At 40.7% G+C, this 249,711-nt stretch overlaps 9 protein-coding genes across 13 annotated transcripts; 5 read left to right on the top strand and 4 right to left on the bottom strand.

The window, feature by feature from the left end:
* Positions 1 to 6,462: 6,462 nt before the first annotated feature.
* Positions 6,463 to 17,893, bottom strand: LOC128741450 (probable pseudouridine-5'-phosphatase). 3 transcript variants are annotated; one of them, XM_053837275.1, is made up of 5 exons: positions 17,757 to 17,893; positions 8,689 to 8,822; positions 7,432 to 7,650; positions 6,917 to 7,149; positions 6,463 to 6,858 (listed from the first exon to the last, which is right to left on the bottom strand). In XM_053837275.1, the coding sequence occupies exons 2-5, from the start codon at positions 8,798 to 8,800 to the stop codon at positions 6,682 to 6,684; spliced, it is 741 nt and encodes a 246-aa protein (XP_053693250.1). In that variant the 5' UTR covers positions 8,801 to 8,822; positions 17,757 to 17,893; the 3' UTR covers positions 6,463 to 6,681. The 3 variants fall into 3 exon arrangements, with proteins under 3 accessions (XP_053693250.1, XP_053693249.1, XP_053693251.1); XM_053837274.1 differs by lacking the exon at positions 7,432 to 7,650 and adding an exon at positions 7,720 to 7,938 and having other exon boundaries at positions 6,465 to 6,858; positions 17,757 to 17,890; XM_053837276.1 differs by lacking the exons at positions 7,432 to 7,650; positions 17,757 to 17,893 and adding exons at positions 7,720 to 7,938; positions 8,967 to 9,046 and having other exon boundaries at positions 6,465 to 6,858.
* Positions 17,894 to 25,238: 7,345 nt separating this feature from the next.
* Positions 25,239 to 60,608, bottom strand: LOC128744478 (SR-related and CTD-associated factor 4). 2 transcript variants are annotated; one of them, XM_053841522.1, is made up of 12 exons: positions 60,466 to 60,608; positions 59,983 to 60,273; positions 49,955 to 50,221; positions 49,490 to 49,891; positions 49,304 to 49,364; positions 49,155 to 49,210; positions 37,891 to 38,212; positions 37,370 to 37,645; positions 37,035 to 37,302; positions 27,980 to 28,959; positions 27,743 to 27,910; positions 25,239 to 27,625 (listed from the first exon to the last, which is right to left on the bottom strand). In XM_053841522.1, the coding sequence occupies exons 1-12, from the start codon at positions 60,493 to 60,495 to the stop codon at positions 26,535 to 26,537; spliced, it is 4,212 nt and encodes a 1,403-aa protein (XP_053697497.1). In that variant the 5' UTR covers positions 60,496 to 60,608; the 3' UTR covers positions 25,239 to 26,534. The 2 variants fall into 2 exon arrangements, with proteins under 2 accessions (XP_053697497.1, XP_053697498.1); XM_053841523.1 differs by having other exon boundaries at positions 49,529 to 49,891.
* A 3,674-nt stretch (positions 60,609 to 64,282) lies between these two features.
* LOC128739435 (uncharacterized) lies at positions 64,283 to 65,170 on the top strand. Its single transcript, XM_053834922.1, has one exon. The coding sequence runs from the start codon at positions 64,283 to 64,285 to the stop codon at positions 65,168 to 65,170; it is 888 nt and encodes a 295-aa protein (XP_053690897.1).
* Positions 65,171 to 71,858: 6,688 nt separating this feature from the next.
* On the top strand, positions 71,859 to 75,275 carry LOC128740713 (serine/arginine repetitive matrix protein 1). Of its 2 annotated transcripts, none has more exons than XM_053836277.1 (8): positions 71,859 to 71,887; positions 72,690 to 72,915; positions 72,976 to 73,541; positions 73,614 to 73,699; positions 73,821 to 73,989; positions 74,089 to 74,322; positions 74,385 to 74,798; positions 74,864 to 75,275. In XM_053836277.1, the coding sequence occupies exons 2-8, from the start codon at positions 72,798 to 72,800 to the stop codon at positions 74,996 to 74,998; spliced, it is 1,722 nt and encodes a 573-aa protein (XP_053692252.1). In that variant the 5' UTR covers positions 71,859 to 71,887; positions 72,690 to 72,797; the 3' UTR covers positions 74,999 to 75,275. The 2 variants fall into 2 exon arrangements, with proteins under 2 accessions (XP_053692252.1, XP_053692251.1); XM_053836276.1 differs by having other exon boundaries at positions 71,879 to 71,978.
* Positions 75,217 to 75,907, bottom strand: LOC128740715 (NADH dehydrogenase [ubiquinone] 1 alpha subcomplex subunit 2). The gene is made up of 3 exons (XM_053836280.1): positions 75,740 to 75,907; positions 75,527 to 75,633; positions 75,217 to 75,461 (listed from the first exon to the last, which is right to left on the bottom strand). The coding sequence occupies exons 1-3, from the start codon at positions 75,835 to 75,837 to the stop codon at positions 75,379 to 75,381; spliced, it is 288 nt and encodes a 95-aa protein (XP_053692255.1). The 5' UTR covers positions 75,838 to 75,907; the 3' UTR covers positions 75,217 to 75,378.
* Positions 75,908 to 89,583: 13,676 nt separating this feature from the next.
* LOC128741118 (dual specificity mitogen-activated protein kinase kinase 4-like) lies at positions 89,584 to 100,415 on the top strand. The gene is made up of 5 exons (XM_053836695.1): positions 89,584 to 90,018; positions 90,076 to 90,803; positions 90,871 to 91,011; positions 98,409 to 98,494; positions 98,588 to 100,415. The coding sequence occupies exons 1-5, from the start codon at positions 89,985 to 89,987 to the stop codon at positions 98,778 to 98,780; spliced, it is 1,182 nt and encodes a 393-aa protein (XP_053692670.1). The 5' UTR covers positions 89,584 to 89,984; the 3' UTR covers positions 98,781 to 100,415.
* Positions 100,416 to 113,537: 13,122 nt separating this feature from the next.
* Positions 113,538 to 146,107, top strand: LOC128739434 (uncharacterized). Its single transcript, XM_053834921.1, has 6 exons — positions 113,538 to 114,010; positions 123,344 to 123,516; positions 123,893 to 124,006; positions 124,906 to 125,046; positions 144,470 to 145,595; positions 145,657 to 146,107. Exons 1-6 carry the CDS (start codon positions 113,538 to 113,540, stop codon positions 146,105 to 146,107), a joined length of 2,478 nt encoding a protein of 825 aa, XP_053690896.1.
* Positions 146,108 to 162,020: 15,913 nt separating this feature from the next.
* On the bottom strand, positions 162,021 to 201,501 carry LOC128744693 (E3 ubiquitin-protein ligase RNF13). Its single transcript, XM_053841864.1, has 8 exons — positions 200,848 to 201,501; positions 176,033 to 176,624; positions 175,786 to 175,973; positions 175,610 to 175,701; positions 164,567 to 164,766; positions 164,313 to 164,499; positions 163,713 to 164,250; positions 162,021 to 163,653 (listed from the first exon to the last, which is right to left on the bottom strand). Exons 2-8 carry the CDS (start codon positions 176,162 to 176,164, stop codon positions 163,218 to 163,220), a joined length of 1,773 nt encoding a protein of 590 aa, XP_053697839.1. The 5' UTR covers positions 176,165 to 176,624; positions 200,848 to 201,501; the 3' UTR covers positions 162,021 to 163,217.
* An 8,543-nt stretch (positions 201,502 to 210,044) lies between these two features.
* LOC128741981 (uncharacterized) lies at positions 210,045 to 249,400 on the top strand. Its single transcript, XM_053838134.1, has 2 exons — positions 210,045 to 211,659; positions 247,812 to 249,400. Exons 1-2 carry the CDS (start codon positions 210,963 to 210,965, stop codon positions 249,080 to 249,082), a joined length of 1,968 nt encoding a protein of 655 aa, XP_053694109.1. The 5' UTR covers positions 210,045 to 210,962; the 3' UTR covers positions 249,083 to 249,400.
* Positions 249,401 to 249,711: the final 311 nt, after the last annotated feature.

Here is a 249,711-nt window from a genome sequence, read left to right as displayed (position 1 = left end):
TTGCTGTCCAGGAATCCAAGCAAATGCTTTACAGCCAAAAACACGTACTGTATCCAAACCGGGGTTTACGCCGGAGTAACGCCAACTGGTAATGCCGGTGTCGGACTTCTATGCAAGAGATAAACCGATGCTAATGCTGCTTCAGACCACAAGCTTTTTGGCGCCATGGATTCAATGGGAATGGAGCGAATCTTTTCAACCAGTGTCCTGTTGAACCTTTCCGCCACACCATTTTGCTGAGAGCCGAGAGCCAACCCATGCTGCCGGTTCTATTGGCCCACAGATATCCGAATGAATTCGCTCAAGTGGCCGACTTGCCTTTATCCTTGTTCCATCAAAAGGCATTGTTTACCTTGGACACAGATATCACAGAAACCAATTTGTAGTGCCTTACCTTCAACACTCTTTAGCATGCCTTTTCGAGCCATGATTTCCAAGCCGTGTTGACCAATAGGACCTAGCCGACGATGCCATAGCCGTCCTATCTCGGAAATGCATACATTTGCGCAGCAACCATTCAGCGATCATTCCAGTTCGTATAAAGTTTCTCTGAGCTGACTAGTCGCCAATATTTCACCATTCTTTTTCAGTATAGCCAAATTGCCAGAAAAAAGCACGTCGATACCAGCTATGGCCATCTTCTTCACAGATATCAAGTTCGCGCGCAGATCATTAAACATACAAGACGTCCTTCATATTGAACAGCACTCCTTTGTTACTAAAAGCATCGATCAATCCAATCTCTTCAGCTGTAATTGCTTGTCCCTCTTTTGTTACTTTGATGTTAATGGTATTTTCCAGTCTATTGAGCGATGAAAAACTGGATTTTTCGCATACCAAATGGTCACTGCAACCCGAATCCAGCTTGAAGAAAATTTTTCCTATTTTCTTTCTTTCACCTTTTTCAACGTCAGCCATGAAGCTAACCGAACTTTTCTTAACGCAGTTGGCCTCACCACTACGGCAGTCCCTTTTCGTGTGTCCACGTTTTCCGCATTTGTGACATTTTCCCGCGAATTTCTGCTTATGAGCCAGCAATCGCTCTTTGACATATTCAAATGTTAATTCCTGGTCTTTAGCGTTTTCCAGTGCCGTTACGAATGGATCGAGGGAATCCGGTAAGGTTAAAAATAGTTGAGCCTCCAGATCTCCTTCGGTTAGTGTAGCCCCAGCTGTTTTTAGTTTCCGAATTAGTCCGTCAAGGTGATTCCTCATCCCAGAGCCGTCCTTCATCCGCAAACGTGCCAGCTGCTTTCTGATTAACGTTTGACTTGCGACGGACTTCTTTGCAAATTGAGTCATCAACATATTTCAAACAGAACAGAATTCCAAATGACCACTTTTGAGTTCTGGTAAAACCGATACCGGATGTTCCGGAATGTCCAGATCGGCTCAAAATACTTCAAAATATACACTAAAGAGCTCGTGTTGAAAAATCCTGTCATTTGATACCCCGTTTGCTATGTTTTCGAAGGGAATTCCAAATGACCACTTTTGAGTTCCGGTAGAGCCGATGCCGGATGGTCCGAAGTGTGGGGCGTAAGCCAGCGCTCTACATGATAGTGTAAAAGTCATTATTAGTGACTACAAATAAAATGGATAGCTTTTGCGCAGTTAAATAAGCAGATTTCTAGTTTAATTTCATCTGTTACTTATGACGTCAAAAAAAATCCCACCGCGATCCGGAATAACTCCGGAAAAATGGAACCATAATTTACCAGCATATTTTTTCATTAAAGGCCAATCTAATGTGGTTTCTGTTGAGACTAGTTTCATAAAAATCGATTGAAAATCAGTGGAGATAAAGTCAAAAGTGTAACTGAAAGTACCTTCATTTTTTTTGTCGGGGACGTAAAGGTTAAAAACGATCAAATAAACGGGGATCCACGGTATTCCGCACATATGCGAACAGTTCCACTCAGTTTCCGTACGGCCACTATCGGTGCCGGAAAAAGTCAATTTTTTTTATGATTCCAAGACTTTCCAATCGATGCAACGTGCAGTTCCTCTTCCACATCACTCTGCATATGCTGTAGGCCACCAGTCGCTTAGATCGAAACAACGGCTTAAAGTTGTTCTTCATCACCAATTGTATCGGAGCTTTGTTATCACAGGCCCTTTTTCGTAGTGAACACGTCGGAGATTGAAAACGTGCTGAGCCTGCTGAGTGGCATCTTGGTTGCAGTATGCAGTGATCGGTTGATTCCATAGACCGAACTGGTCCATCAAATCTATGCCTAAAATGTCGAGATAAACGTTAGTAGCTATAATACATAATACTTACCGTCTCTATAGTGATATTGTTGAGAGTTATGCTGCACTGTAGCTCGGAAACGATGCCATGACGCTGTTTTGGCTCGGCAAAATGCTATCTGTGCTCTTGGCTGACCAAGTTTCATCCAAGCCTACTGCGAGATCCCCCCGCAAGACCAACAGGATGTTTTAGGTTGAACAAGTGATGGGGTACTGCTGATTGATCGATGCCTAGTTTGCTGCTGGTTGCGATGAACGAAATTATTCATAGTCGGCGGGTTTTCCACCATAACGGTAACCATTTTGAGGTCAACGAGGTTATTGCATTACTCAACTTGTTGAGTTTGTTAATTAGCCACATCCTGATTTCGGTGTCCTGCTTTGAAATGCTCTTCGGTGAGCTCTGACAGTTTGAAGTCAACGCAGGATTTGTTCACACAAGTTTAGTAGGCCAGATAATCCTCAGCAATTTTAGCAAACCAAACAGCGATGTTAGTCGAAAGTGTGTCCGCTTTCCTTTTAGCACGTGAATTCAATCATGTTGCATGCCAGGGAATCGAGTACGGCGACTCTATAATTCTTCGGTTGGCCGATTTTTCGCCGGATCTCTTCGAGATCAGGAGCCAGCATGCTTTTATTGTTTGTAGAAATTCTTAGTTTAACTTCCGTTCCTTCTGTTGTATCGCCATTGAGATATGCATCAAAAACATGTTTCCCTCCTCGTCCCTACACATATCAGGCTTCGGTGTGTATCCTTTAGGAAATTGCTTCACCTTGCACGTCTCATTAGCCCGGAATAGTTGTTCTAGCTCTTCACGATCTCTGTCTTCCTTCTGATGCTTTTTACTCCTCAGTATTGTGGTCAACTCATTCCGCAATCATCGATACTTGGCCAAATACCTAGCACCGCGGTTGCGGCCTAATTGACGGCCAAGTGGTCTCTGCTTCATCCGTCTTCGAGGGTCGAAGCAGCTATACAGAGGAAGATAGAGCTTCATCCAATACGCGCAGCAGTTCTCAGTAATTTACCAGTTGTCGAATTGCTGAATATTTAACCGACGAGGGCGGCTTTGTCACAAGGTATAAACCGTGGTTTTGAACGCCCATGTACTGCTACTAAGCTTGCGGCAAGGGGATAGACTGTCCTGTATGTTATTCAATATCGCTAATGAAGGTGTGATTCGACAAGCGGGCTGCACACAAGCAGGACGCTCCACTATGGTCCACGTTTGACCCCTCTCTATCGCCATCACTTCATCGTTGATCGCCTGTCTCCACTCAGCCTCATTCGGACGACCATAGACATCAGTACAACACTGAGGAACCTGTAGGGAATTCACACCAGCATCAGCAGAAAGAGCCTTGTATGGAATAAAATCAGAAAACCAACCTGGTCTCCTGCACTCCCGACCACTAGACCTCGGAATTTCAACACTGAGTTCGTTCCTTTCTGATTGTGGCGGGAGTGCCGTTGCACCTTCTTCGGCGTTTTCTTCCTCTCCAACTGTAAAGTAACTGTCGGATTCATGAGCATTTCCACCGACGACGGCTTCAGTAGATTCTACAACCTGCTGCTCTTTGCTTTTCCCCTCTTGCTTGGGAACCAGTAACGCATCTTCCGGAATAACCAATCGAGTATTTACAGCTTCACTTGGCGACTTGAACGGGTATACTGCTTCGTCGCATCGAATAATGCGAGCCACAAATATTTTCCGCGATTCCATATCCCACAAACGATATCCTGTCGGTGCGTATCCAAGCATTACGCATCTTCGGCCGGTTAGATCCAGCTTACCTCTCTTCTGCTTTGGTACCCATGAAAACGTTTGGCACCCAAATACTTTCAGCTTGGTGACTTCAGGTTTGCTACCATGCCAACGTTCAGCAGGTGTTTGATTACCTTTAATCGCTTCTGTTGGGCTTCTATTTGTAACGTATACTGCATTTAGAACTGCTTCTCCCCACAGATACTTGGAATCGTAAATCGCCCAATCACGTTGAAGCGGGACGTCAAACTTCGAAAACTCCCATTGTCCGACGCGGTTTGTTTTTGTAGTTTGACGTCGTTTTCTGATTTTTATATGTCTTCATCTGCCACACCTTTTTAAACCTCATTGCATGGAACCTACTGAAATGATCCGTAAAAGGCGTTCCTCCATCTGCAACCGAGTCATCGAGCGTCGAATATACATCTGAGCAGCAAAACCCTTTTTCGCAAACGTAACTAATGTTAACGATGTCCACATTGCTTTTGCTGTTGGCTTGTCGCAGATGTACTCCAGATGGCTATCAGCAATAAACGTTACCAGCAGTGCCTTTGGCGAAGGATGAAAACCTTCTCCTGAAATCCCAACTTTTCGTCCTCGTCCTCAAGGGGATCTTCCGTGATGATTTCTTTAACTCCATGCGCCGTCAGTTGGGTCTCAACTCGGAACTTCCAGGTGTCAAACCCCTCACCAGCAAACTGTACTATTCCTGCTTTCTTCGCACTAGACATGCTGAACGTATGTCTCACAATACTACATATTCTCTATTTCTTCCTTGGGCATAGCGACGCTGGGCGCATAACCTGTAGAGAATAGTTTTATTTCTTATGGTAGTGGTTTATAATTGAACATGAATTGAACTGGTTCTACAATAGCGGAACTTATTTATAGTTTGTAAAATGGTTTCTATGTAGTTGTTATTTACCTGTAGCATAGTAACCTGGCAACTGGTGTTTGGCTTTACGTAAATGGAAAGTAACTGACAAAATTTAAATTTAGCTGGGTTGCTATGATTTCAACAAGAAAAATAATTTTGGTTCTCCAAAATCCATCAATTCGGGAGAAGGCAAAATTTCTCGATTATCCTACGTGGCGCGTGTAATAAACACTGGATCGTGAACTATGGTTGGCGCTCATTCGGAAAATCAAGGCGGAGATGATTTGGCGTAAAAACTGAATGCTGACCGCTGTACTGTTAGACTACCCGACTGAAGTCAAAAAATAATAAAAACAAAAAACAATGAAACAATCGGCGAAAGCCGATTACAACCAAATATCGGGGGTCAAATTCTATAATACAACCGCAGATTCTGTTTGTTTAAGGGGATAAATTCTGTGGCAAGCAAACCAGCGTTTTTATGACGGGTAGGACCACGAATTGGGAAGTATTCAAACGGAGGTGACTCAACAAACGGATTTTACTCTTCATTAAGTCCCATGATAGTCCAGTTACAAGTGTCGCCAGTTTCGTCCACTAGAGAAGTAGCGGGCGTTAACGAAGTGGAAACTTAGGAATGGATGGATCAAGATGATGTGAGATTTGTTTGACATATTTCGTGTTTTGCTTGAAATAGTTAAAAAAATTCGAAAGTGCCCCATTTAAAATCTAAGCTAAATTACACTACATATGTTGAAATATTCGAATGATAAACTTGGAAAAAAAATGAGGTAAGAAATGAGGGGACGCCGAATCGGGTCGTTGCCAAGTGCGCCAGAACACCTAACTACGGCTCTGATCACACGCGCTCGAATTGTCCAAATACGGCGTGTCGCTTGACGCTCGATTTATAGACCGTCAACCAGCAAGCATCCCGCTAAAGATCGGCAAAAGATTTGTTAGTAAACATTCGCTGTATTTGTATAATTCTCGGGTAATATTTCATATATCCTATGTGACAATGAGAGATTCTCTTCGTGTCTCCTCTCTTCCGTTTTTTGCGGCGATACTAATGCATTTTAACACATCAACTTTGCATGAATCTAAATGTTTTGAAGATTTTCTGTTTTATGCATTTATGTAACCGTGAAAAGCGGAAGAGAGGAGACGCGAAAGGAATCTCTCATTGTCACATAAGTCTATTTGACAAATTACCCGACCATTTTTGTTTCTCAATTAACCAAAATGTTATACCAAACCTTCTTCCTTATAATAAAAACAAATAAAAAGACCTAATCCGGATTTCTCTCAGATCTGTCCACTTCACTGACCGGATGGTTAGAAAATTCAGTATCAACATCCCCTAAAATAAGAATCTCAAAACTTCGCCAATATTATATAATCAGCATCAGCAACCATGCGCCTCCTTTATATAAAGGAAATTATTAATCAAATGCAGAAACCCTGTATTTTTTAAAAATTCTAAGAGCAAAACATCAAAACTTATCCAATCGTAATTAAACCGTCGATTGGCGGATTTCTTTGCAAATTCTGTTGAATCCTGAACTGGCAAAGCCGTATTCCATTAGTCACATTAAAATATTCATATTATTACATCTATAATTGCCGTTTTTAATGGGTAGTTCGATCATATTCTTACTTTGTACGTAGCTAACAAACGCCGACGTCAGCACTCGAGACGAAACGAGAACAGCTCACACGTCGTCGCTTAAAAAAACTCTTACCCTACTAGGAGAAGCAATCGATCGATAGGATCTCGATATCCTACTTGAAGGCGGGCAGTCCAAATAGTTCCGGTTGAAATTCTTCGAGGGAGTTTAGCACCACCGTTGCATGCTTTCGCTGTTCTTCGTCGATATGTGGATCCGGTACCATTACCACCTGCATTCCAGCTGCCCGTCCGGCGGTCACGCCATTCGGGGCGTCTTCGAAAACAAGGCACTGAAATTAAAACTGATTGTGAGAAAAAAAAACAACCACTGAAAGGGCTTTTGGATACCTCTTCTGGTGTAGGTTTTGCGGGAAACCGAGAGGCTGCTACCAGAAATATATCCGGAGCCGGCTTGCCTTGCTTCACCTCCGGATCGGATGAGCCGGTTACCTTGTGGTGGAAGAGATCGAACAGTTCCAGGTGTTTCCGGGTCTTTACCTCGTACGAGTCTGCACTCGAGCTAGTGGCCACCGCGATGGGAATGTTGTGCTGATGCAGATGGTGTATCAAACGTGCGGCACCTATTGCGAGAAGGGATGGTAGCAAAGCCGCCCGGTTAGTTTTTCATTTAATTTACACACTGGGTTAGCGTGCAGCAAACGGTTAAAGAAAACACAAAACACAGAGAAAATCTATTCTAGGGCGCAAACGGGGCAGCCAAGTTAAAGTTTGTGCTCGGTTGCGGGGTCTACGGGGAAAGCCGATTGATAGCCGGAGCACAAACTTTATCCTTGAACGTTAGCGGTTTGGCTGCGCCGCCGATTCAATTCGCTTCCTAGCATTCGATTCGAGTAAAGCAATACCTCTCATGAGAGGAGCGCCGTCGAGATCCACTAGCTGTTTCTCACGGAACTTTTTCAAAAACTCATCCACTGTACAGGACAGCTTCAGATCGTTCACTATGATCGAGACGGTTCTCTGCTCGGTCGTACCGAGGACCTTAAGCCGGGTAGCCCACGGATAGGTCGCGTTGTACGATTTGATTATTTCCCGTAACATTTTTTCGTAGATTTTCTCTGTATCTGTGAATAGAAAGGCAGAAAAAGAAGAAGGGAAAATCGATTAGACGACTGTCGACAAGTAGTTCGTACCTGGCATCAGGTTGCAGTTGGGCATTATTTCGTTGATTTTCTTGGTGGTAATTTCGATGTACTCCTCCGGGGTCATCGGAAGATCGAGGGCTTCTATGATGGCAACAGCGGCCGCCTCTCGTTGCAGACCCATTATTGACTGCTTAATGTCCCAGGTGTAGATTTTGCCGTGCGGTTCGGCAACGCTTTGCGTTACCTCCGTGTACAGGATCTCGGTGTCTGCGATGGGAAGCGGAAATGATGGATGATATTATGAGTAAAGCGTATGGAGCTTTAAAAAAGCTCAGTCAGTTTCGAAATCCTAAGTTTTTTCTTTCTTAAAAAAAATCATTTGCCACAGTAGTAAACACTCAATAATTGTGTTAGGTTATGTGAAATAAAACTGTACTGTCAGCAATCATGCATTCCATCACTCACTCGTATCGGTTGCATTATCGTCATCTGCCAGTACGTACACTCATCGAACGTTTCTCTATTTGCGCTCCTTATCACCAAGTAACGTAATTCCGTCACTTCACCAGTTCAGCCATACCCCTTTTTTCACTAACCAACCAACGACGACAACCTCTCCGTACCAACCGCCGAACCAGTCAGCATAATCGGAATAGTAAGGTGCAACATTTCCGCAACCATATCCGATGCACGATGCAGTCGCACTGCAGTGTCAAGGTCAAGTTCGGCTACGTGCAAGGAAAAATTTCCACTGCTTGCTTCATCAATTCACGCTTTGGAAAATTGTGCACTGCTGATGAGTAGGCGGGTTGGGCTGTTCTTCAGTTTTTATGCAAACGGTATTTACCGTTAGTTCGATATTACATCACATCAGTGAGAGCGAGTTGGCAATAAAACAATTTTTTCTTACCTTCTGGAAGGAATCAACCCTGGTTTCAAACAACGATTTCGAACCAATTTAAACTTATGTCCTGTGTGTGGGGTTAAAGTAAAAATTAAGGAATAAAGAATACTCACCCAGCAGCAATCCATCCATGTCGAAGATGCAATGGGTCACTTTCCGGAAATTGCTAACCATTTTGCTTGCAGTCGCGCTGAGGGCAGAACCAGTACTGAACAGGCGGCTCATTTTTGCAACGTCGTTAGAAAAGCTAAAGCACACGAGACGGGACGGGACAAAAAAAACAGTAGATTGATCAATGGACACGGACAAAGAGATCAAACGCCGCCGGGAGAGAAAATATAAAATTGGTGCTCGGAGAGAGTTATATTTTAGCAACAAAAACAACACTGACCATAATCAACAACAATGAATTCGCAATTTTGTCAAACGTGGCGGATTTTCCATATGCTCAGTAGACACGCTGCCGAGGACGCCGCCGTCATTGATGGGCGCCGCCGTATGCTTGTTGGCTTCCGACAAAAATTGTTGCTCTAGCGGGGTGCACTGGGGCAAGTGTCTTGCCCAAAATTATTATTATCTTTATTTTTCTATTTTTTTTATGAAATTTCGGTAGATAAAAAGTATTGTTTTTACTTACTTACTTACTTACTTACTTACTTACTTACTTACTTACTTACTTACTTACTTACTTACTTACTTACTTACTTACTTACTTACTTACTTACTTACTTACTTACTTACTTACTTACTTACTTACTTACTTACTTACTTACTTACTTACTTACTTACTTACTTACTTACTTACTTACTTACTTACTTACTTACTTACTTACTTACTTACTTACTTACTTACTTACTTACTTACTTACTTACTTACTTACTTACTTACTTACTTACTTACTTACTTACTTACTTACTTACTTACTTACTTACTTACTTACTTACTTACTTACTTACTTACTTACTTACTTACTTACTTACTTACTTACTTACTTACTTACTTACTTACTTACTTACTTACTTACTTACTTACTTACTTACTTACTTACTTACTTACTTACTTACTTACTTACTTACTTACTTACTTACTTACTTACTTAATTGACCTAACGTCTTATGACAAGGCCTGCGCAGTATAATTTCTCCATCTGTTTCGGTCCATGGCAACTGATCTCCAGTTCCGCGGGCACCCAGTGCTCGCCAGATCTCGCTCCACCTGGTCTTGCCACCTCGCTCGCTGTGGCCCTCTTCGTCTTGTTCCTACCGGACTTGATGCGAAAACCATTTTTGCAGGATAGTTGTCCGGCATTCTAGCAACATGTCCTGCCCAGCGTATCCGTCCAGCTTTAACCACTTTCTGAATACTTGGTTCGCCGTAGAGACGCGCGAGCTCGTGGTTCATTCTTCGCCTCCATACACCGTTCTCTTGCACTCCGCCAAAGATGGTTCTTAGAACCCGCCGTTCGAAAACTCCGAGTGCTCGTAGGTCCTCTTCTACAAGTGTCCACGTGTCGTGCCCGTAGAGGACAACCGGTCTAATTAGCGTTTTGTACAGTGTACACTTTGTACGGGGGCTCAAATTGTTCGACCGCAAGTGCTTGTGGAGTCCGTAGTAGGCCCGACTTCCGCTGATAATACGTCTTTTAATCTCACGGCTGGTATTGTTGTCCTCTGTTGCCAGTGAGCCCAGGTATACGAACTCGTCGACTACCTCGAACTCATCCCCGTCGATTACCACGGTACTGCCCAAGCGAGCCCTGTCGCGCTCGGTCCCGCCCGCCAGCATATACTTCGTTTTAGACGTATTTATCTTCAATCCAATCTTCTCTGCTTCGCGTTTCAGTCTGGTGTACTGATCTTCTACCGCCTCAAATGTTCTGCCGACAGCATCCACGTCATCAGCAAAGCAGATAAATTGACTGGATTTATTGAAAATCGTACCCCGCATTTCGATCGCCGCTCGCCTTATAACACCTTCAAGCGCAATGTTGAATAGCAGGCAGGAAAGACCATCTCCTTGTCGAAGTCCCCTGCGAGATTCGAATAGGTCCGACAATCCACCCGAGATTCTCACACAGCACTGGATCCCATCCATCGTAGCCATGATAAGTCTAGTAAGCTTACCCGGAAAGCCGTTTTCGTCCAAAATTTTCCATAGCTCTTGTCGGTTTACGCTATCATATGCGGCTTTGAAATCGATGAACAGGTGGTGCGTGGGGACTCGGAATTCGCGGCACTTCTGGAGGATCTGCCGCAGGGTGAAGATTTGATCCGTTGCAGACCGACCCTCCATGAAGCCGGCCTGGTAACTTCCCACAAATCTATTGGCTATTGGCGATAGTCGATGAAAGAGAACTTGGGGCAGCACTTTGTAGGCGGCATTCAGGATAGTGATGGCTCGGTAGTTCTCACAATCCAGCTTATCACCTTTCTTGTAGATAGGGCAGATAACCCCGTCTTTCCACTCCTCCGGTAGTCGTTCCGTATTCCAAATCTTGACAATCAGTTGATGCAGACAGCCGGCCAACTTGTCCGGGCCCATTTTAATAAGTTCCGCTCCAATGCCATCCTTTCCCGCTGCTTTGTTGTTCTTCAACCGCTGGATGGCTTTTTTAACTTCCCTTATCGATGGGGGTGGCAAATCTTCGTCGCTTGCTGCACCAATGTAGTCACTTCCTCCGCTATCATGGTCTTCCGCCTGCACGCCATTCAGGTGTTCATCGTAGTGCTGCTTCCACCTTTCGATCACCGCACGGTCATCAGTCAAGATACCTCCATCTTTATCTCTGCACATTTCGGCCCGCGGCACGAAGCCTTTGCGAGATCCGTTGAGTTTCTGATAGAACTTCCGTGTGTCGTGAAAGCGGTACAGCTGTTCGAGTTCTTCGCACTCCTTCTCCTCTTGGTGGCGCTTCTTTTCCTTGAAGAGTCGGGTTTGCTGGCTCCGCTTCTGTTTGTATCGCTCCACATTCTGACGGGTGGCTCTACGCAGCATTTGTACCCGCGCTGCGTTCTTCTCAGCCAATATCTGCTGGCATTCCTCGTCAAACCATTCGTTATGTCGATTCGGTGCCACACTGCCTAGGACGTTCTTCGCTACGCTGTTAATGGCTGTTTTCACGGCATTCCAACAGTCCTCAAGAGGGGCTTGATCCAGCTCACCCTCTTCCGGTAGCACGGTTTCGAGAGATAACGCGTAGTTTTCGACGACCTCCGGTTGCTTCAGTCGCGCTAGATTATACCGTGGCGGGCGGCGGTATCGTATGTTGTTCACAACAGATAGTTTTTGACGTATCCTTACCATCACTAGGTAGTGACCCGAATCAATGTTAGCGCCCGGATAGGTTTTGTCGTCGATAATGTCTGAAAAGTGCCGACCATCTATCAGAACGTGGTCGATTTGTGATTCTGCCTGGTTGGGTGATCTCCAGGTGTACCGATGGTGGAGGTTATGCTCGAAGAAGGTACTACGTATGGCCATGTTCTTGGAGGCGGCGAAGTCGACAAGTCTTAGGCCGTTTTCGCTCGTTTGCGGGTGGGCGCTGAACCGTCCAATCATCGATTTGAATTCCTCCTCCTGACCAACCTGAGCATTACAGTCCCCGATGATAATTTTGACATCATGTCTTGGGCAGCGGTCGTATTCACGCTCCAGCTGCGCGTGGAATTCGTCTTTGTCATCATCGGTACTTCCGAGGTGAGGGTTGTGCACGTTAATTATGCTTATATAGAAGAATCGGCCCTTGATTCTTAAACTGCACATTCGGGGATTGATCGGCCACCACCCGATCACCCGCTTCTGCATCTCGCCCATCACTATAAAAGCTGTGCCCAGCTCGTGTATTGCCGCAGCTCTGGTAGATGGTATGACCATCTCTATACGTACGTACCATCCTTCCTTTCCAGCATACCTCCTGCAGCGCTACGATGTCGAACTTCTGGAAGCACGTGAGTACTTCCGAGGAAATTTAGAGACCGACAGTTCCATGTTCCTAATTAGAGTTATTATTATTACTTACGGAGTCCATTACTTTGGTTTTTTTAGTGGTTAAGGCTTGCAAAGCCCGCAACCAACCCCACAGTATCGCCGGAGGGCCAACGTAGCTCGAAGGAGCCATCCTCCCCTGTCAGCATACGACCTTGGTTTCCACCGGGGTTGGTTACCCGATCTCCACCGAGGTTGCTCGTATCCCGGCTGTTACTACGAGGAGGTAGGGGTAGGAGTTGCAAGGTAAGAGGCTGTGAACCACTGTGGGGTCTAGTTTATGCCCAGAGCACAAGGCACCGATGGTACGCATTACCAAGCCATTTACCAGCCAAGTATTGTTTTTACAAGCCTTAAAAGCTGCCCATATCAGAAATTTAAAAAGGAAATTGTTTAAAAAGAATCGAAAAAATAAGTATTATTGCTCACGTATACCGTGGACCCCCGTTCGTTTGACCGTTTTTAATCTGAACACTTTTTAATTTGAACCCCGTTGGTTTGCACGACGTGCAAATTAAAAATGGTTCATACTCAATATGACATCATTTGCTTATGCAGACAATGCGCATAAACACGATTTGTTTGTGCTGATTTAGCGTGTTTAATCTGTTTCACAATGCGTTTTTCCAACGATTATGGTAGAAATCCGATCGGAGAATGAATATTCGCTGCTTGCAACTGCCAACTGAATCAAACCACCAAAACAATAACAAAGAACAGGGCTGCCAGTTTACACAAGTTCCAGCATATGTAGGGCTACCAGTTGTTCAAATTAAAAACTAACCCCGTTAGTTTGCATGAGGAATCGTTCAAACGAACGGGAGTTCACTGTATATCAGTCTAGCATATCTTTTTAATAATGACCAAGTCAAGCAGTTAGAGCAGCTCTCCTCTGGGTATCAGAACAAGACGGTGCGGGGACTTATCTCATCTGTACCGATTCACTTAGCGTAATTAACGGGCTTCTAAAGCATAACATCAGATTTAAGTGGAGAGATGAAATGACAATGATTCATAGACAATGCTTTTAGTCGCGAAAAGCTGACTTTCCCAGCCACATCGGGATACCGGGAAACGAGCGAGCAGATGAAGTCAAATTCGCGAAGCGGATTAAGGGGTATCGTCTTCAGCGCGCGAAACTTGCGGGTTAGCCAAGGCTTGCTGTTTACCAAATGTACTATCTTGGGTACGTGACGATCGATTGCGTGCTAAATTATGTGCCCGCGCGAAGCGTCAAGGTGGCATCGGTGGCAGATGGCATTTCCATCGCGAACATCAAACCGGTCGGTAGTGGCGAAGAATTCGGCGATGCTTTGGTGATCAGCATTGCATACGAAGCAAGGGGATGGTTTTCGTTAGATTTTGGAGGTAATTATTGAGGCCAAGGACCAGTGGAAGGTGATGCCTCACTTAATCAGTGGCTATGGAGCGAACGAAGCTAGAAGCCACTGGAATAACATCCTGTGCACTGGCGAAGCAGGGATCCAGACAGAAAATTTGTAGTGATTTTTCAAAAAAAAATTTCAACGTTTTTCAGTGGATCTTATCGCGATTGTGTGCTTATAATCATTTTTGATAGGGTATTTGAGAACAACGTATACATCGTTGGAAAAGACCGAACCACAAGCTACCGCAACTCAAGCTACCGCGAGCCCAGTATCCAGAAAGTCGCCAAAGCTGGAATAGTACGTTGGGCGAGACTTGTTGGTGAGAGAGTTGCGCAGCTGGTTGAACCAAGATAAGCAACACCTGGGAAGTGCAAGACACTAGAGCCACTCAAATTCAAAATACAATCTCGGTAAAAGCGAATACTAGACACAACACTTATGGTTCTTACAAAAAACATAAATACCTTATCCGCTAACCGGTTTCGGGTACGATGCTACCCATCATCCTACCCATCATCAGAGCGGTGGTCGACTGGATACAAAGTAGTAATTTGCTGTTTACTACAGTTTCAATTTCGTCAGTTGAAAGAGCGGTGAGGTGATGAGAGCGTCATCCTCATTCATCAGGGGACGGTCCTCCGTACAGATGTACATCGACTCCCACGCAGTCAAATGAGAAGACTTTCTCACGTTTTTGAACAGCTTTGCGTTTCCCTAATTGATTTTGTGTTTGGAGCAGATTGAGTGCATGGCTACACTGGAGTCGTTGGGCCGTTCGTTCTCCACTGTCTTTCTACGTTCCTTTAGGCGAACTTTGAATTTTCTCCGCGTTTGCCCGATGTACACCGCCAGGCAATCCTGGCACGGAATTTCATAAATTCCCGAGCCTTCGTCGGGCGGAACCTTGTCCTTTTGATTATTCAAAAGTTCCTGTAAGGCATTGTCGCTTTTGTGGAACACATGGAAACCATGCCGTTTAAGTACCTTTCTAATATGGTTTGTTACTTTCGGGTAAAACGGCAGGCTGATTCTTTGTACTTCTTCTCTTTCAGGCTGTAGTGTAGTGGTATCATGGCGCTGTTTTTTGCGGAAATGTTTGCGGATTATTTTATCCACAAACTTTTTGTCGTACCCGTTTAATTCAGCAGCTTTCTGGATCCTTTCCCTTTGCGCTGCAAAATCTGCCTGCTCCATGGGGATATTGACTAGGCGATGCGCCATAGAGTGAAAAGCTGCTTGTTTTTGGGCCCCGAAGTGATTCTCGGTAAAGCATAAAACCGATCTACATGAATATGTCTATTTTCCAGGGATGTCAGTAAATATTTCTCATTTACCGTAGTCCGTAGCTTGAAAAACAAAATTACAGAGATCGGAAGGGAAACGTATTTACCGAAATACTTCAAGCTACTTTACCCAAAAAATCTGTAAAACAACAAATGCCAAATCTCGATTGTTTAATATCCTCTTTCCGAAATTTTCGAGAAAAGAAATTTTAAAACAGTCTGATAGGCTTCGTAACTGTGATGTGCTACATTGTTACAATAATTTTTGTTGTTATTTTAGGTGAATTCAAACGACTATTCCTCTTACCCCACTTTACCCAGTCTCACCACCTCGAAAACACTCACGAAGTTTGTCAACCTGCAGCGAAAGCAAACAAACAAAGCCGCTGCCCGCTCGGCGGAATGGCGGATTTCGAACATAGTCCATTTTTCCCACGCACGCAGCAGATCACAACCGAAAGTCTTGAGCACGCACGGGGCGAATGCTCTGTTCCGGCAGCGGGCACGTGCTTGGCACTCGTTCTATCACCCGGTTGCGGTGTGGACAACGCCAGAACCACGATATAATGCATGCTTGCTGGTAGTCTAGAAATGAGATCAGTAAACAAAATGGAAAGAGAAAACGCCCGGCCGTCGCCCCAGTTACCTTGGCATTCATCTACATAAACAAGCAATAACAAGACTTGTTTAGATGACAAATTTTTCTTCTAAAACTCTCTGTGCATTTCTGAACAACGTGAAATAGATCGAAAAGACGGCATTCAGTCAAGCTTTGCCCGAAAAGGTTACTCCAACTCGGTGATCAACTTGACTAGAATACTAAAAATGTTTCCAGTAAAATATTCTTTCGTTTCCAAATTGATTTCCAGCAGTCGCAAACTTGTAGTACTAATACAGATTCAATTATGAGTAGAATAGTTCTTTTCCCTCAATATGTACTGTTATGTGCATAATGGTAGAACTAAATAGAAAAAAATCTACTGCTCATCAGTGAGTACATTGAGTACTAAGACGCCTAAAAATGATTTGATTAGTTGACAGGTTTATTTATTGATAGCTCTATTAAAGGTAAAATCATTTGATGATTGGATGATTCAAATATTCCAATCCATATAAATTGATTCAAATGACGCACTTGACAATGTAACAAAACTTAATCAAATCTCTCTTTAGTACAAAAAGAATATCATGTTACGATACTCAAATAGGACTAAAATAATTACATATCCAAGACAGAATACATCTGACGGTTCTTTCGTTAACACAAATCAAAAATATAAATTGTTTACAGAATCAAACATCACATGCATTATAACGTTATCAAAAAATAAATTCAATTATAGCTTGATCTCATATTTCTTATGGTTGGACTGCCATTGTGGGATTGAATTTACTTTTAGTAAATTTCTGACAAAATTTCGACTAATTTATCTATTCCTTCTAGTTGTATTCGATTAAAATATGCAAATAATTCGAATTAATTAAACGGCTAATGGGCATTTCTATTTTAGCTGAATTATTCATGTTATTTCCTTCGATTATTTCAACTATCATGCTGGCAGTATTCGGTTAAAATATCGCCAACGTTTCGTTTAAAAGTTTTAAGTAAAAATGTAAAAACTATGTGACGCGATTTTCTTCGGAACCACACAACCGATTTCAACATTTTTCATTTGGCATTGAGGATTTCTGAGATAGAGCGGCCAAAGATCGTCGTTTTGCCTAACTTATTATTTAATCATAACTTTTGAACGACTGAGCCGATTTTCATGATTTTGTTACCAAATGAAAGTATTATTATTCTTCATATTTATTATTAGTATTAGCATATGAGGTTGCACACGTAGTAGATGGCAATATAATCGCATTACATACCTAGCTACGTCCAAACAAAAAAAAAATTTTGACTTGCATCCTACAATTTTTTTTGCCCCCGGATTTTTCAAGCTAATTTGGTGACAAAAACTTTAAAAACAATTTGCAATTGTCTAATTGGAAAACCACAAGTAAGAGCGCTTGAGCCACGAACGCATATTCAAGGCAGGGCGAATTGTGTTCGATCATTTAAAAAATTAGAAATAAAATAAGTGGAAAACTTATCAAGTACAAATACGGTTGCCGGAAACAGACTTGACTGCTTTAAAAAAAAGTGGAAGAATATTGTTCGAAGAGCCATCTGTGTTATACTTCCAGATTATCATTAAGGGCGGTTTCAAAGATTCATTTGTCTGTAAAAAATGGTCTAAAATTGGCCCATATCGAATCGTCTTATATATATAGAAATATCCCTGTATGGTGAAGAATATTGTATGGGGAAGCAAACAACATCTAAAAGCGCATATCTATTCCTTTACTTTTTTTAACAAATTGCAAAAATTTGCACAGCGCAATTTTCCAACCAAGCGGAATGCACACCAGAACGGTAGTCCTCTCGCAGAAATCTCGCAGCAATTGGAAGACACCACACCTTACATAATGCACATAAAATTTCTGAACATACGATAAGAAATGTAAATACCGGTTACCTCCAGTTGAATGAATGTTGATAGCGACAATTTAGCTAAACAGTTAGCCAGGAACGTAACTATGTATATTTAACGAAATGTTGAGAAAATAAACACTGCACTTTCACTTTTAACCGGAGATTTACGTTATAAATTCATATTTTGCCGAAATGCAACCAATCCAAACGCATTGAAAATGACAACTGATCAGTGATGTCAGATTTTCTGAAATTTATCCACCCACAGCTACTCGAAAACTGGCAAACAGCGAGCAAAACTGCTCGAAATTTGAATATGGAAATGGAAATAAAGTGATGTCCAAGAAAACCGAAAAATCTCCCCTTGGTGGTTTCTGAGAATATATTGGAGACCTGGATTTTTTGACGTAGGACTACGTCTTTCAGGAAGGTAGCTGGTATAGGGGGTAATTCCAAAAAATCTCTCGAAAAGTGGTCAGGTTTTGAACGCTAATAGCTTAGTGGTTACTCGGTCGATTTTCAATATTCTTACACCAATCGATTGGAAAATCTTCTAAGAATTGGCCCAAATGAAGAAAATTAAGGATTCTTGATGTTGAACTATTGAAAAATTGAACATAATGAACAGGGGTGTAGCCAGAAATTTTTCTTAGAGGGGGTTTTACAAAAAAGTCTGACATAGACTAACATTAAGTAGATTATTCAGGAAATGGGGAATTATTTTCAATCATCAGAAGCTATTTTGGTTTATATTCTGGATTCTTTATTTGACAAAAAAATCGAATCTATATAAAAGAAGGTAAATGTTGAAATTGCGCCTCCCAGTTGGCATCGTGGTACGTTTTATATTCAAATCTCGGCTGGGAGAGACTATTAGAGTCAATAGGATTGAGTCCCTTCCAGGCACGGCAGAAGTCGCCTTTGAGAAGATGATCCGGCGAGCTAAACCGAAACGAGAGACTCAATTTTCAGTGGAGGAAGCAACCTTCTTAGCTGCGGAGATGACTTTGATAATGTAGGCCGAAACTTCGGAACGGCAGAGGCCGACTGCGCTAGGTTAAAAGCCAGGGCTAGTAGAATTAAGGCCCAGACACAATGCATACGGATTTTACTACGTTGCGGCAATTTGACAGTTTTTCCATGGACTTTCTATCAAGTTTCCGCAACGTAGTAAAATCCGTATGCATTGTGTCTGGGCCTTTAGGCTAAAAGTAAATGCGTCGCAGACCAAATACATAATTGGTAGAGTCTCAAAGAGACGAACGTGCACTTTTTGTGGACGGTAATTGTTGACGGTGACGAACCAGAAGCGGAAGATGAGTTTGTGTATTTGGGATCGCTGGTGGCCGCGGATAACACAAATTACAGCGCATTCAAGCAGAAAATCTAGTCTAGTTTGCCCTTCGCAAAACGCTTCCATCCGCTAGCAAACGATAGCCACCGTACAATGCGTACACCGTACACAGCCCTTATTAGACCGGTAGTTTTTATGGATTGGACGATGCTCACGGAGGACATGCCGGCCTTCCGGACGATATTTGACGTAGCAATAGCTGGAAGCGGAGAGCGGCGGAGGTACACTAGAATCTCTTTCCATTCTAGGTCCATTCATTCTAGGTGATTTCTTTTTGCTTCAATATTTTTACGTCCTAAATTTGAATAAAAGTCGTCTCGTTTTACGTTTTAAATTTGAATAAACGTCCACTCTTTTTACGACCGATTGTTTTAACGTCCCATAATAGTGGACGTAAAACGAAACTTGAGTGGTATATGAATCACGAGCAGCATACACTGCTGCCATCGGACCATCGGGCATCTGATGAAAGTCGGTAACTACGGTGGACCGAACAGTCATAAGGAAAACGGTTATATTTAAGAACCCCACGGGCACCCAGACACAACGTGCGAGATAGCTCAACTTGGGTCTTGCGCCTTCTGAAGCGCTTGGGAAATAGACGACGAGTAACCCAAGATTGAATTGAATGCAGCCGACTAGTTGAAACAGGATGAGCCACCCCATGTGCTAAGCCCTACGCTACGCCCATGTAATGAACCTATATGTTTTACCAGAATTCTCGCTTCGTGATTGGTTGTTGGAAATGACGTCATCAAAGTAGAAAAGCGTTTTCACGCTTCGGTTCATAACTCAATCAATTTTCAATAGATTTCCAAGATATTTACACCAATTGATCGGAAAATCGATTTGGAAAATATTGAAAATACAGAAAACGATGCAGAGTTGAACAAATTGCATCCAAACTGTTTTGTTACTGCCAAAGAAGACGGAAAAGTAGGCTTAAATTTCCAACATATCACGTCGAAAAACTGTTCTTTTAAGGACAAAACATGTTCATGAAGATTTAAGGAATTTTCGCTCACTGATTTTAATTCTACAACATCTATCAACATCTTTTGCATCTTCATACAAGAATTTGTTCGTTCTTCAAAGAACGGTTTTCGGTAATTGATGAAACCTAGGAAACTTGGAACTTAGGGCTTTTCACTCGGTTTTCTTTAGCAACACAAATTTATCCATCACCAATGCTACAGTAGTAATAATACGAAGCGTAATTTTTCTTTGGCAGCAAAAGGCGAACGGCTCATTAGTAACTTTACTCTTTTGTTCAGACTGAAATTGAAATGCTTCATTTTATTTATCGTGGATGATAGAATGTAGGACGATGAAAAATAGGTGTGACCGATTCTTGTCGCTTGCTCTGGTACATAACACGAGATAGCCAGCGAACAGCATTATTCAAACGCTAGCTGAGCTACTGCCAACATCGTTTGTCGTTTGCCATCAGGGCAAACGAAAGTCACGCTCGACGCGTGCACGTCTGCAGTTCCCGGTCGGTCGCGTTCATCAGCTGCTGAGGAAAGGAAAGTATGCTGAGCGTGTGTTGGAGCTGGAGCACTCGTTTCGCTGCCGTGATGAAATCTCTGGCTGCTGAAGTTCTGGAATTGGCAGGAAATATGCTGCTCGCGACAACAAAACGACCAGAATCATCCCACGTCACTTGCAGCTGGCTGCTTGGAGTGGCATTTCATCATGACTCAGGACCATACACGAAGAACGCATAGCTGCTGAGGCTTTCCGGTTGGTCCGTTGCAACAAGCCGTGCCTGGTTTGCGATTATCGGTATTGCAATTTACCGAACAGAGAATTACGTTAAGTGCGTTAGTGGAAGTTTATCGCAAGCTGGAGTTATGATAACCAAACAATCGGTCCTTTTAAGGGCCACACAACGATTGAAGAGTTTATTATATTTCCTTGCCCAGTTAATACCATAATAACACAGGCAACGAGGGAAAAATTCAAGGCGTCGGACACTCAGCACATTGTGCCGCGGCACTCCAGAGATATCAAGCGGCACACCTCCGGTTAAATTTTTCGCCATTGCGGACGACCAACAAATGACGGAAATAAGTTCTTAGGTCACGGGCAACATTTTCTGCGACTTCCAAAACGTCTGCAGGTTGTAAATGTTTTATTATCAGTGTTCTTTTGTAAGCCACAGAAAAGTTGCGCAAAATTTTCAAATTTTTGAAAATTTTCGCGTACCGTCTACCGATTACCAGAGGAAAAACACTATTCAACGTAGAAACAGATCATAAAAATTTATTTACTGTTTGGTTTAGTTACTGACTTGGGTTCGTTTTAATAAAATAGATCCAATCAATTCATGGTTATAACTCCAAAATCGGTTGAGGATTGAATGTATACAATGTTTCTACTTTGATAAACGTTACGTATGTAGGGACCCGGGGCATAAAGGACACCTTAACTGTTTTCAATTAATTACGGGTAAAAAGAACCAATTGAATTCAACCTGAAAAGGCTTAAAACTTAGATGAGGGTATAATCTAAACAGTTTCAGTGAGTTCAATATCAAAATAATATAAATATTGAAAAAAATAACGTTTTCGTTTCAGATGTTTTTTCGCTCGATATTATTAGGTACGGGGCAAAAGTGCCACTATGGTGGGGAAAATGACCACTCAGGCTTGTTATTTCCTCACTCATTGTGCAAAAAGTGCAACTTTTTTTGTTCCACACAATGAGCAGAACTGCTTTCAGAAATGAGAAGTAAATCCACACAATAAGAAACAGACTAAACACAATGAGAAAAACTGACGTGCAGAAAAATTTCTTAATGCGCTCTTTAAATGAGCAACTTTCGGTTTTGCTCCCGGTCCTCTCGGTAGCTACAGCAGTAAACCTGGAAACAAAACAACCGGTGCGCGTACAGCAGCTATAGACTCAGAGGCGTCAAGACAATCAAAAGTCGTTATATTTTGAATCTTAGCGGAGAATTGCCTTTGTTTATAATGGGACTTTCCTGTTGGTACGCGTCAAGAAGCAAATGTATGGGAATTCAAATGTTGCCATATCTAAATAACATTTTTCGCACTGTTGCCGTTGTGACATGCCTAACCATATGATGCAGTTGCGTTCACGGGCAGCCAAACTCAACTGAATATACTAAAATGTAAGAATCATGATTCAACTGCATTAATGGATTAATATTTTTCTGATGGCAATGACCGCTACTGACAATCGTCGTTTTTTCTCAACGCACTACCTATGTTAAAACTACCCGTAGTTGTCATACGTCAGCGCATCGCATCAACTTATTCAAAGTGTATTAACATTCTCCTCAATGAGTAGCACAGTGTGCGGTTGCTCATACAACTGCGTTCAGCAAGAAAGAGCACAGTTAAAATGAAACGGAGCAAAATAAATCGCGTTGAAGACTGAGCACAGTTTGAATTTTTCTCTTCTCTTTTTTTCTTCTGAGGAGGTGCCATCCCTGTGACCACTAGTAGAGAAATGTTGAATTTTAACTTCTGTCTATAGGAATTAGGTCTAGTTAATGTGTTAGACCAAAAATAATACACATAAAGATAAATAAGATTTCAGTATGCTTGTTTTCGGCATAGTCATTATCATTTTGTGCAATTTTCAAAAAGTAAAATTTCAAAATCATTTTAATGTCTGAGTTTATATTTTTTATCGATGAATTTTCTTATGGTATATTGTAAGACACTTCAGAAACCATAAAAAATAACCATATTAAAATTCTACGTCGTTTTCATGGAAAACTGAAGAGTGGCACTTTTGCCCCGGGTGGTCGTCTTGCCCTTTGTTCCCCTACATGAAGAATCATATTATTACATACATGGATACATCCTACTATCGCTACAGAGGCTTACGTGGTCCTACGTCACCTATGCGGTCGTGTCTTGTGCACAACCTCTCCGATTTTTCAACTGCTAGATAGAATTAACAAAAGGGCGAATGTCGCAAACGTAAACAAAACGAGTGAGAGTTATTTTTTGCTGGACCAGCATAGGAAAATCAACCCTCACTCGGTTTGTTTACGCTTGCGACATTCGCCCTTTTGTTAATTCTATCTTCAACTAAAGTACTCAAGAGTATCGAAGAACGTCAACAAGTAGATGCAATTTATTTCGATTTCTCAAAGGCTTTTGACAAGGTGCCTTATAAACTAGCAATCGAAAAAATGAAACGCATAACCGTTTCCGGGATTGGATTACCAATTGGATATCGTCATACTTGACCGATCGTAGTGTATTCGTTAAAATACATGTAACAAAACGGCGCTGTTTCGATATTTCTATAAAAGTGCCTCAAGGCAGTATATTGGGACCATTAATTTTTGTACTGTTTGTAAATGACATTTGTGATTGCTTGGAATCGTGGAAAAGTTACTGTTCGCAGATGGTCTCAAGATATTTCGGACAGTCAAATCGTCGCTTGATTTCAATGATTTGCAGCGGGACGTGGCCACTATTCAAAACTGGTGTGATATTAACGGTATGGCGGTGAATACATCGAAATGCAGGGCTTTTCTTACCGACCCCTTGGGTTTCCCCGGCTTCGGTAGCAGTACCAATCTTTGGATTTTCCATTTGTCTGGAAATTCGTTTTGAAGCGTCTCTCTGAACTAATCAGGATATGCTTGAGGATAGTCGTTGTCAGTGCCTCGTTCGGATTCCCGTCAGGATCGGGCACTCTCTTCGTTTTTTTAGACCCCTGTACGAAGATTATCGTAAATAACTCTTAACAAATTCGGAACCATAAATAAAGCCTAATCTAGCGCGCAAAACTTTATCGCTTATATTGTCAATTGCAAGGAAAATTATACCACCCAAAGTGCGATATCGCTCATAAAAGTGCTATTTTGCATTAAATCGTTTCGGTATCTTCGGCGCACTTTTTCGTTATCTTCCTAGCAATAAGTGCGCCGAAGAGACCGAAACGATTTAAGCTAAAATAGCACTTTTATGGGCGATTGCGCACTTTGGATGGTACAATTTTTCTTGCAATTGACAATAATGATAGTAGCTGACAAACATACGATTTTCAGCACAAAGTTGTATAGCTGTATAAAGCTGGTCGGGCTTAATCGGATTTTGTCGTATAGAAATGCCTATATAAGTGTATCACTTGAAATTATTCCTCAGAGCGCGCGGAATAAGCGGGTCGAATACGATTTTGTTGGATACATATCGGTACAAGATTCTCATTTGTAATCTTAAAATACATATGAAACTGCTAGTTGGGTGTCAGCCGCAATTTGCGACCGGAGTGAGGGTGCCATTCACTTGACCATACGGGGTCGTAGGCCACATCCCTGAATCCAATTTCGGAAAAAACCCTTCCACAATGGCTTGCAGCTGCGGAGTAGATTACAGAGACTATAGGCTTTGAATCCGCATCACGGTATAGCTCCTGAAAACAGGATTTCTTACTGCGCCTAACCTCTTTGTTGAGCGCCAACCTGGCTACTCTAAATTCAGCCCCACGCGCTTTGACATTCGCATTGGTCCGAGCCCTCTGTGCCAGAGCTCATTTCGTTTGACTGAATCGTATGCCGCCTTAAAGTCCACAAACTCCCCGAACTTGTCTAGTAACTAACCGACGCAGGGTAAACATCTGGATCCGAAGGATTCCACTAACGGTCTCAATCTACAGAAAAGAGGATACGGGAAAGCACCTTATAGGCCGAATTGACCAATGCCTCGATAGTTTTTACACTCGAGTCGATGTCCTTTATGCATATGCTATGATAAGGCGTCACCCTACCAGCTACTCTTCTGAAATAATCAACTTCCCAAATTCCCGCAATGGCAAAGCAAAAAAAAAGTCCACGTTTCTTATTTGGCCCTTTCCGTCTGGGCAGGTACAGGTTCTTTTGGACTTCGCAGCCAACTGTTAGTGCTTAGGACAATTGCTGGACTAGTTTTCTACTACGGTTCTATTGACTTTTACAGTCTCTCCTCCCAATCCCAATCCCCCAGACGTGTTCCGTGCATGACCTTTTCCAAATTTTGCTTGCAAACATGGGTAAAGTGTTTCTATTATTTGCTTGCGGTATGCAAGCAAGCTGTAGAATGAAAAGGGAACAAGGGAAAGGGAAATCAATTGAGGGGGAAGCAACGAGACCATCAAAGGTAATGAAAGATTCGGTTGAGCATTTTCAACCACTCGCTAGAGTAACGTAAAGATGTTTATTTATTGTTGAAATATGTTGTTGCTTATCGTTATAAAAGGTTATCTATCCATGATTGTCCCTTCAGTAGGGAGCAGATATATAACTATATGCGTGCGATCAAATATGGTCAAAAACTGTTGTAGTCATTGTGATATTTTGCGATCTCGTGTCATTTAGGTAGTGCATTTTCATCATTTCCTGTCTAGTACGGTTTGCCTGTTGCAATTTTTTCTGCCACAATCCGGTTGAAAAATCTTCGGCATTTGCTTACGTAATTACTATTATACATTTTTGCTTGTAATACATACAGTTATAGAACCTAACAAACGTAATAAAATCATCTGATGATACCAATATAGGGGGCAAAAGCTTTGTTCACAGTACCTTGCACAAGTCACTCAACTCGAGTGCAAGCGCGAGTCTATTTCTTCCAACTCCTCTCTCCGACTCCGACTGCTGGCAGTAGACGAACGCGATGTGGCTTCGTCCCTCGGCGAGTTTCCCACGCAGAGATGGTTAAACACCTACCTTTAGCGCTTCGTTCCACTAATTTCGTGACAGTTAGTTAGCTAGCTTTAAGTTCTAATCCTGTTCTGTTCTTTCTGCTCTTTTTACTTTGACGGCAAACAAGCAAACTTCCCGGTTATAATCTCTTCAATGATTTATTTCTTCCGTTTTCTTTTTTTTGCGTCTTATCTAAAGTCCAATTATGAACGATTTTTCACAACCTGAACTAAAAATGATGATAAAATGCAACTACTAAAAGGTTTCACTTGCACAAAATATCACAGACCGAATTCCTTGATTTCAGTTATCGATAAACATTGTTCAAAGATTAGCGTATATATATAGAAATAGTTGGTTGGTAGTCGAAGTGTGTGTTTATTTCAATGCGCACTTCTCCGATTTGGGTGAGTAAAAACTACTAAATTCAAACTATTATATCCTCTACGTTCTCATCATCAAAAAGGTAGGTGTAATTTCATCAATTTTTGCTTGCATGAAAAAAAAATCATTGCGATTGATTGACTAATAAATATATGCAGGCCCTATTCAACGTTTCAATAAGTTTTAAAATCCGAAAGTAAGTTAATCCTTCAAACCTTTTGGGATTAACTCTTTAGAAAACAAAGAAAAACAATTGATTAGGTAGTTCAAAAACAAATTAAATGACCTTCACTTTGCAAGATGAGAGAATTTAGCTATTGCAATTAGTTCTAGACATCTATTTGAAAAAACTTGCAATTTTAATTTTGTTTCCATATTGAATACCTGCTTTGTGTGTCTTCAGGTTACACAATTCAAGCATCATCTGCGGGTGCTTCAGATGGAGCAGCTTCTTGCGGTTCAGCGACTTGAGTCGGTGCCGGTGCCGGTTCCGGGTTCGGTTGTTCCACTGGTGGCTCTGGGTTACTAAATACAGCTGGAGCTGGAGCAGCAGATTCCGCTTCCCGTGCCTGGGGTGGCGGTGATGGCGAGTACAGCTGAGGTGCGGCCTGATGCTGCTGTTCCTGAACTGGCGATGGTTGTCGCCATTCTCGTTCTGGTTCAGGTTCTTGCCTCGGTGGGCTAGGATTTCTGACAATGTCACGGCTTTCATCGAACAGCGGAGTTCCTCCGCGCTTTCTTGGTGGCTCCGGGTCCTGATGGGGTTGTTCTTGTGATCTTTCCTCAGCTTGCGATGGAGCTGGGACGTCGCCAGCACCTTGTTGCTCGCTTACGTTTTGTCTTTCGTTTTGATCTGGTTCGAACTGCTGTGAGCCCTGATGTTGTGGGGAATGAGACTGTTTGTCCTCATGCTGTTGCTGTTCACGATGTTGTGATTCATTGCCGCGTGACGACTGCTGTGGCTTTGGATGGTGGACTGGAATCGGAACCATATCCGCCTCAGTATCCCATGAATCATCGATGTCGTCCCACTTCTTTCCAGTATTGCCTCCTCCTCTACCACCGCGGTCACGACCACCACCACCGCCACCGGATTGCTGCTGTGGCTGATCCCAGTTCTGTTGTGGTTGTTCGTCCTGATGATCACCGCCACCGCCGCCGCCATCGCGACCGCCACCACCGCGACGATTTTGGTTTCTTTGATCACGGCGTCCAAAACGACCACCTCCTTGTCTATCGTTATTATCGCCACCGCCGTTGTTACCGTCGTTATTATCTCTCCAATTACCACGTCCTCCACGATTACCACCACCACGGCCTCCTCCATCATTCCAATTATTCGAGCGACGATTATTGAAATCACCTCCACCACCACCTTGACCACCTCCACGGTCAAAGAATTGCTGTTGCTGGTCGTCATCATCACATCCTTGCTGTTGGTCATTGTTAGGGAACAAATTCATATTCAGCAGCTCCATAATATTCATTGGTTGCATGTCGCCTTCTTTGTAAAACGGAAAATTGTAAAAATAGAAGTGAAAAACAAACAAATAATAATATAAGTTAGGTTTTTCTATACCAACAAGTTCTAGCATTGAAAACAAAAACTACACCAACTAACCTGGACCACCACCACCGCCACCTCGTCGGTTCTGCATGAATCCTGGACCACCACGGTTGTTGAACCGGCCGCCACCACGCTGGTTATTATTGTTGTTATTATTGAACCGCCCACCCTGCTGGAAATTACCACGACGTCCGAAGTCTTCTCCTCCGCCGCGGTTAAAATCTGATAATTGAAGTGAAAAACACAATCAGTTTCAAGCTCAACATAAAAAAGCCAGAATTTTCCTCTCACCATCACCACCATCATTATTATTCATGTTTCGTCCACCTCTGAAATTCCTTCCGCCACCACCACCGCCTCCACCGCCGAACGGCGGTTGACCTCCGCTTGCTTCCCCGGCGCTTCTTTCCGCCAATTCACGCAATCGCTCCGACAGAGGCCTATCATCGCGTGCGCCACCATCCCCACCAGGACCACCAGGACCTCCGGGACCCCCTGGGCCACCGGGACCGCCTTGCGGTGGACCACCTCGGTTACGCTCATTATTACCCCAACGACTGGAACGTTCGGCACGTTCATTCCCATCACTACGGGGCTCACTGGAATCGCCACGGGATTCATTCCCATCGCGGAAGTTTCTTCTACCACGTCCTCCACCACCACCACCACCTCCTCCGTCACGATCATTGCTAAAGTCACGCCGATCTCCACCACGTCCTCCACGGTCCCGTTCACGATCCCGATCGCCACGATCACGATCTCGCTCTCGCTCGCGGTCACGACTACCGCGACGATCAAACTCTTCACGATTACGCCCCCCGCCAGCCTGCTGCTGGCGGTGCCTATTCTGTTCCCGATCATCATCATTTCCTCCACCGAACGGAATCCCTCCGACGGCAGCTGCAGCAGCAGCTACTGCTGCGGCTGCTGCTGCTGGATTCGGCGGCAACAATGGCGGCGGGGGCTGATTAAAGAATGGCAAATTAGCCGGTGGCATACCGGCCGGATGCGGATGCATCGGTGGCGGTATGTTGGGACCCGGTCCGTGATTGGGGGTTTCGTCTTCCATTTCGATGTCCATCTCGTCACCGCCGGTAGCCATACCTCCGCCGATGTGTGCCGGAGGAGGAGGCGGTAGCACGCCGAAGCCGGCCCCCATGGGCAGCGGAGGCGGATTGTTCATACCGCCGGCGGCGGCACCCATCAGCAGGTTCGGCGGTGGAACGTTCATTCCGAGACCCGGTACGAGCGGAAGACCCATCATCGGTAATCTAGACAAATGGAAGGAAAGGATTTGGTTGAAGCATCGTTTAAAATTTCTGAACACTTGGAGTGATCGAAGGATTATTTGAAATTCCGGCGTGCCCCGGATGTGGCACACTGGGGCACGTGCCCCACCTTTTCTGTAAAATTTAATGTAAAGCAAAATAATTTCTACGATGAATGAATTGTGTAATTTCCAGTTTAGATTCAACCTAATTTAAACTTATTTTCAAGTTCAAATTCAATTCTAATTTCATACCTAATTTCAAGACAGATTTCAAATCCTATTTTAAGCCTAGTTGGACTTCAACAATTCAAAATACATACAATTTTAAGTGCAATTTAAATCCAATTTCAATTTCTACTTCAAGTTCACTAATTTGTAGCCTAATTTCAACGTCCACTTTCATGCATAATTTCAAGTGCAATTTTTATCGCACTGACCGATTTGAAAACAAACTATCTTCTCGGTGGTATAAACAAAGAGCAATTAAACAAAAGTAATATCGTCGCATGGGAAGTGTGTGATGCATATACGGAACGGGGAATTAAAGAATTGGGAGGATAAACCAAAATTAGTTATCAGACTACCTAATGTGACGGGCGGCAGTAGTTAAGTGAGTAAAACCTTCGGGTACCAACCGAAGGAGCGTGGATGCGAGAGCCCCAGCTTCCTCCCTTTCCAAAATATTTTTCTTATTTGTCAATTTTTAATCTTTAAATGGTAAAATTTTCATGATTACATGAAGTTTTGACTGAATAGCTCGGTTTTCCTGAATAATCAAAAACTCATATCTCATAAACCAAACAACATAGAGCTACACGGCTGATGAAAATGTAAGTAAATTCTCTTAGTACATCCACAGATGGATTACCGATGGATCCACAGGTAGTCCGTCTGTAGCACCAGTCAGTAATGGCGTGGATGCAGATCCCACCGCTGTCACCATAATGTATAGGGCAACGCAGGGCTCCTACTACTTACACGGCTGGACTTGCCGAGAACGACTGTTTTATTTTTACGTTTTCAAATATCGTGTGGCCCTTTTCAGTAGCAGCGCGGTGGCTCGCTACGGTAAACAAAACACTGTCGCGCTGCATTTGCAAAATAATAGCCGCGACGCGACTGTGAAAGGTTTGCTGATTGGAACCAAAATGATAAACACGGTCAATTCTGTGCGAACTACGTAAAAGACTACCGGTCAATATATTCCGGCACAAAAATCCGGTTTCAGAGTATGTAATAGGACCAGGGTGGCCACTCAATTTCAAATTCCCGGTTTTTTGCCGACTTTTTCCCGGTTTATGTATGATTTTACCGACCGAAAATTTCATCAACTAGTCGGAGTATTTTAAAATTGTTTGATCGTTTGAGAATCCGTTTTGAGTTCTTGATAAAGATACCTAATTGATCAATTTAAATAAAGCTTATATCGTTTAGAAATGGGGCAATTCATTTTGGCGATAGCGGTGCTCTTAGTCGAATATGCAAGTTTTTGACTGCGTTATGTTGCTTGTAAACAGTTCTGTTTGGTTTATATTTTTTTGTAGTCTAAAACTAATGTGGTTCCGAAATATTTATCATGCAAGAGGAGAAAATAAAAATGATTGACACAATCAACTCCAAAATCCATCAGCGTCAACTTGGGAGAAGGCAAAGCTGCTGGATTATCCCAAAGGTTTAGTGGCGTGAGTTATCAAAAACTTCTTAACAAAATATGTTAGAAAATTCTCATGACTACCCGCAAAGTGCAAACCAAACGTCGGTGTGAAACCCTTGATCGTCAAATGCGGGTAAAGCTCATTCGGTAAGTCAAGGCTAATCCCAATATCTCAGACTGATTTGGAGAAAAAACTGAATGTTGGCTGCTATCCTATGCGGCGAACTTGGACGGCTACAGGTGTTACCGAGCAAATGGCCAGAATTCGAGCATGTAAGTTGTACAACCAGGTGCTGACGAAGCGCGATGGATCATGGAAGTGAAACTTATTCGAAAGTCGATTATAACTAATTATCGTGGGTCAAGTTCTTTGAGGCTCCTACTCGCGGGATGGTTCCAAGTGGATGCAGGTTTGTTTTTGCGGATAAGTTCGTGAAAAAATGTATGATTTGGTTAGGGATAGGGACCAGTTCCTGTGGCAAGAAAACCTACCTAGAAAACCAAAGGGAGTGCCTCTACAAACAGATTCTACCTTTCACCTTATTATAGTCCAATTACGTTTTAACAAGATCTGTACAGCTTGCCGCCATTGTAACAAGGACATACTACAATGATACAACCATTGGCGGAAGTGGCGCTCATTTCTAGAAGGGTCACCCTAGTCAAATTAATGCACATTAAAGCATCGGATCTTATAAAAGCGATGCAAATAAAAATTGCACTCAAGTTTTTATTACTCATACTTCTCTAACTAAAGTTTATTTTTAAGTTGAAAAAACTGAATCGTTATTTTGTTGGAGGCGCTAAATCTCTCTTGGAAAGCTTAGTCCCCCTCCTAGTTCCACCAAGGGAAACAACGACAATGAAATCCAGTTCATCCCAAAAGAGCTGAATCTACCAAATCCACCATGTGATCCCCATTTCCATCCAAGAGATGTATTGGGCGATAATGAAGCGGAAGCTGAAGATGAAGGGAGCATTGGGAGATGATAAACATTGGCCAGAAATAGAATTGATGGAATCGGCTGACCAAGACCATGACTGAAGAAGGTGTGCGTTAGCTGATGAGCGGTATCAACAGTAAAGTGAGAGAATTCCTTCGAATGTTAATTAATAGTTCGTTTCAGTTTTTCATTAAATATGTTGTGTATATGATGTATTGCGTATGTATGTTGCCGCTATTCGCATAACAGTTGCATCTCCAGAGAAACTGGGAACGTTATACGAATAACGGCAGTATATGCACGGAATACATCGTATACGCAAAATAGCAAGCGCTGCGTGAATACCCCTAATGTTAATTCTTTTGTATTTGTATTGTTTCGATTGAAAGAACGGTTTAAAATATATACGCGACCGAATGTGTCCGTTTCGAAATAACCTTAGATTTACGACTATATCCTTATTTTCAACGTTTCCGTTAACACTCTAGCGGCTGTATGTTTTAATAAGTTTGACGAAATAAAATAAATATAGCTTTCGGTTCTGAAGTCTAGGAGCCACATACGAAATTTGTTTTGAAATTGATATGTTCAAGAGTTATCATTTTTTAGAAACAAGAATTCAGGTAAATTGCGAAAAAATTGTTCCGCGAATTTTTCCTTTTGTACTTTTGAAGAAAAGGGTCATCTAGAGCAAAATGATTGATCTTAATTTTTTTCTATGAGTGATTTATATCTGGGTAGAGCGTTAGATATGAAAAACGAGAGAATTAAGGCTATCTGTTTTCTGACACTGCTATGGATAAATATTTTTGCATGAAAATCAAAACTTGAGCTTCTCTTGAGATAAATTTCATGAAAAAATAGTCATTAGCTTGATCGCATTGTTTTTGCCATGTTGCCCGTTAAAAGGTTAATAAGTGGCGTGTCCAGGATCAGATACACTGGGGTGGAACACGTACCATTAACTCCAATTTAAGTCCAAATGGTTTATAACAAATCGTCCAATGTTCATTACGTGGGACAAGATAGAACTAGATTGTTCCCTCGATAGGATTATTTTAATTAAGAGTCTATAGCACAATTTTATTTCACTGTCAGTTTGCTTCTCGCATTATCCAATATTTGATTAAATTTTCCCCTTGTTATTGCCCGTTTCAAATGTCAAGATGCGTTATGTCAAACAGATGGAATCTTAACAAAATGCGTATTAGAAATTCATGGTTTATGGATTATATTTTATTTTAAGATTGTAGAAAATATGTTAAAACCATTAAATTCACCACTTTTACTGTCTGAAATCATTTTTGAATCAAAATTGCAAAAGTTTGAAGTCTTGAGCATAAATTCAGAGAAGAGTTGTTTATAATAATGCCTCACAAGTCTCCATAGGATTTTGGAATATTTTATTTTCCGCTCGGTGAACGACCAGTGAAGGTGCCATTTGCTAGTTTGGTATTGGCCAGCCGAACTAACACACTTCGGTCAATTGAACTGTTAATCGGACCAAGAGGATAGTGGAGGACTCGGGTTCAAATCACATTCCCGTAGAAGTCACGAATGAACTGAGCTGAAGTCAAATTGAAGTGGCGAGATAAAAAAACCCGAAAGACGCCCTGAAGATTTTGATTGAAAAAATGCAACTATTGAAAAAAACTTATTGGGCGGGTAGTTCCCGGTTTATTTGTGAAATTCCCGGCTTTTTCCCGGTTTTTTTTCCGACTGAGTGGCCACCTGTTGGCTAACTGTTTTAATTATTAACTAGTGCTAACATGACCATACGAGTAAAATGAAAGGCTTGAATGAAAGGCAAAATTAGAGTATCATATATACTAAAAGACTAAGAGCGTATATATTAAACAACAAAACGTAATACAGATTTTAGTAGTAGAAATTGTATTAAAGTTTGTCTTTTTTTTAAGTCTTGTAACGAATCTTGATACGGGAAGCTTAATAATGAAGTGTAATGGAAAAAATTGTATTGACACAAGGCAACGCTTTATAATGAAGTGTATCTACTGTTTAGTAAACGGATATTACCGCGGTGGTTCTTTATATTAGCGACGCTAACTGCTGCTCACACCCTTCTTCTGATCGCAACCAACTCTGTAAAGGGGGGAGGGGGGAGATGCATCGCCCCAATCCCGCACATCCTGTTTTAGCATACTCTGAATCTGGATTTGTCTCGGAAGATATTGACCGGTAGTCCTTTACTCCTTTACTACTCAGAAGGTAAGGCCACAGATTAGTTGCAAATGTGAAAATAAAAGAGTCGTGTGGCTGACTAAGAGAGAAAGATGCACATTCTTTTGCCGGAGTTAGTTTCCCGTAGATTAAACGAGCAAGACCCTAGGGACCCTGCGTGGTTCTACACGTTTCCTGCTGTACTTCAGAAAAAGATGCAAAAAAAGACAGTAGCAGAATCGTAAAAGAGCACGAACAATCGGAAAAAAGCACACGTGATTTGTCTGAACTGAACTGAACTGAACTGAACTCAACTGAAAAAAATGAACTAGAAAAAAATGATAAACGCGTGGGAAAAAGTACTAAAACTGGCATAAAAAAAGTGATAAAACAGGCTGGAAACAGAGGGAGAGGGGTTTCACAAAAAAGTGAAGTAAACGGGAAAAGTAAACAGAGGAAAAACGAAGAAACATAACAAAAAAAAAGATGAACCGAAGGGGAAAGAAGGAAAATAAGAAAAAAGGAAAAACCAAAACAATGAGAAAGAAAATGAGGATAAACAGAATGGATAAACATGAACAGAAAAAGAGGAAAAATGGGACAGAAAAAGAAAAAATAAAAGACAAAATAGAAAAAAGAAAAACAACATGACAGAAAAAGTGGAAAAGGAGGACATAATATGAGGAGAAACGAAACAAACCAAAAACGAGATAGGATGAGTTAAAATGCGAGAAAAGAAAAAAAATTGGGACCGAAAAAAACTTGATGACCAAATAACTAAAAACAAGACAGGAAAAGAGGAAAAACGAACTTAAAAGCGAGAAAAACAGAAAAAAGCGAGACATGAAAATCTCTGTTTTTCATTCATCAGGACTCAGGAAAAGCGCACAAAGCGAGACAGGAAAAGAAGGAAAAGAGGAAAAACTAGCCAAGAAAGGATGGTACAGAAAACAAGTGAAACTAAAATGGAAAAGATAAATAGCGGAAGAAAAAAGGAAAGCCGACCAAGGAAACGAGGAAAACGGTAAAAAGAAGCCAAACGGGATACACAAAGAGAAAGTTACGACAGAAAAAGAAGGAAAGAAAAACAGGAAAAATGGATTAGAGTAAAAGGTAAAACAAATCTCGGGGGTATATCTCAATTTGGACCAAATGAAGTGGAACTGTGTAACCCATCGTTTTATGGCTTGCATGATGCGGGAAACTCAAAATTGCCATTTGGAATGGTTCCAAGGTCAAAATATCGCAGGCGCTCAGTTTCAAACAACCAAATTACAAAGTTGTTTACATATTTCCTACTGGATTTTGTGATAGACTTTACATATTTATACTATTTTACACTTCAGGTAAGGGTATGAAATGGGGAAGGCAACTAGCAAAAGCGCCCAACATAGCTCTAGCCATCCCAAGCCCCTACCTAGCGCCTCCACGTGGCCATACATGGAAATACTTCAATTTGTATAATTGAGTAGCCAAGGTAGGAGGTGTGGGGTCGTGCGGTTTTCAGTTCCTAACCTTACAAATGTAGTTTTAGGCAACCATTAAACCACACGACATTATTTTCAAGTGTTATATGATTTGAACTAATATTTTTTGGTAAACTAATCTACTTTCAGAGAGCGAAATAAGGCGCTATATCTTTGGCCAATTGTAACCTGTAGCCACTTGATTCCTTGGAATTCTCTCTGCGGTACATGCTGCGCAGTTGGCCTGGTCGTTGACAAGAAAAATAATTTGATTCAAGTAATCGTCATTTTCCAGGATGCCTCCAAGAATTGGTTGCGTTAGTGTGAGATTAGATTAGATTGAATTAGATATTACTGTTTTACACTTCAGGTAATATTTCGTCACAAAATGCAGACCATTTTTTGCATTTTAGAGACATTCTTTTCGCTATTTTTTAACATTTTTTCCATCATTCATCACAACTTTGCACTGTTGAAAATATAGATGAAATGACAAAAACTGACAGATTATCTCACACACACACACACACACACACACACACACACACACACACACACACACACACACACACACACACACACACACACACACACACACATCACATTGATGTTTTATCTCTCTTGTAGTGGTATATTTATAATGCTAACTTCTGAAATTCAGCAGTAAACAGGTTTTGAAAACGTGGTATGCAATTTCATACGCTAGGGCAGAATGAGTTAAAAACGACAAAAGAGGAAAACCGTAGAGAAAAGAAAAAAGGGAACTAAAACAGAATATTCGTGACAGAAAAAACGGAAAATGGGGCTTTAAAATAGGAAAAAACAGAACAGACGAAGGATAAAAGAAAAAAAAATGTGAAAAATATAATGGAAAACAAAACTGAAAATAAGAATAATGGGCAGGATACGAAAAAATGAACAATGAAACAGGAAATACGGGATAGAAGAAAGGAAAAATTAAAGCAAAACACGAGAAACTAAAGGAAGTCAAAGCAAAACCCAAGGAAACGGCACAGACAAGAAGAGCAAACGAAACAAAAGTTACAAAATAGGATTGAAAAAGAAGGAAAACAAAACAGAAAAGAGATCAATTCTAATTTCCAGTATAACTTCGTAACTAATTTCGTGTTCATGTTCGGATTAAACTTCTAATTCAAGCAGGGCTATATGAAAAAAGTCTTTGTTTCTCTTCCGTTATAGGGATTTTCAGAAACCAGACCGATGCATAATTGGCTACGTGACAGAAAAATGGAGCTGACAAGGAGGGAGCCAACAGAGAGGACGGGGAACGTGAGTATGAATATGTGTTCCACCATTCATTCCCAGAATTTAAATGAAAGGAAGCTAATCCAATTTTATTCTACTATGTATATTTATTCTTGACAGAGTCGTATTTCCCCTACAACTTGCAGGTTTCCTCAGTGTCTGTTTTCGAACTCGAAATACGTATCTGTCAAGAATAAATATGCATAGTAGTATTAAATCGGTTTAGTTTTCTTTTATTTAAATTCCAGGTTTCGTATTCTACTAAGATGCTCCAAAAACTTCAATCAATAATAGATTCGCCATTCTACGATTACTCAATTTTTCCGTGCCAAAACATTCTTCTCGTCGGATGCTTCACCTTTTGTATATGTTTGGGCACGCTAGTGTCTATATATAAAAGAGAATTTCCCTTATTCTGTGTTCCAACGGCTAGGTTACTTGAAAGTGAGTGCTATTCTTCATTCCGCCAGCAAAATCAAACAAGCAAAATCGTTCGAAACAAGTCGAAATTTGTTGGAATACAGAATAAGGCTGAATGGTCTGTCTGTCGTAAACTAATACACACCTCGGAACACCACCCATCGGGAACGGTGCCGGTATGCCGGGCGGCATACCCATAATCGGAGCAGCAGGAGGCGGTTGACTGGTATCGACGCCGTACAAAGGATTCACGATACTCGCCGGCGGAGTATCGACGTCTTTTTGCTTACTATCGCTAGCCAGCTTGTCTTTCATCCACTGAGGCATGGTGTCTTCATCGAACATGCCACCCTCTTCCAAACTCTCCAGGTCGGTATTGGGATTCAGTTTGTTCCACGGAATGTAACTGACACCTGTAGGGAAACGAAAATCAATCAGTGAGCTACCGCGCTTGTCGCCATCAGAAGACGCCAAACCAACCTAAATCGATGTCCCAGTAATCTTTCCACTCTTTGCTCTTGACACCTTTACCGGTAGCCCAGGAAATGGTTATCGCACGACCATGCATCTTGTGACTTTTCAAGCTCTGCATGCTTTTGTGCGCATCCTGGCGACGGTTCATTACAATGAACGCACATCCACGCGGTGGGATCAAATCAATGCTAACGATATCGCCATATTTTCCAAACGTATCGGATAGCTCCTCCTGTTGCACCAGCTTGGAAAGGTGGCCAACCCACAGCGTTGTACTGCACACTGATACGGCAATAATGCAATTAAATCATCATTCGCCGAAGAAACAAACAAGAAAACAGATGGAAAGCACACATTAATTCCGTTGTTCTCTCTCGATTCGCGCAGAAACACGTTGCAAAGCGCAAATCTAACAAAAGCACTACTCTTTTCTTTCAAATCCAAACCGCTCCTCAATCTTTCAGCCGTGCTAAGGCTTCCAGAAAGAATCGCGCGCATTCTTTATCGCTGATTCGCTGATATCTTACCACTGAGATGTTCCCTCTTAATTTCCGGCAGTCCGCGCTTCTTGCGTTCTCGTTCCCGCTCCTTGTCACGTTCCTTGTCCTTCTGGCTTGCCCGGTCCCGGTCACGAGACGAGCCTCGTCCTCCACGGCCACGTCCCCGCGAATGCGACCGACTGCGAGAGCGCGATCTGGAACGGGTCCGCCGGCGGCCTCCCCGGTCTCGGTCGCGCCGGTCCCTGGGCGAGCGGGATCGGCTCTTCCGGCGGCGCGATGGGGCGCTGGACTTCTGGTACTGATCCGGAACCGTGCTGCGGGGTGACGAACTGCGCGTATCGCTGATTACCTAAAGATTGAAAGAAAGAAAGAAAAAAAAAGCAGACGGAAGAAACGATTCGAACCGCGCGTGTTTGAAGCGCACAATTCGAAACAGAAAAGAGTTAACATTAACATTATCAGATATTGACCGAAAAGAGTAGTAGTTTTTGTTCTTCTGCTTGTTGAAGACGAACGAACGAACGGACGGAATTGCTTGCAACGTGTTTCTTTAGGGCGCGTTTGTAAAACTATTTCCAATGGCGTAACGAATTATGTTTGCGTGCGTTGGAGAACCATGAATCCGAATTGTCAGCAAAAGTGAGTGGGAAAAAGTTTGACTTACCGGTGTTGAAGAACACAACTTACAACTCGTAAGCCGTTCTTTGGAAGCGCAAGCGAACTCTCTCGATGAATTGCAAATGATTTAGTGTACTTACTTAGGTTTGCAATCTGGAGTTTGGTTTGAGACTTGGACAGAACATCCATTCAATTTTATAATTGGTCTTTTTTTTGGTATGTGTATAGTAATGTTTGTCAAGTCACTACAATCAATGCTTCAAGAATGTTGATTCTACAGCTCACTAGAGAATGAGTATCTTCAAACAATATCTTCCAATATCCTCTTTTTTCATGTTCGTGAAGCCCAATAAAATGTTTAACAATAGAAGGCCCATCACATCCCATCAGAACATCGAATGATAGAATCTATAGCTATCAGGCGAATTCAATAAAGCTTTACAAATTAGTGGCAACTGTATTGTCACCAGCAAAACATTTCTTCTCTACTCTAACAATATCGTTGTAATAATTTGAGAATCACACTTGCAGAAACGAATGGCGATTTTTAAAGATCAAAAGCAAATTTTGTTTGGTTAGAAACTATGAATGTTTTCGGGCTTAACGGGAGTTATTTTTCCAAGTGTTTGAACTGCTTTTTAACATGTGAGTTTTATGTTTCATTGAAGTTTGTATATAATCCAATCATTGCCTGTTTAACTAATTCAACTCTAAAAAATGTTCAAAAGTTAAAAATGTATTTTATTTGACATCCTTGTGAAGAGGATTTATCGATACTGTTTCCGGTGTGGACTAAAACTCGATGAATTTATGTGGCAGTTGTATCAAATTGTGGCAAAATCAAGTTAAAAGATGGGTTGGTAGGTAAGATATGTTTAAAAAAACAAAAATACTAATATATGAAATATAAATGAAATGTCACATGGATTCGTACACTAGGCCAAGATTTCGAGAATAACATTAAATTTAACGGAGTTCATGAATAATCCCTATAATAAGTTACACAATGTTTATAGCATCTAGGTCAATCCAACATTCCGTCTGCGACTAAATTGGTCCCTCAAAAGTCGTAAAAATTTCCACCGAAGAAATTTTTTTAGGCCAATGTTATAACTTGTACATTAAGTAGCAAACGGAGCGGCTCGTATCTTTACGAATATGCAATCTAGAATATCTAGAAAAACTCCAGAACCCTTTCCTCTTTCCTTCGATGACATCAAAGCGGTACTTATTAAAATGGACCTACTAAAACTGGCTACTTGTATGCACCGACTAATTGTTGAAATTTAGGATAGGGAACAACTACCGGAGGAGTGGAAAGATGGGGTTATCTGCCTGATCTACAAGAAGGGCGACAAGTTGGATTGTGAGAACTTTCGAACGATTACCGTTTTCAATGCGGTATACAAAGTGCTATCCCAAATCATCTTCCGCCGTCAATCACCAATATCGAGCAGATTTATGCAAATTTATCAAGATGGCTTCGATGAAGGACGTGTGGTTTACAACAGATAAAATATTTACACTGTGGCAGATCCTCTAAAAGGGTTCTTACGCACTATTTGTTCGTTAACTTCAAAGCCGCACATGATACCATCGACCGAAACGAGCTATGGAAAATCATAGATGAGAACAGCTTTCCGCTTCATCGGAAATCATCAAATTGATTTATTCTGCGATGGATGGTATACAGTGCTGTGTTCGAATTTCAGGTGGATTGTCGAGTTCATTCGAATCACACAGAGGGCTTCGTCGTACTGTTTCGAGCAGTCGTCTCCAATCAACTCGATTTTGGGCCACTCGTAGCCAATTTTCCAGTCGTCGTCTCAGAAGTCGTAAATCGCTTTCGATCTGGTCGAGCCATCGTTGAGCCCTCCAGTTCCTGGTGCCGGTGGGGTAGTTGAAAAGAACTGTTTTCGTCGCACTGTTGTCCGGCCCACCATTGCCTACCAACTTTCGCCAGATATACAATGGGAATCTCTCCAAGCAGTGCCTGTCGCTCATGATTCATACACCTGCGCCACTCTCCGCTTTCTATTTGTACTCTGCCAAATATCGTTCGCAGTACCTTTCGCTCGAACACGGCAAGGACGCATATGACCTCCGAGAGTAGTACAACGGTTTCAAGTCCATAAGGCACCGCCGGTCTAATGAGGGTTTTGTACATTGTACCGTATACGGCGACGTATGCTTCCTAATTTTAGTGTTTTGCGAACGCCAAGGCAGGCCAATTTGCTGATTAAATACACTGCAGCATCTCCTTACAAGTGTTGTTGCCCACGGTCACCAGCGATTCCAAATACACGAACTTATCTACCACTTCTAGTTCGCCGCTGTCAACGGTTACCGTCCGAGGGTAGCACGCGTTTGTGCCTCTAAGAGTCCGTTTTCAGTCTGGCATAGAATACGAATACGGTCTCGACCGACTGTATCGTATGCTGCTTTGAAATCAATTAAAAGCGATGCGTGGGCACGTTGTACCTACTCCCGACATTTCTGCAAGTTCTGTTGGATGTTAAAAATCTGGTCCGTAGCTGCGCGATCCCCCATGAAGCCCGCCTGGTAATTCCCTAAGAAACCCTGTGCTATCGATGACAGCCGGCGTAACAGGATCTGGGAGAGTACCTTGTAGGCGGCGTATACCAACGTTATGCAGCGCTTTTTGTATGTGGGACAAACCACCCCTTCCGTCCATTCCTTCGAAAGCATTTTCTCTTCCCAAATCTCGATAATAACCCAGGATAAAGCCGTTAACAGCATTTCTCTACCGGTAGACGGCCCTTACCAGCAGCTTTGTTGGTCTTCCGAAACCCGATTTCTCGTTTGACCTCTTGGAGATCATGTTCTGGAACATTACTATCTTCCATGGGCACTCCTAGATTAACTTCCGTTTCGCCTCCTTCTGCATCTACTCCATTGAGATGCTCATCGAAGAACTGCTTCTCCCTTCTAATGTATTGAACATTTCGTACTACTTAATAAGCTACTTATTAGTCCATACTTGCCGGATCGGCACAACAAAACGTTATGAGCTATTCCTGCATAGTCCAGTCGAGTGGTATATTCTGTCCACCTGCGCTGTTTTCGAGTCTCAGTTTCTATTGGACGCTGGAAGCAGTGGATTTCCGAATTGTTGTAATTTGTGCACCATATCTCGTAGGTCACTCTTCTTAGCATTCCTGATCCATGCCACCGTCTGACGTTATCTGGTTGCCAGGATATTGAAGGACTTAAAGGTTTCCAGCTCCACAAGCTATTGTGTCGCAAAGCATAAAGCAAAATAAAGTCATGGTGCAAAATTCGACATTCGGAGCTTGGCTCCTGTTTGTTTTTATTCGAAAGGCTTCGCGCCCACTGGCAGAGTACAAGACAATTGCGGGACTAGGACTGCTACCATCCTACTCGACTTGCTTGTTAGATAGACCAGTGTCGTGCCTGGAGGCCGACTTGGAAGCCAGCTGTTGTCGCCCTACTGTGAACTCAAAGGGAATATAAGTATTCACTCACAGCGTCTCGACCTTTGTGACATTGACTATGAGACCTACTGTCGTCATATTATTGATAATCAATTACAAATTATAAATATCAGATCGGGTTTGGACTAGCTTATCTTGCACCTTCGGCATTATACGCTTTCAGTTTATACTCCACCAAAGATCTTCCGCAGGACCTTCCGCACGAACACGCCAATATGTATGTACTCCATAACCAGCATCATAATTTCAGGTTCATTAAGAACTACGGCTTTAATCAGGGTTCTTTATCAAAACGTATTACGATGGGGGCAAAGTGAGCTCGATTGCCTACTCTAGAATGCGTCGTTGAATTTCTTTTCTCGTGCTTTTAGGCGTGGTCACTAGTGATTTCGAATTCACGAACTCATTTACCACTCCTAGTTCTTTTTAAAGTATACCAGGGCTTGAAAAGGGATCGCAAGTTGAATGTGACTGCCGTGAATGCGAACTTTCCGCATTCAAACTCCGCTTTTTGAACGATCATTTGACTGTTTTTTGAATCCAGTCAATCTGCCGCTTGCGCTGCTGCCGTCTTACAATTCATGCGGCATCTCAGCAAAATCAAACAGTCGATCTCCCGTTTTGCTTTGCGTTTTGAGAATATAAACTGCAAACTGACTGGAAGCATACGGTGACGTATTTGTTCGTTTTTCTTTTTGTCTCCAAATCGGCTGCTCACAGTAATAGTTTGTCACCCGGACGTCGGTCCGACGCAAGCAAAATATTCGTTTGTCTTGGACGGAGTCCAACCGACTTCTTCCATGCACATGTAGTGGTTGTTTTTTTTTTGTAGTATTGAATCATACGATTGTGCGGTTGCTTTTCGTTAGGTGGTGACTGCCAGTCATTTGACTGTTTTGCAGTCATTCGCTGCTCCAAACGGTAAAGGCAACTTGATCGAAACGAAAATGTTAAAAAGCTTAAGAACGCCTTCGTTCTACTGCGTGCAATCGCCGTTTGACTGATCAAACTGCCAGTTGTGTTATGCATAGCGTTCGTATTCCACCACTAAACGGACGGTGTGAACTTGAATGCGCGTTAGCGTGACTGCGGTAGAAAAAAAGGATCGGTCGAAGTCCTCAGAACCTATTCGGGCGCTAACATTGATTCGTATCACACCCTAGTGATGGTAAGGATACGTCAAAAACTATCTGTTGTGAACAACCGGAGGTCGCCGAAAACTACGCGTTATCTCACGAAACCGCGCTGCCGGAAGAGGGGGAGCTGGATGAAGCCCCTCTTGAGGACTGTTGGAATGCCGTGAAAATAGCCCTTAACAGCGTAGCGGAGAACGTCCTAGGCCGTGTGGCACCGAATCGACGTAACGAATGGTTTGACGAGGAATGCCAGCAGATTTTGGCTGAGAAGAACGCAGCGCGGGTACAAATGCTGCGTTAAGCTACCCGTCAGAATGTGGAGCGATACAAAAAGAAGCGGAGGCAGCAAACCCGACTCTTCAAGGAGAAAAAACAGAGAAATGTGCAAAGATAAAGATGGAGGTATCTTGACTGACGAACGTGCGGTGATCGAAAAGTGGAAGCAGCACTACGATGAACAGCTGAATGGCATGCAGGCGGAAGACCATAATAGCGGAGGAAGCGACCGCATTGGTGTAGCAAGCAACAAAGATATGCCACCCCCAACGATAAAGGAAGTTAAAGAAGCCATCTAGCGGAAAAGGATGGCAATGGAGCGGAACTTATTAAAATGGGCCCGAACAAATTGGCCGGCTGTGTGCATCAACTGATTGTCAAGATTTGGGATACGGAACGACTACCGGAGGAGTGGAAAGACGGGGTTATTTGCCCTATCTACAAGAAAGGTGATAAACTGAATTGTGAGAACTACCGAGCCATCACTATCCTGAATGCCGCCTACAAAGTGCTGTCCCAAGTCCTCTTTCATCGACTATCGCCAATAGCCAATAGATTTGTGGGAAGTTACCAGGCCGGCTTAATGGAGGGTCGGTCTACAACGGACCAAATCTTCATCCTGCGGCAGATCCTCCAGAAGTGCCGCGAATTCCGAGTCCCCACGCACCACCTGTCCATCGATTTCAAAGCCGCAAATGATAGGGTAAACCGACCAGAGCTATGCAAAATTCTGTACGAAAACTGCTTTCCGGGTAAACTCATTAGACTTATCATGGCTACGAAGGATGGGTTCCAGTGCTGTGTGAAAGCTCGTATGGATTGTCAAACCCATTCGAATCACGCAGGAAAGTTCAACAAGGAAATGGTCTTTCCTGCCCGTTATCCAATATTACGTTTGATGGTGTTATAAGACGAGCGGTGAATGAAATGCGGGCACGATTTTCAATAATGACTGTATTTATCTGCTTTGTCAACGACGTGGATGCTGTTGGCAGAACATTTAAAGCGGTGGAAGATCATCAGTACACCAGACTAAGACGCTCTGCTTGGGTTGAAGATAAATACGTCTAAAATAAAAAATATGCTGACAGGCAAGACGAAGCGCGACAGGGTCAGCTTAGGCAGTACCGTGGTAATCGACGGGGATGTGTTTGAGGTAGTCAACGAGTTCGTATACCTTGACTCAGAGGATAACAGAGAACAACAATGCCAGATCTATTAAATTTGGAATTTGTAATGTCAAAAAAATCGATTTATGTTTACCGTATCCTGGACGATTCAGGTTGTCCAGAAGACTTCGTGTAGTTCCTAATGTGTCGAACATTCCGTACAATTTAATGAGTTAGACACAGTAAAAAGTTATGACCTATCCCTCATAGTCCAGTCGTATATCCTGTTCACCTGCGCTTCCGAGACTCTGTTTCTATCGGACGCTGGTGACATCGACAGTGGATTGTTGAACACCCGGAGTGTGCATAACAATCGCAATTCAACGGGCGGCGGCGTTTTAATAGTAATTCACCGTAAACTCAAGACCTCTGTCTTGGAACACAACGATTGGCTACCTGTCGAGCCAGTTTGGGTGATGATAAAATTATCCGATCGCTCTTTATACCTGTGAGTCATCTATTTCCCACCGGTTTGGGTAAACGACGCCATTTTTCTTAAGGCTCATATGGCACCGGTTTCCGAGATCCTGATGTTTGTACTGCTACTGTGCAGCAAATTAACAAAATTTCCAATGAAAACGCACGCTGCTTGGATCTTGGCTTTGCTAGTGTTGGCGCCTGCTCCACTCGTTAAGGATGGTCTATTATGATTTCAACTGTGCCGATTTTGACGCGATTCAAAGCCTTTTTAACAGTATCGATTGGGATGCAGCCTTCGATGAGAATGATGTAAATAACGTCGGCTTGATCTTTTCGCACATTTTAAATTATATTATTAACCGCCATGTGCCATAAAAAACGATACGCGTAAAGCCGCATCTGCCTTGGATAAACACTACATTACATTGCCTTAAGTGCCCAACGGAAAGACGACGGTCTACCAATAGTCATGTTTTTTGGAGATGACATTGCTACAAATTGGGATATAGTTTGCCCACTGTTCTCGCGGGAATTCTCCAGTGTTTTTGTAGATGAGAAGCTGTCTGAAGTATCAACAGAAGTATCTACTGCACTAAGCAGCGTCCCCAATCTCTGCGATACTCTTACTAACCTGACCATTGGCCATTGATTCTATCATTTTAAAGAAATGTATTAACGCCTTGGTATTTCCGTCTATTTAGCTCATCGATTAGCTCAGGTATATTTCCTTCTACTTGGAAATGGTAACAAGGATGCGTTATGAATGTGGCATTATTGAAACTGTTTGCGCTCGTTGGGATTGTTCCAATATCCTAATTCATCCAACGGTACATCGCCGATGATAAGCAATACGGATTCATGCCCAGGCGCTCTATATCTACCAATCTACTAACACTCACTTCCTACGTAATGGAGTGCTTTTACGACCGTTCTCAGACAGACGTCTTCTACACGGACCTCTCCGCCGCTTTTGATAAGCTAAATCATCAAAGCGCCGTCGCAAAACTGGACAACCTCGGTATTGAAGGACAGCTTCTCCTGTGGTTTATAGCGTATCGGTCGAATCGTCTCCTTAATGTATTTATCGACGTACTTTCGTCAGCTTTTACAGCTTTTCCCGGAATTCGACAAGCTAGCCATCTCGGACCGTTGTTTTTTTTTATTTATTTTAATGATGTTAACTAACATAGTACTTTTAACGCCTCGCGTTCGCCAACGTCAAAACTTAAGTCAAAACTGTTCTCAAAAGTCAATGATTCACTGGACACTCTCGCACTTCAGGAGTAGCTGTTGATATCCGCTGGATGGTGCAATTGTTTAAACTCCGAGAAATGCGAAGTAATTACGTTCTCGAGAAAGCTGAATTCGATAATGTTTGAATGCCGACTATCAAGTGTACTTCTGCGTCGTGTAAATTCCATCAAAGATCTTGGGATACTGCTCGACTCCAAATTCGTTTTGTTCGTTTGTTCGTTTTATTCGTTCAACAGGCTTGCAGTAGCGTGGAACTCATTGTGCGTATCTGTAAAAACTTCAACAATATTTATTGCTTGAAATGGCTCTTCTGTGCGTTGTTTCAGTCCAATCTTAAATACCCCGCACCCGTATAAAGCCCGTATTACCGTGGAACGATCCGCCTTCGACTAAAAAGCTGCAAACAGCGCTGCTGATTATTCAACCTGGACACCCTGCAAATACGTCGGAACATAGCCAGAGCTGACTTCACATCAAATATTTGGACGTCCTGGATCGACTGCCCTTAGATCCTAGAAAGACTCGACATCTTGGCTCGGCCTCGCCTGACAATTCCTTCCTGCATATAACGCATCGGAGAACTAGTTACAGCACCTTCAGTACTGTACAACGCTACATAAATCGTTCCGTGCCCTATTTTATCACTCACGCCAGCCGCAACGTGCCGAAAACTTGCTTTAGGATACTAGCTAGTAGTTTTTAGGTATTCAGTAAGCTGTTGGAGCGCTATTGTGGATTCAGACGGATTATTGGTGTTGACTTCCAGCGACCTGGTTTTTGTGACATTGGTTATGAGAACCGCTGCCCTTGACCCGTCGAAGAGAATATCAAGCTTACTCTGCATATCAGATCAACGTTGAAAAAGCAAGAACACATTAGCATCGGCGACGGCTTATCTTACGCCTTACTACTTGCCAGATGTTTCGGTGGTTATGTCGTCATCATCGGGGCTTTGTATCGTCTCCCTCCTCTGCTTTGATCCACTATTTTTGGTTTTCAATGCATTCATTGTTATCCCCATCCACCTAACTTCCGCTTCCAGATCAATTAACTCCGCTATCGTAAAATTGACGGCTATAACATCAAAGTCATCTGCGAAGCCTAGAAATTGGTAAGCAAAGCAAAGCAAAGTCTTGACGCTATATTCCAAAGGAATTTGGTCTTCTGGTTTTCTGTTCTAAGGACTTCACAGCGAAGCACAATTACGGGGATGGCGAAAAACTATAGTGGCAGGAACTTCCTTAAAGCCCATTCAACTAAACTACGTCATAACAGGATCCGGGCGTTCTCGGGTCTGGTCGGGTCGGGTAAATGGGACAAACAACTCCTACCGTCCACTCCTCCGGAATATTGCAAATCGAGCGAAAAGCAAACGATGCCGACCCGTACGCGCGCGAGTGTGGGATGCATAGCATCCAACGCTGCTTCCTCCACTGACGCAAGTGTACGGCAAACAACCGCTGTTGCTGTGTGCACACAATCTGTTATAGACACACTCGCGAGCACACAGCCTCGTAGCATTGTTCTGCGCAACCCACTCATAAAACCAACAGCTCGTTAGCTGCCAACAACCGGCGAGCGTACGTAGGATTTACGGCTGCAGAATTTACTTTACTTCTTTTTGTCTTCTTCATCTTACGCCCTCGCTTCACTCGCGGGTATGACTGCGGGCCATCGTGAGCGTTCCGTATCAATTGTTCGAGTTGTAATAACGAGCGAGCGCGACGAGGACCGTGGCTGATAGCTAAATACATCCACGAAAAATCTCGTCGCAGGGTATCAAAAAAATGAAAAACTAAGAATAAGAGTCCGAAAGAGATGCTCACGCCAGTCTGTTCGTTAGAACGAATACGCACGTATGAGAAAATTAGCCTTCACGAGTACGGGCTGCGTAGCACAGCTCCTCCGGCAGATTCTCTTCTTTCCAGACCTTGAAAATGATGCAGTGATGGCCGTTGTCAAAAGGTTGCTGGGTCGCATTCGTAAAGCTCTGCTCGTAGGCGATCCTAACCGTTTCGTCAGTAAACCGTCTGTTCGACCATCTCATGGAAGCCAAGAGACCTTAAAGGAATCATTCCTGACACATGGGTCTTTGCAAACAGCTCTCCGCTTTTACTCATTTTTCCTATGCCACAGCGGCGTCCCATGATGCGTTCAAAGTCCGTGTTGTGCAAGCCGATCTTTACGTGAGTCACCTAAACAGATTTGGATGTCACCCTTTTAAAACCATCCAACCAAAACCCTATAAAAACCATCTTTCTCTAGTTAACAGGATCTATTCGAACGTGGCAAAGGATCACCATTTCTCGGACCACCTCAAATGAATCTATCAATTATTCTATCCTGCGGCATTTTATCTTCTGTCGATTCCCCTTTCATCAAAACAACATGAGCCTCTGGATTTAACAAGAGTCCAACCCCTAGTTGCCGGATTGCAGTTTCAGAATAGAATAAGATATGTCCAGATCATGTCGTGCGATCACCAGTGTTCGGACAACGGACGTCGCTCAGTCCGACTATTTCGTGGTACAATAGATATTTAAATAGTTCAAAATGACCAATATATTATAAGCTATTCAAGGCCTGACCACCGCGTTCCGTTTTCTCAAAGGTCATTATATAGCTAGTTAAACCTTTGACTCTGATATTTTCCGACATTTACCCATCGATCAATAGTGAATGTGAAAAATCTTCAAATATTGATTAGATTGGTAAAAAAATTCTAAACGTCTGTTGCAAAAATCATATGAATTTGTCAAAAAAGAGCGTCCAAAACATTACCAATTTTCAAGGAGATCGCATTTTTCCGGTAACTTTTTCTGGCATCTCGGCTTATCAGTTACTCACTGAAAACTGGCTTCATCAGTTCCAATACACAAACACAATCCGCATCGGCAGTTTCACCAAGCAAGAACAAAAAGCAACTTATCGTCGATAATTACCTCTGTAACCACATCGAAGTCGTCATTTCCAGCGGTATCCTTACCAGTAGGAGTGGCTACAGCGGAAACAAAAAGGAAAGAAAGTAGAAAAAACAAAGGCACACATTAGAACCATTACAAACAGTAGCAAAAGCGGATAAAGCACTCACCCGGCGTCAGATCGATCGGCGGCTGTCGGCTTAGGTCGCACTCGTTGGCAAATGGAAGTTTCTAGATGGATTCAAAAGAAAAAAACAAAACGAAAGGAGCAGAATAGAAGAGGACATAACAGGAAGAAGGAGCAAGAAAAGAAAAAGCGAACATTAGAACACACAGACACACAACGGGTAGCTTACGTCGATAAGCTGCTGTTGGGTATTAATAGTGCTAGCCACCTTGAGTACGCTGGCCAGATGCTTCTCGAACTTTTCCTCCTGCAGGCGCATCTCGGTCAGCTTGCTTTGCTTCTCCTCCATTTCGTGCTGCTTGAGCTTCTGCAGGTTCTGCAACTGTTTCAGCACGTTCGGATCGGACAGAATGGCCGCAATGTTGCTGCCATCGGGCAGCGTTGTCGACGGAAGCGACGGGGAGTTCTTGTCGTCATCGTCCTCACTGCCGTAGTCGAAGTCCAACAGCTTTTTGTTGAATTTGACCTGATCTTTGCCACCGCCCAGCGAACTGTCACCACCGCTAGTCTGACGCATCAGGATTTGCTGGAACTGCTGCAGCTGCCGGATGGTATTTGGATCCAACGGTTTCTGTGGGGAAGGAAGTATTGCTAAGCAACGGAACGGGTTTGAAAAATGTTAAAGCAAACTTACCGTATCGGAAGCCTGCGTCGAATTGCCATGATCATCGTGGCTCATTGGACCCGGTGAATCGTGGGACAACACCGACGTGTTCATGCCGTTCGCTGCACCGGACTGGTCGGCACCACTGGCTCCGCTTGCACCGGCAGCCGCCATTGCCGCATTGTACTGCAGGTGAAGCGGATGCTCCGGGTTGGCTAGATCGAACATCGGTTGGATCACCTCCGGTGCAAATACCATGTTCTTCTGCCACAGATTCAGTACACGGATGATTTTGCTCTGCGAAAGAAAAATATCAAATTCAGTGAAGCAGTTTGTTCTAATAGTTACACCAACATTATCGAAACTATTTGGAACTTTCCTGCCTGATATACTATCAGAACGAGCGTGGACTTTTTTTGCGAGTTGAAAAACTGTAGCGTGTTGCTAATTGAGTCTCGATCCGGTCACATTTCGGTCAATTGTACGCCATTCCTTGGGCCAATATCATCCAAGATTGCTCTGTGAAGTCTTTGTGTCATTGATTGTCATAAGCTGTCTTGACAAATTGTATTCTTCCCTTATCTGTAAAAGGTCGTCACTATTTTTCAAATTTAGCATTGTTTCCTCATGATATGCCTACCCACTAATAAACCCACATCTAGAGGTATATCAACGCTCTATTATTAACTGCAAAGCTGCAATTGTTCAAATATATTAGATATTACTATTATTTCGTGAAAATATTTCTGTGCAAATTGATGGGCTGCAGCATATTGCTAATCTTGTCCCGATTCGCGTGACGGTCAAATGATCGGTTAAATGACCTTCCCTGCCCTAATTTTCCGCTCTTTCACACGCTCAGGTTCAAAATATATTTTATTATATCCGAGGATATATAAAATCGGCGGCCTGATCGGCTTGTGGGAGTACATACTTCAACCGTACAATTCATTAATCTTGAAGAAATTATAGTATACTATCAGAACGTGCGTGGACTTCAAACAAAAATGCATGATTTTCACTGTTCACACAATTAGGCGACGACATTTGGGTACAGGTTTCATTATATTTTGTATACGGGCATAGTTGATGGACTTACAAGAGAAAAAATATTTAAGAAATACTCAAAGTTTCTACTTTCTAAGGAAAATCTAAAGGAAATTTTCATATATTTTTTATATTATAACTTTTGAATCATCGGTCGAAGAACAAGTTGTTTTATGTTCTATCTCTTGGACATCTCCTCAACATATTTTTCAACCTTTCAACAAAGACAAAAAATTAAAATCCATGAGATTGAAAATAACTTTTAAAACTTTTCTTTCGAGTTTTCCACAACATGAGTAACGGTGTACAAATAGATATTATGTACACTGATCTAAATGTGGTTTTAGACCATAGGTCATAGAGTTTATTTGACTAATCTTGAAAAATTTGGAGTCTTGTTCATCTTATGCGATGGTTCACAGCACAGTTCCCGAATAACCATGGGACGCCACAAGGTTGTAATTTAGGAACACTGCTTTTCACGCTATTTATCAAAGGTTTGTCATTTCTGCTTCCGGATGACTACAAAACATTGTATGAGAATGGCGTCCGAACTATTCAATATTATTGGAAATATCGCTGATGGCTTAAAACTATTTAGCGGATATGTTGCGGATTTGCTGTTTTACAAATTTTCAGAGTATTTGCATCCAGAAGTGTTGCGTTATCTCCTCTGCCCAGACGAATAAACCAATCTTATTATTTTCCACAGCTGTCTATTCCACAGTTTAGGTTACTTCCCTGGCCTAATGCCATGAAATGCCACAACTTCTTTACGGTAAGAAATAGGTTCTTGTGCAAAAGGTAGAAGGTAGACCCGACGATGAGAAGAAGTGTTCTACGCTAGGTTGGAGGCAATGTACGACAGCTGCTCGACACGGGACATCAAGATCGTCTACGGGGATATGAACGCCCAGGTCGGTATGGAAGGAATGTATAGACTGGTGATAGGACCCCATATAGCCTGCACACCGATACGAACGAAGTTTTCCGAGGCCCTCTCATCCGAAACACCTTTTTCCCACACAAAGGTATATACAAAACCACCTGGAGATCACCTGACCAACGTACAATGAACCAGATTGACTACGTTCTTTTGAATTAGCAATAGCAATTTGTTCTGGATGTGTGACGAGTGTGTCAGGATGATGAAATTCGCATGTTTTAAAAGCACCGTTTCGTCCTAGGGCAAGGTGATATCGTCCGTCGTAGAAGCGCAAATGAAGGGAATCTCTGAGCTGAAAGACGAAATCGTGCGGAATAACAACGAGGTAGCCAAACTCGCCGATAAGGTCAACGCGGCCACCCCGATGCGAATACCAGCTCGCGATCGTCCCGCTAAACGTCGTCGCAGTGACTTGGAAACCCCAAATAAACCGACTACTGGTACCAGACTCGTTGAGAACCCCGAAAAGCTTGTGGTCAGCTCCCCACCCCAGTTATTCTAGGTGTATCTCTCACGTTTCCACCCCACCGTGACTTCCGAGGTCGTCGAGCGACTTGTTCGAGATGGTCTACAAAACCAGGATCCAAGTGGTGAAAAAAGGGGCCGACCTTCAATCGCTCAACTTCATTTCCTTCAAAGTAGGCATTCTTCTGGCGCACAAAAATGCGGCCTTGAACCCTGATACTTGGCCACAGGGAATTATATTCAGGGAATTTGATGATGCTCGAGCGAATTCAGCGGTATGACTGCCCCCTATCGCACCCGCTCCTTCCGCTACTCCATTAGTTGGACCCTACGATGACTCCGGTGCTGGTTCATCATCTGTCACTCCAATGGCGCTAACTCCAGTCCCTTTAGGACTACCTTCGACTACAGATCTACCGCAGACTCCTGCAGTAGACGGACCATAGTCGCGCTATTGCCGCCAGCGCTCATCAGTCGTCCCGGTCCTACGTGTTAGCGTGCGGAAAAGGGGCTTCCAAAACTCTGTTCACGGCAAGTACACATTTGTAAATACCCTTTCGTCCACTGACCCGTACTGTGTTTCCAGTACTACGCACTTGCATGATCCGTTAGCGGTACTTACTGAACGAAACTTTGCTGACGGCACTCCGACTGCTGGACTTCGGATATTCCATCAGAACGACCGTGACTTCAGACAATCGCATGTCTCATCGTCCAACGTGATGACGGGACGCACTGTAGATGGAATTATGGACGCCCCCGACCTCCCCGCCGCAGTCGAGCCTTTCTAGCCAGCGACCAGCAGTCGTCCCGGTCCTGCTGGCGGGTGCAGGGAACGGGGCTTCGAAAATCGCCTGTCAGGCAAGTTGGAAATCGCTGATCCCAGCCCCACTGCTGATCGGTTCTCAGTTTTTAGTCTATCACCATCAAACCGGAGGAACGGTAAAGGAAGTAGTCGACATGTTGGACTTAGAACACCACGACGCGTATTAGAAAGCTCAATGGAGGCCTCTTCTCAGATCGACACAGTCCTACCATTTGCTGTCAGCGTTCATCTCAGTCGTCGCGGTCATGTTGTCGAGTCTGCAGTCGAGGTCCTCCAACTTACTTTCACAGGCAAGTACTTACGATTCCACGACTTTGTACTTCCTCATTGCTCCTCCGGTTCCAGCGCTGGCTCCGAAGTATGACGCTGGCCTAATAAGTATGTCGTATGTTTAAAGACTGAGAGAGGCTGTTAGAGTCAATAGGATTGTAGCAACTGGCCCTGCAATTGTCCTGTACTCTAACAGCTGGCTGCAAAGTCTGTCGTATAAAAACAGAAGGTCAAGTTTCGATAACGGAATGTAGCACCTAGGCTTTGCTTTGGTTCTATAATTGATGAAGGGACGGTAGGGGAAAGAAATAATTTTTTTTGGTGAAGGAGGAGGAAGAGCGGAAAGGTGAGGAGAGGGGGGAGGACTCCTACCTTTTGTCCAATGCTGGAAGGTGCATGAATCGAACCAAGCTATAATCTGAGATTATAACTGGATTGGAACCCACACCACAACACCCGCCAGGGTCGCGTTCAAATAGTTGTAATAGTACTAGAGGTGGCATTTTGTTAGCTGTTCGCTCAGGATTCAAGTCCTGCACAGTTAATACTCTCAACAGTTCGGCTCCCGATCGCAGTAAACAGCGCGTGTGGACGGCAGCAAAATTTTTCGCTGTCAAAATTTTTCTTACAGTTTGTAAAACAATATTTAATAAAACGAATTATCGGTTCCGTACGAATTGGGAAGTTGGAAATAATCAAGCAGATTAGTTGTTAAAATAATCAAACAGATTAGTTTTTCGGCCAGCGGCAGCAGATATAGAATTAGCATGTGCCTTGAAGATAGTGACAAACAAGTTACATGTTTGGATGCAGACGGAATTACTGGAGGCAACTGTTACTGGAAGCGGTCCGAATTTACGCTTGTGCATACGGTAGTGACTTTTGCGGTTTATGAAGTTCTGCCCCGGAGGCACCCAAAACCTAGCTTTCGAATAGGACATTAAATTGTTTCAAGTTTAATCGAAAATGCTGTTCAGTGGCGGGATTTAATGGAATGGACGAAGAAACAAATGCCGGTGAGGTCGTTTCATAACTTCACTCGTTTATCTATTTGATTTTCCTGCATTCATATATTTTATTATTTCTAAATTTTATTCTTTTACTAAGTAATTAAAATGATGCCAGGTAGACGGAGTTTTTCAATTTTCAGAGAGCGAAAAAAGGCGCTATAACCTTGGCCTATTGCAGCCAGACTATGGTTAATGCCATAACTTCATCCCCGAGGGTCCGGAGTATCACTTAACCTTTATTAGCAAAGATACTCCCAACGACTACAATTTGTAATCTGTAAATTAATCAATATCTTCAAGGGAAGCGTTTGGTACGGGAGGTCCACGCTTTCTTCCTTCCCCTGGATTTCAATGAGTTGAATGGAATTAAGTATCATTTTTAATTCCACTTAATTCTTTGGAATTCTCTCTGCGGTACATGCTGCGCAGTTGGCCTGGCCGTTGACAAGAAAAATGGCCGATTTAAGCAATCGGCATTTTCCAGGATGCCTTCAAGTATTGGCTGCGTTAGTGTGAGATAAGATAAGATAAGATAAGATCAACAGTTCGGCAGTTGAACAATTATGGGTCGCGATTACCACTGTAGACGCAATACTCTATCTCTGCGTAGTTTACATCCCTCCCGATAGTCAACGACGAAAACTTGATGGGCAACCATCTTGAAGCTATCAATTGGGTTGTGTCGCAATTAAAGCCTAGAGATAAAATTTATTTTGGGTGATTTTAACTTAAGCGTGATCTCTTGGCAGCGTAATTCCCACGGTTCTCTATTTCCAATCGTCCATAAGCATAGCCCCGCGAAACCGGCTTGATACATATAGCACCGCTGGACTTAAACAGATGAATGGGATTGAAAACGAGAATCATCGGACCCTTGATCTGTGCTTCGTTAGTGACGAGCTGTGCGTAGACTGTACGGTTACAGAAGCTCCGGTACCACTCGTAAAGATCTACAGGCATCATCCTCCTTTACTAACGCAATTAAAGATCAGGCCACAGCAACGCTTCCGGGATACTTCCGAAAGCCTCTCATATGAGTTTAGTAAAACCAATTTCAACGGCTTGAACGATTTTCTGGGCCACGTTGATTGGGAGGAGTTTCTCCGCGATTATGATGCTAGTCTCGCTGCATCGACCATTTCTAGCATTCTTGCATATGCTATCGACCAGTTCGTGCCCGTCAAGTCTAAGCGCGTACCGCCTAAACCAGCCTGGGCGAACGCTGATCTCAAGCGCCTTAAAACGATTAAACGTGCAGCCCTTAGACGACACAGCAAGTACCGCACTGAAGCCACGAGAATTAGATACGTTGAAATAAATACTACCTATAAACAACTCAATGATCGCCTATATAACGCCCATCAGAACAATCTGCAACGCCGTATCAAGGCAAACTCAAAACTCAAAAAGTTTTTGGGATTACCCTCTACGATGTCGAATGGTCTGTTCGAAGCCGACTCCACCGCTGACAGTGCCGACTTGTTCCGTTCTCATTTCAATAACGTTTTCACCAATGAACATCTCGAACCGCAGGATGTAGCCGTCGCCATCGAAAATGTTCCAAGATTTTCTGTACCTTTGTCGCAGTTTGTTATCTCCATTGACATGGTTACGTCAGCTGGAAAAAGCCTAATCCTCCACGGGATATGGCCCTGACGGTATCCCGTCAATCATTCTGAAACGCTGTATGGAGACGCTAGCGGCACCGCTTGCAACGGTTTTCAACCTATCTTTGGCTACAGGCATTTTGCCAAACATCCACGGAACTTACGCTACTATAAAAGCCGTTGCTTGCTGATCGGCCTGGAATTACTAGAGGAAAGACGCAATGTGGCAAAAGTATGCTTTATTGGTGATCTTCTGCAAGGTAACGTTGATTGTTCAACACTCCTCAGCATACTGTGCGCAGTATTTCTCGTCTATTCAATCAATGTTACCATGTATTTGACTTTAATGGGTCTCGAGAAACAAACAAGTGTAATTTTAGACGTGTTTTATGTTAATAATCTATTCAGACGAGAATTGTAAATACGTTAGTTAGTTAATTTTGTCATTGGGGTGATATTTTACCTGTTGACGTTAATAAAAATAAATAAATAAATAAATACAGATGGCCGGTTTTTCTCTAACACCACGAACATACGTTGCCTACGGGTGTGCGGATATTGACACTGACACCTAACAGCAGTATAAGCCGTCAACGCCGTCCTCCTCGGCTGAACATCAGGCAGCGAATACTGGATGAGGCACTGCCTTCTTTCGAGAAGTTCAGTGCTTCAAACCTCAAAGCCGGTTGTGGCAGAATACGCTTGGCCATTGGAGAGGCCGCTACCGCAGGACTAGATGAAGAGCCCGCAAGTATATATAATGATTGGTTTAAAGGGGAATATCAACAAGCGGTGGAAACAAAAAAGCATTGCCTTTAGGCAGAATTGGTCAAATGCCAACAAGCAAGGAACCAACTGACCACGATTCTGTGGAGTTAAACACCGAAATCTGACATGTGTAGGGACGAGGGATGGAATCTGATCACAAACGAGCGTCAGGTGGTCGACAAGTAGAAGCAGTTCTTCGATGAACACCTCAATGTCGAAGTTGCAGGAGGAGGCGAAACGAAAGTTAATCTAGGAGTGCCGATGGAAGATAGTAATGTCCCAGAACCTGATCTAGCGGCAGAACTTTATAAACATGGGCGAGAAACGCTGGCAATGGTTATTTTCATGATTTGGGAGTAGGAGAAGCCATCGGAAGAAACCTCCCAAACCCTGTTACGCCGGCTGTCAAGCCACCGATAGCACAGGGTTCGTAGGAAATTACCAGGCAGGCTTCATGGGGGTTCGCGCAACTTCGGACAAGATTTTTACCATCCAACAGTTCGCTCAGAAATGTCGGGAGTACAACGTGCCCACGCATCATATCTTTATTGATTTCAAAGCAGCATACGATACAGTCATTCGAGGCCAGATATGGCAGATAAAAGAACACGGTTTTCCTAATAAACTGACGCGACCGATCAAAGCTACATTGTTTTGTGCGCATCTCGGAGACACTCTCGAGTTCCTTTGAGACGCGGCGAGACTCGAGACAAGGTGATGGCTTATTCTGTATGCTTTTCAATATCACTCTTGAGGGAGCGATCCGACAAGCGGTCATTGAAACGAGAAGCACGATTTTAACCAAGGGTAACCAACTTCTAGGCTTTGCAGATGACTTTAATTTCATAGCCAGAAACTTTGCGATGGCAGAGGCAATCTACGCCAGACTGAAGGCAGAGTCTAAGAGGACGGGCTAACAATAAATGTGTCTTGACCAAACGCTCAAAGGAACAAAAACGTGCTTCCCACGGACGGTAACCGTTTACGACGACGAACTGGAAGTGACAGATGAACTCGTGTATTTGGGATTGCTGGTACCCGCGGACAACAACACTAGTAAGGAGATTCAACAACCCCTTTAAGTGGGAAATTGGGTTCGGTAGGCAACGGTGGGCCGGACAAGTCGTAAGGATGCCGAATGACAATGCGATGAAAACAGTTCTCTGCAACAATTCCACCGGCCCCCCTTCTCAACGTGCAAGATGGCTCACCCAGGTCGAAAGTGATTTTTACGACTTCCAAGATGACTGGGAAATTGGCGACGAATAACCTAGGATCGCGTTGAATGGAGACGAAGACGATTGCCTGTAACAGCACGAGCTATTCCGGCTCTATGCTGCTGACGACGACATTCCGGCTTTCAAAATCCTGAGATTTGAATGAAAGAAAAGTCGACACCTCGAACGAAGAGCTAATTGGCATAGTTCACTGTGTTATTTGCTGGTACCTATCACCAAATTCTGCAAGCGTCGACGGTTTGGTTGTAATAATTTTCGATACAGAACGACTGGGATTTGACAAGTTACTAGATTTCTCAGAAAAATACAGGAACGGTATGCGTAAAAAACTTATAGAGGATATCCCAATAGGTTCTTTTGCGGATGGCTCACACTATCGAGACTATCGAACGAGCTTCAGTGAGGCGAACATGGAATACATCTCCTTTTTATTCGTGCAGCAGGATCAGAAACTTAAATAGTGTCAGCGAGACAGGACTATAGAGTTCGTAGTTCTGCATAAATCTCCGCGCGGTTGTTGATGGCACAGATCCATTTACTCGTCTACGCCGACTTGTTGCAAACAACGCTTGGCTACTAGTAAGATTAATTACGAGCCCGTTACGTCGTTACCACTGTGAAACTATCTCGAGGTCCGTAGTAATCGTGGTAATTTCTAGTGAGCAGAAACCAAGACATCCGATATACAGTTGAAGATCATTAACGTACATCTGAATAGAACAAAACTTGAAAACCATCGTAATACCGTTTATGTAACTGCAGAAAAGCATCGGTTCGAGAACTGAGCCTTGGGGCACACCAGCAGTGGGGTTCCACCACATGGGGATGTCGCTTAGATGGGGTTTTATTTCTATGTTGAATTACCAATGGTAAGATAGGTCGATAGACAAGCGGGTTTCTATTTAACATATATTTGGTTTTATACGCAATGATTTTAAGTTCAATTCCTCCAACCTCCTAACTTAACTTTTAGTTTTGGCGTTGATTGCCTGCGCCGTACCAACAACGTGTCTAGTACTATAGTAATAGAGGAGTTGTCTTCGAAGCCAGTCAAATGATAGATTGTTTATTCAAATATTTAACTACTGCAATTGGTCCTGATAACAAATTTTTTTTCGCTGTCAAACAAGCAATGCTGTTCTCTGACAGGTAATCGTCCAAGAGAACTTCCGGGATTACTAACAGTGAATTGTATATCCAGCAGTTTATTACCGAAGCGCTCAGTTTTTTTTCTCAGAGAAATTAACAAAACTTCTTTAGCGAAGCGATAAGGACCGCCATTGAATAAGAATAACGATAGAATAAGTTGACAAAAACAGCTGAAGGCAGTTTGGAAATTTTCGGAACGTATAGCACCTTTTCAAAGTGATTTCTATTTTGGTCTTTCCGTTTTCCTAGATTTACTGACGTTTGAGTAGGCCTGAAAGGTTGTTTGCGGCTTTCGAGAAAGACATTTGATGATAAAACAAATTCTTCTTTTAAAAGTACTTTCATTAATATTATTCTACCGTCATAAATTTTTTCTCCAGCAATCAACTAAAATGTTATAAGAAATTTAAGAATGAGTCCGTCCATCAACTAGGGTCCGTGTCAATTTGAATACGAAATTAGTTACCAATTTTGTAAAACAAGCACTTCGTACAAGACATACTTTCCAAGTTAATTTGTAAATACTCAAAGAGCTCAAAGTTATAACTGGTGCTTAGAGTGCTAATCTAAATCAAACGAGTTTGTTAATTCGATTTGGCAGCCCTTTCTTCACCGACCGAGCTCTAACGGTACCAGAGTCCACAATCAACACCAACACCACTATCACCATTAATATCAATGAAACTGTTAACAGAATCCCCTGCGTCTAGCTGATGGTCTCGTCTAGCTTACCTTATCTTCCGGTGGACAGCGAAACAGGTGCGCAAATGTTTGCTCCATGTTGCGGGCGAAGCGAGGCGCAAAAACGTCCTTCTCCGGACCGAACTGGTGCCGCGACTGGCGCACGATTGAATCTATCACGTACAAACCGGGAATCTTGTACTCCGCCTTGCACTTGGAGATAAACTTTTCCACACTCTGCACGACGTGTTTGTAGAACTTTATGGCCTTCATTGCACTCCGTGTGATCGAGGCCATCTTGGCCTTCGAGATCGGCGGCTTCGACTCGTACAGCCCCGAGAGCTAGAACAAAACACAAAACACCACATTCCAGACATTAATCACTGCAATACAACCCAGAGTTATATTTTATGTAACATTATTTCGCAAACACACTGCACTCGAGACAATTTTCTCGGAACACCCATTTTTTCCTCCTTCCTTTCGGGGTCAGCCTGCATCATCAGGGAGTTTCATTTTTGCGCTTTTTCTCACCTCTTGATTAAAAACTCGCACTGTTTCCATCTTGCACTGATTCTAAATCACTTCAAAATTACGTTTTTAGTACCGTTTAGCCATTAAATGGCATATAACTATCGAAAATCGCAAATTTTCCGCACAATGAACGGCTTCTGCGTTCACACACGCACACGATTTTTTCAGCTTAAAATGGCTGCCGCTCGAGGACTGCGCGTACAGTTGTCAAACCGAAAGTCGACAAAGCGCTACACGCTAAATACACAAGAAAAGTATCTACCCAACAAGACGTAAAAATAAAAAATGTAGGTAAAGTCTTGTGGGTAAAACCTTGGGTAAAACACACGACTTAAATACCGTGGACCCCCGTTCGTTTGACCATTTTTAATCTGAACACTTTTTAATTTGAGCTCCGTTGGTTTGCACGACGTGCAAATTAAAAATGGTTCAAATGTCATTCTCAACATGACATCATTTGTTCGATTCGTTTGTACTGACCTAGCGTGTTTAATCGGTTTCACATTTCGTTTTCCTAACGATTAAGAGAGAAATCCGATCGGAAAATGCAATATTCGCACTTGCAACTGCCAACTAATACCCTAGACAGCCATACAATTGTACCAGCGTTGTACCTGTACAATTGTATGTCTGTCACCGTGTACAACGATAGAATCACGCAAGCAAAGTGGTACAACGGTGGTTTCTGTACCTACCTCTTTCACCGTTGTACGAAGCTACAACTGCTCGATTTTTACTGCGCGCAGCGCCAATGACTGGTAGTTGTGATAACAAAAACTACTGTTTTACCTGACTCACTGCGAATATGCGTGTTATTGAAATAAAACGTCACCATGCGTTTTATTCGTTTATAACGCATATGCAGCTAATATCGATAACAACCGATTTTTTATAAGTTGTGCTTTTGTTATTGCATTTAACTTGTAAAAAGTTGCATAAATAACAATTCAGTTTCACAATACAATTATTGCGTACTACTAGCACTTGCAATATAACGTTTAAGTACGTTATTTTTAGTGATCAAAATCAACGATATTTTCGATGCAAGAGCGATATTTTTCGAAACCTTTCGAACCAACACGATACCGCGAATACAACGCTATGCGCAGTGAGTCAGGTAACACAGTAGGCAGAATTTTAAATTAATTATTATTTTGCAAGATTTTGGCAAAGATTTAACGCTAAACGCTCGGCATCTTGAAATTTGTGTTAACATTTCGTGAATAGGAACAAAAACCAACGCTTAGACCATGCAATTAGAGATTATCGGTGATGAGCACAACCACGTACAACGTACAGCAGTATGTCTGTCACCCTTCCGTTGTACGTGTACAACGCTGTACACGTACAACGCTGGTACAATTGTATGTCTGTCTAGGGTATAAAACAAACCACCAAAACAATAACAAAGATCAGGGCGGCCAGTTCACACAGGTTTCAGCATATTTCGGGTTACCAGTTGTTCAAATTAAAAAGTAACCCCGTTAGTTTGCATGAGGAATCGTTCAAACGAACGGGGGTCCACTGTATATCGAGCTTTTCGCGCGCCTAATGGTGGCTAGTGGGTACACTTTTAGACAATGTTTATTTGCTTTTGGAAACTCCGCTCACGTACGCTTGAAAGTTCTACAACAACAATCAAGGCTGGAAATATTAAATTGACCTGAATAAAGTTAGCAAAGGCATGCTACCGCTTTCCAAAAGTTGTACCCACTAGCCGTCATTACGTTCGCGAAAAGGTGGATGTTTAACATCTGTATTGAAAAGTGAGATAAATGAGTACCAGTAAAGGGACTGTGAGTGGCTTTCTCACGTCCCTTCTGGTACCTGGAAATATCGTTCGCGTGTTGTCTGTATACAGTGGACCCCCCCCCCCCCAGATAACACAAAATCGTAATAGAAAGTTCACATTAAATCGTTTTCATGTCAATTTCAAATTGGAATTGTATAATGATTAGAGTATGTCAAATCGAAGTAAACAATAAGTTGTTTTGCAGTCGTGCGTGTCTTCGTATACAATTCATGACTGTGAATTATAAAGCAGTATAGACGACTGCAATATTTGATTATATCTTAATCATATATTCAGGAGTATTTAGTTGCGTGTTATAAAAACTGCGCAAAATAGAATTGCAAATAATAGAGGTTTTCCGTCAAAATTTTTTATTGCTTTAAATGTTAGGTTTTGACTCCTGGAAATGATCCCTATATAAAACTTTTTTTTATAGAGCCCCTAACTATTGTAAAAATTAAAAAAATAAAAATATGCATATTTTAACCCATTGCTCCCCGAACATACTACCCGCATTTTACACCAGCATCCTCTTCTATTTTCACCACCTGGAAACCATTATACGGAATCTTGTGCTACTCTTTACTCTTGTAGCAAGAAACATTAGTAAAGAAATCGAATGTGATCATTAACTTTCCAGTCGTTCTGCCCTTTTTACTCGGCCGCCAATATATATGTGCCAAAATCCACAGCATAGTTTGTTCTTCGTTTCATATGTAAACATTGTTTGACAGTCGCTTCTTTCTTTCGACGAGAAAAAGTAGGAAGAAGCCAGCTGACGGTTCTTGAATCAACTGCATCAGTAGTTTATTTATTTACACAATAACCATGGCGACAAAGCGAGTGAAAAAGTGCTGCGTATTGGGTTGTAAATCGACCAGCAATAATTTCGAGCTTAGATTTGTTTCGGTTCCTTTAGATACTCGAAAGCGAGAATTGTGGGTAATACTTATGCAAGCAAATAAAATAATCAAGCAAATGTATTGCTGTCAAAAGCATTTTAATGTAAGTATAAAGTATATCATACGTTGTCATAAACGATCAACAATCAATTAATAATGGTTTACATTCCCTAGCTAGAAGACGATTGCGTCGATTACAGTGACATCGAGAAAAAACACGATGGCTTCCGACGATATCTGAAATTGAAAAAGGACGTGTTACCTCACAAAAACTTACCTCTTCATTCAACAAACCTTTCTTTACCACAACTGAGTCATGCAGCTCCATCAATTGTTGCAGACACCAAAACCCTTGATTTAAAAACTCAAATTGAATTTAAAATATCACTACCGGCTGAAGGAAGTTCAAAATCATTGCTACACGGTATACATATTTCAATTGATATTTAAGAAACATATAATTAAAAGTTATTTTTTATAGCATTGCCCTGTGAATATGAGATTGCTGATCCTCTACATGTGGCCGACCAAATCAGTATAATTAAAGAACAAAATTACGAAACTGATAATTCTATTGGACAAGGAAGTAATAGGATATAAATATAAAAATATATTCCGTTTAACTTTAACATATTTTATGGGTTTACAGGTTCAAACGTTGATGTCTCGGTATCGGAAAGTTTCATTTTTGGCTCTTGCAAACCAGATAGCCTCTATGTTCCTACTGTGTTACCTGACTCACTGCGAATATGCGTTGTGTTCGCGGGATCGTGTTGGTTCGAAAGGTTTCGAAAAATATCGCCCTTGTATCGAAAATATCGTTAATTTTGATCACTAAAATTAACGTACTTAAACGTTATATTTCAAGTGCCAGTAGTACGCAATAATTGTATTGTGAAACTGAATTGTTATTTATGTAACTTTTTACAAATTAAATGCAATAACAAAAACACAACTTATAAAAAATCGTTTGTTATCGATATTAACTGCATATGCGTTATAAACGAATAAAACGTATGGTTACGTTTTATTTCAATAATACGCATATTCGCAGTGAGTCAGGTAAAACAGTAGTCGCTCGTCAACATCTACACGTTTTACTGGATCAGCGGAATCTCTGCACATGTATAACGCAAATAGCATACAAAGAAAAACTCAGTTGGAATTTACTATGGAAACAATGAGGAACAATCCGAAAAGATATATGGGAATTAATGTAGAATCAGTTCATTTATTGAAAATTTTATCGGATGCTACGGAACTTTCAGAACGCGACCTCTTTCTGATATTGAGAAAAGTGAGACGTGACGAGCCATATTGGCAGTTGGCTGATTGCTTTTCTATAAGTATCACATCAGTTAGTCGAATTATTTCGGAAAACCTAAATATACTCAGTGAAGCGTTAGAAGAATTCATTATTTGGCCAGAACTAGAAGAAATTCAGTACAACCTACCAAGAAGTTTTAAACACCGATACGCAGCAGTAAACACGATTATTGACTGCTTCGAAATCCAGATTCAAAAACCGTCACAAGCCGTTCATCAAACATTGACATATTCAATGTATAAAAAATGTAATACCATTAAATATTTAATAGGTTGTTTGCCAGACGGTACAATTAACTTTGTATCAAAAGGTGCTGGAGGAAGGATTTCGGATGTAGAATTAGTAAGGGTGAGCGGATTTCTCGAAAGATTAACTCCGCATACAATGGTGATGGCCGATCGCGGATTTAAACAGGTCGAAAATGAGCTGAGAAAACATAAATGTGTTTTGGTAAGACCGCCTAGTACAATTGCTAGTGAAACGATGTCCAAACAACAAGTTCTTGAAAACAAAAGGATTGCTAGTCTACGGATACATGTGGAAAGAGCAATAGGAAGACTGAGGGAGTTCGCTATACTAAAACCACATGCCACTGTTGATGCAAAATTGGTGTCAAAACTAGATTTGTTTGTGAATATAGCGTGTGGTTTAAGCAATGTGCAAAATAATCTTATTAAAGAATGACATACATTATCATTATTTTATACAATGTAACTTTTTATCCTAGTACTACTTTACCAACCAAGAGCCGGGGTGGCTCTTGACGTATCAAGAATTCCTCTGCATTGTAGTCGGTCCTGGGCTACTCGTCGCCAATTCGTTGCGCGTCTCGACACACACGTCGGCTTCAACCTGGTCGAGCCATCTGGCACGTTGGGCCTCTTTATTCTTGGTGCCGGTAGGGTTCTTGAAGAGAACGGATTTCACAGCACAGTCGTCCAGCATTCTTGCGACGTGGCCGGCCCACGTCACTCTCCGCTATCCGTTTGTATTCCGCCACAAATATTCTTTTCGTTCAAACAAGACAAGTGCACGAACGTAAAGTAAGCAAAGTAAAGGCTCGGTTTCCAGCTGGAATGCGCCATTGGATCTCCTTACTCGTATTATTGTCGGCTGTGACCGGAGATCCTAAATATACGAATTCATCAACCACTTGCAGTTCATCGCCGTCAATAGTCGCTGTCCGTGGGAGGCAAACGTTGCTTTCTCTGGAGCCTCCTCCTACAATATTTGTTTTCGACGCATTGACACAAAGGTGACGACGCGTAACAAAGGTTTATAAATTGGTCGAAAAACACAAAATTGACCCAAGATTAGCGTACAAGTAATAATGGAATTTAAAATGGGAAAAGATTTTTCTTTTTTTTTTAGTATGAGATTTTCATGAAGTTGATACCAAATAAAATCTAAGAGGCTTATCTGTACCGAAAACCGGGTCTCTGACATAACGTGATAAGACCTAGTTACCTACTGTGTTACCTGACTCACTGCGAATATGCGTTGTATTCGCGGGATCGTGTTGGTTCGAAAGGTTTCGAAAAATATCGCCTTTGTATCGAAAATATCGTTAATTTTGATCACTAAAAATAACGTACTTAAACGTTATATTTCAAGTGCGAGTAGTACGCAATAATTGTATTGTGAAACTGAATTGTTATTTATGCAACTTTTTACAAATTAAATGCTATAACAAAAGCACAACTTATAAAAAATCGTTTATTATCGATATTAACTGAACATGCGTTATAAACGAATAAAACGTATGGTTACGTTTTATTTCAATAATACGCATATTCGCAGTGAGTCAGGTAAAACAGTAGTTATCCTAGTTACCGATAATGGGACAATGGGTTGTATTCTCAGTCACCTCACTGGTCGACTGCTGGACTGCTCGATTGTTGAACTGGTTGACTAGACTATACTCAACTGGACTGGTCGATTAGACTGCTGGATCTGATTGCTCGACTGGACTGCTTAACTGAACTGCTCGACTGAACTGTTCGATTCGACTGCTCCACTCAACTGCTTGATTGAACAGATCGACTTGATTGCTCGATTTAACTGCTCGAGTGGACTGTTCGATTCGACTGCCCGACCAGACTGCTTGACTTAACAGCTTGATTCATTTGCTCGACTAGACTGCTCGACTGCTTGACTTAACTCTTCGATACGACGCTCGACTCAACTGCTCGATTCAAGTGTTTGATTACACTGCTCGACTGGACTACTTGACTCAACTGCTTGACTGGACTGCTCGACTCAACTGCTTGACTGGGTTACTCGACTGAACTGCTCGATTAAACTGTTCGACTGGACTACTCGACTCGACTGCTTGACTGGACTACTAGACTCAACTGCTCGATTAAAATGTTCGACTAGACTGCTTAAATCAACTGCTCGACTGAACCGCTCTATTCAACTGTTCGACTTAACTGCTCGACTGGACTGCTCGATTAAGCTGCTCGACTCGACTGCTTGATTCAGGTGTTCGAGTAAACTGCTCGACCCAACTGCTTAACTCGATTGCTTGATTCGACTGCTCGACTCGCCTACTCAACTCGATTGCTTGTCGCGATATCATATGGTCGGTGTTACATCAGACCGAACCAAGTCGCAAAAGTTTACAAAATTCTACTCAGTTTTGTCTGACTTAACACTGACCATATGAATCGGTTCGCAGCAGACTATGGACACAAAAGAGCCATTTTGCCCACCTAGAGAATCAGCATAGTGGAAGTGGAGATATTTTTATTCAGTTAAATAAAATCCAATGCGAGCATAAAAACTATTGGTTTCAGTTTGCGGCTATGACTTTTTTTGAAACCATCTTAGAGCTATATTATGCAATATAGAAACTTTAAGAACTAGAACAAAGATTGAATATCTTCGCAAACACTGGCCAATAGAATGTATCCGGAGTTTTCTGAATTCTGAACAGAAATTTTTTTGCCGGATCGTAAGATTCGGGCTCAACTAGTATATTATAATTTTTTACATTTATTATCTGTCAGTAGAAGAGATATAAACTTATGATATATACTAACACAGCTTTAACAAACATTCCTATTTCGATTTAAAACAGTAAGATGTTATAACAAAGGTTCGCTACACCATCAGGTGGATTTAATCAGATTTTATTATTTGAATTTAAACAAGTATTGTTCTTTAATCGTTGTATATATCGCAGTTTGCCAAAACGATGTAATTTGCTTCAGTAAATTATCGAAATATATTTTATTGAAGGTTACTTCTTTTACTATTAAATTTCTGATATTTTCGTTTCCTTCAAAAGCCGGCTTTGCTACACAGAATATTGCCTTATTTTTATTACTTAAATACATTTGGAGATGCATCTGAGCAATCCATTTGCCATGTATAGTTCCAGATTCCGATACATAGTTTCGCAGAGTGCTTATTGTCGAAGGACATTTAATTTCAAATACTCGGTTGCTTTGAATTCCATCCGGAGAAGCTCCCAAATGTGGATGAATTTCCGAAAGAAACCACATTTTTTTATAGGTCCATACTCTTTTTCTAGAACTAATAAGACTCGTTTTTCCAATTGTTTCCCACGCTTCATTTGAGCGGATTCGAATGGTGCATTATAACCCATGATTCTCTCCTTAAGAGAACCTTCATATGTCGTACTTTTGGATGCTTCATAACAAACGGATGCCGTTATACGAGCAATGCGATATGAGTACCACTCAGAGTTTTCGCATTGGTCTACGGTTGCCTCAGCAATCGATTCTAAAACATCCTTTTTCATGGCAACCTGACAAAATCGGAAAAATGATGACATGCTATAACTACTTGGCTGTGACTTTTTAAACGAGATAAATAGACTATCCAATGACATCATTTTTCGTGGAGCGTAAGGCAAAAGGTATTTTAGGACTCCTGCCGGTTGTTCGAGTTTAGCATATTTTGCTTTTACGGCAAACTTAATTAAAATTTCAGCCTTTTTTTGTGCGTCTAATTTCCGAATTTGGTTACTGGTTTTCGCGATGTCCATCTGTGATGCCCAAACCATCCCTTTTTTCTTGGCTGCTTCAGTCATAGGGGCGATTTTCCAGTAGCATTCAACTTCCGTTGAAGCGGGTAGCTCGTTCCGTCTAAACAGCCAGAATAAAAAGACAGACACATGTTTACAGCCACCTGTTTTAAATACGTAATGAGAGAAAAATATTTGCAATCAGAATATTTAATTTGAGGTCATTTTAAATGTTTGTTGCTGTTGCAGTTGAAACCCGTGGTAATCGACTTGCGACTTTCGGTTTATTCTGGTTGTGTGTCGCAAGTTGTACGCTGTATACGGTATATAGCTTGGGTATAACGAATCACTATGCGATCACAGCGCACTACTTGCGACGTGCATACGGCGTGCTGGGTTCGCTCTAGTTCCAATCAAATGGCTGAGAAAACGTTTGTTTTTCTGCACTCAGGTTGAAATTTGTTTCGCTCTGGGTTTTTTTCACAGTCTCAACCCCGCTATAAGCAATACATCGACAACCCGAGAACGTTTGTTTATTCTCCCGAAAATGTTTGTTTATTCAACGGTCGGATTGAAATTAACCCAGGTTAAATAACAAAAACGGTATTGTCAATTGCAAGGAAAATTGTACCATCCAAAGTGCGACCATAAAAGTGCTATTTTGCTAAGTGCCGGAAGGATTTAATTTCGGTATCTTCGGCGCACTTTTTCGTTATCTTCCAAGCAATAAGTGCGCCGAAGAGACCGAAACGATTTAAGCTAAAATAGCACTTTTATGAGCGATTGCGCACTTATTGATTGGACAATTTTCCTTGCAATTGACAATATTAGAGGTCAAGATCTTACCTTTGCTCGCCTCACACTGGCAATCGAAATCTACGACTGAATTTTTATTTTCGTCGATATGTAAAAAAATTTCGTATGGTCGTTGACTTATTTTATGCTCTGGAGTAACAGAGGCAAATATTTCGCATATGTCACCGAAACGGCGCAGTTTGACGAAGCCAACAGCAAAGTCACCATACGTAGTCCTGCCAGCTCTAAAAAATATAGGGAATGTAGCTAGTCAATACAATACTTTTGTTTATGAAGAACAAATTACCTCTTTACTTTAACTTGCTTCATCTCTGAACTGGCAAAGCTTGAATGTGAAGTAAAAAACTTCACCAGCATACCTTCATTAACTAGAGGTAAGTTCCTTGAGTCTGCTTTTTCGAAACTAATTGACATGGTGCAATCGCGTTTTCGTCCAAAAATTGCTCTAACCTTCTTAAAAAACTGAAATTTTAAAACACGAAAATTTAGGTTTTTATTTACGTTTGATAATTCAACGGACAATGCACATGACTTTCGAAGCCAATTTGGAGCCAGCTTTTGATTGGCTATCAGCCTGTCACATTTGTACAATGTTGCCAGAAAAGCTGCAAAAATTTTGTCGCCAGTGCTGCCAAAACGCACCTTTTTTATATTCAACATTCGTGATTTGGTGAAAAAAAATTCAACATTCTTGCAATTTTCATCGTTTCAAAAGTCATAGTAAATTCTAGAGGTATTAAAAAAAAATTTTTTTTGCACCATTCAGCGTCATATTTAACGTACTTTCAGGGAAAAATAAGAAAAGCATGGGTATGATTTGACGGAAAACCTCTATTGTCAAAATTTTCGCACGTATATCGCCTCTACTTTGGTACATATATGTTCTTATATGGCGTGAAATATAACTTTTTCGTTCAGATATGATTTCGTATATCTCAGTTGCAATCGAGATATACAAACCAAATGGTTTACTGGGCCGTTCGTTTGAACGATTCCTCATGCAAACTAACGGGGTTACTTTTTAATTTGAACAACTGGTAACCCGAAATATGCTAAAACCACTGTGAACTGGCCGCCCTGATCTTTGTTATTGTTTTGGTGGTTTGTTTTAGTTGGCAGTTGCAAGTGCGAATATTACATTTTCTGATCGAATTTCTATCTTAATCGTTAGGAAAACGAAATGTGAAACCGATTAAACACGCTAGGTCAGTACAAACGAATCGAACAAATGATGTCATGTTGAGAATGACATTCAAACCATTTTTAATTTGCACGTCGTGCAAACCAGCGGGGTTCAGATTAAAAAGTGTTCAGATTAAAAATGGTCAAACGAACGGGGGTCCACGGTATATGCGCATATAACGTAACAATATAATGCATTTAGTCAATTGCATTAAAACGAGCCGTAAGTGTTGATGAACGGCTTGTACTTGACTTCTTATTTTGCTATTCTGCGGCCACTATTTGTGCCCTCTTCCATCTGACGGTTGCCGTCTTTTTCTACCCTATTGGTAATGCAGAACAAGTAGCTATGATATGAGAGGGAATATCACCAAGATTTAAATACGACTTATTTCACCTCACTCAATCACATCCGCTATGGTTTAGATAGCAAAGGTGCAAGGAAACGAATGAGGTTGCATGACTAACTCCCGGTTCGAGCCCTGTCTAGGTGGTAAGATTATTCAGCATTTCCAAAAATGGTTATGTTTATCCTGCTCCCCTTGAGATGCAGCAAAAAAAATCGCTTGCTTTTTTAGTTTTTTAAATCCCGACCGAATCTATTTTTATTTACCATAACAAGCAAACGATATGCCATCGATACTTTTTCGATACGTCGATAATGTAGACAAAATGACGTTTCGTTTAAGCCTCAAACAAACACTGATAATGCTCATTGGATCTTGTGGCGTAGCATTTTAACAACCCGCTATTTCGCCTTTTTAGCATTATGTGAGTTCTATAGAAGTATATATAGAAAAATATGCTTTTAATCATAGTTCTGTATGCTAATACAATGTTGTCCAAGGACTACTTAGTGTTTAGTGCTTACTGGTTACTTGGGCAAGCCGGTCACTGATGCAGTGGACGATTTCTAACCATGCATGTTCTCTCTGCCGAAAAACAAAGAAACGAATGAGGTGGAGAGGAGAATAGGGAAGGAACAGGACTTGAAGGATGCGCTAGCAGAGGTTCAGCCCTGATTCTCGTCTATCCTCAACACGGCGACTCGTTGTGAGTCGACAAACGAAGATGTGGCTTCAACTCTCTACTCACGGGTCGAGATTCACACTGCGTGATCTCTGACTGTGTGCTGGAGGGTGGGTTGAAACAAATGGAGAGCGGAACAGTTATGGCCAGTAGGATGGCTGTACAATCGCTCAAACAATCTAAAAATATATTTAATTCTATCTTCAATTGTATGTCTGTCTCTGGTATTACGGGTATTACCAAACCGACCAAAAAACATGTTTTCAATCCGATGTTCAAACAATTGGTAATTAGCGTGCAACGCCACTCTGTCAAATTGAGTCGACAAAACGAAACGGTAAAAAAGTCGAAAATTTTCTTGAAAATGGCGACGGATTAAGGTATAGACAGTGGACGTGATCGTTGCGATTTGCTATCGAAGTTTTCTCCCGAAATTCTTTCGTTTGCTGGGAAATATCGCGTTGCATTAAGGTACGGAAATATCCGCTTTCCGGAATGGATAAAAAGCGAGTGTCGCCGCGAGTGCGAAAACCGGGGTCGTGCGATCGATTTGTCGGTATAGCTGCACAATGGCTTTTACGTGGGTGGACGTAGCAAATGAAAAAAGGGCTGAAGGATTTTTCAGCTCTGGTTGATGATTAATGGTGATGATTGTGGTGACCAGTCCTTTCACCCTTGAAGCTGAAGGTGAAAGGAACAAAAAAGCCAACACCCTTCGGTGGAACGGTGTGTGGCTTAAAATGAAATTTCTTTTTCTGCTGCTAAGCAGATTGTGTGATTGATTGATGTTCCGTTGCTTCTGCTCGGATGAAGCGTCGATTGCGTTATGTCGTCGGATTACTTTACGGGTAACGGTTTCGATATCGATTCGGTTCGTTTGGTCTGTGCCGTGATACGGTTTCGTCGGGCGCGGTGCGGCTTTAATTGCTGCGCAATGGCATTACAGACATCGGAACGGTCGAATTAGGAACTCCCGGATGGAGTTTCCTAGCGCGATTCGTAATTGTCGTGTCTCGGGCAGAACGGTTTCGGACGGACGATTCGCGATGTCGTCGGTTGTTTTTCGCAAAATAAGCTTCCGCCGATTCGTGGCTTATTGCAAATCAGCACTTGAATTTTTCCCAAAAATGACCACATTCTGATGATCTTGTATTCCGTTTTCTCATCCTACCGCTTTTGCAGAGTTTCTTGTGCATTGTTAAAGCAGAGCGTAAATTTCGAAAAAACTTTTCTCTAAAAACAAAGGTTAACCGGACAGACCGAACGTAAGATTTTGTGCGTGTCGTGCGAATGGACCGCAATTTATCCGGTCGTCTTACCCGGCGGAGCCCGTCACCATCTCGGGGCGGACCGCTTGGGTCTAGTAAATTGCGCATGGACCGAAAGCCCAATCACGTTCGGATTAATGGTAGGTTGCTTGGATGCAATTGAATGAGGTTCAGTTTATGGAATATTATTTTTATTCCAGATCCCAGTCATCCGGCTGGCAAGCGCAAGGAAATCGACAATGTAATGCGTAAAGCACGTGCTTTTCCCAACGAAACGTGGGACAAGAAACTGCTCGAGGTAGAGGAGAAAGACCCGAACCGTTGGCGTCACACCGGTTTCAAAAAAATGTATATTGAAGACGATCCAAGCAGCTCGGATAGCGAGCGAGCATCGGCCCGTTTCGGCAATGGTCCGCCGCTTTCGCGTCGTAGCCGCAGCCGGTCTCCGCGGTCTCCTCCACCGCGACACCGTCGCAGTCCTTCGCCCCCTCCGATGAGAAAACGGCGCCCGTTACCGGTATCGCCCTCGCCACCACCGATGCGGCGGCGACCATCGTCTCTGTCGCCGCCGCCGCCCGAGCCAGTTATGAAGCGCAGACCTCGCTCGCCGCCACCCAGAATGATGCGCCGTATGTCGCCGCCGGAATTCCACCGCCGATCGCCGATTTCAGCTTCCGGATCACCACGTCGCATGCCAGTTCGCAGAATGTCCCCGATTCCACAGCCAAGACCGAAACCGAAGCGTCCTCCGTCGCCACCGCCTAAGGTAGGTTATTCTGACAAACTCTTAGAGTTCAAAACATGTTAAAATACTGACAATTTTGCTCCCTTTTTGCAGATAAGTCGGTCTCCCTCAGTTTCCAGTTGTTCAGATGAGTCGTGTTCGGCCTGTTCCGTTGAGGAGCGACACCGCCGTCCGATTCGGTAAGTATGGTCGTGCTAGCTTGGACACCACTTGCCAAGTAGCATTCAAACGTTGATAATTAATCTGTGTTTGTTCCCTCCTTTCGAACGTGCGTGTTTTTGATTGCATCATGCCATTTAGTCGTTCTCGTTCGATATCCGGTCCGCGTTCGCGTCATCGCGTTGTCTCGCCGCACGGTGCTCACATCTCGAAAAGTCGTCGCGACGGTCCGGTAGCACGTATGATGAGTCCGCCGCCGACGGATCCGCGCCGCAAGGAACCGATGCCGAAGGTGCATCGCGTCGACAAGGTAACATTGCCAACCACGGTTGGTATTTTGTATCAACAGCTCATTCCGTACCATGGATAGTCACGTAATGTAACATGCTTTTATTTTGTACAATCAAAGGATCCCAGAGATCGTCCATCGAGACCCATTCCGCCACCACCGCCAGCGGAAAGGGTCCGCCGCCCACAGACACCCGAATCGGATAAAGCACCTTCGCCGAAGCAAATGCGAGTTCCAAAACCGAAACCCATTCCGGAGGATCCTCGCCCGGTTAAAGTTCGTTCGTCGAAGACTTCATCAGCGGAAGTTCCTTCAACCTCTAGCAAGAAGCACAAGGAGAAAAATATTGAGAAGGTACCCACCTAACGTGGTTTGATGTAATGTTCTTAGATTGTTACAATGATTCTTCTCTCCAGATGCGCGCAAGAGTCAAAATCGAAGGCGAGCCGAAGCAACGCCGGCCACGGTCACCGTCCTCGGGTTCGGAAGATTCCTCCAGCAGTGAAAATTCACTGCCCCGATTTACGGCCACCACTCGGCTGACGCTATCGGAACGGTTCGGCAAGATGGCCCAATGGAGCGTCGATCGTAGTAACATGGAGAATATGCGCATCACAAAGAACAGTTCCGGTGGTGATCTGAAAGTCATGATCGAGGAGGAAATGGAACAACCTCCTCCGGTTAGGTATACGTACTCGCCGGCACCGGCCGGACACTTCCCGGAGGAGCTAATGACCACCGGACCGAGCGGCTTATCCTCGTGGGATGATGTTCGGGTGCGGTACGAGTACTACAAGGGTCGCGGTTATCTCAGAGATCTGGATCTTCAAGTACGTTTACATCCACGGCTTCGATAATCGGTTTATTTCAATTTGTTTTCTTATTTCAAACGCAGGACTACATAAAATGGGAGGAATGGTGGTACAAGTATCAAGAGTGGCTCAAACAAGAACGATACTACGAGCTGTGGGAACGATCACAGCTGAATCGTCGCCGCAAGAAAATTCCCATTTCGCAGCGGCTCAACTAGACAGTAGACTACTTAAAACGTGACCGATCTGTTAGATCGAATTCGATATTTAAAATACAATATCTCTTCTATTTATACATTAACATTTCAATGTGCATTACAAGAGCAATGGGAATGAAAAAGTTTACTGAAACTGCACCATGTTAAGATAGGGAAAAAATAACTTGCGACGTACTGAGTCGCTTTTTTTTTCTAGTATTAATACAGTTTATCAATGTATTTTGATTTTTTTAGGACTCCGTCGTAATAGTGTAAACAAGCAGCGAATAAACCTGACTAAACAACAATTCTATTCTGGGTCAATTTTTCTTCAAAAAATTAGTTGTCCAATTTGTCTGTATAATTATGCGATTTTATTTAACTATTCTACCATTCACGTCTTACTTTCCGAGGTCGGCAATATGCTTTGCAACATCCGCTGCGCCAACATTGGTCAACGAAACGGACGTTTCTTTACCCATTTCTAAAATCAAAATAAAAGCAAGCGTCATTAAGCATTCGCAAAGAACGTCCTATGAATGAACCCACCGTATCTAGCCCACAGCCGTGGCTGAACTCCGCTGCATTCGCGAACCAGAATCGGTAGCTTTGGATTTTCACGCTTCAAACCCGCATACTGGGTACTGATGAACTCCCTGCAATGTCGGAATGTCAGGCCAGAAGCAAAAAAAAAAAATAAGAAGGAATGCCCCCAAAAATGATTGTGTAATCAGGTTCCGTTCAAAACAATCCGCCACTTACCGTACTCCCTTGGATGCTTCACCGGTTTGGCACAGGTGCAGCCGTAGCTCCTTCAGTGCAGGATTTAGGCGGGCCGTCCGAAGCAGCGATAGTTTCATTTTTGACGATTGGCTTGCAATTTTCAGTAAACGAAACAGAAAAATATTCCAAGTTCTCCAATCCGAAAGACGAAACCACGAAAACCAGGGGGCTGATATGACGTCACATTTTCGTTGCTCACATGAAAAAGGCGGCAAACGCATAGTGAATTCACAAAACGAATTTAACTAACCATTTTCACAGTTTTATGTATTTCGCATCAATTGCCTGCCTGGCATTAGCTATGTGATGCTAAAACCTTGGCTAAAATCAAACTAAAACTAACAAAATTTAACAATTTACACATCCGACTCGGTTGTCAGCTTGAGCCCATGTATGAAGCTGTCAGCTTGGGCCCGCTCTATGTTGGCTACGTTTTTTTTGTATAGGTTGGTATTGGAAGTGTCATTCCCGTGACGAAAACGACGAAAACCCTTTAAAGAAGAATGTCAATTTGACATCGTCGGTCGACAAAAGGAGAAAGCAGTGCAGACTGCAGAGGGTGACGATTATTCGATTCGATCACTCGCAAGCAGAGATGCCATATTTTCTAAACAAATGAAGATAGAATTAACAAAAGGGCGAATGTCGCAAGCGTAAACAAACCGAGTGAGGGTTGATTTTCCTATGCTGGTCCAGCAAAAAATAACTTTCACTCGTTTTGTTTACATTTGCGCCATTCGCCCTTTTGTTAATTCTATCTAGAAATGTCTGGAACTGCTCGAAAATCGAAAAAATCGAGCAGTTTTCCGGATACTCGAATTTTTTGGTTTGAAAATAAACTGCAAAAATCTGCACACTTTTTTAGGAAATCTGTGAAAGTTTAAAGAGCTTCGAAAAAAACTCTGCACCAAAACAATGAAAGTCATATTGCCCTTTGCATTGAAAGTTGGATTTTGAGCACACTTGTTCAGTCACACATTTTGTAGGTGAGAAAAGCTGCCAAAATTTCGTGGTAAAAACCCATGAATCTTGGTTGATTCCTATTTGAATTCTAATGCTTACGTAGAGTTGTTATCGACGCTACGAATAATATAAAAATAGTTTCTAAATACATAATTCCGCGCTTAATTCATAATTTTAACAAATATGCAGCATATATGAAATAAATGAAAAATTAAATACTATTTGCTTTTCCTGGTACTGGTGCCACTACTAAATCAAATGTCAGCTCAGATGGGAGAGTTGTAATGATGGGAAATGCCGATCAAAATCTATAACGATTATTGGTAAAGTTTTCTTATCGTTAATAATTAATAACGATACCCAGGTAACCAATAAGCATTAAAATAAGCAGTAAATCAGTCGTTTATTAGCATCCCTGGCGTTTTATACTGCAGGTAGTTGTTTATCAGCTTTTTAACTGCATAACAGTTGTAAATTGGGTATTTTAGCGGTATACAAATTTTTGTATATTCTGATAAGATATGATGTTACTGTATCGTCACATGAAGACTTTTTCAAATTTGACTAGTGGAAGTAATAAAAAAAAACATTTTTTTGTATTTAAAAAATATTTGGAATTAGACGATAGCTTATAAGTAAACCTCGTTTCTTCTTAGCTTGCTTTAGACAACACAGTGAATAGATACACCATGGTCATCGGACGATACAAGTTTCATATGGGAGCTGTCAAAAGCTCGGTCAAAATGAAGAGCTCTATTAGAATGATAGAAGCGAGGGAGAGAATTTCTGACATCATGTCAATCAATCAGCTTGGTTGATATCTGTCAAACAGCAAGTCGTACTATTTTTGATTTTTATTCGTTTTTTCATCAAATATTGACTTAATTGAAATAAAAAAAGAACTGTTGGATTCAGGAAACGACGGGCTAACAAATGAGGAGAAAAAAACACTATTTTGGAAAAATTAAAATACCCAATTGGCATCCACAATTCTATTTAAATTCTTCTTGTTGGTAACTAGCTGCAAATAAGCATTGTCAGCACTATAAGAGGGCTAGCAGTAAAGTAGCCGCATATTTTGCCAAAATAGCATTTAAGTAGCATTTAAGGCAACTTAAATGCTTATTGGCTTGCTCTTAAATTGCATTGGAAATGCTTATTGGTTACCTGGGTAATATGCCAGTATAAGCAAAAATACGTAGAAATATAACAAAAATGTTAAAATAATTACAAGCCAAGAAGAATATTTCACTTTAAACCCTCCAATTTTCGATACTCTTCCGTGACGATAAAGTTTGATGGTATTATCGATATAAGATTACTAGCGATATTATCAGTAGCACACTTTTCATCACAGTTTTGAAGGTTGCACTTTATAACTGTGCAGTCCAATTGAGTGCGAAGAGCGCAATAAAAACTGCAAATATCTGCAAATTTATAATGATCTGCAAGACCGTTCCAAAAATCTGGAATTTGCAGACAAATCTGCAAGCCTGGTATCCCTGCTCGCAAGCTCGCAACACTCGTGGTGTCGGGGCTGCCAGATACACTTCTTGGGTAAATTTTCAAATTAGATCTAAAGCGTAAATATTGGCTGGTAAATGGCTTGGTAATGCGTACCATCGGTGCCTTGTGCACTGGGCATAAAATAGACCCCACAGTGGTTCACAGCCTCTTACCTAGCAACTCCTACCCCAACCTCCTCGTGGTACCAGCCGGGATACGAGCAACCTCGGGTGGAGATCGGGTAACCAACCCCGGTGGAAACCAAGGTCGTATGCTGACAGGGGAGGAGGGCTCCTTCGAGCTACGTTGGCCCTCCGGCGATACTGTGGGGTTGGTTGCGGGCTTTGCAAGCCTGAACCACTAAAAAAACCAAAGCAATGGACTCCGTAAGTAATAATAATAACTCTAATCGGAACAATCGGCAAAGACCCAGGCGACGAAAACGGACTAACGATTGGAAATTAGGAACATGGAACTGTCGGCCTCTAAATTTCCTCGGAAGTACCCACGTGCTTTCTAAAGAAGTGAAGAGCCGCAAGTTCGACATCGTAGCGCTGCAGGAGGTATGCTGGAAAGGAACGATGGTACGTACGTATAGAGATGGTCATACCATCTACCAGAGCTGCGGCAATACACACGAGCTGGGTACAGCTTTTATAGTGATGGGCGAGATGCAGAAGCGGGTGATCGGGTGGTGGCCGATCAACCCCCGAATGTGCAGATTAAGAATCAAGGGCCGATTCTTCAATATAAGCATAATTAACGTGCACAGCCCTCACCTCGGAAGTACCGATGATGACAAAGACGAATTCTACGCGCAGTTGGAACGTGAATACGACCGCTGCCCAAGACATGATGTCAAAATTATCATCGGGGACTGTAATGCTCAGGTTGGTCAGGAGGAGGAATTCAAACCGGTGATTGGACGGTTCAGCGCTCACCCGCAAACGAACGAAAACGGCCTAAGACTTGTCGACTTCGCCGCCTCCAAGAACATGGCCATACGTAGTACCTTCTTCCAGCATAACCTCTACCATCGGTACACCTGGAGATCACCCAACCAGACAGAATCACAAATCGACCACGTTCTGATAGATGGTCGGCACTTCTCAGACATTATCGACGTCAGAACCTATCCGGGCGCTAACATTGATTCGGATCACTACCTAGTGATGGTAAGGATACGCCAAAAACTATCTGTTGTGAACAACATACGATACCGCCGCCCGCCACGGTATAATCTAGCGCGACTGAAGCAACCAGAGGTCGCCGAAAACTACGCGTTATCTCTCGAAACCGCGCTGCCGGAAGAGGAAGAGCTGGATGAAGCCCCTCTTGAAGACTGTTGGAATGCCGTGAAAACAGCCATTAACAGCGTAGCGGAGAACGTCCTAGGCAGTGTGGCACCGAATCGACGTAACGAATGGTTTGACGAGGAATGCCAGCAGATATTGGATGAGAAGAACGCAGCGCGGGTACAAATGCTGCGTAGAGCCACCCGTCAGAATGTGGAGCGATACAAACAGAAGCGGAGGCAGCAAACCCGACTCTTCAAGGAAAAGAAGCGCCACCAAGAGGAGAAGGAGTGCGAAGAACTTGAACAGCTGTACCGCTTTCACGACACACGGAAGTTCTATCAGAAACTCAACGGATCTCGCAAAGGCTTCGTGCCGCGGGCCGAAATGTGCAGAGATAAAGATGGAGGTATCTTGACTGATGACCGTGCGGTGATCGAAAGGTGGAAGCAGCACTACGATGAACACCTGAATGGCGTGCAGGCGGAAGACCATGATAGCGGAGGAAGTGACCACATTGGTGCAGCAAGCGACGAAGGTGTGCCACCCCCATCGATAAGGGAAGTTAAAGAAGCCATCCAGCGGCTGAAGAACAACAAAGCAGCGGGAAAGGATGGCATTGGAGCGGAACTTATTAAAATGGACCCGGACAAGTTGGCCGGCTGTCTGCATCAATTGATTGTCAAGATTTGGGATACGGAACGACTACCGGAGGAGTGGAAAGACGGGGTTATCTGCCCTATCTACAAGAAAGGTGATAAGCTGGATTGTGAGAACTACCGAGCCATCACTATCCTGAATGCCGCCTACAAAGTGCTGTCCCAAGTCCTCTTTCATCGACTATCGCCAATAGCCAATAGATTTGTGGGAAGTTACCAGGCCGGCTTCATGGAGGGTCGGTCTACAACAGACCAAATCTTCACCCTGCGGCAGATCCTCCAAAAGTGCCGCGAATTTCGAGTCCCCACGCACCACCTGTTCATCGATTTCAAAGCCGCATATGATAGCGTAAACCGACAAGAGCTATGGAAAATTTTGGACGAAAACGGCTTTCCGGGTAAGCTTACTAGACTTATCATGGCTACGATGGATGGGATCCAGTGCTGTGTGAGAATCTCGGGTGGATTGTCGGACCCATTCGAATCTCGCAGGGGACTTCGACAAGGAGATGGTCTTTCAGGAGATTCAACATTGCGCTTGAAGGTGTTATAAGGCGAGCGGCGATCGAAATGCGGGGCACGATTTTCAATAAATCCAGTCAATTTATCTGCTTTGCTGACGACGTGGATGCTGTCGGCAGAACATTTGAGGTGGTGGAAGATCAGTACACCAGACTGAAACGCGAAGCAGAGAAGATTGGATTGCAGATAAATACGTCTAAAACGAAGTATATGCTGGCGGGCGGGACCGAGCGCGACAGGGCTCGCTTGGGCAGCACCGTGGTAATCGACGGGGATGAGTTCGAGGTAGTCGACGAGTTCGTATACCTTGGCTCACTGGCAACAGAGGACAACAATACCAGCCGTGAGATTAAAAGACGTATTATCAGCGGAAGTCGGGCCTACTACGGACTCCACAAACACTTGCGGTCGAACAATCTGAGCCCCCGTACAAAGTGCACACTGTACAAAACGCTAATTAGACCGGTTGTCCTCTACGGGCACGAAACGTGGACATTGCTAGAAGAGGACCTACGAGCACTCGGAGTTTTCGAACGGCGGGTGCTAAGAACCATCTTTGGCGGAGTGCAAGAGAACGGTGTATGGAGGCGAAGAATGAACCACGAGCTCGCGCGTCTCTACGGCGAACCAAGTATTCAGAAAGTGGTTAAAGCTGGACGGATACGTTGGGCAGGACATGTTGCTAGAATGCCGGACAACTATCCTGCAAAAATGGTTTTCGCATCAAATCCGGTAGGAACAAGACGAAGAGGGGCACAGCGAGCGAGGTGGCAAGACCAGGTGGAGCGAGATCTGGCGAGCACTGGGTGCCCGCGGAACTGGAGATCAGTTGCCATGGACCGAAACAGATGGAGAAATTATACTGCGCAGGCCTTGTCATAAGACGTTAGGCCAATTAAGTAAGTAAGTAAGTACTAAAGCGTAAAATTTTCAAATTCGATCTAAAGCGATTCATCAAAACCCCTCGCTTACTAGCTTACTTGCCGATTTGTGTGTCATCATGACTCGCGCATTCGCTAACTCGCCCACTCGTGAAATCGCTGACTAGCAACCTAAAAACTCGCCCAGTGTCATCGACGCTTAAGTGACAATGAGAGATTCTCTTCGTGTCTTTTTTCTTCCGCTTTCGAGCCGTTCAAATATTACGTAGCGCCAAAAACGCCATTTTTACGAGCCCCTCACCCCCTTGTAATAATTTGTGACAATTGCTTCTTACACCCCCACCCATACTCGTAACGCGTAACCTTTACAGCTGTATCACAGACAAACAGACATAACTCTTGGAAGAAAAATCAACAAAAATTATCGTAGCTCACATTTAACCTGAGCACTAGCACCATCTATGATCGGCATTCCCAAATATCAAATAGAAACAGGAGTATCCCTCGAAGTAGCAAGTATTTTTTATGGGGAATTCCCTTTCTTTCGTCAAAAAGCGCCACTTTGACCAAAACGGAGACATTCCCAACTAAGCCCAAATTTGAAACGACGGTTTAATCGGTACGAAGAATGGAAAACGAGTGTTATGTCTGTTTGTCTGTGGCTGTATTGTTGTTGCAGTTGAAAACCGCAATAATTAGAAATACTCAGAGGTGAGAGATACGCGGAAGCAGCCATCTTGGGAGCCATTCGAGCAGCGAGAATTGTCAAAAGGGAGCCAATCGAACACGCATACTGTTTGCTTAAGTGTTTGATTAACAAGTATTGAAATAGTTATGAAATCTACTTAAGCTATTGTCACGCATCTTGAATATTATACACGGACACAGTGTGTATAAAGTTTTGCAAGGCATTTCACGCTGATTAATTTGAAATATATATATCGCTCTATTGTGCAAAATGGATGTAAACAAAACAGAAGCGGATCATGTTGAAAACAATCAAGTCATACACTCAAAGAAATCGACACGTCGCATCCACGTGAAAAATCATGTAAAATTCTGTACAGCAACTTACGTGAACTTCATGTACTAGTTAATGGGAAAATTGATAAAATTTACCGGGATTGCACGTAAACTGGTTAGTATGAGCGAGTTACCAACAATTTACGTGAATGTTACATGAAAAGTGTGATGGATGAGAATTACCTATATGTTTTCACGTAAACTTGACGTGCTGATTTTTTTGAGTGTACTGCTACAGCATTTGGCTCCGCAGCAAGTGCTGGCAGTTTTTGTACACTGATGCCATATCGTTGGCTTTTAGTTTCTCTTACTGTAAGTATTTTTAGTAATAATCGTCTCACGACATTCGGTTTTATCACCCCATCGGTAAACAACCATGTTTTCGCCGCCAACATCTCGTGTGGGCGAAAATGAGATAGCATGTTAGCACTACGTTTCACTCAACTGCCAGCAGTCTGATTTGGGCCCGCTGTCAAATTTTGAGCCCCGGACATGCTGTCGCTGACGTTTACTGCAGTTCGATATAGAGATGTCGATGGGGTGGGTTTTATTCTTGTCCTGTGTGTCCAGGAGTTTCCAGTAAGGGGTAAAAGTGCGTAGTAATCAAAGATTACTTCTGTAATCATTTACGAATTAATCAGGCAATCAATGGCAATCACTACCCAAGTAACCACGAGTTCGAATAATGGTGTCTAACGAGGGCTAAACACCTTTATGTATATTCATCTATAACTTACAAAGCAGCTTCACTTTTAAGTAATTAACCGAACTTTCAAGCTGTCTTGGGTTCGCTGCATAGAACGCTAAGCAACTTCAAAATAAACTGTCAAAACTAAGAAAAAACTAAAATTTAGCAGCACTTATATGTTCTATTTTTATACTTCTACCTTATTTCTATATTCGTTGCATTTGCCTGCTGTTGGGTTTGAACCCGGGTGTTCCGCGTTGTAAACATATCCCGACCCACTGCGTCACCTTTTTTTTTAACCCTTTATAAGGCAGTGGTTAAGTTAGTTCACGATTTATGAGGAAATTTGTATTTTATTTGTACCCCTCTTTGAGGGAGAGGGGTCTCAATTCACCAATGAAATAATCATGTCTCGTTAAACTCTCACGTTCCAAACTTGGTTCCATTTACTTGATTAGTTCTCAAGATATGACGGAAATTGTATTAGGTCCCCTCCCCCCTCCTAAAGAGGGGAGTGGTCTCAATTCATCATACCAACAATTCTTGTCCGCAAAAGCCCCCACATGTCAAAATTGATTCAATTTCCTTGATTAGTTCTCGAGATATCCGGAAATTTCTATTTCATTTGTATGGGAGCTCCCCCTCCTAAGGAGTGGGCGGGGGGTCCTAATTCATCATAGAAAAAAAATGCCTCCAAAAACCCTCACATGCCAAATTTGGTTGGAAGTATTTTTGCTTATAAAAGTTAAGTGATACTCCGGACCATTGGGGATGAACTTATGGCATTAACCACAGTTAGGCTAGAATAGGCCAAGGCTTAAGCACCTTATTTCCCTCTCTGAAAATAGAAAGAAACACTATCTACCTAACTACTAAACTAAAAGATATGTTGACTGGACATGGATTATTTGCTTAGATGAATAACAATGATCATAATTATAAGGAATAATAAAATGTTGGTATAAATGAAGGAAAAGCAAATAGATAACAGGTGAAGTTGAAAACGATCTCACCGGTATTTAATTCTTCGTCATTAATCTGCCGTCATCCGAGGCCGTGAATATGTCCTGCACAACATTATCACCAGCAGCTTCGTCGACAGGTTTCCCACCGTGATCTGTAGGTTGTCTGCAATAGCGGATTCCATAAGAGAAGCTGATACAGCAGCCAATGACTCTTCGATGCTAATTGGCCTGACGATTTTCATCCATAACTGGAAGGGCGTGATGAGGCTCCGTAACTAAGTACGACAGGTCGGAAAAAAATCAGGATTCTGAGACTGTCGAGTGGCATCCGCTGTTGGCAATGGAAACAATTTGCACTTCATTAATTATTCCTTATTATTACGTGGAATACTTGATCATTACCTTTTTCCGTATCGGCTACCGCTGCCACAGTCGTAAAAAATACACAATTTTTCCATTTTTGCACAAAAAACATAAACAGTAGATCATTACACGGGAGCTCCTAACCACACTTTTTTGACAGCACTTGGTGGTTTGTTTACATGGTGTTAAAGTTTGAATTGAGTTTTCTATCTTTGTCCGGCAGATAATGATAAAAAATTATAGTTTTTATTTAAGAGAAAGCACCTTACATGCATTTTATAGCACCTGTTGCAGTAATCCTTCACGGAATTTCAAATCGAAACCGCTTGATGTGACAAAAAACACGTAAACAAACCACCAAGTGGTGTCATTTGACGGCAAAATGACGTCATCGCAAAATGATCTGTAGAATCAATATATTAGGCATGGGCGATACTAGTAATCGATACACTCGGTATCGATACCTTACCCTAAAGTATCGAGTATTTTGGCATCGATACCTCCGGATACCAATGAGTAGTGGTATCGATACTTTTCAAGCGATACTTATAGGTATCGTTTGTTTTTTTCTAACCCGTCGTAAGGCTGATTAACCGTGCCACCCATCCTTGCACCCACCAACATTTACGGTTGCCCAGCATGAGACCCTCGTAGAGAGAGGTTCTTTTTATCTCGAGTTCGAGAAGCGAAGCATGTTGACAGATTTAAAACACCATGCGCTCGGTTTGAAACGTCGGATCACTATACCTACGCATAGACCTGATACTTGAATACAGTACTTGATCTTGCTACAACAGACAAAATGACGCGAGATTTTCATCAGTGGCTAAGTCCAGCTTCCACATGAAAATAATTGTGAACGATTAGTGTTTCTAGCTGATTCCGGAGTCAACCTCTCTGGTAGGAAAAGGACTCAAACTATTAGAACTCCACCAACCAAAGACATGAGAACCCCCGCATGGAGGTTCGTCGCATTATTTCTAAACTAGAAAACTAGCAAACTAGAATTATTTAAGATCGGCCCTTAACGAAACTATTCGCTCTTAAATTGTATAAGTTATTTATTCACTGGTTTTTAATAACTTTCATTTTGCCTAGACCTAATTTTTCCTATCCTTTTCCATTTCTATTTTCACTGGCTAGCTACAAAATACGGTCGTGGAAAACTTTAAGTCGCATGCGCATTAACAAATTAACGAAAAATGTACTTATTCAATACCCGAGTTTTTACTTGAAGTTTACCGTTGCTGCGGGTTGTTGGTGTGGGAAATTAACATCCGCGCCACGCAGATCCCGACACTGCTTTTCCTGCGTACAGCGCACAGTGTGCACTAAATTTGTTGGTTTACTCAATGGTTGCTTAAGCTCATTGGCTTAGGCCAGCGGTTCCCAACCTTTTTTCGGTTCGCGTACCCCCTGACGAATTTCCCTATACTATTCTGAAGCGAACTAAAGTTTTGGCGTACCCCTGGGGGTTCGCGAACCCCCATTTGGGAACCGCTGGCTTAGGCGGTTGAGCTTAATGGCTAGTTATTAGACGATGCTTGTTGCTGTTTGATGTTATTCAATGTTACCGAATTCTTTTAAGCCAACCTATCTCGTACAGGGCGCAAGTTGACGGATGCAACCGGATGCTATGTCCGGTGTTGTATCATACAGGGAAATCTTGATACTGAACAACGGAACAAGAACAAACACTGGTACAATAGTGTGTTCCGTGACGAATCTGTTCAACTGAAAGATATCCCATACGTGGTATCTCAGCATACAGCTTCTTGGCAATAATAGGTGTCATGCCTCTCGTACCGTCATCTGGGGAAACTTGCAACACTTTTGAACTTTGACTTGGTATAACTTTCGAAGTGTACTGTTTAGGTCCAAGTATAAGTAGCCAAAACTTGTATAGTGATGGTTAGTACTCTTGATTTATGATTATGAGAAAAAATATCAACTAAGTGAATTTGTAGAATGAACCCAGTAAACGGGGTTACTGGCAACACTTTTATGACTTTGCGTTTTTTATGATTTTAAATTTGATTTCAAACCGCGAATGACTATTTTTAGATATTTTGAGTGTGTTTACAGTAAAACAAGTGGTACTGGAGGCGTATTTGCTTCCCAATTTCGTCTATCTCATTTTTTAAAGATATTCGGTAAAAATTCAGCATGTAGGCGAACTCCAAATTGCCGTTTTAAGGCACGTGGAATTTTTCACAATTTTAATTTTTCTGTAGACGCAGTAGATAAAATTACATCGTACAGACGCAAACTTAGCTTGTCTATTACGATAATTATCTATTTTACAAGCGCTGAAAGCCGCGCCATATTGGAAGTAACAACACGAATTCATCGTTTCTTCTCCAAGTTCAAAACATAAACAAAGTTCAAAGTAAATTGTAAATAATAGTAAATTGTTATTTGTTAGCTGATATGATGCACTAATTGTGTACAGGAACTAAACGATAAAAAATAATGTCAATGAACTGACGCAACTTTGCACATTCATTTTTCCTTTGAAAGATTCACAAGATTCACACATTCAGCGTCATTTGAAAGATACGACCCCAAACTTGCACTCGAAGTAAGTTAGGGAATATTTTGTTGACTAATGGCCACTTCGGTTCCGGAACATTAGTTAAGGGCAGAATGGCGGTACGTGCCGGGAACCAACTGAGTATCGTAGAACGGATTTGAAGGATGATTTTGAAGCTTTAGGTTAATACCTAAATTGTTACGTAGCGGTTTTTGAAAATTCGAAAAATTACCAACATTTTTGATAATTCATTTTACATGCTGAAAAAAAATTTCAGCCAAATCGGTCCACTAGATTCTGAGATACACGTACCGCCAGCTAAAGAAGCATGGTTTCGGGGAAAACGCGTTCAAAGTTTCGTAGAGCAATGGACTTGCTCGCTTGAGGTGACTCCACAATATTTACCTTAAGTTTTCAACAAGATCAGATATTAAAAAATCCTGTTGGTATGACCTTTCTTAATGGTTAAGCGTCTCGAAAACGCAAAAAAATTCGATTTTTCCGACTTTCTAGAATAGTGCTTTCTAAGATTGTTTTTGTTAGAAATCTGACGGTTTCTAACTTTTTTGTCGAAATATTCCAAAAGGTTTTCAGTGGGATTGATATCTGGAGATATTGTGGTGGAGTATCAATAAGTTTTGAGCAGTTGTAAAGCAACCGTGCGTTTCTTAAGTGCTTTGTTCTTTGGGTCATTGTCTCGGTAAAACTTGAACCTCTGACTAAATCTTATCTCACATAATGGTAATTGTCGTTTTAGTGAAAATATTCCCCGTACCGTAACAAAACGCGCTGCACAATTTTCTGGCAGCTTGAAATCGTTGGAGGCAAAAAAATTAATTTTGCACTCGCGACCTGAGATCAGCTCGGGGCGAATTTGGCGACGATTTCGTCCGCGACAGTTACAATTTATCGCGTTCGATAAGGTGGAGAATTTACAATAACATTTTCATCTTTTTTCTTGCATTTTGAAAAAAAAAGGTTCGATACCGGTGGTATCGATAGTATCGATACTTTATCGCCGATACTTCGATACTTGGTATCGAATATTGGTAAGTATCGCCGATACCAAGGTATTCGATACTTTGCTTAGTATCGCCCATCCCTACAATATATATAGAATGCCAGTGTCGCTGCAGTGCTCGTGGTAAACATCACACATTTGAAAATTACGTATTTACACTGTATGCGCATATGTGTGAGTGATCGATTCGAAACGGGAATCTGATTGTCAAACTAAAAAGGCAACCCAATAAAAAATCCTTCTGCTTTTCCGTAAATCACGTAGGATAAATCACCCGATTCGGTCGTTTTGGGGTATTTCGTCGGCAGGAAAATTTTCTATTGGGCAATTTGACAATGTAGTTCCCGTATCCAAGACACGAACCAGCAACATGTTTGCCACCAAAATATCCATGAAACACCAGCGACACTGGCATTCTATATATATTGATTATACTACATAAACACACGAAAAACCACAGCGAACCAGCTACAAATTTTTGCGAAAAAAAAACTGATAGCGGAAAAATCAATTTTGAGTAGTTTTCGCACAGTGACAACATTCAATTCTACTCATTTTTTGACAGCTCCATACAACGGTTTAATAATGAGTAGTTTCAACTCAGACACTGAGTAGCCCTGTCTAAGCGTGCAAAGTTACTTTGACATCGAATGGCCTGATTCTACTGAGATTCGAACCCATGACCATTCGCTTGTCAAAGCAGACTCGGTAACCTTGCGGCTACAAAGACCGCCCCCCCCCCTTCGACTACATGTTATCAGACGTGCCTTTACACCGCAAAATCTGTGTCAAGGACTTGGGAATACTGCTCGACGACTTTTTCGATGCAAGGGCGATAATTTTCAACACACAACATGTATTCGTAGTGAGTCCAGTCAGGAAAAACAGCAGTTCCGCCAAGGACCACGCCACGTCTGGATGCTATACTTCTAATTCTTTGTGGTTGCGCAATTTTAAAGGGATTTTTTTTAACATCTTGCAAACCTGTATAGCATTAACAAAAGGGTGAATGTCGCACATGTAAACAAAACAAGTGAGACTTGTTTTTTGCTGGACTATCAACCCTCACTCGGTTTGTTTATATGCTTGCGACATTCGACCTTTTGTTAATTATAATTCTATCTTCAAATATTTTTGATGCTATTTGCTTTGCTATTTGCTATTGCTATGTGGCATATAGCAAATTTGCATCGGCTTATCCCTCGGTTATGCGCAATTTTGTCGACTTGTCTGATTGTCAAAAATGCATTTTATTCAGCGATTTTCCCTTTTCCAGACAAAAATGCAACTAACTGTCAGCTTTGGCACAGCGATGGCAGAAAGCCCAGAAAGCAAATCGAACGAATCGAACACAAAAGGGCTGAGAGGATAGGATAATAGAAAACAGAGTAAAGAAGTAGAAGAAGATTATTGCGAGGAGAAAGATAAGGAAAAATACTTGTCACCGATAGGTTGTGCTTTCCCGTTTTGTGACCCAAAGCATTTTTTCCTTTTCAAAGTTGCATTTTACAGACTAAAGGGCCCGAAGTGAACGACAAATTTTTGTTAGCTTTCAGTCGATAGTGTGAAACTTGTGTAGAAACGGATTGTTGTGTTGCGGTGGCACCAAGTGCGTTAAAACTTCGGTATAAAATACCAAACCTCGATTACAAACGCTGTTGTAAGCAGAGCCGTGCCAGTATACCGTCCTCGGTTTTCATACGGACGTTTCTGCGTTTAGTTGATTTTCATTTGGCTGAATAGAACGAAACAAAGGATCCTTCAAGAACAGAAGTTTGTAATTGTGCAAATTTTGTCACGCAAAAATGGCGGATCAAACAAATCAAAATTCTACTCAGGGTAGGTTAAATAGGTGTTGAAACAAAATGACGAATCTGACCTCTCATTTCATTGCAGAGCCGGCGCGAAGCAAGTTTCTGCCCTTGGATGTGAACAATGCAAACTGCGACCGGAAGCGACCGTCCAAAAAGCTTAGCTTTCAACCGACCCCGGCACCAGGTTTTACCGTGACTAACTCTACGTTGTCCGATAAAACCCGGGATCGGATCAAAGCTCAAGCCACTGGAAAACTTCAGATCACGCCCGACCAGATCTTTGACTTTACGGCAGACGATCTGTTAGACGAAGGCGAAATAGGTCGTGGGGCGTTCGGAGCCGTTAATCGTATGAAATTTATTCGAACCAATACGACAATGGCTGTCAAGCGGATCCGATCGACGGTTGATGAAAAAGAGCAGAAACAGCTACTAATGGATCTGGAAGTGGTCATGAAATCGAATGACTGTAATACGATTGTGACCTTTTACGGGGCGCTGTTTAAGGAGGGCGATTGCTGGATTTGCATGGAACTGATGGACACGTCGCTTGATAAGTTCTATAAATTCATCTGCGACTGTCAGAACTCCCGTATTCCGGAAGCGATTCTCGGTCAGATCGCACTGGCCACCGTGCAGGCTTTGAACTACCTGAAGGAGAAGCTGCGGATTATTCATCGGGACGTAAAACCGAGTAACATTTTGCTGAAATCGAACGGAGACATCAAGCTGTGCGATTTTGGCATTTCCGGACAGCTGGTGGATTCGATTGCGCGAACCAAGGACGCCGGCTGTCGGCCGTATATGGCGGTAAGTTCGACTGTTACCGATGACTGGTCCTGGTGCTTCTTTATCGCTTTTTATTTGTGTGTTTTAGCCCGAACGAATCGATCCACATCGCGCCAGGGGATACGACGTGCGCAGTGATGTCTGGTCGCTTGGAATCACGCTAATGGAGGTGGCCACCGGAAAGTTCCCCTATCCCAAATGGGGCTCCGTTTTCGAGCAGTTGTCACAGGTGGGTACTTTACTACTCTTAAACACTATTGACGCCCAGCGTGCTCAGACATAAAGGGGCAATCGGAGGATGGCTAATCTATTATTACTTATTACAAAATTACCGGCCGATAATGTTGAAAACTCAGAAGTGTCAGGTCCAATTGAATTGGAACTGTACTAGAAATTAGAGTTGGAATTGGACTTGAAATCGGAGTTTTCATTTGACATTAAATCAGGCTTCCATTTGAACTGATTTTAACTAGAACTTTAAGTTCAAATTGGACAAGGGCACAAAATTAGACACGATGTTTAACTTGAAATTAAGACGGACATTTCTCGTCTTATTCACTCACACATTTGACCTCTCTTCTTGTTGTCCCTGTTTTCTCCTTTTTTGTAGCGTTCGTTTGTTTACTTTGATTCTATCCCGTGTTTTCTTGTTCCATTTTTTCTTATTTTCAGTCCTGTTTGTGCTTTTTGTTTTTTTTTGTTATTTTCTTTCCCTCATTTTTGTCCTCAGTTTTTCTTTTTTTCGTTTGCATTTTTCGTCTTTCTCCTGCCTCTTTTTATCACCTTTCGGTCTGGCCGTTTTTCTTTTTGATGCCTCGTTTTTTCATCCTTTTCCTTTGTCCTGAATTTTCTACATTCCGTTTTAAGACTTCTTTAATCCGTTTTTCGTGTCATCTTTTTCCTATTTTTTGTCCCATCTCTTATATACTGGTTGACCTCTTTTTCCCTTCTTTCCTCTATCGGTTTTCTTTTTTTATCTCCCTGTTCTTGTTTTTCTTTTTGATTTGTCGTCTCCTCTCATCTTTTCTGTTCTGTATTTCCTTCTTGTCACGTATTCCTTCTTTTTCTCTCGCGTTTCCGCTGTTTCCTTTTCTCTTCTTTTCCCGTCTTGTTTATTCACTTTTTTGCTTTGTCCTGATTTTCCTCTGTTCCGTTTTTGGTTCTTTTTCTTCCGTTTTACCTCGTTTTCAGGTCCCTTTTTCCTCTTTTCCCGTTTCGATTTTTTCTCCTTTCTGTAAGTACAGTTTGTCTTCATTTATTTTCTTGTTTCATATGGTTTCTTTATCATTTTTTCTTCTATTCTCTAGTTTTTCTCTTCCGTTTCACCAATTTTTCTTCTTCCGTTTTACTATTTTCTTTAGTCCGTTTTTCTTTTCTTATTTTTCTGTCTCATTTTTTGTCTTATTTTCTTTGAGTTTCTTTTTCCTTTTCTCTAGTTTTTTCTTCCGTTTTACCTTTTTCTGTTCTATTCACCTTATTTCTCTTCCGTTCAATCATTTTAACCAGTCTGTTTATCTTTTCTTCATTTTCTGTCCCATTTTCCTATACTTTGTCGTATTTTCTTTCTAGTATTGTTTATCGTTTTTCGTTCTTTTCTCCTTTTATATCCTATTGATACATCCATTTTGTTCGTCTATCGGTTTTCCTTTTTTCCTGTTCGCTCGTTCCTTTTCTCTTCGTAGATTGTGTTGATGTTTCCGAGTTTGTTTCGGATTTTTATTTCCAGGCCGTTTTTTCTCTGTTCTTGTTTCGTTTTTTTGACACTTTCTGTCCTGCTTCGATTTTATCAGTCCCGGTTTCCATCTTTTTTTCTATCCCGTTTTTCGTTTTCATCTTCCTCTTATGTCATTTTGCGAGCTTTTATTTTTTTCTCGCGTTTTTCAATTTTTTATCCTTTATCTATTTTTATTGACTTGAAATTAAACTTGTAATTGTTGTAATTTTGTAAGCGGATTTGAAACTGAAGCTATTTTTACGCCATTAATTTGCATTTCGCAACAGTTCGCATTTGTTTTGTTTTTTTCTCCTTTTCTTTAGTTTTTTTCGCGCGTTTTCCTTTTTTTTCTCCTTTTATAGTGAATAACCAATTGATTAAAACTACATTAAAAATAAAAAAAATCCTGCTGGTATATCCCGCTTGACCTATTTTCCCATTTCCTTCGTCTTTATCGGTTTTCCTTTTTTCTGCCCGCTGTTCTCTTTCTCCGTTCCTATTTCCTATTTCTCATGTTCCGTTCCTATTTTCTGAGTCCTGAATCTCCTTCGTTCCGTTTTGTGTCTTACTACTTCCGAGTTTTATGTTTCCAGGCCCATTTTTCCTCTGTCTTTCATCATTTTCTGTTCCGTTTTCGCTCCTTTTCTATCTTGTTTTTCGTTTTCATCTGTTTCATTCTTCCTCTTATTATGTCACGTTATGTTTTTCTTTTCCATTATATCCTTTATGTCTTCTGTTTTCATTTTTCTTCATTCTTTCTCTTTTTCTATCCCGTTTTTCTCTTTTTTTGTTCCTTTTTCCTTCTTTTCTATCCAGTTTCGTTCCTCGTTTTCTTCATTCCTTTTTTTCCTTCCCCTCATTTTCCTTCGTTTGCCAAGTTTTCTCCCATTTTTTCCTTTTTTCTTTTCCTGCCCTGGCTTTATTTCCATACGTTTTTCTTTTCTTATTGTGTCATTTTCTTTTCGGGTTTTCTGTTTCCTTTATCATTTTCTCTCGTTTTCTCTAGTTTTTCTCTTCCGCTTTACCACCTTTTTAGAAAACAGAAAAATCCCTTTTCACCATTTCTTGTTCCATTTCCTTTCTGAATTACTTCGTTCTCTTTATCGTTTTTGCCTCTTTTCTCTAGTTTTGCTCTTTTGTTTACCTTTTTTCTTTACCGTTTAATCGTTTTCTTTGGTTTTCTTTAGTTTGCGCCATTCTCCCATATTTTTCTCTAGCATTTTACCTTTATCTTTTCTTCTTTTATATCCCGTTTGACCTATTTTCCCATTTCCTTCGTCACTGTAGATTTTTCATTTTTTTCTGTTCGCAGTTCTCTTTCTCCGTTCCTGTTGTCTTCGTTGATTATGTTGATTTTCATGCCCTGAATTACCTCCGTTCCGTTTTTAGTCTTGTTTAATTCGGCTTTTTGTACCTTTTTCCCTTCTTTTCTGTCCAGTTTATCCTCATTTTCTATATCGTTCTTCGTTTGCTTTTTGCCTTTCTTCATTTCTCTTCTCATTTCCCTTCATATTAACTTCTATTCTTTATCTTTTACTGTAAAGTGTCCTCGTTTTCTCTCCCATTGACATTATTCGTCTTGTTCACACACGTTTTACATTGTTTTTTTCTTGTTTTCCGTGTTTTCTCCTTTTCTCTTTCGATCATTTGTTTACTTTTCTCTATTTCGTGTTTCCTATTTCATTGTTCCGCTTTTCTTTGCTTCCTGTTCATTTTTTTTGTTATTTTCAGTCCTGTTTATCCTCATGTTTTTCGCTCGTTTTTTTTTTGTTATTTTCTTTGTCGTATTCCAACTTTTTGTTCTTATTTTTCCTTTTTTTTCGTTTGCTTTTTTTCTTTTTTCTTGCTCTCTTTATCTCTTTGTATTGTGGCTTTTCGCCTTCGTTTGTTCCGTTTTTCCTCTTTTTGATGCCTCGCGTTTTCATCTTTTCTGTCATGTTTATTCTATTCTTGGGTCCCTTTGGTCCCGTTTGACCTCTTTTTCATGATCTCCTCCTTTCCTCTATCGGTTTTCTTTTTATCTCCACCTTTCCCTTTTGATTTCTCTTCCTTTCCCTTGTCTTTTCTGTGCCGCATTCCCTCTCTTGTCTCGTTTTCCTTTTTTCTCGTTTTTTTTACGCGGTTCCCTTTTTTCTGTACAGTTTGTCTTCATTTTATCCCTCGTTTCCCATGGTTTCTTTATCATTTTCCCTTTTATTTTATAGTTTTCTTTTTTTTTAGTTTTACCATTTTCTTTAGTCCGTTCTTCTTCTTTTTCTGTTTCGTTTTCCGATTCTTTGTCCCATTTTTTTCTCGTTTTCTTTATCATTTTTCCTTCTTTTCTTTACTTTTTCTCTAGTGTTTTGCATTTTTCCTTTCTCTGCTATCTTTTATATTACGTTTGACCTCTTTTTCCATTTCCTTCGTCTCGATCGGTTTTCCTTTTTTTCTGCCTGCTGTTGTCTTTCTGCCCGTTTTTGCCCTCTTCGTTGATTGTGTTGATTTTTCAGAGTCCTGAATCTTCACTGTTCCATCTTTTGTCCTGTTTCTTTCGGGTTTTTCATTGTCAGCCCCATTTTTCCTCTGTTCCTGTCTTGTTTCTGTCATTTTCAGTCCAGATTCGAATTTTTCAATTCCGGCTTCCGCCTTTCTGCGCCTTTAACGACTTTTCTATCCCGTGTTTCGTTTTCATCTGTTTCGTTTTTTTCTATTTTTCTGTTCTGCTTTCTCCATTTTCATTCTTCCGTATTTTTATTCCTCTTCTATCCCGTTTTTTCTCCTTTCCTATCCAGTTTACCCTCCTTTTTTGTCCAGTTTACCCTTGTTTTCTTTATGCCTTTTCCTTCTTTTCTCTCTTTTTTCTTCTTTTCACTTTCGTTCTTCATCTTTTGCTGTAAAGTGTCCTCGTTCCTCACAGTTGGCCTCGAGGTACGATGCTGTGCTAGTGGAATGTATCACCTAGGCTTTGCTTCGCCTGTCCTCGTTTCCCCTATTTTTGTCTTTTTTCCGTTTTTTTTCATGTCCTGGATTTTCTCCCATTCCGGGTATGAAATAGGGAAGGCAACTAGGAAAAAGCGCCCAACATAGCTCTAGCCATCCCAAGCCCCTACCTAGCGCCTCCACGTGGCCATACCTGGAAATACTTCAATTTGTATAATTGAGTAACAAAGCTAGGAGGTGCGAGGTCGCGCGGTTTTCAGTTCCTAACCTTACAAATGTAGTTTTAGGCAACCATCAAACCACACGACTAAAAAATGCCTGGAATCGCCTGAAATAATCATTTTTCTTGTCAACGGCCAAGCCAACTACACAGGATATACCGCAGAGAGAATTCCAAGGAATCAAGTGAAACCAGAAATAATACCCAATTCCACTCAACTCCTTGAAATCAAGGGAAAGGAAGAAAGCGTGGACCTCCCGTATAAAACGCTTCCCATATAGATAATTTATTTACAGTCGGGAGTATTTTCACTAATAAAGTATAAGTGATACTCTGGACCCTCGGGGACGAACTAAATGCATTTCGACCAGAAGCCAGGCTGCAGCTGGCCAACGATATACCGCCTTATTTCGCTCTTTGAAAGTAGATTAAAGACACCACCTAGCAAAAATATCTGTTTAAATAATATAACACTAGCCAATAAAGTCGTGTGATTCAATGGCGGCCTAGAACTACAGTTGTAAGATCAGGAACTGTAAACCATACGACCCCACACCTTCTAGCTTGGCTACTCAATTATACAAATTGGAGTATTTTCAGGTATGGTCACGTGGAGGCGCTAGGTAGGTGCTTGGGATGGCTATAGCTATGTTGGGCGCGTCTCCCTATCTGCCTTTTCCATTTCATATGGAAAAATTGGAACTATTTTTTACGCAATTAATTTACTTATCTACGGGCGGGCTTCTGTGTGTGTTACAGACATTATTTTGTTTTTTAATGCTTTAAATTTTACAGAGAAGATGCGGCACGCCAGTCATTGAATTTCCTATTCGGGTATAATTCCGAAGCGCGGCTGACCCTAGATACTTCAAGTTTCAAAATTCTCGACTGGACAATAAAGGTTTTTGGTCTATGACATGGCGATGGAGCAAAGTTACTGAATAGCTTTTTCAGCATAAACAATAACGATTTCTGCAACGGCAGTTGCACGGTTAAGTAAAATTTTCCAGCCGGCTGTAGAGATCACTGTAGTAAAGTAAAGTAAAGTAACGGGTAATGTAGGTTTTCCCTGGTAGCAAATGGCCTAGGTGATGCTCACCTGCGGTCGAAGGACCAACATGTAGCTGTTTCTTGGTAACAAATGACCTAGACAATACTCACTGCGATAGAAGTCCGGTTCCTCAGTTATTTGCTTGGGAACTTCAAGGCCACAGCACATTAACAGAACACTATCTTTATATCGAATTAATAGCGCAGTTTAACAAATTCTTTAAATAACTATAATTCGAAACACAATATTCACGAGGTTGAAAGAATAATGCTTTTTGTTCAGCCTTCAGGTTTTTCGAGAATGTGACAATTTCCATTTCGCCTACTTAGACCAAACAACTTCTGCTGTCAACGAAACCTTTTGTACCAGCGCCGTCATGAGAACATTTACATTACCTATAGGGGTGGTAGGGGCAATATGGACCACCTAAGGAAAACGCTTCATAAAACATGTACCGCGTAATCAAAATTCTAATAATTGCCATAAACTTACGTTTTGACATGTCTTTGATAAGTTAACAATGTTAGAATATTGATTGACTCTGAACAGCCATCAAATTTAAATGTTTAAAAAATGATACTTTTTGTTTCGTTCAAAAACCATACGGGGCATAATGGGCCACCATACGGGGCAATATGGGCACCTTAGTTAAAGTTACCATTTTAGCCAGTTTTTACTGGAAAATAACATAAAAGATTATATCATATAGAAGAAAAGAGAAATGGTGACTATTTTGATTTCATTCAGCGGTTGTTTTATGATTATTTCTATTTAACGATTTTTTTTTCAGTTGAACAACATGGCAGTTCAAGTGGCAGGTAGATGAAGGACTCAATTTTTGCTCTGTAACCGCAATTTTCGGGTTGATTGTTGCTTACAATTACGCAGCATTATACTTGACTGTGTCATTTTTATGTTTATATTACTTTCCAGTCTTTATTGGTTATGTACAAATACATTGCCAGGCATGCTCATTATGCCCCTTACAGCTATGCTAATCAAAAATAATTATAATAATGCGATAAAACAAAAAAATATCTCAATTATACAAAGTAATTGTTCATATATGATAATAGCAACCATATATGGAGTGGAGAAGTCCATAGCACGCAACAAATGGCTATAGAGCTTATTTTGTGGGTTGCAATTCTTATAGTATTTTTACAATCCTGAATCGGCTCGAATTTTTTCTCCATATCTTAGTCATGTTAACGAATTTGGACGCGATTTTTGTTGAGATGCTTACTAAGAACATTATCAACAAGTTTGTTAATTAAATTAGCGAAATTGATTGTCCAATCTGCCCAAACGAACGGTGGCCCATTTTGCCTCGTATGCTCATTATGCCCCTATTACCCCTACGAACTAATGTCGGCAACAGGAAAGGTGGATCAATATTACAATAATGGCTTCCAATGACTTTAGGAATGTTGCCGCTTCTTGATTCTTTCTAATTTTCAAACACGAGATTTAGGGTTCGATCATGTCTGTTTGTGACTGATAAATATTTGTAAGCCCAAGAAACTTGATCTACGCCAATTCAGTTTAAGTCTTCTCTGGACCGGTCTCTGTTTTAAGATTGGGGAACTTCCAGAGAAGTGATTTAAATTTGTTTCTCATTTTTAGATAAATTAGCAAAAATCCTGTGGATTTCTGTCGAACACTAAATACTTTTGCGATGTCACTGTTAATCATATTTCCCACCGTTATTCTTCATTCTAGGTAGTGGAAGGAGATCCCCCTAGACTGCAATCATCCTACAACGGTATGGAGTTTTCGGCAGACTTTGTAAATTTTGTAAATACTTGGTAAGTTTGGCATCGTGACTGTCCTCGTTTTTTATAACCCTCTAGCCTAACGCCTGTTCTGCTTTATATGCGCTCTTCCTCCTCCTTCCTTAGCTTAATCAAAGACGAAAAGGACCGACCGAAGTACGGCAAACTACTGCAGCACTCGTTCCTCCAGCGCGTGCAGCAGGCTCACACGGACGTGTCGGCGTACGTAAGCCAAATTCTGGAATCGATGGCTAACAATGGCATCACACCGTTCACTACGAACCTGCCGGCGGAGCGCTGGAACGAAAGTTTCAACTAGGACACTCTGTCCTAGGTCTGCTATAGGTTCGAAATCGCCGCTCTACGCTTTCCTACGTCTTGTTTTAATTTCCGTGTAAGATTCGTATTAGCTAACCGCAGCAAAGCTGCATAGAAAGTGATTAGGTCGTCAGGTGAGTTTCTTCTTTATCACAAGATATAAGGTGGAAAAGCTTGCACATGTTAGGATTATTATTGCCTCGTGTGTATGTCGGTAAATGTGATAGCTGCGTTTGTTTCGGTGTGTTGATTGATTGGGTGTAGGGGGGGGGGGCGAAGTTTTGGGTTATTGCTTTCAAACCTGGATCCTCCAAATGGGACGCTGTGCGGTGAGGGGGAGAGAAAAAGGTTTGCCGAGGACAATAAATTGTCTCCCAATATTTTGCGTTGTACAACTTTAGTTCGTTTTCTATGGATATACTGGGAAAAGATTCTGTTTTGTGAAACCAAGTACTGAGTGAATGTTTGTGATGCGTGTTTGCGCGAAAAATTGTGATTAAACTGTAGAGATTGAATAATTTTTAAATAAAATCTATGAAATAAATAAATATGAAGGTACGTACGGATTACTAATTAAAACCCAGAGTTAGCTGATGAAATATCAGAGACAAGGAAACAAGAAAAAACTAGTTGTTGTTAGTTGTTGAATAAATCAATTGATTTTGAACGCTAAAAATAGTTGCTTTTTAGAGGAGAAGTGGTTCCAACAGGAGGATAACAGTTGATTAAATCGGAAAAACGAAACGTTTTTCTACTACAATAAAATGCTAAATTACCTGCTTAACGTAAATTTCATGAGATTTACAATCCTATAAAATAATCGTCATGTAGTAGCAGCTTTGTATATTTTTATCAGCGCTGAAGATTTATGTACTGTTGTTTATTTTTTACTGGGGATTCTGTTTTATTCAAAGATCAATCTGCTAACGACTGGCTGAACTAGTTTTCATGCAAACAACTAGTATATATGTTGAAGCAGCAGCTGCTTTATACGTTGTTCATCCAGTTCCAGTAAGATTCTTTCAGTTGTACCGACTAATCGAAAACCAAGCAGCATCCCTAATTAGCTCGAGATCATCTCTTCATTTTAGCAAGCCAGAGCCTTTAACTTACTTCTTCCGGAGCTTGAGAACTAAGGGCTCTTTTTTCAATGAGCTTATCACCAGTACTACATAAGATAGAAAGAAATGCAAGAGAAACATACACATACGACTATGAAATACTTATAGATTACTACACTACTAGAGTCAACAGGTGAAACAAAGTAACTAATAAATAAATAAAAAAAAAGAAATTTTAAACTTAGAGAGGAAGAGCAAAGCAAACCCTATTCTAAAGCCGAACAGAAGAAGGTCATCTTAAATGCCATAGAAAGATATGCCACATGTTAATTAAAAAATTAAAAAAAAAAAAGATGACTCAACCAACAAACAGGTACGGTTATCGGTAGATAAAACGAACACACACACACACACGCATACCAACACGTAGACAAGGATAAATCCTTCTTCAGTGGTTCACTCTAAACTAAATAGAAATTAAAGTGAATGAGTTCAACTAATAGAGATACAGAAACAGTAAACCATCCTGTACGTTACGATACTGCAGACGAGTAAGAATAAACCACAATGCAATATTAGAGAATTTCTGAAAAAATAGCAATACTGTAGTAGTACGAGGGTACTAAATAATATCACATCATTTATTGACTTGAACGAGGCTTAAAAATCGCTGGTCACGTGTGTACGGTTACTATTTTCGGTGGAATAGAATTACACCATAATTTCAAATTTGCCGATTGTAGGACGTTCCCAGTTCCCGGAAAACCATTCCCCAGAACGAATCATGCACTAGAATCATGCGGGTGTGGTGGGTTCGAATCCGGTTATAATCTCAATTATAATCTCAGATTATAGCTTGGTTCGACCCATGCACCTTCCAGCATTGGACAAAAGGTAGGAGTCACAACAACATCTTGTTAAGCGTAGCTACCTATTACCCTCCCCTCTCCTTTCCACTTTTTCCCCTCCATTCCTAAAAAATCCCTCTTTATTACGTCCCTTGCCGTCCCTTCAATTGTAGAACCATCGTTTCAAAAATTATTAATATATGCTTAACCGCATTTCAAGGTCATGACTAAAATCACGAGGTTTGGTCTATTCCGTTTTAATTTTTTATCCACATTTTTCTGTCATTTTTCCTCTTTTTCTGTTTTCATCTTTCCATTTTTCTGCTCCGGTATTTCCCCCTCTTCTGTCAAGTTTATAATCATTTTGTTGCTCCGTTTCTTCGTTGCCTTTATGGTTTCTCCTTCTTTTCTCTCAGTCATCTTCTTTGCTCTTCCGTTTCTCTAGCAGCAACCGCTAGCAACGGCACTTCATTGGATAATATATATATATATATATATATATATATATATATATATATATATATATATATATATATATATATATATATATATATATATATATATATATATATATATATATATATATATATAGAATTTAGGAGGAGGAGAAACTGCCCGAGGAGTGGATGGTGTAGTCTGTCCTATCTACAAAAAGAGCGACCGGCTAGATTGCTGTAATTACCTCAGCATCACGTTGGTTAACGCCGCCTACAAGGTGCTCTCTCTTTATGGGGGCTTGTGCTACGAATTACGAATGAAATTTTTACTCTCTAACAAATCCTTCAGAAATGTCGAGAGTACAACGTACCCACACATCATATTTTCGTGGATTTCAAGGCAGCATATGATACAGTTGAACGAGAACAGTTATGGCAGATAATGCACGAGTATGGTTTTCCGGACAAACTGGTGCGGTTGATCAAAGTTACTCTTGAGCGAGTGATGTGCTACGAGCGCGTTTCGGGGACACTCTCAAGAGTTCTTTCGAATCGCGCATAGGTTTGTGACAAGGAGATGGACTGCCCTGTATGTTATTCAATATCGCTATTGAAGGTGTGATCCGGCGAGCGGACATCGAAACGAGAGGAACGATCTTCAACAAGAGTAGCCAACTCCTAGCCTTCGCAGACCACTTCGACATCATTACTAGAAACCTTGGGACGGCGGAGGCAATCTACGCGGAGGCTAGGAGGATAGGGTTACAAATCAATGCGTCGAAAACCAAATATATGGTAGGGGGAGGCTTCAGAGAAAACAACACTTGCCTCCCACGGACAGTCACTATCGACGGCGATGAACTGGAAGTGGTTGATGAGTTCGTATCTTTGGGATCTCTGGTTACCGCCGAAAATAATACGAATAAGGAGATCCAACGACGCATTCAAGCTGGAAATCGAGCCTACTTTTCTCTTCGCAAGACGTTTCGATCAGGGAGCATACGCCGCCACACAAAGCTGACGATGTACAAAACGCTAATCAGACCGGTAGTCCTCTACAGACTTGAGACAGTAACTTTGCTTACGGAAGACATACGTGCACTAGCCGTATTTGAACGAAAGGTGTTGCGGACTGTTTTTGGCGAGGTACAAACCGAAAGCGGAGAGCGGCGGAGGCGTATGAATCACGAGCTACAGGTACAGCTGGGATAGATTCCCATCGTACACCTGACGAAAGCAGGGAGACTGCGGTGGGCCGACCACGTCACAAGGATGCAGGACGATTGTGCAGTGAAATTTGTTCTTCCGGCACCAGGAATAGAGAGGCCTCTAGATGGCTCGACTATGTTGAAGCCGACTTGCGTGTGTCGAGATGCGCAACGAATTGGCGACGAGTAGCCTAGGACCGAGTACAATGGAGAGGAATTCTTTATACGGCAAGAGCTACCCTAGCTCTCGGCTGCTAAATGTAGGTATGTCTTTCGTTCTTTATCTTTTTCTGTCTACTTTCCTAGCTTTTTTTGACTCGTTTTCTCTCCCGTTTTCTTATTTTCCACTTTTTTCTCTTTTTTTTTGTTCCATTTTGCCGCGTTTTTTCTTTCGTTCTTTTCTTTTATACCAATTATTATTTTTCTTTTGCGATTTTCCTCTTTTTCAATCCCGTTTTGCCAGTTTTTGTAACGTTTTTCTTCATGCTCTTATCCGCTTTTTTCCTTCCGACTCATTTTTCCATTTTTGCTTCTTTTGTGGAGAGCAGCAGGAGATAGACCAGCTCTACAGCTGTAGATCCAACGTAAAATAGCAATTGAAATTGGATTTAAATTGGACTTCAAATTTTATTTGGAATTAAACTTGAAACTAGACATAAAATTGGACTTCAAATCGGTATTGAAATTGGGCTTGAAATTAGAATGGCATTTAAACTTGAAATTGAGCTTAAAATAGGCTTGAAATGTAATTAATTTGCTTATCGCAAAAATAGTGGCCATTACGGACTTCTGTGTACCGTGGAAGCACCAAATTTGACGCGGTTAAGAAATTTTCAATTTTAAACATTAATTACAAAATGACGGTTTGGCCAATAAAGTCAAGGTTTTGCACAGTAATAGTTAGACTAGCAAAGAATATGTAAAAATAAACAAACAGTGTATATATGCATTGAATTCCTTATATTTTGTCAAGTTTTTGTGAGACGCTCGGGGTTCCTAAATTGACGCATGAATTTTGCAACGTGCCTTATTTGACGCGAAATGTTCCTTATTTCACGCACTTGAAAAATTAGTATAATTTAACAAAAACGACGATGTATTTTGTATTTTAGATAACTGTGCATTATTTTAAATAGTTACACAAGGTTTTCGTTATTTGTGTGGATATATTTCACCCCAGTTTTTGCGAAAACGTCGGGAGAATTGGGACAGCCGATATGTTTATATTGCAAACACAACCAGGTTATTCAAAAATCTGCCGTAATTTGTGTTTAACAATGAAAATTCTAGAAATGACTTTCCTAAAACAGTTGTACCGTACCGTATCGAAATCCGTACACCTAAGAACTAAACAATTTAAAATGGTCAATATAAAATTATGGAATTGTAATGTGCAATTCATCACACTTTCTTTTGACAGTTTGTTGCTTATTTAAACATTATTTGGATTCACAGGACGCTAAAATTAATCATAGTTATAAAAAATCGAGGATAAAATGTGCAGCTCTGGATTCGAAATCCGTACACTTTTCCATGTCTGATTCAAAATCCGTACACCATGTTTAAAACGAACTAAAGTCTGATTATTTATGAATCTAAATCCGAGTATTCTTGATCTTAATAAATTAAAAGTTAATTGCTATGTTGTTTTTGTTTATTTGCCTGACTGCTTCATAAAATATACTTTTCTCAGTAATCGAAACATTGTGTTTCACTTCTATTCATCTAAGAGTCATTTACTCGCACAGAGTCCACACTGGAATCAATATTTTCGTATTTGAACCAAATTGTTCATTTGTGGTCGAAAAGTTAAAATATTAAGTTTGGTGCCGATTGGCCCTCACCTCTACCCATGGGACACCCATGGTAAAAAAAACCTCGTTTGTATCAAATCCTCTTACATTCTATTATTGCTTATACCTCAGGAAATCTTAGGTTTTGAAACAAACTTTCTTACATTTTAGGAGTAAATTAACTTTACATATAGACAGTGTATATCAGTTTTTCTTAATTTTTATTGCAAATTATAGGACTAAAAAGTTGCAGAAAGGAATCCGTTATTTTGAGAGTACCGATTCAATACGGTAGCTCTCATCGTAGTGGCCGGAACTGCAAACTATCTCCACAGACAAACAGACATAACTCTTGGAAGAAAAATCAACAAAAATTATCGTACCTCACATTTACCCTGAACACTAGCACTTTCTATGATCGATATTCCCAAATATCAAATAGCAACATGTAACAATATACCTTGTTACATGCGTCTATGTACATTAAAGTTTAGGTGCAAGTTCGGGTTAGCAAATGATAAGAAAGATTTCGAAATAAACGTTGTGTGGGTACGACTTGCACCGTTGCATATAAGTGAAAACGACACCTAGCGAAGAGTAGTAAAACGTTAGATAAGACAGAGGCCACAGTGTTACTTGATGGTAAAAATTGAGGCGTATTTCTGCCACGTTGTACCGACGTTATGACATCATTCGGGAAAGTTCTAGAAATTTCCCATCGAGTATTAATTAATAAGCAGATAGGTATATAGGCACATAGAAAACGACCAATCAGAACACAGCACGAGAATACCTTTCGATCACTTGAGTTGGAAAACGTGATCGACTCTTTCACTTTGGTGGAGACCGTACTCGAGTTTAGTTCGCTTTTCGTTCGAGCAGTGATTTTTTTTTAAAAAAAAAAAAAGCTCTTAGTTAACGCGCGTGTAGTGTGCATCTGTGCTGAACAGATTGTAAGTTTAAAAAGTGTGATTCGATGAAATATTGGACGATCAAAATGGACTTTAAATTAGTTTTTTCGATTCATTGCAGTGCGCGTTCAGAATTAAGTTCGACTTGAAAAAATAAGTCAGTTTGTAATTTAAATTTGTGCGATTCAGGTAAGACTCAAATGTATTAAGCTGAAAGCGAAAAATTAACGTGAGTGCGTTGAATAGGTACACCCACCAATTCAACGTGGGTGCTAGTCTAGGCTGAAAACTCGAGGGTGGATTGTGGTCGTGCTGTTTGGCAAGCCGTTGGTTCTCCACCGACAGTATTCCGGGGACGCATTTACCCCGAAGAAGTATTAGCCGTCGTCAACATCGGCTGCGGTGCCGCCATCCAGCGCTTACGACCTGCCACTGGACACACTGCTCGCCTAGAAACCTCGTGGGAGCTCCCGACCGCCGTTGGATACCCGTAATTCCGGACTCGGTAAGCACTCACGTGAGAAGAATAAAGCCAATAAGAAGTGTATACGCATCAGATAGCAAGTTAGTGGGGCCCAAGAAAAGCTAGTTAGAATTTGCACAAATCTAAATTGTTGGTTTGAAAACGGTTCGAAAGTTGGAAGTTGAAGTGGAATAAAACAAAAGTGCAGTCGAGAAAAGTAATAAAGGCATTTTGATCGGTTCGTTACTGTTCGCCCTGCTCGATAAATATTTCGCTCGGAGATAATTCCTGATAGTGCGCCTCCACCCTCGTGAAAAAGCTAACGTGGTTCTGATTTGGTCTGGGGTCAATATACGATTTTCGTAGTAATTTGGTAGGCTTTGTGGCCTGAATTCTGCTACACCCGCCCGGTGGTAAGAGTCTCTGGCCGGACATTGACGTGCTCTAGTGGTCTTCTCTGTTTCAGGGAAGTGGCGCTTAAGCCACTAGAGTTGCTGTAACTGCCACAGAGTTCCAAATACGAACGATTTTGATTGGTACGAACGAAAGGCAAAGTTACAAACATGGGTATCCCTCGAAGTAGTAAGTATTTTTTAGGGGGAATTCGCCTTCTTTCGTCAAAAAGCGCCACTTTGACCAAAACGGAGACATTCCCAACTAAGCCCAAATTTGAAATGACGGTTTAATCGGAACGATGAATGGAAAACGACTGGTATGTCTGTTTGTCTGTGCTATCTCGATGCTTTACTAAAGGATTTTCTACTATTTATCATCTCAATTGTCAGTCATCTTCCAGTATAACGACATATGTTTAGTTTTAGTCCTTTCTATTTTCTTTTCAAAACATGGATTAAAGTTGAATAACTAAGGAACTGCACAGGTGTAAGGATTTAGATTCAACTAGTATAACTGATTCAAAATCCGTACAGTACTAATTTTAATGAATAAATATTATTTCAATGCTATAATGAATAAAATATAGCTGTACAACGATAATCATCTATCTTTCAAATCTATTTTCGGGATTTGAGATAGGAAAATCACTTCAAGTACGCTTTACACTTGATTTTATTGAAAGTGATTTTCTTAGCAAATTGCTAACGGCACAGCAAATGGACACGGAAATCCGATAGACATTTACAGTTTGATTTTTATTAATTGTATTTCATGGCCTACTGCCTAAGTTTTGACATCGATGTAATGCTAATAAAAATGGTTCTGGACCTCTTATTAATATTTTGCATTTAGACTGTTTTACTACATATAATCAAGCAAATTCTATTAGGTGTACGGATTTCGAAGCTGTACGGAATTCGATACCGCATGGTACAAAGTTGAAGTAATTATCCGGTTAGTCTCGATCAACTTTCCTTCACCAACTAAGCTTTCTGATTCCTTACAGGTCACAGGCGACTATTGTGCTTAACCTTTAAATCCCGACGCCGAAAATTGGGGTGCTTGAAATCAGACTATTGGCTACATTTACTTTAGATTTTATTCCATTTGAATTCAACTTGTTTTAAAAGAACCGAATTAGATTGAGGCATCAACAAACTAAACAATATATTAGTGAAATTTGGTACCGCTTTTGACGGAGATATTCCGAATTGCAGTTGGGTTATTTTTTGCTGTCATAGGTTGTAACAAATTAGACACTCCGGAATATCACCTTTCAGTGCTTTCGGGGCTCCAATTTGTCGTTTTATTCCGTAGGCAGTGGAAACGGTTTATCTCTCTAAACATTTCAGTGCCTTGGGCTTAAACCGTCATTAGACATTCTTTATCGACAGACTTCGCAGCCGGCTGTTTAGAGCACAGGAAAATTACGGGGCCAGTGTAACGATCCTACTGACTCTATCAAGCAAGCACCGCCTAGCCGAGATTCGAACATGCGACGACTGGCTTGTTAGACCAGCATCGTACCTCGAAGCTAAGTGGGCGGTGAATCCAAACATTTCAATGATTCGCAAAATCCTGGAGCTTTCGGAGAAAGATCTAATCCTTTATACTGATCTTACAACAGGACATTGTCCGAACCGCTATTATCCGAAGCTTTAAAAAAGACTCCGGACACCTGTTATGAAGATGTCCGGCAATTTTTAATTAAAGATCAAGGTTCTTCGACAGAGGGCTGTTAGAACCCCTGATATTTGAAGAACAACTTCCACCGCAGTAGTGAACTTCATCCGAAGTGCATCACCGGCCTGGACAAATGCTATTAGTCAAGCAATGACAATCTTTTCTGATAGTGTTGCGTTTGCATCTTTAATATACAAAGATAAACAGGTTATTGTTGAGAACCAGCAAGAATGACCTAATATTCATATGACTAAAACGTTTATTAAGAAACAAGCGGTTTCAAACCAAGGGTATGTAATCATGCTATCTCCCAGCAAACATTTTGGTCTGTATAACTTAATTCTAAATGAGATAAACGTCAGCATATAAGGTCTATCAAATCATATATCATGCGCAGAAACGGCATATACATGCAAAAGTGGAGGCGATATACATGATTTAGTTCTTCAGAATAATTGAAATGCCGACAAAACAAAACAGTTTATACGACTGAGCCGATTGACTGGATTGCATTTCGACACAGTTACGATAATATTTCTACTCTACTCTTCGCCTTTCCCCATGTGGTAAATGGCAAGTGTCAAAAATTGCATACAGAGCAGGCTATTTATAGCCAAATTTTCGCCCTGAAAGTTAATGAGACAAAAAAGTAAAAGCTTTGCTGAAAGCTTTTTTCATAAGCTTCCAGATATTACCGACCTGTCAACAATATTTAACTTTTTTTGTCTATATCATTTAAAACAAGTTGTACTCACCTGGTTTAGAACCAACAATCACCCGTACCACAGTATTTGTTCATTACCTTTAAGCTACTGGTACATCAGTACCTCAATGATATTTTTGCACATCTTAAACCGACGTCATCGTACATGTAAGCAATGAGATCTTATCTGATGCATTGAACATGTAAGAACGTATTTGATTCATTCTCATCCGACATACGAGTTTGTGTCAATTGTGACTGAATTACAGTGTCGTAAATAAGTTTGCATTTGATCGGTAATATCATTAAAATTAAATTAAAATGCTGACTTCATGGAATGATATGCAATACCTTTGTTAGCATTCCGCGGTACAGATTGTTCTAAATATACATTAGAATACGTTATATGCATATTCATATTTGATTACATGGAGATAATATTATTGAAGCTCAAGTACAAAAATGTTGTCTGTTATTTCAGAAGTTCTTAAAAAGAAATTAAAAGTTATTTACAATAGAATGCTGAACATTTAGATGCCATAGAACAGCTCAAAATTGCTTACACCAATAAGCATAAAACATTATTTTTTACCGTACCAGTTTAATGCTGAATGTCTTTTTCCAATTCCACTTAACATTTGCATTTCGTCTGAAAAGCCATAAGATGCACTGATATTAAGGCATTTATATTAGCGAAATGGATCATAATCTAGACTTGCCCAGTTCTGAGAAATACTCTCCTTGGTCAATTTTAAGATTTCCGTTCGTTTACTTACCTATCAGAGAAATATTTAAAAAATTATGAGTTTCTATTTTTAACATTTTTAATTTTTAAAACGTTACGTTACGTGGTTTTAATACGCCAAAAAACAATCAAATTCCTCAAAGAGGGCTTTTTCAAAAAGATCTTTTATTGTCTTGTCAGTATGTCTTAATCATTATATGCTTGCTGCTTTATATTTGGACGGGCTTATTTGAATTATTAACATTTTTAAAATAGTTAAAAAAGTAATTGTAAAAGTTTTTCAAACCAGATAATAGTTTTTTTAATATTCCGCCACAATAAATATAAGTTCAATTTTAACAAAAGAATTAAATAGATATTTAAATTTAAAATAAAAGCGAAGAAACCGTTAATTTTTTTGGTTGACAAATCTGCATTAAGAACGTATCATTGAAATCTCTCTATTTTGTTGTTTTTGTTGTTTAGAAATAACAACAAATTTGAACGTGTTTTGATGGAAATCATATTTTAATGCACCTAGAATCTTACGATTATCACTGCTTGTATATAAATCTAAAACGATGTCATATAAGACATTTTGCAAAACATAATCCGATATAAACTGTAATTAAATACGATTATATCTTCATGATAGCCATTGTTGGTAACTAAATCTAAGAAATCGTCATATTCGATATTCGCTAAGCATAACCCGATTATCTTTCGACCTATTTACGATTTTTACTATTGATTCGTATATCAATCATCGTGTGCATTACATACGATGAAATTTACACAATGTGCTTACAACATGTGTACATTTATACGAGTCCGATGTGATATACATTTATATAAGATTAAATCTCGACATGAATATACGATATCTGGTTTGCTGGGCTCTCTCTCATGTAGGAGTGAAGAGAGCATCCTTCAACTAGTTTACCGGCAATTAGAATTTCCATTGAATAAAGCGTTAGCGGTCACTCGGACCGAAACGTCAGAAAAAACGGTTACACTGCAATCATATGCAATTGACGTTCGTTTCACACCCCTGTTTCAAACGAGAATGTCGGTAGCACAGCAGATGTAGGGAACTAAATCGCCATTTTTACAAGATGATTAGATTCCGATACTAATTCGCGGTTACCAAGTTCTGAACTAACAAGTGACACGGATATGTATTATTCTAAAATACAAGGTAACTAACCGAGTGACACGCAAGTTCAAAGCAAAATATAAATGAAGCTCAAGTTACACGCAAGGCAATGCTCTGGCACACATTATTATCAAGCTGATTCATCTCTACCACAATGCTTGAATCGAAAATTTTTGAAGGTTGTTTCGGTTTGAACTAAAATTTAAGTACTGTACAATATTTTTGTAATAAATTTGTATTAATATGAAAAAATAAACACTGGTTTCTTCTCCTTTGTTTAGTTATTGAAGGTTTAATGTTATTATTTTTTTCTTGCCCCCCCTCCCCACTCCCCTTGAACAATATTTCAAGATCAGAACATAAACTTTTTTCCAAATTTGTATAAGCCTTATGGTACGATAAACAAGAACTTCACTCCCATCGAGGTATTAATGGACAACGTCGGAATCTATATAGAACTAGCAAGGCTATCAGCGTTGCAAGTTTTCCAATTTTTGCTGACTGGAACTGGAATGAAATTTTTGTTGAATCATGAAATGACACCCTTCGGTAAGATCAAGTCCTACGTCAAAAATTATATAGGTATAGAGATAGTGTAGATGTTCAGCATCTTTGGCTCGAGCAGCACGTTCCTAGATGTTGGTCATCAATCGCATATTGACCGGATGTTACCGCTGCACAGTGAGACCATTCCAGAAAAATGCGGTCAAAAGTCCTTTCTCGCTTTTCCTGACGTTTTAGAGCTTGTCTTGAGAGAAGTTTCATAAAAAAATATTCTGCATCTAATGACGTTTTAATATAATTAGAGATTAAGCGGATAATAGGCCTAGATTTTTGGCACACTTATACTATATTCTATGGCGGTTCAAGCAATGCTAACTTTAGCTGCCAGTAGGTGCCTATTTACGGAAAAAATTACTTCTAAAAACGATAAAATTTAGGCTTCAAATCAATTTTTAAAGCAAATAAAGCAACATATGATATTTACACTTTCTAGACAGTTACGTATTTTGATAGTAACATAAGTTTGTAGAACATGCCGAACCTGTTAGATGAGGTTTTGTGTACAAAAAGTTTAAAAAACTGATTTTAAGGGGGTCACAACAGAAAGTTAATTATATCTCGCAAACCATATGATGCAGATACTTAGTATCTTCGGCAAAGTTTAATGAAATTCAAAGTTCTACAACTTTGCCGAACACATGACCATGCTATCTAGTTTCTATAAAAAATTATTTTTTTCAAATTTATTATCCGCTTAATCTCTAATTATATTAAAACGTCATTCGATGCAAAATATTTTTTTATGAAACTTCTCTCAAGACACCTAAGCTCGAAAACGTCAGGAAAAGCGAGAAAAGACTTTTGACCGCCTTTTTCCAAAATGGTCCCACTGTGCGCTGTTGGCATACCTGTAAAAGTACTATCTGAAAATATTTTCAAAGTGCCATTTACTGCTAAGTTTTCTAATTTAAGACATTAGATTTTTAATCTAATGCCAAAATTTTAGTCTAAAGCTGGTCATATTTGATAACAAAAACGAACAGAAGTCGAAAATTTTTAAATGCAGCAGTGGCTCCAGTTGTCTATAAAAATTGTCTCTGGGACAACTTACTTTGTATTACATGACTATTAAAATAATAATTAAGAAACAGTTATAGATAGGTAAATATCCAATAGTTTTGCAGTTTGCGGACCGCTTAACCATTCCATGCCGTTTGTTAAAGCGCTAGACCGTAAAACCGAAGTATTATTCGACCATTGCTAGCTAAATACTCCCAACGAAAACAAAATTACCTATATTTAATCACGTAGGTACGAGGTATGCTCGTTTCTTCTTCCTCCTGTTGATTGGGATATCAATTTAGGTAGGAACAATTTATTCACACGAAATTCATTGCGTCAAATTGTCCTTGCGTAATACATCATAGTTGGCCTTGCAAGGCATTTCATTGAGGTATTTCTAAGATAATAAATATAAAAAACTATTTTCGGGAGTCCTTATTTGTGTCCGTAACGGTATTACATAGATAGATAGATTTTACGCAAGCAGATTGCAGTAAGTCCGTTTACAAGCAGCCTTTCAGAAATCATAGAAAGTGAGTGTTTTACTCACGGTCCAAAGATGCTCAATTATGAAGAAATAGCGTAGGTACTGGCATTGTTCAAAATTATTATACAAAATGGTCCGCTGTATGGCAAGTTCACATACAGAAAATCAAACCACCGTCCGTCTCCATCAAACGGACCACAATGGAGACGCAGGTATGTACTTTGATGGTTCTAAATATTGGAAAAGCTACCCGGCGGCAGCAGTTTCCAGTCACTTGACGCGACTAATGAACACCTCTACGGGATGCTGCAACCAAATCGAGGTCAACCCGGCCGGCTGCGCTGGCTATAGCACGACGGATAAGTCGCTGCTGTGTCGAGCGAATCGGTGTGCATTGCATTCAGTGGTGTGTATGTGGTTGGTTGTGGTGCAGCCACAACGTGTTGTTTTGAGTACACTGCACTGTGTGCCGGTATTAGCAGCACAAACAAATGTTTTCCGGGGATGGCTGGAGTACGGCTGACCTTACGCGTAGGATAAGTATAGTATTGCCGGTGTGTGTGTGTGTGGTGTGCGGTGCGGGTACACCGAGCGGAAGTGGATCCTCAGAAATATATATGGCACGCGTCGAACGCAATCGGAACGATTGTTTAGAATATTCCATGTTGGGTGGTTGGTGGCACTGGCAATAATAATAAGAAAGTCTTCGATCGGGGGGTTGGAGTGGTTCGGTTTATTCTGAACTTTGCATTCATTATGTATGATTGCTTCCGTTTCTCGTTCGAAGTCATTTGGGACTCTCTGTGATTGTGCAGGGAAACTTTTTTATTGTTAGTGGAACTGCTTTCGCCTGCTGTAAAGTAGTAGTATTGAATTGGCGCAAAAAATCAGATTTAATACCATCGTCAATAATTTTAATGTAATTAACTCCTAAAAGCAACAGGTTGACCTCTCATCGCTCATAATGGGTAGGTATAGATATGATACGCTGAACGGTACAAGGTTCGCATAAATTATCGGCCAGCAAATTTGCGCCCTTGTCTTTCCAGTGTATGCCACACGATGCGTATCATAAACATGAGTACGGCCGAACTCTCACTCTCGCGACCGACGACATCATCGGAAGTGGTTTGTCGCCTCGCCGGCATCACTTCAACCATGCTGTTTTCTCGATTATTATCACCATCTCGGCCTGACAAGGACGACAGTTATGAATCAACTTCTGACGCGATAGGATCAAATTTGCCCGGACTTGTCCTGATTTGTACTAACGAGCAGTGCAGTGGTGTTTAATCGTTGGATAAAATGTTTAGAATCTCTTAATGGCAAGTCGAGTCTTTCGACTGCCGTCCGTATTTTCGGCGGATTCCGCTCTGGCCCCGGGGCTCAGACGGCAGTCTTGCAATAGTGCTAATTTACCTTCGCCGTCGGTGCACGTGCCGTCGATTTCGGTGCATCTAAATGGCTATCCACCACGTGTCGCTGGCGGGGGAAATGGTGCCCCATTCGACCGTGCGGTGCTGCTGCAAAACGGTGGCTCCGGAGTGCGACGCTGTACGGATGGTGATTTGGTAAATAATTCGAATCGCATTGTCAGCGCTGGCGATAGTGCGTCGCTAGTTAGAGGCGACGATAATGATGGGGTCAAGGTTGACGACGCTTCCGGACCGTTGGGAATGATGAAGAGATTCTGCTCGGAAGGTATTCTGTCGGCCGCTTCGACGACTTCCGGCTCCAGTGGGACCAAGAGCTCCGTTAACTATTGGATGCTGATGATTACACCGGTTGTGAGCAGGTGAGATTTAAAGTGACTAGTTAATTATGACGTTCGGATGAAATCAAGCCACATTATAAGCACTAATCGAAATTTTGAGCAATTATTTGAAGTTTGTCTACAACTGATTTGATTTAAAATTCTCATAAAGAGATCTAATAAAGTTTTAAATGAAGTGAATTAATACCTAATCCATTCAGTACTACCATAAAGAATGAATGTCAATCACAAAACTGTGCAGTTGTCAAAGTTCGAAGCTCCGAGCTTATTATTAGTAGCATCAGTCTTGTCTATTTAACATAGTTCTGAGTCAAACTAAAGTTGTTCTATATTTTTCGCCGCAAAGTCAGCCACGATTATTTTATGCCATCAGGAAATAATAGTGGATCGATTTACTTTCAATATCATGCAAAGTTTACCAGTTGTTGCACTATTGAGGCAAACAATAATCATATTGTGACGGAGAAGACGACGACGATGTTCACCGGAACATGCCATCCGCCGCATTGACGAACTTTTTCAAGGGCTTATGAATAATACATTTTTGCGAGTGAAACAATTCTTGTTGGTGAAGATTGGTGACATTCTTTACTAGTTATTCTGCATTGATTGTACTTGACTTGACTTTCTAGTAGTCGATCTATCATTTAATTTGGAAATTTTTAATTTCTAAATTAAATTTTTAATTAATTTTTAATTTTTGAAATATCACTCACTTGACATTACGGGAGAAGAAGGAATCTCTGAATTCAATTTCTGAAACAAATCTCTAAGTCAAGTCTTACGTCTTTTACTAGAGTAAATGAAAACGGTAGGGTTATGTTACGGCCTTTTTTTGTTTGGAAGCGACTCCTTTGTTCGTTGAATTTGACTTGGCTAATGCAACAAATAACCTTCCCGGCATTAGCAGACTAAATCTTACTGGGAGATAAACAATCGTTTTCTAAAATCGTAAAACCGACAAATAGCATTATCAATGTTTATTTAAAATGGTATCTACTCGGACTGTGACCAGTTACTAGGCCAGTGCATGTGCAAAGAGCACTCTAATTGCGCTCTATGAGCTTTTTAGTGGTTTCTGCTGAATTTGGAATTTTTTTTTTGACTGATTACATCCCCTGACAGCCATCTAATTGGTTATCACTTTTGGTTCTTCCCAGCGTATAGGTATTTTGTTGTGCAGTTTGAAATTCCACAAAAAAGCTCCAGATTAATAAATTGTAACTTGGTAGAGCCTATCTTTGCAAAGTCGTCTGCTATTTCATTGCCTTCAATGCCACCAGGCAGTGTCTTGGTCTGGAGCCCCAGTACAGATTGACTGAGTTCTTTTGACAATGAGAAATTTTTAATGTGGTTTTAACCAGTTGGTTATTCACCATACAATGAGATAAATTGACGTAGATGCCGCAACAAAAGAATGGAGTCCCAAACTATTTTAGGTGTTTATTATTAACTATTTGCAAGCACTTAGTGCCTTCAGTGCGCATAATGTTTATACTTTCTTCCCACTTCTCACTTCTTGTTCGGCCACTTCCCGTGGTCGGATCATTACAAAATTAATATCAAAATAAGCGAAAAAAACTATAGAATCAAAATCTTAAATAAAAAAATTGATTTTTTTTTTCAAATTTTTAGTCATTTTTGTCCTCTTAAATTTTATAATTGCCGGTGTGATAGTGTGGTTTACCCTTCCTTCAATACTAGCTCTACTTTATCCACATTGCTCCTCAATGCCAATACTGTCTCCAATTACAGCCATCCCTGGCGAGGCTGACCAGTACATTTAACTATAAGAGCGATTTTTGCACTGTCGAGAGTGCTTAATGGGGGTCAATATAGAATTCAGCATGAAGGAAGGGTCGGGCCGAAGGAATTATCACTTTTCGAACTATTCGAACCCACAACACCCGCCAGGGTATGTGGCTCATTGGTGCTAATGTACCTTTGAATCATAGAGGCGCTTAACAAAAGGAGACTGCACAACCCCCTTATTAAGCGGGCGACGTATCTTCAAACTCCACCATCTGGTGGGTTCGGCTATTTATAGACACAAATTGTGCCTCTTTGTTCGAATCTGGTTATAATCTCCGATTATAGCTTGGTTCGACCCATGCACCTTCGAGCATTGGACAAAAGGTAGGAGTCACAACGACTACTTGTTGAGCGTAGCTACTAATACCCCCTCCTCACCTTTCCGCTTTTTTTCCTTCAGTCTAAAAATTCCATTATTTTCTTCTATAGTCCCTTCATCAATAGCACACCGCCTCTAGTTTCAGATAATAAATAACAGAAATTGGCGCTAGTGTTTCACCATGCGCCATGCGTGAGAGTATGCTTGAAACTATCAATGTTTCCCTGTTGAATACAACAGATGTTGTTACTTTGTAACGCATATTGTACGTTTCGGAAACAGCTCAATTTTGCGCGACAATAAATTTACTCAAAGCAGCAACATTACTCTCTCATGCATCTCAGTTTCTTTTGTGTTTATCGCTAATCGCAATATAACGTTTGACACCTGAACCATCAATAAATAGTTGGTAAACATTGTTTTTATTCATTGAATTCATGTTGCGGAATTTACTTTTTTCAAATTGAAATGTGGGCTCTCGTACGATTCCAAATCACTTTTCCGGGCTCTCGGATGAATGGTAGTAGGATGCTATGGAGAGGTATAGGAAAAGATGTTTTTTTATCAAAATTAGGCAGAAGTCATGAAAATAAGTATAAGTATAAGTATAACAGAGTAACTGTACCACAAATAAAATATGACTAGTGATTGTTTTTCAGGTAGGTAAACATAGATAAGTGAGAAAATTTGATTTTACTACCACTAGAAAAGCACTATTTCTTGAAAAGCAACGGTTCGTATGGTGTCTTATTATAAAAGAACTACCGTTTCAAAAAATAATAAATTATATGCCTGACCGCATTTCAAGGTCAAGACTAAAACACGAGGTGACCCACAATCGTGTGTGGCCCATGACTGTGGACTGACTGCGTAATTTCAAATTCAAATTCAATTTCAAGTCCAATTTAGAACTACTGCATTTCATTTCTAAATCCAATTTTAAGTTAAGTAATGTTTGAAATCTTCAAAGAAAAGTCGGACAATTAGACCTATTTTTGAGTAGTCTAAGCCGATCACTGATTGTTTTACCATATTATAAGTGACGGGTTGACCAAGTGGGGCATACCAAACTTCTTGTTAACTTTAGGTCTTGAGCTGTTACCACTGAAAATCACTATCAGCAAAACTTCTGATTTTTGACATTAAAAATTGAGACGCTGGAACTAGTTTTAATCAGCTCGAACGCATTTTAGTCACCAATTATCACTGTTGTAAACTTGTGACCAAGCGCTCACATGCCTACTACCATATGATACTTGAAAATTGAGTGCTTGACTTTTAGAAAAACTGTAATCAATGCTCAAAACATCGAGGTGGCCTTTCCAGCAGTATCGAGGTAGCGATTCTCTTCAGCAGCTGAAAAATGTTTTTTGACAACAATTTTAATTTATCATATTTCTTGACGAAAACACAGCAAATTGTGTGAAATATACCTATGGTTAAGTGATTCAAGATGATGTCTTTATCAGAATATTCTTAAAATATGAACAAAATACTGCATTTTAAGCTGATTTATATTCAACTGATTAAAATAGGAGAAAAATGTAAGTGTTTTCGCGGGAACCACGTGGTTCGAAATAACGATAATCGAATTAGAAAAAACGCGGGAGATTATTTCACTTTGAATTTATTTTCAAAACTGATCCTCGGGATCGAACTGCTGGCCCTATTTATAGGTCAGCTTATTGTAGTGCCGTGTGCAAATCACAATAGATTCGTGCTGTCGAATAACGTACAGCACACAGCCTAATAATTTTTGACAATAGACTATTGATTCGATTGTTGGGTGTCTTATTGTGTCTCCCAAAATGGGAAATCGCCTGATCGCATGAATTTTATAGCAAGTAATAGACAAAGGGATCTATCTGATCGCCGCTTGATAGCGGTTTGATATTGAATTTTAGTCTGCTCTAAGATGCCCGTCTGATCGGGTGTCTAATTGGTGCTATGCGTTGGTCAACCAACGTGGTTGACCATCAAGGTTAGTATATTTATTTTTCAGATTCGTTGGCCCGCCAGATGGGTTGGCCACAATGGTAAGTATAAGGTGTCGGCCGCTACAGTAAGAATGGAAGCAAAAACCAAAAATAAAACGAAGAAAACGAAAAAGAATATTAGTATAAACTGGATATAAAAGGAGAAAAAACGAAACAAAAAAGGAAAAATGGAATAGGAAAGGATGAAAAGATTAGGAGAAAATATGCGAGCAGAAAAATAAAGTAATGAGAACAGAAAAAGAGAAAAAACGAAACAGAAAAATAAAAAAATAAAAACGAAAGACGAAATGGATCAAACAGAACGTGGCCGAGAAGGCGGAAAATGAGGATGTAGTAATAGAAAGAACAGAACAATCGAAAACGAAAAACGAGATAGAAAAGCGAAAAAAGATGAAAACAGGAACCGAAAAAAAGGAAAAAGTTAAAACGGGACAGAAAATAACAAAAACGAAACAGAAAAAGATGAAAACCGGAACTCTAATCGAGGAACGGAAGAAAAAAAACGAAAAACGAAATAGGAAAATTAGGAGACAGGACAGGAAAATAAAAAAATAACAATGAAAGCGGAAACAGCGGACAGAAAAAAGGGAAAATGAGAGAGAAAAAGGGAGAAATCGAGACAAGGAAGGAAATATGAAACAGGAAACAAGAGAAACCAATGGGAAAAGAAAAATAGCGAGCGAGATAAAAGAAACCCCATAGAGGAAACAAGGAAAACGGGCAAAAGAAGACGAACGGGATATAAAAGAAGAAAGATGGTATAAAAAACGAGAAATTGAGACAGAAAAAGTATAAAAGCGGAACGCAAAACGAGAAGAAAAGGAGATGAAAAGAGTTGAATAAAGACGAAAAAAAGGAAGCGAAAAAAGGGAAATAGAAAAGAGAAAAGACGGCAAACAAAAAATAAAAGATCGAAAAATGAGAAAACATGAAAAAATATATTACTGAAAATAAAAAAAAATGGAACAGAAGACGAAGAAATGCGGAACAACAAAACAGGAAACGTGGGGCACAAAATAGGAAAATGAGAAAAAAGGAAAAAAACGGAAGTACAGTGAGATCGAAAAAAACAAAGAGATTAGGGGTGGTGACAAAAACTTTAAAAAATATTGGCAATGGTCTTAATGTTCTACGTCAAAATCCGATGTCAAAATCCCATTTTAAGTCTAATTTCTAGTTTAACTCCGAGTCTAATTTCTAGTCCAATTTCATCTTTGTATTTTACACTAGATATACCAGACCAGTCGTTTTGACTGGTCGTGCAATTTCAATTTGAAATTTCTACAACATATAACATTTGCTTTTAGAAACGAAGTTATGGCTTTTATGAACTTAATGTTACTTTATATATATTAGTAACAAATATATTTTTTGCTTTTTCCATTTATACCAAAATGACTGGTGCAAGATTCTATGGAGAAATGTAGCATTTCGGGAGAACGGTGAGTCCGAAGCATGAAATTATTCAGTGAAGTGCCATTCCTAATGATTCTTGGCCATTTTTGTAGAGTTTTGTCGAGAGTCGGCCCTTTTCGGTGGTTTTATTCTTCAGCTGACCGATTTCTCGCCGGATCTCTTTGAGATCGAAAGTCGAAACGCCTCCTACGTTGACTTTTGCTTCATTTCCATTTGCGATATAAATTGAGATCCCTATCAAAGAACTGGCTTCACTCAGCACCACCTCGCGCTCGTTTGTGGCCAGGTTTCCCTGCTCGTTCCTACACATATCAGGTCTCGGTGTGTACCCTTTACGAGGTCGATTCACCTTCTCATAGAACTTGCGCATCTCACTAGCCTGAAATAGTGGTGCTGGCTCTCCTTCTGGCGTTTTGCGCAGTGAGGCCGCAGTATGCGCGTAGTTCTCAGCACCTTGCGGATTGTCTAATTACCGAATGTTTAACCGAGGAGGGTGGCTTGTCGCAAGGTATATACCGTCGATAATTTTGAGCGCACGTGTACTGCTACTAGGTAATGATCTGAGTCGATATCCGTACCCCGTAAGGAGCGTACGTTGGTGATGTTCGAGAAAACCCGGCCTTCGAAGAGAATATGGTCGATTAGGTTCAATGTTAGTTGGTCAGGTGATCTCCTGGTGGTTTTGTAGATCTATGCGGGGAAAGAATGTGTTTTTGATCCCCAGGCCTCGGGAAGCTGCAAAGTGGATGCCTGGGAAGCTGGCCGTTATCCTATACATTGCTTCCCTGTCGATCTGAGCCTTCATGTTCCCAATGACGATGATATCCCGTGGCGAGCAGCTATCGTATGTTGCCTTCAGCTGGATATCGAACGCTTTTTTTCTCGTCGTCGGGTCTACCTTCGTGTGGCCAGTGCACGTTTATAATGGTGTAGTTGAAGAAACGGCCTATTATCCTCAACACACACATCCTCTCGCGATCCCGCATTCTGCCCATCACTACGAAGCCCGTTCCTAGCTCGTTGGCTGCTCCACCGCTCTGGCAAAATTGGGCATTGCCGCCACGGATCCCCCACACCTTCCCGCCTTTGCGACAGATCTCCTGTAGTGCCACAATGCCGAACTTTTGCGGTTCTAACTGAACGAGCAACATCCTGTCGCCATCCACGAAATTTAGTGATTTACAGTTCCAGGTAGGAAGCATCCATTCCAAATCCTTGTTTCATCGCCTATGTCCATGCTAAATGTTTCAAGTTGAATTTTCTTAATTTTTCGTAATATTTTAGATATAAAAAGCTTGCCTTACTAGGGCTATGCCGCCGAGTCTCATGATGGGGCTGCCAACGCATAGTGCCGAGACAAGACAATGCCTCCTTGCCTATCGGTATACGACCTAAGTTTCCACCAGGGTTGGTTATCACGTCTCCGCTAAGATTGCTCGTATTCCGGCTGGTAGGGTAATCACCCAGCTAGCATTTTCATATGTATAAAAAAGGTAAAAATCAGCATTACGTACAGACATACATGCTAAATAAATCGTATTTCATGCGCAAAATTGGCATATCCGTACTATTTCAAAGGCGATATAAGTGATTACGAATAATTTTGAGCGTTACGACTATATAAGTATTTATATACGACAATATCCGATTAAGCGCGAGTCGCTCCGTACTACTCTACGATTTTGTGCTGAAAATCGTATGTATGTCAGTCATTATCATTATATACGACAAAAAATCAACTTGATCCCACTTTATCCAGCTTTAGTTACGATTTCGAGTTTGTTAGGAGATATTTACGATAGTTTTCGTACATTGATATACGAGTTGGTGCTAGCTGGGCAACCTATTTTGGACCCTTTCTGTAGTTGTACATAATTTGGACACTTACAGCAAAATCAAATCAAGTCTCCAAATTATGTACAGCTGCAGATGGGGTTCAAAACAGGTTGGTGATAAGTAATAATAGATTTGTCATCCTACAATTACGTCATTTTTCCAGACCAAAACGTTTTTCTGAAAGGTCGGGTGTCCCATCTTTTGTTTATACCCTAGGCACGCTAGTGTAATTCTAACGGGTGGCAACTAAAATTTTAATATTTTTTTGAAATGATGATTTCACAATTGATGAAGGGACGGTAAGGGAAAGTAATGAAGAAGGGTTTTTTTTTCGGGAATGAAGGGGAAGGGTGGAAAGGAAGGAAAAGTGGAAAGAAAAACCCTGGCAGGTGTTGTGGGTTCAAATCCGGTTATAATCTCTGATTACAGCTTGGTTCGACCCATGCAAGTGTCCAAATCATCAATTGTAGAATCATCGTTTCAAAAAAATATTAATATATGCCTGACCGCATTTCAAGGTCATGACTAAAGTCACGAGTTTAGTCAACTAAAATTTTGGAATTTTTTTCTCAAGCTGTCAAAAAAAGACAAAGATACATGAAGAAGATCTGATTTACCGAAATTAAAGATACATTATCCATTGTTGAAAAAAGATTAGTGTACATTTGAAAACGGTCCATAATCGGTAGTTCGGCGAAGCTTTCGTTTGACGTTGAAACAGGAGCGTTGTACGGCCATCATGTCAACTTTGCGAATGCCTCTCTTGACTCTACCAATCAACTGTTTGCAATTCGTGGCACTCCAGTTATTTTTGTACACCAAGGAACTCAAAATCCTGAAGAAATCTTCGAATGGGTGCCAAGAGAGGTTTTTCGGGTCGTGATTTTTGGGTAAAAATGGAATCGAATGGGTGTTCAGGAACGATTGTGTATTTTTGGCGTAATGCGATGATGCTCTATCCGGCCAAAACATATATTGTCCATCTGCATGTTTTTGTAGAAACGGGACCAAAATTTTCTTCAAATATTCGTCTGGTGCATCTTAATTGATAGCCAAACTAGAGGGCTTGTTGTTGAAGAAAAGAGAAAGAGAACGATGTCCTTTTGCGTCCATAATTTTGACTGGTCTTTTACTACCTTGCTTCCGAATAGTTGTTGGGCATCTTAGGATATCGTAAACAGTCGAAGCCGCAACATATTTGCTTTTTAAATGTTGTACCGTATACTTTTTGCCGAGATTTCTGTTGCAGTTCATAGAAATGTACAACGCGCTTCCGAAATGCTTCTTGTTTCGACGCCATTTTTAGCAAAACAGGGCAAGCATAAACAAAACAAAAAATATTAACAAAAAAAGGAGAGAGAGAGCTAACACATACATACTCTTATTTCTCTCTGAGCTTGTTTGTTGTTGAGCATAAGGGCCGCGAAAAAATTCCAAAATTTTAGTTGCCACCCGTTAAAAGTTGTCTCGCACACGATCATCGGGAGCGCCGCTATCGCCAACATGATGTGCCCCATTCCCAATGATCTAAGCTATAACATGGCCACACGTGAAATATCTTGGTAGTTCTACCCTCAGTCTTAATAGACCCCATTCTGCATCTATGCAAGATGGGGATGTAACAAACAAAAACAAAACACATCAATATTCCTGGCTGCTGCGGACTAAGTTGAAAGGAAGCAGACCTTCATTTTCCACATTACGCACATAGCGGTTGATACGTGGACGATAACCCACACCACTAGTGTGGCACGAGCAAAAAGATACAAAAGCCACTTAATTCACGTTCCAAAAGGGTTGATACGAACGATTCCTGATTCACGCATGTGACCTATTTAGAGAAAATGTTTCCCCCTGGTGCATTGTTTCTGTGGGGGTTCTTACTAAACATTTAAAAAAAGTTTGTTTGCACTTAACGAGAAAATGCATGTTACAGTTTACAATATTAATGAGATTTTATTCCTTTTCATTTAGTTTTTCCGTCGCACTGGTGATAGCGGCAGTGGCCGGTCCCCAGTGGTTACTGACGGAGGAGAAAATCCCAAACGGAAACTACAACGGAACGATGAACTACAATCAGAAGGACGAGGGAGTCTACCTGACGAAATACACCAAATCATCGCTCTGGAAGCTGTGCAGTAAAATCGGTAAGTTCCCCTCCTCAGTTTTTCCCCGGTCGGTGTTACGCGTTAACATTGTGGCATTTAAACAAACGTAAAACGAGGCAGAGTAGCCAATTCAATAAAGAGAACCGATAATGAGAAAAGGAAATTACCGCTGGCGGATGCGACGTAATGTTTCACACCATTGACAAGGTTTTCCGCCGCTAGTTGGTGTCACCCGTGGAAAAAGAGAAACCGTTTCAATCGAGGTGAAAAAAAGAGTTTATCCTCAATTGATCTACCACTCACTCACATCCGATATAAATCAGATCTAAAAATCTTTACAGTTATTTTATTTTCAGTTTTTTCCACAACTCGTTTCCACATTAGCACTCACTACTTTTACTTACACCCATCACAGGAAGCAGCCTACTGGCGGGGCCGGCAGTTTCCGAGTTCCACTGCGCCACGATCGACTACTTCCCCCTGGAGGACTACAATCCGGATCCGCACGACTCGACGAACGCTATTCCATGTGAGTATTCCAGCCGATGCCAGCAGAAGAACACCACCGTCGATAAGTGAAATAGAATTAAGCGACCCACTTTTCCCACGGCGGAAACATCCTCTCCGGCTATCTTATCGTGGTGGTCTTCGAATCAATTTCCACTTTATTCGACCGTTTGTTGTATCAAATTGGCCTATAGAGCGGTTTACCAGTTACTGATATCCTGCTCCCTGGGCAGCAAACAGGTTGTAATACAGTTATTAAAGTCCTTCTGATTGGTCAGAGTCAATTTTCCCATCGTGCTAGCAGCAGCAACTGGCTTTGATGTTTATGCGATGTGATTGTCCTTGCTGTATGTCACTTTATTCTCAGGGTTTTTTCGTGAGCTAATGTATACTTTGCTGCCCTACACACGAAACGACCGATATCGTATGGCAACGAACAACGGTGCCGGAAGGATTAAAGGGTCTTTTCTGCATCGAAAGCGGAAAGAAAACCGAGAGCGGGGGCGCCTAACCGGTCGTCGGTGGTGGTGCATTTGCTGTGATAACAAACAGGGAAAGCGAAAATTGATCCTATTATAAGTGAGGCATGCATTTTGGGTCATTAGGATACACACACGCTGCTCGTTGTGGTGCTGTTGAACCTTCTCGGCCACATAATTGCATGCATAAAATACACAACTCGTCGGGTCAGTGTGAAGGCGAGAAAGGGCCATCGTATCGCTTACTAAATACGGAAGAGCGTATCTACTCCTGCTAATGAATATAGGTTATTCTAGGATTTTGCTACTCCACATAGATAGATTTTCCGCACCGGTGGTGTTTCATAGTGCGATTTTTTTTCTAATAATATTTTTTATCTCATAGGAAAACCAACATATTCGATTCGACACTTTTTTTATCTCAGTTTATTTTAAATTCCAGACACGGTAACCCACTCATCGCCGTTTTTTCTCACCTCCAACCTGGTGCTGGTGATCAGCTACGTACTGTTCCTGATGGCCATGTGCTCGTCGAGGCGCAAAATCTGTTACTTCGTGTCCGGAGTGCTATTTATAATTTCAGGTAACTGATTTACAGTAACGTAGTTTGCAGCCGGAGGCTGGTCTGGTAAAATGTTTAGGGCTTGTTTTTTTTTTGACCCAACACATGGCTAATGCCATAAGTCTATAATCGAAATTGCTAAATATTAACTTATGAAAAAAGCATCCCTCGAACAAGTAAAAAGCCACACTATAGCAAGTACGGAGCTATTCCCAATCAAAATCAAATTTAAAATGACTGTCCATCGTATCCGTTCAGCTTTAGACACTTTTTGAATACTGGGTTTGTCCGTCGATTATCTCGGTTGACTCAGTTGAGGCCAACATGTATCTTTAGATGCATTTTTTGTGGACTTATCACTGCGATCAGTACTTAGATCTGTTGTGATATCGCCGGGGTTTTTACTGTATTCTGCACTGCATTTCTTTTAGCTATAATCGCGTGAGCGATTCGCTATTGAATTTTATGCGTGCATTGCGTTCCCGTTGACCGTTGATTTAAAGCTAGCTCTACAATGCCAACTCGTTTCGCTAGTCCAGTGCTCGGGTGTAGCCATGATACGAGCCAAATCAGATCTCTCTGTGAAAGCTGCGTGCCGCTTCGACTTCTGCAATATACACTGCCTCAGCTATCATATCCTTATAACCTTTTCTACCGGAATACATTTGATTCCACAACATGCTTGAGGCATCAGAACTAAACCAGGTGCCTCCTAAAGTCGTTAAATAAAAACTCAACCATTAATCCCCTCCATCATCCCTCGAAACAGTCCGCGAAGTCCGCGCGGGTCACTTCGAAAGGCAGTATACCCCTAGACCGCAGTTTGGCAATAACTGCTCTAGCCAGCACTAGCTGCATTTACAGCTGTCCCTGGCGAGGGTTGGCCCCTAACATCTGACCAGTACTCTCTCACTATAAGAGTGACATTTTTGTACTGTGAAGATAATCCAACGGGATGAAGGTAAAATTCAACATGAAGGAAGGGCAATTGAGATTCGAACCCACGAGTATACGTTCGTCAAGGCAGACTTTGTAACCTTGCGGCGACGGAGCTCTACACGTATTTACCCTTAACCATCTTTACCTGTAATATTTTCTGCTTCACGGTACTGTCTGGTGTACTGTTAGCCACTACCACAGATAATCGCCTCAATTCTGCATTCCGATCGGGCTTGTTCCGATCAGAAACGTCCTGATCGACGTGTGTTATAGCATATGACGTATTCCGATCGAAGCGCAATTTCTGATCGGATCCGGCTCCGATCGGTATGTAGAATAGAGGTGAATATACATGTCATCGGCAAAGCAGACGAATTGGTCTAAATTTTTTAACGACAAGGTCAGTATGGCACCCAGTATCTCCTTCGCCTTCCCTTCTTCTGCATACCAGCATATTGATATGCTTTCAAGAAAACATAACAAGAAAAACAAAATTGGTTTAATTAAGATAAGATTTTGTAACTCGAAGCACTAAATATTCCAATCTATAGTTTCTATCACTGTTTGGGTCATGAAATACACTAATAACTGAGATTTGTATACAATTAAAATTCACCACTAAATTTTCACTTTTCCCCGGCGATTTTTGTATAATTTTTTTCGATCTGTCCACTAAACGGATCACTCTCGAAAGTTAATTTGAGGCGTATAACACTTTGATTTACCGCCCGAGCAGTTATTTAAGGAAATATTGTATTGATTTGGTCTAAAGTGTTCACTTAAACTTTCACTTAATTGATACGAAAAACTTCAATTCGTTTCGATTCCACTCGCGAATCCACGGTAGTTGGTTGTTGACGCGTAACCTAGCAACGAGCATGGATATGCAGTGACACCAACCTATATGATTCAGTATGACATTAGGCCGTATGAATAAAACAGTTTACTTTGCTTTTCCCGTTTCAATCGTATGGCAGTATTTGCTCTAACTCTTTTATTCATACGGCTTATTGACTAGATATTTTTGCCATCAAATTAACGATCTTTTAGTGTCGAAAGTATGCCTCTCTCTCTTTCTGAAAGTACGTGTCAATACATAAACAGCAACAGGACGACAGCCTATCGTAAAAGTTCTGTAATCAATTGAAAATGCCTAGAACAATGTCAAACTATAACGAAACTTTGGGTGCACTTCCTGATGATTATTTAGGTTTAGCAAAATTATTTACATAGGTCATTTAAACGAGTTTTATTTATTTTTTTAAACGTGCATCAAAGAGGAACCGACAGAAGAGGGGCGAGAAACGTGAATATGAATGTATGTTCCGCCATAACTCCGGAACGTCTGGACGGTTCTTCGTCAAATGTAGTTTGTTAAACAAATGTTTTTGACATAAAAGAATCAACGCAGAAGGGTTGACAAAAGTGGGAGACGGTCTACTCTTACAAGGGGGGAAGAAGGTTCAAATGGTCTAAGGGGTCCGTTTCTCTTGCATTTGGAAATGCCATTGTGCAAATGGCTGGACTTCTGAAAGGAGGAATACGGTAGTCATTAACAAGAGGAAGGTTCCAAAACGTACAAAAGGGGATCGACTTATAGGGATTACCGAGAGGAAGACCGATTTACAAGTGGCTGGGAGGGAAACTGACAAAGTGAGTAGACACATCCAAATGAAGAACAGTAACAGATGTACAAGTGACTAAGAGACAAAGGGCCCCAAGTAAGATCGGGCAATCAGTTAGTAATTTAATTTTCCTGTCCAATCACAAATTCAATTTCAAGTCCAATTTCAATATCAAATTCCCAGTCTAATTTCAAGTTCAGTTTAAAAGTCCGATTTTGGTCTGATATCATATTCAAGTAAGTAAGTATGGAACAATAATACTTTACCAGCCGAGAGCCGGAGTGGCTCTGGCCGTATCAAGAATTCCTCTCCATTGTAATCGGTCCAAGGCTACTCGTCGCCAATTCGTTGCGCGTCTCGACACACGCAAGTCGGCTTCAACCTGGTGCCGGTGGGGTTCTTGAAGAGAACGGATTTCACTGCATAGTTGTCCGGCATCCTTGCGGCATGGCCGGCCTACCGTAGTCTTCCAATTTTCGTCAGATGTATGATGAGAATCCCTTCAAGCAGTGCCTGCAACTCGTGGTTCATACGCCTAGGCCACTCTCCGCTATTAGTTTCGCAACACCGCAACACCTTTCGTTCAAATACGGCAAGTGCAAGTAGACTACCGGTCTGATTAGCGTTTTGTACATCGTCAGCTTTGTGCGGTGGCGTGTGCTTCTTGATCGAAGCACAGTCATCGACAAATAGGCTCGATTTTCTTCTTGAATGCGTCGTTGAATCTCCTTACCCGCATTATTGTTGGCGGTGCCCAAAGATCCTAAATATACGAATTCATCAACCACTTTCAGTTCATCACCGTCAATACTAACTGTCCGTGGGAGACAAACGTTGCTTTCTCTGGAGCCTCATACTACCATATATTTGGTTTTCGACGCATTGATTTGTAATCCTATCCTCCTAGCCTCCGTTTTTAATCTGGCGTAGATTGCCTCCGCCGTCCCAAGGTTTCCAGTAATGATGTCGAGGTCGTCTGCGAAGGCTTGGAGTTGGCTACTCTTACTGAAGATCGTTTAATTCAACAGTTTAAAATATCTGTACTGGTATCTGAAGACTGCAATCTGAGTATCTGAAATTTTACGGGATTGAGGATAGTTCCGATGATAAACTTCCAGTTTCCAGTAGTGATGGTGGTGAGAGCTCGCAGTTTGAACCGACCTGTAAGCAGTTTCCAGAAATGACATCTCCGGCATCATGGGTGCACAACCCGATATCTTGAACAGCAGGTGCAGGGGATCAACAATGACAGGAAGTATGCTCTGTTGAAGTAATAGATTATGAGAAATGAGAAGTCCAGTAATAGATTATGAGATATTTCCATTCCGGGAGAACCGGACCGAAAAGGAATGTAATAATGTCGATAACAAACATTAGATGAGTAATTTCTTCAAATTTTCTGCGTTTGGATTTAAATAAAATGTATCATTCATTTGAATTGTATTAAAACTTTTCTTTGAATTTATACGATTTGATATTTGATCTCTTCCTAGCCTTTGGTCACATAAAGGGGATTGGTACAACTCAATTTTATTCGAGGCGGAAAAACACTTGTTAAGCAGTTATATCGCCTCTGAACGCCTTGTTTCCAGCTTTGCGCAAATTGGTTATTTAAAAACGTGCAAAAGCCTCTATTAAGCTACATTACAGCTTCAAACCAGCTATTAGCAAGCCCGAAGCTTGACTTAGATAGATCAGATAGCCACAGGTTGAATAAATTCAGCTAAAAAACGTTTGATCACCCTGGAATTGTTACTTGGGTAGCTGCTTTAAAAGCTGCAATGGAGCTTAATAGAAGCTTTTGCGTGTTTTTAAATAACCAATTTGCGCAATGTTGTCAATTCTATTTTTAGGACGAGAAATAGTTTTGCAATGCTTTTTCAGTCGCTTAATCAACGTCTTATCAACCTTTATGCAGCCAAAAAATGATCTATTTTTAAATTTAAAAAAGAATAGAACGCGTCATATTTATTTTGTTATAGCGTGTTATCTATGTTTCAAATTTTGAATAACCTGAATTCATATATGCAAGCTAATTAAAATTGCATGTCGTCATCTTTCGGGAATTGATCCGCCATCTTCTGATCCATAAGCACTCATCGTATGATCCGCCCCATCTGCATCTGCAGAACAGACAGTGAAAATATCTTTACACTTCAAGCAGTATATGTCGATAACTGACATATTTTTGCTGCCAGTCGAATTGCGAAACTCTATGATCTGACAGTATGTGTGCTGTGAACCGAATGAAAGCTTGGTATTAGTTTGTAAAGCCACTTTAACACCCTTAAGCTGCTTTAAAGAAGTTTGAAAACTGTGAGCCTAATGAAAGCGTCTACTGGTTTATAAAGCCACTTTAACACCTTTAAGATACCGTAAAACGGTTATATGTTTATGGCTGTTTAGAAGCGGATTGCTTAGCAGAAAAATCCGCTATTAAGCTTGTTTATCAGCTTTGGAGGAAAGCGGGCTTGGAAAAACTTAAAGTAGCTTAAACATCGCTTGGTCAAATACCATTTGAGTGCTTACTTTATGCTGCTAGGATCGCCTTAAGGCTGCCAAATGGCTACCATTCGAAGCATGTATTGTTTTGCGCCTTAAAAATGCATCTGTATTGGCAGAGCACGCTTTCGCCACGTAATCAGTGCTTTCAGTGCTGTTATAATTTCCTCTAACTTGTAATTCAATTTATCGATCTGCTATGTATCAATAAACGCTCAGCAAAACATAATTGCTAATGGAAAATAAATTTAACTGATCATATCGATCATTACGTGTTCATAAAAGCGACCAATGTATAATTTGGAATTAGTTCATAGATATTTGGTTGCGCACATATTTCGTTGAACTAGCGATTTCCGAAAAAGCAGCAACACAGTATCAAACTTTCGTCACATCAATGAGCTTTTAAAGAAAACAAGACAAAACGCAAACGAAGAAAACAAACAAAACGCAAACGCAGGAATCAAAAACGCAATCCGATGCAAGCGGATTAATTAAACATCCTAGTGATCCTACGCATTATTCAGTTGCTGCTGTTAATTTTGATTGAATCGGAATGCCTTGATAAAGAAAACAAACCCTTTTTCGGGATGTTTGTAGTCAGTGCGGTTGGCTGCGGATCAGCTGTTTATGTTTGCAAGCTCCGCTATTTGACATATATTACCAATACTAATGCAATATTCAAATAAACGTTTAGGTTTTTAACGAACACATGAGATGTACAGTACAGTGTTTGTCGCACTAACACAATAACGTTAGCCACTTTCGGTTCCGCCTTAAACCAACTCGTAAACAGCAATTGCTCTTGTTTTTCGAAAACAGACACTGATGAAGCCTGCATGTCGTAGGCGAAAAACGTATCTGTCACGAATAAATATAAATAGCAGAATTTAATTGGATTCAATTTTCAATTTTAGAAGATGGCGGTTCAATTCCCAACAGATGACGACTTGCATTTTTAATTAGCTTGCATAGACGAATTCAAGTTATTCGAAATTTAAAATATAGCTTATGACGTCAAAGCAAAATAAATTTGACGCTTTCCATTTTTGAAATTTAAAATTAGATTATTTTTTGGCTGCATAAAGGTTGATTAGACGTTGGTTAAGCGACTGAAAAAGCATTGCAAAACTATTTCTCGTTCTAAAAATAGAATTGACAGTGTTGCGTAAGCAAACAAGAATGCGACGATTTTCAGGTTTCGTAACCCGACTTTATTGTAGTGTACTGTGAGACAGGGTTATAAAATCCCTTTGGGATGAAATCAAATCAATTGTACATTAGTTTTAAGTTTTAACTAGTTTTCGTGTAAATTTTAACAATATGCTTGTGTAAAGTATTTTTAACATAATAAATTTGTTTATCGTTACTCACGTTTAGTGCCTTTTTGTTGCAGCCATTATAATTAACCGTATGCGTTGTAGATTAGATTTAGATAGTTTTAATTTAGGTTAGTTTGTACCCAGTAAACCATTTGGTTTGTATATCTCGATTGCAACTGAGGTATACGAAATCATATCTGAACGAAAAAGTTATATTTCACGCCATATAAGAACATATATGTACCAAAGTGGAGGCGATATACGTGCGAAAATTTCGACAACTATTTGTAATTCTATTTTGCGCAGTTTTTATAACACGCAACTAAATACTCCTGAATATATGATACTAGCTGACCCGACAAACTTCGTATTGCCACAAATTAACCTGTGTTGTACATAAATCATGAATCTCGGATGATCTTTGTCACTATCTCGAGTTTTGCAAGCCCCCCAGTGGGCGGCGCTTCCGACGGCGGGTCACCGGCAACACTCGCGACCGGCTCGTCCTGAATGATCTAGTGTTACTATAGATAGTTTTTGTGGTCTTGTTATTGATTAATGTTTTATGGAAGAGTCTCGAATTTCTCGAGTTGGATTAGTTTTTGAGTTTCGCAAAAATTTCTGTTTTATTTGTATGAGAGTCCATATCCCCCTACCACAGGGGTGAGAGGTCTCTAACTATCATAAAATAAATTCAAGACTCAAAAATCTCCTACATGCTAAATTTGGTTCCATTTGCTTGATTAGTACTCAAATTATAACGAAATTTGTATTTTATTTGTATGGGAGCCCACCCTCTTAAAAGGGAAAGGGGTCGTAATACACCACAGAAAAAAAATTCTGCCATCTAAAACTCTCACATGCCAAATTTGGTTCCATTTGCTTGATTAGTTCTAAAGTTATGAGCAAATTTGTATTTCGTTTGAATGGGAGCCCCCCCCCCTCCTAAAAAGGTAAGAAGTCCTAATTCATAATGGGAAAAATGGTTGCCTCCAAAAACACCCACATGCCAAATATGGTTCCATTTGCTTGATTAGTTCTCGAATTATGACGAAATTTGTATTTCATTTGTGTAGAAGCCCCCCCTCTTGAAGTGTGGAAGGATCCTAATTCACCGTAGAAAATATTTTTGCCTCCAAAAACCTCCACATGCCGAATTTGGTTCTATTTGCTTGATTAGTTCTCGAGTTATGGGGAAATTTGTATTTCATTTGTATTGGAGGCCCCCCTCCTAATGTGGGAAGAGGTCCTAATTCATCACAGAAAAAATTCTTGCCTCCAAAAACACCTACACGCCAAATTTGGTTCCATTTGCTGGATTAGTTCTCGAGTTATGAGGAAATTTGTATTTCGTTTGTATAGGACCCCCCCTCCTAAAGTGGGGAGGGGTCCCAATTCATCATTGAAAAAAATTGTCTCCAAAAACACACATATGCCAAATTTGGTTCAATTCGCTTGATTAGTTCTCGAGTTATGAGGAAATTTGTATTTCGTTTGTATAGGAGCCCCCCCCCCCTCTTAAAGTTGGGAGTGGTCCCAATTCACCATAGAAAATATTCTTGCGCTCGAAAACTTTCACATGCCAAATTTGGTTCCATTTGCTTGATTAGTTCTCGAGTTATGAGGAAATTTGTATTTCGTTTGTATAGGAGCCCCCCCTCTTAAAGTGGGGAGGGGTTCTAATTCACTATAGAATATATTCATGTCCTAGAAAACTGGCACATGCCAAATTTGGTTCCATTTGCTTGATTAAATCTCGAGTTGTGAGGAAATTTGCATTTCCTTTGTATAGGAGCCCCTCTTCCTAAAGTGGGGAGGGGTTTCAATTCATCATAGAAAAAAATAATGTCTCCAAAAACACCCACATGCCAAATTTTGTTCCATTTGCTTGATTAGTTCTCGAGTTATGAGGTAATTTGTATTTCGTTTGTATAGGAGCCCCCCCTCTTAAAGTTGGGAGGGGTCCTAATTCACCATAGAAAATATTCTTGCCCTCGAAATTTTTCACATGCTAAATTTTGTTCCATTTGCTTGATTAGTTCTTCAGTTATGAGGAAATTTGTATTTCATGTGTATAGGATCCCCCCCTTCTAAAACGGGTAGGGGTCCCAATTCATCATAGAAAAAATTTTTGTCTCCAAAAACACTCACATGCCAAATTTGGTTCCATTTGCTTAATTACTTCTCGAGTTATGAGGAAAATTGTGTTTCTTTGGTACAGGAGCCCCCCCTCTTAAAGTGGGGAGGGGTCCTAATTTACTATAGAAAATATTATTGCCCTCGAAAACCTTCACATGCCAAATTTGGTTCCATTTGCGTGATTAGTTCTCGAGTTCTGAGGAAATTTGTATGGAAGCCCCCCCTTTTAAAGAGGAGAGGTGTTATAATTCCCCTTATAAAGAGGGGAGGGGTCTCAATTTACCATAGAATAAATTCTTGTCACCTAAAACACCCACATGCCAAATTTTGTTCTATTTGCTTGATTAGTTGTCGAGTTATGGAGAAATTTGTGTTTCATTTGTATCGGAGCCCCCCCTCTTAATGGGGGGAGGGGTTTCTAACCATCACTAAAACCTTTCCTGGCCCCAAAAAACCTCTACATGCATATTTTCATGCCGATTGGTTCAGTAGTTTTCGATTCTATAAGGAACATACGGACAGACAGACAGACAGACAGACAGACAGACAGACAGAAATCCTTATTTATAGGTATAGATTTATTTCGTCAACCGATGTAGACTAGTATAATGCATATACAGTTTCTTATATAGAAGTCTTATAATTAGATGGTGATTAAAAAGTGTTCTTATTCCTTTGTTTCGTTATCTACGCGTTATGATTACGTATCGAATTAAAGTGATGTTTAAGTCTATGCCGAGACATTGTAAAGTCAATGGTTTCGCAGTATTGATTGTACGCTGCCATCATACGATTTAGTGGACCGAATTTTGCATAATTAGTACGATAATGGCTTATGGCAAATAAATTTCGATTACGAAGTTGCCGGGTAGGTGTATAAAAGTTCAGTTTTGATAAAAGTGTTGCTGAGTCAATACGGTGCGAAACGATATCGTTTACAAATGAGACCATTGCATAAATACGACGCTCTTTTAATGATTGTATATTTATAAGCATGCAGCGTGCTTCGTATGATGGAAGAGGAAATGCTGTCCAACCTAATTTACGAAGAGCATATAAGAGAAATTGTTTTTGTACTGATTCTATTCTTTCTTCGTGCGTGATTGAAAAAGGAGACCATGCAATGCTGCAGTATTCCAGTATTGACCTCACATAAGCAATATATAGTGTTTTGATGGTGTATGGATCTGAAAAATTATAGCTAAAGCGTTTAATAAAACCTAGCATGTTGTTTGCTTTGTGTATTATTGTGTTATAATGGTCTATGAAAGTTAGTTTGGAGTCTAAGATAATTCCTAAATCCCTAACTTTTTCACATTTTTCTACTATTTGATTTCCTAATATGATTGATATTTCCGGTGTAATTCTTTTTCTGCTAAATGATATAAGGTTGCACTTTTTTACATTAAGTTCTAATAAGCTTTTTTTGCACCATATGTAGAATATGTGTGTTTCGTTCTGGAATACATTGATGTCTTCTTCATTTCTTATTTCCAAAAAGAGCTTCATATCGTCGGCATATATTAGCACTTTAAGTTCCTTGAGAATGAAGGAAATGTCGTTTACATACAAGATAAAAAGAAGAGGTCCCAAATGAGAGCCTTGAGGAACACCAGAAGTGACTTGAATTGGATTCGAGGTCTTTCCGTTAAATTTAATTATTTGTTGGCGATTAGTTAAATACGATTCAAGCCATTTCAGGAGCCCTGGCTCAATTCCAATTTTTTGCAATTTGAAAAGCAGCATTGGTATGTCAATGCGATCAAATGCCTTGCTAAAGTCCGTATAGAGTGCTTCTACATGGTTTCCATTATCCATTGCATTCAGTGAGTGGTCTATGACTTCCAGTAAATTTGTCGTAGTCGAACGTCCTTTGAAGAAACCGTGTTGCATTTCTGTAATTCTGTTTTTAATTTGAAGGAATAGTTTTTCATTGATAATAGCTTCAAAAAGTTTTGGAATGCAAGAGATAATGGCAATACCACGATAATTACGTACGTCAGATTTCCGGCCCGATTTAAAGATAGGCACCAGAAATGAGCTTTTCCATATTTTTGGAAAGATTCCGGATTTTAGTGATAAGTTAAAAAGCCAAAACAGAGGAGCAGTGAGCTCTATTGCAAGATTTTTTATGAATACTGGAGGGATTCCGTCAGGCCCAGGACCTTTTGAGGCATCCACATTTTTCAAAGCCTGCAAAATATCCTGAGCCTGAAGTTGGTTAACGCCAATATCCATTGAAGAATCCGGAAAAAATGCAAAATAGTCGCGATCGCGATCTTCTTCAGAAAATGTTGTATAGATTTCTTGAAAAAATTTTGCAAAAAGCTTACAAATATTTTCCGGGCTATCCCCAACATTTTCATCAAGATGCATTATGGATGGAAAATTGTCAGATTTTAGTTTAGTTTTCACGTAATTAAAGAAGTTTTTAGGACTGGACTTTATTTCAAGTTCAATTTTTGAATTGTACTCTTCAAACGCATTGCTGATTGCAAAATTTAGCTGGTTGCATACGTCCAAATATCTTGCTAAATTTTCAGTACTGGCATGTTTTTTATAATTTTTATGGGCCTTTTGTTTGCGATTTTTCAAGTTCTTAATCTTACTGTTATACCAGACTGGACTTTTTGTATTTTTGTGACGTCTTCTTTTCTTTAACGGTATGTTCTGTATCATTACTTCTAATAAAATTTTATAGAATGTGTCTACAGCAACTTCGAGATTTTCTTCATTCTTGAGAATAAGTTGCCAATTAACACAGTTTAATCTACGTCTAATGTTTTCATAGTTTGCCTTTTCGTATTCAAAAACTTCTTCGAACTCGCAATCGTTGGGTCTATGGTATTTGTGTATAAATAAAGAATATTCAATTGCTGTGTGAAACGCCTCATTTTTCCATAGTGGATTTAATGATTCAGTCACACAGAAGTCTTCATAAATGTTCGTAAGCAAAAAATCTAGATAGCAATTTTGTTGGTTTTTAATATGGTTAATTTGGTTCAGCCCCAAATTGGCAGTTTTGTCGAAAATAAACTGCAGTGTTTCATTCTCCCCAACGATTGGGAGTAAGATGCATTCATTTTCAGAGTCTGGAATGAAGTCAGCATGGCGTTGATTGAAGTCTCCATAAATGTGAACTTTAACCTCGGGAGGCAGTTGTGATAGAATGTGTTCGGCAATTTGGAAAAATGCTTCGTAAGTTGTTTTATGAGCTTGGTCTGGAGGAAAATACACCGAGGCGAATACATGTGTTTCTCCTGCTAAATATGATTTTACCCAGACATGCTCGAATTCTTTAAATTTTGTTGTCGTTATAATTTCGGAATTGAAATTAGACGACAAAGCTATGAGGACTCCGCCACCCGACTTCTTTTGAGACTCAAGAAAATTTCTGTCGTCTCTGAATACGTTAAAGGCACTTCCAAAAATTTCTTCACTTTTTACGCTTTCATTCCAGCTTGTCTCAGTTGCCAGAATAACAGAAAAGGATGAGCTATGTAAATTTTTATAAATTTCCTTCATTTTGGCTGGACTTTTCATGCGATTGAAATTTTGACAATAAATCAAAATTTCAGTCACATTCTGTTTTAGTGAAGAAGTTGACGGAAGAGGATCGGTTGAAGAAATACTTAAATTAGTTACCTCTTTCTCATCGAAAGGAGTCGTTACTTCCGAAAATTCTGGTTGGTGCTTCGGACCGGATGGCATTGGATTGTACCATTTCATCGTCACACGCAGCATGACCTCACCGGGGTGGCACTAGCAGTGGACTTTTCATCTTTGAGCACCAGAAAACCTTTGCCACTTCATCGAGGGCCGCCGGTGTTGGAGCGTTTGGCTTTGACTAATTGGCGGTCGCTAAAATCGCGGCCTGTATGCTAATGGCTCATTCATTTTTAAAATTTGTAATCAAAATCAAGGATTTAAATTAAATTAGTCCAATATTGCTATTTTTGATAAACGTTTACCTTTATTTTAATGCAATGGATTGGGTAAACAATACGTCGGTTGCTGTAGCAACTTTGCTTTGGTGAAAACACGACGAAAGCTTTGATATGCTGACAGACATTTACACGCAAAGCCCATTCTGTTAGTGATGTGAGCGCCATGTAGCGGGAGCGTTACCACATACTTTCAAAATGACCGCTGAGCTTTTACACACGTTGCGGGTTCAAGATGAATGTCTGTTCTCTGTGATTAGATGATTCAGGGTGAGACGGACAAAGCCGCGAGTGTTGCCAGGGACCTGCCGTTGGAAGCGCCGGCCACTGCGAGTGGGGGGCAGCCCCCCGTAGAGATCACTTCTATCTAGGTTTATTTATTTTCCAAGGCCTACTGACCTCTATTACTTTCCTTCAGTTGGGTCACCCCTGCGAAATGGTACCATTCTACGAAAAGATTTTCCGTGAACTGGTTCATCCCGCGTGAGGTTTTTCGCGAAATAGTATTCTGCGAAACTCTATATTCCGCGTTATGGTCAACCGAGATTTGGTGTTCCGCAAAATGGTATTCGGCGAAATGGTTTGTAATGATGGCGAATATTTAATTGCTATCCGCTTTATTTTATCAGGCTAAATAATGGGGGGAGTTGTTTTCTAGGAAAATGTATGTTAAAACACCCATGAACTCCTCAGAAACTTGCAAAACTCGAGATTGTGACAATGGTCATCCGAGAATCACGATTTATGTGCAACTAATTTGTGGCAATACGAAGTTTGTCGGGTCAGCTAGTCTTCTATATAAAAATGGATTACTGTCTGTCGGGATGTTCCTTATAGAATCGAAAACTACTGAACCAATCGGCGTGAAAATTTGCATGTAGAGTTTTTTGGGGCCAGGAAAGATTTTAGCGATGGTTAGAGACCCCTCTCCCCACTAAGAGAGGGTCTCCCATACAAATGAAACACCAATTTCTGCATAATTCGCGAACTAATCAAGCAAATGGAACAAAATTTGGCATGTGGGTGTTTTTGGTGACAAGAATTTTTTCTATGGTAAATTCCCTACGATAAAACTGAACCTTGTCGTGGTGTAGGGCTTTTTAACTAATCAGTAAATGAACAGCGGTCACGTTTACTTCTGAATGTGGGTATATATCAAAATACTTTTGTGATTTCAAGTGGGACTCGTTGTAAAAATTTACCAAATGTGATTGTTGCGTTGTTCAGAAAGTGCTTTTATTCCGTTTAAGAATAAGGCCAGTATGGGGATCTCTGACAATAGATGAAGTTTTCTAGGATTCATCCCTATTTATCACAACTGTCACAAATATCTCCGAAAAATGTCGGATTGATTGAGTTGGTCGGGGGCTTAGGGTTAGTAAGGGGATCTAAGCGGGATACCAGATCCGATTGGATGCCGAAGGACCATTCTGTAATGATTACGGGTAATAGCACTTCTTAGGTAGCAGATGGGAAAATTAGGTCAATTCGTGTCGCGTGTTCGAGTTTCGGCTAGGCGGTGCTGCTAGATAGAGTAGGATTTTTGCACTTGCCCCGTGGCTGTCCTGAGCTCTGATGGCCGCCCGCGGGCTCTGTCGATGGGAAGGGGTCGAGTCTTAAAGAGACGTTTAAGCCCAGAGCTTTACAGCACTTTGGTCTCGGGGGTTGGAAGGCGGGCGAGTCTCTACATTTTGAAGCTTCTGTCGACTACCGCGAACGTCCAGCTTGTGCTGCGCTCAATTTACTTTGTATCGTGGGAATGCACTGTGAATGCTAAGGGGATGAAAGATTAAATTTGCCCTGATAAGTTGATAACCACTAATGCTCCGAAATTTGTCTTACCTATTGGTTCATTTATGGTTGTTTGTGTTGGAAAACTGAAAGCGGGCGCGCGGTTGAAGACCGGTGCTAGGCGGGGCTGACGAATCCTCCACTTCTTCACTATACCACATATTGCAACTCGAGTGGTACAAAAAGTCCAAAGCACATTTACAAATTCGATCTATTATTTTTCTTCTCATCATCATCATTATCATCATCATCGTCATCATCATCATTATCATCTTCATCATTATATTTAAAATATGACATTCCGGCCTTTGGCAGAGAGATTTTAGAGTCAGTTCGTGGAGTCCGCGCAGGGCCGAAACGCCTCCGCCTGCGGGTATAGGCGTGACGGCTATACTTGGGGCTCTACCTGTGTTTTAGTGGGCGACAGTGCCTGTCTCGTCAGGTAGAACTGATGTTTGAGGTCTCCCTGACACTTTGTTGACATCACAAAAGGGCCCAGCGCAGAGTTTTATACGCTATTAGCGACCAGTCGGATAACCCGAAAAAAGGAAAAAAAAAGAATTTTTTCTATGGTAAATTGAAACCCCTCCCTTCTTTCGAAGGGGAAATATGACTCCTCTCCTCTTTAAGAGGGGGGGCTTCTATACAAATGATATACAAATTTCCGCATAAATCGAGAACTAAACAAGCAATTGGAACCAAATTTAGAATGTGAAGGTTTTTGGAGACAAGAATTTTTACTATGGTGAGTTAGGACCCCTCCCCACTTTAGGAGGGGGGCTCCTATACAAATGAAAAACAATTTTTTTCATTACTCGAGAACTAATCAATCAGATGGAACCAAATTTGGCATATCAAGGTTTTAGGAGGCAAGAATGTTTTCTATGGTGAATTAGGAACCCTCCCCACTTTTGGAGGGAGGGCTTATATACACATGAAAAACAAATTTCCTCATAACTCGAGAACTAATCAACCAAATGGAACCAAATTTGGCATGTGGGGGTTTTGGAGGCAGGAATTTTTTTATGATGGTTTTAGTCGCTCACCCCCGTGGTAGGGGGATAAGGACTCTCATACAAATAAAACAGAAATTTTTGCGTAACTTAAGTTACCTATTACCCCCCCCCCCTCCCTTTCCACTCTTTCCCTCCATTCTCAAAAAATCCTTCTTCATTACTTTCCCTTATCGTCCCTTCATCAATTGTAGAATCATCGTTTCAAAAAAATATTATTATATGCCTGACCGCATTTCAAGGTCATGACTAAAATCACGAGTTTGACCTTTATTATTTCTTTCAGTTCGGTCCGAACGAGCGACAGCGAGTAAGGAGAGAATAACCCCTGCGAAATGGCACTTTCCAAGAAAACATTTTCCCGCGTTAGGTTTTTCGCGAAAAGGGAATTACGCGAAACTCTATATTCCGCGTTATGGTCAACCGAAAAGTGGTGTCCCGCATACGGTATACGGCGAAATGTTATATAATCACGGCAAATGCTATCCGCTTTATTTTATAAGGCTAAGCAATGGGGGGAGTTGTTTTCTACTTTACTGTGAGGAAAAATTGTATATTAAAACACCGATGAACTCCTCAGAAACTTGCAAAACTCGAGACAAAACTTGTGACAAAGGTCATCCGAGATTCACGATTTATGAACAACACAGTTTAATTTGTGGCAATACGAAGTTTGTCGGGTCAGCTAGTAAATAATAATAATAATTTTAAGAAAATGTTCTAAAGGTTCCGTAAACCTAAAACCGAATTTTCCCGCTTAAAGCTAATGCGCACCAAAAAAGGTTCTGGAACAGTGTGCCCGGTTTATTGAGCTTTCGGTTGACCAATTGAGGGTTAAAATTTAATTTTTAGTAGAAGTCTTCGATATTGCAAGGTCTTAAGTCTGGAATCTTGAAAAAAATTTCGAAAATTTTTTTTTCCGACAGCCCAAAATTCAACATGGGGCTGACAAAATCGGAATATTACTGTATTTCAAATTCTAAAGTTTCTTCACTTTCCGTTTCCCTCAAAGAAAGTTTTATTTCGCTTTCTATTGCTTATGTGAAGTTTATGTTCTTGCGTGTGCCGTTTATGGCTGCTAGAATGGTTTCCAGTACTCCTTTTTTGATTATACTGGAAACATCGTTGACATATCACCACCATCTTTTCGGGAGTAACTAGTTTTGTTTTAGCTTACTTTCAAGGTTAGCCATGAACAGTTTACACAGGAACGATGATAGTTGCATTGCCCATCGGTGCATCTTTTAGGGTAATTTGCCAATTATTGCAAAGCAAAGCAAAGCCGTTATCGAAACTTGACCTTCTGTTTTTATACGACAGACTTCGCAGCCAGCTGTTAGAGTACAGGACAATTGCAGGACCAGTTGCTACGATCCTATTGACTCTAACAGCCTCTCCCAGTTGAGATGCTGTTATGATTATTGAAAGACTCAAAACACATGTTTTTGCAAAAGGTTGCAAATCTCTATAACCTTTCCTTATAAAGTTATCGCTAATTTAAGCTTTATTTTTCCTTAACTTCACGAACCAAAAGCGATAACTTTGTAAGGAAAGGTCCTAGAGAATGCTCTATAATAGCTCTGCACTCGGTAGGAATAGAAATGTCATTTCTTAAGCAAAGTTGTTTACCTTTATATTTTCCATAACTTTGCCGAAGATACCATGTGTCTATCTACGAACACAAAAAAATTGACGTGTACCGAGCCTTTAGCGAACGCGAAACACATAAAACGTACGCTTACCGTGCTCACATTTGGGTGGTTGGGGACAAGCGGAACCCATACAAGTTTATAGTACTCGACTTAAGCTTTAAGATGAAGCACTGATTTCACAAATACACTTGCCCCATTTTACCCCATAGGCTCGTGAAGTTATGGAAATTTAAAGCTTCATATATGATAACTTAGAAAATAAAAGTCCAAGAGGTCTGTGGTCTTCTGCAAAAACGTGTGTTTTGAGAGCTTCGATAATTGCCTTGAACATTGTATTCTTGTTAAATGCAACTAACAAAAGCTAAGAATGAAAACTCATTTTTAAAGAAATTTCAAAGAATATGCCGTATAGTTCAGCACTCGATAAAGATAGAAATTTTATTTCTTCAGCAAAGTTGCTTGTTTTTACAATATTTTCAACTTTGGCGAAGAAACTATGTTTATATTTCCTTACACAAAAAAGTTATTTTTTTATTTTTATTATAGTAAGCAATGACTAACTTTTGATAGTTTTAGATTAAGGGGGATATTCATACGAACAAAAGTCCTGAAGGCCGTAAATGATAAAATGAAAACCAAAGACACTAGAAAAAAAGTTCCACTTTTCGCCCTTTTGGACCACTGTGCATCGGCTAGATAATTTCATTATCCATCAGACTGTTACTGCTTTTTAATAGTAAATCAACGTGGGTTTTTAAGCGTAATAACAAATTTTCTTAAAAGTGTCCCAATTTCGCTTTCACTAAACGACTTTCTTGTCAAAATTATTAAGAAAGTTGATTTATAAAACAAACTTTCATCGAACGTTGGATGCAAATAATTAATGAATAAAATTGAGTCTTTCTAACACAAATTGCCGATAAATTCGTAAGTTCAATAATTGGACCAACTACCGAAACTCCATTTCAATTTTATTGCACAGGTTTTTTGCTTGTCCTAACACCTGTTTGGGAGGAAATACATTTGACAGTTCAAGTTGTACATAGTGTAAAGGTAACAATATACGAATGGGCAGAGTCGCCTGACGGTTGTTATCTCCAACAGTTTCAATAGTCAGTCTCCCAAGAGGCTTACCGATTCTTTTACAGGGGCGCTGGGGAATAAAGCCGTAACATCGAAAGAGACCATTATGTCGTCTTCTGCTAATTCTCCCGATGTTTTAGGTGCTCGACGGATTCTCGTGTGCTGCTGACAGAACGGCTCGGGAATTTTATTGGCATTCTTTAGATTTTAGAACTTACCAACCACTTGGCAATTTTTTCCGTGAGTGATCCATTCTCGCATTTTGATTCCTGGTTTGTATATTTTGGGTTGTTCTTTTATCTTTTTATAATCCTGTAAGCTACGAATCATCAAGTAGACCCTGAAGTCATCGGCGTAAACAAGTCGACATGCGTTGTCTATACCATGGGCTGCGTCATTGAAACACATAATAAAAAGAAGTGAGCCAAGAATGCCACCCTGTAGTACATCTGATTCATGTGTGAATGCAGATGATAAAGCCGATCCAAGCTTGACTTGTAATACTCTACCACACAGGAATGATTTCAGCCACGTGACAAACCACTGTGAAGCTTTCAAGCGCAAAATTTTGATTAGCAGTGTAAAGTGATCAATTCAGTCAAATGGTCCAATATTGCTCCAGAAAAGGCAGCAACATCTTTTGAACGCACTACTTTCGATAAATTTCCTAGATCATAGTTTCAGGAGTTACGAAAGTGTCACTTCTTGGTCCGCAGTTGTAGATTGTTTGCCAAATTAGGACCTTTTCTGAAACATTGCGATCCTTTTAATTTGCACCCTTCCGGAGAGCTCCACTGGTAGAGGAAAATGTAAAATTCTTGTTCAGTAATTTGTACAAAAGCTTCGACTTTCTCTATCACTTTTGCATGAATTTTTAAATCAATTGAATTTGGTTTGCTGCCACTTCCGTGTGTGCTGATGATGTTCAGACATCCTTTAAATCGTTTCAGTTAAACAACTTCTTCCTCCAATAGCTTCTCCTCCTCATAAATCTTGGAAATAACCCAGTGTGGAGCCGTTGCCAACGTTTCTCGGTCATGTTTATAAAGTTCAAAGCAGCATACGATACAGTCTATCGAGACTAGCTATGGCACATAATGCATGAACACGGTTTTCCGGATAAACATACGCGTTTCGTGCGCATCTCGGGGACGCTCTCGAGTCCCTTCAAGACGCGGCGAGGGTTGAGACAAGGTGATTGCTTGTTTATCTTGCGTGCTGTTCAACATCACTCTTGATCTGACGAACGGACATCGAAAAGAGAAGCTCGATTTTTATTAAGGGTAGCCAACTCCTCGACTTTGCAGATGACTTGGATATCATAACCAGAAAATTAAACATCATTTTAAGGCTACAGTAAACACATTAGTGAACTATGTATTTATGAAAACAACAATAGATTCATACACCAACCGTCTTCCCCATTTTCCGCAGGACTTCTGATGCTGATCGGCTTAATCATGTACATCTCGATATTGAAGGCCGAAATCGGCTCGAAACTGCGACCCCGGTCGTCGCTGCAGGCACCACTATTCACCTTCCGGTACGGCCAAAGCTTTCTCCTGTACGTGTTCGGATTCATCATAACGGAACTGTCCGGCATTCTGAATGTGCTCATTTATTCCAACCTCCACCAGACGGAATTCAATCGTTCACAAACCTATCCCACCTATCAGAACTTCTACTCCGGTGGACCGAAATTTGAACCGCTCAAGCTAGCCCAAAGGACCGACTTTCCACTGTACGACGGGGTCCGTCCGACGCGATTTTACTTTGACAAAATCGATGATTGCGCTGTCCACCGGCACCGGGTGCGGCAAAATCTTGTGAAAAGTCTAAACGAACTGTACACGGAACCGGCTCCGGAGATGCGAAGCATGGCCACGGCTACTTCGCCGCCGGTGGAAGCGCTTGAAGATATTTCTGCTACTTCGCCACTCGAGATGCTGAATGAAAGTGGGAAGCTCACGCGAAGCATTTCAACTTGCACCGATATAGTGCAGCGGGAGGATCAAAGGAGTGAAGAAGACATCAGGAGTGATGAGAATTTGAAGAATATTTGTGGTATTTCGAAACAATACTTTACAAAGGAACTGTCTAAGGAGAAAATGTTTAACGAATTCTGCAAGAAGGTTGGACCACGGCCGAAACCGAAAAATATCTACTACATTGAGGATGATGGGAAGGGCACGGATGGATTTCAGAATGTGTTTGTTATCGAGGGTAATAACAGCGATGACGATAAGTTCAAACGAAGGAGAAGAAACTCGATGATGGAAGGTAGCGTACGTACGGATTCGTTCGAGCGACGACAGAGAATTAAATCGGATAATTCGCTGGATCAGGGGCACGGCATTCGGAACTCTTTCGAAGGTTTATTGAGAAACAATTACGATATGAGGCAGACACTTCCGAGGAATTTTATGAAAAAAAATTACAATACTTTTACTGATAATGAATCGGATAACGATCGCGGAGGTTTCAACAGTTTGGATGATTTGGCCGATCAGACCGCGTGGAATCGCAGAATTTCGGCTAGCGGAATTTTGGAACCGGTTAGGTACTTTAATCGGTAATTGATTGTTATTGAGATCACTATAATTTTTGTTTGTATATTGTAGATTAAATTCTTCGCAAAACGATCTTGATTACCACAACGGAGCTAGGTGGCCAAAAGCAATCCCGAAATCAACCACCGACTTCATTGCTATGCAGCAAAAACATCTCCACGTTCCATCTTCTACGTCGTACGTAGATTATGCAGTCCGATCTCCGGTTCTAATTCATCGCAGTTACGGTGATTTATCCAGTGCACACACGTATCATCAAGTTCCATCGCATCAGTACGTTCGCATTCAACATCCGGCTGCATTCGGTTGTGTTCCTCCACCTCCGAAAGGTGGTGGTACACCCTTCACGCCGTTTACGGGGAAGATGTCACCAGTGTTCGATTTGGATAAAATTGAAAGCGAACGACGTAAGTCGCACTCGCAATTGTTTCTTAACAGTCCTAGCAAAATTCCGCCTCCGCCGCCGCACCACTACGACTACGTTAACGGAACGGCTGTTTAGGAATCTGCTATAGAAGCAAAATAAGTTAACAACCAATCGAGCTTGGAGTAGTATTTAACTTTAATAATTGGAGTAACTACATTATTTGGTGATTCATAGTTATACTATCGAGAACGTATTACATTATTTAATAGACTTGCATATCAGTAATTTTACGTCCTTAGGTTGATGTGAAAAAAATCATTCATCTCCAACTACAATCATCTTCGTCATTTCTTGTTTGTGTGAGTGGATAAAATTGTCATTCAGTGTTCAGTGAAAAAATCGGAAATCGTCACAACATATTGTACGCGTCGAAATATAGCACGAATTATCTATACCTGGATCGATCTGATTTTTCATCCGAAAGGATTGCCTTTAACAAGTCTGTGTTTCTGCTGTTATCAGAAGCAAGGCAGCAGTAAGTGCTTGTAGCAGTTTGCATCCCTTCCGATAAAAGCAAGGTAGTCAAGTTGATAGACGAGCATATCCTCTCGAACCGGGAGTTACGTGGGAAAGGGCCTTCTGACAACACAATAAAAAAGCATAGAGATAATAAAATACTTCAATTCACAATTCTCATTTACGGTGATTACAACCAAACGCATATTTCCTAGTTTAATACAATACTAGGAGTACAATACAACAATTTCCTTCTACATTCTGCTGTGGTGGATGGATTCCTGAACTTAAAACAAGGAAGTCCACTGAGTAATTACCTTGGACGACACTCGACCTCGTTTACTGCCTTTTTTTGCCCTGAATTGGGCTGCATTGTTGGGCGAGATGGACGTGGACATAGATATAGACATAGACAGATTCGTTCATCGAGTTTACTGGCAATTTCGCCTCTGTTCGGTCCCGGTTGGTTGGTTTGGACACCTTCCTCCTCAGCAGTGATGTGCTAAGGCTGATATCTGGCCGGGTGTTGACATCGACGAATATTTTTTTTGAAACGATGGTTCTACAATTGATGAAGGGACGGTAGGGGAAAGAAATGAAAATTTTTGGTGAAGGAGGGGGAAGAGCGGAAAGCAAGGGGGGGGGGGTATTGTAGAACCATCGTTTCAAAAAAAATATTAATATATGTATGACCTCATTCCAAGGTCAAGACTAAAATCTTGAGATTAGTCTATTACATAGGAACGGGGCCTTCCCTCGAAAACCCGCGCCGAGAAACGCGGCTAACATACGCTGACGGACGAACAGCGTCACGTGCAGTACCTTGCAAGTCGTAAGGGCCGGCACAGTGTCGTCGTCCTGAAAGTAAATAGTAGTTAGATTAAAACTTCTCGCTCGGTGGTAATCTGCAATTGATGCAGGAAGCGGCACAATATGTGTCGATAACACAACCAACACGCGTAGCTATCCTTGAGAAGTGGATTTTGCGGTCTCCTTTTGTCCAGCGCCTCTATGGTTCAAAGGTACAAGTACCAGCGAACCACATGCCCTGGAGGGTGTTGTGGGTTCGAATCCGGTTATAATCTCAGATTACAGCTTGGTTCGACTCATGCACCTTCCAGCATTGGACAAAAGGTAGGAGTCAAAATGACTACTTGTCAAGCATAGCTACCAATACCCCCCCTTCCTTTCCGCTCTTCCCCCTCCTTCACCAAAAATTTTCATTTCTTTCCCCTACCGTCCCTTCATCAATTGTAAAACCATCGTTTCAAAAAAAAATTAATATATGTATGACCTCATTCCAAGGTCAAGACTAAAATCTTGAGATTAGTCTATCGACGAATAGCAAACTACCCACCAAGCTTCGATACGACTCCTTTTGCTTAACGTAGGCAGGATCGATTGGAATCTTGGAAGCTTATCATTCTCTTATCCGAACCGCTCCACGATTTTGTCGATGTACCTGGCCTGCTTCAAAACGTGCGTCTTGCTTTTAGATCCAAATCCCGGGGAGCAGACGCAACTCTTCCGGGATCGAGAAATTGAACTGCAACATAGATGTTGCGTTTCAACTGACAAACTTTGTCGCCATACGTCTTGGAACCACTGGCTGTATGCATGTCTCCTTCTCTAATTCGGCGTACAAGCATGCAGCTTTTATGTCCATGTGTTGTATCGGCAATGGTTAGGATGGTTTAAAGCGTAGCTTGACGAGTAGCGGGAGCAAAAACCTCGTCGTAGTCCGTCCCGTATTTCTGGGTAAAGCTTTGTACGGCCAACCCGTCCTGTTTCTTCTTTATGGTCTGTTTGCATCCTACGGTCTTCCTTCCAGGTGGTAGAGATACTCTCCCACGTTTGGTTGTTTCATAGCGAATGTAGCTCCTTCTTCATCGCCTTCTGCTTAGGGATGGGAACTATCATTAAAAATCGTTACTGATAACCATCAGTAGTTTCAGTACGTTACTGATAACTATCAGTAAATATCAGTAATTTTACCCATCACGGCATTGTAGCAAAAAAATAGGAAAGTACAATAACTGCATTATTCATTGTAATTTTACATTGTAATTTATCAGGTGGACTTCATGGGGGCTCGCCTAAGTACCGACCAGATTTTTTCCATCCAACAGATCTTGCAGAAATGTCGAGGGTACATCGTGTCCTCGGATCACATCTTTATTGATTTCAAAGCAACATACGATACATCGAGACCAGCTATGGCACATAATAGACGAAACCGGTTTTCCGGATAAACTGACGCGACTAATCAGAGCTGTTTCGCACGTCCCGGGGACACAATCGAGTCCCTTCGAGACACGGCGAGGGTTCAAGGTGACAGCTTATCCAGTATGCTGTTCAACATCACTCTTGAGGCGGTGTTCCGACCAGAGGATATCGAAACGAGAGGCATGATTTTCATCAAGGGTAGAAGTATATGAATCACGACATACTTTCACTGCTTGTGAATCCCAGAGACTCTACATCTGATGAAAGTCGGTAGGCTACGGTGGGCCGGGCACGTCGTAAGGATGCCGGACGACAGAGCAACGACAACAGTTCTTTTCAACAACTCCGCCGGCATCGGAAACACGGAAACTCAACATGTAAGATGGCTTGACCAAGTCGAAAGTCATTTACGACTTTTGAGACGACTGGCAGATTTGCGACGAATGGCCCAAGATCGAGTTGAATAGAGACGACTGCTTGAAACAGGACGAGCCACCCCGGTTCTAGACTGCTGACGACAACGACGACATATTGTGTCACTTTCGTCTATCGTACGCAACTACCGACCATTAACTTTAATACAACTGATTTTTCTAACGCGACGACGTAACTGTCTCAGTAAGCATCAATAACTGCGAAACCTTACTGTACTGATACTTAGTGATATTATTGGTTACTGATAACTATCAGTAATTAGTGATAGTTTTCCCATCTCTACGTGGTGATAACTGCAACCAAAAAATTGAAGCACTCCTTCTCTGCTGGGCCTGACGGTATTCCCGCCGTAGTTTTAAGTCGATGTATAGAAGTTTTGGCGTTTTTTATCCGTTGTGTGCAATTTTTAATAAGTTTTTCGAACAGGTAAATTTCCTGACATTTGGAAACAATCGTATATGTTTCCGGTATATAAATCTGGCGATCGTCATAATGTACGGAATTATCGCGGAATAACCAGTCTCTCTGCGGCATCAAAGTTATTCGAAATTATCGTGAGTGGTGTAATACAGTCCCGCACTAAAAACTACATTTCAACGGCTCAACATGGCTTCATGCCTGGTCGATCGATTAATCTGGTGGAATTCACTTCGATGTGCATTTCACAAATGGAAAACAAGAAACAAGTTGATGTCATTTATACAGACTTAAAAGCTGCTTCCGATCGAATTGACCATGTAATACTTTTGCGGAAACTTTCTCGACTTGGTGCTTCCCAACAAATGGTCGAATGGCTAAAATCCTATCTGAGCGGTAGAGTGCTACGAGTCAAACTTGGATCCGGTATTTCATGGGAATTTACCAATATATCTGGAGTCCCTCAAGGCAGTAATATGGGACCTTTGCTTTTCCTACTGTTGTGTATGCTGATGATTTAAAACTGTTTGCTACCATAAGTAATAAAGACGACAAACTGAACTGGCTTATAGTCAGCGTTGCAAAATGCGAAGTGATGAGCTTTTATCGCATCAAAAACCCGATAAACTTTAACTATATTATCGATGGTACTGAGCTGCGCAAAGTCGAACAAGTTAATGACCTCGGTGTCTTACTGGATACTAAACTGACATTTAATTTGCACCGTGAATCAATTATCTCTAAAGCATCCCGGCAACTTGGATTTATCTCCAAGATAGGGAGAAACTTTAAGGACGCCCATTGCCTTAAATCGCCCTAGTTCGACCGCTCCTGGAGAACTGTAATCTGGTTTGGTTTCCGAAGCAGCTTACTTGGACCATACGAATTGAACGCGTACAAAGAAGATTTATTAGACTTGCTTTGCGTCATCTCCCTTGGCGAAATCCAGAAAATTTGCCACCCTATGGAGATAGATGTCATCTACTTGATCTCGACACAATGGAACACAGAAGTAAAATGCAACAGGCGATATTTACTAGCTAAAATGGTTAACGGGGAAATTGATTGTCCACAACTGTTATCCATGGTCAACTTCCGGGCATCGCAACGAACTTTACGCTCAACGGGACTGCTGCAGACACAGTTCCATCGGACGGCATTTGGATCTTGCGAGCCGATGACCGAATGCATAAGAACGTTTACAAAAGTGGAAGAGTTCTTTGACTTCGGCGAACCATCGCACTATGGGCCAGAAATTAAAATTTCGGAACAAAAATATTTGCGGATAAACAGCATGTCTCAGCTCAATGTGGTCTTCGGCAAATTTTTGAATAAAAAATTGAAGCATATTTTGAAGGGGTTGTCCAATATTTAAGCGTTACTTAAATAACAATTTAAGTAATAACTTTTTGAGTAAATTTTTTTTTCACCTTTTTGGTTTCAAAATATTAAAGATAAACCAATTTCAAGTAATTTTTCTGAAGACATAAAACTTCTATCTTTTACCCATTTTCAGCAACAGACCTTTGTTTATAAACGACCCCTCAAATCACATTTCTTCTTGTAACATGTTTATTTCAACAGACAGCTCAACGTGATGTTCTAGAAAATATTTTGCACATAAATGAGGAATATTTTTGCTGAAGACTGTTTTGCTTTATATGCATTAATTAATAAGTTAGAACTGATTTTAAGTTAAAAACCGTCTGATGAAAATTCCGAATATCTTAGCCATCTGCAAGTATCTGCAATTAGTTTGCATACCAATTTGTAGGGAATTATTGAAGCTATCTGCCCAAATATGTATTTCAGAGAATACCTGGGAATACCATAACTGGGAATACCTGGGAATAGTGAGGATTTTTTTTCATACATTTTATAACTTAATAAATATGCGTCCTACCGTCAAACAGCCTTCACAGAAAATATGCATTTCAACATACTAAATAACTTTGTAGAACATTTGAAAGCAATAAAATAATCGTGTGCAAAGTTATTGAGTGTAATTGATTTTTAAGTGCTCTTTTTTAACACATCATTATATTTCGTAATCGGTAAGAGATAGATAGTTACTTTATTCAGCAAAGTTGCTTATTTTAGTATTTTCTGCAACTTTTGGAGAAAAAAACTTTTTTTTAAAATTATTTAAGAAATTAAAAGTTTGTATCACTCTAATAGGTGAATTCATGGTCACCCTAATAGTGCAGGAAGATGCGCTATATTTTATTATTTTACTTCTCCGAAGACACCACCCTTGAAAAACTACACATTTTTTATCAAACGGTTTTTAACCTAAAAACAGTTATATCTTATTAATTAATGCAGAAAAAGCAAAACAGTCTTCAGCAAAAATATTCCATTTTTATGTGCAAAATGTTGTCTAGAACATCACATTGAGCTGCCTGTTGAAATAAACATGTTACAAGAAGAAATGTGATTTGAGGGGTCGTTTATAAGCAAAGGTCTATTGCTAAAAATGGGTAAAAGGTAGAATTTTTATATCTTCAGAAAAATTACTTGAAATTGGTTTATCTTTAATATTTTGAAACCAAAAAGGTGAAAAAAAATTACTCAAAAAGTTATTACTTAAATTGTTGTTAACCGTTATGTGTGCGACAAAAAAAAACACCTTTAGCAGGGCGACAAGGGTACCCGGGTACCCAAAATTGATATTGTTATAACATCAACAATTTTAAACCGATTTCGACGAAATAGGTGTCATTTGATTCGTTTATTTATCTAGTTTTGAATCATTTGGCCATTTGGCCACAAAAGACATATGGGGCCCGAAAATCCGGAATTCCGACAGAGTGTCCGCTGTGAGGAAGAGAAATGATTGTATTGCAGGAAAATTAGTCATGCGGATATTAAAACTCTAAAAATTATACAATGAACTATTTCATATAATGAGATGAATCAGGTTGGCCATTCCGGAGTAGGTTCCTGTGGGGTCATGGGTGACCAGTCCAGGATTGGAGGTAAAACCTAGCAATATGGGTATCAAAGTTCTTGGAATTAGTTCGGTAGGTGATATTTTTTACATTTCGATGTATTTTGATTGGTTATTTCGAAAATGGTTTCTACGGGGTCACATATGATACCGCAGGATTCAAGATAATGCTTAGCATTATCAGAACCTTTCAAAACGTAGAACCATCCGTTATACATTTGGAACCAGTTCCGAAATTATCAATCAGTACTAAACTGATCATTTCAGTTCAAAACATCTAAAAGATCCGCTAAACCAATTCTAATATTGGATTAGGCACCCAACTCGCCATCTGTATCCCTACAGGAACCAAATTCTGGAGTGGCCAATGCGATCTAAAGTCACCAATTTATATAATTAGATGAAAAAAGGGTCCACAGTGTCAAGTTCAAAGCTAATAGGTTTACTGAAAGCTGATATTCTTTCAAAACATGCGGCTTCCCACGTTTTACCGGATGTTGCTCCGGAATTACCGATTCCCGGGAACTACTTGTCATTTGATGGCCAAACGCTTTACCTAATCAAAACTAGATAAATGTACGAATCACATGCCACCGGTTTCATCCAAATCGGTTCAACATAACTAAAGTTATGAAGATAGCAAATCATGGGTACCCGGGTACCCTTGTCGCCCTCCTACGTAATAAAAAAATTCAAGTGACTCTCATTGCTAAACCCCTTTATGGATATGCACCAAAAAACCTCAATTACTTAAGATCAACGAGTTTTACGATGTCGCAAAATTTCAATGACGTATGTTTTAAATTGAATGAGTTATAACTATTTTAAAACTGAAAAGGTACCCGGGTATCCTGTCGCACACATAACGGTTAAACTAACACGTAAATATTGGACGACCACTTCAAAAAATGCATCATTTTTTCATTCAAAAAGTTGCCGAAGACTACATTGAGCTGAGACATGTTCCGAAATTCTAATTTCTGGCCCATAGTGCATCGCGCGTGTTTGCAAGAAGATTAAAAAAATCAAGCTTACTTTAAGATTTTTATTCATTTAGACTATTTTTATGTGTCAGATGAATTACCAATAAATAAATAAATAAATAAATAAAAATATCACGCCATATCTTTTCTCTCTGTGACGCCCAACAGTGACCTCAAATGGGCCAAAATAGTCCATACCACAGTACGAAAATGGTGGAAGGCAACAATCGGGGAGTTGGCCCATCGCAGGTTGCAATACTTGAGGTTTCATCTTTCTGCAATGTTGACAGTTATAAACTACCGTACGAAGTACGCTCCTAACCATAACGATCCAGTAATTCTGTCTCAGTTCGTTCAAAACAAGCTCTCTACCAGAATGGTTAGCCCGGCAGTGATAATGGAGCACTAGTAACCTTACAACATAACTATTTCCGTCCAGGATTATGGGGTTTCTCGTTGCCGCATCGGTTGGGTGATTTGAAGAATTTCATTATTTACACTGGAATTTACTTGTGGGCATATACGATCCTGACTTGTATGGCTCCCACTAGATTCTGCTTCCGCACGCCTGTTCCTGGCGAAAGGACGTTCGTTTGTTGAATTTGTCTGTGTCTGTAGATCAAAAATCCACTGCTGCACCCGATTTACTGGGTCTGTCTCCTGCACGTTATGAAGCCACTGGTCAGTTCGAGGGTCACCAGAACCGGACTTTGTTTGTACCAACTCTTCTGCCAATGCTGCCTCTGCAATTTTCAGCTCCATCTGGGCTTTCAGCACCTTCTCGGCCCGCTGCCTTTTTCCCGTGCTTGTTCCTCTTCCAACTCGGCTAACTTTTTTCAGCATCCAATTTCGCACGCGTCAATGTGACCTGCACGGTTCTGCTTGACGTTTTACTATCAGCAACGGATGGCTCTTTGGAAAATGGATTACTAGTTCGACTTTTGTCCGTAAATCCGTATTCTGTAGGTTGATCAACGACGGCTGGTTTATCGAAACTCGTGGTTGATAGCCCAAACATGTAGCTCCTTCCGCAGATGCATCACTTAAGTAGAAAATTCGCTGCATTATCGCAGCTGCCAGCTTTCCTATTGGATAATCTTCTCCAATTGGCATTTCGAGCAACTGACAGGTCTTTTCAACATTTTTCAGAGCAGCATTTTCTATAAGGTTTAACCTAACCTCAAACTGAGGAGAGTGCATGTCGAAATTAAAATTTTCAAGTTTTTGCACTTTTCTCCTGATCCAGTTAAGTGTGGTTTCGGTACCGAATAGGATTCGATGCAAAAGCCGAAGGTCCTATGGCTGTGCAGCATCCACATTATCAGCAATGCGACTTTCACCGGCAAAAATATACATTTTCAAAGCGCTATTCAATTAACGAAAAACTCGAGGAAAAACTAATCCGCCGCGCGTAAATCCTGCTCGAAGGACCAAATGTATTGGGTAAAAATCCGCACCGTTTCTGATTACGCTTATTAGTCCTTGTGCAGGGTCGTAGTCTGCTCCATACAGGTGCCAAAAGAGATTAGAAGATTCCTCATAATCATCGTGACCATGAAATTTTTCTCCAGCTTTTGTCCGGCATTCATAAGGCTGCTGAACAGTTCCATGGCGAAAACGTGTTCCGCTATATCCTTCCGAATAATGTTTGTTGCAGATACGCTTCAACAATCAAACCTTTGACGTGAGGCTCATCTTCTGATGATGGTTCTGGAGCGCTTTCCAGGCTTCTTTCGCGGTCTTCGACGGACGAATCAGCGCAGACAATCTGTCTTCGATCAGCAACTCGATAGTCGCCCTGGACTTGGCAACTCCAGCAGTGGTCCGAAAAGCAGCTTCGGCCTTCGCAGTCGGTGTCACGCCTGGTTCCCTGGCTTTATCCGTAGTTCTACGGAATAAGGAATTTTCTGCGAACCTATGGTCCAAGTGCTCGTATTTACATAAACTTCATGGAAATGGTTAAAAAAATTTTTCAGTTACAAAATTCTTGTTTTTTTACAATAATATTAGCATTAGTCTTTTTACGCGACTGTTGAAGTTCAAGAAACTGTTGAAGATTTAAAAGCCTTCGGAAAAGACAACAATAAGGCGACGAAAAGAAATTTAAAATACGGAGAAAAGACAACGAAGAGATGAGTAAAAACGATGAAAATGCAATAAAAAAAATAAAAAAGTGATGAAAAGATGGTAAAAACACGATGGCCAAAAGCGCGACCAAACATGCTTAAAACGACAATCAAAGAACGATAAAAAGATAGTAAAAAGGTACCATTTTTGCCGTCTTGACCAAAATGATGACAAATTGACAAAAAAAGTGATAAAATGACAACAAAAACACGACAAAACACGATGAAAAAATGACAACGAAGAAAAGACGACTAAAAGACACCACAATAGCAACAAAAAAGTCGACCAAACCGACTCAAAGCAAGAACAAAAATACGACAGAGGGATGATAAAAAGACGACGAACACGAAAAAAGACAACAAAAATATGATAAGCCAGACGACGAAAAGAAGCCAAAACAGCGACAAAACAACAACGGCAAAATGAAAATGCCACAAGCACACTTTAAAAAACGACGAACGGACGACAAAAATACGTTGAAATGGTGACAAAAACATTATGAAAAGACGACCGAAATATGGCAGAGAGATGACAAACAGACTACGAATTCGAATGGAAGAAAACATAGAAATACCAAAAAGAAAGCGAAAAAGCATCGAAAACACAACAATAAGATGACGAAATTACTATAAATAGGTGTAGAAAAGTCGATGAAGAGACGATAAAAAGACGGTAAAACAGGGACAAAAAGCAACATGGCAATAACCTGTGGAACGATCGTCGATCTCCGACATATAATACTATGCTGTAGAAAGTACGAGCGCGCGAGACTAAAACATGAAGTGAATTCTACTAGCCTCCAGCAAGCACTTGATAACGACAACCAAAATGAAAGGAAAATAGTGAATTACCTCAAGGAAACAGGTTGCAGATAGATGATGACACCCTTTAACAGACACGAATGTACCGAAAGGTGTAGTGTCTTTAATAAACAAACAAACAAACAAACGATAAAAACACGACAAAAAGACAATAAAAAAACAGTTTTTTGTTGTTTCGGCGGCAAATAGGATGTCGGTAAAACTGGAGAATTAGACGAAGAGACAACCAAAAAAAAAACGGCGAAACGATGACAAAAAACCTGATTTAATCCACCTAGTGGTGAAAGGAACCTTTGTTATACCGTCTTACTTGCAATTTGAGATAGAAATCGACACGTTTGGTTTACATGAAATTTTTGGAAATTGAATAAGTTTACAAAATTTGAAACAAATAGAAGCACTTATAAATTTTGATAGTTTCTTTTCTCATGAAATTGCTGAGTAAGTTGTTACTAATGAGGGTAAGTGCAAGTAAAAGTAAGTTGTAAAATGAAATATTATTCTTTAACATATACATTGCGTAGTAAAGGTCTAGTTAATAGGTTTTTGAACTATGCATAATTTCCTGTAACGCCATTCTATTTGATTCACAACAATAAAGTTTTCTTGAATAAAATTTATCAATTTTTATGAACCTTCGGTTACTCACGTTATTGTATTTTGTACACCATATGTAGGTTTTTGAATGCCATATTGTTATATAGTTACAAATCGTCTATTACGTATATACTAACGTATATTCTTCAATAAACTTGTTATGAGACAGAATTATTCAATGCATTATTACTTTAAATTGTTAGGAAAATAGATTAGCATAAACCGACATCACAGAAACGAAGCAAGTAGCATGTGAGGTGTACCGCAATTGGCCCCAACTGGAATTTTCGTTCGATTCTTCATATGGAAAAATGGTGTTTGTATGCAGCAAAACTACCAGCAAATGTAAAATGTATCCTTCTGTTGGTAGTCGAGTAATTCGGGGTCAAAATCAGGGTATTTTTTATAATCAAAGTTCTACAGTTCGTAAACAAGGAAACATAGAGGTATACTATGTTCAGCAAAGTTGTGTATTTTTATTATTTATACAACTTTGTAATACATGAAAAAGTTATACAACAATTACAAAAAGAGCTAAAATAGAAAAACTGATTTTTCAAATTCATATACAATAAATAAGATCTCTTCGTTGAAGAGATAGAAGGTTACTGTCTTCAGCAAAATTTCTTGTAATAATATGCTCTAAAACTTTTCAGAACACATCAATGTGTTATATTGACACTGAAGAAAAATAATTTTTTTATTTCACTTTTAGGGGGATTAAACAAAATTCAAATTCTACCAGACGATAGAGCTTTCAATTTCAAGAAACTCTTCTAAAGGTTCGATAAACTTAAAACCAAGTTTTCCTAGTCAAAACTCTAGTGCGCACGTTTTCTTTGGTTTTGGACTATTGTGCGCGCGAGTAACTGTGTTATAAAAGTTGGCGCGAGTGTTCGAGGGTTAATATCTTTTGACCGGTAAAACCAATTCTTATGAAATTTTGCATATATATTCGTAGTGTAAAAACCTCTCGTTTGATATTAAAATAATTGAAATAAGGTTATTTTTCTTGGTTAAAATCATTATAAATTATTGTTAATTTTGGTGCGGTGTATTGAATTACTCATAACTTTCAAATTAAACATCTAATCAAAAAACCATTCAATAGTGATCTATCGGGCTATATTACCTGTCAAATGAAACTAATAGCACGTAAATCGGTTTGGCCATCTCTGAGAAACAGGCGATCATTTGAACCTTGTCAAAACTGGTTTTTTAAGCATAACTTTTAAACCACTTGTTTGTTTTCAATAAAAATTGGCGTGAACTTTAGCAATAGTAAGAGCTTTTATTTGGTACTAAGATCGATGAAATCGGTTATGTGGTTCCGGAGAAAATCGTGTCACGTAATTTTCACATTTTTGCTTATAACTTTTAAACTAAAAGTCAGACCACGAAACCATTTAATAATGATATACTAGGTAAAAATACCTTTCAAATAAAAGTTATAGCAGACGAATCGGTTCAGTCATCTCCGAGAAATAGGCGATTGAAAATTGAAGCGCACACACATACACACATACACACACACACAGACATTGCTCATTCGTCGAACCTGATCGGTTGGTATATGTGACACGGCCCTCCGGGCCTCAGATCGACTTCGTGTTTTTCGACCAATTCCTAAACCTTTGTTATATTGTATAACAAAGGTAAGACAACAAAAAGATGGCAATAAAACACGAAGAACAGAGACCCCAAAACAAGCAAATCCCAGCAACAAAATTACCGACAAAAACGTCAAAAAGCCGCCGAAATAATTAACGAAAAATGCCAAAAATTAAGCTCGAAAAAATGATGGAAATAACATGACACGCCAAAACAGCGGCAAAAGAAACCTAAACATGATAAAAAGACGTTTAAAGAGCTTCAAAAACACGACAAACCATGCAAAAAACGATAAAAGGTGACGAATATACGACAGAAAGCCGTTAGCATTACGACGGGAAGAAGTAAAAAAAACAAAAACAGGAAGCGTCAAAAAAGTGGTTTAGAAAGCGTGAAAAAGACGACAAAGAATGACGAAACAACAGTAAAGAAAACAGCATTTGCTTGGTTGTTTTTTTTTTCATATGCCATAAGGGCATTGCGAATGATCGTCTTTTGTGGCAATTTTGGTTCTTTTCAAAACAAATGGGAGAGCAAGGAATGGTGCCAAAAAGGTAACGAAAATACAACAAAAAATAACGATGGAAAGATGACAGAAAAACGAAGAAAAAATTGACAAAATGACGTTGCCAAAATGAAGATGCTAAAATAGCAACAAAAAAGACGCCAACAACGGTAAAGTAACGAAAAATGCAAAAACGGAGTCACAAAATGACGAACAGGCGACTTAAATGTGATGTAAAGTTGGGAAAATGACCATGAAAAGGCAACAAACATACAACCAGGGAGATGACAAAAAGACGTCAAAAAAAAACAACAAAAAATAACGGAAAGGCGTGCTAAGAACGACGAAAAAATAGCAAATAGATATCTATACCTATAAAGAAGGGTTTCTGTCTGTCTGTCTGTCCGTATGTTCCTTATAGAATCGAAAACTACTGAACCAATCGGCATGAAAGTATGCATGTAGAGGTTTTCTGGGGCCAGGAAAGGTTTTAGTGATGGTTAGAAACCCCTCCCCCCACTAAGAGGGGGGGGCTTCCATACAAATGAAACACAAATTTCTGCATAACTCGACAACTAATCCAGCAAATAGAACAAAATTTGGCATGTGGGTGTTTTCGGTGACAAGAATTTATTCTATGGTAAATTGAGACCCCTCCCCTCTTTATAAGGGGAATTATAACTCCTCTCCTCTTTAAAAGGGGGGGCTTCCATACAAATTTCCTCATAACTCGAGAACTAATCAAGCAAATGGAACCAAATTTGGCATGTGAAGGTTTTCGAGGGCAAGAATATTTTCTATAGTAAATTAGGACCCCTCCCCACTTTAAGAGGGGGATCTCCTATACAAACGAAATACAAATTTTCTCATAACTCGAGAACTAATCAAGCAAATGGAACAAAATTTGGCACGTGGGTGTTTTTGGAGACAACATTTTTTTCTATGATGAATTGGGACCCCTCCCCACTTTAGGAAGGGGGGCTCCTATACAAATGAAATGCAAATTTCCTCATAACTCGAGAACTAATCAAGCAAATGGAACCAAATTTGACACGTGGGTGTTTTAGGAGACAAAATTTTTTTCTACGATGAATTGGGACCGCTACCCACTTTAGGAGGGGGGGGGGGCTCCTATACAAATGAAATTCAAATTTCCTCATAACTCGAGAACTAATCAAGCAAATAGAACCAAATTTGGCATGTGGAGGTTTCTGGAGGCAAAAATATTTTCTATGGTGAATTAGGACCCCTCCCAACTTTAAGAGGGGGTGCTTCTACACAAATGAAATACAAATTTCCTCATAATTCGAGAACTAATCAAGCAAATGGAACCATATTTGGCATGTGGGAGTTTTTGGAGGCAACCATTTTTTCTATGATGAATTAGGACCCCTTACCTTTTTAAGAGGGGGGCTCTCACACAAACGAAATACAAATTTCCTCATAACTCTAGAACTAATCAAGCAAATGGAACCAAATTTGACATGTAAGTGGTTTTGGACGCAAGATTTTTTTCTATGGTGAATTGAGACCCCTCTCTTCTTTAGAAAGCGAGTTATGGCCCATCTCCCCTTTAAGAGGGTGGGCTTCCATACAAATGAAATGCAAATTTCTCTTATCTCAAGAACTAATCAATCAAATGGAACCAAATTTGGCATTTGGGAGTTTTAGATGGCAGAATTTTTTTCTATGGTGAATTACGACCCCTTCCCCTTTTAAGAGGGGAGCTCCCATACAAATGAAATTCAAATTTCCTTATAACTTGAGAACTAATCAAGCAAATGGAACCAAATTTGGCATGTGGGAGATTTTGGAGTCTTGAATTTATTTTACGATAGTTAGAGACCTCTCACCCCTGTGGTAGGGGGATATGGACTCTCATACAAATAAAACAGAAATTTTTGCGAAACTCAAAAACTAATCGAACTCGAGAAATTCGAGACTCTTCCATACAACCTTAGTCAATACAAGACCACAAAAACTATCTATAGTAACACTAGATCATTCAGGACGAGACGGTCGCGAGTGTTGCCGGTGACCCGCCGTCGGAAGCGCCGCCCGCTGGGGGGCTTGCAAAACTCAAGATTATAACAAAGATCATCCGAGATTCATGATTTATGTACAACACAGGATAATTTGTGGCAATACGAAGTTTGTCGGGTCAGCTAGTAGCAAATAAAAGAAGGCAAATGGGCGGCGAAAAGCTGATGAAAATAAAAGCCGAAACACGACAAAAATACGATGAAAGTACACCGAAAGGCCAGATAAGTGACAAAAAATGTCAGAAACGACGAAAGAACTAAAAATTGATGCATAAAAGGCGATGAAGAGGCAATTAAACGATAGCCAAACAGCGCTAAGAAATGCAAAAAACAGACTACAAATGAGGACAAAAAGACGCAATTAAGAGCAACCAAGAACCCAACAAAGGACTATAAAAATAACCAATCGCTGAAAAAAAAAAACGAAAGTCCCTACTTGGAAGCACTCAAATGGGAAGTTCTACTCCACCCGCCATATTCCTCAGATATTACGCTTTCCGATTATCTCTGGTTCTGTTCGATTGCGCACAAATTATCATCGAACTTAGAACTTAGTTACATACCAAATACAGTTTTTTTGTAATGATAGGCCTATGGTTATGAACAGTTTTTCTGTTACAATGATAAGTAAAGCCAAATAAGCCTCTAATTAGATGATAAGTATCTACGTTAGACATGTTTTCCTGTGTAGACTATATCTTGTCCGTAACGCATTTTTGCTGCTAACCAATAGTAAAAAAATTGTCACCATGACCTGCAGATCCAGAAGGTGATATTGTATCACCACCCCAACGAAAATCAGCGCAGTCCTATAGATTTTTCGTTTAATTTTCACTTTTATTCACCTACTAAATATGTAATTTTGCGTAGTTTTCTATGATGCGCGTCTAATAAAGAAAACAGGAAAAAATAAACTCACTACTTTTGTCCGGGTTACACCCATTGTTTGTTGTTCCAATGCCCACAGTTCAGTGCACAACTACATATAGGTATAATAGGTAATCTATGTATAAACAACACCAGCATTGCAGATGGCAGTAGGTAGTTGCTTGCATTCTTTTTTTTTTTTTTGTTCGCCCTTACACGCTAGGTTGTCTGTGGGGATCATCTGTGTTTGATGTTACAAGTTACAGTTACATATTTTGTCTTATTATCCGTAAATTATTTTGTTATGGTTAGATGGCTAATATGATACAGCTGCTCTACTAACGATCGATTAATTGTTGTAGCTTCAATAATGCAGGTAGAAAAGTAAAACAACGAAACAGGGTACTCTACTAGCAGGTAAATATGTATACTCGAATCGATAGGCGAATCTGAAACAACACAATTATGCCTAAACGATGTAGTTTTTAGTAGTAATATGTTTACAAAAAATGTGTACTAAACTGCTTGCAATAACCTTGTTTTTTATTACGACGAAATTCTTCGACAAGGTGAATATATAATGGGGTTGACTTATGCATAAGTGTTCAGTAGTTCACCTTACGTCTAGTAAGGTTCAACCTATCAAAGATTGTTAATCAGTAATAATAATTCCTTTCAAAAAATGATAATTCCTGATGGTTAAATAACTACACGCTTAAAAGTAAGACTTCTAAAAATCCAATCACATTTTAGTTATCATACAGGATAAAATAGAAGTTTTATTTCTATGATCTCTTCCATTTTAACGAGGCTAAAATTTCTGCCCTAATTCCAACTCATAGAATATTGTAAGGTATAACCAAAAAAAATAAACTAAATACAAGTTGCTGATTTCAGAAAAGAAATAAAACCGTTCACGTATGAAGATATCACTATTGCCTCGTAGCATTCGGCGAAATAACAGGAAAAACACGGTGATGTATGTGGAAGCTGTTTTTTCCTTGCGTATCTCGCGCGCTATATTGTATCACTTCTAATCGCTGCGTTTTATTCTTTTAAATTCACTGTATCTTCTGCTCAAAAAACGACGATTATGGACTTGACTTACCTGTCATAGATAGTACATACACAGTATTTTAAGGGTCTATTTACACCGGATAGTGTCCTCCCGAGGGGCCACCCGCTCTCCTCCCGGCGTTGGCCCGACCGGACTGGCTAGGATTGAAATTAACATTCGGCAGGGCAGCCACACCGAGCCGACCTCCTCCACCTCCTCCAGCGCCGCCGCTACCGGATGCCATTCCGCTTGTCGAGGGTAGATTCGGTGCCGAACGGATCTGTCGGCGTTTGGCTTCGTCCCGATAGCTGGCACCCACGATCTCGTCGTCGGTCGTATCCTCGCCATGGAACGATCCGCTGAGATTACCATTGAGGATGTTATTGCTAGCGGCGACGGCGCTGTTGATGGAAATTCGACCACTAACGGTACCGTTGGCGATGCTGGTTTCACCGGTGGCCGGCTCGATGTCGTCGTCCGATGGCGGCTCCGGAGAGGGTTCGTTGCGGCGGAAGAAACGCATTTTTCTAAAACAGAAATCTACTGTTAGTTCAATCAACATAATTTTAAAGTGGTTTCCGCTTACCTCACAAACCGATTCCAGGTACTAGCGGGCATGTTTTCTTCTCCGATCGGACTGTAGGGTGAATCGCCTCCATCAACACCGCTGCTGTTGGCATCCCGGCCATGGTTAGCCGCAGACATCTGCGATTGGACGACTCGATCGAACGGATTAAATCGCCGTTGAGGAGTACCCAAGAGCTGTCTCGGTGTGGAGTTGGTCACTGCATGGACATTGCTATCGTCCAACAAATCGTCGTCGTCAGAGATCATGTTGACTACGTGGGCATCGTTAGAGCGTCGCTCTGGTCTCGCCGCCGTGCCATTCTGCTCGTTATCCGTTGCGGCTGGCGAAGCAGGTGACGTACTGTTGTTCGGTTGGTTAGCGTCGGTCGCGTTCAGTAGCGGAGTGTTTTCGTCGGCATCGGACGAGGACATGCTATCGGTGGAGGAGCGCCGCCGAGGTGGTCGACGTTCTCCACGGGCAAAAACCTTTCTTTTGCAGATCGGACAGACCCGGCGGTTTTTCGTTAGCCATGGATCGATGCATTTGACGTGATAAGCTGTAAGAAACATGCTGTTTAAGATACGCACTGCGTAATAGAGTAACTACAGAATAACCTACCGTGATGGCACGGTAATACCCGCAACCGTTCGTTATCGATGTAATCATCCAAGCAGATAGCGCACGTCTCGTACTGCATTCCTTTGGCAAACTTCACGATCGGAATCTTCTTCAGCACACTGTTGGGCAAGCGGTGACGTAGCATACGGCGACGCTCCCGTATGCATCGTATGATCATAAAGCAAATCTGTACCCAAGGGAAAGTGAGAAATTACGATTCGACAAGGGGTAGTTCCAAGAAAGGTCGACCTTACCATAATGATAAAGCACATTCCAACGACGATGGCAAACGGAATTATCAAATTGTTGTTGATATTGAATGGAACGTCGTCGGTGATTATTAGCGCATAGTTCTGCGGGTACATAAAGTTCTCGACGATAAACAAACCGTTGCTTTCGCCGATGAAAACCGACGGGATGACAATATCTTCGGCATGGTTAGCCGACATACGTTCTGCAAAAGAGGAAGCGTCAATCAAACAAAAGAAAAAGCGTTATCGCTTGAATAAAAGATAAGCTACAGGTGATTGTGGGCTAGAATGATTTGTTCGTTCATACAGAATAACTTTATATAATACACTTGGTGTCAATTCATAAGTTGGTTGGTCGATTGAAAACATCAACACTCTAATCTAATCAGATCGAATATATTCTTTCAAATTTGTTATCGTAGGAAATGGTTCAGAATTACGCAAGTTTTTCTTTTGACCTTGAAAAATTGTTTAACTGTGCTCTGTGGGATTTGTGGGTTCTTGAGTTACAGGTGCTCAGACCAGCCATGGCTTAGTTTATTGCGTTCAAAAGCTTTTGATGCTTCGCTGTATTCGCACTATACGAAGTATTGAGTTAGGAACGGCCTCTACAAGGCCGGAACAAGTTCCGGAATATACAGAACTTAAACATAGAAGCATCTTGAATCATAACCAACCCATCATGCGACACCTCTTATAACTCGGAATTGCAAAACTAGACCATTGGTAGTTGTATTAAGTGTTCAAGGCGTCATCAAGGCCACATCTAAACATACCTGGGAATGTTCCAGATAAGCCGACACCCAGTTTAGTCCGCTACTAAGTCGAAGCAGTTCTGACGAGGCGATTGCCGCTGTAATCAGCAAGCAAAGCACAAGCCCAACCTTCAACCCAGCTTGAGACATACAAGACACAGTAGACCAAAAGGGCGAAAAGTGGATCTTTTTTCTTAGCGTCTCTTGTTTTCATTTTATCATTAACCCAAAACTGTCAAAAGTTGGTCATCGCTTACTATATATAACGAAAATAAAAAAATAACTTTTTTGTGTTAGGAAATATAAACATAGTTTCTTCGGCAAAGTTGTAAATATTATAAAAACAAGCAACTTTGCTGAAGAAATAAAATTTCTATCTTTATCGAGTGCTGAACTATAGGGCATATTTTTTAAAACTACTTTAAAAATGGGTTTTTCATACTTAGCTTTTATTAGTTGCATTTTACAAGAATACAGTGTTCTAGACAATTATCGAAGCTCTCAAAACACACGTTTTTGCAGAAGACTGCAAATCTCTTGGACCTTTACTTGCTGAGTTATCGCATATTCAAGTTTTAAATTTCCATAGCTTCACGAGCCCATGGGGTAAAATGGGGCAACTGGATTTATGAAATCCGCGCTTCATCTTACAGCTTAAGTCGAGTACTATAAACTTGTATGGGTTCCGCTTGTCCCCAACCACCCAAATGAAAGTACGACAAGCATACGTTTCATGTGTTTCGCGTTCGCGAAAGGCTCGATACACGTCCATTTTTTTGTGTTCGTAGTTAGACACATGGTTTCTTCGGCAAAGTTATAGGAAATATACGTTCCTATAACTACGTATAAATAGAATTTCCATGGAAAAGCTCTATAGCTCTGCACTCGATAGGAATAGAAATGTCATTTCTTTAGCAAAATTGTTTGTTTATATATTTTCTACAACTTTGCCGAAGAAACCATGTGTCTATCTACTAACACAAAAAATGGACGTGTATCGAGCCTTTAGCGAATGCGAAACACATAAAACGTATGCTTGTCGTACTCACATTTGGGTGGTTGGGGACTAACGGAACCCATACAAGTTTATAGTACTTGACTTAAGCTTTAAGATGAAGCGCTAATTTCATAAATCCACTTGCCCCATTTTACCCCATGGGCTCGTAAACCTATGGAAATTTAAAGCTTGAATATGCGATAACTCAGCAAGTGAAGGTCCATGAGATTTGCGGTCTCTGCAAAAACGTGTATTTTGAGAGCTTCGATAATTGCCTAGAACATTGTATTTTTGTAAAATGCAACTAACAAAAGCTAAGTGTGAAAAACTTATTTTTAAAGAAGTTTTAAAAAGTTATGCCCTATAGTTCAGCACTCGATAAAGATAGAAATTTACAACTTTGCCGAAGAAATTATGTCTATATTTCCTAACACAAAAAAGTTATTTTTGACGTAGGACTACGTTTTTCAGAAAGGTAGCTGGTATATCATTCCAAAAAATCTTTCTAGAAAAGTGGTCAGGTTTTGAACGCTAACAGCTTAGTGGTTTCCCGAACGATTTCCAATATTCTTACACTAATCGATTGGAAAATCTTCTAAGAACTGGCCCAAATGAAAAAAAGTATGGATTCTTGATGTCGAACTATTGAAAAATTGAAAATATTGAACCTATGTTTTACCAGAAAACTCGCTTCGTGATTGCTTGGAAGATTCTATACGATGATCTAAACCTATACCAATTTGATATCTGTGCTTGGGAAGCAAGCCAAAACAAGTGACAAAGTTTCCTCATTTCAACAAGAATTCTTAACACCGCGAACCGCGATTAAACCTAGACCATTTTTATGTCCTTGCTTGGGAAGTACGCCACAAAGAGTGACAAAGCCTCCTCGTGCCAACAGATTTCTTGCGAACGCGATTAAACCTAATCCAATTTTATGTCTGTGTTAGGGAAGTGTGCCAGAAAAAATGACACAAGTTCGTTGTCCCAACAGATCGCAAATTCTTTACTGCGAGATGTGCTGTTGATAAAATAGGATTGAATTGGTAAAATTCCTTCAACGTGGGGAACCATGGGTAATAAAAATAATCTTTAATTTATGTAAGGTAACAGGAAAGCAATAGTTTGTGTTTTTGATTTTGTTAAATTGTTTCCAAATGCACATAGAAATAACTCTGAAATCTTTTGAGGATTGAACGTATGCAATGTTACTACTTTGATAAATGTTACATACAACGCAACGAACTTTTGACAGTTTTAGATTAAGAGGGATATTCATACGAACAAAAGTGCTGAAAACCATAAATGATAAAATGAAAGCAAAGGACACTAGGAGAAAACTTCCGCTTTTCGTTCTTTTGGACCACTGTGCAAGGGCATCCTCATCCAGGGAAGTCAGAAAATTATCAACCTGAAAAAATCCTTGACTGGCTAGGAAATTATACATCTAATAACCAGTAGAAGCATCCAAATCTTCCTGAACACTCGCGAATTTGTCAACTACTTAGTAGTTAGATCAGATATTTCTAATAGAAAGAACAGTCAAATTTAAAATCAGTCCTCTATATCTGTTCAATGCGTGCAATTCTCAAACCTTTGAAGACTACTCTTGTTTTAACTACATTAACATTTACAAAATCCATCACCACCATGGTGACGAACATTTTTTTTTCATGTGTGGACTCATTACTGCGACCAGTATAGTTGATCTATTGTAATATCGCCCGGGTGTATGCTGTATGACCTGCACTGCATTTCTTTTTGCTATAATCGCTATTGAGTGAGCGATATGCTTATTAAATTTTATGCGTGCTTGCGTGTATTGGGGTTTACCCTTCCTTCAAAGCTTGATCTACTTTACCCACGTATTCCTCGCTGCCAGCACTATCCCATATTACAGCCGTCCCTGGCGAGGACTCATTCGTACCTCTGACCAGTAGCCAGTACACTTAACAGAGGGTAAATATAGAATTCAGCACGAAGAAAGGGTAAATTGGAGGGGTCTGAGAATAAACCCATGCTAAAATCACTTGACATCGAATGGCTTGATTCTACTAAGATTCGAACCCTCGACCTCTCGCTTGTCAAAGCAGACTCGGTAACCTTGCGGCAACGGAGCCCCCCCCAAACATAATTGTGACGAACATAATAGTGCTTTATTAATCTCTAAAAAATGCTAGATTAACAGATGTCCAAATTAAATAATCAGTTGCAAGAACTTTGTCAAATATTATTTAAATTAAAAAATTTAAACTAAAAAGCTGAAAATACAGCCTTTACGTGTGAAATGCCAAGTCTCTTAAATTCTGATAGCGTCATTGACATTTGATGGGCCTAGGTATCGAATTGTGTACATTAATTCCTTTAAAGAAACAAAAATTGACAAGCACTTATAAAGTAAGGTGTTCTAATCTCTGCCGCATTTCTAGTATTATATCTATGGACGTCACTTCGCTTTACAATTCGATTTTGTGAGCGCGGTAACTTCGATATTTGTGATTTATTCTCTAAAAATAATATGGAAATGCAAAAATCAAAGAGGGGAGAGATGATTGATCAATAGAGATAAATCTTACTAAAAATATTCAGCTCTTTTTTCAAACGACATAGAATCCCGTACTTCTTGGCATTTTTTTATGTCAATATGGGTATTGATCTCGATTTTGTCATCAACAATTACATCAAGAAATTTAATCTCGTGTACCCGTTCAATGATTTCACCGTCAAACTCTACATCAACGTGATCATTGAAACTATAGCGCAATATTACCATGAATTTGGTTTTGCTAGTATCCAACGTTATACGTTAGTTGTTTGAATTTCAACCATCTACTCAGCGAGCGCAAATCTACATTCAAGTGTGTTATGGCATATCATCAATCAGAAAACATTGATGTAAAAGAAACGTAAGACTTGACTCACGTCAACAATGTATATAATGAATAATAGGGGTCCTAATACACTCCCCTGGGGTACACCTAGTGTTCCTCACGGGATCTAAGATAAAATCATTAAAAATTGTCGTTTGAGTTCTGTCACATAAGTAGCTCTCAAACCATTTATATGCAGTACCCGTTATTGTGAAACGCTTTGTGGTTTGTAACAACAATCGCCATCGATTTTTGGAATGGGAACCACTAACGATTCCTTCCAAACATGTGGCACATGCCCAATTTGCAATGATTCTTTTATAAGGCTCAGCAGATCGTGTACAGCTGCTCACCACGGGACATCAAAAGCATCATTGTGGATATGCACGCCCAGGTGGACAGGGAAGCAATGTATAGACCGGTGATCGGGTCCCCTAGCCTGCTCACCGACACGAACGATAACGGCCAGGTATGCATCAACTTTACAGCTCCCCGAGGCTTGGTGATCAGAAGCACTTTCTTTCCCCACAAAGATATCCACAAAGCCACCTGAAGATCACCTGACCAACGAACATCGAACCAAATCGACCATATTCCCATCGAGGGCCGGTTTATCTCGAACATCACCAACGTTCGCTCCTCACGGGGTGCGGATATCGACTTGGACCTTACCTTGGATTACCTAGTAGCAGCACATGTGCGCTTAAAACTATCGACGGTTTATACCTTGCGACAAAACCGCCCCCTCGGTTAAACATTTGGCAGTTAGACAACACGCGAGTTGCCGAAAGCTACACGCGCGTATTGGGCGAAGCTCTGTCGTCCTCTGTGGAGCTAGATGCTTCGACTCTCAAAAACGGATGGAGCATGATACGCTCGGCCGTCAACGAGGCCGCAACCGTGGTGCTAGGTGAGGAAACCTCGAGCATTGGTTTGACGGGGAATGCCAACAAGCGATAGCGAGAAAAAAAGCGCTTGGAAAAACAATCTAGGCGTATCCACGAGAGAGAATTTGGCCAAGTATCAACAACCACGGAATGAGTCGACCACGATCCTGAGGGACTCCCGGTAAAACTAGTTTTCAATAATTTCAGCGATTTGGGAGGAGGAGAAACTATCGGAGGAGTGGATAGAGGATATAGTTTGTCCCAGCTACAAAAAGGGCGACCGGCTAGATTGCTGTAACTTTCGTGGCATAACGCTGGTCAACGCCGCCTACAAGGTGCTCTCCCAGATTTTGTTGCGTCGTCTATTCCCAATAGCAAGAGAATTCGTAGGGCAGTAACAGCCGGGCTTTATGGAGGCCCGTGCTACTACTGATCAAATTTTTACTTTCCGACAAATCCTCTAGAAATGTCGAGAAAACAACGTGCCCGCGCATCATGTTTTCGTGGATTTCAGAGCAACATACGATACAGTTGAACGAGAACAGCTATGGCAGATAATGCACGAGTACGCTTTTCCGGACAAACTGACGCGGCTGATCACGACCGCGACCTCGACATCATTACTAGAAACCTTGGGACGGTGGAGGCAATCTACGCCAGACTAAAAACGAAGGCTAGGAGGATAGGGTTTTGTCAATGCATTGAAAACTAAATATACATGGCAGTAAGAGGCTCCCGAGAAAGTAACGTTTGCCACCCACGACGGACAGTGACTATGACGGCGATGAACTAGAAGTGGTTGATGAATTCGTATATTTAGGTGCCCAGAGATGACCGCCGACAACAATACGTGTAAGCAGATTCAACGACGCATTCAAGCTGGAAATCGAGCCTACTTTTCCCTCCGCAAGATGCCTCGAACTGGGAGCATATGCAGCCGCACAAAGCTGACGATTTACAAAACGCTAGGACTTGAGACAGTAACTTTGCTTACGGAGGACATACGTGCACTAGCCGAATTTGAAAGAAAGGTGTTCCGGACTATTTTTGGCGGAGTACAAACGGCAAGCGGAGAGTGGCGGAGGCGTATGAATCACGAGCTACAGGCACTGCTTGGGGAGATTCCCATCGTACACCTGCTGGGAAGACTACGGTAGGCCGGCACGTCGCAAGAATGCCGGACACTGTTCAGTAAAATCCGTTCTCTTCAAGAACCCTACCGGCACCAGAAATAGAGGGGCCCAATGTGCTAGATCGCTCGACCAGGTCGAAGTCGAGAGGAATTCTTGATACGACTCTCGGCTGGTAAAGTAGTAGTAGTAGGTCGTGTCCAATGACAGGAAAGCAATCTCGTACGACTCGTTATTTAGTTTATGGACTTGATGGAGCATTGTAGCATTCGTTGCACCGGCATGGATAGAGAAAACTGGTTTGGGCGGGTTTCCACGACATATCTGGCAGATTGAAGTCGCCCAATATGACTAACTTATCAAGCGGCAAAATATTCCTCATAACCGAGTAAACTGACTGGCAGTGAGCGTACATTAGATCATTGTCGCGCGCACACAGAAAATGTAAGCGATCACTCAACTTGATGGCCGTCCAAATCTGCGCTACACCGAAAACATTTTTTATGTGAGATCATATTGCCATATTCTAATATCTTTTAGCCCGTAAACAAAAATCACCAAAGCAAAGTATGAAAGAAAGTTATTATTAACCGGTTTTTATTTATTTTATTTATTTAGCAACTAGAATGATTTTGCAAGAAATCAGGATTGACTAATTGAACATACTTATTATGTTTAAACAACTGGTTTTCAAAAATTGCAAAATGTCGTTGGCGCGTTAATTTTATCTACCAATCATTCCAATATGCACGATAAAATTTAATGCGCATATGTTGCACAACAACGGAAACTGCTGAAAATTTATTATTTATTCTATCGGATATTTTATTACGATCACTATAAACCAAATCGATCAGGATAATTTGACAATTAAACTGTAACTTTTCTTCGCACGGATAAATATTTTCAAGTTTACAAATCTAGCGAACTGATTTAGCTTTCTGCCAGAAGGAACAAAACTTTATGGAACAAAACAAAAAACTTTTTTAGGTTTTGCGGTGGTTGTCAAGCATCGAGCCACTAGGTCGGAAGTCCGTTTGATTGTTTGATCAGAAGAATATAGTGGAGCTCAGGGTTTTATTAGCGGTTTTATGATATTGGTCATGAAAATTACTACTTAGAGGAACGTAATAAAACTTAAACTGCTACTTGGGTATGCTCCGCAACGCCGGAATGACTGGACCGTTCTCCACCAATCTTGCCATACATGTTCCTTGATGTAAGGGAATCAACATTGGTGGGCCAAAAGGAGGGAGTAGTCTCTAAGAAGAGGGGCAGGTCCAAATATGCAAAAGGGGCTGTGTTTGAACACGGGAAAAGAGTGAATAAAAAATCATATAGATACCTAGGTGGGAGTGAAATGGAGAGAGTTACCTGGAAGGAGCGTCAAACATAATACTGGCTCTCTCAAGCTCCCACCTGGCGCCTAAGCTAGGAGGTGCGAACTAGAGCGCCTGTTCTCCAGGTGAGGGGCGGCTCACACAGCGTCTGTCTCGAAACGGGTGGCTGAATATGAAATGCTGTATCCCGCAAGCTATACCGAAGATGGCAGACCCATCAGCGGGATGTAGGTATCGCGACCCCGGAGAGGTAGTATACCGAGAACTCAATTACCACGAATAACGAAGAAAGAAATTCAGGACGGAACAATCGGTATAGGACACGGCAAGGGACAAGGAAACGATTGGAAACTTGGTACCTAGAATGTCCGAACTCTCCATAAACCGGACGGGTTGGCTTGCTGGCTCGAGAGCTTCATCAACTCGGAGTGGAGATCGCTGCTATTTAGGAAGTTCGGTGGCCAAATTCCGGACAAAGGGAGTTTCGTGCAGTAAGCCCTATTGCAGGCACTTCTTTCAAGTACCACATCATCTACTACAGTGGCGGCAAAAAGCCTATGGAGAGTGCCTAAAACACGACGTGAAAATCATCATCGGAGATGCAAAAGCGCAGATAGGGAGGGAGGAATTCTTCCGTCCAGTTATTGGAAGACATACAGCTGAGAGAGAGGTGGTAGGCACGACGCGTGGAAGACAGCGTAACAGCTGGTTTGATGCTGAATGCCAGAGAGTGACAGATGAAAAGAACCAGGCCAGGAATCGCATGCTCACTGCGGCAACGCGTCAAAACAGAGAGAGGTACAGAGAGACTAGAGTTGCGGAAAAAAGAATCCATCGTTTAAAGAAACGCGAGTGCGAGGAGCACGTGCTCGCCGGTGCCGAGAGCGATACGCCAGCAACGACATACGGAGTTTCTATAAAACGGTGAGATGAAGGAATTTTGCCATGCCTGTGATGTGAAATGATAGTGCTGGCAACCTGCTTACCGACAAAACGACGGTAGGAGCCAGGTGGAAGGAGCACTTTCAGACACTGTTGAATGGAGAGGTAAATGCGGAGATCAGCAAGGACAGGATAGGAATTGTAAGCGATGGTCAAGCTGTGGAGCCACCAACACAGGAGGAGGTTAAAAAGGCAATCAGTGAGCTGAAAACGGTAAGGCTGCCAGGAAGGCCGATATCCCGGCTGAACTTCTAAAAGCGGGGAGCAAGCAGCTGTACGGAGCAATCCACCGGATCATTGTCAGGATCTGGGAGGAAGTTGGATGGTTCCATTTGCCCAATTTTCAAAAAGGGACATCGACTGGAGTGTAAAAACTATCGAGGAATTACATTGCTCAATTTTGTCTACAAGGTGCTTTCCCGTATCCTGTTCTGCAGACTGAGACCGTTAGTGGAGCCTTTCGTCGGCGAGTACCAAGCTGGGTTTCGTGAGGGTCGCTCCACGACGGATCAGATGTTTACCCTGCGTCAGTTGCTAGACAAGTTGCGGGAGTACAACTTGCAGACACACCGTCTGTTTGTGGACTTCAAAGCGGAGTACGATTCAGTTAAACGAAATGAGCTGTGGCAGATAATGCTAGAATATGCCAAAAACTCCGCCAAAACGCCAAAACGAAGTACATGGTTGCTGGTAGGGAACGTGGGAGTCCAAGTGGTGTTGGTGCCGAGGTGGGTTAGTTGGGGAACGATATGAAGTAGTGGAGGAATTTATATACCTTGGTACACGCGTGACATGTGACAACGATGTAAGCCGCGAAGTGAAACGACGAGTTGCAGCCGCGAATCGGGCTTTCTACGGATTACGTAGCCAGCTGAAGTCCCGTAGTTTGCAAATTCGCACAAAACTGGCGCTCTACAGAACACTAAGCCTCCCGGTGGCCCTTAACGGACACGAATCATGGACGCTAAAGGAAGCAGATCGGCGAGTGCTTGGGGTTTTTGAGCGTAAAATTCTGCGATCTATACTTGGTGGCAAAATGAAAAATGAAGTGTGGCGGAGTGTGGAGTGTGGAGACGCATGAATCATGAGCTGTACCAAGCAGGCTTGGCATACACTTTTCGCTTTAATTTTGCTCTTTTGATTACTGCTCCTCAGCCAAGCAGAATTTGAAAAAGTGGTGTATGGGGCATTTGTAGAGCTAGTAATTATCTATAATATTGCTGAAGAAAGTGAAGTTTTATCTTTAGTATTTACGGCGCTGTAGGGCATCAGCGCTCTTTTTGCTACCAAGAGGGTAGCAGCCTTATAGAGCTATAAGTACAAAATGCACAGTAATGCTTACTTCAGCAGTATTGTAGATAATAACCAATTCTACAAACGCCCCATACATCACTTTATCAAATTTTGCTTGGCTGAGAAGCAGTAATCAAAAGAGCAAAATCGAAGCGAAAAGTGTATGCCAAGCCTGGTACCAAGTATACAAATATGTTGATATAGTGAAGGTAGTGCAATTTGGCAGGCTGCGGTGGACTGGACACGTGGCCAGAATGCCCAATGAAAGGAAGAGGCCGTAGACTCCTAGGCAGACCCCGCACCCGGTGGGTGTGTGCTGTCGAAGACGATGCACCTTCAGCTGGTGTTCGTGGAGATTGGAGAACGGCAGCCCAGGACCGACGGTACTGGAGGACCATAATTCGTTCGGTTTAGGAACGGTAACGGACCGTTACCACTACAGTAAAGTAAGTAATAGATACCTAGGTACTCTATTGCTTCATGAAATAAACTCGATGCAATAAAACACCGCTCCTGAAAAACATATTTTCCAACCTTTGTTTAAGCCTTTGTCTCGAAAACTAAACAGCGTTTTGGAATATCTTTATTCTGTTTTGTTGGTAGACGTATGGAAAGACTTTTATAATTTTTGAGCTTTGTATAGAAAACCCAACCAGAGAAAAAAGAAACAGAAGACAGAATTTTATCGTCAACGTTCTTTTCTTCGAATTCATGAAATTTAGAAATAAGTGATGTCAAAGACAAACCCGAAAATAAACATTTTAATGGGCACTTATTTATACTCAAAAGTAGTAAAAGTAGATATACACCAGATAGCTAACAAACTACTCACCAAGATCGTTACTGCCGACATTGTGAACGATAACTGCTGCAAAGCCGGCATTCTGTGCATTGCGAATTTTATCCTCGAATGAGCAATTATATCTGGAACGAAAGTAAAAACCGTTGGTAGGTATCGGTAGGTGGGCTTTCGACTCTCGCTTCATTTCAGAAAGCCTTGTCTGTTACCTTGCTATAATAACGGCAAATCGGCTCGGTCCGCCACCGATGGCAATCATCGAGCTGATATTTTCCGGCGGGGCCGCCAGTGGAGTACACCCGTCTACGGGTTCCGCCTGGACGGCTCGTACTTTTAGTCCACTCTCTGGAATGTCGCCACCGAAGGTGGCCGGAAAATCGCGAAATTCTTCCAAAAGCTTTGCGACGAAAAAAATAAATTAGAACATGAAAATAACAAGGCTAAGTTTCTCCATACCTGATCATTTTGATATACCAATATATCCGCATCGGAGAATTTGAGCAGGAAAACCGATGACACTAGGATGACTAGATAGTAGTTTGTTATTATTGTCCTAGCCAGCAGCCAGGCCAGCATGAAAGAAGCCATCGCGCGTGCTCCACCGTGGATCCGGATTTCCTTTTTAGAAAAAAAACTAACTTTGGCAACACTAGGATTGAAGGCGCTTGCAACTAATGCACCTACTCACACACCCACAAACGTTATCACTTTTACAGCGGTGCCGAATCCAAACCATTCATTTTTTACTTGGTTGATAATTTCTCATTCAAGTTCAATCACCACAGCGCAGCAACCAACAACGTAACGTAACGCAACGCAATGCAACCCGACGGTGTGTGTGGTGCGAAACGAATTTAGCGTCCGATTTCTTCTTGCCACCACTGTGAGTCACTACTCCTCATTGCTTATCACTACCGACTGGGAGGAGCAAGCACAAGCTTAGCATTTTGCGACTGTACCGATACGTCTACGGTGTTTGCCAGCCAGCTGTAACTGGCGATCCTCTCCACCGGTGCGTTGAAGTGATCCGTATCGATCTAACAGAAATCTGCAAGTAAAGGAAAATGTTTATCAGTAGATGCTTTTGACGAGTGATCACGTAGCTAGCAAAATTAATGTTAGAAGCGATCTGTGAAAGTGCCAAATCTCTGTGGCAATATTTTAGGAGCATGAAGTCAGAAAGATGATAAGAGAGGTTTGGCAGTTGTTATGAAATATAAATAACCTTGTTTTGTATAGATTGCAAATGTGATGAGTTCACTCCTTCATCGCTCAACAATGTATGAATAGTTTTTTGCATGCAAAGCTGAAAGAGGTTTGCATTTGAATGAAGATTTGGAAGAAGTACATACAACATTTTAACGTTTTGCATTTCAAAATTATTCTATGATACTGATTTGTGTGGCACGCATAGTTCTTGTCATCAACCCAAAAGGTCAATGAATCCATTTCATCGTAATGTTTCCACTGCTGTGTATCATTCAGCGCCCCCATCTGATTATATCGGGCATCAAGTGACAACATGCTTGCGGGAGCCTTCACAGTTAGCAAAAGGCCAAAAAAAAAGCACCACTAGATATAACCACCATCATAATCAGTAGAATGAATTTCATTTCATTTCGGCTGTATTGTGCATAGTGTTCAAGCATCGACCTCGTTAGTGCCGAGCCGAGGAGGAAGCCAGCTGGCTGTGGAGTTTGCGAGTCAGTACTTTTAACAGCTTTTTCCGTCAACTACTACAGGTTGAGTTGAGTTGAGATCAGCCCCGCAGAGCAGACTTTTGCGTGCGCTGGCTGGAGCCCTGCTGAGCCCGAGGAGGGACAACCATATCAGCCTCCTCAGCCTATCACTTACCAACTCCCTGCGTCATATGGTTCAGCCTTGAAGCAGTGTAGCGCTCTGCTCTGCTCTGCTTTGCTTCGTGATGTAGTAGTATACAACCACTTGCTAACTGCTTTACTATAATGGGGTGTAAATATTGATTGTTTCACGCAGCTTCCTGAATGGGAGGGGAAGATACGGAGATGGCTGCCCGTAGGGTAGTCGCCTCCAAGCTATGAATGAAATCTGAATTGTTTACATCAACTGCAAATCATAAGCTAATTCAGTTGAAAAGAAGTCGAACCACTACTATGCATACAAACATGTCTCGGTTAAGCAAATTGATTTGTTCTACCAGTAGTAATCGATCCACCCTAGCGCCTGACTTGAGGGCTAAGAATTGTTCGTTTTTTTTTTCAGTAGGGCCTCGACCGATACCATAAATACAACGTCATTATCCGGCCCGGCGAGGGGTGAATGTAATTTTCATGTTCTGCTGACATCGAGATAGTCGAATATTTTGACTAGCTTTCGTGCGACAAACACCGTTTTTGACTGTGAAAGACCTAAACATTAGAGGGCTATCAGGCAAAGAAAGTTCCTTCGAACGTTGAAGTATAAGCAATGTATTGTTTACAGTTGGAAGAGTAAACTCATACATTTCAATTTATGTTATCGCTCAATAAATAAATATTTAAAAGTTTACGAAAAGGCAACTTTGTAACAAAAACATTTGAATGCTTGTGTTCTAGACACGAGCACATGGCGTAATACTACGTTTGTTCACCGAAAAGATTGAAAGAATTGGTCTTTGGATAATTTGTGGCTCGTGTTTATTTATTTAGAACACAGCATCATAATCCCCGCGTTGAGTCCACCGGATAAGCAGTAGCAAGAAAGTATAGTTTTTGATGCAGTTCTGCGATATTCCTTGGTATACATACGAACTATAACCACTCGTACAATTCCATCATATCCAGGTTGCAACGATGCGTCCAAGACACCATTGATATGGGCATTGTCGTCCTTTAAAAAGGCTTGCTTGATTTAGAATTGGAACAAATTTTTGCTCATATTGTGGCGCTCTTGGTGGACAGATTTGGAAGTTCTTGGCGCCCACGTGTCGGCCCAATTTTGTTAGCTTCACCTATGTATTTTTGACATTCCGCAAAACGACTGTATTCTGTAAACAAACAACATGGATGCCGAAAGAAGGGAAAAATTTGTGCGCAGTTATTTGGAAAGTCCATTGTGGTCTGCATCTAGGCTAGCTAAACAGCTGAAATTGTCCAGAAATACCGTATGGCGCGTTATCAAACGGTATAAAGAAACATTGACGACGATTCGGAAGCCTCAAGCTAATCATCGGAACGGAACCGTCGACCGGAAACTGCGTGGAAAGATTTTGAAGACCAACAAGGGGAATCCCAATCTGCCGGACAGTGATTTGGCCAGAAAATTCGGTTCTGCCCATAATACCGTGAGGAGAACTCGACTCCGGGAAGGAATCAAGTCGTATCTAGCTAGCAAACATCCAAACCGAGCCATAAAACAGAAGTGTGGCCAAAGTCCGTGCTCGAAAGCTATACGACCGGGTGGTAACCAAGTTCGACGGGTGGACGCTAAAACCTATGTCAAGGCAGACTTCGGGCAAATGCCAGATCAAAAATTTTACTTGGATACGGCTTGGGGGGATGTTCCAAGCAAATTTAAATTTGTTTTTGCCGACAAATTTGTACGAAAATTTATGATTTGGCAGGGCATTTGCAGCTGTTTCACACTAAAATTCAATAACTAGATCAATGAAAGCCAAATTTGCTTGCTAGGCTCAGGTTTGGTCATATCTGGACATGTTTGGGGAACTCCGGAAAATTCTAGGAAATGACCAATTCCGAACATGAACAAAAACTCATCATACGACGCCTCAAATCACACTACAACTTTTAAGATAGATCCAAGTAAGCCAAATTGGGTACCAAGAACCAGAATGGCCAATTCCGAACATGTGTTTATTATCAAAAATGTATCACATTGTATTATCAGGGTGGCAACTGGATACGAAAAACCTAATTCCCTGATTTTTCCTGGTTTTTCCCGGTGTTTAATAAAATTCTAGGTTTCATATTGCGATATAATTTTAACTGAAAATGTGTTTCGATCATTGATATTTGTATTGTTTATCAATCTACGAGATATTGAGAAAAATTTCCCCACCTACTCTATTTCCCTAGGTGAATTCTTCAATCACTTTCTCTTATTCTGCCGACCAGCAAATTACGCTCCTCCCATGAGTTCCTCATCTGGTCTTTTTCCCGCGCAAGTTTATTCGCAAGCAGAGTTTTAGTGCCCATTGCGGCTAGCTCTCGAACCCGCCGCACAGTGGTCCCATTGGTATCAGAACACGCGTTTTTTTTAATTGCGCCGAAATGGTTGATTATACTGGTTAAGTATGTTCAGAGAAATTTATCAGCGTTAAAAGCTCTTTCATATGGCATGAACGATTATTTGATTAATCCCCCTAAAAGTTATATAAAAAATTTATTTTTTGAACAATAAGAGATACAGCAAAACAAAGCTCTACAAAATTTTTGAAAAGATTATTATAAAGAACTTTGCCAAAGAAAGTAACCTTCTAGCTATTATAGTTTTAGAGATAAAGAACAATTTTTATGGAGACTTTACGAAAATCAATTTTTTGACCACAGTTCTTTCTACAGTATTTATACGCATTAGACATGTTCAGCAAAGATTTTCTAACAGTCAAATTACATACTTTTGTAGAATATAGTAACTTGCTATCGTCAATATTTGCGGAGGAAATTAAAGTTTTCGTTTAAAAATTAACCAATTTTCAACAGCAATAACTCCCAAACATGCAAATATATTCAAACCATTTTTTACCCATGTAAAAGTACAAGAAAAATACTACAAAATGCAAAACAAATTAGCTTAACCCTGGCTATCCCTCTACCAAAACACTCGCATTGAAAATTGTGACTCGGTTGAATTTAATATGGCGTAGTGTAAAAACCGTGTTATCCCGATCAAGTAAAGTGTGCAAAATAAATAATGAAAATGTGTAATCCAAGCAGCATGGATTATTTGAAGAGAAAAAGATTTTCAAAATTCGTTTTCGGATAAAATGTGATTACTGCAGTTCGAGGTGTACGAATTTCGAAATGTATTTGAAGATTCTTCATCCTCACTATCGCTATTATTGTGCATATCATATGTACTGACCAACAGTTGCAGTAGGTACATCTTCAGAGGACATGGCGTTTTTGTTATTTGGTAGTTCCCTCATGCTAGAAATTACCGGATCTGAAGATTCTAACAGACGGCAGAAGATCCGTATTTGAAGCCATTCTGAAGATCTTCCTTGTGTGATGAGTTCGGAACTGTTGTATGTCCTTGTCCACCATTGTCATCATCAGCTCGTAACCACTACCGTTCTACCTTCACATTCAATGGATGTAGGATGAATTTTTGCGATTTGCTGATCTATGTTAATTTTTTCTTGCAGCATTAGTGCAGTCGTTTCCTTTGCAAACTGGAGATGCAACGGCCGGCAATACCTGGTCGAAGACGATCTAATTAGGCTAATTCAAAGAAACATATCTGGTCGAAGATGGATGTGGATTTAGGAATATATTCTTTCCATTTGTTAATGCTTTCAATTTGGGAACAATTGATGTGACACAAAGGCTTGAGTTGGACTTCGTGCCATCATCATCAATGAATGTTTGCTAATACTCGCTAAGATCTGCGGTTCCATCTTCCATCGTAACCGTACTTTACGAAAAAAGTTACTGTCTTCAGTTCTTCATCAGAAAACGTGTTTAGTGATGCAGCTTTCGAGCTGATAATACTTGACGAGGTCTGATATGCACAGTAACAGCGATAGTGAAGATGAAGTATCTTCAAATGCGCTTCGAAATTTGTACACCTCGAACTGCAGTAATTAAATTTCATCCGAAAACGAATTTTGAAAATCTTAATAATCGATTACACATTTTCATAATTTATTTTGCACACTTTACTTGATCGGGATAACACGGTTTTTACACTACGCCATATTAAATTCAACCGAGTAACAATTTTCAATGCGAGTGTTTTGGTAGAGGGATAGCCAGGGTCAAGCTAACTTGTTTTGCATTTTGTAGTATTTTTCTTGTACTTTCACATAGGTAATAAATGGCTTGAATATATTTGCATGTTTGGGAGTTATTACTGTTGAAAATTGGTTAATTTTGAAACGAAAACATTAATTTTCTCCGCAAATATTGACGATAGCAAGTTACTATATTCTACAAAAGTATGTAATTTGACTGTTAGAAAATCTTTGCTGAACATGTTTAATGCGTATAAATACTGTAGAAAAAACTGTGCTCAAAAAATTGATTTTCGTAAAGTCTCCATAAAAATTGTTCTTTATCTCTAAAACTATAATAGCTAGAAGGTTACTTTCTTTGGCAAAGTTCTTTATAATAATCTTTTCAAAAATTTTGTAGAACTTTGTTTTGCTGTATCTCTTACTGTTCAAAAAATAAATTTTTTATTTTAACTTTTAGGGGGATTAATCAGATACTCGTTCATGCCATATGAAAGAGCTTCTAACGCTGAGAAATTTCTCTGAACATACTTAACCAGTATAATCAACCATTTCGGCGCAATTAAAAAAACGCGTGTTCTGATACCAATGGGACCACTGTGCGCCGTGGTGCTTTTCCTGACAGCCACGCGGAACTATTCGTATGTTTAATTTTCGTTCTTCGAGCCATAAGCCATGCAAAAAAGCAGTTTAATTGAGCTAATTTTTAATTTCGCTTAACCACTGGTTGCGATTCTACTTTCTGACCAACGCGGCTTATTTCACTTTGTATGGATTGATCGGGATTTACAAGATAGAGCCAAAAATTCATAACGTGGAAGGTAGGATCGCTACACCCGCATTTTGGTTACAATTTGTTACAACAGTACGGCAAGTTTATGTACTGCCGTGAGTCAGTGGAATTTCTCCAACATTTTTCTCGAAAACCGAACTTCGCTGCGGTGCCACTAGCATTTACTTCGATGTTCTGCGAATTGTGTCACATGCCGCAAAATGTCCGTCCTGAAACTTCAATGTCATTCGATTCGACTTGACTAACGCCAAACGAAACGCGCAAAGTGAGTGCAAACTAAATTTGTTATATCACTTCACTTACCTCGCAAAATAAGGCCCTTTGCAAAACACTGAGCTAATTATCGATAACCCAATCTATCGCTTGTGTGCCGTACTTTTTTATCTATTTCTAAATGTTCTTGACTACTCCATGAATCGATCATTTGGGTTGTTTGAAAAATTCCCTGATTTTGTTAAAAATTCCCTGATTATTCCAGGGTTTTCCAAGTAATTTCAAATTCCCTGACAATTCCAGGTTTTTCCAGGTAGTTGCCACCCTGATTATTGGTTTCCCAGGGGTTCCCGGGGTCCCCCCAAGTATGTTCAGTTAAGACCAAATCTAACCCTAGATAGGAAATTTGGCTTCCATTGGTCTAGTTATTGAATTCTAGTGTCATTTAAGGTATCGCACGATAGGTTTTTGTTTATGGACGAAATTGGTCACTCGTCTGGGTGTTCCCGGAAGTCTCCGGAACTTGTCCAGATATAACCAACGTGGTGCTAGGTAGTTTATCTGACTATCAGTGATCTAGTTTTTAAATTCTGTCGTAATTTGAGGTGTCCTATGATAAGTATTTGTTCATGTTCGATACTGGCTATTTCCCACAGCGATAACTTAATCCAGAACATTTCCGGTTAGTCCCAATACAGCGTAAAACTCCTAAAATGGTCGGCAATGGCCATATGTTGCATAAAAAATCAATACCGGCTGTGATTTACGTTCGTTTTGGAAGTGTCATTGAAGATTTTTATTTTTTTTCCATGTGTGGACTCATTACTGCGACCAGTATAGTTGATCTATTGTAATATCGCCCGGGTGTTTGCTGTATGACCTGCACTGCATTTCTTTTGGCTATAATCGCTATTGAGTGGGCGATATGCTTATTTTAAATTGTATGCGTGCTTGCGTGTATTAAGGTTTACTCTTCCTTCAAAGCTTGATCTACTTTACCCACTTATTACTCGCTGCTAGCACTATCCCATATTATAGCCGTCCCTGGCGAGGACTCATTCGTACCTCTGACCAGTATACACTTAACTATAGGAGGGACATTTGCACTGTCAAGAGGCTTCAGAGGGTAAATATAGAATTCAACACGAAGGAAGGGTAAATGGAGGGGCCTGAGAATAAACCCATGCTAAAGTCACTTGACATCGAATGGCTTGATTCTACTAAGATTCGAACCCACGACCACTCGCTTGTCAAAGCAGACTCGGTAACCTTGCGGCTACGGAGCCCCCCAAGATTTTTATTTACTTTATATGAGCAATCTGCCCTTTAAAACTTCAAAAGGGCGTAACTCAAAAATTCGTCGATCGATTTTTTTAAAAATGGCTCAGAGGTGTAGGATGACAATACAAACCAACTGGCATTTTACGTTTAAATAGCCTATTTCATTTTTTAATAACGGTATTTTGAACATCGTGCTGGTGGAATAAGATAGCCAAAACGATGGACGAAGAAAGTGTGCGCCGCCCAATGATCCATATTACAGGAAAAGTTCGAGAATTCCTTCGAAACCGTGACGAATAATTTTATCCGTATTTTTTCTTAAAAGTATGAAGAAAATATAACATTTGTGTAAGGAAAGATCTTGAATTCAATAATAAATAACTGAAATACACGCAATTGTTTTTGTTCGAATACTATCTGAAGCAAGCTTTACTAACGCAGATGCTATCTCGATGTTGGTAATTTCGTAGTGCCATTTCGGTCTAGATTGTAGGTAATACAAATATTTAGCCAAAACTGCTCCTTCATCAACTGGATATGTATAGGCAAAGGTTTAGTCGGTTTACTTTCACTTGAGCACACGATGGTTCCGAAATACTGAACGCTGCTCTCCCGATCGGAATGTGCGATGGCGTCAAAATCTTAATCAACCGAAATTGAATACAGAAGTCGACTGTTCATAATAGCTTCAAATTGTGCTAATAAAGGTGTCATCTCCTAAAAATTTAAGCCTAGGGTCTCCAACGATGTGTTTTAAATATTTGTCTCAGTATTCAATACTCGTTGTCTCACTCTTCCCACCTACTGGGGAACAGTGAGCCAAAAAGACACCTTCACATTTGCGTTTGTAACTATTTTATCTTTTAACTAAAAGGGCTGAAACTTTTTTTCAGACAACTAGAAGGATATACCTCTCAAATGGATTGAAGACCTCGTTGGTAACTATCACCAAAAAATTTTTAAAATTTTTGGAAAAAAAGTGTCTCACTGTAGACGTCTCTCCCCTATAAGAAATGCGGGTCATTTGGAAAACTATTGCAGATGGATTTTTATAGGATAAAACATTATATAAAACAATTCAAAGCAAGTATGAGCTTTAATAGTCAACACAAAATCCATATAAGTTAATATTAATCAAAAATCAAAACTTTTCCCCTTATTAGTTTTCTTAATCTTCTTTATCTCCATCTTCTTCTTCTTCTCCTTCTGCAGAATCACTAGTTTCACGTTTCGTCTTCAATAGTAATATAGCGTTCTCAGAAAGATTTTTCTAATTACATTTTTCCGTTTCGAAGAAGCTATAAGCTTTATCCGGAGAAATAAGAAGGCGAATAAGTCTATCACGATTTGTATTTTCACACTTATTTTTGCATGTAAAATATTGTCTTACAAATATTGGCAATAACTTTATTTTCGTGAGGGTCAATACCGGTGCAGTGGCTAGCATTCACGCCTCTCACACCGACGACCGTGGTTCAATTCCCAATCCCGCAGAAGTCACGAATGACCCGAGTTGTTAAAGTGACTATAATTAAACAAAAAACTTATTTTTGTGCTTCTTCTGTCATTCGTCCTATCAGCAATATAGTTGTCTAGATTCATGTATGACCGCGAATTCAAATTCTTTGCATTGCAGTGGACGTATTATATGAGGACTATACCCTGACGTAAAGGTTTTTGGTATACAATCAATAAGTTTCGAATTTTTCTGAAATAATGTGTTCAAGAACTTGCTATAAGAAAATTTCTCAACCTTTTAATTAATTTCATATCAATACCCGTGCTTTCAGAACTAATACTAGGATTGGCATAAGATCTGCGAGCTGTATTTTCGTCATTACTATCGCTGTATCCTCGAGATTTCCTCCAGCCTCTAAAATCTGGTCAATATGCAATATTGACCGTACATTCGAAGCAGCCTATCCAACAATGTAAAGGAGATATCCCATAATTAAGATATCCACCGTTTACTTTAAGTGTTTGCATTTTGTCTATATTGTTGAATTCTGATATAGTAGCCTTACAAGCGTAACATTTGTGCTCTGCGCTACTCTGCGCTAAATGAGACTATATCCATTTGAAAGCTCATATTTTACGCTAACTTTTACCGGTAGTGTCAATAGTGGCGAACCTTGGCTTCAAAACTTTTAAGCGTGTTTTACGCGAAAATATGACACTTTTTTAATGAAAATTAAAATTGAGGCATACTATGATAAAATTACTGCATACTCAATTAATGGGCTTTATTCAGCACTATTTTTTGAAGAACTTTTCCTTAGACGCCATTGAAATCCGAGCTACCATTAGACCTCTAGCATGTTTTGAAATATTGGGTTATTTTTCAAAAAAACGCTAAAACATGCTGAGATAGCATACTTTTAAGATTCATAGAAAATTCAAATTTTATCATATTGATCTAAAATTTTGGATTTGAACACTTCAATAGTATAGAATCACAGGAAAAATACAACGGAGAGTCGAAATGAACTTTCATTTTTTGGCTGCTGGCCAGCGATTCCCCACTGTGCAACGTGGAGCACTGCGGTGGAACCACTTCCCTATGTGCTTGCTTCAAGATTTTTAAGGCAATTATATCTGAACATCTATTGTTTCGAGTGAAAAGCTTTATTTTCACCTCGCAACATGGATTTCATCCAGGAAGATCAGTGACAACTAGTTCACTGGAGTTCACTTCGTTATTGCTACGCACTATGGAACAGGGTAACCTCAGGAGTACTTCAAGGTAGTTGAGGATGAGAAGCGATCGTATTCACACGCTTTTATGGATTGCTAGTGACGATCGTTACTCTTTCTTTTGGCCTGTAATCACGGTCACTGGTATTGTTCTTTTCAAATAAACGGATTTGAGTACGCAAGTAATATAATGAATCGTAAACAAAAGAAGAACACCCTAGAATTTGAGTTCGGAAGACCTGGGTCTATGCCTTTATAAAAAGAAGCGGTCAGTTCCATCGCAAAAGATTTGGGATTCAAGGACACCGATGTACATTCCGTTTATCGTGACCCAGCTGAGAATACTTTCTTTGTAAAGCTCAAGGACGAGAATGCTTTGCAGGAAATAACAAAACGATTGAAAGCAACGGAAATTTTCAAGTATGAAGATGGCCGCGAAGTGACAGTATACGTTGCAGTGGCTGATGGATAGAGAGCCTAGAGAGTGCCCCCGAAATACGCACGTAGCACATCACTCGCTTCCGGGTAGCTTTAATCTGCCACGACAGTTTAACCTGAAAACCGTTCTCGTGCATTATCTGCCATAGTTGTTCGCGCTCGACTGTATCGTATGTTGCCCTGAAATCCACGAATTCACGATTTGTAGAGTTCTGCCGGGAGTCGGTCCTTTCTGGCGGTTCTATTATTCTTCGACTGACCGATTTCTTGCCGGATCTTTTCGAGATCGGGAGCTGGCACGCTGCACAGTAGTCAAATTTTGAAAAAACGCGGACATTAGCAATTGGGTAAAAAATGCGTAATTTTTCAAGGGTGGTGTCTTCGGAGAAGTTTAATAATAAAATATAACGCATCTTTCTGCACTATTAGGGTGACCGCGAATTTACCTATTAGGGTGATACAAACGCTTGTTTTTTTATGGACTTGAAGTCGCGACGCTGCTCACGGAGGACATACGCGCCCTTGCCGTGTTTGAGCAGAAAGTGCTGCGGACGATATTTGGCGGAATACAAATTGAAAGCGAAGAGTGGTGGAGGCGTATGAATCACGAGCTACAGGCACTGCTTGGGAAGGCTCCCATCGTACATCTAGCAAAAGTAGCAGGCTGCGGTGGGCCGGACACGTCGTAAGGATGCCGGACGACAGTGCGACGAAACTAGTCCTCTTCAACAATTCCACCGGCACTAGGAACAGGGGGGGGGGCCCAACGTGCACGATGGCTCGACCAGGTCGAAAGCGATTTGCGACTTCTGAGACGACTAGGAAATTGGCGACGAGTGGCCCAAGACCGAGTTGAATGGAGACGTGTGCTTGAAACAGCACAAGCCACCCCGGGTTTGAAGACTTTGTCTTACCTTCGCTTCATACATGAAGCAACTTGTTTCATTTGTTGAACAAAACGTTTCAAGCCAGTTTCAGTTGAAGTTGGTGACTGTTTCAAGTGACATCGATTGAAAGTTAGGCACGATTTGTCGATGGTGACTAGGTTAATTATAATATATATTACATTGAGGAAATATTACTGAAACTCAATTCATTTGCACTCAAAGTTGCTGGCCTTCTGCTGAACATTTGACATAAAAGTAAAAATAAATCTTTAAAGCTGATCGTCACGATGAAGTGAAACCCGTTTCACTGACGCTGATTGAGCCAGTTTTGAAGCAAAGGGGTGCAGCTTTAGTTAAAACCGACGCTTCATAACTTCATTGTTGGGTGACGATTTGCAATTAAAAGTGACGTTGTCGGGCCCTGATCGTGACCAACTTATTCCGCGCTTTCGGTTCTTGGGTAAATTCTCTTAGTTCTGCCAAGCTATTTCATCTTTTCCATTGCTTGCTGGCATTCTCCATCAAATCAATCATTGAATCTTAAATCGTGCGCTCAAGGTTACCTCACCGAGCACCGCAGTTGCGGCCTCATTGTCGGCCTATGCTGCTCTATCCGTTTTCGAAGGTCGAAACACCTAACTCCACAGAGGAAGGTAGAGCTATATCCAAAACGCGCGCATAGTTCTCGGCAACTCACGGGTTGTCTAATGTCTAATTGCCGAATGTTTGACCGAGGAACCGCCCTCGCGAGGTAACCGTCGATAATTTTGAGCGCACATGTACTGCTATTAGGTAATGGTCCCGTAGGAACGCACCCCGTAGAGAGCGTACGTTGATGATTGTTCGAGTAAATCCGCAATCGTTGATAATTTGGTTCAAGGTTCGTTGGTCAGGTGATCTTCAGGTTAATGTTGCAAATCAAGCGAGAAGCAAACGATGCCGACCCGTATGCGAGCGAGTGTGATAAGCATAACGTCCAACGCTTACTCCATTGATGCAAGCGTACGGCAAACAACCGTTGTTGCTGTGTGCATACTTACTGTTACCGACACGCTCGCAGCGTCTTTCACGAAACTAACAGTTTGGACGTGGGTTAAACGAATTTGGCTTTACATCTTTCTTTATTCTTCACTTTAAGCCCGCGCTTCACACGCGGTTAAAAGTGCGAGAACGTTCGTTATCAACTGCGATATTAATGACGAGCGAGAGCGATGACTGTGGCTAATAGTTAAATACACACTCGCAAAAACTAGTCGCAGGAGATGTAAAAGTAAGGAAGCGAGTCCAAGAGATATCGTCAGAACGAGAACGCGTGTGTGAGAAAATTAGATCACATGAGGTGGCTACAGGTGGCTTTGTGAATATTTTTGCGGGGAAAGAAAATGTTTCTGATCAGCAGGCTTCGGAAAGCTGCAAAGTTGTAGAGTTGTAGTTGTAGAGTTTACCTTCGTGAGGACTCGCACATTATTGACGGTGTAGTTGAAGAAACGGCCTTTATCCTCAACATGCACACCATTTTGTTTGTTCACTTTTTAGTCCTTTAGGCGATGCTGCTTTCTGATGGGATGGGCACTACGAAACCCGTTACCAGCTCGTTGGTCGGCAACCGCTCTGGTAAAATTGAGCCACGGAACCACTACTGCGATAGAGAAGGAGGCACTGTGTTGTCTCGGCACTATAAGATGGCTACCCCATTACGGGGCTCTGTAGCGCAGCCCTAGTAAGGCAACTTATAGAAAACCTCAAAGTACTACGAACAATCAAGGATTTTTTTTTTGCGAGTTGATGGGCTGCAGCGTATTGCTGATTGGTTCTCGGCCCGACTCGCGAGTTAACCATGCAAAATAAGCCGGCCGTTACCAACCATAGCGGATCAATTAAACGCCGTTCTTCGGACCAAGAGGACTTAAGTTGCCTGAATTAAGCTCGGGGTTTTCGTCGGTGAATTGTCATGTCATAGTCATCGTATTCATTCGTCTCGTTTTTTGTCCGTGTCTGACTTCTGGCCCTTGCTTTCTTGATTTTTTATATGCGCATTACTATTTTAACCTTTCTACCGCGCATCATTCATTTCCCATAGCGTGATGATTCTGTTTACTCTTGTCCTATAATATTTACAAAAAACATAATACAAAATATGTTGTAAAGACAAACCGCGTTAATTCAAAAATGGTCATAAAAGACCATGTTAACTTCAAAATTGTCATAAAAATCCGCAATAATTCGAAAATCGTACAAAAGTGTAAACAGAGGCTTGAGATGTAAGCATGAGACTAACGTAGATATTCGAAAATTTTCTTGTAAAGCCAGTAGGTATCACGAAAATGAAGATCACATCTTTTTTATAAATTTATTTTTTTTTTATAAATTTAATATAATGGTATAATATAATAATGATTTGAGTATGAAATGGAGACAGTTACCTGGAAGGAGCGTCAAACATAGCTCTGGCTCTCTCAAGCTCCCACCTGGCGCCTCCACGCAGATCTAAGTCAAATGATGACGGTCGATGGCCTTACCCGAAAATGCCTCATGTACTTACTGAAGCAGCTAAGCTAGGAGGTGCGAACTAGAGCGCCTGTTCTCCAGGTGAGGGGCGGCTCACACAGCGTCTGACTCGTAACGGGCGGCTGAATATGAAATGCTGTATCCCGCAAGCTATACCTAAGATGGCAGACCCATCAGCGGGATGTAGGTATCGCGACCCCGGTGAGGTAGTATACCGAAAACTCAATTACCACGAACAACGAACAAAGAAATTCAGGACGGATCATTCGGTATAGGACACGGCAACCCAGTAAACAATTTGGTTTGTATATTTCGGTTGCAACTGAGAGATACGAAATCATGTCCGCACGAAAAAGTTATATTTCACACCACATAAGAATATATAAGTACCAAAGTGGAGACAATATACGTGCAAAAATTTTGATAATTCTATCTTGCATTCTATACAACAATTTTTGGAACACGCAGCTTAAGAATCCGCAATATACGATTAAGATATGACTAAATGTTACAATCATCTATACTGCTTTACAATTCACAGTCATAAGTTGTATATGACGACACGCACGACCGCAAAACAACTTATTGTACACTTCGCCTTGACATACTCTAATCAGTATGCAATTCCAATATAAAATTGACATGCATACGACTTAATGTGCACTTTCTATTACGATCTTGTGTTATCTGGGAAGGGACAAGGAAACGATTAAGGGATAACGATTGGAAACTTGGTACCTGTAATGTCCGAACTCTCCATAAACCGGCACGGTCTGGCTTGCTAGCTCGAGAGCTGCATCAACTCGGAGTAAAGATCGCTGCTATTCAGGAAGTTCGGTGGCCAAATTCCGGAGAAAGGGAGTTCCGTGCAGTAGACCCTATTGCAGGCACTTCTTTCAAGTACCACATCTACTACAGTGCACAGTGGTCCAGAAACGAAAGTTAAGTGGAAACTTACTTTTGCGGCTAAGCGTTTTATAATAGCTCCCTACAATGTTCAGCAAAGTTGTACAACTCTAATAGACAATTAATGCGAAATCAACGACTAAGCTCCAGTTTGGCTTGTGAACACATAATCCATAATAACTTTTTATAGGAAAGAGATAGAAGGATAACTTCTTCGACAAAGTTGTATCTAAAGATTATATAAGCAACTTTGCCAAAGACTTAGTAGGCGTATTTTTAGGCGTTTCTAACTTACAGGGTGTTTTACAACAAGACCTCTCAAAAATCACTTTTTCGCTGATTTCTTCAAATGCAGTGGTTTTATTGCATCATAATGTTTTACAAAGTTGGTTATCTTATCAAAAGACATATTTTTGTAGAACATTGTATGTTAAAAACTCATACGTATAACGAGTTCTAACGTTTTTCCTGTGTTTTTTTAGTCTTTTTTGGAATAGAATATCTCAAAAAGGGGCAAACGAAAAAAATCAAACTTGGCCGTTTCTGAAAGCTTGGAGTTTTATCTCAAGCATATGTGAAAATAAAAAACTGGTTTTTTCTCTAACTCGAGTAATTTCAATTTAATTATTTCATGTTTGACCATTTTCTACTATGCAGTATTTTCCAATATCTTCTTGAAGACGATTAAAGTCAACATTTCAATAGTAAAAAAGAAATTTGTCGTGTCTTGACACAATTTCTTCTGATTGTCACGTAAAATAGTCTTCGAACTCCAGATATGACATCAGTTTTCTATCAGCACCAGCTGTTTTTGATAAATATCTATCTTTCAATTTTTATTATTTTGCAAATATGCTCAATCTACCATCAATAATGTTTTAAAATTAATTTTCAATAAAAAAGCAAAAAATATTGATTATTTCATACGTAATATTGTTAACTGTTATTTTAGTTTTATGTCATTTTTTAATCGCAGGTAAGTATATCAAAACAAGCAAAGAGGTAAAAGAGAAAAAAACCTATAGATCCTTTTCGAACTTCAACCACGTTATATCAGTATATCGTTGATTTGGAAAACAAAAAGGGTAGTCATTTATTTGAGAGATTCAATAAATGTTTTGTTTTCGAAATATTTTATTATTGTTAGCAATATAATAATTTATGATATTAATAATTGGTTTGCGCTTGGTGGAAGCTCCAGAGTACGTGTACAATACGAACGATTTTGTATTGCAATGACTGGATCGGACGACAGCAGGAGGCGTTTGGACACATCTTCCAAATTGGCAATCCGGTTAAATTTTCTGACGTGAAATTCCTTGAACTTACAAATACATTTATTTCGCGTTTCCTGTACCTCTTCGCTTAATAACCCTATGAGTTGTGCCGTGTACTAGCATTTTATTAACGGTTGGCGATATAGCTAATATGGAATTGAATGGGAAATAATCTCCTAAACTACCGAATTACTTTCACGAACATTTTAGATACTAATTTAAAATAACAGTAACGGTACCCTCAAATCTTTTGACAAAAAACTCCAGTACTCTAATAGGATTTGCTTGAAAATGTTCCTCCTTTTTTACTACGATCATAGTCATGTTCCTGTTCCTGAATACGTATAAGACATCAATTTTGAAGACTTCTCAGTTTTCTGACACTAAAGTAATTTAAAAGATTACTTTAGACTAGAATCAGAAATATCAATATAAAATGTAATTTCATGTGCATATATCCAAGTGAAGATTTCCATGACTATTTGTAAAATAATGAAAATTGTAAGATAGATATTTGTCAAAAACAGCTGGTGCTGAGCTCCATTTGCAGAGAGGACGATACGACAGTCATTATTTGAAATCCAGGATAACTGCTAAGGCGTGGTACACTAATTACGTAACGCAAAAATTATAGTTTTTTGACCCCCTCCCACCCCTATGTAACAATAAGGAACGCTTGGCATAGCCCCCTCTTAAAATTACGTAACGTTAACTAAACCTCCCCCTATCATTGAATGAAAATCGCACAATCCGTTTAATTTTTTTAGTTTTGCAAACTCAAGACCGCGCGCCGCATGTGGCCCTTTGAAATGATTCGTGCGGCCCGCGGACTGATTCGGAAACGGTGAAATTAGGAGAAAATTTTTTGATGACATAGGAGTCCCTCAGTTTTATCGTTATGCCTCGCGCATGTTGGGAATCTGAATGCTTTCCGGTTCAAATCTCATGGTGATTCCTAGAAAATTGTTTTTGTTGTCGCCTATTTTACATATTGTTATGCACAGGAATGGCCAGAGATTATTGCGGCCCGCGGCATTCATGGGCGATCTGATTTGGCCCGCACCATGCCTATACCTGGGCACCACTGATTTAACACAACCAAGTCTGAGTTCAGAACAAAAATTTTGATCAAAATGGATTTGATCAAGTGGAAATCAAAACTAAAATAATGTTACACAGCTGAAACAGCAATTAGGCATCACCCCATGTTGCATGTTGGGCCAAACGGTTTTCAGCTGCTCAGATTTATTCAGCAAAAAATAATTCCGAATTTTTTCAATTTGATAAATTTGTTACGTAACTCTTCTCAAGACTCCCCCTCCCCCCCACGTAACAAAAAGTAACGCTAGCTTGTCCTCCCCCCCCCCCCTTCCCCTATGAGCGTTACGTAATTTGTGCACGAAGCCTAACCAGAGTACAGTAGTTCTGTGGAGACCAAGGCCCTTCACTCTAAACCACCGTCGAACTAACTACGCGCGCAATGAACCAGCCTGCCGCTGTATGCAGCCAATGAACAATTTTAGAAACATACTAAACTTAAACATGTCGGGTGATACTATTAAGAAAAAACTTTCTGACTATTTCTGAGAGATCAATTACATGCACACTAATACCACTGCATTTTATATTATTTTGTATTTGCTATTATAATTTATATTTATATGTATGGATTGGATGACGGGCGAAGTCCATATATCTTGCCAATAAACAATTGTAAACACTACCGTTATAAAAACTTATTTGATGAATATATCAGCAGTGGTTCGAAAACTAGCACAAGGTCAAAAAACTAGATCTCTTAACTTATCCGGAGTTCAAAGACTATTTTACGTGACAATCAGAAGAAATTGTGTCAAGACACGACAAATTTCTTTTTTACTATTTACATGTTGACTTTAATCGTCTTCAAGAAGATATTAGAAAATACTCCATAGTAGAAAATGGTCAAACATGAAATAATTAAACTGAAATTACTCGAGTTAGAGAAAAAACCAGTTTTTTATTTTCACATATGTTTGAGATAAAACTCCAAGCTTTCAGAAACGGCCAAGTTTGATTTTTTTCGTTTGCCCCTTTTTGAGATATTCTATTCCAAAAAAGACTAAAAAAACACAGGAAAAACGTTAGAACTCGTTATACGTATGAGTTTTCAACATACAATGTTCTACAAAAATATGTCTTTTGATAAGATAACCCACTTTGTAAGACATTATGATGCAATAAAACCATTGCATTTGAAGAAATCAGCGAAAAAGTGATTTTTGAGAGGTCTTTTTATAAAACACCATGTAAGTTATAAACGCCTAGAAATACGCCTACTATGTCTTTGGCAAAGTTACTTATATAATCTTTAGCTACAACTTTGTCGAAGAAGTTATCCTTCTATCTCTTTCTTATAAAAAGTTATTATGGATTATGTGTTCACAAGCCAAACTGGAACTTGGTCGTTGATTTCGCATTAATTGTTTATTAGAGTTGTACAACTTTGCTGAACATTATGGGGAGCTATTATGAACCACAAAAAACTTTCCACTTAATTTTCGCTGCTGGACCACTGTGCAGTGGCGGTAAGAAAGCTGAACACGGAGTCGGTTTCGTAGTGTTGGGAAAACAAAAGCAACGAGTTATCCGGTGGAGGCCCGTTGATGATCGTATATGCGTGTTGAGGATTAAGGGCAAAATCTTCAACTACAGCCTAATCAACTTATACGCACCGACAAATGATAAATCCGATGATGCTAAGGACGAGTTTTACGACAGGCTTGAGAGGACCTATGGAGGGTGCCCAAAACACGACGTGAAAATCATCATCGGAGATGCCAATGAGCAGATCGGGAGGGAGGAATTCTTCCGTCCAGTTATTGGAAGATATAGCCTGCATCTGTCGACCAATGATAACGGTCTGAGGCTCATAAATTTTACCGCGGCCAGAGGGATGGCTATCTGTAGCACCTACTTTCCACGCTTGAATATTCGGAAACACACCTGGAGGCATCCAAATGGAGACTCTAGCTCTCAGATCGATCATGTCTTGATTGACGGTCGACACTTTTCGGATGTTATCGATGTACGGTCTTTTCGGGAACCAAATATCGACTCTGACCACTATCTCGTAGTGAGTAAGATTCGCGCAAGGCTGTCGAACACGGTGAAAGCTCGCACAGAGAGGACGCTGCGTTTCAACATCCAGCGGTTAACGGCAGATGGTGTAGCAGTGGAGTACGCCAGGAAGCTTGACCAACGAGAATCGCAGAACAGCAGGTAGAAGGAGAAGATATAAATGGGTTGGGGAGGAACATCCATGGTGCCATCGAAATAGCTGAGAGAGAGGTGGTAGGCACGACACGTGGAAGACAGCGTAACAGCTGGTTTGATGCCGATTGCCAGAGAGTGACAGATGAAAAGAACCAGGCCAGGAGTCGCATGCTCACTGTGGCAACGCGTCAAAGCAGAGAGAGGTACAGAGAGACTAGAGCTGCGGAAAAAAGAATCCATCGTCTAAAGAAACGCGAGTACGATGAGCACGTGCTCGCCGGCGCAGAAGAGGGATACGCCAGCAACGACACACGGAGTTTCTTTAAATTGATGCCATGCAGTGCTGGCAACCTGCTTACCGACAAAACGGCGGGAGCAGCCAGGTAGAAGGAGCATTTTCAGACACTATTCAATGGAGAGGTAAATGCGGAGATCAGCAGGGACAGGATAGAAATTGTAAGCAATGGTCAAGCTGTGGAGCCACCAACACAGGAGGAGGTTAAGAAGGCAATCAGCGAGCTGAAAACGGTAAGTCTGCTGGGAAGGACGGTATCCCGGCTGAACTTCTAAAAGCGGGGAGCGAGCGGCTATACGAAGCAATCCACCGGATCATTGTCAGGATCTGGGAGGAAGAACAAATGCCGTAGGAGTGGTTGGATGGCCGCATTTGCCCAATTTTCAAAAAGGGACATCGAATGGAGTGTAAAAACTATCGAGGAATTACATTGCTCAATTCTGCCTACAAGGTGCTTTCCCGTATCCTGTTCTGCAGACTGAGACCGTTAGCGGAGTCCTTCGTCGGCGAGTACCAAACTGGTGTTCGTGAGGGTCGCTCCACGACGGATCAGATGTTTACCCTGCGCCAGTTGCTAGACAAGTTCCGGGAGTACAACTTGCAGACACACCATCTGTTTGTGGACTGTGGCAGATAATGCTAGAACATGGTTTTCCGACGAAACTAGTTACGCTGATTCGTGCGACGCTGGACGGGTCCAAATCATGCGTTAGAATAGCGGGTGAGACCTCAGCTGCTTTCGTGACGTTGGATGGACTGAAGCAAGGGGATGCGCTCTCTAACCTGCTATTCAACATTGCCTTGGAAGGTGCATTACGAAGAGCAAACGTGGAAAGGAATGGAACTATCACCACGAAATCTCACATGCTTCTTGGTTTTGCGGATGACGTCGATATCATCGGAACCAACCGTAGAGCAGTGGAAGCGGACTTCAGGCCCTTTAAAAGGGAAGCTGCGAGATTGGGACTTACCATTAATACCGCCAAAATGAAGTACATGGTTGCTGGTAGGGAACGTGGGAGTTCAAGTGGTGTTGGTGCCGAGGTGGAGTTAGATGGGGAACGATATGAAGTAGTGGAGGAATTTATATACCTTGGTACACTCGTGACATGTGACAACTATGTAAGCCGCCCAGTGAAACGAGTTGCAGCCGCGAATCGGGCTTTCTACGGATTACGTAGCCAGCTGAAGTCCCGTAGTTTGCAAATTCGCACAAAACTGGTGCTCTACAGAACACTAATCCTCCCGGTGGCCCTTTACGGACACAAATCATGAACGCTAAAGGAAGCTGATCGGCGAGTGCTTGGGGTTTTTGAGCGTAAAATTCTGCGATCTATACTTGGTGGCAAAATGGAAAATGGAGTGTGGCGCAGACGCATGAATCACGAGCTGTACCAAGTATACAAATATGCTGATATAGTGAAGGTAGTGCAATGTGGCAGGCTGCGGTGGGCTGAACACGTGGCCAGAATGCCCGACGAAAGAGTAGCCAAAACTATTTTCAGCAGAGAACCAAGAAGAGACCGTAGACTCCGAGGCAGACCCCGCACCCGGTGGGTGTGTGCTGTCGAAGACGATGCACGTTCAGCTGGTGTTCGAGGGGATTGGAGAACGCCAGCCCAGGACCGACGGTACTGGAGGACCATAATTCGTTCGACGCAGGATCGGTAACGGACCGTTAAGCATAAGCATAAGCATAGGATACCGCCCGTGTGCTGCTACTCCGTTATTGACCAGGACCGATGAAAATTGCAAAATGATGGCTGGAAAGAGCATACTTGGGACAGCACGCTATTCCTCATTGTGCAACCTTATCAGGTCCCTGCATGCTGATCAATACCGACGCCGGCCACGTCCGAATGCGGGTCCTGGTGGGATGGGAAGGAATGTTAGTCCAATACTTGTTGCTACTAAAGACCAGGGAATCCTCTGCATCTTCACAAGTATTTCGGGAAAGGAATTGTTGTTAGTAGATGGGGGGAGTTATATAAGACTAACCTGACTATTCAAAAATTTTCTGGTAAGGCCAGTACTTACGAAAATTAAGATACCTTTAAAAAATACCTTTTAATAAATTTAATATAATGCCATTGGTGCTCATATACAACCATAATTTGATAATTTATATCTAAAAATATTATGCACATGCGAGATTTAAAATGACTCGAAAACCTCGTGACAAATTTGAATTTATTATACCTGAAAACAAAAATCAGGCATAATGAAACAAGCCAAGATAGTTCCTAAGTTGATAAGCATTTCCTCCTATCAACGCTAATATGCAGAGATATAGCGCCCTACACGCTTGCGTTCGACGCAGGATCGGTAACGGACCGTTGCCACTAAAGTAAAGTAAGTATAATAATGATTTATGTGTGTAGCCCTTGCGAGTTTGGTTCACCTTCTTGTAAAACTTCCAGTTCCTCACGATCTTTGTCCTCCTTCTGGCACTTTTTCCTCCTCAGGATCGTGGTCAACTCATTCCGCGCTCGTCGATACTTAGCCAAATCCTTAGTTCCTAGTTCTTCCAAGCTATTTTTTCCTTTCCATCGTTTGTTGGCATTCCCTGTCAAACCAATTATTTCGTGCGCTAGAGGTTACCTTACCTAGCGCCGTGATTGCAACCTCGTTGACAGCCGAGCGTATCCTGCTCCATTTATCTTCGAGCTCCACAGAGGAAGGTAGAGCTTTATCCGGTACGTGCGTGTAGTTGACGGCAGCTTACGAGTTGTCCAATGACCAAATTTTTACCCGAGGAGGGCGGCTTTGTCGCGAGGTAAACCGTCGATAGATTAACATGTACTGCTACTAGGTAATGATCCGAACCGATATCCGCACCCCGCAGGGAGCATATGTTGGTGATGTTCGAGAAAAACCAGCATACTTACTGCTGTCAACACACTCGCGAGCCCGTCGCCTCGTAGTGTCATTCTGCGCAATTCGCTCGCAAACCCGCGTGCGTGCGTGAGTGGTATTTTGCTTTACGTCTTCTTTTCTTCTTCATTTTGTGAGAAAATTAGATCAGACGAGGCCGCGTTTGGCTCCAGGTGGCTTTGGAGATATCTTCGCAGGGGAAGAGAGTACTTCTGATCACCAGGGCTCGGGAAACTGCAAAGTTGAAGCATCGATGGCTGCTAGCAGCTGTCGTATGATTCCTCCAGCTGCGCATAGAACGCTTTTTTCTCGTACTTGGGTATACTATGTGTGGACAATGCACGTTTATGATGGTGTAGTTGAGGACGGCCTTTTATCCTCAACATGCACATCCTTTCGTTGATCGCTTTCCAATCCATTACGCGATCCTGCATTCTACCCATCACTACGAAGCCCGTTCCTAGTTTGTTTGTCGCCCCATCGCTCCGGTAAAACTGGGCTTTGCCATCACGGATCCACCGCGCCTTCTAGCTTTTGCGACAGATCTCCTGCAGTGCTACAAAGCCGATTTCATGGTTCTAACTGATGAAGCAGCACCCTGTCGCCACCAACGAAATTTAACATGCAAATTCAAGTACCAAGCATCCACGCCATGACCTTAACTCGTCGCCTTTGTTCATGCCGAATGTTTCGAGTCAAATTTCCTTAATTGTTCGTAGTAGTTTAAGGTTTTTGGAAGGCCACCTTACTCGGGCCACGCTACCAAACCCCGTAATGGGTACCAAGACAACACAGTGCCTCCTTCCGTGGCAGTATACAACCTTAGTTTCCACCGGGATTGGTTACTCGAACTCCACTAAATTTGCTGAATTCCAACCGGTAGCACGAGAAGGTAGAGATAGGAGCTACTGGTTAACAGGCTATGGAATGGTTTTTTTTACCAGTAATGATTTGAAAACTGTTCAGGTGTCCTTGGTGCCTCGGATCCCCTCACAACTAGAATTAACAACTATAAGGTAGACCACAGAAGCCACTATTGTTTTTCATTAGGAATATAGTTTCGGTAACAGGAAAAAGGTCACATTTGTGCACAATTTGCTTGTGGAAACGTATTATTTGCATCCAAGAATGTGTCACTCCTTCGAAAGATGGGTTGATTGGTTGCTTTGTTTTAGTAAAAAAATAAGCGAGCAATTTCATTTTCATTTCTTTACCTTTCTTAGTTATAGTGGTCGTAGCTTGCCTGTTTTGCAGCAAGCGCATACGCTTATCTATGTTTACTCTACAGTTTCTTTGTTGAGTGTTTTAGTAGAAACTGAAAATAGAGAAAGATGAAAACTTTCCCTTCAATTCTACTATTTACAGTAGAAAAGTGTCGTAATTCACTATATGATCACTCTACCACCTATAATAAGTAGAACATAAGGACAAAACAAGAAAAATATTCTTGAGCTGCTCTTACAAAAAAACCTTAGATTCTGACCCGTCGTAAAACCAAGGTAGACATAAAGATTTCATAATGAATTGCCGAAATGTTGCGTTGGCTCAATAACCTACGCATATTTTTACAACACTTTTTCAAGTATGTATGTTGGAAGAAAGATAACTCTAATATTTATGTATACATATACATTGATCAATAAGTAAACGAACAATAAAATTGCAAACTAAGTAACTAAGTACCCACAAACATTTAGCTTGCAAACTGGTTCAATTTACTTTTGCATTCGCCAGCAAAATTTACGAAAATAAGTATAAATATTTCAATTAAGATTACAGTTTTTCACAATCAATGCCAGATGCCCTTGAAAACAATTGCTCCGTAAACCGTGCTATCAGCTGAATGATTTTCGCTACGAACATGAATCAGCTTTGTAATTCTATTCTGTCACCACATCTATTTATCCCGATTTCTTACCTTAGCTGGAATCACGTAAAGCTCAACTACTACGACAGTGTGCTTCGTTCAATCGGATGACGATTCTACCGTTCGCGGAATAAAGAATCCTGTGCAGTTGAGCTGGTGCTGCCACAAAAGCAAACCAGCTGAGCGTTTGCAAATGGTGAAGAAAAAAAAACAATCACTTAAAGCTGCTAATCCAATTACTGCTCCGTCGACACAATCCGTAAATTTCGAATCACCACTGAAAATTTTCCACTTTCCGAATCGCAGACACAAATTAATTAACCCGAACCACTGCGAAATGCTGCTCGTAGCGAAAAATAATAATAAATTGTCAATACACTTCGAACCCGTAGCCAGCCAGCACACAGCTCAAGTCGCCATTGTGTGTTATTCTGCTGCTGCTGATAGATTTCTCACAACCGAAGGGCAGGAACAAAAACAAATCACCATTCCGTGAAAATTACTCCAGCACAGAATTAAAGGCTCAACCAGGACGGGCAGCGAGCTCCATTTTCATTATCTAATCCTTTTGTTTCGAACTGTAAACCGTATCAATCAGTCACATGCGAGGAAAATTAAAACTTTAATTCTGCTAGTTTTCAACTTTGATTGGAGGATTATAAAACTACGCCACACACGGAACCGTTTCTTCGAAGTCACTCACTGTCGAGTCGATCGCGTAGTGTCGAAGAGCGCAGTGTGAGCAAGCAAGGGAAGAGGTAAATGAAAAAAAACAGGAACAAGAAGTGAAAGAAAACGTGCGTCAAAAAACAAAGACAATGACAGTTCTACACTTTCATAACGGTGGTAACGACTGGACGGGGGGTCGATGAGTGAATTGAATGAGTGTTACATAAGAATCACTAATATATAGTCTGGCGGATACAAAACCGAGAGCCAATTTAAACATCAAAAGCAGAGCCAATCATTTTTCAAGCGTTAGGGTAAAGCCCCAAACACAATGCATACCCAAGTAACAACGGTAGCTGACTTGCAAGAGCAATGGCTGTTTACGGTTTGGTTTAAGGCTATCAAAGCTGCATAAAGTAAGCGCTCAAATGGTGTTTAAATAAGCGATGTGTAAGCTACTTTAAGTTTTTCAAACCAGTTCTCTCCCAAAAGCTGATAAAAAAGCTTAATAGCGGATTTTTCTGCTAAACAATCTGCTTCTAAACAGCCATAAACATCAAACCGATTTACGGCTGCTTAAAGGTGTTAAAATGTAGAGTGGAAGCTTTCATTAGGCTTACAGCTTTGAAACAACTTTAAGTCTGCTTAAGGGTGTTAAAGTGGCTTTACAAACTTCCACCAAGTTTTCTTTCGGCTCACAGCACACATACTGTCAGATCATACAATTTCGTAATTCGGCTGACAGCAAAAGTTTGTCAGTTATCGACATTATCGACTGCTACACGCTATACGGGCTAGGCTTCAGGTGTAAAGATATTCTCACTGTCTGTTCTGCAGATGCAAATGGGGCGGATCATACGGTGAGTGCTTATGGAACAAAAGATGGCGGGTTCAATTCCCGGAAAAAGACATGCATTTTTAATTAGCTAGCTTACTTGTACGAATTAAAGTTATTCGAAACTAAAAATATCGCGTTCACGGCGAAATAAAAATGACGCGTGCCATTTTTTTTAATTTAAAAATAGATTTTTTTTGGCTGCATAAAGGTTGATGAAGCGTTGAAAAGTAGATTGCAAAACTATTTCTCGTTCTAAAAATAGAATTGACAGCATTGCGCAAATTGGCTATTTAAAAGTGCAAAAAAGTTTCTATTAAGCTTCATTGCAGCTTCGAAAGCAGCTATTAATTAGCCTGAAGCTTGATAAAATCACCAGATTTAGATGTTTAAGAGCTGAAAAAAGGTTTTCAATTCTAAACCAAAACCATAGATCAGCCACAGGTTGAATAAAATCAACTATAAAAGCGTTTGATCAGCCTGAAATTGTTACCTGGGAACTTTCATGGTTTTCAGAGATTCTACCATAAAAATGACGGGTTGTTAAGTATCTTAACAATAAAAAAATCTAGTTTTTCGCGAACAAAAATTTTCATTTACAATAAAAGCACAGACTAACAGACGTAACACTGAAGCATCATTCCATCGTCAATAAAAACGATCATTTCAAATTTTCGCTTAAGCCAACAATCAAATAACAGTCGCTGCGCGAGAACGTCGCTCGCCTGCGCTGGCGCTGACGTCAAATATCATACAAGTAAATTTATAGCAATCTACTCTGCGTAGCGCGAAGACTGCACCAGGTGATGCTAGTGTTTTTGCCAAGTTTTAGAGGTGTCAATGAAACGATGTTTTGTTGGAAAATTTGTTCGAAGTGTTACGTCTGTTAGTCTGTGGTAAAAGTTATCTTCCTTTTATGGTAATTTTTTCAGACGAAAACACAAAATATAATTTAAAAAGGCAGTAAATTTATGATAAAATATGGTAAATTCTGTAGCGTAAAATAAGAAACAAAAATATCAATAAAATTTGAATTTGAGGCACTTATACAATAATTTTACCATAAGTTTCAATGATCACAACAAAAACCACAGAGAATAGACAATTATGTTCATATAAAATTTCATGCAAATGGTGTGTAAACTTTTGAACAAGACACTAGCGACATCTCTCTTATGGTGCACCAGTTGCCCAAAATCCAAGTTGTCAAATTTATTATATATTCTTGTCATAAACAGCATATTCGAAAAACTAGCGACTCTATTATCAGTTTCTGTAGCAACGGTTGTAGCAACGGCTCGAATTTGTTTATGTTATTTGTTGAACACGGCTAAACATGGAAAACAGAAATCGAACGGCATTTGAAATTTTTCTTTGATTTTACTAAATGTTAATGTGAAATAGGCATCTTATTTAGAGTTTTTTCGCGTCTGATCATATTTCATGGTTTCATATAAAGTGCCGCGGTACTACTGTGTTACCTGACTCACTGCGAAATGCGTTGTATTCGCGGTATCGTGTTGGTTCGAAAGGTTTCGAAAAATATCGCCCTTGTATCGAAAATATCGTTAATTTTGATCACTAAAAATAACGTACTTAAACATTATATTTCATGTGCCGATAGTACGCAATAATTGTATTGTGAAACTGAATTGTTATTTATGCAACTTTTTACAAATTAAATGCAATAACAAAAGCACAAATTATAAAAAATCGTTTGTTATCGATATTAACTGAATATGCGTTATAAACGAATAAAACGCATGGTTACGTTTTATTTCAATAATACGCATATTCGCAGTGAGTCAGGTAAAACAGTAGCAGTAGCCTTTTCGTCTTTTTGCACTGGAAAACCTGTAGGTACTACTTCATCGAGGTCCACCGTTAGTGCAGCGTTTGGCTTTGTTTCATCGACCTCGAAGGCGGCGGCCGCTAAAATCACAGCGTATACTTGGTCTGTTCATGGTTCGAAACACTGAATTCGTAATCGAAATCACCTTTGTCGCCATGAACTCTGTTTTAAATTCAATTAGCCAAAGTTATGGGCTAGCTATTCAGCTAAATTAAAAAGATATTTAATCGTTATTATTTTTGATAAATGTTTACTTTTATTTTAAGCGGAAAACATCGCGTTAGTTACTGTAGCAACAGTTGAATGCTTTAGTTAAAATAATGACGAGAGCTTTGATACGCGTTGACAGACATTAACAACAAAAGCTCATTCTGTCAGCGATGTGAGCGCCACGTAGTGGAAGCATTACCACATACTTACAAAATGGCGGCTGAGCTTTTACACACGTGGCGAGTTCAAGATGAATGTCTGTTCTCTGTGCAAAAACTGTTGTAAACGCGTTGTTTCTACTACAAAATTCAATGTATATTTTTTTACGGGAGGACAGGACGCAAGAAATATTTATTAGAAAGGAAGAGATGCCAGTCTTCTTGATGGAATGTTTTTGGTTTTAGTCTGCGTCAGGTTTATCCAGCTTTCCACGAGCGATAATGGCGGATATTGAGCACAAGTGGGCACAATCTTTTGACATTCATTGGAGGAGCGTCGAGTTCGCCCTGACGGTTTGTTTGTTGTTCGAATGTAAAAATGTTGTTGTGTTCACTAACTAATGAACATGTTTGCTATTTACACCGGACCTGAACCGAATCGAAGCGCCCCAGTTTTATTAAATAGTGAGAGCAATTGTCATAAATAGTATGATGTTTCTTTAAACGCTAATCAATGTGCTTTGTATTTATGATTTTGAACGAAGCACATGATTTACGTAGAAAATCCCTGCGAATCACATCTCTAGAACAAAACGCGCGCGCGATTTCAATATATAATTTCAATGTATGCTACGATGCTTATGCTGTAACAAGCCCGCGTTGTTTGAGAAAACTGGCGGTGTTGCAACCAAACCAAGCTCGTTATCTGATCAAAACTAATGCATACTCGCGAGCCACTCACTCACGAACCGAGAATCATAGTCACCCGAACCACATGGTTTTTTCGTTGAGTGAATTCGCAGCGCACTAGTAGCAAATTATCCTTTTCAAATCGATGGTAGAGTTGATCGCTATATGGCATATAACAAATTTTTCATATGTCTCTTACTCGCTTGCTGATTATTATCGGTGCTGTATCGCGCTATTTTCGAATACTCAGCAACATTGCACAGTGCAAAAGTACAGTACAAAAGCTGGACAAAAATAAAAAAGTTGTCCAAAGATGCTGAAAATGCCACCTAATGGTAATTTTGGGTCGCTGAATTTGATTTTTGCATCTAAAATGCTCTAAAATTATCATATGAACGTCTATGGTTGATTAAAAAAAATATTAATACTGTAAATCATATACTTTATTTTTCTGCAAATACCTTTTATGTATTCTTAGTGTTTTGCAACAAACTGAACTACTAAAATTAAAATAAATTGGGCAAGCTCAAGTTTCCAATACATAACTGTGTTTCAATTTGAAGTATTATTTCATATTCACGTATGTTTTGAAACAGATCAAAACTGTTTTTTTGGCTATAGTATTTCTTGCTATCCTTGAAAATTTGAAGCAATTTGAGAGATATTGATGGATAACAAGAGTAATGACCTAATATGGAAGCGACATATGAATCAGAGAAAGATTTCGTTCGATTTCAGATATTTAAGATGATAAAGAAATAATAAAGAATCAGGCATAGCACAATCATTTTGATTCAATTCACATTCATTTGACCGTACCGTCTCAATCAAGCAGAATCTGAAAAAGCTATGTATGTGGCATTTGTAGAGCTAGTTATTATCTTCAAATTGGCTAAATAAAGCTAGGCTGTATCTTTAGTATTTAAGGTACCATATGGTTGCTACCCCGTTGGTAACCAAATGAGCGTTCACTTAACTACTAACGGGGCAGCGGCATTGTAGCACAGTGAATACAAAAGATACAACCCTGCTTTATTCAGCAAAATTGTAGATAATAACTAGCTCTACAAATGCGACATACACAACTTTTTCAAATTTTGCTTAATTGGGACGGTACTGTCAAATGAATATGAATTGAGTCAAAGTGATCATGCCAACCCTGTTCAGAATTCATCAAATTTGTGATCTTGGCGCAGAACGGCGCAAGATGCCGCTATGTTTTTTGAAAACTAGACCAAATTTCCTGTAAAATGAAACACGAGCGGTCGATGCACTAGTATGCACTCCTAAGTAGATGGCGTCCTACAGACCGAAACACTGTTTAAAAATCAAATAATAACGTGTATTTCATATTGTAACTTTTATAACAATAATGTTTTGTGAAATCTAAAAATTCCATTGGATTCCCAAGAAAATTTCCTATCAAAACACACCTTTGCATGAACTGGTGTTCAATATTTTAAACTAACTAAAACGAATTGAATATCACAGGGTGTAAAGTTTTCGCATTGCGAATTTCAACAAATTTCACTGACTTTGGTATCTTCAAAAAATTCTACAAGCTTTAGTTTTTACTCGATTTACTTAAAAATTTGGCATATATATATTCAATGATAGTACATTTAAGAAAAAATATGAAAACAATAAAAATCGAAAATCGATTTTGGCATTTTTGTCCGGCCCGGCCCCTCTGTGCATTGGTTACCAGTGATTGGCGTTCTGTAAGGCTATTAGTAGAGTTGTACATGATTTTACTAAACTAAAAACTGATAATATTCATTGATGATTACCTTGGTTTTTGAATCACCATATTTATTGTGTCTGGAATTGAAGATATCAAAAATTTTATCGTGTACTTCTGCAAAGTAACTTGTTTGTAAAGCAACTGGTGGCAGTTGTTTATTTTCTACATAAAAGCGAATCCCTGTTGAACATGATTCGCTTAAAGTTCTAGTTGCCAACGCGACGTTCATTTTTGAAAAAGGTAGCAAATCAATATTCTTTTGCCTTAATTTAGGAACCAAGCGTAAACCAGCTCATACATCTGCAGTGTATAATTCACGCATGTGATTAAAAGATGCGATCTTCTGATTGAAAACAGCGTTGTATTTATAAAGTGCATTTCTAGCATTTTTTATAAGATGAGGTGTATCGTACATTGCTGCTATCTTCTCTCCATCTATGTTCAGATTACGGCATTTGCGTGGTGGCTCCTGCTTCACGCATCATTTTTACATTTGTAACACATTGATCAGTTGTGATGACTAGCGGCGTAAAACAACACTTACATATGCTACGATCCGTGCTACGAACACACTTGCGAATAAACAGTAGAATCAATATATATAGAATGCCAGTGTCGCTGTTTTTCTACAGGACTCATTGTGGTAAACATGATGCTAGCAATCTGTATCAAGTCTGTGAATCGGTAACTTCATTGTCAAAGTTGCTCGTTGTTGTTTATCTGTTCTTTATCTGTGCGCTGGTTGGTGCTGTCGTCAGTGCGCTCATCGCTGTGTTTTCATGCCAGTAAAATGTTTTTAAACGTTATTTTTCTTTTCGTCCGGATGAATTGAATCCCACAACTGCGTCTTTTTGCACCGATTTTTCAGAAATTTGAACCAAGGGAAGTTTCCAATCGCATTACTTGGCAGCCTTATTTGAAATTTTAAACTGGTTATCAAAGTTTGTCAAAGAGATTCCTCTTATGATGTATCTCAGGCACACACACATATGCATATATAATGTAAATACATTATCTGAACATGTGTGATGTTTACCACGCGCACTGCAGCGACACTGGCATTCTATATATATTGATTATACTTTATTTTGCAACGAAATAAAAATATTTGTTATATGTATAGGGTAACCAACCTATTTTGGACCCCATCAGCAGCTGTACATAATTTGGACACTTGCATTTGATTTTGCTGTAAGTGTCCAAATTATGTACACCTGCTGAGGGGGTCCAAAATACGTTGGTTACCCTATCTTACAATTTTCAGATGCAGAAAATGGGTTTTAGCTTGTGGTTCAAAAGAATTAATAAATAATTTCTATGAAAATGGAGTAAAAGCATGCTTAACTTAAAAAGTGTGCTCAGATCATTTTTCCGTACCTTTCCAACATCCAGAATGTGTGCGCAAGAGGTTAGTGCAATGAATTACATTTTGTGGATGAGATTTATTTATAAGACATATATTTTTTCGCTGCGGAATTTCATCATTCGCTGTTCCGGTTGTTGAAGAAACTATGCCACAGCACCATTCAGTACGTGGTGGTGAATATGATATGACAACGATTAACGCAGTAATTGGAAATTGGGATAACGAATCAGGGTAAGTAAATAATTTAGCAATATGACTAAAATACCTGATGCTTTCCTTTGTAGTTCTGCGAATGTTGATGAAAATAATAACGCTGCAATTTTTGACAAACGACGCAGATATATTACAATGGAAACAATTGCGGCGGTTATGAAAAATCCGCTTACAGCGGCGGTGATAACGCGCTCAGGAGATAACCGCGAGATAAACGCAATGTTAAAATTTAGGTTTTATGGTTTGCAGTTCTACAAAATAACTGTTTTGTAGTATGGTTTTGATGAAAAACAATTGATTTAGTAAATTTTCATATATTAAATTGCAGAAATCTGCTCTGCGGTGATCTTTTGATGATTTGGTTCAACAGTCAAGATAACCGCGATGTGAGGATTTTTCCTGATGCAATCTGCAATATTTGTTGATTGGGAGAAATCAAGGCGTTGTAGTCAAAAGAGCAAAATCGAATCGAAAACAAGGAGCCAAGCCTGGGCCAAATGTGAATATTCTTTTTTGTGGTGTATAAATTTCATAAGGTAATGTATTGGAATTTGATTTTTACTTAAGCGGTTTCATAAGGTAACATAATGAAATTTTCTTTGCGTTTGAGTCATTTCATAAGGTAATGTAATTGAATTTTCTTTTCGTTTGAGTGGTTTCATAAGGTGGTTGAATGAAATCCTTATAACAGCGTTGAGCTATTCATATAAGGTTACAGTTAAAAGTTCAATCGGTTTGAAATCAAACTACAAAATGGTTTTAGATAGAATGTCATAGTGACATTTCATGAAAGCCATAATCAAGTAATTACGTTTCTGTTCCATAAGGTAACTTTATGAAAAGTTTATTTTTGCCTTGTGGCAAATTTTCATAAGGAATTTTAATGACTTTCACTCTAAAATTTTCCGTAGTGTACAACTTTATGTTTCTCTTCAGCTGATCTGCAAAATTAAGCAATGTTTATATTTTTACACTCGAACTACAAACAATCATGGATATTTCCTTAGTAAAGCCCCAAACACAATGCATACGGATTTTACTACATTGCGGCAAGTTGGCAGTTTTTACATGGGTTTTCTGTCAAATTGCCGCAACGTAGTAAAATCCCAATGCATTGTGTCTGGGCCTTAACTCCGTCAGGGCGAACTCGACGCTCCTGCAATGAATGTCAAAAGATTGTGCCTACTTGTGCTGAATAACCGCCAAGCTGGATAGGTATTTATTACGCGTAGAAAAATATTTTAATCACCCTTTTAAATTACATTTCTCTTTATTTCCCTTTAATCGTAACGCATCGTAATGGCCAAAGTCCGCGTAACGGCCCTTGTTCCTTTCTCCTTTCTGCTTTACTGTTTTGGTTTGTCTGTCCAAATTTTCGTTTTCGTCTGTCATTCTCCTCGATAACTCTTTCTCTTTCTTACCACCTGTAGTGCGCGAGTTTCAGTTCTGTCCTTTTTCCAACTTGTAACTTTTCGCAGCTTCATTCTTTCCGCAGTCGTTCAACGTGACGGTTAAGTGTTGGTGCTTCTGCTTCGGGGTAGAAAATTGTAGAAGATATAGACCATAAATCGGAAGGGAAACGGAAAAGCACATTTCCGGCAGTTTCTGCACGTATGCAAGCGTCCGAACGTACAACAAAGTGATTGGAATCAGAAGAATCGAATAATTTTTACCTTCCGCTTAGTTTGAACCGTGATTGAAGTGATATTCTCTCCAGGTAGAGAGTTTTGGAAAATAGTGTTGAAGGAAATCATAAGTAGAACCTACGTATCGCGCCAGTGTGTGATAGTAATCGCTGCTTTGTTTACAATTTCTTATCAGTGCCAGTAATGTGTGTGAATGATTGAGTTTTCTTTTCGTGGTGCTTGACGAAAAGCGAAGGTGCCCTATTACGTGGTCATTGTGCGGTTCTGAACAAGGCGAAAAATGTGAACCGAGATCCGCTCGACACAAGAGCAGTCAGCCAAGCAGGAATCGCGTTTTTTTGCTTCTCGTACACATCAGGCACCTCGCCCTCGTACCACTACTACTGTTGCCATCATCGTCGTTGTCGGACGGCCACAGTGAACGCTGTAGGTACAGTGCACCACGCAAGGGAACCAACCCGCTTCGCATTGAGCGTGTGACGGACAGGGAGAGGAGCAGGCCTTGGTTTCCGTCAGTCACATCAGCACCATCATCATCATCATCGTCATCGTCATTATCATCGGATCGGCATCGGCGGTAGCAGCGACAGGCAAAATACGGCTGCTTCGCTGCAAACAGGCAGCAGCGGCCTACTGCTGCGTACCCTTCGGTTTCAGAAGCTTGCTTTTCTCGTGACCACAACGGCTAGTAGTGTGTATCGAACCTAGCGCTCTGGTTTGTTGCGAAGTGAAACAAGAGTCAATTAATTTGGAATAATTTGAGTGTAGTTTTTCTAAGTGATCATGTCATACGCACCCGGTGATTCCGATCAGGAGATGAGCGCTGTAGGCAGACAGCGCCATTTACCTATGCAGAATGGAACTGCTCCTGTGTTAGGTGATAGTAATGAGGTAGCCATCCTTAGGGAAGAAAATTGCCGGCTGTTGACCACTTTAGTTGAGTGTAATAAAACGCTTGAGAATACCAAGCTTCGATACGGAACAGTAAAACGGGAGTTCTATGCAGCGAAGAAACGTCTGAAACGGATGGGCGATAAGCTGCAAGCACTATCCGGGCACGGTGGCACTGCACCGGATGGTAGTGAAAGCGGAGAAAGTACTCCGGCCCAGCAGGCGACAGGGGCCGCCTCCGCAGCCGACGTGGACGATGATGTCCGCAAGAAGTGGAAGGAACCGAACGTTAAAGCGGCCGTCAAGCTAAAAGCGGCCATCGGTGTGCATGCGTACCAATCGTTGATCAAGGATGGCGAGCTACAGTTGCCTAGTCTGCGCACAATTTCGCGCTACGTGGACGCACTGAAGAAGGCCGGACTGAGGCCAAACTATGATTTCAACGTGCGTGACACGGAATCGGTCGGCCGGCTGTTCGTGGAGGAAGAGGACAGCGGCGATGTCGATCACAATCGAAACCAGCAGGCAAAGCCACAGCAGCGGCATTCCAGGGACGTATCCGATACGGAGGATCCGGTTAATTTCAGTGGTAAGTGGCATTTGTTGACCTGTTGATGAATGATAAACAAACAATTTACATAAGTGGCACCAATATTGGGTTATTTTACCAGACATACAATTTGTGGGTAATGAAACTTATTACGATTTGCTTAATTTATTAAAATTAAATTAATTCAAATTTATTAAACAGCATGGGATGAAGGTCATCGACGTAGAAATAGACAGTAAGTCTTTTCTTTTTTGTTTTGCGGTGTTTATTTCTCACAGTAGAACTAGAACAGGTGTGTACAAGAGGGAAAGTATGAAATTTCAGCAACACACACACACACACACACACACACACACACACACACACACACACACACACACACACACACACACACACACACACACACACACACACACACACACACACACACACACACACACACACACACACACACACACACACACACACACACACACACACACACACACACACACACACACACACACACACACACACACACACACACACACACACACACACACACACACACACACACACACACACACACACACACACACACACACACACACACACACACACACACACACACACACACACACACACACACACACACACACACACACACACACACACACACTAAGAGGAAAAAAGAGGTTTTTCAAAATTATCATACAACAATCGCCTGAAGGATCCTAAAACATTAGGATATGAATGCTATTTAAGACGTTTGCAGTCTCCTATTTTACCAGAAAACTAAGAACTATGTTCCGATTTAATAATTCTGGCGTATCTTTTTAATGGCACCTAAGTAATAACGAGAGATTCCATTTGTATCTACCCTCTTCCGCTTATTATAACCAGACAAATGCACTTGAAGGCATTTATTTTGGATGAATGGAATGCTGGTGTGATTAGCTAGCTAATAGTCAAGAAAAATTGAGGAGAAATATTGAACAGAGTATCTCAATATAACTTAGGTTCTTTCGAAATGTTACACGAAAATGTGGTTATGGAAAACTCCAAAGAAACATCTGAAAAAATTATGTCTTATGAAAATCTTTAAAAAAAACTTTCTTTTTGTTCCTTAATTATTGATCATTAATTTACGATAGCGTTATTTTTGGTTCATAAGTTATGGTCGATAGGACTTTATCACTGTTGTTTTTTAATCCAACCAGTCCGGTGGATTTACTTGTCGGTCATCACTCTCAATCTCTATTCGGTTTCCATTACTGATTCCGTATTTTTCATCGTTCATCGTTCAGCACACAAAGCTCTTGGGATCCGTTTTGGTAATACGCCCTTAGCGCTGCCGAAGACGACTCCTAAAGTTCTAAATGCAAGAAATATGCCGTCTTCTAAATGATAACTGACTGTTTAAAATAACGCCGAAATCCTTCACTTGGTCGACATGTTAGATTTCAGTACCATGGAGCTTGTATTTAAAAATCACCGGTCGAGCGAAAGAAATAATGGAGTCTTCAGGATTCATGATCATGCAGATCAAGTTACACCAATCCATAAAGGTGCAAAGCTCTCGTTAAAGATATGAATTGCATCGATCTTGGAGCGAATCCTAATAACGATTCCAAATGGCTACGTTCGGCTGCTCAGAGTTCGGTGAAAAAATTTAAGTGTGCATAGCTGGTCTCGATCGACTGTATCGTACGCTGCTTTGAAACCACTAAAGATCTGATGTGTGAGCACCTTGTACTCGCGGACTAAAATTACTCGGCTATTATTATTGCCTTCCATTTGTGAGTATGATGCACTTGTCTTTACGGAAACATGGCTTAGGGCTGATATCGACTGCAACGAAATATCTCCTGACTACTCACTCCGACTCCGTTGTGATCGTAACGAATTGACCAGCAATCACTCACGGGGCGGTGGAGCGTTGATTGCAGTTAATAACGCTATGGAATGCTAGTCCATTGTCCTTGCGGATTTTAGTTAACTCGAACAAATCGCAGTCCGTATTAAGTTGCTCGATTTACATAGTTACTATTTATCTCCCGCCCAATTCGATTACCGAACTACGCTCGGCTCACGCAAAAGCGGTGCAATGTGTTGCGGAGCGTCTTTCTGAGTCGGATATAATTGTATCAATTGGAGACTTTAATTTACCTGACTTGAGGTGGCACTTTACAGACCCAATATTTGACAACGGCTTGAGACAAATTAAACATTTTGTCAACACGAATGGCAGGCTCTTAGATCTCGCATTAACCAACTTCCCAGAACGCTTTGACATAGTCGCGCCATCTTGCCCGTTGTTGGCGGTCGTTTGTCACCACGCACCATTCGTTTTACTACCTGACGAGGTTGACGCACCGATATCGGACGACCTAAGTGAACAAATCAAATTCGACTACATACTCTGGATGTGACTACGACATGCTGAATTCAATTTTCGCAGACGTGGATCTTTCTGGTATTAGTTCAGTTAACCAGATGCTTTTAGATTTCTATGATTTGGTTGTAGACATTGTAGCTTGACACGTTCCTAAAAAAAGACAAAGATTGGCCTCTAATTTCAAGCAGACGTGGTGAACTCCTGAACTTCGAAACCTGGCCTAAAAACCTTCGTAAAATGCGGAATCAATACTTCCAAACTAAAAACCAATCTGATAGAGTTAAATTTCGTGAACGTGAGGCAGTATTCGAAGCCGTTCTTTCTATAATGCACGAAAACTACCTGCACAGGATTCAGTCAGCTGCCAAACAAGATCCTTCGTGATTCTGGAATTTTATTAAGAAACGGAAAGTCGGATATCAATCTAGCGCTTATACAGTTTTCTGCAGACGAAGGTAAGAAAGCCCTGGAAGATGCCGACTCAATGAAAGGACCCGGAACAGACGGCCTGCCTCCAATTTTTCTGAAAAACTGTGCCGTTTTGCTTGCGTTACCGATTGCCGCCGTTTTTAATCGCTCGCTCCAGGAAAGGATATTCCAATTCACAAGTCGGGACGTCATAAATCGGCTACCAACTATCGAGGTATATCCATCCCTTGCTTCCTTAGTAAAATATTTGAAATACTGATCCACAGAATTTTGTACAGAGCAGTGGTACCGATCAGCTCGAACAGTCAGCACGGCTTCATGAAGCATCGCTCGACAACATTGAATCTAATGTGCTATGTGACAGCGATATCGCGTGAGATTGACCCTTAGCCACAAGTGGACTCAATTAATTTTGAGTTTGCCAAAGCCTTTGATACTGTCCTACATAATCCCGTCATCGACAAATTGAATTACACGGGATTTCCATCATGGTTCTTTGAATGGCTAGGCCTGACTGACTTGTCTGATCGCAGAGCGTTCGTTAAAATGAATTGAGCCGTGCACTCCCGGCAGAATATTCTGCAAATCTTCTGGGGTACCCCAAGGCGGTGTGCTTGGCCCTCTCATCTTTATCATCTATACCAACAACTTGTTGAAGCTGCTTTCATCATTGAAACTTTCTTGTGTCGATGATATAAAATTTTTTCGTGTGATAGCCACTGTCGTAGTCGACAACGTCGCATTACAAGCAGATATCAACCAACTGCTTATTTGGTGTGGTGACAACGGTCCATAAGTAAAAAATGGTATCGGATTGTCTGGAACGTGTCGCGATCTAGGGTTTACAATCGACTCGAAGCTGAGGGTTAACGAGCACATTAACCTAATTACTGCCAAAGCTAACACAGTGCTTGTGGTGTCATGCTTGTGGTGTCATGCTTCTGGATTCACCGACGTTTATTGCCTCAAGAGGCTGCACTGCTTGCTTATCCGAAGCATTTTGGAGTACGCATCCCCTGTTTGGGGCCTTCCCAAATAACGCAATCCCTTGCGATTGGATTGAGCGTATCCAGAAGAATTTTTTGCGACTCGCTTTGCATCAGCTGCATTGCAATAATCCAGTTAGTCTTCCAAGTTATCAAAAAAGTTGTAAGTTGATTACCGTGGAGATACTCTCAGTCAGGCGAGTCAAACAGCAGCGGCTATTCGTCTTTGATTTCATAACAGGAAACGCTGAATGCTCCGAGCTCCTGTATCAGATGGGATGAAATGTACCTCCTCAGCGCACTATGGGCCAGAAATTAAAATTTCGGGACAAAAATATTTACTGTTAAACAGCATGTCTCAGCTCAATGTGGTCTTCGGGACTTTTTGAATAAAAAATTCTTCTTGTAACATGTTTATTTCAACAGACAGATCAATGTGATGTTCTAGAGAATATTTTGCACATAAAAGAGGAATATTTTTGCTGAAGACTGTTTTGCTTTATATGCATTAATTAATAAGATATAACTGATTTTAGGTTAAAAACCGTTTGATGAAAATACCGAATATCTTAGCCATCTGCAAGTATCTGCAATTAGTTGGCATACCAATTTGTAGGGAATTATTAAAGCTATCTGCCCAAATGTGTATTTCAGAGAATACCTGGGAATAGTGCGGATTTTTTTTCATACATTTTATAACTTAATAAATATGCGTCCCAGCGTCAAACAGTCTTCACAGAAAATATGTATTTCAACATTCTAAGTAACTTTGTAGAGCATTTGTAAGCAATAAAATAATCGTGTGCAGAGTTATTGAGTGTAATTGATTTTTAAATGCTCTTTTTTAACACATCATTATATTTCGTAACCGGTAAGAGATAGGTAGTTACTTTATTCAGCAAAGTTGCTTATTTTAATATTTTCTGCAACTTTTGGAGAAAACCCCTTTTTTTAAATTATTTAAGAAAACAAAAGTTTGTATCACCCTAATAGGTGAATTCATGGTCACCCTAATAGTGCAGGAAGATGCGTTATATTTTATTATTTTACTTCTCCGAAGACACTACCCTTGAAAAAATGCACATTTTTCATCAAACGGTTTTTAGCCTAAAAACAGTTATATCTTATTAAATAATGCAGAAAAAGCGAAACAGTCTTCAGCAAAAATATTCCTATTTAATGTGCAAAATGTTGTCTAGAACATCACATTGAGCTGTCTGTTGAAATAAACATGTTACAAGAAGAAATGTGATTTGAGGGGTCGTTTATAAACAAAGGTCTATTGCTGAAAATGGGTAAAAGGCAGAAGTTTGATATCTTCAGAAAAAATACTTGAGATTGGTTTATCTTTAATATTCTGAAACCAAAAAGGTGAAAAAAAATTTACTCAAAAAGTTATTACTTAAATTGTTGTTAAAGTAGCACGTAAATATTGGACGACCCCTTCAAAAGATGCACCATTTTTTCATTCAAAAAGTTGCCGAAGAATACATGGAGCTGAGGCCCGCCGTTTAACCGCAAATAATGTTGTAATGTCCCGAAATTACAATTTCTGGCCCATAGTGCAGCGGCTTCGTAATCCGCCTTAATATGTAATTCCGTTTCACAGAACAAACTACGGCTATAATAATTGTTTTAGTTTTTGCTAACGGTCCTTTAATGATGTTTGTAATGTGTTTGGTTTTACGAGCCGGAGAGGGTAAATAGATAAATACTCCCGAACCCGACATTTCTGCAAGATCTGTCGGATGGTGAAAATTTGGTCCGTAGTGGCGCGAGCCCCCATTAGCCCGCCTGATGATTCCCTACGAAACCTTATGCTATCTGTGACAGACGACGTAAAAGCATTTGGGAGAATACCTTGTAGGCAACGTTTACCAACGTTATGCCATGATAACACTAGTTAACCACATGGGGGGAAGTTCCCCAAAGCCGGACAGCTCCCAATACCGGACACTCCATACTTTCATAGTTCAAATGGTGTACTTTAGTAGCTAATATGATAAAATAACCAAAAAAGACAAAAAATTAGAATGTGTGATTTTATGTGTCAGAATGATTCATGAAAACAGAGATTTGTTTGTTTATATCTACCGCTGATCGAATTGTTATGTTTCGGAAAATAGGGATTGAGAAGAATGAAAACATCACTTAAACCGAACTGGCTACCTTAACACAAAACAAAAGAGCTTCAATGTTGTGCATAAAAAACTGCTGATTTTTATTCAAAGCAATTTTTCAAACATCTTTGGTCAACAAGTATGCAAGCAATAAGAGATTTTAAACATTTTGTCATGTATTTTTCAGAAATATAAGCCCTGAAGTGGTTTATTTTACGATTTCTGTTAAGTGTCCGGTACTGGGAGCCACAATTTTTAAGTAATGATTTTTATCGATTTCTCAGTAGGCTTCTAAAATAGTGATGCAAGTACGTGTAACCTATTTTTATTGGAAAATAGTCTTCTAAATTACTCTTCCACTGAATAAAAACTGAAGTTATGCTAAGTGTTGATTTTATATATGTTAAAATCCTCAGGTGCCGGTACTGGGGGACTTCCCCCTACTACATCCTTTATTTTGAAATATTTGGTTTCGAGGTACGATGCTGATTTAACACGCCAGTCGTCGTATGTTGGAATCTCGGATAGGCGGTGTTGCTAGATAGAGTCAATATGATATGATTGCCAAGCCAAGCCAAGCCAAGGTTTTCTTTCGTGGTACTCTTCAAAAGCATGTTGTGGCCTGGAAAAATCTAGTAGGAATCTAGGGTAGGAGGATGGATTTTTAAAATCGACGGAGGGTAAGGTAGAAGAAAGTAATGAAACAAAGGTGTTTATAGTATCCAAAGAGAGTGGGACAAAGCGCGAAGGGGAAAGATCGGATAATTAGATAAAGGGAGGGCCATTGAAGCAACGCTTAGCTTCTCTTTACCCATGCTGGAGGTTCACAAAAAATAGGACAGGCCAAATAGGTTAAACATTTCGGACTAATTAAACCGGTTACAAGATTTTGATACACTAAATTTTACAAAGATGGCGAGAAACTTGTGCCAGCCTGGGTCCAACAGTGGTCTTTTGGCATTGAAAGTGGAATTGGATTTGCATTTACACTCGGAATTCGAATTGCACTTCAGACTTCAATTTTTAATTATAATTTTATTTGAAATTTGACCTAAAATTGAATTGATTTTTAAATTAGACATGAAACAGGACCTGGAATAGGACGTAAAATTATGCTATGCCTCCATTAGACTTGAAATTTGACTTGAAATTGGACTAAAAATTAGACTTGTAATTGGAGATGAAATTGGGATTAAATTAGATTTGAAATTAGACTCATATTGCTGCTATTTTGTTATTGACCAGGAGCGAAAAGCTTACTTGGTACGCGACAGTACGTTATTCCTCTTTGCACAACCTAATCAAATCCTTGCCAGCTAATCAATACCGACGCTGACCACGTCAAAATGCGGAACCTGGTGGGATAGAAGGGACCCGTTTGTCCAATGCTTGTTGCTAGTAAAGTCCAAGGAATTCTCTGCATCTTCAGAACGAACACCATGAGACATACTGGAAACTTGAAATTAGACTAACATTGAACTGAAAATTGAACTTGTATTGAACTTGAAATCAGACTCAAATTGGACTTGAAATTAAATTGAAATAGGATATGAAATTGCACTTTAAGTAGGAGTTAATATTGTAATTAAATTGGATTCAGAATTGCGCTTGAAATCGGATTTATATGGAACTTAAAATTTAATTTATTAATGGAAATGAACTTGAAATTAGAGTTGATATTGAAGTTGAGATAGAAGATTAAATTAGTAAATATTTTCTATGACAATCGGCTATAGACAGAGGCATCTGTTTCAACTGTTTGCTCAGACTCTGAATGATGCATGAATACTAGTTTCGGGCTGGTACCGAATGGCCGAAACACAAATGGCCGAATCACAAATGGCCGAAATCTAAACTACCGAATTCCAACAACAGTCACAGAAGGCCGAATCACGAATGGCCGAATTTTCCCGGAATGCCCAAATCAACAAAATTTTTATTGCTCATTTTTTGTTAGACCTTACACATTTTGTGCATATTTTTACATCTATTTTTCTCCGCGAATTTGAAACTTCCCCTCGAAATACCTTTAAAATTTTCCCCTCTATTGCCTTTTGTTCCACTCGCATCCCTGTGATGATCAGCGTCAATGATAGGTGAAGGAAAAAAGTTTTTCGTAAATTTCTGTAGCTTAGTTTCAGAAAAACAAGACATAGGGGAACTGTGGGTAAGACGAACAGGGTGGGTAAGACGGACAGGTGGTTGATTCTACCAGTTAAACATTAAAATTCGTAAATGTTTTGATGGGAATCCAACAAGCTTGCTATCTCATGATGTCTGAACGTTTCAATCATCATTTAAAACTTTCCAATTTTGATAAAGTACAAAAAAACTAAAAATTGGACATGATTCTGCGTTTGGATGTAACTTTTTTCCGTCGGAATTAAGCTTTTTGAGTGGTTTAATTCCAAAATGTTGCCCATAGCATGAAGTATTTCGATTTAATACCTTTTCAAGTAACGTCTGCATTGAAATAATACGTAATTTCATTTGCGTATGAAAAATTGTGAACGCTTTAAAAAAATGTATAATGATGGGGTGAAATGGACAACTGCTAGTGTGGGTAAGATGGTCAGTGAACATATTATATTAAAATTGTTGATTTTGCTTCTTAGTGATATCTCAAGCATATAAATGAAAATTTAACCGGAAAACGTGAACTTCAAACAAATCAGCAGCGGCCAGGCATGAAACAGTTTTTGGAATGCTTGTTCATATTGCCGCTGCCAACCAACTTTCTATTGGCTGCCTCTAGTGGGAGGGGGTGGACTGCCCCCTTAATTTTTTGCACGCTACACCACCATATTTTACGTATTTAATTTGTTAAGGGTCAAAAATAATAATATGCGCTCAGTGGGGACGATTCACAGTACCTGTCCATCTTACCCCCACACATTGTCCGTTTCACCCGCAGCACTAAAAAAGTTCACTTTTTCGGACCATTTTTAAAACTCAAAATACACATTGAAAAACATTTTTTGTTAAATATTTCACTAGCTCCTTTTGAAAACAATATGTTAAACTGAAGTAAACTGTATTCAGGTTTTATAAATCATAAGTTCTGTGTATTATATTAGCTGTTCTTCTTAACCTGTTCGTCTTACCCACAGTTCCCCTACTCTGCGTCTTATTTTTTATTTTGGTAGATATAGTATAGATGATTGATAGTTGTTGCTTCCCCTAAACGTGAAATGATTTACGTTTATTATAGGGTGCGAGGCCTATTGATCGTGTTAGTAGCAAATATTTCCTAGATGATTCAGGGCGAGACGGGCGCAAGCCGCGAGTGTGTGCCGGTGACCCGCCGTCGGAAGCGCCGGCAACTAGGTTTACTGACTAGTAGGGATTATCCCTTAGTTAACTCCGAACGAGCGGTAGCGAGTAAGGACAGCATATACCCAACATTTGTGCAGGCTGAAGGTCGTGATTATTTTCGGCCGAATATGACGTTCGGCTATTCGTGTTTCAGCCTTTTGTGATTCGGCCGTTCGTGATTCGGCCTTTAGGTATATTATGCTATTTGTTATTTCGACCATTTGTGTTTCGGCCATTTGTGATTCGGCCATTTGTGTTTCGGCCATTCGTAGGTAATCCCGAGTTTCTCTTACAACCACTTATCTTGGGCAAAACGAACACAACTACAAACAGAGCTAATATTTTCTTCGCACACTGGAGACTGAAGACTATTTGCTCCATATTCCAAAGAAAATATCGGACAGGTAATTATAAGTACTGAAACGATTCGCTTCGTGACCTTGAGAACATGCATTCGGCAGCTCTCCGGCAGAAAAAGAAACATGAAACAAAACTAACGGTCATTGGGGGGCAGAGCAAAGCACTTCAAAAGAAAACAATCTCGTGGCTTGTCAGAGAAGGTAACATCCAACACAGAGAGAGAGAGAGCCGATCGATTCGTCTTCTGCGCTTTGCCAGTAAAACGCACACAATTAAGGTTTTTTCAGAGCACGGTGTAAGCCTGGTTTCGACCATTTTGATTCGACCATTAGATCTACTACCCCATTTGTTATTTCGTCCAATTGAGTTGCGGTCATTCGTGTGTATGAGTCGATTAGACCACTTGCAAGCTAACGGCAGATTGCCGTTATGTCTATCATACAATATGCCTTCCCAAATATGGATCGATTTACTTGGCTTAGACATGAAATTGGAGTTGCCAAACTATGAAATTGGAGTTTCCAAACTATGAAATTGGACTTGAGACTGACTGGATCTACTTTTACGCAATTATTTTATTTATCGGAAAAATACCAACTACTGAAATGACAACTCTTGACTTCCGGGTTATAAATTGAGGAATTATTTCCTCCAATATTAATTTTTTAGAGAAGGTGGGGCATGCCAGTGAGTAATCCTCGGTTTTATCTGCTACGCATGATGCTTGCAGCCATACACGTGTCAATAAGGTATAACTTGGTTTAGTTATATAAAATTAGTTACCCTGATTGGCGACGCAAATCAGATTATAAGGTCTGCATTCTATTTGAATTTCACAATTTAAGAGCAGAAGTTTCGAGATTTTATTCTTGTTTACAAAAACGACCGAGATTTCAAAGATGATATTTGCTCCTGAAATGTTCTGTCATAAGACCGGCTGAGCTCTCTCTTAGTTTAATAGAAACTCGGTAAATTTTGAGTAAACTCAACACTCACCATATACCTAGTTTTTCTTGATTGTTTAAACTGACTTGACTTGAGTCTAAATGACTTTTTAGCTTTCCCATTGATTAAGTTCGCTCTATAGCACTTAGTTAGAAATTTCGCAGAATGGATCTGGACGAATAAATGTAGAACTAGAGCCGTGTCCGGTATGTTTGCCGGCTGTTCATTTATTAAATGACTAAAACTTGAGATTAGTCTAGTTTATTTATTTCTATACCGTCATGAAAAGAAATCTAGTATAGATTTATTGAGTTTATCTTGCTTAGGTACTTGCCGTAAGAAGCAAATGCAGTACCGGACAATTCTGACAGACAAGGAACTCTTAAAACCTTTAGTGGCTTTGATCGCAGCTTGGTTGCCAAAAAATGCAGATATAAGCAAATTTGTATTTTCTTTCAAGGCAGTCGTTTGTAAAATCTATTATTGCAGCAAGAATGGAAGTGATAAGTTAGAACAGAGTTTTTCGACTTCGATGACAAATAAAGTGTAGTCAGTGGGAAATACAAAATGTGTACAATTCAATCGTTTCAAGGTTATGTCATCAATTTCTTATAGTTCAGACGAATGATAGTTGCTATCCCTGAAATGTGAACAATCTATGTTTAATTCTGTAACTAAAAAACGGAGAGAATTTTCGTGGGGAAAAAGTCGAATCCGATCCGGAAAATATAGAAAAAACGTTGGGATTTTTTTTAACATGATATGTGTCATGTGAAAACATAGTATGTGTCATGACAACCACCAAGTAATGTAATGTAATACCTAGGCATGTAGCATCAAAGCAAACTGCGAGGTACTTTTCAATCGCTTAGTTTGGTGCATAGATTTTGAGAAACATGCGTAGGATGGAACTGGTCGAATATCGAAACCTATTCGGTTAGGTTTTGGCCAAGTCCAATCTGAATATGGAAGCCAATCAATTTTCATAGATAGCCATCGAACCTTAAAACGTGTTGTAAATTTGGGAAAGAACAGTTTTCTGTGCACTAATAATGACCGGTGGCAACCGTAAAAATATTAGTCCAGCTTTCATAACCTTCAAAATTGTCCGATACAAATCAAATATTAGGGAAATGAGTTAGCACGACGTCGAGAAATCCTTTCATCATTTCCAACTCCCGCACCAGTGGCGGTCCGTGGTCGCGTCATCGGACGCCATTTTGGCCGGGCGAGGCAAAATCATCCTGCTCGAAGGGGGACCGGACCGGACCGAAACCGATCGATGATTACACGAGTCCTCTCCGGTACCTGCCTGGCTGTCTGCCTGCCTGCACTGGCACGCCCCCACTTGCCCTTGCAGCCTGCAGCATTTGCCTGGATCAAACTATCAAACCAAACCCAACTATTGCTGCTGCTGCTGATGATGATGATGATGCCGCCGCGCCACGCCGCTACTTGCACTGGCACCCCCGAACCACCCTCTCGTCGTCGGCAGGCAGACCAGTGACGATGATGCTCGGCATGACATGACACAGGGGCACCGGGAAAAAAATGCTACCCTGCTGCTGCCGCTGTTGCCGTTGCTACGATGGCCACGGACCGCTTTTGCTGGTCTTCTTTGAAATCCCACTCGCGTGAAACTGCGCTACCCATACACAGACGAAGGGTTCCGTCCCGTTTTGTGGCCATATTTCCCAACGGCATTGGTGCACGGCGCGAGACGCACATCCAAAGGGACACATGGGCTGGCTTAAATCCGGGCCATTTGCTGTGCGAGGTAAACTGGAATACGGACTCGCTCGGTCGGTCCCTTCTTGTGCCGTGTGGCCGTTCTGCTCTTTGTTGTTTTGGGCTCGGTTTCTCCACTCATTACAGCCGAATACGAATAGTGTGTATGGTGAAGAAGCAAACGGGCGGACTGGCGGGCGGTCGGTCTGATGAGTGGTGTGGAGAGGGCGAGCGGATTGTTGAAAGGAAGCGAAAGGAGAAGAAACTTGGGCCAACATCAGGCAGGCTACAGCCAGCTGCTGATGGTTTCCGAAAAGGACACACCACCGTGCAAATAAGCGACCGGACGGGTTTGGCCGCGGTATCGAGTGTTGCTGCGTTGCGAGGGACAACAGATGGTCGTCGTTTGTCTCGAACAATACTTTCCACGCGCTTCGAAGCCGCTGCTGGCAGAACGGTACTTTCTCGGACAGAATGATTGCTTTCGAGTTTGAAAGCCTGATCGAAATGTTTTTTTTACCCAGAATTTAAACATCAGTTTTGACAAATTTACTTTTTCTAGGCCACCCCATATTGGCCAAGACCAAAAAAAAAGGTTGAACGAAAGACACTTTACACGGCAGCACAGCCGCAGGTAAAGAAATCAAGAAACTTTTACCCGCTAAGGACAAACACTTGCCTTGCCGTAGCATATCTTCCTCTTTGTTGGAGGCTGTGCTGAAAACGGTCGGCTCTAGTGGCAACATAAACGCCGAACCGAGGGCGGATTTCATCACACTGTGTGTGCCATCATCGTCCATCGCAGACCCAGATTCCAGTAAAGCACCGCACCGTGCGTCGGTCGTCCGTACCAGCAAGCATCATCCGAAGAAACGGGCCATGACCGAGAGCCGCAGAGCCGTGGCTTGCTCGTCGTGTGAGTGTGTGTGTGTGCGCACCCGACTGTATGGGTGCTACCTTATTTGCTGCCTACGCCGTGTGCGTCAGTGATGCCGCGTGACTGGCTGGATGCGCGGTAGGGGACACACAGCACAGCACAGCACAGCACGGCACGGACAACGGCGCTCTCGACTACGGCGGGTACGATAGGGAAAAAATACCCTGAACCGGATGGCCGCACAACAACGACGACAAACGCCGCTGCTGCCTGCTCGAGGCCACCGAGACGTAACTCCGTGTATGCTGGTATGAGTAGTGGTAGGACGGCAGGTAGACGAAGGAAACACGCCACTACAGAAAACTTCAAGCCGATGCGGTCCCCTTCTCGAGTTCGGTTTCAGCTTCACCTTGCTTTCGTGACGACGACGGTGATGCGACGAGTGCGGTTGGCCGTCGCATTGGGGACGCGCTCGACGAGGGGGGTTTCTCAGAATACTGAATGGAGTACCTCTTTCTGAAGCTCCGGGGGATATGGCCTCCCGAACAACACGACACGGTAGGTCGCATCGCTAGGGTTCTGTTCAGGCGTCGTCAAGGTTTGCTTCCCTACGGGTCGACTGGCCGGATCGGAGCTGCTTTCCAGCCAGCTGCCTGCCAGCAGCAAAGGACGAACCGAACGAAGCATAGGGATGGGACGAGAAAGGGAGGAAGGATGTCATTGATGATGACTGAATGGTGCTGCTGCTGCTGACGTTGCTGTTGCTGCTGCTGCTGATGATGATGACGGTGGCGATGATGATGATTGCGCCGTTGGCGCTGATAGGGCTCGGGACTCTTAAGTGCTGTACTACGGGTAGTGCGCGATTAGGGGTGAGGGATGTTTTCCTGTCCGGCACAGTTGCCACGGCGCGCGTAGGTTCCATAGCATGCCTGGCTGGGTTGACGAAAGCGGGATTATTATCGATTTTTCTCAACGGAAGCAGCGGAAAGCTTACATAACAATGTTCCAAACTTGACTGTCTTATCAACACAGGAGACAGGGACAGAGGGTGGTAGGGTCTTTAGTGGAAAGTTACCTGATGTGCGATTCAACAAAGAAAAACAAAATTGCAGGTTCCATGTGTGAACTGTTTGCTGCAAGTGAAGAACATTGATAAGAAAGGCCGCGCTGTTTTGTTAAACGTAAACAGCGTGTTTAAAAAAAAACAAATTATTTTGGTTTCGATTTTTAGATATCATTTCTTGATTAGCTAAAATAAATGCCATAATGGGTGCCATAAATATCCTATTGCTCTGTGCGCTGATCGGAGTTGATGTAGATCGAGCAGAGCTCTGCCAAAGTTTGCAATCTGCTTCCTACTTGCTTCACACATAAAGCGATCTTAGCTGCCATTGCCATTCGTAATGAGTCATATCGAATGGGCTAAAATGACTAAAAAACGTTCAGTTCGGTCAAAGGAATGGATCATGATCGAACTTTATGCTTGTTTATTATGATCACAGTTGCAACATTTGATCGGATGGTGTGTTTACAGAAAAAGCCATGTTCAATTGTCAACCATTCGAACCTATAGCTGGAAAGTGCTCTATTGAATGTACTCTCGATTCGAATTTGAATTCAAAACAAGTTACGTCGTGACATTCACATTTGAAGAAATCAAGATTGTTGAAGCTCAATTTGCCTGGATTTATAAAACTTAAAGGACAGCATTTCTTTTTATTATACGGCTCAATGGTTTACTTGTGCTATAGTATGCGTAATTTTTTTTGTAAAGAAAATTGAATCAATTTATTTGTTGTACCAACTCTTTTTTATATGGAAAACCACATTTTACAGTAAAGTACTGCCCATAAATGCATAACAGTCCCATCTGACTTTTCACCACTTTTGAGATAAACCTGGGAATCATCTTCAAATTAACTGTTCTTTCAATATTTCAAACAAAAAAATTATGTTTGTTCCCAAGATGTTAAAAAATATCAAACTATGTCAGTCCCATATTACAAATAAACTCATAACAGTCACAGTAGTAAAAATATATCAATAAGCATCTGTTTTTTTGGAAATGCCTGGACCGATTCGACTGCAGCAACTACAAAACGGTAGATTTTATGGTCTAGAAGAATACTATTGAGGAGAATTTCGATCGGGTGTACGATTCCGAAGTTACAGTGGGAACAAGCTTCGGAATATACAGGACTTGAACATAGAAGCAACTTGAATCACACATCATGTGACACCTATAAATACACGGATTTGCAAATCTAGACTATTAGTAGTCGTATAAAGTGTTCAAGACATCATTGGCCACATCTAAACATGTCCGTGAACGCTCCAGATACCTCTACGGGGAACAGTTTCTGAATTTAACTAAAATACAACATGTGACATCTCTAAGTCGGTACTCAAAATTGCAAAACTAGTTTGAAATAGTTCTTTTGTTGTCACATATAATAAGCCGTATGAATAAAAATGATCGCGCAGCCTTATCGCGAAGCCGGAACCAGGCTTCCACTCAACGCTTTCGCCTGTTTTGCGAGGGATGCTGTTGTAAATGCCAGATTGACTCTACTCAGAGGATACGGAATGCTTCACTATGTCCAACTTCTTCGCTGCGGGATGAATCTGGCAGTACGAACAAAACATCGAGCGTAGTTGTTTGACTGGTTTCACCATGGCTGTTAACTGATAACGTGGCATGGAAAATCGCTAAAGTCCGTCCAGTTGTTTAATGCACATGTCGTTATTAATGCGCAGGCCCATTACATTACTTCATTATGGGGCATTATGAGTCTTTATGACAGAATGATTCATTTAGGTTTAGCAAAAACTCAATTACTTGCATCACATGTAACAGGCCAGTGCATTTGAAATGCGTCAATATGACTACTTGCTTTTTTACATGCATTCATTGCGATGCAGATTTAGATGATTAAACGAAGAAATTGATTGATGATTTTGTGTTTATAGTATTTTCCATGAATAAATGATTTTAATTTTTGATTTTCCTCCGATATTTTTATATTTTCTTTTCTTTTCTACAAATTTTCCGAAGTGTTTCAAAACCGGGGACACTTCTTTATTAGCCACAAAAATCCATGTTTTAAAATTTTGCTATAACTTTTGTGTTTTAAACAAAAACCATATACTTTCTTTGGCAAAAAGATAGGTAGTCGTTTCAACTTTCCAATGCTTCAAAAAGATTTAAAATTGGATGATCCGGTCAAAATGTATGGCCAAAAAACAAAACCTGTTTCATAACCGGGGACCTTCCCCTACCAATTTTATGTGGTTTTTGTATCATTTACTGACATTTTCAAATCCCATGGACATAGACCATTATGTTGCCGAACGTTTTGAGAATTGCATGTAAATTATATATGAAATCATAGTGGTCTATGTAGATTGGTACGAATAAATCGCATATTTTGACAAACGTTGAGATTTTTATGTATTCTCCTATTGAATCACTTTATACCCTAAACATTAGATCACTAGGCTTGGAGAAAATAACTGAATAGAATTTTTATAGTTTTGCAATTGCGTTTTCTGTAAAATTTACTGAATGGTCAGTAGACCACTATAATTCGGAACGGCTCATATATACGTATGCAGTGTACTCTGGAGTAAGGAGGGGTAAAAGTGCGATGGGGGTAAAAGTGCGATTCAACGATTTATCGGTGCAGATTCCGAGTAAATTTACTACATTGGCATGGATGAGTGACTACTTTGACAGCTTGAATCTAACGTAAACTTTGGTTGCTTACGAAGTATAGCTGCTGAGTTATGTGCAAACGTTATTTTAGGGTGGTTTTGATGTAATTTTTCGCTATACGGCAAAGACGATATCAACAGGAGGATATTACTTGTTGAAAATTTGTAGCAGCGCTTTACATCACTCACATATCTGTTTTGAAAAAACGGTGAAAAGAATTAGCGGGGTAAAAGTGCGATTCACGGACGGGGCAAAAGTGCGATTCATGGATGAGGCAAAAATGTATAGCTAGTCATATACAGCACTATATTACAGATACTAGAAATGGAAGATCTGCAGAAAACTGTGTACTCTACAGATGTTGGCCGAAGGAAAACAATGTTTTTCTGCTGATGAAACAAAAAACATGCGTTTGGAAAAGTTTCGATCTGATGGAAGCTGCAATACTCCAGCGCAAAACAGGAAAGGTGCAAATTGAGAACATTCCTTACCGAAACATACTGCAGATTGAAGATAATATGGTTTTGTTAGCTACTGCTGTGCTAATTTCATGGATTCGAGCTTCGAATGCCCCGCGGTATTCACACTTTTGCCCCGCTAGTGGGGTATAACTTGCTCAATGAGGAGCAACAAAATGTTAACATTTAGAAAGAAGCAAAGGGAAATCATATAAAAATAATTACCGTCAGCGGATGAGCGTATATGTGTGCGTGTATTGAATGATTAAGACTGCAGGGACAAAATTAGATATTAGACTATCTAATATGAGGGTACGGCACTAGTTTAATTGCAAAAACACTTGGGTACCAATCGAGAGAGTGTGGGTTGGAGTCCCACCTGCCATTGAACGACCCAATATATCGTTGGCCTCATATCGAAAGTTGCCGGTTTCATCCAGTTTATCATTCTTGGCACCAATAAACTCCTTCACCTACAAAAAAAGCATGAAGGTCTGTGCCTAGGGGCACGAACGAGGGGCTCACGTGGGACTACGAATGTTGGTTCAATTCGACGAAACTTGACATATTTCAAATGTTGGCCACGCAAATTTTAAATTTATTGTATTGCAATAAATGCTCTGAAACATTCCTTTAAATTGGATACTTATATAATCAGTTTTATCCATTTCTTAGAAATTGTAATTCCACTTCTTCTGGTGATTGGCGACGATATCACATTTTAATACTTTTTGTGTTAGGTACTTGTAGTATTAGTCAACTTTAGATAACTGACTTGAAACAAATGTTAACTGGTTGAAGAATCTTGCTCAAAACATAAAATATTTGTCATTGACCGCATAACTTATGCTTGAACGGAAAAAATAAATAAATAATCTAGGTTATCATTTACCACCGGTTCACATTCGTCAATTTCTTGGAAATAGTTGATATATAGCAGCATTTATTGTGACAGGTTGATTTGAACTATAATTGCCTTTCAACTAATATACGAACAACATTATAAAATTATGACAGATAAAATATCATCAGTTAGCTCACCCTCTGTTTATCAGTTATTTCACACTTGACAGCAATACAATCGATAGTATGTAAACAATTGCATGAAACCAATTGTAAATCAACAAATTAAGGGGGCATAGTACTTTTTCAACTTAAAAAAATCGAAATTTTTTTTATTGATTATTTCGAAAGATTGACATTTTGACCATATGTGTTTCTAGTCATTTCGATGAATTCCAAAAATTGACAAAGTTACAGCTATTTGTACCGCGCATGTTTGGAGCGATTACACAGCGAATACTTCTTCACGTCGACTTCAACGTCGTTTTTCTCGAAACCAGGTTTTGAAAGTCGGTACCATAAATATCTCAAGAACGGCTCAAGCAATTCTCATGATTCTTTTTTTGTTTCAATGCCAACAAAATTATCTAGTGTTTGACCCATCCTTTTTTCGATATTACAATTTTTGAATTTTTTAGAAATGTTTAAAGTCAATTTTTTCGGCTAAAAACCTTACTTTTATGTTTGAATGTCCGCCATTTTGTTATGCGTTCGAATTTTAAAAAAGGATGGGTCAAACACCAGATAATTTAATATACTTTCATGTCGTTTTGGAATTTTTTAATTCGGATAAGACCCCCAGCGCCAATCCATGGTACCGCAAATCATGTTTTTTTCGAATGATCATGTTCAAGGAGCCGTAGGGGAGAGGGAAAGACGTTCACATATGCAAACAAAATTGTAAATATTAGTATAAAATGCAATGTTTAGAATGCAAAAAAACCGAATCGATTCGCTTTTCGCGTTATCGAGAAAAAAATATTTGAAATAAGGCAAAAAATATGGTGTCAAGTACTATGCCCCCTTAAACGCCCAAAACCTATTTTCGGGCCAGACAGTCGCTAATTTTTGCTCACTTGGAAAATTACTGCATCACGTCACATGTATGAATATTCCGGCAACCTCTTTTGACGTAGGACTATGTCTTTCAGGAAAGTAGCTGGTACAGGGGGAATTCCAAAAAATTGAAAAATGCGAGCGTCACGAAAAATGAAAGATTTTGAGCGCTAATAACTTAGCGGTTCCTAGATCGATTTTAAATATTTTTACACCAATCGAGCGAAAATCTACGCATTCACACCAATAATGAAACCTATTGATTCCAAAGTACGTACTGTTGAAAAATTGAAAATAATAAAGCATTGTCCAACTGGAAATCCTCGCTTCGTGATTGGTAGGAAGATTCTTTACGACGATCTTTTATATAGTCATCAGTATGGTTTCCGCTCCGGGTCCAGCACCTTGCAGCCAGTGAATTAGTTAACGATATTTACAGTACATTACATTCGCAACAAGTGTTGGGCGTACTTGTCCTGGATTTGAAAAAGGCATTCGACACGATTGACTACAACGTTCAGTTACGCAAGCTTGAGTACTATGGTATTCGGGGTCCAGCAAACGACTTGATAAGAAGCTATCTCTCATCAAGAACACAATTCGTAGTCGTAAACGATTCCTGTAGTAATAGTCTAAATACCGCCGTTGGAGTACCCCAAGGCAGTAACTTTGGGCCCCTCCTCTTCTTGATCTATATGAATGACCTTCCTAAAATTGGGCTACATGGAATACCACGTCTCTTTGCTGATGATACGTCTCTGTCATATGCATCTGCCGACTCGAATCAAATCATTCAACAAATGAGGAATGACATGGAGAAACTGCAGATATATTTCGACGAAAATTTGTTGTCACTTAATATATCCAAAACGAAATACATGATATTCAATTCCGCTCGATCCAGACGACCTACCAACCCTGCTTTAATCGTTAACCTTGAAACGGTTCAAAAAGTTGGCCCTTCAAGCATCTTGGCCTAACGTTTGATACAAAACTCACTTGGTACAGCCACATAACTAAACTGCAGTCTGAAATTAGTTCAACTTGCGGTCTACTGTATAAAATTTCTAGCTACCTGTCAACGAAACAATTGCTGAACATATACGATGCTTTTGTGCAGTCAAAACTCCAATACATGGTTTCAATCTGGGGGGCGGCCAGCAAGTATAAAATTAAGTGTTTGCAAACGCTTCAAAATCGCTGTCTGAAAGTAGTATATCGGAAACCACGTTTGTATTCGACGCTCGAATTGTTTAACGAAACAGCCACATCTGTTTTGCCAGTAGCAGCACTTCGTGAAAAACAAATACTGATTCAAATGCATGATAACCTGTGGAATCCATCAACGCATCATAACCGACAGTTTGAACGGGCTTCACATAGTCACTTCACTAGAACTCAGACTAATCTGGCAATATCAAGTGTAAATACCGAATTCGGGAAAAGAGCGTTTTCATACCACGGCAAAAAGCAATATAATGGACTCCCAGCCACCATGAAAGACGAGAGAAACTTGAAAAAAATCTAAACCTATACCAATTTGATATCTGTGCTTGGGTAGTAAGTCAAAACAAGGGACAAAGCTTCCTCATCCAGGGATGCCACATATAATTCTGTGTTTTTTGTTGAAAAAATCTGAAAATCTGTACGGTGAGGAAAAATATCTGTGCAAAAATCTGTCCAATGCAAAACAATGAGAGTGAAAGAGATAGCGAGTCATTTTGCTGACTATTCCCGTCTCTTTCACTATCATGTAAAAGCTCAAAAATCTGTTTCTTTCAAATATCTGTTAAATACAGAATAATCTGTGCATGTGGCAACCCTGTCCTCATCTCAACAAGATTTCTTAACACCGCGATTAAACCTAGAACATTTTGAAGTCCTTGCTTGGGAAGTACGCCAGAAAGAGTGTCAAAGACCTCTTTCGAACAAATTTCTTTCGAACGCGATTAAAGTTTGTCCAATTTGATGTCTGTGTTAGGGAAGCGTGCCAGAAAAAAATGACTAAAGTTCATTGTTTCAACATAGCAAATTCTTTCCGGCGAGTCGATTAAACCTAGGCGAATTTGATATCTGTTTTGGAAAATGCGCTACAGCTGTAGTGTTCGGTTATAATTTAATTCTGTATGGACGCGCATTTTTGACGTTTCATTGGAAGTGTAGTGAAAAGATGCGCTGTTGATAAAATGGGATTGAATTGGTAAAATTCCTTCAACGTGGTGAAAAACTTGGTAATAAAATCTTCTGTAATTTCTGTAAGATAACAGGAAAGTATTAGTGTGTTCTTGATTTTGTTAAATTGTTTCCAAATGCACATAGAAATAACTCTGAAATATACATCGAGGATTGGACGTATACAATGTAAATGTTACATATAATGCAAGTAGCATGTATTTATGCTGCATACATGAAAAATTGAATGATTACATGCATGGATACATGCTACTCTCACTACAAAGAGACTTTTACGTAGTCCTGCGTCACCTACATAGTACATATGCGGTCGTGTCTTGTACACAACCCCTCTGATTTTTCATATAAGACATCAGTTTTGAATAAATTCTTCTCGTATGTGGATTCGATCGGGCGAAAGATAGGGTTGGTCACTTACTTTTTTATAATTGTTCACTTTCAAATTGGCATCAAATTGGACTAGGTACTTCCCAAGCACAGACATCAAATTAGTATAATTCTGAACGGCGTAAAGAATTTTCAACCAGTTGGTACGACCAACTTCCAAAAAAAAGTAATCGAAATCACAGTAAACAGATGGTTGCTACATCTGTTATGAATCGATTGGTATTCAACCCATGAAAATTCATTCATAATTGGCAGAGCTATTAGCGTTTTGGATCTTTCATATTTTCCTAATAGTAACTAGAACCTAAGTTAGGGAATGACTGACACCCTGCTGGAAGACGCAGTCCTGAAGAAATAAATAAGAAAGTCTAGGAGTTGGTTACCATTGGTGAAAATTGTACCACTCGTTTCTATGTCGGTTGAACACCATGCCGGATAAACCGTCACCTTGTTTCAATCCTCGCCGCAAGTGTCCCCGAGATGCGCACAAAACACATCACTCGTTCCAATGTAGCTCTGATCAGTCGCGATCAGCTTTTCCGGAAAACCGTCTTCGTGCATTATCAGCCATAATTGGTCTCGATCGATTATATCGTATGCTGCTTTGAAATCAATAAAGATGTAATGCATAGGCTCATTGTACTCCCGGAATTTCTGCAAGAATTGTCGGATAGTAAAAATCTGGTCCGTAGTTACGTGAACCCCACCTGATAATTCCCTGCGAAACCCTGTGATGTCGATGATAGCTGGCGTGAGGTATATTTTCCGTTTTGGAAACAGGAAGAAGTCGCGTACGGTGCCAAATGTGGTGCATTGTCGTGGTGCTGTGCTGAAGCCAGTCCTCAACTGTCTCTCGACCTTGCTTGAATCGTTTGTACTATTTAAAAGTTCTCGAACGTGGAATACAATTATCTCCGAAGATTTGCATTGCAGCATTTCAAACATTTTTGTTGCGTGTTGCGCCATTTAAAACAGAACATTAAATGCAACTCAATGCTTTGTTTAAGAACGGTCATCGTAAAAATCACCGCATCGCAAAAAGTAAGACATAAACGTCAAAAATAATAAAAATCATAATGGTTACTATCGCTGCTCTGCAGGATGAGCATTAATATTAAAAGCGGTCCTGAAATTGAGCCTTGGGGAGCGGAGTCACACTAGATTGTATTTGATGTCAACCCATTAAACTCAACTTATTGTGATCCGTCCCGAAAGATAGGAGTAGATAAGATCAAAAACACTTTTTTCAACCAAAAATAAAGGCTTTACCTTTCTACGGGGAAGTGGCATGCTTAATGGCGCAGAAGTTTCAAGGGATGCTGAAAATGAAAACTGCAGTTTTGGATAGCAGCCTTGTTTGTCACAGGGTTTTTGATCTTTTAGTGATGAAGAATTTAGTGCTATCGGTAGCCGGTGTGGTTAGTGCTATCGGTAGCCTAGATCTTACGATAGAGACCGTTTAATTCAATCCCTGATCCCGGGCTCTGGCTGAAACCAAGTCTATAAAATATCATACGGTTTATGTTTGTATGGTAGTGCAAGATTGTAGTGTAAAATATTTCGCATTCTGAAATTAATTCAGCAAGACGTGAATTGACAAACGAAATAATGGTAATAAATAAACCGGAATTCCAACAGGATAGACCATAAAACTTGCAAAGCAACTCTTTCCTGCAGTGCAGCGAACTATCATATGACTTAAAGGACGCCATGCATTGGCACACGGTCGTGGTTTGCGGTTCAAGTTGTTCGTTCAGCTGGCACCGATGTCTGTCAGGTAAGCCGCTTTGGTGACGCAACTCGGCTCAAGGTGTAAACAGCGACCCAGAGAGCGCACGGTTAAAATTACTACCCAACAAACAGTGGCAAATCATTTATGCGATGCGGGTCCCGGGCTGTGTTGCCACTGCCGGGAAGTTAATTTCCGAAGGGAGCTCCAAGGCTTGCCACATTGATCGAAGCAGCAAGCCCGAAACGACGACGACGACGGTCGGTGGTGTTGATCCGTGAGTTCATGTGTTACGGCCCGGTTTGCCTTGAACAAATGCGACCGAAAAAAAACCATAATGTTATCATCGTTCGTAGCCCGCTGTTTGCGCCGATTCGTCGCAGCCGCCGTTTTGTCACCCTCGCCGTTGGCCATGGACGACGACCAGCCGCTTCGCGTCACGCTCTCTAGAGCATCACCAAGCCAGCCATTCAACGCGGTAGCGCAGCGCCGCAATCATCATCGAAGTTTGCCATCATTAGCCAGTAGTAGCGGTAGTAATCTGCCTCGCGGTTCGAATGTGTGACCCTCGCGGCGGTACCTGCTAACCAATACCAGCGCACGGTGGAGAATGGCAACGAGCGTGTACGCGAACGACGACGGCATGTGTTCCTCCAACAGGGCCGAGCCGCACACGGCCGAACAGTGGCACACAGGCAGCACTCTGCTGCCATTGCCACCATCTATAGATTGCACAGCTGCGAGTCAAAATGGCCACCGTCGGATTGAACCGGAACAAGGTGGCATGTTTAGCCAAATCAATCTAAACAATTTCCAACTATTCTACTCCAATGTTTTTTTTTTGGCTTGTTTTGTTTATCCCAACTTCACAGCAGCCTTTAAATGATTAGCCATGAAGCCACCTCGTGGCCGTCATCGGCTAGTTTAAAGCTGCTGATAATCATGATGATGATCGGGACGATGATGGCGCAGCGATGACGGATGACGCATCATTGTTTCACCGTGTTCGCGTCGCTGTAATCGTGCCGCGACTGACCGCGTGAGCTTGTGGCCTCCGCCTAGGCTTGGCTATGTGGGGTGTTTGAAAGAACGAAATGCCACTTTGACCAGTTGACGCCTCGTGCCATCGTTGTCACCTCCCGTTTGCGTCCGTCCGACCGCTACCCTTTCCTGCAGGAACTTTATCTCTAACGCGTCTACGACGGTCGGCGGTCGGTCGTACAGTCGCAGAGTGTATCGTGGAACCACGTTTCGACGTGACTCTGATTGACTGTAACTGCCTTGCCTTTTGCGAGTGGTCGATCGCGGGTGCAGGCAGCTGCATCACCGAGGACTGCGTACCGAAGCGAATGACGCGAATTCCCCTGTGTTGTTCTGCTTATTTTTTTTTTGCTGCAGAACAAACACAATCGAAGAAGCGAGACCTTTACGTCGTGCTGAAGATTAGGGATTAGCATTCATTTGTCCGATAAAAACCAACTTCTGAAACAAAAACATTTCTCAGAACGTCGCATTTCAAGGCCACTGGAAGGAGGCATGTCAAACCTGTTCTTCCCAGCGAGTGCTCTGCTCTGCTAGCTTGAACAATCAAATTACAAACGACCTGCTTATTTCAGCTGAAGGCAAAATAGAGGACACCACGACCGAATCGCAGCGGAATCTTATCGACGGGAATTGTACAGCTTCGATTACATCATTTGAAAGTGTGTGAAGAAGAAGGAAGGGTGCTCGGCTGGTCGGGTGTCGCGGTGGCGCAGCTCAGTCAATGGTGGTGACCATCTTCGGCCGGTCGTGCAAGCGAAAAATACCATTCACCGACGCCGTCGTCGTCGCCGTCGCCATCAACCTGCAGCACCAGCACCAGCACAAGCGCCCGCACCGTGTTTTACCTTGGTGCCGCGAGCAGGAAACTGCGACCGACCGGCCAATCAACCCTGATGCCTCCGTCACTGCCACCGACCGACCGACCGACCGCTTTCGACGGCTATTTTTGCCCGGCTTAGGGATGCTCTCAGAGTGATGATTTCTGGTGGGTTTCGGACCGTTTTTCTCCCAGCTTTTTGAAGTACCTAAATTAAATTGAAAAATTGATGATTTATTAGCCTACCTGGCGGGGTGTTTCCAAATCAGTTGGGTACTTTGCAGTTCCGGTGAGTGACTCGTCCAACACATGAAGTTAAAAGTTTAATCAATTTTGGCTTCTTACCTTTAAAAATTACTCAAAATATTAGCTTTTATTAATAGTGTCAATGAGAACACTACTACTTTTGCGTAGGATTGATGTTGACGGCTTCGGGGCCTGTTCACACTTAAACTCGTTCGGTCTATTTGAATTGATGATTGAAACTGTGGTTGATGTTAGATCAATAAATCAGATAATTCAACCAAGCCTTCGCAAAAAATATACATAGTTAGCTGTCCAAATTTCGTACACACACAAATTATTGTATTTTCTTGAGTAAAAAGAAAAGTAAAGTAAAAGGAAAACTTCCACAAAACACCATACGCCAACAAAGAATATGTTTCATGGATCGACCCACTTATGTGGCATTTAAAATTGAGCACTGAGTGAGTTTGCGGTCATTGGCAATGAAAAAATGTCAAATCAAAACAAAACGAGCAACACTTTGTGAACGACGATGTGGTTTTGTGTGACAGATCTCTAAGCATACTGCGATCTGTGACTTAACATGTCTGCGTTAGCGAAATGCAAAACTGATTGAATATGTCCAATTTCGTTCTCTGAAAACTTACTGCGGTTGCAGTCAAGTTTAACAGCATTGACATGGAGTATGTCAATACATTTGATTTTGAGCGAAAATATGTTGTAATTTTTTGGGAAAACTTAGTTGTTAAATATTAGACTTCTACAACCGATGTAAATAGACTGGCCAATCATTAGTTCGATATCCAAAATGAAGATAAAAAATGCTGATCAAAAATAATACAGGGTGCACCAAATTGCAGCCGACTTTAATTCGTTTCTCAGCGAAGAAACAGTTTTTCGTGATAGAATTCAAACTGATGGAATATCATATGAGGGAATCCTGAGGCCCAAGTGGCTGTTCGTCAGATGCCTCAAACATCTTAATGTAAACAATTTTGAATCCCGAAACAGATGTAGTCCGTTACCGTGATACCTACAGCGTTGCAAAACGCAGCCGCTGTCGAACAAAAACTGCATCATCGGCAGAACTAATTCGTAAAGAGAAAAAGCGAACTGAACGAGATCTGAGATGTTGACGTGGCGGCAAAAAATGACCCGCGAGTTGATCTGAAAATGAAGCTTTGCTGCGGAAAAGTTACTCCGTTTCCTTAGGCGATTGTTCTTGGGTTCGTGGTTGAATCGGGCCATTCTTACTAGAACCAGGTCACCAGGATGTTGAGTGACTTTAGCATGAGTTTTTTTTCTCAGGGCCCTCTACACCTTTTCATACTGAACTGACGATTAAGCATCCAGCCGGGGCTAGTTATAAGCATAATTCTAACTCGAGATGCGTAATAAGGGGGCAAATTATCACTAATCTCCCCATTTTCGGGTGCTAGTTGTTTGAAAACCAGTAAAAAGATAAACAAAAACATGAGCGAATTCATTATTATTATTCTTTATTCAAGAGGTTTTTAGTCGCTTACTCAATAGCGATACTGCAGTAAAAAAGAGCGAAGTGCCCTAGGCACTTTATTATATGTACTTTTCGTTAATAAGCTGGACAGCTTTTTAAGCTCATCTAAGCTGATGTACGCCACCGATTTAGAAATATTTCCATTAAAACCAGACTTGACTGCTGTACTCTTCAAAGCGATATTGATTCTCTTGCATGATGGTGTACTCTAAATAACATGCAAGTTAATGTTACGAAATAAAGGACTTGGGCGTTTTTTTTATATTTATTATTTATTAGGAGAAGGAAAACCCCTGGGAGTGAAGCTGCGTAGCCTCATCTCCCACAGGCACAAAACCTTCCTATATTTTTAGTCATTTACAATGGATTGCACTTCCAGTGAGTGAGAACTCTTTTAAGGGAGTCATAAAATAATTATCACATTTAACAAAAAAAAAAAAAAAAACAATTGCTTAATTGCATAACTACCGGATGAAATATATTATACAGTACAGCTGTGGTGATTCGTTCTGAGGGTTACGGCTGGATCAGAGCCAACAAGGGCTCGCATAGTGCCTTATTCTGTGCGTCTCGGTTGAACTTCGACAGCTGGCTCTACCATCTCGGGTTACTGGGCTCTAACGGTTTCGTTAACGTGTCACTGGAGATACAGACTGAGAAATGCTCGATGCGACTCCGACCACAAGACCGGGATGACATTGGCGGCAGGGTACAGTGTGACTATGGCGATTCGACCTTGGGGTCACGACTGGGTAAGAGCCAGCAGGGTTTAGTTGCGTGCGTCCCGGTTGAACTCCAACTGCTGACTGATGACTTCGGAGTACTGGGCTCTAGCGGGTTCGTAACCATACCTCTACGGACAAAAACATTTCAGAAGCAGAAAAATCCGGAATATTCAGCGTACTTGCCAGAAGATACAGGCTGAGAGTCCCCTGCCACGACTCCGACCACAAAACCGGGATGACCTTGATGACAGGATGCAGTATGACTTTGGCGATTCGTCCTGAGGGTCACGACTGGGTCAGAGCCAGCAGGGTCTCTCATAGTGCCTTGTTGCGTGCGTCCCGGTTCACATTCGTGCAGCAGATGAGATGGATCGTGGTATGGAGAGATATGCGTTCGTTATATGGATATGAGATCGTTAAATGGAGAGATAGCACTTGGTTGAATGGTACGATGGACGTATGGTGGTTTTAAATCAAATATCGACGAATCCGTGTTCGTATCAACGTTATAACGGCTTGCTTATACTTTTTTGTATTCTGCTCTGACTTCAACGCTCTAGGGAAGGTATTGAAACACTTCCTGCTAAAATATGAAACCGATCTTTTTGCCATTTCTGTATGTGTTCGCGTCATAAGCAGAACTGCAGGATTTCTTAGTGAATATACATGTGACGGGCGTTCCAGATTTTAATTGTGATGCGCTTTTTGGTTGTGCAGGTTATTGTGAAGCTGAAGCAAACATTGGAGCTCTCTCAAAGCAGCTACTGGTAACACTGACCGAGGACTAATGTTGTACAAATCGGCAGTTGAGTACAACCTCGTTTTTTTTTAAGTATAGCTTTCAGACAGCAGCTTTGGACGGTTTGTAATGGTTTTAGTCGAGACTTCGTTGCAGCTCCCCAGATGGAGACTAGGTATTGTAGTCGAGATTGTATGAACGCGTGATACATAATTATGAATGCTTTGGATGGTAGAAATTCGGAAACCTTCCATAGTATGCCGCACATTGAGGTAATATTCGGTTGCAACGAGTTCACATGATCACCCCATGTCAGCTTTGAATCTATTACCAAACCGAGATGTTTAAAGCTTTCAACTTTATCGTTGTAGATCACTATGCGGCATCATGGTACAGCGTGGCGAGTGCACTATCATATATTTTGTCTTGGATAAGTTCAGTGATAGCAAATTTTCGTTGAAGAAATCTTGGAGCTTAACCAAATCTTCCTGCATTTGACGAATTATGTTATCTGCGCTCGGACCCTCGTACGATAACCAGGTATCATCAGCAAATAATCGGGGTTTTCCGTGTAGCTGAAGTCTAGCTAAATCATTCACATAGAGAAGGAATAACAGTGGCCTAAGATTGCTACCTTGTGGAACGCCAACAGTCAATGGACGCAGATTGCTATTTATCCCGTTTACGTTGACAAATTGAATTCTCCCAGAAAGGTGGTTGCGAATCAAATCGTTTGGAATTCCTCTGACTTCATAATACTCTAGCTTCTGCAGCAAAATCTCATGGTCGATAGTGTCAAATGCCTTCTTTAAGTCAAGATAGAGTACTCCTACCAGTTTCTTGAAATCTATTGCTGTATAAATCGCGTCAACTAGCTCACTGGCTGCTGTTAGTGTAGTGGAACCTGCCCTGAATCCGTATTGGTGACTGTACAGGATCTTGTGATCGTTTAAGAAATTAGGCTGCCTAGTCGCAAGCAGTTCCTCTAATATCTTACTCAAGACCGATAGTATAGATATTGGTCTGTAGTTGTTGACGTCAGTTTTTGGATCCGCTTTTATGAATAGGCGTTACACGTGCTACTTTCAAACAGCCCGGGAAAGCTCCCGCACTTATTGATTGGTTAAAAACATCCCTCATCAACACTGAGAAAGTCTGATGATGGTCCTTGTCGAATTTTACTGATATGCCATCTGGTACACAGCTTTTGTTCACGTCTAAGTTTTAGATTTCGATTACAATCTCTTGCTCTGTAGTGGGTCGTAGGAAAATCGAAGCATTAAGTGGTGTGAGTGTATCGTATTTGTCGATTTCGCGACGACTGTTTATCGTTGAGGCAAGCTGGGGTTCAATTGTGCAAAAGAAATCGTTGAATGCATTTGCTGCCGGTTGTCCGCTAGTATTCCGTCCATTTACTGATAATTTTATTTCCGTTGAGCTATCGGTTCCTCTTCCCAGTATTTTGCTTAGGTTAGTCCAGTTCTGTTTATGGTTGTTTGAATGAAATAAATTCTCATAATACTCCTTTTTACATTTATCCTTGGCTTTTTGCACCATCCTGGAAATGTGCGTCAAGAGTTCTCTTGGTCCACTTTCAGATGGTCGCCGCTTGCAGCTTGCCAGAGCATTTTCTTTAATTCGCAGAAGCTTCCAAAGGTCGAAATTCATTCACGGGCAGTGGCCCTTAATTCTCGCCTGTACAGTGACTTTCCTCGAGAATTTTTCTTTAAGGGAACAATATAAAGCTAGCACTTTGCACAATCGGTCATCGGCAGAACTATTGATTACCAAATTCAACACCAAATTCAACACCAAATTCAACGAACACATCTCAACGATAGCAACGACTGCTAAGGCCTTCGCGATACTTAGATTCGTGAAAAGAAACACTACTAACGCATTCCAGAAGCATTCTGGGGTGCACTGTTTTTGTGTGGGCACCATATCATGCTGTGCATAGTAACAGGATAGAGGCCATTCAAAAGGGTTATCCTAGTCCTGTCCTAGAACAGCAAATGCAGCAAATTTACCAACCTACGAGGAACTTTGTTAGCCTATTGATCTGCATTCGTTAGTTACCAGAAGAAAATTACTGCAAAGGCATTTTGTCTTCGGATTACTGAGCGCAGATGTCGGTTGCAGCTCTCTCTTAAGTCACCATGTTCCCCGAAGGAGCTCCCTCCCATCGCACAAACTATGGGTACAACAAACCTTGGACCATAAGCTGCCGTGTTTTCAATGAAGTTTTTGGAAACCTTACTAACTTAGTTACTTATCCTGGTGCGATGTCCTCTAAGATTTGACCTGCATAACAATGTTCTGCGAAACAAACTCGGTCCATGGCTATCGTTCTCCAATTTCTCGACTGTCCCAAGGTCATGCTCCACTTGGTCTAACCATCGAACACGCTGCGCACCTCTGCGTCTAGTACCAACCGGATTCAGGGCAAAAACCATCTTTGCGAGGTTGTTGTCCGGCATTACAACATGTCCCGCCCAGTGTACCTCTCCGGCGTGAGTAACTTTCTGGATACTGGATTTGTCGAAAAACTGTACCAGCTTCATCCAGGTTCATCCCTTCTTCTCCATACACCGTTCTCACATACACCGCCAAAGATGGCTCTAAGCATACGACGTTCAAAAACGGTCAGTGCTTTCAGGTCCCCGTCGAGTATTGTCCACGTTTCGTGCCCGTAGAGGACTACCGGTCCTGTTATCGTTTTGTACATGGTATATTTGGTACGGAGGTGATGCTTACCAGACCTTAGGTTTGGCTATTCCCCGACCACGACCGCATATAACCACACGTTATTAAAAGTCATTTTAACACAGGATCTCTGTGAAATATCGGAAGTAGAACGTGCCTACGTAACATATTTTCGTGCATTTCAAGGCAGCATACGGTACAGTCGAGCGCGAACATGTATGGTACATAATGCAGGCCAACAGTTTTCCGGATGTCGAAAACCAAATATTTGGTAGGAAGAGGCTCCGAGAAAACAATGTTTGCCTCCCACGGATAGTCCCACGGACGGATTATTGACGGCGATGCCCTGGAAGTGGTTGATGAGTTTATTTATTTGGAATTTCTTGTCACCGCCGACAATAATACGAGTAAAGAGATTAAACGACGCATTCAAGCTAAAAGTCGAGCCTGTGTTTCATTCCGCAAGACGCTTCAATCAATAAGCATGCGTCACCACATAAAGATGACGGTGTACAAAGCGCCAATCAGACCGGTAGTCGAAGGGCATACCAGCACAGGTTGTCTACTACCTGGAAAAACGATGAATAATGGTAAGCGATGAAAGTGCGTGTGATACTCTCCGCTTAACCAACTTTGTTTATCAATTTCTCGCCTTTTGCTTAGGTTTGGGCCTGCGAATGAACTTGCGCGAGAAAAACAAGAGATAAGAAACTCACACACGGAATACAATTTACCGCTCGGCCTAAAGGAGAAGAAAGCGATTATCGCATGAAGAACTCGACTAGGGAAATAGAGTAGGTGGGGAAATTTTCCCGCTTCGGTAGCTTATGTTTTGAGACCCGCTCAACGGAGAAAATCTACGAGAGTTGACAAGCCCAGCCGGATAGTTAGCATTTGAAGAAAATGCGTTTCTCCAAATTCGTGGCCGTTCTCCAAACTTTTAGTGTTAAGGTCATAGGTTAGCTCCGGGCTACTCTTCAATAGAAATAAGGCACCTTTCTGAATATAAACCATGATTATGGGTTGTCTTAACATTTTCCCTGTAATCTAAAATCTGTCTGAGATAATTTCTTACCCCTAAAGCAAAGCAAAACCTAGGTTTGTTTTATATTCCGTTTTTCAAACTTGACATTTTGCTTTTATTCGACAGACTTCGCGGCAAGCTGTTAGAGTACAGGACAATTGCAGGGCCAGTTGCTACGATCCTGTTGACTTTAACTATGCTATGTATGACAATCTGATTTAATTCTGAACAGCTAACCTTTGTCGATTTGACGATTTGGATTCGTCATTATTTCAGCTTCAGAATATCCTCTGAACTATAGTCTCTAAATACATCTTTGATTGATATGAGTCAAGAAGCTGAATCAAAAGTTAAATCCAAATTAGTAGTTACATGTAGTTCAAGTACGATACACGACAATGTATTCAAAAGGTAGAATTACAAGTTCATAGAATTATAGTAGTTTTCCAGTTTATCTATATACTTAACTTTGAAATCGTTTAATAGCACGTTGTTCGTCAGAGATTTTAAGGAAAGCATAGAGTCGTAAACTTTACTTGAAAACAATATGACAGAGGATCAGAATATAAGTGATCTTCAACAATTTGGAATGTATTAGAAGGAATTGGAGTTTTGACGGTAAGAGGTAAGAGCTTTGTTGGTCGTAAGAAAACCATAGAGCGTGAATGGCGTATGTTTCGTCAATTACCTTATAGTCATATTATAGTTCGACAATATTTATTTGATAGAAACTGTTTGGTGGAAACTGAAGTTTTTGATCACCTGGAATCATTATATGTCTATTTTTTTATGATTGGCATATTATCTTGAATAATGTTTCGGACTGTTTTTGGCGGAGTACAAATGAAAAGCGGAGAGTGGCGTAGACGTAGGAACCAGGAGTTACGGGCACTGCTTGGAGACATTTCCATCGTATCACATAGTGAATGTTGGGAGACTACGGTGGGCTGGCCACGTCGCAAGGATGCTCGAGGACTGTGCATTTTTTTCAAGAATCCCTCCGGCACCAGGAATAGAAGGGGCCCAACGTGATAGATGGCTCGACCAGCCGACTTACGTGCATAGAGACGCTCAAAGAATTGGCGATGAGTAGCCCAAGACAGGGTACAGTGAAAAGGAATTATTGATACGGCAGGAGTCTTCTCGGCTCTATACTGTTAAATAAATAAATAAATAAATAAATAAATAAATAAAAAAACAAAGAAGAAGGGAAACCCGACCAGTTACAATTATCAGAACTAATGTTCCCATGTGGTAGTCGGTAATCTTAAAATCTTTCATGCAGTATTGTAGTTTGTGCAAATGATCCTTCATCCACTGCTTGCAGGTCTGTTGTTCTCTTTTGTTTCGAATCAGTTGCCATTGATATAATCTGTCTTGGGGAAAACGTGCGCGTGACGATGCCGAAGTGAGCGCACAAAGGTGAGACATTGGACCATGATGGCGCAAATACGAAATTGCTTCTATTTCCATCAGCACAGTTGAAAATCGTTCAACAAAGGATGGTTTCACCAGTGCCATTTTAAGATACGATTTCACCTACTTTACGCCGGTTCCCCAAATTCCGCCAAAATGAGCGCGTGGTTGCTCTCTCAGAACAAAAGCTCTTTCAGTATTAGCTGATGTTACTCTTTTCGAGACAATGCTGGTAGAATTTTAAGCTGGTAGAATTAAGAATAAAAAAGGTTAATTGTTACCAATATTTGATGAATAGCAGAACAGAAGACAGAGTTGGTAGACCAAGTGTTGAATAGTTACAAGAGGTGAAATACGACAGGCAAAATGGAAAGCATGAAAAACACGAAGCGAATAGTTACGGAAGGCCAAAATCCGTAAGGTACAAAATCTTGGATGAAAAGCAACATTCTGAAAAGAAATCTTGGAAGGCACGAGAGGCAGAATCATGAAACTTCAGAAAAGCATTATATGCAGAATATTCCAGAAGGCAGAATGGCGAAGGAAAGAAATGTTAGAAGATGGAAAGAGATTGAATCTTCCCAAGTAATAATGGAGGTTTTATTGAGGTTTTGATGATAAAAATAAAAAGAAATAATCGTAAAAACTGCCAAAGGAGTACGATAAAACTCAAATGGTACAAATAATAAGCAAAATGTTAAAAGGCATTAGAGGCAGAATCATAAAACTCACGAAAAGCAATATTTCTTAAGGCAAAAGCACGAAGGGCAGAATCTTGTAAGACACAAAGGGTATTACAATATGCCGACTGATATATCTAGTAGGAAGAATCCTGAAAAGCACAAAAAGGGAAACCACGAGATGCATGAAAGGCCTAAAATCATATGGAATAATAAAAAACCTAAAAAGCAAACTCACGAGCTCCGGAAATTAAGAAAAGCCGTATTTTGAAAATTAGAATCGTGAAGATACAATTTTAGGTGGCAGATTCTAAGGAAGGAATAAAAGGTTATACGTTACTAAAAGCTTGAAAGGTAGAAACGCGAACAAAAAAAGGTCCTGTACGGTATGAAAAATAAAATAATAATGAGCATAATAATTGGAATCCTAGATGGAACAAAAGCCACGAGGAATTTAAGGAATTAAACTAGATAGAAAGTAAAGTCATGAAAAATAGAATCGCGAAAGGCACGAAAGACAGTCTTCCAAAAAATACAGTGATCCGAAAAACTCGATTGACGCGGAATCTTAAGGTGGACGAATGCAAAACCATGGCAGAATTCCATTAGATTTCGAGTACACCACTCCGAATTAAGAACTCCAAAAGGAACAAGGGCAGGATTTCAAATTGCAGGGTTAATACCTAATTCTCAAAGATAAAATACGAACAAAGGCAAAATCTCGTAAGTTTAAAAGAACGTAATTACAAAGAGTATGACAGTATAATTCCTAAAGAGATAAAAGGCAGAAAATGCCGCGTGTCACGCGAGGCGGGATATCCCAAAAGGCCGAGTATTTCATATGGCCGAATTCTAAAAGTTACAAAATGTAGAATTCTGGGAAATGTAGAAAAACGAAATGCGTGAGAGGCAGAATCTTGAGAAGCACGATAGGCGGAGTTTCGAAAGACACGAAGGGTAGAATTCCGAAAAATACGAATCCCGGATCACGAGAATCACAGTTGTTTTATTTCCGAATTCCAAAGTGGTGGAGCCACGAAAGATACGAAAAACACGAAAAAAGGCTAAATCACGTAAGGCGGACTAACGAAGAGCACGACAAACAGAACCGTGAAAGGTATAAAAAGCGCAGTCAGGAATGGCTTTAAAAGAAAAGGCTGCTGTACTAAAGTCATAAATAGTAAAATACCGAATGACCAAATACGCACAACCACAGTTCCGAGCAGATCAAAAAGGTGTAGGATGCTATGGAGAACTGTATTTTTATGGAGATGGTTGAATGGATTCATTATTTCTAACTGTTGTTTTCTGGTTAAATGAACCAAATTAATTGGTTGCAATGGCCGGTGAAGGGAAGCACCAATTTGTCCTTCTATGGTCACTCCCCGAAGACGGAAGTTTGATTTCAGCGTAAACAATTTTCTATCGTTTTCCTAACAATCTAAATTAATTAATGAGAACTGATTCCAGTCGCAGCATAGGTTAGGTAGACAGGTAATTAAAAGCGATCAAAGTGCTCTGGAATTATGGCACAAAGTTTATTTTGTTTTTATAGATGGCAGTAACAGGCATCAATCCCTTGGTGGAGTTGCCATGGTCACATCGTTTGTTTACTCTGTTCTAATTGCTGTCATAATCGTACCCTGCTTTCTGTGCGGGTACTGGATCTGGACTCATAATTTTTAATTATTATAAATACGACATGGTTGACGACAAAGACACTAATTCCCTTTTCCTTTTCTTAATTTTTGTTGCAGTTCACCCCGATATCAGTTTCTATCCGGGAAAAATAGAACCCGAAGACGGTGATGGTGATGAAGACAACGCTTCCGAGCTGTACCAAAATGGGTCCGTCAATGGAGAAACGTACCATCATGGCTCGCAGCAGGATCACCATCAACAGCAGCAAGAGCAACAGCAGCAGCATCATCTACAACAACAACAACAACAACACCACCACCACCAGCAACCGCTGCAGCAAACCCTAACGGGCGCTCACATCGAATTCCTGAAATCCATGACCGGCTTCCGGAAGAAGTGGACTCCATTCGAGTTGCGCACCTGCATGGACATACGGCGGATAATCGGCAGCAAGGAGTACGATTCGCTGCGGAAGAACGATGGCATGCCACTGCCCAGTGCGAAAACGTTGCGCAAGTACAAACATGCGGCCCACCTGGACGGGGTGGATGTGATGAGTCGGAAGCGAAGCTACCGAGAGATGGTGGAAGGTCTAGTCACGCCGGGCGCCAACGGGGGCACGGTGAATGGAACCGGTCCGTTCGGGGACTACATGGATGATATTATGAACGCCGAAGAGCCGGAAGGATTCTTCGATATCAACGGCCTGAGCGAGCAACAGATTGATTTCTTGCAGGCATTATCCGGCAATACCAAGGGTTTCTCCGACTTCGAGTTGCAAAAAACGCTGGAATTGAAGAACGAACTTGGTGGGAAGAATTACGAAATCCTGCGCAAGCAGGAATGCTTGCACATTCCAACGTTGGTCATGCTCAAGCGGTATGAACAAGAGAATGGATTGGAGGATCTCTCCGAGATGGTTGTCGCGGAAGATTTGGATGACGATGAAGAAGAGCAGGAACCGGAGCAAGAACTGGAACCGGAGATTGATCTCGAAATTGATCATGAAGCAAAGCCGATAATCGAAAATGGTGTACAGCAGCACCACCAGCAGCAGCTGGAGCAATTTGCGGCGGAAGTTAACGGAGCGGGCGAAGATTCGCACATGGGCATCTTCGAGCATCATTCCATCTTCGATAAGGATGACGTACCCTCGTTTGATATGAGCAAACTGTCCCAGCATCATATGGAATTTCTGAATACACTGCCGGAAAACCCGAAACGATGGACGCCACATATGATCAACTCAGCGTTGGATATTAAAAACGAAATCGGCACGCGAGACTACGAATTGCTGCGTAGGCAGGGTATTCCGCTACCCGCAGCTAGAACCCTCCGAAGGCACAAGGACATTAAAAGTAGAGTAACCGAGGGAGAAGCACTCTAGGGGTCGTCCAAAGTGCGGTTGGGTTTTTAATTATAGAGGTACCTGTACTATATAGCATAATAGTGCGAGGAGAAGCGTTCATCCTCTTTTTATATATATAAGAATAGGTGTTAGATTGTATGACATCAACAAGAAATGGAGCCAAATATTCGGAAGATTCAATTGCGTGTGAAGTTTTCTTTGTGAATTGAATAGCAGTAGTTGATCGTCGTTGCCTACTAGCGAAGGAATGACCGTTAGAAGTGTACATTTTTAAAGATTGTTTACTCTAATTTGTACTAAACAAATTAAACAAAGAGGGAACGAATAAATGATATGTGGAAATATATTACATTGTAATCAAGAAGCTGAAAATTATTTCTAAGAGAAATTCTGTATAAAGTTAGTTAGCCAACACGTTTTGAAGAATAAGAACTGCCTATTTTTGCGATTACTAATAAATCTTAGCAATGGATTATTTTCTAATTAGAGGGATACTGGCAGAAGATCTGGTTTTCAAGCACTGAAATACTTCTATTAAAACCAGTTATGAATGTTGGTCAATAAATTCAAGCGTAGGATCAATAGTTTTGCTATAAAACGGTTGTAGATAATAAAATAAATTTCTCTTCTCTGCTATGGATGATTAT

This window comes from Sabethes cyaneus, chromosome 3, assembly GCF_943734655.1.
Source record: "Sabethes cyaneus chromosome 3, idSabCyanKW18_F2, whole genome shotgun sequence".
Lineage (NCBI taxonomy): Eukaryota > Metazoa > Arthropoda > Insecta > Diptera > Culicidae > Sabethes > Sabethes cyaneus.
The sequence above is the reverse complement of the archived record's forward strand: the minus strand, read 5'-3'. Positions and strand labels throughout refer to the sequence as shown.

Bases quoted from the DNA above. Each gene is read 5' to 3' on its own strand.
- LOC128741450 (XM_053837275.1), bottom strand. From the start codon at position 8,800: ATGAGCCGCCTGTTCAGTACTGGTTCTGCCCTCAGCGCGACTGCAAGC. The intron at 7,651-8,688 runs GTGAGTATTCTT...TTCTATTCACAG, and splicing joins CATGGATGGATTGCTGCTGG to ATACAGAGAAAATCTACGAA. The intron at 6,859-6,916 runs GTATCCAAAAGC...TTTTAATTTCAG, and splicing joins CAAAACCTACACCAGAAGAG to TGCCTTGTTTTCGAAGACGC.
- LOC128744478 (XM_053841522.1), bottom strand. From the start codon at position 60,495: ATGGAAACAGTGCGAGTTTTTAATCAAGAG. The intron at 38,213-49,154 runs GTAATTATCGAC...TTCAATCTTTAG, and splicing joins ACTTCGATGTGGTTACAGAG to GTAATCAGCGATACGCGCAG. The intron at 28,960-37,034 runs GTGTGTATTAGT...CCATTTGTCTAG, and splicing joins CCGATGGGTGGTGTTCCGAG to ATTACCGATGATGGGTCTTC.
- LOC128739435 (XM_053834922.1), top strand. From the start codon at position 64,283: ATGTATAACGCAAATAGCATACAAAGAAAAACTCAGTTGGAATTTACT.
- LOC128740713 (XM_053836277.1), top strand. From the start codon at position 72,798: ATGGACCGCAATTTATCCGGTCGTCTTACCCGGCGGAGCCCGTCACCA. The intron at 74,323-74,384 runs GTACCCACCTAA...TCTTCTCTCCAG, and splicing joins AGGAGAAAAATATTGAGAAG to ATGCGCGCAAGAGTCAAAAT. The intron at 74,799-74,863 runs GTACGTTTACAT...TTTCAAACGCAG, and splicing joins TCAGAGATCTGGATCTTCAA to GACTACATAAAATGGGAGGA.
- LOC128740715 (XM_053836280.1), bottom strand. From the start codon at position 75,837: ATGAAACTATCGCTGCTTCGGACGGCCCGCCTAAATCCTGCACTGAAG. The intron at 75,634-75,739 runs GTAAGTGGCGGA...CCGACATTGCAG, and splicing joins GAAGCATCCAAGGGAGTACG to GGAGTTCATCAGTACCCAGT. The intron at 75,462-75,526 runs GTGGGTTCATTC...TTTTGATTTTAG, and splicing joins ACGGCTGTGGGCTAGATACG to AAATGGGTAAAGAAACGTCC.
- LOC128741118 (XM_053836695.1), top strand. From the start codon at position 89,985: ATGGCGGATCAAACAAATCAAAATTCTACTCAGG. The intron at 90,019-90,075 runs GTAGGTTAAATA...ATTTCATTGCAG, and splicing joins AAATCAAAATTCTACTCAGG to AGCCGGCGCGAAGCAAGTTT. The intron at 90,804-90,870 runs GTAAGTTCGACT...TGTGTGTTTTAG, and splicing joins GCTGTCGGCCGTATATGGCG to CCCGAACGAATCGATCCACA.
- LOC128739434 (XM_053834921.1), top strand. From the start codon at position 113,538: ATGGCAAGTCGAGTCTTTCGACTGCCGTCCGTATTTTCGGCGGATTCC. The intron at 123,517-123,892 runs GTAAGTTCCCCT...CACCCATCACAG, and splicing joins GAAGCTGTGCAGTAAAATCG to GAAGCAGCCTACTGGCGGGG. The intron at 145,596-145,656 runs GTACTTTAATCG...TGTATATTGTAG, and splicing joins GGAATTTTGGAACCGGTTAG to ATTAAATTCTTCGCAAAACG.
- LOC128744693 (XM_053841864.1), bottom strand. From the start codon at position 176,164: ATGGCTTCTTTCATGCTGGCCTGGCTGCTGGCTAGGACAATAATAACA. The intron at 164,767-175,609 runs GTGAGTAGTTTG...CCTCTTTTGCAG, and splicing joins TGTCGGCAGTAACGATCTTG to AACGTATGTCGGCTAACCAT. The intron at 163,654-163,712 runs GTAAGCGGAAAC...TTTCTGTTTTAG, and splicing joins ACCTGGAATCGGTTTGTGAG to AAAAATGCGTTTCTTCCGCC.
- LOC128741981 (XM_053838134.1), top strand. From the start codon at position 210,963: ATGTCATACGCACCCGGTGATTCCGATCAGGAGATGAGCGCTGTAGGC. The intron at 211,660-247,811 runs GTAAGTGGCATT...TTTTTGTTGCAG, and splicing joins GGATCCGGTTAATTTCAGTG to TTCACCCCGATATCAGTTTC.